General features: G+C 45.1%; 4 protein-coding genes and 1 long non-coding RNA gene across 9 annotated transcripts; 1 reads left to right on the forward strand and 4 right to left on the reverse strand.

Annotated features, from left to right (window-relative positions):
• Positions 1-55,511: 55,511 nt before the first annotated feature.
• LOC309880204 lies at positions 55,512-56,711 on the reverse strand. The gene is made up of 3 exons (XR_014317919.1): positions 56,251-56,711; positions 55,933-56,077; positions 55,512-55,796 (listed from the first exon to the last, which is right to left on the reverse strand). It is a non-coding gene; the product is annotated as an uncharacterized lncRNA (long non-coding RNA).
• Positions 56,712-62,612: 5,901 nt separating this feature from the next.
• Positions 62,613-64,314, reverse strand: LOC309873767 (uncharacterized protein; the record flags this gene model as incomplete). Its single annotated transcript, XM_082751479.1, has 3 exons — positions 62,613-62,734; positions 62,872-63,016; positions 63,190-64,314. The coding sequence occupies 3 exons, from the start codon at positions 64,312-64,314 to the stop codon at positions 62,613-62,615; spliced, it is 1,392 nt and encodes a 463-aa protein (XP_082607605.1).
• A 5,240-nt stretch (positions 64,315-69,554) lies between these two features.
• LOC309873769 (uncharacterized protein) lies at positions 69,555-71,255 on the reverse strand (the record flags this gene model as incomplete). The annotated part of the gene is made up of 3 exons (XM_082751481.1): positions 69,555-69,676; positions 69,813-69,957; positions 70,131-71,255. The coding sequence occupies 3 exons, from the start codon at positions 71,253-71,255 to the stop codon at positions 69,555-69,557; spliced, it is 1,392 nt and encodes a 463-aa protein (XP_082607607.1).
• Positions 71,256-76,135: 4,880 nt separating this feature from the next.
• ME3 (malic enzyme 3) lies at positions 76,136-202,893 on the reverse strand. Its single transcript, XM_082774968.1, has 14 exons — positions 202,495-202,893; positions 137,031-137,164; positions 135,995-136,144; positions 117,626-117,701; positions 112,479-112,640; positions 108,531-108,634; positions 93,677-93,786; positions 83,666-83,763; positions 82,875-82,988; positions 82,062-82,167; positions 81,345-81,487; positions 80,880-81,053; positions 80,128-80,226; positions 76,136-79,282 (listed from the first exon to the last, which is right to left on the reverse strand). Exons 1-14 carry the CDS (start codon positions 202,684-202,686, stop codon positions 79,121-79,123), a joined length of 1,824 nt encoding a protein of 607 aa, XP_082631094.1. The 5' UTR covers positions 202,687-202,893; the 3' UTR covers positions 76,136-79,120.
• Positions 202,894-251,235: 48,342 nt separating this feature from the next.
• Positions 251,236-259,585, forward strand: PRSS23 (serine protease 23). 5 transcript variants are annotated; one of them, XM_082775089.1, is made up of 2 exons: positions 251,236-251,460; positions 256,264-259,584. In XM_082775089.1, exon 2 carries the CDS (start codon positions 256,277-256,279, stop codon positions 257,390-257,392), a length of 1,116 nt encoding a protein of 371 aa, XP_082631215.1. In that variant the 5' UTR covers positions 251,236-251,460; positions 256,264-256,276; the 3' UTR covers positions 257,393-259,584. The 5 variants fall into 5 exon arrangements, with proteins under 5 accessions (XP_082631215.1, XP_082631214.1, XP_082631216.1 ...); XM_082775088.1 differs by lacking the exon at positions 251,236-251,460 and adding an exon at positions 251,960-252,111 and having other exon boundaries at positions 256,264-259,585; XM_082775090.1 differs by lacking the exon at positions 251,236-251,460 and adding an exon at positions 252,300-252,453 and having other exon boundaries at positions 256,264-259,585.
• The last annotated feature ends 28,773 nt before the right edge of the window (positions 259,586-288,358 follow it).

Below are 288,358 nucleotides of genomic sequence, written 5' to 3' on the forward strand. Positions count from 1 at the left end.
CCCCAACAATATTTTGCTTAGAATTTGGAACCTCAACTCGAATGCTATTAATGTATGAACAACCCTCCGCTTCGAAGAAAGCAAAACTATACAAATTATTTATAAAGTATCTCTAAATAGTTCTCAAAGGAAGTCCAGAGATTAAAAGAACAGTTCAATGTGTATCTAATTTGTGTGGTTGGAGACTAGCATCATGTGTCCTTGTGGCTGTAGTCCAGGGATGAAGTCAGGTCTGGAGAAGAGAGTTCAAGATTCAGGGTCCGTGTTGTGTCTTTTTCAGGGGGGGCACCTTTCTCTGCGTTGTGTTGCTAGGTGGTGGTGTCTTCTTACAATGAGCTGCATGTCTCCAATGGGGAAGTCTGTCCCTTCTATTTGACGGCAGTGTGGGTAGTTACGAGTATCTGATGTGGTCCCTTCCAGCTGGGCTACCTGGACCAAAACAGTCGTCTGGTTCTAGAGTGTGGAAAACTTTGTAGGAAAGCTCTGCAAGAGCTTCCTTTACATGCGAATAGACGTATCGTGCATGTTTCACTGGGGCCCTGAAATAAGTTCATATTGAACTGTCAGTCAACTACATACCAGATTTCTGCGGTTCTTCGGGAAGGTGCATATGCCATCATGAGGAAGGTGCGCGTGCCATGCCATAAGGATATCAGGAGGAGAAAGGCCATGCTTCCTATTCGCTGTGCTTCACATATACATCAGTATAACGATTTGGGGTGTAACTGGCAAGCCAGTGTCCACTAGAGCCCTCTACTCCTGTGGGCCTGATATGTCAGGCCAGGCTCCCAAACCTGATATACAGCAAAAGACTGCTGCCTGCCAGAAGGTGCAAAGCATTGGCAGGTTTTGGCTTCTGAGGAGCTCGGGCTTTTCTCTGGACCTCCTGGAGGAGCTGTGTAACCCCTGCACTGCCCTCCCAGCAGCAGCTGAGCATGCAGCCCACATTCTTACACATTGGAGCCCTGACATTCATCTCTCTTCTTACCCGGAAAAGTTTCTTTCTTGTAAGGGAGCCCATGAATACTGGCAAAGGTCTCTGAAACCTGGAAGATGGGCTTCTTTACATCAAGGAGCTCACAGCCCACCACGGGGAGCTCCTCTTTAATCATGAAGAAGGCACTGAAGAAGGCACAATAATTGTCAAAATGTCACATCTCCAGAAGCATTTCCCTTCTAACAACCCAGGTAGGCGGACCACAGTGGCTACCTGTCCTGCCCTCCGGTGACCCTCACCGGCAGGTGCTTGAGTTTGGGGCCTGGCTGCAGCAGAGCGCTTGCCCTTGCCCTGTTCTCCCGTCCTTGTGGAGCTCTCCTGACGCACTGTCAGCAGCCTGCAAACACAACAGAGGAGGATTTGCGGCAAGAGATTTTGCTCACGTACCGGGTGCCCAGGCAGGAAACTGCTGTCAGCGGGACATGTGTCAGGCCCATTGTGGAGTTCACCAAGTCCCTGTGTGCAAGGAAAGCTGCTCGATGACTCAAGGGGAAGAGCTCTGGGGCTGCCTTCTATGGCTTCCCACCCCAGCCTCATTTGGGAGAAGGCTCTTTTTCCCCAGCAGCCTGGCCCAGCTGTGCCTCCCCTGTCACCCTGGAGAGTCTGGCTGGAGAGCGACTCTGGTGTGTGAGCAGCTGGCTCTTAATAGCAGGAGGCATCCCTGTAAAGAGAAAACGAGAAGGCTAGTCAGAGCTGCTGCTTGGTGGCCACAAAAATTCTTCACAAAGAGGGTGGTGAGGATTGACATCCCACACAGAGTCTCCAGCCAAGAGAGGAGCCATTTCTCCTTCTTATGGTGCTGCTTCTGCAGTGAGAGGGGCTTTGCTGGGCTCCACCATGCAGCCTCCAGCCAAGGCATAGGCTGAAGAAGTATAGTGTAAGAAATGACTGACCCCCAAATAACATTGCAATTTAAGTCTAGAATTTATTAAACAAATAGAGGCAAGCAAACAGTGCTGAGTGCAACAGTCTACATGCTGTGCTGTGCTTTGGGTTAGTACTACGTGCTGGGAGGAGGCACCATGTGCCCTGTGGCTGAGGGAGCAGTTGGATGAGCTGCACACTTCCTGGGGAAAGGCCTGTGAGGAGGACACTGAAGCTGCTGCTTCAGAGAGAACAGCTTCATTGGTGCCCCTCACAGGACCACCAGCCGAGGGAGAAACCATTTCTCCATTTCATGGTGCTGCTTCTGCAGTGAGAGGGGCTTTGTTGGTCTCCCCCACAAGGCCTCCAGCCAAGGCATAGGTTGAGGAAGTACAGTCTACAGGCTGTGCTGTGGGAGGAGGCACCCTGTGACGGAGGGAGCATTTGGAAGAGCTGCACACTTCCTCGGGAGAAGCCTGTGTGGAGGACGCTGAAGCTGCTGCTTCAGAGAGAACGGCTTATTTGGCATCCCACACAGGGCCTCCAACCAAGGGAGAAGCCTCTTCTCTTTCTCGTGGTGCTGCTTCTGCACTGTAGACAGTACATTGCTTCTTTCTTATTTCTTTTCAAGATTTAATAAAGAAATAAATGGCAATTGTAGAATTTTCTTACACACCCAAATGGATCACCATGCACACTCCGTGGGGCATGCTCAAGGCTTGTATGGGACAGAAATGAGAGCATATTGTTCTCATTCTTGGGTTGCTCAGTTTGGTGGTGGCCCTGCAGGATAGAAGCTCCCTGAGTGTACACAGAGAGAGAGAAAAGCTGCTCCCTGACAGGGCGGCTCCCGACCCATCCTCTATCAGCATTGGCGAACATTTGGCAGTTCTGCTTTCCCCCCATGCCACAAGCTGGCTGAGGCGTTGGGCTGTCCCATGCTCCACTGTCAGCAATGGCAGGCGGCATCTAGATCCAAATGGCCTTTTTCTTCATACTGAAGGAAACCCTGCAGCGAGAGTGGCTTCTCTGGCTTCCCACACAGGATCTCCAGCCCAGAGAGAAGTCACTTCTTGCTCTGTTGCTGCTGCTTGAGCAAGAGGGGCTTCGCTGGAATCCCCCACAGGGCCTCCAGGCAAGGCAGAGGCTGAGGAAGTACACTCTACAGGCTGTGCTGTGGGAGGAGGCACCATGTGCCCTGTGGCCGAGGGTGCAGTTTGTTCCTTTGTCTTGGCTCCCTGGCTTATGGCTACAGCACGGCGTAGGACTGTAGAGATGAGGGTCCGGGCTGTGTCATGCAGACCTTCGTCAGAGGCACTGCCGGTATGTTGGTCATGTCCCTGGCTCGTATAAAAGTGTGTCATGTAGTTTGTGAACCTGTAGCACTCAGCCAATGAGGAAAAAGGGGAGGAATCATGCGCCGAGTACTAGAGAATATAAGGTTATACTAAACTTTAATGTGCGCTCCTGCTTGCAGGATGCCTGCCATTGCAATCACAAATAAAATAGTTTCACAGGAGGTCCTGCCTGAAAAAACTGTTGAGATTTTTCTCACAGCCCCTTGCTGCTCTGGCAATATGCACAAAAGAAGAGCCCAGCTCCAGCAGAAGGACAGGATGTGTACTGGCTGGCGCTTGTGCATTGCCTATAGTCAGATTGGGCAAGCCAGCAGGTAGCCAGAGCCGGTTCTCAAGGCTTTCCCTACTAGTTGAGAACCCCGTGGAGGGATTTTAGTGAGCTGAGGGTATTGGCTGTGCTCTTCCTAGCCCAGCTCTTCTGTAGGGGGCAAAAAGGAGAGTGCTGGGAAACTCCCAGACATCGAGGCCATCTCCAAAGCTCTCCAGAGGGACGCCATCTGGCACCTTCCCATGAGCGGTGGCCAAGGCACAGGGGCCCATCATCTTGCTTGGCCCATCATCATCTTGGTCCGGGCTGTTTCATACAGATGTTCGTCACAGGCACTGGCCATGTCCCTGGCTCTCAACCATCACCTCAGTGCTGTGCTCACTGGGGATGGGACAGGCTGAAGGCTTTGACTCTTGCAACACTGGTGTGGGGGGAGGCGCTCTGTACCCCTCATCTTCGCAAACAGGGACTAATAGAGGACCTGCTGGCCTGCTCTCTGCCAGTGCTGTTATGGTGAGAGGCAAGCCGTGCCTTTCTTCCTCTGGACCTTCTGCCAGGGAAGCAGCTGATGGTTCAGTGTCCATGGACTCCAATGAGCCAAGAGAGGTGCTTGTTGGGTTTTCCGCTTCTTGTGCTGCAGCCTCCCTGTCCATGCTGCTGGATGAGCTGCCCTCTTCCTGGGGAAGGCTTGATGGTTGTGGCGGAGGCTGGGGAACCTGGGGTTGATCAAGGAGTTGAAGATGAAGATCTCTTCCTCCTCATCCCATCCCACAGGAACACTTTCTTTCCTTACCCCTGGCTCTGGCTTGTCCCCTCCTCGCTACTCTCCTGCTTGGGTTTGACATTTAGCTGTCTCTGTTGCCCTTGCTTCTCACCCCGGCCTGGGCTGGCAGGTGCAGGGTCTCTGCTGGCAGCCGTTGTCCCTGCACGTACCCAGGGATCTGGCCCTGGCAGGGCAGTGGTCCACCTGCTGTCCATGACTGTCTGGATCTCGGCTGTTCTTTGTTGTGTTACTGTGCACCCTGTGTGTGCCAGGTCCCCCAGTGCTGCCGGTTGCTGGCCATATTTGCTGCTTTTCAGAGGGATGTGAAGAGGTGCAGAAACAAAAAGAAGAGTAAGAAAAGAAGAGGGAGGGAATTGGGGAATGTGGTCCTGTGTGTTTTTTTCCACAGGCAGTGGCTCTTTGGGAGCTGCTCCAGGCGTGGGTCTGTGCTGCGGGGTCTATTCCTGAGGAGGGGATTGGTCTGGCTTGGGACCCCCTTGGCACCCTCCCCGGTCACCTGCTCCTGCATGTGCTTCTCTCCACAGGCTGCAGCGTGGAGATCTGCTCTGCCGTGGTGCTGCAGGCCATGGGTTGCAGGGTGTCAGCCTGCTCCACCACGGGCCTCTCGGCAGCCCTGGGGGAGCTTCGGCTCCGGCACTTGGAACGCCTCCTCCGCCTCCTTCTGCACTGACCTTGGTGTCTGCAGGGAGGTTTTTCTCACTCCTCGCTCTCCCAGCTGCTGTTGTACTGCAGTTTTTTTGTTTTTCCTTTTCTTGGATGTGCTCTCAGGGAGGCACAAGCTGTGTTGCTCATGGCTCGGCTCTGGGCAGCGGTGGGCCCCTTTGGAGCCGGCTGAAACCGGCCTTTATCTGCCACGGAGCAGCTGCTGGATTCTTCTGACAGATGCTACCACTGCAGCCCCCCTGCTACCAGAACCTTGCCACGTAAACCCAATACACTAGGGCAGCTAGGTCATTGCTGGCCTGTAAAGTATCAGGGCTTAAGTTCTTAACTAATGAAACCCTAATTGTGATGGGGGTAGAAGGGACTGGGATACCAGTGCTACTTTTGGAGGACACCAAGCGGAGACTAGGGATAAAACGAGCGCACTGGGCAATTATTGAATGTACCCAAGGCAGGGACTAACTTGTTGGGAAAGGATTTGGTAATGAAATTGGGCATTTGAATAGTAAATTGTTAGGCTGGAATAAGGGTGTTATTCATGGGGTGCTCTCAGACTCTGAGAGCAAAGATCTGTTCTCCTTTGGGTGGAAAGACCCCAAATGGGGCAGAAGCAACAATACAGGACTGATGGACCGTTTTACCTCAGGGGTTTACAGGGCTACCAAATTTATTAGGGCAAGTTCTAGCACAAATTCTGGAACAATTCCAGCCTCCGGAACAACCACTATATGTATTGAGGCCCTGCTTCCCAGGACGTGACTGAACATCACTGAACAGCTTTTTCTTTTTTCTTTTTCTTTTTCTTTTTCTTTTTCTTTTTCTTTTTCTTTTTCTTTTTCTTTTTCTTTTTCTTTTTCTTTTTCTCTTTCTCTTTCTCTTTCTTTTTTTCTTTTTTCTCTTTCTCTTTCTCTTTCTCTTTCTCTTTCTCTTTCTCTTTCTCTTTCTCTTTCTCTTTCTCTTTCTCTTTCTCTTTCTCTTCCTTTCTCTTTTTCTTTTTCTTTTTCTTTTTCTTTTTCTTTTTCTTTTTCTTTTTCTTTTTCTTTTTCTTTTTCTTTTTCTTTTTCTTTTTCTTTTTCTTTTTCTTTTTCTTTTTCTTTTTCTTTTTCTCTTTTTTTTTCTCTTTCTTTTCTTTTTCTTTCTCTCTCTTTCTCTTTCTCTCTCTCTCTTCCTCTTCCTCTTCCTCTTCCTCTTCCTCTTCCTCTTCCTCTTCCTCTTCCTCTTCCTCTTCCTCTTCCTCTTTTTCTTCCTCTTCCTCTATTCCTTTTCCTTTTCCTTTTCCTTTTCCTTTTCCTTTTCCCTTTTCTCTTTCTTCCCTTTCCCTTTCCCTTTCCCTTTCCCTTTCCCTTTCCCTTTCCCTTTCCCTTTCCCTTTCCCTTTCCCTTTCCCTTTCCCTTTCCCTTTCCCTTTCCCTTTCCCTTTCCCTTTCCCTTTCCCTTTCCTTTATTCTTTCTCTTCCCCTTCCCCTTCCCCTTCCCCTTCCCCTTCCCCTTCCCCTTCCCCTTCCCCTTCCCCTTCCCCTTCCCCTTCCCCTTCCCCTTCCCCTTCCCCTTCCCTTTCCCCTTCCCCTTCCCCTTCCTCTTCCTCTATTTCTCTTCCCCTTCCCCTTCTGTTTACTCAGCACTGTTTACTTGCCTTTTATTGACCCCATAAATAAATCTTATAAAGCTAAACTGACTCAGAATTTATAACTATTTGGGGACCCCGACGTGATCCTCTTGGGTTCCGAGGCTGTGAACGGCTAAGGGAGGTGACCCCCCCCTTGTTTCGTTGTGGCCCTTTGCCAGGAGCAGTACAGAGCCCAGCAGGATTATGAACATAAGAGGCAAGTAAAGAACAAAGAGCTCTCCCCTCCTCTGGTTTAAACCTGTAATTCTGCACGCGAATATCCAAACGAAGATTTATCATTTTGTCAGTATGCCGCTCGTTTGGGTGGATTCAGTTGGGTGACTATGTGTAAGGGTGTGATTGAGACAGAACTCAGTCCCTAAGTGAGAGCGGAGGTCTTCTAACTGCAGTTCTGATATCCCGCGAGGGACTCGGCAGATGAAGGACCGAAGTGATCGTTCTAAGTATTCGTGGGTGGGCAAACACTCACAAGACACTCACAAGATACAGGCAGAGCCATGAGTTTGGGATTTTTTTTGTATAAAAAGATGTTCCGGGAATGTGTCAGGGACAAAGCAGATCCTTAGACTCGGGAGGTTCGAGGAGGTGCCTCTGGTTTAAAAAGGGGGAAAAATTACCAGATATTCCACCGGATAGTCCCTTAGGGCTAATGTTAAGATATTGGGATAGTTTTAGAAGCACTAAACATAAGGATAAGGCGAGAATGATTCAATTTTGTATGGTTAAATGGCCAAAAAAACCCTTAAGACCACATGTATCTTGGCCGATATTTGAGTCCACGGAGGACTGGGTCTGTCAGGCTTTTAACATTTATGTTAATAATAGAATACCTGTGGATCCGGAAGAGAACAATATGCTGCAGCCTGGTTGGGACTAACGGAATTAGTCCCCGTGCACCCAGTTGTCGTGGTTCCGCTCGAGTGGGCAGCCGAGCTCCACCACAGCCGCTCTCTCACTCCCCCTCCTCAAAGAGGAATGGGGAGAAAATATGTGAAAAGGGCTCAAGGGTTGAGACAAGGACAAGAAAATCACGCAATAATTATTGTAACGGGCAAAACAGACTCGGCATAAGGAGATAGTAAGATTTATTGCCTACAACTAACAAGCGAGAGAAGTGAGAAAACAAAGGAAAAAGCAAACCAAAAGCACCTTTCCCCCCATCCACCCTCTTCCACCTCCTCCCCCCAAGCGGCGCAGGGGAACGGGGAATGGGGGTTATGGTCAGTCTACAGCACTTCTCCACTGCCGCTCCTTCTCGGTCACTCTCGTCCCCTGTGCTGTGGGGTCCCACCCACGGGATGCAGTCCTTGATGAACTGATCCGGTGTGGGCTTCCCACAGGCAGCAGCTCTTTCAGAACTGCTCCAGATATGGGTCCGTACCACGGGGTCCATCCCTCAGGAGAAAACTGCTCCAACCTGGCTCCCCTACAGGCAGCAGCTCCTGCTGGGTCACCTGCTCCTGCGTGGGCTCCTCTCCAAGGGCTACAGTTCTGGCCCGGAATGCGCTCCGGCAGGGGTCTTCCACAGGCGGCAGCCTCCATCGGTGCAGGGCCACCTGCTCCACCGTGGTCTCCTCCACGGGCTGCAGCGTGGAACCCTGCTCCACCGTGGTACTCCATGGGCTGCAGGGGGACATCCTGCTTCACCATGGTCCTCACCACAGGCCGCAGGGGACTTCTGCTCCGGTGCCTGGAGCACCTCTCCCCCTCCCTCTACACTGACCTTGGCACCTGCAAGGCTGTTCTCTCACTCCCTTGACTCTCCCGGCTGCTGTCTGGCGCAGCGTTTTTTTCCCTCTCTTAAATACGCTCTCACAGAGGCGCAAACAACATCGCTTATTGGCTCAGATCTGGAAAACAATGGGGCCCTTCCCAAACATGGGGCAGCTTCTAGATCTTTCTCACAGAAACCATCCCTATAGCCCCCTGCTACCAAAACCTTGCCACGTAAACCCACTACACCAGTGCTGTTTACTTGCCTTTCATTGACCCCATAAATAAATCTTATAAAGCTAAATTGACTTGGAATTTATAACACTATCTACAATATAATGTGTTATCAAAGGAGCCTTTTAAACAACATTGACAGAAACTCCCGGGGCAATAGTACTGAGCCTGGGTGTGGACGATTCCATCGTCTATGCCATTGATAAAGGTGTTGAAGAGCACCGGTCCCAAGACCGACCCCTGAGGGACACCGCTTGTGACTGGCCTCCACCCAGACAGAACCGTTGAGCAGAAAGCTTTGGTTGCAACCAGCCAGCTGATTCTTTGTCCACCTAACTGTCCATCCTTCAAATCCATACCTCTCCAATTTAGAGAGAGGAATGTGGTGAGGGCTTTGCTCAAGTCCAGGTAGACGATATCCATCGCCCTTCGTTTGTCCACTGATGCCATCACTCCAGCATAGAAGGCCACCAGATTGGTCAGGCAAGATCTGCCTTTGGTAAAGCCGTGCTGGCTTTCTTGGATTACCTCTTTATCTCGTGCATGCCTTAGCATGTCTTCCAGGAGGATCAGCTCCATGATCTTCCCAGGCACACAGGTGAGGCTCACCAGCCCATAGCTCCCCAGGTCTTCCTTGCAGGCCTTTCTCAAAAATGGGAGTCATGTTTCCCTTTCTCCAGTCACCAGGGACTTCACCCGACAGCCATGATTTTTCAAATATGATGGGGAGAAGCTCGGCAACCACATCAGCCATCTCTCTCTATACACATATAGATATTATATTGCTGATATTTATCAGCAGTCCTGGCTATTTTATCAGCAGTCCTGGCTATTTTATCAGCAGTCCTGGCTATCGGGGCAGGTCCCAATCGACTGGCGGCTAGCAAATGTGACACCCATCTACAAGAAGGGCCGGAGGGCAGACCCGGGAAACTACAGGCCTGTCAGTTTGACCTCAGTGCCAGGAAAGCTCATGGAGCAGATCCTCCTGAGAGTCATCACGCAGCACTTGCGGGGCAAGCAGGCGATCAGGCCCAGTCAGCATGGCTTTATGAAAGGCAGGTCATGCCTGAAGAACCTGATCTCCTTCTATGACAAAGTGACGCGCTGGGTGGACGAGAGAAAGGCTGTGGATGTGGTCTACCTTGACTTCAGCAAGGCTTTTGACACCGTCTCCCACAGCATTCTCCTCAAGAAACTGGCTGCTCTTGGCTTGGACTGGCGCACGCTTCGTTGGGTTAGAAACTGGCTGGATAGCCGGGCCCAAAGAGTCGTGGTGAATGGAGCCAAATCCAGTTGGAGGCCAGTCACTAGTGGCGTCCCCCAGGGCTCGGTGCTGGGGCCGGTCCTCTTTAATATCTTCATCGATGATCTGGACGAGGGCATCGAGTGCACCCTCAGTAAGTTCGCAGATGACACCAAGTTAGGAGTGTGTGTCGATCTGCTTGAGGGTAGGAAAGCTCTGCAGGAGGATGTGGATAGGCTGCACCGATGGGCTGAGGTAAACTGCATGAAGTTCAACAAGGCCAAGTGCCGGGTCCTCCACCTGGGGCACAATAACCCCAAGCAGAGCTACAGGCTGGGAGAGGAATGGTTGGAGAGCTGCCAGGCAGAGAAGGACCTGGGAGTGATGGTGGATAGTCGGTTGAATATGAGCCAGCAGTGTGCTCAGGTGGCCAAGAAGGCCAACGGCATCCTGGCTTGTATCAGGAACAGTGTGACCAGCAGGTCTAGGGAGGTGATCGTCCCCCTGTACTCGGCTCTGGTGAGGCCGCACCTCGAGTACTGTGTTCAGTTTTGGGCCCCTCGCTACAAGAAGGACATGGAGGTGCTTGAGAGGGTACAGAGAAGGGCAACGAAGCTGGTGAGGGGCCTGGAGAACAAGTCCTACGAGGAGTGGCTGAGGGAGCTGGGCTTGTTCAGCCTGGAGAAGAGGAGGCTCAGGGGTGACCTTATCGCTCTCTATGGGTACCTCAAGGGAGGCTGTAGCGAGGTGGGGGTTGGCCTGTTCTCCCACGTGCCTGGTGACAGGACGAGGGGGAATGGGCTTAAGTTGAGCCAGGGGAGTTTTAGGTTAGATGTTAGGAAGAACTTCTTCACTGAAAGGGTTGTGAGGCACTGGAACAGGCTGCCCAGGGAAGTGGTGGAGTCACCATCCCTGGAAGTCTTTAAAAGACGTTTAGATGTAGAGCTTAGGGAAATGGTTTAGTGGGGACTGTTAGCGTTAGGTCAGAGGTTGGACTCGATGATCTTGAGGTCTCTTCCAACCTAGAAAATTCTGTGATTCTATGAAAATACTGTGATTCTGTGACATCCCATTTCATTAGGCAGTCCCGGACTTGTTCCACTGTCACAGTGGGATGGAATCTGCTCCTCTCACCCTCTCCTGGAGCTTCAGGGTACTGACAGACATAGGAAACTTGACCACCAGTGAAGACTGAGGCAAAGCACTTATTGAGTACCTCAGCTTTCTCCATGTCTGAGGAGGCCAGCTTTCCCGTCTCATTTATCAAAGGGGGAACACTCTCCTTGGCCTGTCTCCTCCTACCTATGTATCTGTAGAACCCCTTCTTGCTATTTTTTACGTCCTGTGCCGAGTTCAGCTCCATCTGAGCCTTGGCTTTCCTGATCCCATCTCTACACATTCAGACGACATGCCTGTATTCCTGCCAGGCAACTCAACCCTGCTTCCACGTCCTGTACATTTCCCTCTTTTCCCTCAGTTGTAGCTGCAGGTCCTTGCTCAGCCATGCCAGTCACCCGCCTCCTCTGCTCGATTTCTTCTGCTGGGGGATGGAGAGCTCGTGGACTCTCGGAAGCGTGTCCTTAAAGGACCGCCAGCTCTGTTCCGTTCCTACACCCTTCAGGAGAGTTTCCCAGGGGATCCCAGCCAGTAATTCCTTAAGCAGCCGGAGGTTTGCTCTCCTGAAGTTCAGGGTCGTGACTCTGTTTTTTGCCAGACCCATTGTCCTCAAGATCACAACTCCACCAGGGCATAGTCGCTACAGCCCAGGCAGCCTCCAGTCTTAATCTCTCTAATGCTCTCTTCCACGTTGCTGAGCACCAGGTCTAGTAAGGCTTCACCTTGGGTCAGTCCTTCTATTGCCTGGACTAGGAAGTTATCCTCAACAGACTCCAGGAATCTCCTGGATTGTCTGGAACCTGCCATGCTGCTACCCCCAGCAGACCCCCAGCAGATATGCGGGTGGTTGAAATCCCCCATCAGGACGAGAGCTTGCGAGCGTGACACTTCTTGCAGCTGAAGCAAGAAGGCCTCGTCAACAGACTCCCCCTGATCAGGTGGCCTGTAGCAGACCCCAGCCACTGGATGTCCTTTACTGGACCGATCCTTGATTTTCAGCCACAAGCTCTCAGCCTGGTCATGGCTGTTTCTCAGGCAGAGCTCTTCACAATCTATCCACTTCCTAACACAGAGGGCAACTCCTCCTCCCCTCCTTCCTCGCCTATCCCTTCTGAACAGTTTGTAGCCATCAACAGCCACACTCTAGTCATGGGAATCATCCCACCAGGTTTCCGTGATGGTAGCTACATCACAGTTTCCTTCTAGCATGGTGGCCTCCAGCTCCTCCTGTTTGTTATCCATACTGCGTGCATTAGTGAAAATGCACTGCAGCTGGGCCACCTTTTGGGCAGGAGAAGCCCTAGTACCCTCTTGACCATACTCGGGTGTTTCCGTAGTAACTATCCTCTCACCAACGCTTGTTTTCTTCCTGCAAAATGTCATCCTCATCCTTCACCAAGACACAAGACTGCAAGGAGCAGATTACCTTGAGAGTCATCACGCAGCACTTGCGGGGCAAGCAGGCGATCAGGCCCAGTCAGCATGGCTTTATGAAAGGCAGATCCTGCTTGACGAACCTGATCTCCTTCTATGACAAAGTGACGCGCTGGGTGGATGAGGGAAAGGCTGTGCATGTGGTCTACCTTGACTTCAGCAAGGCTTTTGACACCGTCTCCCACAGCATTCTCCTCAAGAAACTGGCTGCTCTTGGCTTGGACTGGCGCACGCTTCGTTGGGTTAGAAACTGGCTGGATAGCCGGGCCCAAAGAGTCGTGGTGAATGGAGCCAAATCCAGTTGGAGGCCAGTCACTAGTGGCGTCCCCCAGGGCTCGGTGCTGGGGCCGGTCCTCTTTAATATCTTCATCGATGATCTGGACGAGGGCATCGAGTGCACCCTCAGTAAGTTCGCAGATGACACCAAGTTAGGAGCGTGTGTCGATCTGCTTGAGGGTAGGAAAGCTCTGCAGGAGGATGTGGATAGGCTGCACCGATGGGCTGAGGTAAACTGCATGAAGTTCAACAAGGCCAAGTGCCGGGTCCTCCACCTGGGGCACAATAACCCCAAGCAGAGCTAAAGGCTGGGAGATGAGTGGTTGGAGAGCTGCCAGGCAGAGAAGGACCTGGGAGTGATGGTGGATAGTCGGTTGAATATGAGCCAGCAGTGTGCTCAGGTGGCCAAGAAGGCCAACAGCATCCTGGCTTGCATAAGAAACAGTGTGGCCAGCAGGTCTAGGGATGTGATCATCCCTCTGTACTCAGCTCTGGTGAGGCCGCACCTTGAGTACTGTGTTCAGTTTTGGGCCCCTCGCTACAAGAAGGACATCGAGGTGCTTGAGTGGGTGCAGAGAAGGACGACGAAGCTGGTGAGGGGTCTGGAGAACAAATCCTACGAGGAGCGGCTGAGGGAGCTGGGCTTGTTCAGCCTGGAGAAGAGGAGGCTCAGGGGCGTCCTTATTGCTCTCTACAGGTACGTCAAAGGAGGCTGTAGCGAGGTGGGTGTTGGTCTATTCTCCCACGTGCCTGGTGACAGGACGATGGGGAATGGGCTTAAGTTGCGCCAGGGGAGTTTTAGGTTAGATGTTAGGAAGAACTTCTTTACCGAAAGGGTTGTTAGACATTGGAACAGGCTGCCCAGGGAAGTGGTGGAGTCACCATCCCTGGAGGTCTTTAAAAGACCTTTAGATGTAGAACTTAGGGATATGGTTTAGTGGGGACTGTTAGCCTTAGGTCAGAGGTTGGACTCGATGATCTTGAGGTCTCTTCCAAACTAGAAAATTCTGTGATTCTGTGATTCTGTGAAGGTCTTGCAAACGTTGAGGGATTTTTTGAAACAGCAAAAATCCCATGGCTTGCTGCAGCTGAGCAAACCAAGCTACCAGGGCAACTATGAGAAGTTCCCATGACAGTGTTCCCACATTGCCCAATTGAGGAATTCAGAAAAACATTGTTACCAGCATCTGGCTTCAAGGACAAGGTCTACGTGACTGCTAATCACAAGGGGCTTGTTTTCTTGCAGGTGGGGTTGTTTTCTTGTAGTTGTTTGTCTGAGTGCTTTTGACCAATAATCTTGGGTGAGACACTATCCGCCCCTGCTAAGTTCACTAGAAAAGTTAGGCTATTCGGGCAATAGAATGGAGCATGATCTGACCATACTGGTGTCTGTCGTGCTTTCGGCCGTGCTTCCTGCGACATGCTGGCACATTCCTTGCCCACAAGAACTGGCATGGTACATTCAGCCTCACAGGAGGAGCGTTGCCAGTTATATATGTGTATATAACGGTTGGACGTGATGATCTTTGAGGTGCTTTCCAACCTAAAGGATTCTATGGTTCTATAATTCTATGACTGTGAGAGGCCCAGGGTGCCAGGTTGGTGTGGCCTGCACCACTCTTTCTCCTGAGATCAACGACACAGAGAGGAGTACTGGGAGCAAAACTCTGCCTGAGCTTTTATTCCCAGCAGAAGGCAGCTGCAGATGAGCTGAGGCTGGGGGCAGGATGTGGAGGGGCATCTGAATTCCTGGGGAGCTGTCCTCTTCCTATCAGTGGTGTCAGCTGCCAGCACCGAGCGCCCTCCTGTTGCTGGCAGCTGGGCGCTGCTACTCCCACTCTTCTGCGATGAAGCTGCAGCACAAAGCACTGCACAGAGCCCGAAGAGCCTGTCTCCTGATGTGGGTGGGCCGTGGCTGGTGTGCCGGGGCTTGTGAGAGGTCATGGACGCCTGTGGGAGACAGAGAGGTGTAGGTTAGCGCCTGAGCGGGTGATGGGCAAGCCCCTGCCTTCCCCCCACACCACCACCAAGGCCTTTCCCCCAAGGGGAGGGGTGGCCCAGGACCAGCCAGCCCCCCTGCGCGTACCGAGCCCTTGCTCCTGCTCGCTGCTCTGAACAGGCCCATCCAAAAGTCCCCGGGACGGCTCTTGCTTCTGGCACGTTGCTGGCTCGTCTGCTGGTGTAGCTTTGGTGCAGGAGGACTGCGCTTGGCCTCCCTGCTCGACAGCAACCTGCGTGGGGAGAGCAAGAGCACAGGTAGGTGATGGAAGGGATGTCAGCCCTTGTGCCTGGGGCGTCTGGGAATGGAGAGCAGCAGGCAGCTCCCCAGCACGCACACCCCACGCACTGCTTCTGCCTCGGGCTGCCCTCGGTGCCTGGAGACCACCACACGCGCTGGGCTTACCTGGTGCCCAGGAACCGTAGCCAAGGGAGTAGCCACTGCTCCAGTTTCATCAACTGCTGTATAGTCAACAGGCTCTGGGGTGGGAGGAGGCACCCTGGGCCATGCAGCCGAGGGAGCAGTTGGTTCCTTGCTCTTGGCTCCCTGCATGATGGCTACAGAATGGAGTAGCACTGCAGCAACGACAATCTCGGATGTTTCATCCAGCTCTTCCTCAGAGACACTGGAGGCATGTCGTGCATGTCCCTGGCTTTCAACCACCACCGCAGTGCTGTGCTCACTGGGGCAGGGACATGCTGATGGCTTTGCCTCTTGACCTCCAGGTGTCTGGGGAGGCGCTCTGTACCCCTCATCTTCGCAAATAGGGGCTGAGGGAGGACTTGCTGGCGTCCTCTCTGCTGGTGCTGGTGCTGGTGCTGTGAGAGGCGATCCGTGCCTCTCTTCCCCGGGACCTTCTGCCAGGGCAGCAGCTGACAGTGCAGTGTCCGTGGACTCTGATGAGCCAAGAGAGGCGCTTGTTGGGTTTTCTGCTTCTTCTGCTGCGGCCTCCCTGTCCACGGTGCTGGATGAACTGCCTTCTTCCGCAGGAAAAGCCTGTGGTTCCTGGAAGAGTCTGGCAAACCTGGGGTTGATCCAGGAGTTGAAGATGACAATCTCTTCCTGTTTGTCCCATCCCACAGGACCGCTTTCTTTCCTGCCTCGGCCCTGGCTTGTCCCCTCCTTGCTGCTCCCCTGCCTGGGTTTGATGTTTTGGGCTCTCTCTTGCTCTTGCTTTTCAACCCTGCCTGGGCTGGCTGGTGTAGGGTCTCTGCTGGCAGTTGTTTTTCTTGCACCTCCCCGACGATCGAACGCTGGCAGAGCAGCAGTCCACCTGCTCTCCATGTCAGTCTGGATGCCGGCTGATCTTGTTGCTGTCACTGGGCACCCCATGTGTGCCGGGTCCCCCAGTGCTGCCGGTCGTTGGCCTTGTTCCCGCATTTTCGCCATTGTCTTTGACATGACTTCAGACACAACAGACTGTGCTGTGTCCTGCAGCGCCGTGAAAGAGTCGGTGGGGCTGTGTGGGGCAGGGTGCCGGCTCTTCTTCAAATGCCGGGGCACTGCTGTGGGGAGAGGTGGTGTTCTGTGGCCTTTGGTCCTAGGACCTCTGCCTGATGGAGAAAGCCTTGCCTTGCTCTTGGCTTCCTCATTGCAGGCTACAGCATTTCTTATGACTGTGGAGACGAAGGACCGTACTGAGTACTCCACATCCTCAGCAGGGGCCACAGGGCTGTGTGGGACACGTTCCCACCTCTCTGCCCTCACTGTCCTGTCCCTCTCAGCAGAGACGCATGGAAGAGGTGGCAGAAGCTCTCGGTGGCTGTGGGCCTCTGTACCCAATGTCTTTGCTCTTCCTCTGGCAGAAGTTGCAGAGGCTGCTGCTTGCAGAGGGGGCAGCTTGCAAGTGGCCCTTTCAGATGATGATGTCTCAGCTTTAGGCACTTGCTTGAGAGTCACTGCCAGCCTTGGGAAAGGCGGCACGGCTGGCAGCTGGATTCTCTCGGCCTGCCGCAACCCACGGTGTGGCAGCTTCTTCTCCATCTGCAAGAGAAGGCGAGGAGAAAGGCCAAGTTACTTGGGCCATTTCTGCCATTTCCCTCCACGTCCCCCCTAGAAGTGCTGCTGTGAGCTGCCCTGCAGCGGCCCCCGGCACGCCCTGGCAGCTCCCCAAGCAGAGCCGGGCTCAGCCTGCCAGGGTAATGCCCTGCCTGTCTCCTCCTGCAAGTGCTGCCTGCTCATCGCAGGCTGCCAGGGCTGCCAAAGATGTTTGACCGAACCCTCCTGGGGCTCCCGACTCCGTGTGGCAGCTGCCAGTGTGACGCACGCTCTCTGGGCACGACCGCACCGGCAGCCTGTCCGCATGGAGGGACGGTGGAGGCAGCTCCTGGCTGCGCACAGCCAGGTTGAATTAGGCCACGCTGCTCTTTGTGCCTCTGGGCACAGAACTGCCAGGGCCACGCGGGCTTCGGCTGTCCTGGGGGTGGGCTCTTCTTGGAGAAGCCCCAGGTTTGGGAATATTTGTGTCCAGGTCCGAGGTGCTGAGGGCCAGCTGGCCGACTCGCTGCAGCACCGTTCTCCTCATCCTGGTGCTCTCGGTGCCATCCCGTCACGCTGCTGTCCCTGTCTCGCTCCCCGAGCCTCACCTGGTGCCACTCCTGTCCTTCAGTGGGCTGGGAGTCATCCTTATTCCTCTGCTCCATGCTATGCTGCAGGTCCTCTGACTGAGAGCTCCAATGGGCACCCAGGGGGGCTGCTGCCTCCTGACAGAGCTGCTCTCCTGAGAGTGAGTGGGCAGCCCGGGGCTTTATAAGGGACACCGTTGCCATGGGTACCCCTCCGTGTCACAATGGCCTTTGGGTACGCATCACAATGCCCCGGTGGTTGCCATGGGGCCCTCAAGCCCATATTCTGGCAGACACCCCAGGGACACCGTCTCACACACCCACAGCAGGGTCTGCATTGGCAGGCACCTCTGGCTCCGTCCAGCCAGTGCCCGTGGCTCAGCCCCAGGTGGTCAATGTCCTTGAAGATGAAATCCACACCCTGCTTCTTGGATAGGGTGTAGGAGAGAAAGAGCAGGGTCTCTTGAATGCAGCGCTGCACGGTGTCCTGAGGAATGCTGGTGTGCAAAGACAGCCAGGAGTAACTCAGGACACCACCTAGAGGTACACCTCTGGGCTAGTGAGAGCCCAGAGGCCTCACTGAACAAGGGGCTGTTGCTAGTGGAAAGAAGGCTGTTGCAGCACAGGAGTACCAGAGCGGGAGCTCCTCCACAGTCTTCCCGGGCATGTCCACAGCTCTGCTCATTCACAAGTTCCTATGCATGCCCAACTCCCCGGAGTAACTCCTAGGGAGAGATTTATCGTAAAGATTACAAGCAACCATTTCATTTAAAAATGGGGAGACTATTCTGGAGGTAAATGATCAAAGATATTTGGAAGTGTTGAGTTTGATATTGACAGCTATTGAGACCAAAGAGGAAATCAGTGAAGAATTCCTAAGTCAAGTGTTTTCTCGAGTATGATCTTCTAATGTACCACGGAAGGCAAAAAATGCACTTAAGCAGAGTCCCTTGAAAAAGGAAGACAGAGAAGGAATTAGCCTGATAATTGATTAACATGCTTAACACCAGAGCTAACTTGGTTTACCGTTTTACACCTGAAGGATGCCTTCTTTTGCCTCCCTCTCCATGAAGCCAGTCAGAAAATCTTTGCATTTGATTGGAAAAGCCCTAAGAGTGGGCACAAAACACAGCTCACGTGGACGAGGTTGCCTCAGGACTTTAAGAACTCACCCACCTTATTCGGAGAACAACTTGCAGAGGACTTGGAGACCTGGAAAGCCCCATCAGGAGAAGGAAGGCTGTTGCAGTACGTAGATGACCTCCTTATAGCCACGATACGTCAAACCCTGAAACCCGAGACAATAAAAGAACTGTGAACCTTTTTGGGAATGACGGGGCGGTGCAGATTGTGGATCTATAATTACGGATTGCTTGTAAAAGCGCTGTGTGTGCTCATTGCAAACGGGAACAGGGACCTCCAATGGAGAAAGGAGGCCACGCGAGCCTTTGACCAACTAAAGAAGGCTCTCATGTCAGCCCCAGCTCTGGGACTTCCAGATGTGAATAAACCATTTTTCCTCTTCTCCCATGAGAAACAGGGGATTGCCCTGGGAATACTAGCACAGGACCTGGGCCCATATCGAAGGGCAGTTGCTTATTTTTCAAAGCAGCTGGATGCTGCTGCCAAGGGATGGCTGGGATGCCTCAGAGCCGTTGCAGCAGTGGTGCAAAATATCCAGGAAGCACACGAGTTCACCTTGGGACAGAAAATAACTGTGCTGGTGTCTCACACAGTGTCCACAGTGCTGGAAGTGAAAGGTGGTCACTGGCTTTCCCCACAAAGGTTCCTGAAATCAGCAGAAACCAAGGGGAGCCAGTACACCATGACTGCCTGGAGACCATTGAAGCTACCTACTCCAGCCGTCCAGATCTGAAGGACACTCCTTCTGATGAGGTGGAAATATGGGAGCAGCTACGTCATCAGCGGAAAACAACACGCTGGGCATGCAGTTAACACTTGCAAAGACGTAATAGAATCTGGACTAAATAATGAGCTTATGGGAAGCAGTTCAGCTGCCTGAAAAGGCAGCAATCATGCACATTAAGGCACACCAGACGGTGAGCTCAGAATTGGAGGAAGGAAATGATCTGGCGGACGGAGAGGCAAAAGAAGCAGCAGAAGGTGAGGTAGCAACTGAGGGAGCCCTGATTCCAGACAGGCAAATTCCCCTTGAAGGTAAGCTTGTATGTAGTAACAAAAAGGATAGAAAATTAATCAAAAGTCAGAAGGGAAAATATAGCCAAGAGGGATGGGCTATTACCAAAGAAGGGAAGGGAAGCTAGTCATCGCCTCCAATTTATTGTGGTCACTGGTAAAGAAAGAACACTGGAAAACACATTGGGGAATAGACGCTTTGTATAGCTATCTAATTGGAAAAAATATTGCCAGGAACTAATATGCGACCATCACTCAAATAGCTTAATATTGTGATCTTTGTCTCCAGACTCACCCCCAAAATGCCCCCAAAGCAAAACTATGTCAAACTGGAAAAGGCCATGGGCCTGGGCAACAGTGGCAAATTGACTTTTCTTGAACTTCCAAGAAAAGGGGGGTGTCGATATTTACTGGTGTTAACAGATACCTTTTCAGGATGGCCAGAGGCTTTCCCCAGTAGGACTGCCAAAGCCTGAGAGGTAGCTAAGTCTCTTGTAGAGAAAACTTTGAAACCACAGTGGGAAGGACTATACCAGGTGCTCCTTAAAACCTTCACTGCAATTAAGATCAAGGAACAGAGTGCCTGGATTCACCGTTAGCAAGTGAAGAAAGCTCCAGAACCCCCTGGAAAGTAACGCCAGGTGACGGTGAACTGAAACTAAAGCTCAGTCGAGCAAAATGAGGACATCACGGTCAGGAGTATTTAGTAACATGGTTAGCAGGAATTTAGTTAACAGAATTGTTTTATTTCTATGGCTTATAAGTCGTAACTGTGATTCAAGAAGATGCCTCTATGATAATAGAGAATGGTGAGCGGCCTTGGTCTGAAGCTGTAACAACAGAGGATAAGAGCGTTAACGGAAAGTTAGCAGTTGTGGTTATTTGGCGAACAAATGATGACCATTTATATACATTACAAGAATGGCAAAAATTAGGGCAAGAATGGACACACCAAAGAACCGTAGGGGACGAAATTAACATAGGGTGCCGAATGATTAATGGAACGACCCACGAGAAAGTAACGGGGATTTTAGTAAAACCTATTTCCAAAAGTGGCCAACAAGAAGGTTGTATCCACCCAGGTAAATCAGATTGGTGGTATAATTTCGTATTTACACAGACTGTAGTAATTAGCTGGTTTTGGCTGTACTTCCTACAACAGTGGGACAAAACTAAAACAGCCCCTACAATCATCCTTATTGGCATTGGGAACTAGCCAATGGCAAATTTCACAGGTGTTACCGAGATGGGAAAAGGCTAAAGACCAAGACCACAAACTAATAATAGATGCACTTAGTATGGTTCAAGATAATGTATCTTTAGCTCTTAGCTGTACACAAGCACAGTTATGGATGCAGGCAACGGCTGCCTTGATCATTACGGAAGGAAGTGAAGGCATTTTTCTGGCTGAAGTCCAAAAGGCTGTTTGGGACAATGCCAATGATTTTGAGAAGAAGTTCCAGTCTTGGTGGACTCTGGTACATTTTACCTATGATCCCATTGTTAACATGGCTACTGCCTTTGTGCCTACTATAAGTAATGCCACAGTTTATGTTATCCAGCCCATCGTTGCACTAGGATTAAACCATGAGGAGACAGTGCTCTATCCTTCGGAGCATAGAACATGGGCGTGGATGGAGAATGGGAAATGGCAGTCTGTAAATCTAGAATCATGTGTTACCTGGGAACAACAAGGATTTATTTGTGAAAGCAACACCACTGATGCTCAGGATGTATGTCTTGACACGCAACAAGGCGTTTGCCACTTTGAAATTCATCCAAATACTAGTCAAAAGACTGTGCTTGGATATATTGGTCAAGGCTGCGTCTGTTTAAGAACTGCTTGTGCTTTTGTACAAGTAGAGAAGGAAGACATGACTCTCCCTAGCAAAAATCATTCTAACTTTTCTATCTCTAACTTTGTTAGAATTGTCAGGTGTGATTTTCTATATTTGGCACCAGTGGTATCCCACCAGTTGATCAAGTCTAACAACACAATGTATCACAAGTTATTACCTACACCTGCTGGGGTGAACCTCACGTTAGTGAAGCAACTAGTTAAACACCAAGACCTGATCAAATTTTTTTTTAAAAGAAAGCATTCAGGAAAATGGAAAGAAGACTCTAATCACTGTCCATCATGATACAAAGGAAATAAGCAGAGATTTGCAAAGAGTAAAACAAGACAAATCACAACTGGTGGGACGCACTCTTAGGATGGTCGCCAACTGCAACTGGGATTTTGAACACATTGTGTCACCCGGTTGTTGTTTTACTGATATTAGTTGGTATAAGTTTAATATTGTCTTTTGTAATACTTTTGGAATTGGAAATGGTTACAATGAATGGCTATACTAGCTTCCCTGACAAAGGTACATGGCAAGGCATTGAGGGGTACATACCATAGAGACTGGGAAGAAGAATTTTTGTATTAAGTAAAAGAATTTACTAGATTTTCCAGAAAAGGGGGGAATAATCCCATGAAACATGGGATTAGAAATTAGAGAGTGATTGATTAAGAATGAATATGTAGGCAACACTCATTGCTTAATATGTGCTACATTTGCCATGTGCCTGTGCTGCGCTTAGCCCTCCAGATAACAGGAGCCCCCGGGACTCCAAGAACCAGATCAAACCAACCTTATGGTTCGGACTGTGACCAAGGGCTCACAGATAAGGAGCACTGTTCTTAAAAGGACAAGATAAAAAATGTCAAACATGCAAGGCCTTGAGATAACAGGAGCCCCTCAGGCCCGGAGAACTGGACCAAACCAACTTTATGGCCCAGATTATGACCAAGGGCTCAGAGAGCATGCGCAAGGAGGCGAGGTGAAAAGTTCAACCCTGATGAAGACATCTGACTTCATCCTCACAGCCCTCAGTGCCCACCACCAGAAGGCACCGCGCAAGCGCAGAGGGGAGGAGTTTATGGAAATGACTTCTTGGAACTAATTTTAATACTAAGCGGGGACAGGTTATGAATATGTATAGGCATACTGGGAAACCTCATGCATATGTAAATCTTTACTGCATATAACCAAAGCAAGTTGCCGTGTTAGGGGCACACGACTTTGGTGGGACTACCCCCCGTGCCGCCCAGCGCTGCATAAACATAGCTACTTTACAATCTTACTGATTGTGGAGTCAGCTTTCCGAGAGTCAATCTTACCTGTTCTGGTACACTCTCCCTCCATCGTTGCGTCTCCCTTCTTGCAGAAAGCAGCCCACGGGCAGATCTTGCAGGGCTTAATGTTCACGCCCCTTAAAAGCAGCACAAGCTGCCCAGCGAGTGCCTGCACCTGGGAAATCACTGCATGGCTTTGTGCAGGGGCCAGACTCCTGTGCCTCATCAGGAGACGCGTCTGACCCAGAAGGACAAGTCCCTCCCAATGCAGCATTGCAATGTGCCCTTGTGTCCAAGGACAGCCAGGCATAATTCAGGAAAACAAATCGAATTACACCTTACGGAAAAGAAGCAAGGAGCAAAGGAACTACACAGGCCTGCAGAGGAGGGCAGTCACATTTGCGTAGCTGCTGGGCCCTCCAGCACTGATGCCCTGCTGCTGCTCTGCACCTGCAGCTGTGCCAGCTGCCAAGAGGAGAAGTCAACCACCAACGCAGCCATCAGGGTGCCAACAGCATGGAGAGGGACATTCCCGGCAGCTGCTGCCAGCAAGAAGGGGCAAAGCATTGGCAGGTTTTGGCTTCTGAGGTACTCAGGCTTTTCTCTGGACCTCCTGGAGGAGCTGTGTAACCCCTGCACTGCCTTCTCAGCAGCAAGTGAGCATGCAGCCCACATCCTTACACATTGGAGCCCTGACATTCATCTCTCTTCTTACCCGGAAAAGTTTCTTTCTTGTAAGGGAGCCCATGAATACTGGCAAAGGTCTCTGAAACCTGGAAGATGGGCTTCTTTACATCAAGGAGCTCACAGCCCACCACGGGGAGCTCCTGTTTAATCATGAAGAAGGCACTGAAGAAGGCACAATAATTGTCAAAATGTCACATCTCCAGAAGCATTTCCCTTCTAACAACCCAGGTAGGCGGACCACAGTGGAGGAAAAGAGAAGGCTAGTCTGCAGGGGGACAGCTGGAGGCAGGGCATCTCCATGGTCATTGCCTGACCCCGAAGCAGCCAGGGGATGGAGAGCCAAAGCCCAGAGCTGAGCAACTCGCATGCTGGATCCCTCGGGCAGCCTGCTGCAGCTCAGCTTTTCCTGGCCTTTGTGGGAGCTGGCCCACACTTACTTGGCATTGATTTCCTCAGAGGATCTGCCTCAGTGTTCTCCTCTGGGGGGTGAGGGATGAGGACATGCTGCTGCTTCATAGGCACTGCTGCCATCTGCAGAGACTTCGATTTCAGGTCCACAAGTGCGTTCTGTGGGGTGGCAGCTCTGGGAAAGAGCAGAGTAAGAGGGCAGCATGAGGCTGCAAAGCCCACCTTGTTCAGTGCGAACTGCCTGCGGATGAAGTGGGATACTGCATCCCAAATTCTCCCAGTCCTTGCAAATCAAACCCACACTATCCCCTTCAGCCATGCCCTGGGGACGGCAACAAGGCCGCCAATGCCACGCTGTGGGCTGGCACGGCCCGCTCATCCTGAGACGGGGAAGATGTTAAAAAACCTTTCTGAATTAGTATCTAGCTACATTACATACATGGTAAAATACCTTAAGTATTGGGGATGTGGATGAGAACCTAAAAATATCCTAATTATAGGGATGTAGATGAGAAGCAGATGTAAAAAGAAGATATCGTTCAAGGCTAACAGATGAGGGAAGAATGAACATCTCGTTAAGAAAGAATGAACAACTTGTTGGCAGGAAACAAGGCAAAGATAAGCAAAAAAAGGCCTAAACTGTCCAACAGAAGGTCCAAGTCCACAAAGGTAAAGAGAGTTTAACCTCCTCTTCCTCGTTGCCTTCATCCTGAAAGACCCCTGCCCATGACCACTGGGCTACATTGCGCAGGCGCAACCGGAAGGAGCTAAGGGCGGGGAGTATGGAAATGAGTACTTGGAAGAGGTCTGCTTGTTGGGGGAAATGAATGAATACGTATTAGAGCTCATGTAATATGTAACAGTATTCGTGAATAAAATTGTGAGAGACGACCGGGCAGTTGCGCACTTTTTGAGGGAAGCTATTCCCAGTGCGCCCAGTGCACAGCAATAAAGTATACCTACTTTACAACACGATGGTTGTGGAGTCTTTTCTGTGCGTCATTTTCGCGAGCCAGCCAGAAGGACTCTGTTCGGCTGCGGGATTGACTTTGAAGTGGACCTCCTAGGTGCATACCCTGAGCCCCTTTTTCTCTCTTGGAGGAGCTCCTCTGCCAGCCGCTCACTGCGGGGATAGAGGATGATCCTGTGGTTGCGGACAAGCAGTATACCTTAATAAAGGTAAGCCAATTGGCCGGGGAGGTCGATATGTCACCTAGAGATGTCTAGCGTGCGACATGAACCCTGAGGACGTCCTGGGAGGTGGCTGGTAGAGCGGCCAAAAGGGGTTTTGGGGGCCGATAGAGCGGCCAAAAGAGGTTTTGAGTAGAAGCTGTTCTACCCTGGTTCCAGGAACCACAAGGAACCTCCTAAAAGATTGTGAAAAGAGACGAGAGGGGGGTAAGCGAGCCTTAATGATAACTGTTACAGTGTTTGCAGCTGCTGGGGGAATAATTCTAATTGGAATAATAATTGTATGTTGTATTTGTAAAGGCCCGGGCATTTGTTGTTAAAGTATTCTTTTAAACATCTGTATAGATATGTAAATATAGAGTAATATAAGAACTGCTATTGGGGTGTATGCCAAAGAGAACTAAATTTGCTCTGGCGTATTATCGGTCTTTCAGGCTCAGACGTCCTTGATATAATTGTCTACAGGCAGTTGATTTACGGTTGCCTGATTTTATTTGTATATACTGTGGATTTTGGAGGGATTGGGATAAATTAGTAAACAGCTCCTTAGAGGACGGTGGAATGTTAACTGCTATAGATTAGAATGGGACAGAGTCAAAGCAAAGAAATCTCACAGAAAAGCCCCTTAGGATGTAGACTTACACATTGGAGGGATATAGTGGGACGAGGGGGGACAGAGAGTAAAAGAACTCTTATCAAATATTGTAATCAGTGGTGGCCACTTTGTGAATTAGCGGATGGAGAGAAGTGGTCCCTAAATGGAACTATTAATTATAACACTATGTTACAGTTGTTGTTGTTTCTGAGAAGAGAAAGTAAATGGGATGAGGCAGCATATGCAGACATGTTTTTCACTCTCCGAAACAGGAGAGTGAAAAAGTGTGCAGAGTGAAAAGGCGAGGAAACAATAAGGGACTTAAAGGCAAATTGAGAAGGTGTTGTTCAGCGTGCAGCATCGGGCAGAGGTGTACTAAGATAAGTAAAATTCATCAGGGACCAGAACAAGACCTGATAGATGTATTTAAGCCTCCCCCTCGACCACAGGAAGGGTGATGACTCAGATGAGACTGTGACTCCTCCAGATAGTCCTGTATCCTCCCGTACTAGGAAAAAATCTGGTTTACAGGCACCTCTTCGAGAGGCAGTAGCACCTGATGGCGGAACAATGCTGATCAGGGTACCTTTCTCTACCGCTGATTTAGAGGCTTGGAAGAGGGTTGCCACAGAATACCGGAATGATCCGATAGGGGTAACTAAACATTCCCAGTTTGTTATCAGACAATATAACCCTGACTGGAATGATATTCAGCTGTTATTGGAATATATGACGGAAACAGAGAAACGGCTGATTCTGAAAACTGCAGCAGATTTGGCTGAGGAACATCATAAGGTTGCAGGAGGGGATGTTAAGGAGTATCTCCCCCTTCAAGATCCTAAATGGGACCCAAATAGGTCGGTCCATATGGAGAGGTTGCAGGCCTATCAGGGGTGGATTTCAAAGGGAATGGAGAGGGCTATGCCCAAGACCATAAACTGGTCAGCTCCGTATGCATTTAAGCAAGGACCCTCTGAGTCACCATCTGAATTCCTGGATCGACTGAGGGATGTAATGTGCCGTAACACACCGCTGGATCCCGGGTCGGAGATAGGAATACAACAGCTAGTATCTTTGTTTTTGGGACAGTCAACAGGAGATATGAGGCGCAAGCTCCAGAAGCTGTGCACCACAGAGAGCAGAAATTTGGAAGTGCTATTGGATGAAGCGTGGAGAGTGTTTAGTAATAGGGAGGATTATAAGCAAGGGCAGAAGAGAATAGTGGCAGTTGTCAAGGCAGAAAGGAAACCCAGGTGGGGACCACCTCGGTTGGGAAAGGATCAATGTGCGTTGTGCAAAAGGTTTGGGCGCTGGAAGGGTGAATGTCCGGAGAGACAGGAAAGTAGAGGGGTAGGGAGAGAGAACCAGAGAAGGAGAGTGGTAGCTCATGTGAAAGAAAATTGACGGGAACCTGGGGAATCTACCCTAGCGGATCCTCCACTGGTTATAATGAAGCTAGGGGAGGAACAGAAGAAAGTGAAATTTCTTGTTGATACAGGGGCAACATATTCGGTTCTAAATCAAGCATTAATGCCTTTAGGGAATGATTATGTTAGGGTAAAAGGTGCAACCGGTCAACCTGAAAAGGCTTATTTTTGTGAACCTTTGAAGTACAAATTAGGGAAACGATGGGGCATACACAGATTTTTATATATGCCTAACTCCCCATGGGCACTCTTAGGTAGAGATTTATTAGAGCAATTAGGAGCAGTAAAAAAATTTGAAAAAGGGGAGATTACTCTGGAGGTAAATGATCAACAGTATATACAGGTAATGAGTTTAGCCCTAGTCAACCTTCCAATGGAAGGAAAAGTTAGTGAAGAAGTTGTAAACCAGGTATACCCAGGGGTATGGGCTACTGATGTACCTGGGAGAGCTAAAAATGCCCCACCTGTTGAGATTAGGCTCAAGGAGGGAAAGCAGCCAGTAAGGATCAAGCAGTACCCTCTAAAGTGGGAAGATAGGGAAGGAATTCAACCAGTAATAGAAAAATTGCTGAAATTAGGATTGTTGAGGGAACGTGAATCCGAGTTTAATACCCCTATATTACCTGTCCGCAAGCTGGATGGGTCATATAGGGTGGTCCAGGATCTACGAGCAGTAAATAAGATAACCGAGGATCTTTACCCAGTGGTAGCGAACCCATGTACTCTAGTAACTGTATTAACACCAGAATTAGCCTGGTTTACAGTTTTAGACTTAAAGGATGCCTTCTTTTGCCTCCCCCTCCATGAAGCCAGCCAGAAAATATTTGCATTTGAATGGGAAAACCCCAAGAGTGGCTGTAGGACCCAACTCATCTGGACGGTGTTACCCCAAGGATTCAAGAATAGCCCCACAGTATTTGGAAATCAGTTAGCAGAAGACCTTGAATCCTGGGAGGCCCCAGCAGGAGAAGGGAAATTACTGCAATATGTTGATGATATTCTGATTGCTACTAGAACAAGGGGCATCTGCCTTACTTGGACAGCGAATCTGCTAAACTTTCTTGGACTCCAAGGGTACAGGGTATCTAAGAAAAAGGCCCAAGTAGTGCAACAACAGGTAACTTATCTGGGATATGAAATCAGTGCTGGGGAAAGGACCTTGGGACAGGCTCAAAAAGAGGCAATATGCCAACCTCCAAGACCACAAACAGTGAAGGAACTACGGACCTTTTTGGGTATGACCGGGTGGTGCCGTCTATGGATTTATAATTATGGACTGCTTGTTAAACCCCTGTATGCACTCACAACTACTGAACAGAAATGCCTTCAATGGAACAAGGAAGCAATACAAGCTTTCAAGCTACTGAAGAAGGCCCTGATGTCAGCTCCAGCTTTGGGACTCCCCGATGTGAGTAAGCCATTTTTCCTTTTTTCCCACGAGAAGCAGGAGATTGCGCTGGGAATATTAGCACAAGACCTGGGCCCATACCGTAGAGCACTTGCTTATTTCTCCAAACAATTGGACATAACTGCAAAGGGATGGCCTGGATGTTTGCGAGCAGTTGCGGCCGTAGTACTAAACATCCAGGAGGCCCGAAAATTTACCTTGGGCCAGAAAATAACTGTGTTAGTATCCCATACAGTATCTGCAGTACTGGAAGCAAAAGGTGGACATTGGCTCTCCCCACAAAGATTTTTGAAATATCAGGCTACAGTGGTGGAACAGGATGATGTGGAAATTGTAGTCACTAACATTGTCAATCCAGCTTCTTTTCTCAGTGGGAACACAGGGGAACCAGTGCATCACGACTGTCTGGAAACCATCGAAGCAGTATATTCGTGCCGTCCAGATCTGAAAGACAATCCTATGGAAGACACGGAGAACTGATTCACTGATGGGAGCAGTTATGTCGTAAGTGGCAAACGACACGCTGGTTATGCAGTTGCCACTTGCAAAAAGGTAATAGAATCTGGGCCTTTACCTGCGAACACTTCTGCACAAAAGGCAGAAATAATTGCTCTGACCCGAGCCTTGGAATTGGCCCAAGGCAAAATCGTAAACATTTATGCGGACTCAAAATATGCCTTTGGGGTTGTACATGCACACGGAGTGATCTGGAAGGAGAGGGGATTATGGAATTCGCACGGCAAAAATATCAAGCATGCAAAAGAAATCCTGAAGTTGTTGGAAGCAGTTCAACTCCCTGAGAAAGTGGCAGTCGTGCACATTAGAGCACACCAAAAAGCAAACTCAGAATTGGAAAAAGGAAATGAGCTGGCGGACAGAGAGGCAAAACATGCAGCCAAAAGGGAGGTAAAAACAGAAGGGGCCCTGATCCCTGATGGGCAAATCTCCCTAGAAGGTAAGCCCAAATATACCAAAGAAGATCAGAAATTAATTACTGATCTAGAAGGTTCCCATAAGGAGGAGGGGTGGGCTCTTACCCCCCAAGGGAAAATGATTATTCCCTCTTACATGATATGGCCCTTGATAAGAGAGGAACATAGAAAGAGGCATTGGGGGGCTGAAGCCTTATATAAGCATTTGATCAGAAAAATTGTAGCAAGGAATCTATACACCACTGGGAGACAAGTGACTCAGTGTGACCTTTGCCTCCAGACTAATCCCCAAAGTACTCCAAAATTAGAGATAGGCCAAATTGGAAAAGGGAATGGGCCTGGACAACAATGGCAGATTGATTTTTCGGAACTCCCAAGAAAAGGTATCGATACATGTTGGTATTTACTGACACCTTCTCAGGTTGGCCAGAGGTGTTTCCTACCAGAACAGCCAAGGCTAGGGAAGTGGTAAGAATACTAATACAGGAAATAATACCACGTTTTGGAGTACCAGCTACTATATCCTCTGACAGGGGACCACATTTTATTTCAAGAATAGTGCAACAAATCAGCCACCATCTAGGTATAGATTGGCAACTTCATGCCCCATATCGCCCTCAGTCAAGTGGCCAGGTAGAAAAGATGAACCACTTGATCAAACAACAGATTGTAAAATTGGGACAGGAGGCTAATCTGGCCTGGCCTCACTCTCTTCCTTTGGCTCTCTTACGCATACGAACAAGGCCAAGAGCAAAGGAGGGACTGAGCCCTTCCGAAATCCTGTATGGACGACCCTATGGAGTGCAGAAGGGGATGTCCGCACAAGCAGGAGACAAAATTATGACATCCTACATGGTGGCATTAGGGAAACAGTTAGATAAAATTGGAAAACATGTAGCTGGAACCCGGAGTAGGGGTTTGGATAGACCTATACACAATGTACAACCTGGAGATTGTATATATGTAAAGTCTCTTACAGAAAAAACTCTGGAACCCCAATGGGAAGGACCCTTTCAGGTGCTGCTTATGTCATACACTGCAGTAAAAATTAAAGAACAACCTGCTTGGATTCACCACACGAGAATCAACAAGTCAACGCAAGGTCCATGGACACTTGAAACGACGGGACCAAGTAAGTTGAAACTGAAAAGGCAACATGTGTAGACTTTGGACATTGCTTGTAACTATTGTATCAGCTCAAGCATGGAAGGAAAACTCGTATGTAAACGTAATCGAAAGAGTGGCCCGGTCTTTAAATTTATCAGACTGTTGGATATGTACTGCACTTCCGAGGGGCAATATGGAAATCCCACTATACGGGATACCCTCTGGAAGTTGGACTAATGCATTATATAATAATCAAATGTGGTCTGCTAAATGTTGGGGAATGGAAAGGGTAGACTATACCCTCCATGAGGGACCGAAATTTGCTTTACAGGCATGGGGAAATGTTACTGTTAAAAGTCGGTGTATGGGGGACAATGATAGCAGCGAATAAAAGATCTTGCGTGATCTGGGGCTTAGTTTTGGTCGGGAACCTGACTGTTCGAAAACGGGAAATGTAGGGGGATATAATCTAGCCAATTTAAGGTCATCTTGTAATATTACTATCCAAGTAGCATACGACCCTGATAAGGAGTCTGGAGTGGATGGATCTTCGGAAAGTGGGTGCAAATTAGGTATAGGGTATTGGTGGCTATGTGGCGATGGGAGGGCAAGGAAGAATTTACCACCTAATTGGAAGGGTCATTGTATAGGGGGATATTTGGCATCTCCCAATTCTTCTTATAATGGGCCTGCAATACCTATTTGTATCTGTCGTGGTTTAACCCGACCGGCAGCTAAACACCATGCAGCGGTTCGCTCACCCTCCCCCATCTCTCTCTGGGACGGGGGAGAAAAATGGAAAGTGAAGCCCGAGAGTTGAGATAAAGACAGTTTAATAAGACAGGAAAATAATAATAATAATAATAATAATAATAATAATAATAATAATAATAATAATACAATGATGATAATAGTACTACTAATAATAATATGTACAAACAAGTGATGCACAATGCAATTGCTCACCACCCGCTGACCGATGCCCAGACTAACCCCGAGCAGTCTGGCCCCCTCCCCCAGCTAGCCACCCCTATATATTGTTTAGCATGACGTCAGATGGTATGGAATACCCCTTTGGCTAGTTTGGGTCACCTGTCCTGGGTCTGTCCCCTCCCAGCTCTTACTGCACCCCCAGCCTGCCTGTTGGCAGGACAGAGCAAAAGGCTGAGGTGTCCTTGGCTTGGTATAAGCACTGCTCTGCAACAATTAAAACATCGGGGTGTTATCAGCACTCTTCTCATCCTAAGCCAAAACACAGCATTCCACCAGCTACCAGGAAGAAAATTAATTCTGTTCTAACTGAAACCAGGACAGTATCTTAAGGTCCCCATGGAAAGGCATAACTCGAGCAATCCCACTGAATCCTTTGCTAGAAGGGCCTACAGGATACCATAGTTTTGTTAGATGGTTAATTCCTAGCTTAGGAGTGTTATAAATTCACTCAGTCCCAAAGTAGAATTAAGGAAAAAATAGGATTTATTAAAGGAATAGAGGTAAGCAAAGAGCGCTGGGTGCACCGGGAGTCTCCGCTCCACCAGGACGCACACCAGCCACATCAGGTAGCTGATTTTTATACTCCTAAACTAATACATATTCATTACTACTTCTAAAAAAATAGGTTATTATAATTAGCTTCCGGGGTCCAGTCCCTCCTACTGGAGCATGCGCATCAGTCTCCGGTGGTCCCTCTGGGGGTCTCTAGGGATCTTTCATGCTGAAGGCTCGTAGTCTTCCTCTCCAAGTTTTTTTCTTGTCCTTCCCCTTTGTACTCCTTGGCAGCATGTCAAGTTTACACAGCATCCCCTGCAGGTCTTGTCTCCTAGCTGTCCTTCAGCTTCTTTTTTTTCTTCTTCTTAGTCTCTTGGCCACCTGGCCAGATATCAGAGGCCTGCATAGTATCCCATAACAGTCACTAGTTGTCATCAGGTGTTCTGAAACCCCCAGACATCAAAGGCTTCATACAAACACAAATAGTTTTCTTATTGACACTTCACAAGTAATTAAAACATTCCTCACCAGCCACTCACAGGGATAGTCACACCTAAGTTGTTAAGTTAATCTCGAAGAAGACAAAAAAAAAAAAAAGGCTGTAACTGTTAGAAGTTCAGAATAACAAAAGCAAACAGGTTCATAAATTTGAGGAGTATTTTCTGAAGACTTGATAAATTGACTAGAATGAGGGGGAGACTGGGACACAGTGCATCTGTGGTTCAAGAATTAAATTGCCAGTGCAGGGCCCAGAGGCAGACAGGACTGTTCTTTATGGACACGAATTGTTAAAACATTCCTCACAGGAGTGAGTGATTTGCAAAAGGCAATGGTAAATATTTCAGCCGAATTAGAACGGATAGAGAATTCCACCACAGATGCGGTAAAAGTACTACAGGTAGAAGTCTCATCTCTCAGTAAGGTAGTTATACAAAATCGAATGGCATTAGATTTGTTAACAGCAAAGGAAGGAGGAGTGTGCACTGTAATAAACCGGAGCTGCTGTACGTATATTGATCAATTCCGAAGAATAGAAACCGATTTAGAGGAGATATGGAAACATACTCACCTATTGCATGAGGTGTCACGGGATGACACCTCGTTTGGGTTTACTGAATTATGGGAAAAACTAACCAGTTGGTTATCAAGTTTGACATGGTTAAAACAATTGTTTACTACGGGTCTGGTTCTGTTATTTTACGGAATATTCATTTGCCTGATATTACAATGTTTCAAAGGAATATGTGCTTACAAATAGGTATGGAGAGGGGGCCGAGAATAGGTACTAAGTAAAAGACTTGATTTAGAGGAAAAGGGGGAAATTGAGATGGGGAAGATGTTAAAAAACCTTTCTGAATTAGTATCTAGCTACATTACGTACATAGTAAAGTATCTTAAGTATTGGGGATGTGGATGAGAACCTAAAAATATCCTAATTATAGGGATGTAGATGAGAAGCAGATGTAAAAAGAAGATATCGTTCAAGGCTAACAGATGAGGGAAGAATGAACATCTCGTTAAGAAAGAATGAACAACTTGTTGGCAGGAAACAAGGCAAAGATAAGCAAAAAAAGGCCTAAACTGTCCAACAGAAGGTCCAAGTCCACAAAGGTAAAGAGAGTTTAACCTCCTCTTCCTCGTTGCCTTCATCCTGAAAGACCCCTGCCCACGACCACCGGGCTACATTACGCAGGTGCAACCGGAAGGAGCTAAGGGCGGGGAGTATGGAAATGAGTACTTGGAAGAGGTCTGCTTGTTGGGGGAAATGAATGAATACGTATTAGAGCTCATGTAATATGTAACAGTATTCGTGAATAAAATTGTGAGAGACGACCGGGCAGTTGCGCACTTTTTGAGGGAAGCTATTCCCGGTGCGCCCAGTGCACAGCAATAAGGTATACCTACTTTACAACACGATGGTTGTGGAGTCTTTTCTGAGTGTCAATGCCACGCTGACAAGCCCAACAAACGGCTGCCAAGGAGGCGCCTGCTGCCAGAGGCTGCAGGAAGGTTCCCGAAGCAGCGGCAGCAGCCCGGGCAGGGGCAGCTGCGAGTGCAGTAGCCGCTCCTGGGCTCTGGGCTCAGGGGAAGACGCCTGCCCCTGCAGGGGAAGAGGCCCACCCTTTTTCTTTTTCTTTTTCTTTTTCTTTTTCTTTTTCTTTTTCTTTTTCTTTTTCTTTTTCTTTTTCTTTTTCTTTTTCTTTTTCTTTTTCTTTTTCTTTTTCTTTTTCTTTTTCTTTCTCTTTCTCTTTCTCTTTCTCTTTCTCTTTCTCTTTCTCTTTCTCTTCCCTTTCCCCTTCGATGTAGGGCTTAGGGATATGGTTTAGTGGGGACTGCTAGCATTCGGTCAGAGGTCGGACTCGATGATCTTGAGGTCTCTTCCAACCTAGAAATTCTGTGATTCTGTGATTCCCCTTCCCCTTCCCCTTCTCTTTCTCCTTCCCCTTCTTGTTCTCTTTCTCCTCGTTTTCTCTCTCCATTTTCCCTTTAATTAAATGATTCTTATCTCAAAGCTTGAGCTCTTTGTGTCGTATTTTCTCCCCCTTCCTCTAAGAGAGCAGCTGTGGAAGAGCTCCCTTGCCCAGCCGAGTAAAACCAGCACAGTGGGCTGTCATCCTCTTTGCCATCTCGTCTCAGGACCCATGGATAGGTAGCTCAAACCCTACCCTTGGAAGTCCTGATCCATCCATTCCAAGCAGGAGATTGGTTTCTGATACAAACTTGGAGAGAATCGAAGCTGTGACCTGAGTGGGATGGACTGTTGCAAGTGCTCCTGACTAGTAATACTTGTTCTCAATGGATTAGTGATAGGATTGGGGTGCTGGAGGAGGGAGAGGAGGGGAAATCATCATTTCCAATTAAGCCACAAGGTCTCTCGAGTTCTATTTGGAAAGAATTGTTGGATTTGTTCCCTGATGGCTAGAAAGACTGAAACGGCCTTGATTCTGATTGCTATTCTATTAGCAGCAGTGACTGTGTCTGGATTCTCTAGGTTTCTAAAAACATTGGGTCCTGCTCAGTCTCGGGAAGGAATATGTTTTGAAGTTGAGCTCCCTACACATAATCCTGTGTAAGGAGTGTTTCAGCAACTCGTGCCAACAGAGGGCTTGAAGGGTAAACCTTGAGTCTCTGATATCTGGGGGGGTTCAGAATAACTGCTAACTATTGTGACTATTCCATGGGACACTACGCAAGTCTCTGGTATCTGGCCAAGAGATTAAGGAGAAGGAGAAAGCTGAAGGATGTCTAAAAAATGAAGCTTGCATGGGAGATGCTGCGCAAGTCTGTGACATCCGGCCAAGATGGACAGAGGAGAAGGACAAGGAAAAAGCCTGGGAAGAAGACTACGAGCCTTCAGCATGAGAGACCCCCAGAGGGACCACCGGAGACTGAAATGCATGCGCCAGAGGGAGGGTTTGGATTCCAGAAACTAATTATAATAACTCTGCCTTTTCTAGAAGTAGTAATGAATATGTATTAGCCTAGGAGCATAAAAACCAGCCGCCTGATGTAAGATGTGTGTGTGTTGCAGGATCCCAGACTCCTTGCACACCCAGCACTGTTTACTTGCCTTTTATTGACCCCATAAATAAATCTTATAAAGCTAAACTGACTCAGAATTTATAACTATTTGGGGACCCCGACGTGATCCTCTTGGGTTCCGAGGCTGTGAACGGCTAAGGGAGGCGACCCCCCCTTGTTTCGTTGTGGCCCTTTGCCAGGAGCAGTACAGAGCCCAGCAGGATTATGAACATAAGAGGCAAGTAAAGAACAAAGAGCTCTCCCCTCCTCTGGTTTAAACCTGTAATTCTGAATATCCAAACGAAGATTTATCATTTTGTCAGTATGCCGCTCATTTGGGTGGATTCAGTTGGGTGACTATGTGTAAGGGTGTGATTGAGACAGAACTCAGTTCCTAAGCGAGTGCGGAGGTCTTCTAACTGCAGTTCTGATATCCCGCGAGGGACTCGGCAGATGAAGGACCGAAGTGATCGTTCTAAGTATTCGTGGGTGGGCAAACACTCACAAGACACTCACAAGATACAGGCAGAGCCATGAGTTTGGGATTTTTTTTGTATAAAAAGATGTTCCGGGAATGTGTCAGGGACAAAGCAGATCCTTAGACTCGGGAGGTTCGAGGAGGTGCCTCTGGTTTAAAAAGGGGGAAAAATTACCAGATATTCCACCGGATAGTCCCTTAGGGCTAATGTTAAGATATTGGGATAGTTTTAGAAGCACTAAACATAAGGATAAGGCGAGAATGATTCAATTTTGTATGGTTAAATGGCCAAAAGAACCCTTAAGACCCCATGTATCTTGGCCGATATTTGAGTCCACGGAGGACTGGGTCTGTCAGGCTTTTAACATTTATGTTAATAATAGAATACCTGTGGATCCGGAAGAGAACAATATGCTGCAGCCTGGTTGGGACTAACGGAATTAGTCCCCGTGCACCCAGTGCTGTTTACTTGCCTTTCATTGACCCCATAAATAAATCTTATAAAGCTAAATTGACTTGGAATTTATAACACTGTCTACAATATAATGTGTTATCAAAGGAGCCTTTTAAACAACATTGACAGAAACTCCCGGGGCAATAGTACTGAGCCTGGGTGTGGACGATTCCATCGTCTATGCCATTGATAAAGGTGTTGAAGAGCACCGGTCCCAAGACCGACCCCTGAGGGACACCGCTTGTGACTGGCCTCCACCCAGACAGAACCGTTGAGCAGAAAGCTTTGGTTGCAACCAGCAAGCCGATTCTTTGTCCACCTAACTGTCCATCCTTCAAATCCATACCTCTCCAATTTAGAGAGAGGAATGTGGTGAGGGCTTTGCTCAAGTCCAGGTAGACGATATCCATCGCCCTTCGTTTGTCCACTGATGCCATCACTCCAGCATAGAAGGCCACCAGATTGGTCAGGCAAGATCTGCCTTTGGTAAAGCCGTGCTGGCTTTCTTGGATTACCTCTTTATCTCGTGCATGCCTTAGCATGTCTTCCAGGAGGATCTGCTCCATGATCTTCCCAGGCACACAGGTGAGGCTCACCAGCCCATAGCTCCCCAGGTCTTCCTTGCAGGCCTTTCTCAAAAATGGGAGTCATGTTTCCCTTTCTCCAGTCACCAGGGACTTCACCCGACAGCCATGATTTTTCAAATATGATGGGGAGAAGCTCGGCAACCACATCAGCCATCTCTCTCTATACACATCCCATTTCATTAGGCAGTCCCGGACTTGTTCCACTGTCACAGTGGGATGGAATCTGCTCCTCTCACCCTCTCCTGGAGCTTCAGGGTACTGACAGACATAGGAAACTTGACCACCAGTGAAGACTGAGGCAAAGCACTTATTGAGTACCTCAGCTTTCTCCATGTCTGAGGAGGCCAGCTTTCCCGTCTCATTTATCAAAGGGGGAACACTCTCCTTGGCCTGTCTCCTCCTACCTATGTATCTGAAGAACCCCTTCTTGCTATTTTTTACGTCCTGTGCCAAGTTCAGCTCCATCTGAGCCTTGGCTTTCCTGATCCCATCTCTACACATTCAGACGACATGCCTGTATTCCTGCCAGGCAACTCAACCCTGCTTCCACGTCCTGTACATTTCCCTCTTTTCCCTCAGTTGTGGCTGCAGGTCCTTGCTCAGCCATGCCAGTCACCCGCCTCCTCTGCTCGATTTCTTCTGCTGGGGGATGGAGAGCTCGTGCACTCTCGGAAGCGTGTCCTTAAAGGACCACCAGCTCTGTTCCGTTCCTCAACAGAATATTCTGCTATCCTCAACAGACTCCAGGAATCTCCTGGATTGTCTGGAACCTGCCGTGCTGCTACCCCCAGCAGACCCCCAGCAGATATGCAGGTGGTTGAAATCCCCCATCAGGACGAGAGCTTGCGAGCGTGACATTTCTTGCAGCTGAAGCAAGAAGGCCTCGTCAACAGACTCCCCCTGATCAGGTGGCCTGTAGCAGACCCCAGCCACTGGATGTCCTTTACTGGACTGATCCTTGATTTTCAGCCACAAGCTCTCAACCTGGTCATGGCTGTTTCTCAGGCAGAGCTCTTCACAATCTATCCACTTCCTAACACAGAGGGCAACTCGTCCTCCCCTCCTTCCTCGCCTATCCCTTCTGAACAGTTTGTAGCCATCAACAGCCACACTCTAGTCATGGGAATCATCCCACCAGGTTTCCATGATGGTAGCTATGTCACAGTTTCCTTCTAGCACGGTGGCCTCCAGCTCCTCCTGTTTGTTACCCATACTGCGTGCATTAGTGTAAATGCACTGCAGCTGGGCCACCTTTTGGGCAGGAGAAGCCCTAGTACCCTCTTGACCATACTCGCGTGTTTCCGTAGTAACTAACCTCTCACCAACGCTTGTTTTCTTCCTGCAAAATGTCATCCTCATCCTTCACCAAGACACAAGACTGCAAGGTCTTGCTAGCACAATCCTCACCCACAAGAACTGGCATGGTACATTCAGCCTCACAGGAGGAGCGTTGCCAGTTGCTATGTGTATATAATGGTTGGACGTGATCCAACCTAAAAGTGAGTCCATGGTTCTATAATTCTATGACTGTGAGAGGCCCAGGGCGCCAGGTTGGCGTGGCCTGCACCACTCTTTCTCCTGAGATCAACGACACAGAGAGGAGCACTGGGGGAAAAACTCTGCCTGAGCTTTTATTCCCAGTAGAATGCAGCTGCAGATCAAACCTGATGTGACGCTAGCAAGACCTTGCAGTCTTGTGTCTTGGTGAAGGATGAGGATGACATTTTGCAGGAAGAACACAAGGCTTGGTGAGAGGTTAGTTACTACGGAAACACGCGAGTATGGTCAAGAGAGTACTAGGGCTTCTCCTGCCCAAAAGGTGGCCCAGCTGCAGTGCATTTACACTAATGCACGCAGTATGGGTAACAAACAGGAGGAGCTGGAGGCCACCGTGCTAGAAGGAAACTATGACGTAGCTGCCATCACGGAAACCTGGTGGGATGATTCCCATGACTGGAGTGTGGCTGATGATGGCTACAAACTGTTCAGAAGGGATAGGCCCATGTCCTTGAAGACAAAATCATCAGCCTGCTTCTTTGCAAGGGCATAAGAGAAAAAGAGCAGGGCTATCCTGGATGCAGCGCTGCACGGTGTCCTGGTGTGCAAGGACAGCCAGGCATATTTCAGGACAGCAGCTGGAGGTACACCTAATGGAAAAGAAGCAAGGAGCAAAGGAACTAAGGCATGCCTGAAGAGGAGGGCAGTCCCGTCTGGGTATCTGCTCCTCATCTGTGAGCCTGAATGTCTGAGCAAGGGAGATAACTCGTCGCTGTGCTCAAATGCAGGCTGAGGTGTTGGCTGACTCAGAACGAACCGCTAGGTGTATGCAAAAAAATAAGTCAGAGCCTTCTTGCTGTCCCGGAGGGCAACTGACATACCACAGGTGACATCACGACGGCTCAAATCTCCTCTTTCTAAAACGTGGTGCCTCTGCCAAGCCTACCTTTTGAGAACAGTTGCTGGCCCTATACTTTCCGTTAGGGTGCCATTCATCTGTCTTCTCACCAGGAAAAGTTTCTTTCTTATAATGGAGCCCGTGAATTCTGGCAAAGTGTTCTGAAAGCTGGAAGATGGGCTTCTTTACATCAAGGAGCCGAAGGTCTGCCATGGGTAGCTCCCAGTTAATAGCGAAGAACGTGCCCAGCCCAGGGATTGCGACCCCCTGAAAAGCAAGGAAGGAGGAAGAGTATTTCAGTATTTCTGGCACTGGAAATCCAGCGTGGGGCTTCTCCTAGCCAGAAGATGGGCCCTTGTGCTTTGGCCACTGCTCCTGGGAAGGTGCCAGAAGGCGTCACTGCGGAGAGCCCTGGAGATGGCCTCAGTGTGTGGGAGTTTCCCAGCTCCCTCTTTTTTGTCCCCTACAGAAGAGCTGGGCTAGGAAGAGCACAGCCAACAGCCTCAGCTCAAGTGGAATCCCTCCACGGGGTTCCCAACTAATAGGGAAAGCCTTCAGAACCGGATCTTCGCTTTTAAATGGGACATACCCATTCAAGTTTTTCGGCTCCTTGATGTAAAGAAGCCCATCTTCCAGCTCTCAGAACACTTTGCCAGAATTCACAGGCTCCCATATAAGAAAGAAACTTTTCCCGGTGAGAAGACAGATGAATGGCAGGGCTCCCCTCACTTTAGGCTGCCTGCGCAGCTGCTGCTGCTGGGAGGGCAGCGGAGCGCTTACACAGCTCCTCCAGAACATCCTCAGAAAGGCCTGAGCTCCTCACAAGCCAAGGCCCAGCAATGCCTTGCACCTCCCTCCAGATAGCAGCTCCTGGAAACGTCCCTGTCCGTGCTGTTGGCACCCTGATGGCTGCGTTGGTGCTTGACTTCTCCTCTTGGCAGCTGGCGCAGCTACAGGTGCAGGCCAGCAGCAGGGCGTCAGTGCTGGAGGGCCCAGCAGCTGCCCAGATGGGACTGCCCTCCTCTGCAGGCCTGTCCAACTTACTTTGCTTCTTTTCCCTTAGGTGTACCTCCAGCTGGTGTCCTGAATTATGCCTGGCTGTCCTTGCACACCAGCATTCCTAGGGACACCGTGCAGCGCTGCATTCAGGAGACCCTGCTCTTTCTGTCCTACACCCTCTCCTACACCCTCTGTCCTACATCCTCTATTTTTTTAATGCATGAGCAGTTAAACATGGTACAGAAATATTGGTAGTCCCATCAGCTGCTTGCAAAGACTGTTTCAGTATATTAAAAGGTAACGATCTTTTTGCAGCATTGTCTGTTTTTCATGTAGTGAGACGTCACAGCGACCAGCTTTCACCATCAGTTTTCAGTAACCGTGCGATTTCCCATTTGCTACTGTAGTTAGGTACAGCACTTGAGTGTCCCGATTTATTGTGGACCTCTACTCGTCACCCAGCCTTCTAATGTTACCTTAATTTCTCATCCTTCACCTGTTTTTCAGGCTTTGCCGAAGAACAAGCACAGACCATTGTATCGGCAGTTGAACGTCAGTTTAGACACAGTCCATAAGGATATGGTTACCCAGGCTCAGCAGGTAAGAACTTATTTATGGTGTGTGTAAATACGCAGCACTGTATAAGCATAACGGCACATGCTTGCATATTTCAAGGACAAGTGCAACTCTCTCTAGTACTATAAAGACCTTACTGAGCTAGGTTTCAAGGTGATGCTAAGAACACCTTACACCTTTCATCTCACAGAAGTGCTTTCCAAGCGCAGCCATGATGTATAGGTTTAATACGAAGCTTGCTGCTTTAGCTGCCGAGAAGCTCTCAGGTAAAGGCGAGTTTTTAACGGCTTTGCAACAGGTCCCGGCAGAAGAGGAATGCAAGGAGTTCCTGAGAGATAACAAAGCCACCTAAAACAGCAGAAAATGGTCAATGTTTTTACTGAACATTAGTAAAGATGCTGATTCTGTTCACAGATCTCCTGTGTTTTCCTGTTTTCTTGTTCATCAGATGAAAACTGTTATTAAAACTCTAAGTATCTTACTCCTGCATTTCAGTCTCTAAGGCTACATGTGCTGTAAACACAGAGCGTGGCTGGGCTGCGGTTCCCAGACACCACCCCATGGTTATCCAGAGACCTAAAACTTGCTGCAGCCCCGTGGCAGCTATCAGTCTCCTGACCTGGGCACACCCTAATGGAAAGTATAGGGCCAGCAACTGTTCCCACAAGGTAGGCTTGGCAGAGGCACCACGTTTTAGAAAGAGGAGATTTGAGCCATCGAGATGTCATCTGTGGCATCTGTGACATTCAGAAGGGAAGGGCAGAGAGGTGTCCCAGGGGCTGTCACTGCCAAGAGCCCAGGACATGGGCACCGGCTCCCTCGGCCACCAGGGCTGTGCTGCAGGAGCGGGCTGGCTTGCAGCATGACCTCTCTTTCCCTTGCTTTTCAGGGATTGTGAAAGTCTGGGATGCAGTATCCCACTCCATTGGATGTCAAGTCAGACCGAACAAGGTGGGCTTTGCAGCCTCGTCCTCCCCTCGTAGCCTGCTCCTTCCAGGAGCTGCCACCCCACAGCCCTCCTCTGAATTCCTGGGGCACTGTCCTGTTCCTATCAGTGATGTCAGCTGCCAGCACTGAGCGCCCTCCTGGTGCTGGCAGCTGGGCGCTGCTACTCCCACTCTTCTGCGATGAAGCTGCAGCACAAAGCACTGCACAGAGCCCAAAGCGCCTGTCTCCTGATGTGGGTGGGCCGTGGCTGGCGTGCCGGGGCTTGTGCGAGGTCATGGATGCCTGTGGGAGACAGAGAGGTGTAGGTTAGCGCCTGAGCGGGTGATGGGCAAGCCCCTGCCTTCCCCCCACACCACCACCAAGGCCTTTCCCCCAAGGGGAGGGGTGGCCCAGGACCAGCCAGCCCCCCTGCGCGTACCTAGCCCTTGCTCCTGCTCGCTGCTCTGAACAGGCCCATCCAAAAGTCCCCGGGACGACTCTTGTTTCTGGCACGTTGCTGGCTCGTCTGCTGGTGTAGCTTTGGTGCAGGAGGACTGCGCTTGGCCTCCCTGCTCGGCGGCAACCTGCATGGGGAGAGCAAGAGCACAGGCAGGTGATGGAAGGGATGTCAGCCCTTGTGCCTGGGGCGTCTGGGAATGGAGAGCAGCAGGCAGCTCCCCAGCACGCACACCCCACGCACTGCTTCTGCCTCGGGCTGCCCTCGGTGCCTGGAGACCACCACACGTGCTGGGCTCACCTGGTGCCCAGGAACCATAGCCAAGGCAGTAGCCACTGCTCCGGTTTCGTCAACTGCTGCTGGGCTGAGATCTGTCATGTCTTCCCTGAGAGGCTCTGTAGTCAAAGGGGAAGACACTTCTCCTTCTTGTAGTGCTGCTGCTCCAACAAGAGGGGCTTTGCTGGCCTCCCCCACAGGGCCTCTGGCCAAGGCAGAGGCTGAAGATGTACGGTCAACAGGCTCTGGGGTGGGAGGAGGCACCCTGGCCCATGCGGCCAAGGGAGCAGTGGGTGCCTTGCTGGTGGCTCCCTGCATGATGGCTACAGAATGGAGTAGCACTGCAGCGACAACGATCTCGGCTGTTTCATCCAGCTCTTCCGCAGAGACACTGCAGGCATGTCGTGCACGTCCATGGCTCTCAACCACCACTGCAGTGCTGTGCTCACTGGGGCTGGGACATGCTGATGGCTTTGACTCTTGACCTCCAGGTGTCTGGGGAGGCGCTCTGTACCCCTCATCTTCGCAAGCAGGGGCTGAGGGAGGACTTGCTGGCGTCCTCTCTGCTGGTGCTGGTGCTGTGAGAGGCGTGCCGTGCCTCTCTTCCCCGGGACCTTCTGCCAGGGCAGCAGCTGACAGTGCAGTGTCCGTGGACTCTGATGAGCCAAGAGAGGCGCTTGTTGGGTTTTCTGCTTCTTCTGCTGCGGCCTCCCTGTCCACGGTGCTGGATGAGCCGCCTTCTTCCGGGGGAAAAGCCTGTGGTTCCTGGAAGAGTCTGGCGAACCTGGGGTTGATCCAGGAGTTGAAGATGACAATCTCTTCCTCTTTGTCCCATCCCACAGGACCGCTTTCTTTCCTGCCTCGGCCCTGGCTTGTCCCCTCCTTGCTGCTCCCCTGCCTGGGTTTGACGTTTTGCGCTCTCTCTTGCTCTTGCTTTTCAACCCTGCCTGGGCTGGCTGGTGCATGGTCTCTGCTGGCAGTTGTTTTTCCTGCACCTCCCCGACGATCGAACGCTGGCAGAGCAGCAGTCCACCTGCTCTCCATGTCACTCTGGACGCCGGCTGATCTTGTTGCTGTCACTGGGCACCCCATGTGTGCCGGGTCCCCCAGTGCTGCCGGTCGTTGGCCTTGTTCCCGCATTTTAGCCATCGTCTTTGACATGACTTCAGACACAACAGACTGTGCTGTGTCCTGCAGCGCCGTGAAAGAGGCGGTGGGGCTGTGTGGGGCCCCACAGACTTACTTATACTTGAGTAGTTTCATCAGGTGGTATCATAGAATCATAGAATATCCCAGCTGGAAGGGACCCATAAGGATCATTGAGTTCAGCTCCTGGCGCCACACAGCTCTACCCAGAATTTTAGACCATGTGACTAAGTGCACAGTCCAAATGCTTCTTAAATTCAGATGGGCTTGGTGCAGTGACTACTTCCCTGGCAAGCGTGGTCCAGTGAGCGACCACCCTCTTGGTGAAGAACCTCTTCCTGTGTCTAGCCTAAACCTCCCCTGCCTCAGCTTGACACCATTCCCACAGGTCCTATCACTGGTGATTAAGCAGCATAGGTGGATGCCTGCCCCTGCACTCCCCTTTGCGAGGAAGTTGTAGACTGTGATGAGGTCTCCCCTTGGCCTCCTCTTCTCCAGGCTGAACAGGCCAAGTGACCTCAGCCGCTCGTCACACGTCTTCCCCTCTAGTCCCTTCACCATCTCTGTAGTCCTCCTCTGGACCCTCTCCAACAGTTTTACATCCTTTTTGTACTGTGGTGCCCAGAACTGCACACAGTACTCGAGGTGAGGCCGCACCAGCGCAGAGTAGAGCGGGATGATCACTTCCCTCGACCAACTAGCGATGCCGTGCTTGATGCACCCCGGGATACAGTTGGCCCTCTTGGCTGCCAGGACACACTGCTGGCTCATATTCAACTTGCTGTCAGCCACAAGCCCCGGATCCCCCTCTGCAGGGCTGCTCTCCAGCGTCTCATCGCCCAGGCTGTACGTATAGCCAGGGTTGCCCCGTCCCAGGTGCAGGACCCGGCACTTGCTCTTGTTAAACTTCATGCGGTTGGTGATCGCCCAGCTCTCCAGTCTGCCCAGATCTCTCTGCAAGGCCTTTCCACCCTCAGCCGAGTCTACAACTCCTCCAAGTTTGGTGTTTCCGGCAAATTTGCTCAAAACACCTTCTAGTCCTACATCCAAATCGTTTATAAAGACATTGAAGAGGACTGGCCCTAAAATGGAGCCTTGAGGAACCCCACTGGTGACCATCCGCCAGCCTGATGTGACCCCATTTACCACAACGCTCTGAGCCCTGCCTGTCAGCCAATTGCTCACCCATCCTATGACGTTTTGGTTTAGCCGTATGCTGGACATTTTGTCCAGTAGGATCCTATGGGAAACCGTGTCAAAAGCATTGCTGAAGTCCAAAAAGATCACATCAGCTGGCTTCCCTTCATTGACTAGATATCTTATCATAAAAGGAAATCACATTTGTTAGGCAGAACCTACCCCTCGTGAACCCATATTGGCTGGCACCAATGACTGCACTGTGACATTCGGAAGGGAAGGGCAGAGAGGTGTCCCAGGGGCTGTCACTGCCAAGAGCCCAGGACATGGGCACTGGCTCCCTCGGCCACCAGGGCTGTGCTGCAGGAGCGGGCTGGCTTGCAGCATGACCTCTCTTTCCCTTGCTTTTCAGGGATTGTGAAAGTTTGGGATGCAGTATCCCACTCCATTGGATGTCAAGTCAGACCGAACAAGGTGGGCTTTGCAGCCTCGTCCTCCCCTCGTAGCCTGCTCCTTCCAGGAGCTGCCACCCCACAGCCCGCCTCCTCAAGCAGAAGAAACACCCCAGAGGGGTGTTTCAGGGGGTTGCAATCCCTGGGCTGGGCACGGTCTTCGCTATTAACTGGGAGCTACCCATGGCAGACTTTGGGCTCCTTGGTGTAAAGAAGCCCATCTTCCAGCTTTCAGAACACTTTGCCAGAATTCACGGGCTCCCATATAAGAAAGAAACTTTTCCCGGTGAGAAGACAGATGAATGGCAGGGCTCCCCTCACTTTAGGCTGCCTGCTCAGCTGCTGCTGCCGGGAGGGCAGCGGAGCGCTTACACAGCTCCTCCAGAACATCCTCAGAAAGGCCTGAGCTCCTCACAAGCCAAGGCCCAGCAATGCCTTGCATCTCCCTCCAGACAGCAGCTCCTGGAAACGTCCCTGTCCGTGCTGTTGGCACCCTGATGGCTGCGTTGGCAGTTGACTTGCGCTCGGGGTAGCTGGAGCAGCTGCAGGTGCAGGCCGGCATCAGGGCATCAGATGCTGTGGCTGAGCAGGTCTGCAGGGCCCAGCAGCTGCCCAGACGGGACTGCCCTCCTTGCAGGCCCATCTACTCTATGTTACTCCTTGCTTCTTTTCCTTAGGTGCACCTCTGATAGGTGTCCTGAGTTATGCCTGGCTGTCCTTGCACGCTGGCATTCCGCAAGACACCGTGCAGCGCTGCAATCCAGAGACCCTGCTCTTTCTGTCCTATGCCCTAGCCCAAAAGCAGGGTGTTGTCTTCATCTTGAAGGATACTAGCTGGCTGCTCCTCTGCAACAAGTCCAAATGCAGTTTTCCACAGCCTGGAAAATCACTGGGCTGAGGCGCACTGCCTCTGTCTTGCTTCCAGGATTGCGCTCTACACACATTTCTTATTTCATTTCATTAAGATGTAATATTTATCTTTATTTCATTAAGATTTATCTTTATTTCATTAAGATTTAATAAATAAATAAATGGCTGTTCTGCACTTTTCTTTCCACACCCGAATGGATCACTGTGCACGCTCCGCGGGGCCTGCTCGAGGTTTGTATGGGCCAGAAATGAGAGAGCTTCATTCTCGCTACCGGGTTGCTCAGCTCGCTGGCGGCCCTACAGGAAAGATGCTCCCTGAGTGCACAGAGAGAGAGAGAAAAGCTGCTCCCCGACAGGGCAGCTCCTGACCCTTCCTCTGACAGCCCTGGCGGCCATTTGGCAGTTCTGCCTGCCCCCCGCGCCACAAGCTGGCTGAGGCCTTGGCCTGTCCGCAGCACGGCTGTCAGTGATGGTGGGCGGCACCTAGAGCCAAGAGGCCTTTCCTTTTCTTCGTGCTGAAGGAAACGTGCTCTCTGGAGAGACAGTGCCTCTTTGCTCCAAGTCTTGCAGGGTTGCCTCTCACTTTGTGGGCCCTGTTTTTTGTCAGCATTTGTGAGGGGCTTCTGCATCCCCCCCGCTCACTTGTTGCGGCCAGGGCTTCCCCCCAGGATGTCTGGGCAAGGCCCATGCTGCTGGGCAGGCTCTGGGTGGGCCTCGTCCCCTGCAGGGGCAGGCGTCTGCTGCTGAGCCCACAGCCCAGGAGCGGCTCCTGCACTCGCGGCTGCCCCTGCCCGGGCTGCTGCCGCTGCTTCTGGAACCTTCCTGCAGCCTCTGGCAGCTGGCGCCTGCTTGGTGGCCTCACGTTGGGCCTGGCAGCCCGGGATCTGCCCCTTGCTGCTCTGGCAATATGCACAAAAGAAGAGCCCAGCTCCAGCAGAAGGACGGGATCCGTTCTGCCTGGCGCTTGTGGCGCTTTTTTTTTTTTTTTTTTTTTTTTTTTTTTTTCCCCACTCTTTACACACATCATCTTCAAACAGTTCAAAATTGCACTGAGCTATCAAGAAAGTGTAATTTTTATCCTCAGAAAGCACACATCTTGTAGCCTGAATTGTAAAGTCAATAGATACAGCAGTTTTTAAATCAGTTTTACATGTACGGACACCTGCGCAGGAAACTTTGAACATATGCAGGCTCACCTTTTAATTGCATTATTCTATAGGATACATGGTGCATAACTCAAGATAAGTTTCGGTTTAATAGAATTTGCCAAAGTTTATGGTAAAGTAAAATTTTGCTCAATTCTTTTTATAATGCATGAGCAGTTAAACACGGTACAGAAATACTGGTAGTCCCATCAGCTGCTTGCAAAGACTGTTTCAGTATATTAAAAGGTAACGATCTTTTTGCAGCATTGTCTGTTTTTCACGTAGTGAGACGTCACAGCGACCAGCTTTCACCATCAGTTTTCAGTAACCGTGCGATTTCCCATTTGCTACTGTAGTTAGGTACAGCACTTGAGTGTCCCGATTTATTGTGGACCTCTTGCTCTACTCGTCACCCAGCCTTCTAATGTTACCTTAATTTCTCATCCTTCACCTGTTTTTCAGGCTTTGCCGAAGAACAAGCAGAGACCATTGTATCGGCAGTCGAATGTCAGTTTAGACACAGTCCATAAGGATAGGGTTACCCAGGCTCAGCAGGTAAGAACTTATTTATGGTGTGTGTAAATACGCAGCACTGTATAAGCATAACGGCACATGCTTGCATATTTCAAGGACAAGTGCAACTCTCTCTAGTACTATAAAGACCTTACTGAGCTAGGTTTCAAGGTGATGCTAAGAACACCTTACACCTTTCATCTCACAGAAGTGCTTTCCAAGCGCAGCCACGATGTATAGGTTTAATACAAAGCTTGCTGCTTTAGCTGCCGAGAAGCTCTCAGGTAAAGGCGAGTTTTTAACGGCTTTGCAACAGGTCCCGGCAGAAGAGGAATGCAAGGAGTTCCTGAGAGATAACAAAGCCACCTAAAACAGCAGAAAATGGTCAATGTTTTTACTGAACATTAGTAAAGATGCTGATTCTGTTCACAGATCTCCTGTGTTTTCCTGTTTTCTTGTTCATCAGATGAAAACTGTTATTAAAACTCTAAGTATCTTACTCCTGCATTTCAGTCTCTAAGGCTACATGTGCTGTAAACACAGAGCGTGGCTGGGCTGCGGTTCCCAGACACCACCCCATGGTTATCCAGAGACCTAAAACTTGCTGCAGCCCCGTGGCAGCTATCAGTCTCCTGACCTGGGCACACCCTAATGGAAAGTATAGGGCCAGCAACTGTTCCCACAAGGTAGGCTTGGCAGAGGCACCACGTTTTAGAAAGAGGAGATTTGAGCCATCGAGATGTCATCTGTGGCATCTGTGACATTCAGAAGGGAAGGGCAGAGAGGTGTCCCAGGGGCTGTCACTGCCAAGAGCCCAGGACATGGGCACCGGCTCCCTCGGCCACCAGGGCTGTGCTGCAGGAGCGGGCTGGCTTGCAGCATGACCTCTCTTTCCCTTGCTTTTCAGGGATTGTGAAAGTTTGGGATGCAGTATCCCACTCCATTGGATGTCAAGTCAGACCGAACAAGGTGGGCTTTGCAGCCTCGTCCTCCCCTCGTAGCCTGCTCCTTCCAGGAGCTGCCACCCCACAGCCCTCCTCTGAATTCCTGGGGCACTGTCCTGTTCCTATCAGTGATGTCAGCTGCCAGCACTGAGCGCCCTCCTGGTGCTGGCAGCTGGGCGCTGCTACTCCCACTCTTCTGCGATGAAGCTGCAGCACAAAGCACTGCACAGAGCCCAAAGCGCCTGTCTCATGATGTGGGTGGGCCGTGGCTGGCGTGCCGGGGCTTGTGCGAGGTCATGGATGCCTGTGGGAGACAGAGAGGTGTAGGTTAGCGCCTGAGCGGGTGATGGGCAAGCCCCTGCCTTCCCCCCACACCACCACCAAGGCCTTTCCCCCAAGGGGAGGGGTGGCCCAGGACCAGCCAGCCCCCCTGCGCGTACCTAGCCCTTGCTCCTGCTCGCTGCTCTGAACAGGCCCATCCAAAAGTCCCCGGGACGACTCTTGTTTCTGGCACGTTGCTGGCTCATCTGCTGGTGTATCTTTGGTGCAGGAGGACTGCGCTTGGCCTCCCTGCTCGGCGGCAACCTGCATGGGGAGAGCAAGAGCACAGGCAGGTGATGGAAGGGATGTCAGCCCTTGTGCCTGGGGCGTCTGGGAATGGAGAGCAGCAGGCAGCTCCCCAGCACGCACACCCCACGCACTGCTTCTGCCTCGGGCTGCCCTCGGTGCCTGGAGACCACCACACGTGCTGGGCTCACCTGGTGCCCAGGAACCGTAGCCAAGGCAGTAGCCACTGCTCCGGTTTCGTCAACTGCTGCTGGGCTGAGATCTGTCATGTCTTCCCTGAGAGGCTCTGTAGTCAAAGGGGAAGACACTTCTCCTTCTTGTAGTGCTGCTGCTCCAACAAGAGGGGCTTTGCTGGCCTCCCCCACAGGGCCTCTGGCCAAGGCAGAGGCTGAAGATGTACGGTCAACAGGCTCTGGGGTGGGAGGAGGCACCCTGGCCCATGCGGCCAAGGGAGCAGTGGGTGCCTTGCTGGTGGCTCCCTGCATGATGGCTACAGAATGGAGTAGCACTGCAGCGACAACGATCTCGGCTGTTTCATCCAGCTCTTCCGCAGAGACACTGCAGGCATGTCGTGCACGTCCATGGCTCTCAACCACCACTGCAGTGCTGTGCTCACTGGGGCTGGGACATGCTGATGGCTTTGACTCTTGACCTCCAGGTGTCTGGGGAGGCGCTCTGTACCCCTCATCTTCGCAAGCAGGGGCTGAGGGAGGACTTGCTGGCGTCCTCTCTGCTGGTGCTGGTGCTGTGAGAGGCGTGCCGTGCCTCTCTTCCCCGGGACCTTCTGCCAGGGCAGCAGCTGACAGTGCAGTGTCCGTGGACTCTGATGAGCCAAGAGAGGCGCTTGTTGGGTTTTCTGCTTCTTCTGCTGCGGCCTCCCTGTCCACAGTGCTGGATGAGACGCCTTCTTCCGGGGGAAAAGCCTGTGGTTCCTGGAAGAGTCTGGCGAACCTGGGGTTGATCCAGGAGTTGAAGATGACAATCTCTTCCTCTTTGTCCCATCCCACAGGACCGCTTTCTTTCCTGCCTCGGCCCTGGCTTGTCCCCTCCTTGCTGCTCCCCTGCCTGGGTTTGACGTTTTGCGCTCTCTCTTGCTCTTGCTTTTCAACCCTGCCTGGGCTGGCTGGTGCATGGTCTCTGCTGGCAGTTGTTTTTCCTGCACCTCCCCGACGATCGAACGCTGGCAGAGCAGCAGTCCACCTGCTCTCCATGTCACTCTGGACGCCGGCTGATCTTGTTGCTGTCACTGGGCACCCCATGTGTGCCGGGTCCCCCAGTGCTGCCGGTCGTTGGCCTTGTTCCCGCATTTTAGCCATCGTCTTTGACATGACTTCAGACACAACAGACTGTGCTGTGTCCTGCAGCGCCGTGAAAGAGGCGGTGGGGCTGTGTGGGGCCCCACAGACTTACTTATACTTGAGTAGTTTCATCAGGTGGTATCATAGAATCATAGAATATCCCAGCTGGAAGGGACCCATAAGGATCATTGAGTTCAGCTCCTGGCGCCACACAGGTCTACCCAGAATTTTAGACCATGTGACTAAGTGCACAGTCCAAATGCTTCTTAAATTCAGATGGGCTTGGTGCAGTGACTACTTCCCTGGCAAGCGTGGTCCAGTGAGCGACCACCCTCTTGGTGAAGAACCTCTTCCTGTGTCTAGCCTAAACCTCCCCTGCCTCAGCTTGACACCATTCCCACAGGTCCTATCACTGGTGATTAAGCAGCATAGGTGGATGCCTGCCCCTGCACTCCCCTTTGCGAGGAAGTTGTAGACTGTGATGAGGTCTCCCCTTGGCCTCCTCTTCTCCAGGCTGAACAGGCCAAGTGACCTCAGCCGCTCGTCACACGTCTTCCCCTCTAGTCCCTTCACCATCTCTGTAGTCCTCCTCTGGACCCTCTCCGACAGTTTTACATCCTTTTTGTACTGTGGTGCCCAGAACTGCACACAGTACTCGAGGTGAGGCCGCACCAGCGCAGAGTAGAGCGGGATGATCACTTCCCTCGACCAACTAGCGATGCCGTGCTTGATGCACCCCGGGATACAGTTGGCCCTCTTGGCTGCCAGGACACACTGCTGGCTCATATTCAACTTGCTGTCAGCCACAAGCCCCGGATCCCCCTCTGCAGGGCTGCTCTCCAGCGTCTCATCGCCCAGGCTGTACGTATAGCCAGGGTTGCCCCGTCCCAGGTGCAGGACCCGGCACTTGCTCTTGTTAAACTTCATGCGGTTGGTGATCGCCCAGCTCTCCAGTCTGCCCAGATCTCTCTGCAAGGCCTTTCCACCCTCAGCCGAGTCTACAACTCCTCCAAGTTTGGTGTTTCCGGCAAATTTGCTCAAAACACCTTCTAGTCCTACATCCAAATCGTTTATAAAGACATTGAAGAGGACTGGCCCTAAAATGGAGCCTTGAGGAACCCCACTGGTGACCATCCGCCAGCCTGATGTGACCCCATTTACCACAACTCTCTGAGCCCTGCCTGTCAGCCAATTGCTCACCCATCCTATGATGTTTTGGTTTAGCCGTATGCTGGACATTTTGTCCAGTAGGATCCTATGGGAAACCGTGTCAAAAGCATTGCTGAAGTCCAAAAAGATCACATCAGCTGGCTTCCCTTCATTGACTAGATATCTTATCATAAAAGGAAATCACATTTGTTAGGAAGAACCTACCCCTCGTGAACGCATACTGGCTGGCACCAATGACTGCACTGTGACATTCAGAAGGGAAGGGCAGAGAGGTGTCCCAGGGGCTGTCACTGCCAAGAGCCCAGGACATGGGCACTGGCTCCCTCGGCCACCAGGGCTGTGCTGCAGGAGCGGGCTGGCTTGCAGCATGACCTCTCTTTCCCTTGCTTTTCAGGGATTGTGAAAGTTTGGGATGCAGTATCCCACTCCATTGGATGTCAAGTCAGACCGAACAAGGTGGGCTTTGCAGCCTCGTCCTCCCCTCGTAGCCTGCTCCTTCCAGGAGCTGCCACCCCACAGCCCGCCTCCTCAAGCAGAAGAAACACCCCAGAGGGGTGTTTCAGGGGGTTGCAATCCCTGGGCTGGGCACGGTCTTCGCTATTAACTGGGAGCTACCCATGGCAGACTTTGGGCTCCTTGGTGTAAAGAAGCCCATCTTCCAGCTTTCAGAACACTTTGCCAGAATTCACGGGCTCCCATATAAGAAAGAAACTTTTCCCGGTGAGAAGACAGATGAATGGCAGGGCTCCCCTCACTTTAGGCTGCCTGCTCAGCTGCTGCTGCCGGGAGGGCAGCGGAGCGCTTACACAGCTCCTCCAGAACATCCTCAGAAAGGCCTGAGCTCCTCACAAGCCAAGGCCCAGCAATGCCTTGCATCTCCCTCCAGACAGCAGCTCCTGGAAACGTCCCTGTCCGTGCTGTTGGCACCCTGATGGCTGCGTTGGCAGTTGACTTGCGCTCGGGGTAGCTGGAGCAGCTGCAGGTGCAGGCCGGCATCAGGGCATCAGATGCTGTGGCTGAGCAGGTCTGCAGGGCCCAGCAGCTGCCCAGACGGGACTGCCCTCCTTGCAGGCCCATCTACTCTATGTTACTCCTTGCTTCTTTTCCTTAGGTGCACCTCTGATAGGTGTCCTGAGTTATGCCTGGCTGTCCTTGCACGCTGGCATTCCGCAAGACACCGTGCAGCGCTGCAATCCAGAGACCCTGCTCTTTCTGTCCTATGCCCTAGCCCAAAAGCAGGGTGTTGTCTTCATCTTGAAGGATACTAGCTGGCTGCTCCTCTGCAACAAGTCCAAATGCAGTTTTCCACAGCCTGGAAAATCACTGGGCTGAGGCGCACTGCCTCTGTCTTGCTTCCAGGATTGCGCTCTACACACATTTCTTATTTCATTTCATTAAGATGTAATATTTATCTTTATTTCATTAAGATTTATCTTTATTTCATTAAGATTTAATAAATAAATAAATGGCTGTTCTGCACTTTTCTTTCCACACCCGAATGGATCACTGTGCACGCTCCGCGGGGCCTGCTCGAGGTTTGTATGGGCCAGAAATGAGAGAGCTTCATTCTCGCTACCGGGTTGCTCAGCTCGCTGGCGGCCCTACAGGAAAGATGCTCCCTGAGTGCACAGAGAGAGAGAGAAAAGCTGCTCCCCGACAGGGCAGCTCCTGACCCTTCCTCTGACAGCCCTGGCGGCCATTTGGCAGTTCTGCCTGCCCCCCGCGCCACAAGCTGGCTGAGGCCTTGGCCTTGGCCTGACTGCAGCATGGCTGTCAGTGATGGTGGGCGGCACCTAGAGCCAAGAGGCCTTTCCTTTTCTTCGTGCTGAAGGAAACGTGCTCTCTGGAGAGACAGTGCCTCTTTGCTCCAAGTCTTGCAGGGTTGCCTCTCACTTTGTGGGCCCTGTTTTTCGTCAGCATTTGTGAGGGGCTTCTGCATCCCCCCCGCTCACTTGTTGCGGCCAGGGCTTCCCCCCAGGATGTCTGGGCAAGGCCCATGCTGCTGGGCAGGCTCTGGGTGGGCCTCATCCCCTGCAGGGGCAGGCGTCTGCCGCTGAGCCCACAGCCCAGGAGCGGCTCCTGCACTCGCGGCTGCCCCTGCCCGGGCTGCTGCCGCTGCTTCTGGAACCTTCCTGCAGCCTCTGGCAGCTGGCGCCTGCTTGGTGGCCTCACCTTGGGCCTGGCAGCCCGGGATCTGCCCCTTGCTGCTCTGGCAATATGCACAAAAGAAGAGCCCAGCTCCAGCAGAAGGACGGGATCCGTTCTGCCTGGCGCTTGTGGCGCTTTTTTTTTTTTTTTTTTTTTTTTCCCCCCACTCTTTACACACATCATCTTCAAACAGTTCAAAATTGCACTGAGCTATCAAGAAAGTGTAATTTTTATCCTCAGAAAGCACACATCTTGTAGCCTGAATTGTAAAGTCAATAGATACAGCAGTTTTTAAATCAGTTTTACATGTACGGACACCTGCGCAGGAAACTTTGAACATATGCAGGCTGCAGGCTCACCTTTTAATTGCATTATTCTATAGGATACATGGTGCATAGCTCAAGATAAGTTTCGGTTTAATAGAATTTGCCAAAGTTCATGGTAAAGTAAAATTTTGCTCAATTCTTTTTATAATGCATGAGCAGTTAAACACGGTACAGAAATATTGGTAGTCCCATCAGCTGCTTGCAAAGACTGTTTCAGTATATTAAAAGGTAACGATCTTTTTGCAGCATTGTCTGTTTTTCACGTAGTGAGACGTCACAGCGACCAGCTTTCACCATCAGTTTTCAGTAACCGTGCGATTTCCCATTTGCTACTGTAGTTAGGTACAGCACTTGAGTGTCCCGATTTATTGTGGACCTCTTGCTCTACTCGTCACCCAGCCTTCTAATGTTACCTTAATTTCTCATCCTTCACCTGTTTTTCAGGCTTTGCCGAAGAACAAGCAGAGACCATTGTATCGGCAGTCGAATGTCAGTTTAGACACAGTCCATAAGGATATGGTTACCCAGGCTCAGCAGGTAAGAACTTATTTATGGTGTGTGTAAATACGCAGCACTGTATAAGCATAACGGCACATGCTTGCATATTTCAAGGACAAGTGCAACTCTCTCTAGTACTATAAAGACCTTACTGAGCTAGGTTTCAAGGTGATGCTAAGAACACCTTACACCTTTCATCTCACAGAAGTGCTTTCCAAGCGCAGCCACGATGTATAGGTTTAATACAAAGCTTGCTGCTTTAGCTGCCGAGAAGCTCTCAGGTAAAGGCGAGTTTTTAACGGCTTTGCAACAGGTCCCGGCAGAAGAGGAATGCAAGGAGTTCCTGAGAGATAACAAAGCCACCTAAAACAGCAGAAAATGGTCAATGTTTTTACTGAACATTAGTAAAGATGCTGATTCTGTTCACAGATCTCCTGTGTTTTCCTGTTTTCTTGTTCATCAGATGAAAACTGTTATTAAAACTCTAAGTATCTTACTCCTGCATTTCAGTCTCTAAGGCTACATGTGCTGTAAACACAGAGCGTGGCTGGGCTGCGGTTCCCAGACACCACCCCATGGTTATCCAGAGACCTAAAACTTGCTGCAGCCCCGTGGCAGCTATCAGTCTCCTGACCTGGGCACACCCTAATGGAAAGTATAGGGCCAGCAACTGTTCCCACAAGGTAGGCTTGGCAGAGGCACCACGTTTTAGAAAGAGGAGATTTGAGCCATCGAGATGTCATCTGTGGCATCTGTGACATTCAGAAGGGAAGGGCAGAGAGGTGTCCCAGGGGCTGTCACTGCCAAGAGCCCAGGACATGGGCACCGGCTCCCTCGGCCACCAGGGCTGTGCTGCAGGAGCGGGCTGGCTTGCAGCATGACCTCTCTTTCCCTTGCTTTTCAGGGATTGTGAAAGTTTGGGATGCAGTATCCCACTCCATTGGATGTCAAGTCAGACCGAACAAGGTGGGCTTTGCAGCCTCGTCCTCCCCTCGTAGCCTGCTCCTTCCAGGAGCTGCCACCCCACAGCCCTCCTCTGAATTCCTGGGGCACTGTCCTGTTCCTATCAGTGATGTCAGCTGCCAGCACTGAGCGCCCTCCTGGTGCTGGCAGCTGGGCGCTGCTACTCCCACTCTTCTGCGATGAAGCTGCAGCACAAAGCACTGCACAGAGCCCAAAGCGCCTGTCTCCTGATGTGGGTGGGCCGTGGCTGGCGTGCCGGGGCTTGTGCGAGGTCATGGATGCCTGTGGGAGACAGAGAGGTGTAGGTTAGCGCCTGAGCGGGTGATGGGCAAGCCCCTGCCTTCCCCCCACACCACCACCAAGGCCTTTCCCCCAAGGGGAGGGGTGGCCCAGGACCAGCCAGCCCCCCTGCGCGTACCGAGCCCTTGCTCCTGCTCGCTGCTCTGAACAGGCCCATCCAAAAGTCCCCGGGATGACTCTTGTTTCTGGCACGTTGCTGGCTCATCTGCTGGTGTATCTTTGGTGCAGGAGGACTGCGCTTGGCCTCCCTGCTCGGCGGCAACCTGCATGGGGAGAGCAAGAGCACAGGCAGGTGATGGAAGGGATGTCAGCCCTTGTGCCTGGGGCGTCTGGGAATGGAGAGCAGCAGGCAGCTCCCCAGCACGCACACCCCACGCACTGCTTCTGCCTCGGGCTGCCCTCGGTGCCTGGAGACCACCACACGTGCTGGGCTCACCTGGTGCCCAGGAACCGTAGCCAAGGCAGTAGCCACTGCTCCGGTTTCGTCAACTGCTGCTGGGCTGAGATCTGTCATGTCTTCCCTGAGAGGCTCTGTAGTCAAAGGGGAAGACACTTCTCCTTCTTGTAGTGCTGCTGCTCCAACAAGAGGGGCTTTGCTGGCCTCCCCCACAGGGCCTCTGGCCAAGGCAGAGGCTGAAGATGTACGGTCAACAGGCTCTGGGGTGGGAGGAGGCACCCTGGCCCATGCGGCCAAGGGAGCAGTGGGTGCCTTGCTGGTGGCTCCCTGCATGATGGCTACAGAATGGAGTAGCACTGCAGCGACAACGATCTCGGCTGTTTCATCCAGCTCTTCCGCAGAGACACTGCAGGCATGTCGTGCACGTCCATGGCTCTCAACCACCACTGCAGTGCTGTGCTCACTGGGGCTGGGACATGCTGATGGCTTTGACTCTTGACCTCCAGGTGTCTGGGGAGGCGTTCTGTACCCCTCATCTTCGCAAGCAGGGGCTGAGGGAGGACTTGCTGGCGTCCTCTCTGCTGGTGCTGGTGCTGTGAGAGGCGTGCCGTGCCTCTCTTCCCCGGGACCTTCTGCCAGGGCAGCAGCTGACAGTGCAGTGTCCGTGGACTCTGATGAGCCAAGAGAGGCGCTTGTTGGGTTTTCTGCTTCTTCTGCTGCGGCCTCCCTGTCCACAGTGCTGGATGAGCCGCCTTCTTCCGGGGGAAAAGCCTGTGGTTCCTGGAAGAGTCTGGCGAACCTGGGGTTGATCCAGGAGTTGAAGATGACAATCTCTTCCTCTTTGTCCCATCCCACAGGACCGCTTTCTTTCCTGCCTCGGCCCTGGCTTGTCCCCTCCTTGCTGCTCCCCTGCCTGGGTTTGACGTTTTGCGCTCTCTCTTGCTCTTGCTTTTCAACCCTGCCTGGGCTGGCTGGTGCATGGTCTCTGCTGGCAGTTGTTTTTCCTGCACCTCCCCGACGATCGAACGCTGGCAGAGCAGCAGTCCACCTGCTCTCCATGTCACTCTGGACGCCGGCTGATCTTGTTGCTGTCACTGGGCACCCCATGTGTGCCGGGTCCCCCAGTGCTGCCGGTCGTTGGCCTTGTTCCCGCATTTTAGCCATCGTCTTTGACATGACTTCAGACACAACAGACTGTGCTGTGTCCTGCAGCGCCGTGAAAGAGGCGGTGGGGCTGTGTGGGGCCCCACAGACTTACTTATACTTGAGTAGTTTCATCAGGTGGTATCATAGAATCATAGAATATCCCAGCTGGAAGGGACCCATAAGGATCATTGAGTTCAGCTCCTGGCGCCACACAGGTCTACCCAGAATTTTAGACCATGTGACTAAGTGCACAGTCCAAATGCTTCTTAAATTCAGATGGGCTTGGTGCAGTGACTACTTCCCTGGCAAGCGTGGTCCAGTGAGCGACCACCCTCTTGGTGAAGAACCTCTTCCTGTGTCTAGCCTAAACCTCCCCTGCCTCAGCTTGACACCATTCCCACAGGTCCTATCACTGGTGATTAAGCAGCATAGGTGGATGCCTGCCCCTGCACTCCCCTTTGCGAGGAAGTTGTAGACTGTGATGAGGTCTCCCCTTGGCCTCCTCTTCTCCAGGCTGAACAGGCCAAGTGACCTCAGCCGCTCGTCACACGTCTTCCCCTCTAGTCCCTTCACCATCTCTGTAGTCCTCCTCTGGACCCTCTCCAACAGTTTTACATCCTTTTTGTACTGTGGTGCCCAGAACTGCACACAGTACTCGAGGTGAGGCCGCACCAGCGCAGAGTAGAGCGGGATGATCACTTCCCTCGACCAACTAGCGATGCCGTGCTTGATGCACCCCGGGATACAGTTGGCCCTCTTGGCTGCCAGGACACACTGCTGGCTCATATTCAACTTGCTGTCAGCCACAAGCCCCGGATCCCCCTCTGCAGGGCTGCTCTCCAGCGTCTCATCGCCCAGGCTGTACGTATAGCCAGGGTTGCCCCGTCCCAGGTGCAGGACCCGGCACTTGCTCTTGTTAAACTTCATGCGGTTGGTGATCGCCCAGCTCTCCAGTCTGCCCAGATCTCTCTGCAAGGCCTTTCCACCCTCAGCCGAGTCTACAACTCCTCCAAGTTTGGTGTTTCCGGCAAATTTGCTCAAAACACCTTCTAGTCCTACATCCAAATCGTTTATAAAGACATTGAAGAGGACTGGCCCTAAAATGGAGCCTTGAGGAACCCCACTGGTGACCATCCGCCAGCCTGATGTGACCCCATTTACCACAACTCTCTGAGCCCTGCCTGTCAGCCAATTGCTCACCCATCCTATGATGTTTTGGTTTAGCCGTATGCTGGACATTTTGTCCAGTAGGATCCTATGGGAAACCGTGTCAAAAGCATTGCTGAAGTCCAAAAAGATCACATCAGCTGGCTTCCCTTCATTGACTAGATATCTTATCATAAAAGGAAATCACATTTGTTAGGCAGAACCTACCCCTCGTGAACCCATATTGGCTGGCACCAATGACTGCACTGTGACATTCGGAAGGGAAGGGCAGAGAGGTGTCCCAGGGGCTGTCACTGCCAAGAGCCCAGGACATGGGCACTGGCTCCCTCGGCCACCAGGGCTGTGCTGCAGGAGCGGGCTGGCTTGCAGCATGACCTCTCTTTCCCTTGCTTTTCAGGGATTGTGAAAGTTTGGGATGCAGTATCCCACTCCATTGGATGTCAAGTCAGACCGAACAAGGTGGGCTTTGCAGCCTCGTCCTCCCCTCGTAGCCTGCTCCTTCCAGGAGCTGCCACCCCACAGCCCGCCTCCTCAAGCAGAAGAAACACCCCAGAGGGGTGTTTCAGGGGGTTGCAATCCCTGGGCTGGGCACGGTCTTCGCTATTAACTGGGAGCTACCCATGGCAGACTTTGGGCTCCTTGGTGTAAAGAAGCCCATCTTCCAGCTTTCAGAACACTTTGCCAGAATTCACGGGCTCCCATATAAGAAAGAAACTTTTCCCGGTGAGAAGACAGATGAATGGCAGGGCTCCCCTCACTTTAGGCTGCCTGCTCAGCTGCTGCTGCCGGGAGGGCAGCGGAGCGCTTACACAGCTCCTCCAGAACATCCTCAGAAAGGCCTGAGCTCCTCACAAGCCAAGGCCCAGCAATGCCTTGCATCTCCCTCCAGACAGCAGCTCCTGGAAACGTCCCTGTCCGTGCTGTTGGCACCCTGATGGCTGCGTTGGCAGTTGACTTGCGCTCGGGGTAGCTGGAGCAGCTGCAGGTGCAGGCCGGCATCAGGGCATCAGATGCTGTGGCTGAGCAGGTCTGCAGGGCCCAGCAGCTGCCCAGACGGGACTGCCCTCCTTGCAGGCCCATCTACTCTATGTTACTCCTTGCTTCTTTTCCTTAGGTGCACCTCTGATAGGTGTCCTGAGTTATGCCTGGCTGTCCTTGCACGCTGGCATTCCGCAAGACACCGTGCAGCGCTGCAATCCAGAGACCCTGCTCTTTCTGTCCTATGCCCTAGCCCAAAAGCAGGGTGTTGTCTTCATCTTGAAGGATACTAGCTGGCTGCTCCTCTGCAACAAGTCCAAATGCAGTTTTCCACAGCCTGGAAAATCACTGGGCTGAGGCGCACTGCCTCTGTCTTGCTTCCAGGATTGCGCTCTACACACATTTCTTATTTCATTTCATTAAGATGTAATATTTATCTTTATTTCATTAAGATTTATCTTTATTTCATTAAGATTTAATAAATAAATAAATGGCTGTTCTGCACTTTTCTTTCCACACCCGAATGGATCACTGTGCACGCTCCGCGGGGCCTGCTCGAGGTTTGTATGGGCCAGAAATGAGAGAGCTTCATTCTCGCTACCGGGTTGCTCAGCTCGCTGGCGGCCCTACAGGAAAGATGCTCCCTGAGTGCACAGAGAGAGAGAGAAAAGCTGCTCCCCGACAGGGCAGCTCCTGACCCTTCCTCTGACAGCCCTGGCGGCCATTTGGCAGTTCTGCCTGCCCCCCGCGCCACAAGCTGGCTGAGGCCTTGGCCTGACTGCAGCGTGGCTGTCAGTGATGGTGGGCGGCACCTAGAGCCAAGAGGCCTTTCCTTTTCTTCGTGCTGAAGGAAACGTGCTCTCTGGAGAGACAGTGCCTCTTTGCTCCAAGTCTTGCAGGGTTGCCTCTCACTTTGTGGGCCCTGTTTTTCGTCAGCATTTGTGAGGGGCTTCTGCATCCCCCCCGCTCACTTGTTGCGGCCAGGGCTTCCCCCCAGGATGTCTGGGCAAGGCCCATGCTGCTGGGCAGGCTCTGGGTGGGCCTCATCCCCTGCAGGGGCAGGCGTCTGCCGCTGAGCCCACAGCCCAGGAGCGGCTCCTGCACTCGCGGCTGCCCCTGCCCGGGCTGCTGCCGCTGCTTCTGGAACCTTCCTGCAGCCTCTGGCAGCTGGCGCCTGCTTGGTGGCCTCACCTTGGGCCTGGCAGCCCGGGATCTGCCCCTTGCTGCTCTGGCAATATGCACAAAAGAAGAGCCCAGCTCCAGCAGAAGGACGGGATCCGTTCTGCCTGGCGCTTGTGGCGCTTTTTTTTTTTTTTTTTTTTTTTTTTTTTCCCCACTCTTTACACACATCATCTTCAAACAGTTCAAAATTGCACTGAGCTATTAAGAAAGTGTAATTTTTATCCTCAGAAAGCACACATCTTGTAGCCTGAATTGTAAAGTCAATAGATACAGCAGTTTTTAAATCAGTTTTACATGTACGGACACCTGCGCAGGAAACTTTGAACATATGCAGGCTCACCTTTTAATTGCATTATTCTATAGGATACATGGTGCATAGCTCAAGATAAGTTTCGGTTTAATAGAATTTGCCAAAGTTTATGGTAAAGTAAAATTTTGCTCAATTCTTTTTATAATGCATGAGCAGTTAAACACGGTACAGAAATATTGGTAGTCCCATCAGCTGCTTGCAAAGACTGTTTCAGTATATTAAAAGGTAACGATCTTTTTGCAGCATTGTCTGTTTTTCACGTAGTGAGACGTCACAGCGACCAGCTTTCACCATCAGTTTTCAGTAACCGTGCGATTTCCCATTTGCTACTGTAGTTAGGTACAGCACTTGAGTGTCCCGATTTATTGTGGACCTCTTGCTCTACTCGTCACCCAGCCTTCTAATGTTACCTTAATTTCTCATCCTTCACCTGTTTTTCAGGCTTTGCCGAAGAACAAGCAGAGACCATTGTATCGGCAGTCGAATGTCAGTTTAGACACAGTCCATAAGGATATGGTTACCCAGGCTCAGCAGGTAAGAACTTATTTATGGTGTGTGTAAATACGCAGCACTGTATAAGCATAACGGCACATGCTTGCATATTTCAAGGACAAGTGCAACTCTCTCTAGTACTATAAAGACCTTACTGAGCTAGGTTTCAAGGTGATGCTAAGAACACCTTACACCTTTCATCTCACAGAAGTGCTTTCCAAGCGCAGCCACGATGTATAGGTTTAATACAAAGCTTGCTGCTTTAGCTGCCGAGAAGCTCTCAGGTAAAGGCGAGTTTTTAACGGCTTTGCAACAGGTCCCGGCAGAAGAGGAATGCAAGGAGTTCCTGAGAGATAACAAAGCCACCTAAAACAGCAGAAAATGGTCAATGTTTTTACTGAACATTAGTAAAGATGCTGATTCTGTTCACAGATCTCCTGTGTTTTCCTGTTTTCTTGTTCATCAGATGAAAACTGTTATTAAAACTCTAAGTATCTTACTCCTGCATTTCAGTCTCTAAGGCTACATGTGCTGTAAACACAGAGCGTGGCTGGGCTGCGGTTCCCAGACACCACCCCATGGTTATCCAGAGACCTAAAACTTGCTGCAGCCCCGTGGCAGCTATCAGTCTCCTGACCTGGGCACACCCTAATGGAAAGTATAGGGCCAGCAACTGTTCCTACAAGGTAGGCTTGGCAGAGGCACCACGTTTTAGAAAGAGGAGATTTGAGCCATCGAGATGTCATCTGTGGCATCTGTGACATTCAGAAGGGAAGGGCAGAGAGGTGTCCCAGGGGCTGTCACTGCCAAGAGCCCAGGACATGGGCACCGGCTCCCTCGGCCACCAGGGCTGTGCTGCAGGAGCGGGCTGGCTTGCAGCATGACCTCTCTTTCCCTTGCTTTTCAGGGATTGTGAAAGTTTGGGATGCAGTATCCCACTCCATTGGATGTCAAGTCAGACCGAACAAGGTGGGCTTTGCAGCCTCGTCCTCCCCTCGTAGCCTGCTCCTTCCAGGAGCTGCCACCCCACAGCCCTCCTCTGAATTCCTGGGGCACTGTCCTGTTCCTATCAGTGATGTCAGCTGCCAGCACTGAGCGCCCTCCTGGTGCTGGCAGCTGGGCGCTGCTACTCCCACTCTTCTGCGATGAAGCTGCAGCACAAAGCACTGCACAGAGCCCAAAGCGCCTGTCTCCTGATGTGGGTGGGCCGTGGCTGGCGTGCCGGGGCTTGTGCGAGGTCATGGATGCCTGTGGGAGACAGAGAGGTGTAGGTTAGCGCCTGAGCGGGTGATGGGCAAGCCCCTGCCTTCCCCCCACACCACCACCAAGGCCTTTCCCCCAAGGGGAGGGGTGGCCCAGGACCAGCCAACCCCCCCTGCGCGTACCTAGCCCTTGCTCCTGCTCGCTGCTCTGAACAGGCCCATCCAAAAGTCCCCGGGACGACTCTTGTTTCTGGCACGTTGCTGGCTCATCTGCTGGTGTATCTTTGGTGCAGGAGGACTGCGCTTGGCCTCCCTGCTCGGCGGCAACCTGCATGGGGAGAGCAAGAGCACAGGCAGGTGATGGAAGGGATGTCAGCCCTTGTGCCTGGGGCGTCTGGGAATGGAGAGCAGCAGGCAGCTCCCCAGCACGCACACCCCACGCACTGCTTCTGCCTCGGGCTGCCCTCGGTGCCTGGAGACCACCACACGTGCTGGGCTCACCTGGTGCCCAGGAACCGTAGCCAAGGCAGTAGCCACTGCTCCGGTTTCGTCAACTGCTGCTGGGCTGAGATCTGTCATGTCTTCCCTGAGAGGCTCTGTAGTCAAAGGGGAAGACACTTCTCCTTCTTGTAGTGCTGCTGCTCCAACAAGAGGGGCTTTGCTGGCCTCCCCCACAGGGCCTCTGGCCAAGGCAGAGGCTGAAGATGTACGGTCAACAGGCTCTGGGGTGGGAGGAGGCACCCTGGCCCATGCGGCCAAGGGAGCAGTGGGTGCCTTGCTGGTGGCTCCCTGCATGATGGCTACAGAATGGAGTAGCACTGCAGCGACAACGATCTCGGCTGTTTCATCCAGCTCTTCCGCAGAGACACTGCAGGCATGTCGTGCACGTCCATGGCTCTCAACCACCACTGCAGTGCTGTGCTCACTGGGGCTGGGACATGCTGATGGCTTTGACTCTTGACCTCCAGGTGTCTGGGGAGGCGCTCTGTACCCCTCATCTTCGCAAGCAGGGGCTGAGGGAGGACTTGCTGGCGTCCTCTCTGCTGGTGCTGGTGCTGTGAGAGGCGTGCCGTGCCTCTCTTCCCCGGGACCTTCTGCCAGGGCAGCAGCTGACAGTGCAGTGTCCGTGGACTCTGATGAGCCAAGAGAGGCGCTTGTTGGGTTTTCTGCTTCTTCTGCTGCGGCCTCCCTGTCCACAGTGCTGGATGAGCCGCCTTCTTCCGGGGGAAAAGCCTGTGGTTCCTGGAAGAGTCTGGCGAACCTGGGGTTGATCCAGGAGTTGAAGATGACAATCTCTTCCTCTTTGTCCCATCCCACAGGACCGCTTTCTTTCCTGCCTCGGCCCTGGCTTGTCCCCTCCTTGCTGCTCCCCTGCCTGGGTTTGACGTTTTGCGCTCTCTCTTGCTCTTGCTTTTCAACCCTGCCTGGGCTGGCTGGTGCATGGTCTCTGCTGGCAGTTGTTTTTCCTGCACCTCCCCGACGATCGAACGCTGGCAGAGCAGCAGTCCACCTGCTCTCCATGTCACTCTGGACGCCGGCTGATCTTGTTGCTGTCACTGGGCACCCCATGTGTGCCGGGTCCCCCAGTGCTGCCGGTCGTTGGCCTTGTTCCCGCATTTTAGCCATCGTCTTTGACATGACTTCAGACACAACAGACTGTGCTGTGTCCTGCAGCGCCGTGAAAGAGGCGGTGGGGCTGTGTGGGGCCCCACAGACTTACTTATACTTGAGTAGTTTCATCAGGTGGTATCATAGAATCATAGAATATCCCAGCTGGAAGGGACCCATAAGGATCATTGAGTTCAGCTCCTGGCGCCACACAGGTCTACCCAGAATTTTAGACCATGTGACTAAGTGCACAGTCCAAATGCTTCTTAAATTCAGATGGGCTTGGTGCAGTGACTACTTCCCTGGCAAGCGTGGTCCAGTGAGCGACCACCCTCTTGGTGAAGAACCTCTTCCTGTGTCTAGCCTAAACCTCCCCTGCCTCAGCTTGACACCATTCCCACAGGTCCTATCACTGGTGATTAAGCAGCATAGGTGGATGCCTGCCCCTGCACTCCCCTTTGCGAGGAAGTTGTAGACTGTGATGAGGTCTCCCCTTGGCCTCCTCTTCTCCAGGCTGAACAGGCCAAGTGACCTCAGCCGCTCGTCACACGTCTTCCCCTCTAGTCCCTTCACCATCTCTGTAGTCCTCCTCTGGACCCTCTCCGACAGTTTTACATCCTTTTTGTACTGTGGTGCCCAGAACTGCACACAGTACTCGAGGTGAGGCCGCACCAGCGCAGAGTAGAGCGGGATGATCACTTCCCTCGACCAACTAGCGATGCCGTGCTTGATGCACCCCGGGATACAGTTGGCCCTCTTGGCTGCCAGGACACACTGCTGGCTCATATTCAACTTGCTGTCAGCCACAAGCCCCGGATCCCCCTCTGCAGGGCTGCTCTCCAGCGTCTCATCGCCCAGGCTGTACGTATAGCCAGGGTTGCCCCGTCCCAGGTGCAGGACCCGGCACTTGCTCTTGTTAAACTTCATGCGGTTGGTGATCGCCCAGCTCTCCAGTCTGCCCAGATCTCTCTGCAAGGCCTTTCCACCCTCAGCCGAGTCTACAACTCCTCCAAGTTTGGTGTTTCCGGCAAATTTGCTCAAAACACCTTCTAGTCCTACATCCAAATCGTTTATAAAGACATTGAAGAGGACTGGCCCTAAAATGGAGCCTTGAGGAACCCCACTGGTGACCATCCGCCAGCCTGATGTGACCCCATTTACCACAACTCTCTGAGCCCTGCCTGTCAGCCAATTGCTCACCCATCCTATGATGTTTTGGTTTAGCCGTATGCTGGACATTTTGTCCAGTAGGATCCTATGGGAAACCGTGTCAAAAGCATTGCTGAAGTCCAAAAAGATCACATCAGCTGGCTTCCCTTCATTGACTAGATATCTTATCATAAAAGGAAATCACATTTGTTAGGCAGAACCTACCCCTCGTGAACCCATATTGGCTGGCACCAATGACTGCACTGTGACATTCGGAAGGGAAGGGCAGAGAGGTGTCCCAGGGGCTGTCACTGCCAAGAGCCCAGGACATGGGCACTGGCTCCCTCGGCCACCAGGGCTGTGCTGCAGGAGCGGGCTGGCTTGCAGCATGACCTCTCTTTCCCTTGCTTTTCAGGGATTGTGAAAGTTTGGGATGCAGTATCCCACTCCATTGGATGTCAAGTCAGACCGAACAAGGTGGGCTTTGCAGCCTCGTCCTCCCCTCGTAGCCTGCTCCTTCCAGGAGCTGCCACCCCACAGCCCGCCTCCTCAAGCAGAAGAAACACCCCAGAGGGGTGTTTCAGGGGGTTGCAATCCCTGGGCTGGGCACGGTCTTCGCTATTAACTGGGAGCTACCCATGGCAGACTTTGGGCTCCTTGGTGTAAAGAAGCCCATCTTCCAGCTTTCAGAACACTTTGCCAGAATTCACGGGCTCCCATATAAGAAAGAAACTTTTCCCGGTGAGAAGACAGATGAATGGCAGGGCTCCCCTCACTTTAGGCTGCCTGCTCAGCTGCTGCTGCCGGGAGGGCAGCGGAGCGCTTACACAGCTCCTCCAGAACATCCTCAGAAAGGCCTGAGCTCCTCACAAGCCAAGGCCCAGCAATGCCTTGCATCTCCCTCCAGACAGCAGCTCCTGGAAACGTCCCTGTCCGTGCTGTTGGCACCCTGATGGCTGCGTTGGCAGTTGACTTGCGCTCGGGGTAGCTGGAGCAGCTGCAGGTGCAGGCCGGCATCAGGGCATCAGATGCTGTGGCTGAGCAGGTCTGCAGGGCCCAGCAGCTGCCCAGACGGGACTGCCCTCCTTGCAGGCCCATCTACTCTATGTTACTCCTTGCTTCTTTTCCTTAGGTGCACCTCTGATAGGTGTCCTGAGTTATGCCTGGCTGTCCTTGCACGCTGGCATTCCGCAAGACACCGTGCAGCGCTGCAATCCAGAGACCCTGCTCTTTCTGTCCTATGCCCTAGCCCAAAAGCAGGGTGTTGTCTTCATCTTGAAGGATACTAGCTGGCTGCTCCTCTGCAACAAGTCCAAATGCAGTTTTCCACAGCCTGGAAAATCACTGGGCTGAGGCGCACTGCCTCTGTCTTGCTTCCAGGATTGCGCTCTACACACATTTCTTATTTCATTTCATTAAGATGTAATATTTATCTTTATTTCATTAAGATTTATCTTTATTTCATTAAGATTTAATAAATAAATAAATGGCTGTTCTGCACTTTTCTTTCCACACCCGAATGGATCACTGTGCACGCTCCGCGGGGCCTGCTCGAGGTTTGTATGGGCCAGAAATGAGAGAGCTTCATTCTCGCTACCGGGTTGCTCAGCTCGCTGGCGGCCCTACAGGAAAGATGCTCCCTGAGTGCACAGAGAGAGAGAGAAAAGCTGCTCCCCGACAGGGCAGCTCCTGACCCTTCCTCTGACAGCCCTGGCGGCCATTTGGCAGTTCTGCCTGCCCCCCACGCCACAAGCTGGCTGAGGCCTTGGCCTTGGCCTGACTGCAGCATGGCTGTCAGTGATGGTGGGCGGCACCTAGAGCCAAGAGGCCTTTCCTTTTCTTCGTGCTGAAGGAAACGTGCTCTCTGGAGAGACAGTGCCTCTTTGCTCCAAGTCTTGCAGGGTTGCCTCTCACTTTGTGGGCCCTGTTTTTCGTCAGCATTTGTGAGGGGCTTCTGCATCCCCCCCGCTCACTTGTTGCGGCCAGGGCTTCCCCCCAGGATGTCTGGGCAAGGCCCATGCTGCTGGGCAGGCTCTGGGTGGGCCTCGTCCCCTGCAGGGGCAGGCGTCTGCCGCTGAGCCCACAGCCCAGAAGCGGCTCCTGCACTCGCGGCTGCCCCTGCCTGGGCTGCTGCCGCTGCTTCTGGAACCTTCCTGCAGCCTCTGGCAGCTGGCGCCTGCTTGGTGGCCTCACGTTGGGCCTGGCAGCCCGGGATCTGCCCCTTGCTGCTCTGGCAATATGCACAAAAGAAGAGCCCAGCTCCAGCAGAAGGACGGGATCCGTTCTGCCTGGCGCTTGTGGCGCTTTTTTTTTTTTTTTTTTTTTTTTTCCCCCACTCTTTACACACATCATCTTCAAACAGTTCAAAATTGCACTGAGCTATCAAGAAAGTGTAATTTTTATCCTCAGAAAGCACACATCTTGTAGCCTGAATTGTAAAGTCAATAGATACAGCAGTTTTTAAATCAGTTTTACATGTACGGACACCTGCGCAGGAAACTTTGAACATATGCAGGCTCACCTTTTAATTGCATTATTCTATAGGATACATGGTGCATAGCTCAAGATAAGTTTCGGTTTAATAGAATTTGCCAAAGTTCATGGTAAAGTAAAATTTTGCTCAATTCTTTTTATAATGCATGAGCAGTTAAACACGGTACAGAAATATTGGTAGTCCCATCAGCTGCTTGCAAAGACTGTTTCAGTATATTAAAAGGTAACGATCTTTTTGCAGCATTGTCTGTTTTTCACGTAGTGAGACGTCACAGCGACCAGCTTTCACCATCAGTTTTCAGTAACCGTGCGATTTCCCATTTGCTACTGTAGTTAGGTACAGCACTTGAGTGTCCCGATTTATTGTGGACCTCTTGCTCTACTCGTCACCCAGCCTTCTAATGTTACCTTAATTTCTCATCCTTCACCTGTTTTTCAGGCTTTGCCGAAGAACAAGCAGAGACCATTGTATCGGCAGTCGAATGTCAGTTTAGACACAGTCCATAAGGATATGGTTACCCAGGCTCAGCAGGTAAGAACTTATTTATGGTGTGTGTAAATACGCAGCACTGTATAAGCATAACGGCACATGCTTGCATATTTCAAGGACAAGTGCAACTCTCTCTAGTACTATAAAGACCTTACTGAGCTAGGTTTCAAGGTGATGCTAAGAACACCTTACACCTTTCATCTCACAGAAGTGCTTTCCAAGCGCAGCCACGATGTATAGGTTTAATACAAAGCTTGCTGCTTTAGCTGCCGAGAAGCTCTCAGGTAAAGGCGAGTTTTTAACGGCTTTGCAACAGGTCCCGGCAGAAGAGGAATGCAAGGAGTTCCTGAGAGATAACAAAGCCACCTAAAACAGCAGAAAATGGTCAATGTTTTTACTGAACATTAGTAAAGATGCTGATTCTGTTCACAGATCTCCTGTGTTTTCCTGTTTTCTTGTTCATCAGATGAAAACTGTTATTAAAACTCTAAGTATCTTACTCCTGCATTTCAGTCTCTAAGGCTACATGTGCTGTAAACACAGAGCGTGGCTGGGCTGCGGTTCCCAGACACCACCCCATGGTTATCCAGAGACCTAAAACTTGCTGCAGCCCCGTGGCAGCTATCAGTCTCCTGACCTGGGCACACCCTAATGGAAAGTATAGGGCCAGCAACTGTTCCTACAAGGTAGGCTTGGCAGAGGCACCACGTTTTAGAAAGAGGAGATTTGAGCCATCGAGATGTCATCTGTGGCATCTGTGACATTCAGAAGGGAAGGGCAGAGAGGTGTCCCAGGGGCTGTCACTGCCAAGAGCCCAGGACATGGGCACCGGCTCCCTCGGCCACCAGGGCTGTGCTGCAGGAGCGGGCTGGCTTGCAGCATGACCTCTCTTTCCCTTGCTTTTCAGGGATTGTGAAAGTTTGGGATGCAGTATCCCACTCCATTGGATGTCAAGTCAGACCGAACAAGGTGGGCTTTGCAGCCTCGTCCTCCCCTCGTAGCCTGCTCCTTCCAGGAGCTGCCACCCCACAGCCCTCCTCTGAATTCCTGGGGCACTGTCCTGTTCCTATCAGTGATGTCAGCTGCCAGCACTGAGCGCCCTCCTGGTGCTGGCAGCTGGGCGCTGCTACTCCCACTCTTCTGCGATGAAGCTGCAGCACAAAGCACTGCACAGAGCCCAAAGCGCCTGTCTCCTGATGTGGGTGGGCCGTGGCTGGCGTGCCGGGGCTTGTGCGAGGTCATGGATGCCTGTGGGAGACAGAGAGGTGTAGGTTAGCGCCTGAGCGGGTGATGGGCAAGCCCCTGCCTTCCCCCCACACCACCACCAAGGCCTTTCCCCCAAGGGGAGGGGTGGCCCAGGACCAGCCAGCCCCCCTGCGCGTACCTAGCCCTTGCTCCTGCTCGCTGCTCTGAACAGGCCCATCCAAAAGTCCCCGGGACGACTCTTGTTTCTGGCACGTTGCTGGCTCATCTGCTGGTGTATCTTTGGTGCAGGAGGACTGCGCTTGGCCTCCCTGCTCGGCGGCAACCTGCATGGGGAGAGCAAGAGCACAGGCAGGTGATGGAAGGGATGTCAGCCCTTGTGCCTGGGGCGTCTGGGAATGGAGAGCAGCAGGCAGCTCCCCAGCACGCACACCCCACGCACTGCTTCTGCCTCGGGCTGCCCTCGGTGCCTGGAGACCACCACACGTGCTGGGCTCACCTGGTGCCCAGGAACCGTAGCCAAGGCAGTAGCCACTGCTCCGGTTTCGTCAACTGCTGCTGGGCTGAGATCTGTCATGTCTTCCCTGAGAGGCTCTGTAGTCAAAGGGGAAGACACTTCTCCTTCTTGTAGTGCTGCTGCTCCAACAAGAGGGGCTTTGCTGGCCTCCCCCACAGGGCCTCTGGCCAAGGCAGAGGCTGAAGATGTACGGTCAACAGGCTCTGGGGTGGGAGGAGGCACCCTGGCCCATGCGGCCAAGGGAGCAGTGGGTGCCTTGCTGGTGGCTCCCTGCATGATGGCTACAGAATGGAGTAGCACTGCAGCGACAACGATCTCGGCTGTTTCATCCAGCTCTTCCGCAGAGACACTGCAGGCATGTCGTGCACGTCCATGGCTCTCAACCACCACTGCAGTGCTGTGCTCACTGGGGCTGGGACATGCTGATGGCTTTGACTCTTGACCTCCAGGTGTCTGGGGAGGCGCTCTGTACCCCTCATCTTCGCAAGCAGGGGCTGAGGGAGGACTTGCTGGCGTCCTCTCTGCTGGTGCTGGTGCTGTGAGAGGCGTGCCGTGCCTCTCTTCCCCGGGACCTTCTGCCAGGGCAGCAGCTGACAGTGCAGTGTCCGTGGACTCTGATGAGCCAAGAGAGGCGCTTGTTGGGTTTTCTGCTTCTTCTGCTGCGGCCTCCCTGTCCACAGTGCTGGATGAGCCGCCTTCTTCCGGGGGAAAAGCCTGTGGTTCCTGGAAGAGTCTGGCGAACCTGGGGTTGATCCAGGAGTTGAAGATGACAATCTCTTCCTCTTTGTCCCATCCCACAGGACCGCTTTCTTTCCTGCCTCGGCCCTGGCTTGTCCCCTCCTTGCTGCTCCCCTGCCTGGGTTTGACGTTTTGCGCTCTCTCTTGCTCTTGCTTTTCAACCCTGCCTGGGCTGGCTGGTGCATGGTCTCTGCTGGCAGTTGTTTTTCCTGCACCTCCCCGACGATCGAACGCTGGCAGAGCAGCAGTCCACCTGCTCTCCATGTCACTCTGGACGCCGGCTGATCTTGTTGCTGTCACTGGGCACCCCATGTGTGCCGGGTCCCCCAGTGCTGCCGGTCGTTGGCCTTGTTCCCGCATTTTAGCCATCGTCTTTGACATGACTTCAGACACAACAGACTGTGCTGTGTCCTGCAGCGCCGTGAAAGAGGCGGTGGGGCTGTGTGGGGCCCCACAGACTTACTTATACTTGAGTAGTTTCATCAGGTGGTATCATAGAATCATAGAATATCCCAGCTGGAAGGGACCCATAAGGATCATTGAGTTCAGCTCCTGGCGCCACACAGGTCTACCCAGAATTTTAGACCATGTGACTAAGTGCACAGTCCAAATGCTTCTTAAATTCAGATGGGCTTGGTGCAGTGACTACTTCCCTGGCAAGCGTGGTCCAGTGAGCGACCACCCTCTTGGTGAAGAACCTCTTCCTGTGTCTAGCCTAAACCTCCCCTGCCTCAGCTTGACACCATTCCCACAGGTTCTATCACTGGTGATTAAGCAGCATAGGTGGATGCCTGCCCCTGCACTCCCCTTTGCGAGGAAGTTGTAGACTGTGATGAGGTCTCCCCTTGGCCTCCTCTTCTCCAGGCTGAACAGGCCAAGTGACCTCAGCCGCTCGTCACACGTCTTCCCCTCTAGTCCCTTCACCATCTCTGTAGTCCTCCTCTGGACCCTCTCCGACAGTTTTACATCCTTTTTGTACTGTGGTGCCCAGAACTGCACACAGTACTCGAGGTGAGGCCGCACCAGCGCAGAGTAGAGCGGGATGATCACTTCCCTCGACCAACTAGCGATGCCGTGCTTGATGCACCCCGGGATACAGTTGGCCCTCTTGGCTGCCAGGACACACTGCTGGCTCATATTCAACTTGCTGTCAGCCACAAGCCCCGGATCCCCCTCTGCAGGGCTGCTCTCCAGCGTCTCATCGCCCAGGCTGTACGTATAGCCAGGGTTGCCCCGTCCCAGGTGCAGGACCCGGCACTTGCTCTTGTTAAACTTCATGCGGTTGGTGATCGCCCAGCTCTCCAGTCTGCCCAGATCTCTCTGCAAGGCCTTTCCACCCTCAGCCGAGTCTACAACTCCTCCAAGTTTGGTGTTTCCGGCAAATTTGCTCAAAACACCTTCTAGTCCTACATCCAAATCGTTTATAAAGACATTGAAGAGGACTGGCCCTAAAATGGAGCCTTGAGGAACCCCACTGGTGACCATCCGCCAGCCTGATGTGACCCCATTTACCACAACTCTCTGAGCCCTGCCTGTCAGCCAATTGCTCACCCATCCTATGATGTTTTGGTTTAGCCGTATGCTGGACATTTTGTCCAGTAGGATCCTATGGGAAACCGTGTCAAAAGCATTGCTGAAGTCCAAAAAGATCATATCAGCTGGTTGCACAGAATCACAGAATCACAGAATTTCTAGGTTGGAAGAGACCTCAAGATCATCGAGTCCAACCTCTGACCTAACGCTAACAGTCCCCACTGAACCATATCCCTAAACTCTACATCTAAACATCTTTTAAAGACTTCCGGGGATGGTGACTGCACCACTTCCCTGGGTAGCCTTTTCCAATGTATAACAACCCTTTCGATAAAGAAGTTCTTCCTAAGATCCAACCTAAAACTCCCCTGGCCCAACTTAAGCCCATTCCCCCTCGTCTTGTCACCAGGCACATGTCAGAATAGACCAATCCCCACCTCACTACAGGCTCCCTTGAGGTACCCATAGAGAGCGATAAGGTCACCCCTGAGCCTCCTCTTCTCCAGGCTGAACAAGCCCAGCTCCCTCAGACGCTCCTCGTAGGACTTGTTCTCCAGGCCTCTCACCAGCTTTGTTGCCCTTCTCTGGACCCGCTCAAGCACCTCGATGTCCTTCTTGTAGCGGGGGGCCCAAAACTGAACACAGTACTCGAGGTGCGGCCTCACCAGAGCCGAGTACAGGGGGACGATCACCTCCCTAGCCCTGCTGGTCACACTGTTTCTTATGCAAGCCAGGATGCTGTTGGCCTTCTTGGCCACCTGAGCACACTGCTGGCTCATATTCAGCCGACTATCAACCATCTCTCCCAGGTCCTTCTCTGCCTGGCAGCTCTCCAACCACTCATCTCCCAGCCTGTAGCTCTGCTTGGGGTTATTGCACCCCAGGTGGAGGACCTGGCACTTGGCCTTGTTAAACTTCATGCAGTTTACCTCAGCCCATCGGTGCAGCCTATCCAGATCCTCCTGCAGAGCCTTCCTACCCTCAAGCAGATTGACACACACGCATAGCTTGGTGTCATCTGCAAACTTACTGAGGGTGCACTCAATGCCCTCGTCCAGATCATCGATGAAGATATTAAAGAGGACCGGCCCCAGCACCGAGCCCTGGGGAATGCCACTAGTGACTGGCCTCCAACTGGACTTGACTCCGTTTACCACAACTCTTTGGGCCCGGCTATCCAGCCAGTTTCTAACCCAACGAAGCGTGTGCCAGTCCAAGTCAAGAGCAGCCAGTTTCTTGAGGAGAATGCTGTGGGAGATGGTGTAAAAAGCCTTGCTGAAGTCAAGGTAGACCACATGCACAGCCTTTCCCTCATCCACCCAGCGCGTCACTTTGTCATAGAAGGAGATCAGGTTCGTCAAGCAGGATCTGCCTTTCATAAACCCATGCTGACTGGGCCTGATCGCCTGCTTGCCCTGCAAGTGCTGCGTGATGACTCTCAAGAGGATCTGCTCCATGAGCTTCCCTGGCACTGAGGTCAAACTGACAGGCCTGTAGTTTCCTGGGTCTGCCCTCCGGCCCCTCTTGTAGATGGGCATCACATTTGCTAGCTGCCAGTCGACTGGGACCTCGCCCGATAGCCAGGACTGCTGATAAATGATGGATAGTGGCTTGGCCAGCTCCTCTGCCAGTTCTCTCAGTACCCTCGGGTGGATCCCATCCGGCCCCATCAACTTGTGCACATCCAAGTGCCGTACCAGGTCACCAACCACTTCTTCGTGGATGGTGAGGGCCACATCCTGCTCCCCATCCCCTTCCACCAGCTCAGGGTACTGGGTATCCAGAGAACAACCGGTATTGCCGCTAAAGACTGAGGCGAAGAAGGCATTGAGCACCTCCACCTTTTCCTCATCTCTTGTAACTAAGTTTCCCCCCACATCCGGTAAAGGATGGAGATTCTCCTTAGTCCTCCTTTTTGTGTTGATGTATTTATAAAAACGTTTTTTGTTATCTTTAACGGCAGTAGCCAGATTGAGCTCCAGATGAGCTTTGGCCTTCCTAATTTTGTCCCTGCACAGCCTCGCAACATCCTTATAGTCCTCCCTAGTGGCCTGCCAACTTTTCCAAAAGTTTCCCTTTATTGACTAGATATCATAAAACGAAATCACATTTGTTAGGCAGGACCTACCCCTCATGAACACATGTTGGCTGGGACCAATGACTGCAGTGTTCCACAGAAACCTGCTCTTTGTTTACAGTAGGAGGGACTTTGCTCCCCTAGCCTCTATCTACAGGTTCAGGGAAATGAAAGACTTGGGATGCCTGATGGACAGTGAAGACTGAGGCAAAGAAGTTGCTGAGTATCTCAGCTTTCTTCATGTTTGTCGTTACCCACTCACCCTTATCATCCACCAGAGGAGGTGCACTCTCCTTGGCATTTCTTCTCCGAGCAATGCACCTATAGAATCCCTTCCTGTTATTCTTTGCATCCCTTGCCAAAATCAGTTCCATCCGTGCCTTGGCTTTCCTGATGTCATCCCTGCACATCCAGACTTCATCTCTGTACTCTTCCCAGGCCACATGTCCCTGCTTCCACTGCCTGTGCATTTCCCTGAGGGCAAGGGGTATGGAGGCGAGGCTGGAAGGCCGTGCCCTGCAAAGGATGAGGCCGATCTGACCCCAATTCCCTGCGGCAGTAGCTCTGCTGGGCCTTGGTAGGGACCATGATGGCAGAGCAACCCAGAGCTTCCCGTAGCATTCGGCAGTGCTTAGGTCTCTTGCGCACTGGCCCCCTGCAGCTCCTGTCCACTGAAAACCCTGCTGTGGGCTGGATGTGCCCAAAGGGAGAACGTGGGGCTACGATGGCAGCAGAGAGTGCCAGCACTCCCATCCCCACCTGTGAAATGCCAGTGGCCAAGGAGACTCCCTTCTAGGCCAAGCCTTCTCCCAGCTTGCTCTGCTTTTTAGAAATAGCACCCGACCAAGCAGGGAGGCTCATTCCCTGCCAACTTGCGTGGCCACCAAGGAGCAGCTCTTACTGTCCTTCTTGTTTCCTCCTTACAGGGATGCCTCCTGCTATTAAGAGCAGGCTGCTCACGCGCCAGAGTGACTCTCCAGCCAGCCTCTCCAGGGTGACGAGGTGTGGTGTAAATGCCTGAAGTAACTAGGAAAATAAAACTAACATTCACATTTTTAGGAAAAGGTACAGCATTGAAGAGGCTTTCAGGGTAGGGCATAACTGCATTACCTGAGCGTTCCCTAGGCTCCCAGCCTTAGATGCTATTGCGCTGGGGAAACTTGGTGTGCTAGCTCTAAGGAACAGCACGGAGCGTAGAGTGGAGTGGAGACACCACGGCTAGGCTCTGTAATCAGGTGGGGCCTCGATTGTTCTTGTGCACAAAGCTGCACTTTTTGCCACCCTAAGCCAAAGACCTGTCATGTTTTGACAAATGCTGTACCTTAGTGTACTTTTTGCTCATTATAATATTATTATAATACCAAAACACACCTCCATCCCAAAAGCTACCCGCCTCCAAGGTGCGACCACCCCTCACTGAGCATGCGCTCTGAATTTCTCGGAGCCTATTACTTTAAACGGAGATGGGAAAACGTTACACCAATCATAACCAAGATATGCTTGACTAGAGCCACTCAAGCTCCACCTAAAAGATGAAAAATAATATAAATTGGCCCAAGAGAAAGGGGATGTTAGGGAAGATACCACCGTCAGGGGAGATACCATCCTGAGGACAACATCCTTAGGACCTCCTGACTCCTGGGATCAGTCGACGGGCTGAGCCTCTCTTCCCCCCCCATTGGGACGCCTTTGGGTGAGATCTGAATACTTGCTTATAAACCTCTATAGAGTCTTTGATCCTTTTAACGCGTTTATTTCTAGGCTGCACACCTGTAACATTTGTAACACCTGCAACACCTATAACACCTGTAACATCTATAACATCTGTAACATCTATAACACCTGTAAACACCTATAACATCTGTAACATCTGTAACACCTAAAACACCTATAACACCTGTGTATTTTATGCATACTAGCTTGCTTTTGCAGACAGTCCCTATCACCGGCAATCCAAAAGAACCTGATTATCTGTTGCTGTAATAAACCATACTTGATTGCATTGTGATAACTCTCATTGAGTGCAACAAGGGTGAGGGTGGTTATCCGTGATAGTTCAGTGTTCTGAATCTGACCAGACCCCCAGGCGGTTAATGCATTTTTGGTGAATGTCCGAACAGACCCCCAGATGGTTAATGCGTTTTTGGTGAATGTCTGAACGGACCCCCAGGCCGTTAATGCGCTGATGGTGAATGTCTGACTGGACCCCCAGACGGTTAATGTGTTTTTGGTGAATGTCTGACTGGTTCAGTATCCTGAATCTGACCGGGCCCGTAACGGTTAATCAGCTACACCCCTTAACGCGACACGGGGGAGGCAGTCAATCTCTGCCTTGGACCAGATGAATCAAATCATCCCATGACATCTGCCCACACTTGATTGCAAGCCATCTGAGCACTAAGATACTTTTTGCCTTGCTTCTTCACTTTCCTGGTTGCTCCTCTACTTATTCTGCTGAATTATCCCTTACTGTCTTTGAAGACTCATGTTCCTCAGCACACCGTAGCAGAGCAGCAGGAGCCTGACTTCACCTTTAAGGCCACTCGCTGTCAGGCCCTCTCACAGATGAGCTCTGGTAGCATTATCTTTCCCAAGTGAGTATACTTGCTTCTGTGGCCCCTGACTGACCGCATAGAATCTGGAGGGGTTGGAGATGAACAGCTCCTCAGACACCCCAGGCGACACAGAGAAGATGAACAAGGGAGTAGTAGTGAGGATGGAGAAAGACACTAAGAGCAGGCAATGTGAGAGCTGGCTCCTGGCAGTGCTTGCAGGTCCAGCTTTTGCTCTACCTGTAAAAATGTCGTCCCATTAACCTGCAGCTTTTCTCACTTTGACCCATCTGATTCTCTTACTCACCCCACTGCAGGGGAGTGAGCGAGCAGCTGTGGGGCTCATTTTATAACCTATTGGGGTTAACTGACAGGAGATGGCAGCAGTGTTCGGGGCTGAGTTCATGAGATGAGGACGGGTCTAAGGAAACCTCCGTTTTGGGGTCTCTTGCTGAAAAAGGCAAGTATTTGTGAGTATGTCTCCAGCATCCCAGAGCCTTCCTCCTTTCTCTTCCCTTCCTTGGGCTGAGCAAGAAGACTTACGTATGGAATGAACGTGAAAGGTGCTGGCACGTACAAGCTAAATATTACTGGATAAAGGCGGTGGTAACCAGCCTCAGCCGTGCTGCATATGAGCTGTGAGAAATGGGAAGAGAAGAGCTGGTAGCAGTCTCCTCTGTTCTTTCCCATTTCTGGCTGGGAACACGATAAGCCCATCGGGACAGTGTTTGCAGGGGCCGTGACAATTTTGCTGGGCTGGGGGAAGCCTCCCTGGGCCTCTGTGACACACGCAGACCACCCCCAGAGGACCAGAGCCCCAGCAGTGCCTTTGGCTGTGGGCAGCACATCCTTGCAGTGCACAGCAGGAGATGCGGTGATGCAGTATGGGGTAGGCATGTGTGCGTTGGGGAAACTCGATCCCGAGAATCACTGAGGTTAGAAGAGACCTTCAAGATCATCTGGCCCAAGCATCCCCCTACCACCAGTATCACCCACTAAACCATGTCCCTAAGCACCAGGTCCAACCTTTCCTTGAACACCCTCAGGGATGGTGACTCCACCTCCTCCCTGGGCAACCTGTTCCAATGCCTAACCACTCTTTCTAAGAAGTTTCTCCTAATTTACAACCTAAACCTCCAATGGTGCAACTTGAGGCCATTCCCTCTAGTCTTATATGTGAGAAGAGGCCAACCCAAAACTACTGATACTCCCTGGGGGTTGAAAACTATGGATATTCCCTGTGGATATTCATGGCATGGTACCAGTTAAAGAGGTTGTTGGAACAAACCCACACACCCTGGACCTGCTGTTTTAGCATAAGTCTTGCAAGAATGATCCTTTCAGTCACAGATCACTGTCAGTACCTTCCAGGGGGTTCTCCAAGCACTTTCGGTTTGGATTCCAGCTGTACTTAAATTACTTGTTGAATGTTAGTGGGGCTTTGGAAGCGTGTGGGGTGAACAGTACCTCTGTAATTACAAGTGCTGGGAGACTCCTGACAGCGGCAGGTTTCAGAGAAGACAGCCCATAAGGTCTTCCAAGAGTGGTAGGAGCTACTCCTGTCTTATGTGAGGGTGACTGGTCAGGGACCAGAGTGTTAGAAGATAATGGCAATGTTTTGTGAGATTCTTGGTTTTGGCAAGAACTCATTGAGCATTCTTGCTGAGAAAAGGAACCACATGACTATTTTCAGCCTCCGTCCTTGGAGGAGTCCCTGCCTCCTCCTGTACCTGTTGTTACACAGCTGAAACGTAGTGTTTTTAAACCTGTAGAGGGAACATCAGTGTTCATGGGGTTCATGGGACTTTAAATGATGGCAAAGCCTGTAGTGCAAACTGACTGGGATGGGCTGGAACTATACTTTGCCTTTCTCTGTGGAGTACTGACTGCTCAGTGTGGACTTTATTTTATCCCGTTCATGTGATCCCACAGAGAAAAGGCAGTAGCAAGTAAAAAAGTACTTGGATTCATTTACTTTTATCGTTCTGCAAGGCTGGAAGTGCATTTATATCAGCAATGATATGGACCACGGGAACTGATGGAAAAAAATGAGAAAACAGTTCTCATGAATCTTATACATCTTGTGTTTGCATGGCTGTGGGAGGCCACGTGTAATCATCAATAATGAACGAATCGTAATCGGGACTATAAATAAGCTGTTTCACAAAAGCTTCTTTGTCTGCTGGCTCAGGGTACCAAGAAGCAAGACCATGCTTGTAGGCCCAGTTAACAATCTGTGAAAAGATAAGCAAAAAGATCTGATGAAATAACATTGACATGTTACAAAGTTAAAACCAACTGCAGTTTAGCACTGGCTGTGTTTCCCCCCCCTCCTTTTTTTTTTTTTTCTGCCCTCAAAATTGTGCCCGGTTTTGCACATTATTTCTCTTTAAGCAACCCCCTGAGTAGGCTGCACTTCATCCCTTGGGTGAGGGAATGCAAACTACCTGCAGTTCCTGGCTGTTTAGAAATGCTTCCCCTGCCCTAGCAAAATGGTTGTGCTGCTCAGTTAAAGAAGGTGAGCAGCCCATTAACCACCTCTGCTTGCAGTCTTAAGCTCCCAAGTTACGCTGTGCATCTCTCAGTAGCTCCTAGCAGGCTAATGTGATTCTCAGTGGGTGTCCCTTGAAAAGGAATTATAAATTTCATGTATGCAGGGCACGAATCCCATAATTAGACAACAAGCCCAGATCTGGAAGAGTATTTAGATGCTTAGATCCCTATCAAACTCAAAAGGAAAGGTTCCAAAATAGCAATTTGGAACCTAAAATCTTTTGGCAACTTGCTTCATGTTTGATGTCGACCCTAAACCTGATTTTTGGAAGTGCTGAGCAGTCACAGCTCCAAGCAATAATGTAGAGCTTTGTGAGCTGTGAGGCATCCAAAATCAGGAGATACTTTTTAAATGTGGCCTTTAGTGATAGAAGAGATCAAAGAAGCACTTCTGTCTGGAAGGATTCCCAAGAATCATTGTGTTAGGCTACAGAATAAGATGATTTTAAAAAACACAAAACAAGAACAATGCCAGGGCTATTTATGCCCTCCCTACCACAAAAAGTGGAAATAAATGAGTACTTACTTTGACAGCGATTTTGAAAGACACCTCTCTGATACTGTCCAAGGGGGGATAGAGTCTTCCTTCTGCAAGATTCTGTTCTGTCACCTCAGCAGCAATAGACTAGAAAGAAGAGGAAGACAGTTTACAGAGATGGTCTCAAGTGTGTGCTACCTTCACTAGGATCACCCAACACATGGTTGAAACCTTGGCAACAATGGAGCTGGGATTAGTTCTCAACTAAGTAGTTCTGAACTACTCAAAATACCTGTGTGTATATATTTAATTACAGACTTAAAACTGCAGCCAGAACAATGGAAGTGCTGTTTCAGGGCAGGTAATGAACAAAATCAGAATCACAGAATCACTGAATGGTTGAGCCTGGAAGGGATCTCTGGAGGCCATCTGGTCCAACCTCCCTGGCTCAAGCTGGGCCACCGAGATCAGATTGCCTAGGACCACGTCCAAAAACTTTTAAAAATCTCCATGGAGCGGAGATTCCACAGCCTCACTGGGTAAAATGCTGCTATAAAGGGTAGCAGCTGTGGTCAGTGAGGGGAACCCTGTTGCCACTCCTGCAGGTGCCTTCACAGGTGCAACGAAGGATGAACCTTGCTCAGGACTTCCTTCCCATGGGAAAAGCCATGGCTTTTTGCTGATGATGTGCAATTTTCATGCAATACTTCACCAGGTTAGCTTCTTGAAATTGCCTTAAGTATGTGCATGTGCCCCTTATAATAATTTTTAAGAAGAGTAGTTATTTGCCACTTGGAAACCTCTGCTGTGAGGAGGAAGATATCATCAGAGATGTGTCGGACTCCGCAGGCAATGACTCCCAGTGCCACTCCTGGGAAGACATAGGCGTTGTTTCCTTGGCCAGGGAAGAAAGTCTGTCCGTTGGGCAGGGTAACCTTTGAGAATGGGCTCCCACTGGCAAATATTCCTCGGCCCTGATCAAAGAGAGAGAAAGAAACGTCCAAGTTCAGAAGAGACATCTCATATGTCTGCTGCTTTCTATGATGTATACTCAGGAAACTCTGCTGACCAGGTAGACAAATGTCCAGCAAAGCCACCCCCTGCTCATACTTCAGAAAGGCCTGGTCTCCAGAGCCATAAACAGTGTCATGAACAAAGCCACTGAGCACTGAGGGGGTGTTTGCACTGCCCAACTGCAAGTCACGCTGCAGGCATGGCCAGAGCGTGTCTGGAGCCCCCATCTTCCCTGTGCTGAGATCCAGTACCTCAGTGAGGCGATAGCACTGCTCCGCTGTGCACTCTGCTTTACTTGTGGGGTTGCTCAGGGCAAACACGATGGGCCTCTCATTGAAGGTTGCCATGTCCTTCAAAATCTTCTCAGTGAAAGCTCCCGCGATGGCTGCGACACCTAAAACAACAGAGGAGTGAGTGGGTGCTTTCTGACTGAGAGCAGCGAGCTGCACTGATCCCTCCTAGACACCTCTGTCACAAAATAACTGTGGGAGGCCTCCATCTCTGGAGATGCAGATGGGAATGTTTCTTGTGTTATAGAGAGATTAAAAGACTGTCTCAAAATACAGCCATTTGCTCCTCCACATCTCCTCCTTGCAGCGCAGGGATCAGGGTTTGGGCTGGTTTGGATGCAGCTCTCAGCACTTTGCCTCCTGAATATTGTCCTCATCCCTGCCCCGCTTGCCTGGGTCACGCTCATTGCTGAAAGCCCCAGATCCTGCCTGCAGTGGTACCTCCATCTGCTGCCCATCTGGGGGTCTCCTACAGAGGGAAAACCTCTGTCCCACAGTTGAAGGGAATGATGTGGAGAATTCAACTGATAAAAAGGGGAAAAAAAAAAAGAAAAAAAAAAAAAAAGAAGCAACCTCTTTACTTTTTGACTCTGAGAACAAAAGGAGGCCCTGGAAGAAAGACAGAAACTCTCCTAAGAAGTGCATTGACATGAAAAGGTCATGTTAAGGGAACTCCACCTATAATTGCTGTAGGCTTCACTTTCTGCACAACCTCTTCCAGCGTGTTCATACTGGGGTGGTCCTGGGCAAACATTTCTTTCTCATGGTTCAGGTGGCTCCTGCCCTGTGAGGGAAAAGGAGTCAAACTTCATACTTCTGGCAAAAGGTGGAGACACAATGTAGTAACTCATCAGTTTGTTTCATCTCTCTGCCCTCCTCTTAAACCAGGCTCCTTAGAGCAAGCCCTCAGCATCAGACAGCCAGGCATCGAGCAGTCAGTGTAATGTCATGTGGGGCTGGTCTCCACTCATCTCACCCTCCAAAATACACCCATTGTGTGGAGAAAGGAATTTGGCTGCCAGGGCAGAGAAGTCATGCATGCAGCACAAGTCTCCTCCAGTCTTAGAAGGGATGGGGGCAGATGCCCTGAGGACCCAGAGAGTGCAGAGCAGAGCTGGGCCAGGCTGGATCACCAAGCAGGGCACAATACTGCTGTTGTAATGCCCCATGTATCCAGCACGCATGACTTCCAGTGCTGCTTGAGGCCTTGATCATGTGCAGTTGCAATGCCACTGAGACAGCAGTGCATCACCCTACCACTTTTAGGGGCTCATCCCAAAGCACTGCCTTTGGGATAGCCAGTGCTGCTGATACACTGTTACCACCATGAGATCCAGCCCTCCGAGAGCTGGAACAGCTCTGCTGCCACCAGTGAAACTGCAGCCCTTGCTCCAGGGCTGAGCAGGGTTCAAGGTGTCTGCCTGCTCTGGCCTCTCTCTAGCTTGCAGGAGGTGCTGAGGAAGTGGAGATTAGCTTTGGAGACAAATTTACCTTGACAATCAGTCCCTTGGAGTCCACCATCCAAATTTTTTTGATGGCATCCTCTCGTGAAATTCCTTCCTTTTCCATGGCCATGAGGATGAGATGAGCTATGCCCATCGCAGCCTGAAACAGAGTAAATAAACATTTCATTGGGGTAGTAACATCTGATTGGAGCAGATTTTGAATGAGAATTGTGTTGGGTCCTCCCACAGCACTGCACAAAGCTGGGAGGCTTTCTACTCTGCAGTTGTACAGTGACACACCTTACCCAAAGTCCCGCAGGTGGGCAACAGCTGAGCCAGGGCCTGGACCAACTTCTTTTGTTCACAGTCCAGGCTTCAGACAGTTTTTCCTCCTCTTCTTTCTTTGTGAACACCACCAGACAGACTATCTGAGTGCTACCTGACTTTCTGGCCTGCAGGCAATACGACTGACTCCACAGAATGAGTTTATGTTCTTACAATTCTTTAAATCTCAATTCTTGCAACTGTGTTGCTTAAATGCTCTGGTTTACCCTAAATACCAACCCTGAGGATTCAAGCTAGCCTCACTGACAGCCTCGGAGCATCCAGGAGGACTGTCCAGGACTCACAGGTCAAGATGTCACTGAAAAATTCTTGGCAACTTCTATGCAGCAGCAAGATCCACCTGTAGGCCCCACTCCTGACCAGTGACAAGGAACCTGATTCTGTGCTTTGCCTTCAGGTGGATGGGCCTTGCAGGAAGATTCATGGTTGACTTTTCCCTCACTAAATTTGAATTTAGGTGATATTTAAGGACAAACTCAAGAAAATTCCTACCTCTCCAGCTCCCTGGAAAACAAACTTGTGGTCTGAGAGCTTGTTCTTTGTGATCCTTAAGGCTGCAAAGATGCCAGCGACTGCAACAGACGCAGTGCCTGAAAAGAGAGAAACACCATGACATGGAGATTTGGCAAGGGGATTGTCTGTCCTACTGATACACTGGTAGAAACCTTGTGGGAGGGACCACGCTCTTAAACCACCGGGATTTTGGCATTAACTTTTTCTGAGACTCAGTGTCCTTTTGACTCCATGTAGAGCGAAAGTGGTACTCTCCTGTCTTGCAGGAGTCTTTGAGGGTTAATACTTCAAAGTAGGGAAGGCACTCTGGTCCTTTAGTGACAGAGTCTAAGGTGCATGTGACTTGTCTAAGATCAGACAGAGATCACACAAGACATCTGTAACAGAGCTGCAGACTGAACTTGGGCACCCTTGTCACAAAATCTTTTGTGATCATGGAAATACCATCATCTTCTCCTCACTCACCTTCAGATCACAGCACTTTCTGCTCTCTTTTTACTTCCCTGACTCACCCCTGACTCAGAGGCATCACATCTACCTGCCAAGCATTAAGGAGTGTCTGGGAACATGAGTTTGTCCCAGATTGGTGAGAAGGAATGCAATATGTGGAGAGCAGACAGTACTGTGATGTGTACAGCTTTCCATCCATACAGGGAGGCAGATGGCTAGAGTGAATAAATCTGCCTTTACCCCACATCAGTCACATTTAGTGTTCATCTAATGTTCTATCCCAGGTGATAGAAAACAGTAGAAAGAAATCAGTAAGGCATAGGGTAGTGAGGGTTCAGGCACTGGTGGTATCAGGTCACCTGGGCACGCTGGCTACAAGTGCTAGAGGTGGACTAGGAACGGAGGAGGCAGTTTTACCCCTCTGCCTTTCAAAGGATACTACTTGGGATCTGTCCCCAGCTCTGATGTTGCTCTCTCCATTCCTATCTTCAGAGCTTTGTGTGAAGGGAGACCACGGGTAACAAGTCTTGTGTTGTGCTGGGGGGACAAGGAACCCTTTTAGGCTATCAGGCTATTCTGGTTTCACCAAATTTCCAGCATTTCCTCTTTTCCTGGCCTTTTAGTTGTTCAGCACGCCACTGAGATCCCTCGCAGCCCTGGGGTGCTGCCAGGCACCAGCCAACAGCCAGGGAGGGAAAATCAGAGCAGCTCATGAGCAAAGCGTGCCCATGACCAGTGAAGCCAGCAGATGGTGCTGCTGGATCTGCTGAAGACAGAGAAAATAACGAGCTTTACGGCACCTTCTCTTCAGTGTGACAGTCACAGCTTAGGAAAGCTTACTTTCCTGGTATATCATGGTGTTAGGAAAATGATTTTCTTTCATTATTTCCTTGCATGCACAAAACCTAGCGGGAGCACAGTTGTTCTGGACGAGAAGTAACTTTTATTAACATAGCCTATTTTGCATAAGGAACCCATTTAAGAACAAATTAAATCTTTTTTTTTTTTTTTTTTTTTTTTTTTTTTTTTTTTAATGGCTAAATGAGACTTGTTTGCCAGTACCACCATCTCACCAAAGTCTTGCTTTTGTAACTCAGATGAGTTCAGTTCTCTGAAACTGAATAATTACTAGACCTAACAGGGACTCTGGTTTAGCAGAGGTGGCAGTGGCCATGGTCCTGCAGCAAACATTAGCACCATAATGTCTATGCATGGCACCCAGGTACAGAATGGCAGCAGCACTGTTTCTTACTCAGGAGGGCATTGCAAGTATCCCTGTATTAGACAGAAAATGGACCAACCTAACAGTTTAATATTGCAGGTTGTGGTTTCTTAAACCTCTTTCTTGGAAGGAATCACTCAAGACACTCACTTCAGCAACAAGGATGAGTTCCCTTTGTTAGCTCAGAAAACTGTTTGCATAAGTTTATTTCCAGATTCAGACCATCTGGGTCCAGTTTAAAAGGATGTTGATACCAAAGGAACCAGTCAATCAAATCTCCCCTGCTTCAGTGTTAATGTTTGCCAGCTCAGACAACTGAAGTATACACATGAAGGATTTCCTCCTGCTTCTCTTGCTCTAAATCTCTGCCTCTTTAAGCTATATATAGAGTAATATATTTACCTGGAAAAATGAAATGTCACATGAGTAGAAAAATTAGAGTAGAAGACAATGAATATACAAGGAATTTATAGGAATGACAGATAATTGCATAGATGCATTATATTAGATTTTGCTTTTTTGGGGTGTCACACAGGTAGCCCATGCTCATTCTCTGCATTTCAGTAAGTCTATCAGCAGCAGCACTGCTTTGCTACTGCTAGGGACAGGGGCTCCTCTGGAGAAGGCATGAACCTGTCCTTGCTAAAGCAGAGACCTGATCTGGGTCAGATGAAATGCACCCTGAAAGTGTCTCTGCCACCACTGTTTTTTAAGAGACGAAATAACCCACCCTGGCACTCAGAACTGCAAAGCAGTGGGGAAAGATCAGGGTCCCACAGTTCTCAGCAGTGCCAACCTTGTGGTATACAGTAGAAAACGAACACCTTTGTATATGCTTACACATGCTCCTGCACTATCTCCCAGGCTTACTTTGTACAGAAATCCCCAAATCCCTGTGTGGGTAAGTGATCAGAGGGGAAAATCCCAGCGTGGAGCCATTACAGTTCAACAGTGTGTCAGGTCAAAGCCTCAGCAGCAACAGATGCCTGGGAAGTATTTAAAATAAACAAACGTAACTGGAGAAATACGTTTCTCTTAGTCCCGACCCAGGCAAAGTTGTTTTATATCCTATCATTGTTCAGAAGTCTGATGGGACAAATGCTGGTATCAGCAAACCCATTTAAACAAGAGGAAAATACTCATGGGACTTTCAACAGAGGGGCTCTGAGTCTTTTTAAGCATGTCAGTAGCAGGAATTTGAGGAGCAGGATGTGGAGAAAGACAGGGTGCACGGATCCATCGTGCGGAGCAATGTGTGTTTTGTGGAGCAGAGCCGCATGGGACAGGGCACGCCGTTGCTCATTCCCCCATGCCTGCATTGCAGAGCAGACAAACAGCAGGGCTCTGCCATTCCTAATCCTCCTCCTCTCTCTCCAAAGTGTTTATAATCCTTCCATGTCTCCTAAACTGCATCAAACCCCATTACTCAAGTAACAAAGTTACGGTACCTTGGCCTTAGTTCAATATTTTTCTTTGATAATTACAATTTCTGAGCATGTAACAATAGAAGCATCTCTGTGGAGAAGAGTTCACAGCTGGTTTGTATAAGGAATTGGCTAATCACTGTAGTGCAATTCCAAAAAGACCACAAAACGAGATGGGGGAAAAGAAAAACCCTCACCATGAGTTGTGGCAAGGGAAAAACAACCACCCTTCAACACATTAGCATATCTGTTTTCCAAAGAGATTGAATGCTGTTATTACAGATAACTACTTCCTAAGTAATTAGCAAGAAGCAGCTTGGCTGATCTGCATCCGAGGTGAGATATGGAAGGGCACAGAGAGAAAAAGGAAAATGCTCACAAAGCATCCCATCTGTCTAAGAGTCAAAGGGAATGCTAAATAATATCACAAGCTAGCAAGCAGACCTCAGGAGTCTCTCCAGGGAGTCCAGACAGAGGACCAGCAAAGAAAAAGAGCCCTTTAAAAATACGGTGCATTCAGGAAGATGGCTATTCCAGTAGGAATTAATCTCTGACAATCAGGCACACTAAAAATATTGCAAAGATTCCCCCCGCCCCGAGGCTGATCATCTGCTTGCTCTAGTGTAAGGCAGAACTAGCCCCATAGATGTCAGTGGAGCAACACCAAGGGGAAGGGATCTGCTCCAGAGCTTCAAAATGCAGCAGAGATGGGAAAGGCAGAGGCACCCATGCATTCCACACTGCTGGAGGGGATGGCCAAATTTAGCCCCATATTTTCATTTTTCACCCTTGCTTTGCCTGCTTATATTTCACCCCATCAAAACCCTGCTAAGGTTAGGGCCCAGGAAACAGCAAACACCTGTTCAACAGCTCCAGCAAAGGGCAACCAAGAAAATGTATCTAAATTTATGAATGCAGAAGCATAGAGCTTTTCCAAATCCTGGTTCACATTAACTCCCTACAGCCATTCAGCTTGTTACTGGAAAGAAGAATGGAGCTCATCCAGATGCACTCCAAATACATGTACATAATCAAAAGTCAAATAGAAGAAAGCTGAAGCAAAAAGCAGCCGAAGTGTTTGCAGCACAAGGTCTTCACCTCCATGGCTGTCGGCTATTGTTATCCTCCCCCCAAAGTGCCTCTGTAAAATATTAAGGAAATAAATCTAGAAATGGCATGGAGCAAGTCATCCAGAACAGCAGTAAAATGCAAAGCATTGATGCTCAGGGAAGAAATTAATTTCCACCATTAACAGATCTAGGGGCACTGGTGACCCAGATCTTCTCTGGAGGTGGTGGCATGGTGAAGAGCTCCCTAATGATGGAGCTTACCTTAAGGCAGATGCCTAATGCTGGTCATCTCTAGGTGCCTGCTTTTTCTCCTTGCACTGTAAAGTGCTTGGACTATGCGGTGTGGTGCCTTAAAAATATGGCACAACCCTGGCCTGCAACACAGGGCTATGCACCAAACACCAAACAAGAAAAGCAGGAGAGGAAAGGGGGGCAAATGTTATAATCCCCCAAATGACAGAAAGTGATCTTTAGGGCACTGCACTAAGCCCAGGGTCTTGCAGACCATTCCCACCCAGGAGTCCAGGCTGTCCTGATCTGGCTCGTTTAGCAGTCAATGAGGTATTTAGACACAAGTCTAGGAGCCGTCTCTTGAATCGTTAATGTATTAGCATCAAAAGGAAATACAGGAGCCTTTCTTGCTGCAGGGCACAGCATGTCCAAAAGGGCCTGGTAATGGTGAACCCCTACAGGACTGAGAATATCTCCACATCTATCTTCAGGCTGGGTGAATCCCCACGGAGAGAGTGTGCTGCTCAGGAGCTGCCTGGCAGGACACAGCCTGCTTTGTCCTGCAGCGTGACATCGTCCAGCACTCCCTTCCTATTGTGCTTCCCCCCCCCCCCTTTAATTTCCTGATGATAATTACTGATGCATTTTCCACGCCAGCTGAAACAACAAAGTTAGATACTGCATCATTTTAATTTGCTGAAATTTGTCAATGCCTTGCCAAAAACTAACCCTGCTTCTCAAAGCACATGGAAATGTGCAAAATGGGCCATGTTTGCATGGGACTGATTTCTAACCTGTCCAGATGCTGGAAGCTGCTCAGATTTGCAGTGTTGGAGTTGGTCTGTTCCCAACCTCAGCTAAGGTCTGCGAGCAGTGCTCCTCCAGGCTGAGACACTGCTGCCTGAAGCATCCTGGAAATCTTATGGGAAGATTATCTGCTAGGATAATGATACAAGGTGCCTGGTGGGTCATGGTAAGTTTGGAGGCTTAGCAGCAGTTGTACAGCCAAGAACAAAAGGAAACCATTGTTCTAATGACTGGGAAAAGATTGAGAAGTTCTTCAAAAAGTGGTCCCCCCCTATGCATGATTCTAGGCATGGAGGAACCATGGAAATAAAAGGACTGAGTGTTTTTAACATGGCTAGTGATTTGGGGATTCCCATCTTGAAGTGCCTTGAGGAAGTCTCATTTGCATGATGTTCAGCCTATTTTAGAAACCCTGTCTGTTCTCAAATTGGACATGGGGAAATCTAAAACACACAGATGAGTGATTCTTTGAGAAGCTATCAATGTTATTAATGTTACCAGGTTTTGTGTTAAGACACTGCTAGAGGTGCCCAGAGACAGAAGATTGTAGGCTTTATGTTTCTGTGCACCATTCTCTCTGCCTTGCCTATATGTATGAAAGGCATTTGAATGACATATACAAATACAATTAATTAAATAAAATGTTAGAAATATCTTCATTTTTCTGCAACTCTCACTTAACTTGCAGAACAACTTCTGTACTGGGTAAGTACTCTGAGCCCAAAAAGTTCATGTTTGTTATGTGAATATGGAAAGTGACACACTGATCAACGAGGAGGATGAGCTTTTCATAGAGAAACTACAGTTGGAATATATGTCTGGAGGTTGGTCAGTCCAGTGTTGGTTTAAAGCAGGGCCAGCTTCAAAGTTAGGTTAGGTTGTTTAGGGCCTTGTCGAAGGATGAAAGTCCCAAGGGCTCTCTGTACAACAACTTTCATAATGAATATTTTTTATTGTGTCTTACTGGGTCATCATACTGAAGGATCTCTGTAGGAGCATAAAGATTCCAACTCAGCAAGTCAAGCAGTCCAACCCCAATCACAGGTTGATGGGTCTGATGCCATTTCTGCTTAGTCCAAGCACAAACTGCTCCTGATTCTTGTGGGCACTCAGTGCATATCTCTGATGGCTGAAAAGCAGCTCTGCAAGAAAGGTCTTGGGGGTCCTGGTGGACAAGAAGATAAGCCAGCAATGTGCCCCTGTGGCACAGAAGGCCAACAGCCTCCCAGGCTGCATCAGCAGAACTGTAGGTCAAGGAAATCGATCATTTCTCTCTATTTCAGCACTTTTGAGGTCTTAATTAGACTACCATATCCAGCGTGGGGCTCTCAGCAGAAGGAATTTATTGACAAACTGGAGTGAGTCCAGGGAAGGGCCATCAACATGACCAGGATGTACAAAGAGGACTGAGGGACCCATGTTTGATTAGGCTGCAGAAGAGTAAGAGGGCATCTAATTTCTGCCTATAATACCTTCTGGGAGGTTGTAGAGAAGACGGAGTCAGATTCTTCCCAGAAGTGCACAGCAAAAGAATGAGGGGCAATGAACACAAGTTGCACCTAGGGTAATTCCAAACAGATATTAGGGGGAAAAAAATGCACAAGGAAGATAAGAAAACTTTGGAACAGGTGCCATGAATAGAATAGAATAGAATAGAATAGAATAGAATAGAATAGAATAGAACAGAACAGAACAGAACAGAACAGAACAGAACAGAACAGTTCAGAGGTTTCAAATCTCCATCCATAGAGATATTGCAATTTATTTGGCTGGACCAAATAATATTCTCTGTGGAACCTGATATAATGTCTAAATTGGATCTAACTTAGAAATCACCTTGGCTTTGAGTGAAGGGTTGGACTGGGTGATGTCCAAAGGTTCGTTCCAAAGTGACTTCTTTAATAATTTCATATATTTTCTAGTATGAAGCAGGAAGGCACAGATGGTTATCGCAGGGGTACACAAGACTTGACACTTCTGTAAGACTTCAGTTTCCTACTTTCTGTTTATTACTGTGCACAGTTCAGTGGAGCAAAGTCGCAAAAGGAGGACAAAGAGAAGGATTCAAGGCATTCTCATGCCCCTCCAATTTCACACGTGCTGCATTGCCTGACCTGGTACTTCACTGGGAAACGGGGAGAAGGGACAATCAATTTTCTCCCACGTAGCTGAAATTGAAGCTGTTGCCCCTTGCATGAACCCAGACTGAGCTGGGAAAGGACTGATGTCATCACCCCCACAGAGGAAGGAGAAGCTCTCCCTTAATGGGGAGCTCCCACGTGCGGGCACTGTGAGCCAGCTGCTCGCTCCCAGGCTAATGGCTTTCAGAATAAGAGCAATCACCTCATCCCGTTTGTGGTACCTGGCAGGCATCCCACTCAGCATCAGCAGGCTGGCTTCAACTGGAAAGGGCCTGAGTCATTTTAACTTTGCTGGGTTAGGATGGATTTGGTAATATAGTAATTTGAGTGACAAAAAAAAAAAAAAAAAAAAAAAAAAGTAGGCGTTAATATTATAAATTGCCTTCTGTTTGTATAAGGCCCTGGGATAGCAAGAGAGAGGCCTAAGGGAGATGAAGTGGAGCAATTTATATTTTCTTCCCACACCTCGTCTGTGTGTGTAGGCATACTGCATTCAGACTCCCATTTACCAATGGACAAGGACTTTAATTAGCGCAGCTCAGGCCTGACCTACCTTGCACTGTTTGTGCCTAAGATGTGTTTTTAAATCAATATACCTGAAACAGTGCCAGCTCAGAAGCTAGGATAGTTCAGGCTTCAGGAGGTCTGTTCTTGTCTGAATGGAGCAAAATGAATCAGGACTGCTGCAAGGCATTGCACAATTCTCATTAATCATTTAAAACACAATTTGCATTTAACTCTCCCACTTTTTTTTTTTTTTAAGTAGGCAAATAATGAAACATCAGCATGTTATAAAAGAGAGAGCCTGAAGGAAAAACAAAGAACAGGAGGGTGTAAATGAGAGAAGGGCACTTTCTACCTTTCTGATATGGGGAATGGAGGGATATATTAGTATGGGTAAATCGTCTACTTATCCCAACTTCAAATCCATTTATCTCTGACGTTACTCCAAGACAAAGCTAAGTGGGTCCAAGTTGTTTCAGCTTCACAAAGGTCCCTAAAACTCATTTGTGACCCTGGCTTGGACTCTCCTTTTCTTTCTGACAGCTACATAAGAAAGCCAGAAACAGTGGCTTGCTTTCCCTGACTCATCACTTGTCTGCTCAAAGGATCAGCAGGATTTATTTCTTTATCTGCTACTGTGAAAACAGTGCCAGCTAGATGCTTTATTTTAGTGGCTTTAGTAAGACTTAAAATCTTATCAGTCCCTCCAGAAACCTCCATCCAGCCCCACAGATGTGCCACATCACCTGGCCTCCTTTCCATTCAGCCACTGAGTCCCCTTCCACCTGCAGAGAGAGCAACTAATCCAAAGTAAGTTTTTACATCATCTGCTTTATATTATAGGCTTCATCTATCCATCTCCAAGAAAGTTTGAGTTCTTGGTTCTTTCCTTCAAAACTTCCAATCAAAACTGTATCCCCTGGACTCTATTTTTCTGTGTTTCTCTTGCACTGGAAGCCTTTTCAGGTGCCGAGAAGAGCTAGCAGTCTGCTTGTACAGCGTTATATACCTCACCTTCTATGAAATGCCTGAAGCTCCTCTGCTTCTAAACCCTCTTCATGAAAGTGTCTTTGAAAAGGGACGATGCATCCGTTTACAGCAAATGTATTCCCACAAGCCAAGGTCTTACTGACTCTTGTGTCTTCACAGATATGAACGATCTATTGCACACTGCCAAATGTTGCTAGATGGGTGGTTGATACGGAAATACTGCTGCAAAATTTGCTTACAAAAGGGCCATCATTGTGTGAAAAACAACATCAGTAACTTTTTTTTTTCCAATCTTTTTCAAATACAAGTGAGGATAAGTCCTACTGACTGCAAATAATTAAGTCAACAAACTGCCAACATTTCTGCATGTTGCAAGGGGGACCAGACAAAAGAAGAAAAAGCAAAGAAACTCACAGAAGAACTGGTTATTTTTAATTACTTGGGAAGATCCTGTCCCTGCGGGATGGGCAAACACCCCTTCCAAAGGTTTAAAGCAAAGTCAGCATCAGGCAAGGATGGCACCAATATGCTGCTTGCATCCCTCTGTGCATTTGAGCAATTCTGCTGACAGATGAGCCTCACAAGGCCTGGGAGGCATGCTGTTTCTAACCCCAGCTTTGCTGTTGCCATTTCTCTTTGGTGCTGGAAGAGTTATGTTAACCACCCTAGGAGACAACATCTGTTCTCAGACTACCCTGGTGTTCGCATCCATGGAGAGGAAAAAAAGCTGGTTTTGCCTTATCATTTGTGCATATAATGGGGAGGATAACAAAAGAGGGACATTGCCAGGATCAGCTAATAACCACGTGGCTCACGGAAACTGAAAGCCTTGCACAACTGATAAAACATCAGTATTGTTTTAGCTAGATTGTAAGAAATTTAATGGAACTCTCTAAATTATATTAATAATCTAAAGCACATGATCCATTTTCTGCACAGAACATTGCTGCAGTCAACAGCTAAATTACTAAAAACAATGGAGACTCACTTTTCCACTCTGACTGCTGTGCTTCTTTTTTTTTCATGCTTATGAGTAAATGCTAAAACTTATCACACATCTGAGTATTGTGTAATAAACACTCTTGTAATCTTAATTGCTTTTCCTCGTAAGAAGGTGAAGGTTAAGTCTGCATTTTCCTAACTGTACTTACCCTGAATATCATCATTGAACGTACAGTATCTGTTGCGGTATTTATTGAGGAGACGAAAAGCATTAGCATTGGCAAAATCTTCAAACTGGATTAGGCAATTCATACCATACCTGAAAGATAAAGGGTAATTTAAAATGGATAAAAATATTTCTACAACACAGAATGATATATACACCTTTTATCAGGACAATGTATCTAGAGACTCAAGTGCTAAGATAATCACAAGCACTGATTCTCAACAGAAATGCATCACATACCATCAAACAGGATCACCTCCTTCCCAAGCTCTGCACATGCAGAAATATGGAGTCTCTAACTAAGAGTAAGTTGTGTTCGTAATGCCTACTCAAGGGACACAAAGGGTTTCCTGATTTATCTGAGTGTGCATATATACACATATGTATATACACATCTTTGTACTATTGTATGACAAATTTTCACGTATATTTACCAATGATATTCTCAAAGCATTGGAGATGCTCTTTTGGAATGGATATTGCAATTGTCATGTTGCAATACAGCAAATCTGACTGCAAAAAAAATCACATCAGTTAAAGTAACATCACCAAATGCCCACTTCAACCATAGGTAAGGGAAAGATGAGAAGAAAACTGCTTGTAGGTTCACATGGACCCAACTACTTCACTGTGTGATTTCATAGCCACATTTGTGTGCTTTGGAAACACATTTCTCTCCAATGAGTTGCTTTGCAGGAAACCAGCATACAAGGACAGCCAGTGACCCGGATAGTCAAAAGGCAGGAAATAACTGCAAACCTTCCATAATTATCCAATAATATCAGAGCAAGTGTGTAGTTTCTAAAAAATGGATAATACTCAAGACTGCTCCATAAATATTCCTTTCTTTTACAGAAATGTGATGGACAGTGGGAGAAGCATGGGGAAAGAGTATGGCAAAAATTAGCAACTCCCGTGCTGCAGTCTGGTGGCAGGGCTCTCAATAGCTGCACTGTATTAGAGACATGAGCCTCTCTGAGACTGAAAGCTGTGCAGAAGCAGCATCACCTTACATCCCTCCGATTCAGGCTTTCCTCTTATGCCACTGAAATCTGAGGTAGGGTACACCCGTGCTTTAATCTATAAAAGAATACTGGATGAAACACGCTCCATTTACAAAATGTGGCTCCTGTCATGAAAAGCTCTTCTCATGGCATTTGCGGTCTGGGCAGTCAGGCTCACCTGGCAGGGCCCTGAATTTTTAATTCTTATTATTTCCCATTTCAAGTTCATCTATCAGCAAGAAGATGGTGATAAGCACAAGGATTGTGCTCCTTTAATCATCTATCATGAGAAACTCGTGCTTTATAGACACTCTGGTCTCAAAAAGGGAAACAGGTCGGCTCTTGCACTTACTTCACCTCCTCTGCATGCTTTTTAGAGAAGTAGCACAGTGATATAATAGATATATTTGACTCTTTAAACAATTTAGATGTAAAAGCTCAGATCCAACTCAACACCTTGCTTCAGTTCAGTTTGCTGTAAGGGGTAACATGCCACAGCAGGAGGTTTTCTTCCCAGTTAACCTGAAATACAATGACGGAGGTCAACTTCAACTTATCTCGTGCAGTCTATGTGCCTTCCTAGTACCTGGGTACCATCAGAGATGGTCTGCCTTGCCCAATATTTTCTTCTGAAAGAGAATACAGTGCAGAGGGGTTAAAAATTACTTTCAAGATGAGTCTGTTTCTGTTGTGTGCTCCTACTTCATGAGGTAGACTTACTCCATGCTCTGCGATGTCAGAGTCCAGCAAACCTTCTCTGGGTAGACAGATGCAAGCATTACTGGTCATACTGGCCAGCAGGGCAGCAACTTCTTGTCTTTTTTTCTGTGCTGGAAAGAGCAACACCAGAGCAATATCCCTGTTGTGGTTACACCACTCCTCCCAGCCTGGATATGTGGGGTTAGGCTTGGATTTTCCAAGGGACCAACAGACTTTACTATTCAGCAGGATCTAGATGCTAAGGTGGAGGAATTCCAGCTTGCCACACTTTAAGAGGGGAAACAAAACTAGGCTTCATGCCATTTCCAAAAAGGGCTGCCAACTGCTCCCACTGGTTTTGTAACTGAGCAGGACAAAGTCTTTCCTGCACTCTGTATGACAGCCCATGTTACATGGCTCAACAACAAGTGGAGTCTATTGAAATTTTTCATATCTATAAGATGCTCTTAAATTGTTCTTGGTGTGCTGCTAACTACAAGTTACACTGAATATTTGAGGGACAGTTTGCTTATACACTTCAAGCCTTCACACTGCAGATTCTGTTAGCTATCAGAGTCATCCAATACCAACATTTCTTTTGAAATGCTAAGCAACACCCTGAAGAGCCATGTATGAAAATTTCCAGATTCTCTGTCTCTGTAAAATCTTGAAAATCAAAAGAACACTTTGAACTCCAAGGAATTTGTGTAAAGAAAGAATACAAAAAGTATCTCAGAAAAAAAAAAAAAAAAGTTTTCTAATGGATGGTCCTCTTGACCACAATTTTGGATGTGTAAGGAAAGCATGGCTAACAGGGAGATGACACACCACTCAGAACATCTGCTAACATCTCACAGCAAAGAATTAGCAAATCTTGAAGCAACCTCAGTTGCTATAGAAACTAACACCAGTCTTACTATTTATTTGTATCACTGAGGAAGTAAAATTACTGGCTTGGTGAATAAAATCAATGATCTCAACCAGCATGAATGTGTGTGACCAGCTCTCCAAGAGTGTTAAGGGTAGATGGGTGTGTTTCCCTGACTACAGAGTCAAGTCTATAAGAATATTAATCAAAATACTTTTGTTTGTTTGTTTGTTTAGAGCACAGAATCTTTCCTCACTTCACATATGTGGTCTGCAGCATGTGACAGTGCAGAGTAACTTCTATCGTTTTTCTCTTTGATCATTTTTATTAAGCAGAGCACAAGAAAAGCATGGTGGCCCATAAACACTTCATTTCTCTCATGCCTCTCAGTATGATGGGACTGTGTTGGAATGGAAAAACTGCTCATTAAGCTACTTTTTGAAGATTAGTTTCTTTTCCTCTGCTACTGAGACTCTTTAAAGTGTAAACCACATTTTTGAAATTTATTTTTTAATGTGAGAACTAAAGTTTTCATTAATAAAGATTACAAATTGCTCATGGCAAGACCTAATGCTTTAAATGAAATATTCACAGCTAAATCACAGATTAAAATCTCAGGATGATGTTAAAGTGACAGTCCTTAAGGACTACTCATTTTACTGGGGTTTTGAGAGGATTTCAAAGAAATTGTGCTGCTCCAAGTCACTGAAATTAAAAATAAACTGGGCAGTTTACTGAGCCCTGTCTTTGAAATCAACCAGTTCATTTTTACTGCCCTTTCTAACATTACTGCAGTGGCTGTGTGTTCCTTTTTAGGGTGACCTGATAAACCTAAGGATAAATTTAGCAAGGAGAATGAACAAAACAACTGCTGGAGCCATTTGCAATAACATCCTTGGAAGTAGCAACATGATGAGTCAGTTTTACTGCCCATTCTCCACAGCACAGTAACTCAAGATTTGTGTAACCTGTTTTATCCCCCGGGAATTCAGAGAACTCTAAAAGGAGTATTTGGGTAGCATCCAAGAGCAGAACGTAGCCAATTTAGGATTTGGGGATAGAAGTGTTTTAATATGTACCAATGCTAAAAAAAACATCCAGCTTAGGAGTCAATGTGGAGAATAGCTGGTATTGCAAACGGAAAGGGTGGTCAGAGAGCTGCTACTTGTACGGGAATTCAGCCAAGAAAAAGCAGTGCAGACGGATTTCTTTCACTACCTTTACATATCTAAAAGTTCGCTGGGTAATGCTAAGCTAGATAATTCTGTCTGCCTTCACAGACAACAAAGAATAAGAGGCACATCCAGTAGCAAGCTCTTTGAACTAGTCTAAATGGAAAATAGAAGTAAAAGTTCTGGAGATGCCTCTTTCTCCACATTCTCTGTGAATGCAGTCTAAAACAACCACCTTAAATTTAGGCATCTACCTTTAAACACCTAAATTAGGAGAGATACCCCTCTCCCCATGTTATCTAATCATCACAGCTGCTTAGGAAGATCTTAAATATATGTTATGCACCCTAGGTCACTGTCTTATCATGTTTTCTACTGCAATGCTTTGGTTTCCTTCAAAGCCTCTAATTTATTTCCCAATCTTCTCTAAAGAAATTTCCCTGCTGCATCCCACATGGATAGTATCCAAGTGGTCCTCTACCAGGCGACATGGAAGCACTTCAAGATGGAATGAAATATACTGGTCAGTGTCACTCCTTCATCATATTTTTAAACATGAAAACTGTAATTTAACAAAACTGGTTTTGTAAAGTTATTGTGCTTCACTGAAAGAATTGTAGCTTCTATTAAGAAAACCAAATTGATAATTTCCAGTTGAAGAAATCATTTTTAGTGAGGTGTCTAACCAGTTAAGAAATTTAGCTCTGTTTAACTTGTGAGATCTGATATGAATGCAGCCCCACTTAGCACACACCTACGCATTTACAACATGCTTGCTGTCTATAGGCCAAAGATGCCTCCTTATAGAAAAACTGATTGTAAAGTGAATATTTGAACAGGGATTTCCAGCCCAGGAAAGTCATGGCCAGCTAAGGTTGGCTCCCTTCAATAATTTGATCTTGTCTCTCAGTGACTCATCCCCTCTAGAGCCTCATTTCATCTTCTTGGCATCCTGGACATTAGCATTCAAATACGCTGGATCTAATTGTCTTTATCTGAAAGGAAAGCTCCAGTGGAGACTATCAGCATTTCACATGGACAAGGTACATTGAAACACAGCAAGTTCCTTTGTCGTGTCTGGTTTCTTCCATCTCCCAATTCTTTTCCCCCCACTTTCAGAATACGAAGGTTTTAGTTTTTGACTTTCTGATATTGGAATCACGTCTGTTCTTATGTGCAGATCCCTTGGGATCTCTGCAGCCCTATGTCTCCTAGCGAAACTGGAGCTTTCCACTCAGTTTGAGAAATTCTTATCTTTGCTGTAAGTAATTCTTATCTTATCAGGCTGTGGAAAGAGAAGCTTGGTCAGTTAATTTCTATGCCTTTCTGACAGAGGTGGTTTTGAAGGAATTCAGGCACACTGGATATAAATCAAGAGATACTATAACAGCAAAATGGTTTACTGACACTAAATATCACCCAGGTTGATGTCTTAAGCCCCCTGTTCTGCTACACATTTTTCAGCAAATATGAGATCTTTGGAGTTATAAGTTTCTCAGATAAAACACTCAGCCTAATTCCTCTCTAAAAACAGTTCCTCTCTTCTATCCTCACTCTGTCATGGCTACAATAGCATTAATACTGAAAATGGTAACTGCTGACATTATAAGGTCATTATTTCCTACAGTTACCTTGTCTCCTACCTCACTGTTGGCTGCCAGACCACCTGTGGACCCTGTTTTCTACCCTCCCTGGAATTAATTTAGCCATTTTTTAGAAATGGAAACAAGAAGATGTACTTTGTCAGTTCTTCCTCACTGAAAATAAAAAATAAAAAACTGCAAGTCTTTCACTGTAAATTTTATGATTCTATCTCATTAGTTTGCATATTTTGGGGGTTTGTGCCAGAAATAACTATGACCCAAACTCTGGATTTCACACCCATACCTTGCAAAAAAGCTTCCTGTAACAATAACTTCGCTGAGAAATGGTTTATGGAATGTTCCTATACATTAATTTTAGTCTAATCTCCAAAGCTCATCAAATAGATTTTGCACAAACAAGATTTTTAATGAAATAATATATTATTGATAAAAATTGTGGTATAAGACTGTCACCCTGACAACAAATGAGTTTAGGAGCCAAACGCATACAATGGTACAAGTCTGTTGTAAAAATTACCACCTGAAACTCTTTATTATGAAATTATTCCATTTCCTGGAAAGTAAACAAGTATAGGATCCGTGCCTTGTTTATCACTGCACTGTTGTTCTGATACTGTTACTATCCATTTAGAGCTATGCTAACTCAAAAGATGCTGTTAGTAAAGTCTGTATCCCCTGTAGATGATGACACACAGCTCTCTTCGAAAAGCAGAAGTATAGAACACAGGAGTGTGAATCCCAGAAGTGGAAGGCAGATGTTTTCCTGATGATACTGCACTTAGCTTCTTTATTCAAGAGAGTTCTCAATTGCCTGAACAATCTCATTATGCAACTTGCTTCTTTAATTTTCATTTGTATGTACCTCTTCAAGTTCATCCAGCCTCGTTATAAACCATAAGGCCACAAAATAAAAAAATCATGAGGCTGCAGTTGCAATCTGAGAAGCATCTGAATGAATTGCACAAGTCAAAACTTCCAGGGTGGCCTGAGGGCCTGTGCAGCACGTTTGCCAACCAGTATGAGAAGGGTTTTTTTATTCACTGTGAATAAGGACTATAAAACATTCCTACATGTATATGCATATATATAAAAGGTATTTGCAAGAAGGTCCAGTTCCTTTATGGAAAGAATCACAGGAAGGGCATTCCAAGCCTTGTCTGAATTTATCATTTTATAGCACCACTTCCACTCATTCATGACATAAGGCATTTGCTTCGATGCACTGCAACTCCTACTCAGTCTTGTATGAATCTAGGCAGAAAAGAGCTAAAATGTCATTGCCCTTGTTTTTGACATTTTATTACTGCAGCTTGATGGGCCAAAGTTGTGATTTCCAAGAAAACTGAAATTTTCTGTAAAAGAACCCATCATCATACTTGGGAAGTAATCAGCAGACAGAACTGGAAAACCAAAGTCCACACAAACAAATTCAACAGCACTAGCACCCAAGTCTGGTCAGTGTCCTGAGGCCATTCTTACTGTAAAATTGTTTACCATGACCCTTGGCAGGCTTTTGGGCTGACCAGCACTGTTTTGCCATACAATTCCTGGTCACAGGTTAGGGATGGGTTTAGTCAGGCACCTACTGAAGAAATACCATGCCTGTAGCTTTATAGTGGTAAGAGAGCTAAGCAGCATGGCTACGAGCTGCAAGCACTATGCACCAGAATATGAGCTTTGATGTCTCTTTGTTTTACCAGTAGAGATGCAGATAGCAAAGAAGTAGCTCAGAAGTGGGCAAAGCACTTCCCTCATTCAGCTCCAGCCAGGACTGAGCTCTGCCCCTGGAGAAGACGAAGGAAGTGACTCAAGAATCTGCATTGCCCTTGTGTATGAGTAGGAAGCACCTCTGCACCTCAGCAGTGTTACAGGGGCTTCCCTGAGCATGCCCCAGCAGGGCAGAAACAGGGTCATGGGCCAGCTTGGGCATCCAGAGAAAAGGCAAGTCATTTTCATAAGGTCTTTGCAAAAGGAGGTTTCACAGAGCGGAAAAAAGCTAGACCTGTCCCATATAATGACAAGGGTGAACCTGACAGAACAAGATAAGCTTTTATCTACATTAGAAATAGAGATGGAACCAGCAGACCTAAATAAGCAAACACTAGTGCTTAGCTAAGAAGAGGCTTAGAAGGAAGAAGTACTTTTATTCATTCCACATAAAGATGGTGCAAAGCCTGATATCATTCTTCCTATCACAGACCCAATTCCTTCTCCCTTCTGAGTATGCTGAGGGTGGCGGCTCTGGAGTGGTTTTGCACTCTTTGCATTAGGTAGGGTAGACAAAAGCATAAGTATGCCCCAGAAGGCTCAGCCTTTTCTAGTGTCATTCATGCCTGGGAAATCTCACTTCAGGATTGCACTGTTTGCATATTTGCATGTGTTTCTGGCCAAGAAGAGGAAACCCAGATAGGTGAAGAGACAACAGAGAGACAGGTTTACTACTTGGAGGCACAGCGCCAGGCAAGTGCACACTGCTGGTTCAGGAGGAGCTCTTCTCTTACAGGATGTAAACAGATGTTACCTTTAGTGTCAGAAAAAGCCTTTCATTTTTAAGTCTTTCATATAAGTGAGAGGAAGACAAGTTTTCCCTTAAAAAATGACAATGAAAACTAAAATTAAAATAAAAGTTAACCTGATTCTGAAACCATTGAAAAAAAACTTTCAAACCCTCACTTTACAATGTGATATAATTTAATAGCACCATTTATATCTCCCATTAAATAGTTCTAAAAGTGCTAAAGGGAGAAGAGAGACATTAGAAAGCATGATGTTTTATTACTTGAAAAGTAATTTGTTTAAACTGAATTGTTTCAAAAAATTGTTTTGAAAAGAAATGACATGAGTCAGGTTTGTGGATTGCCACGTTAATCACAGCACAGGGAAAGCTTGACCCGAAGATCCACATTAAGAGGTCATGACTGCAGATGTAGCAGTTATGACAGTTGTCAGAGTGAGACAAAAATGCAGTTGATTTTATCCTAGAATGCGAGGTTATGAGCCAACAGATGGGAATTTTGCAAAACCAGATCAACCGCTGCCAACATAAAATTTAGAGCTGTAGTTACTGGGTTTAGAAATTCTGCGCCAGAGAGCTGCATCACAGACCAACAGGAACTATCTCCTTGAGCTGCACAGTACTTCTAACATTGGGTAGGAGTCTCACCAGCTTTCTGCCAACATAAACACAGTCACGCTCTGAGGCAAAGAGCCTGCTGTGGGTTCAGTCAGTGCTAAATCAATGAAAGTGACCCTTGAAACACAAAGATAGCAGGAAATCCCTGAATCTCAGATTACTGGAAGCTGGGGAGTATGCCAAGGATGTACTATTGCATGCATGCCTGTTCTTAGTCATATCCCTGGGCATCTGCTATCAGCTACTGCTAGAGAGAAGATATGGGGCCAGACTGAGCCAAGCTCCATCACAAAGCTCTTGGAAAAATATCTGGAAAAACCATGGTCAACATTCATTATATTCCTTTAAATAACAAAACAAAAACAAAAAAAAAATAAATAAAAAATAAAAAAAAATACCTTTTGCAGAGCATGTCTCAGTTTTCAAGCACTAAGACCACTGCTAATGGCTGCTGTGCCACTCTTGTGCTTTTATGATAAATGACTTCAGGTTCCTTGCACTGGGTCTGAGAAAAGGCTGCAGCTGGAGGTACAAAGCTTCTTGGGGACTGGGCACAAGCAGGGGAAATGACCGTGTTAGTGCTCACCCACAGACGTAGCCCTGAGCTACCTCTGACAGTCAGCAAGGAACAGAGCCTCACCACCTGCCTTACACCCAGACAGATCTTCTCCAGCTATGTCTTTCTAAGCCAGCTGTGGTAAATCTGGCTTAGGTGAAAAATCACAGACAGAACGCCCAGGGCAGAGAGCTTTTCAACGTCTGTAACTGCATTATCCCAAAGGATTTGCAGGCAAGTTGTTAAAGTCTGTTACAGCAAGGTTCCTACAGCAGCATGTTTGGAACTCAACTGTTTCTCAGCAGCAGAAAACCAAGCTAATAAAATCTAAGTATTTTATTTTGGCCAAAGGCAGATCACAGAAGCTGGCTGATGAGTTCATCCCACACCAAGGCAGGACAACAGGGTTGGCTCTTCCCATCACCATCACCTCTCCCTTCTGCATGCTGGCAGAGTTTCCCTGGCCAGATGGACAAGGAGACAGATGGACAAGGAGAGTATCCACTTCCTCCATGAAGTCTGGAGTTGCTCTACACCATCAGCTCTTCCAAGGCGCTGGTGACAGCGTGCAGGTCTCCTAGCAGACACACAGATGCTGAGGGGCTTTAGGTGTCACCAATATTACACAAGGGCTTTGTGAAGGCCAGTGGTGCCTTGTCTTTCATGACCAGCACCTGAATAAACAACACGGGTGAACAGGTAGTGGTGATTTTGTTTCTGAAAGATGCTGGTGAATTTGTGATCCAAGTCTCACTGGAGAACTGCTGAAACAGAGGTGGCCTGTGTGGAGCAAGCTTTGCTTGTTGGAAAGCACGTTGACCTGACTCAGTATGTGTGTGGGTAAAAGTACTGGGAAGGGACTGGACAAAGAGAGATCAGGTATAGGACAAACACGGAAAAACAAAGTCAGCAGAGCTATTTTCTCTCCTTCTTCTCCCATTTTGAGAAGCTGAACACTTGATCTCATGTCTTCTGTGCTTTGCCATATGGCAGAGGCTGATAAAAGAGAGTGTTTCTGTCTCCCCAGTCACCCTGTTAATAAGTGCTGATGGGAAAGGAAACGGGAGTGAAGTTATGACAGTTTAATGAGGCTTCTGCACCATGGTTTGCTGAAGAGTGGAAGTGCCTCTCGCAGCCTCAGGCTGCGTGCTCAGCATCTGTCAGCGAGACACGGGGGCCAGCACTCAAAATTGAGGCTGGAGCCTGGGGATGTCCATCGTCACCTCTGGCTGCTTGGAGCCAGCAAGCTGCACTGTTCCTGTATGATGAGACTACAGAAGCAGTGACTGGTGTAAGGCAGAAAGTCTTACATCAGAGAAGGAATTGGTCTATACCAGTTCCCACATCAGTTAAGGAGAAAAAGAGAAGAAGTAAAGAAATCTCCAGTAGTAGTTTGCTTTGAAAGAGAGTCTGAGGATTAAAGAACACTGTTACTGGAGAGGCTGGGCAGAAGCTCTGCAGAGCACAGAGAGTACATCCCAGCACAGCAGCAACTCTCATGGCATTTTCATTTCAACCTTAATTTGCTCATATATGCATTCCCCAGAAATTCTGTGGGTTACTCTGATATGATCCTTGTACACATTACATGAATATTATTCCAGACGGAAAAAATGTACCAGTTCAAGAATGAGACTGACTTACCTTTTACCATGGTAACTGAGGAGAAGGAAAACAGAAGTAGTGTATTTTCCCATACAAGCCCTATTACTCATTGTGAGAAAACAGCAATTTGTCAGTCTGTTTCATTCAGTCATGGGCTAGGTTCAATGGGCCAAATTTTGCATGTGGTTGCCTCTCAAGAGGAGCACAATTTGGAGCCCTTATTAGAAAGCTCAGTCATTTTATGCATTTTAGGTGAAAGAGTAATGAATGGAGATTTAGGCACCATGAAAATGCAGAAATTTATCCATGTGCTTCAGGAAGGGCTTTTATTTCTAAAACTGCCCAGAAGCCACACTTTATTTCAACATACTGTAAGCACTAATTCTGAAGTCTCTGATGCTCTCCTTGTTTCATTATTAGGTGGCTATTACGAGACCAGAAGACACTTCTTCTGACTGTAGGAGTCTCCAGCTATAGAAATTCGACATCTGCTTAATATTATTATTCCATTAGAACAGTAACTCTTCAATCCCCTGTCATTCTTGTGGGCTCAGACACATTCCACTTCAGTGACAAATGTCCCTTGAGCCAGCAGTGATTTGGCAGGGTGGGAAGTGCTCATGCAAAGGAACTGATAAATGGTTTCCACGAGAATTTGAAGTGTCCTCAGGAAATAGTCAGAATCTCTGCGTGAACATCAAGCTGAAAAGGAACCCTCCAAACTGCAAGAGATTTGTGGTAATCCAAAAGAGAAGAAGGAAAGATATGATTGAATTCCCAAATAACTGAATTTGTGTGTGACATAGACTTACATGTGAAATCAGAGCAGACCAAAGACCACAGCAGTTTATGCTCGCAGGTTTCATCATCATCACAGAATCATCACAGAATAGCTTGAGTTGGAAGGGACCTTCAAGATCATTTGGTTCCAACTCACACCTCCCACCACACCACTTGCTCAAAGCCCCATCCAGCCTGGCCTTGAACACCTCCAGGGATGGGGCATCCACGGGTTCTCCGGGCAACCTATCCCACTGCCTCACCACCTTCCTAACCTCTAATCTGAATCTCCCCTCTTTTAGGTTAAAGCCATTGCCCCTTACCCTATCACTACACCCCCTGACAAAGAGTCCCTCCCCAGCTGTCCTGTAGCCCCCTTTAGGTACTGGCAAGCTGCTGTAAGGTCACCCCGGAGCCTTGTTATGGAAATCCCAGACATGAGCAAAGTCTGGGAGAAGAACTCATTGAGAGCAGCCCTGCAGAGAAGGACTTCTGGTGGATGAAAAGCTCCACATGAGCCAGCAGTGGGTGCTTGCAGCCCAGCAGGCCAACTGCATCCTGGGCTGCATTTACAGAGGGGTAGCCAGCAGGGGAGGGAGGGGATTGTCCCCCTCTGCTCTGCCCTTGTGAGGCCTTACTTGGAGTGCTGCGTCCAGCACAAGAAGGATGTGGGTCTGTTAGAACAGGTCCACAAGGATGATCAGAGGGCTGGAGCACCTCTCCTGTGAAGACAGGCTGAGGGAGTTGGGGTTGTTCAGCCTGGAGAAGAGAAGGCTCACACATGGAACCATGCTACAATACAGAAACACATTTTTGCCCTTCCAAGCAATTTCTCCTCCCTTTTGTAACAAAAGTGAGAGCTCCTACTGGGTTGCATCCAGTCATTCCAGCGGAAACTTGAGTCCAAATGAATCTGTTTCAGATATGTTGGCTGATAGCAGGCTGATAGCAGTAATATTCATCAGCCCAGAGCTCACAAGAGATCACACTCCAACAATGCTTTAAAGTATGATGGCAGTCAAGATGATAGTATAGGTTAATGTCTCCTTTCACATGAGCATCTCCAAATACTTTACAGATGTGAATGGAGAGGTGCAAAGTGGAATTTCCCAGCCCCACTTTGTAGATAACTTTTTGGGTCTTGCTGTGTTCAAACAATTCATTCCAGCTGAGAGAAACAGAAAGGTTGGTATAGCGACCCCAGAAACTTGATTCTCAGTACCCAGAGAAAAGGATTAGATATGACATAGCCTTCTCAAAAGATAGGAGCTCATTGTTTCATGGGTGAGTGTCTTCTCCTTTCAATGTGAAGATTAGTTCTTGTAAACTAAACACAGGAAAGTAACAGCCAACCCCTCTTCTCTAGCAGCAAGCACAGAAAAGGCAAATTGTCTTTCTGGCCCTCTCACTGACATCACTGGAGAAGTAGGTGCAACCAACTTAGCATTTAAAATCGCAAGTGTAAATCTCAGAGCCATATTTCTGCTGGCTGAGACCACAAGCTGGGTATTTGTTCCATCATTCCCATTCCATCATCAGCAATGACACTGCAATACCCCTGTGGTCTCCTGGCCAGAAGGAAATGGCACAGTTTCCTTGGTGGCTTAATTTTAATTAGTGATTACAATCAAAACAGGAAAAGAAAAAAAAAAAGAAAAAAAAAAAAAAAGAAACACAAATCAATTTTGACAACTCTTAAATCTTTTCTACTTCTAGAGCCTCCTGTAATTTCTCAACTGTGTTTTACCAGTTTTCTAGCCTCCAAGATTTTTTCCGCCTGAATACCCCACAAGTTTCTAATGTAAAACTACATTGCAATGAACTGACATTTAAGTCAAGCTTTCTTATCAAATACAAAGAAGGGCAAACTGGATTACATGCACAAAATTCTCTCCTATGCAGTCATCCTTAGGTATTCTGAACCCAACAGGCAGAGCAGTGTTGCTGTGTTTATTCTCACAGATATAGGAGCTACAGCAGGGGTCAATTGGGACTGTCTTTGCACAGTATGGGGCACCTGCAGCTGGAAAGGCTGATGTACTAGCCTGCTGTTATATGGGACATGTCTACATCATGCTGTTGAGCAGCGAAGGAGAGATTGCTGTCCTAACAGCAGCATTGCACATGCAGTGTGCTGCACAATGCTGTCTGGAGCTACCACATCAACAGATGCTGAAATTCTCCATGACAAACTCTCAAACTTGGTTCATCAGCTGTGATTCAATCATCCTCAGCATTACAGCCTCTTGTTTCCTACATCCTTCCATGCACAGACAGCTAGGCAGTTGGATTGTATGTGTATATTATATGCTTCTCAGTGGACAGGAAGGTGCTGTCATTAGACACTGGACATTGTGTCTCCTACCTCAAGGGAGACATGATGGCCTCAGTGCGGATGAAACATGTGCCACCCACTCCCTTCCATTTATGCAGGAACACACGCGTGTAGCTGGCTGGAGACACAAGTAAAGATCAAATGCATCTCCTTCAGCTGGCAAGACAAGACCCTACAATATAAGGATGTGCAGCAGCCCATGAATCAGGTGCAGGCTCTGCTCTCTGCCACTCCTCATCAGTGTCATCTTGTCATCTGCTGCTTTAGGAAGGCAGAGGCTGCTCAGGGGCTATGGGTCTTCTGGTCGTTATTATTTTCTGTTTAAAGAGTTGTTCCCACCTTCATTCTTATGGAAATCCCTCCAGAAAGTCATACAGATTTTAATGTATTTTCATTTTTCCCAAAGGAGGAAATCAATGCAGTGCAAGAGGTGCACACACAGCATTGAGGTGTAGCTCTGTTCTTTCCACATCTTTCCCTGCTACAGCAGAAACCCCATATCCCTGCTAGTCAGTAAGAGGAAACATGCATTCAGTCTGTCTCAGCATTCAAAAGACAGTGCTTATAAACCTGGCCTCCTCACTCCACAGACTTAAATGCCAGCAGGGAAGCTGCTATTTTTGCTAAGTGATAGACAGGCTGTCTGTAGGCTCACGCAGACATCATCACAGGGAGTAACACGACATTTCCAATTAGAAGATTTCCTTCACAATGGTGAGAGCTAGAAACTTCCTGTACAAAATATAAACAAAGTTTAGATTCTGCCTGTGCTGAATGAGTCTCATAAATGCATGATGGAGACCAGATACAGCCCACAGGGCGTATGTTTGACACCTCTGGCCTATATGGACAGGAAATGGTTATAAATAGTCAGTCCCATTTCAGTTCTCCAAAGACATAAATAATTTTGACACAGAGTGCTCAAGCACAAAGAGTCATTTGTAGACCACCCAGGAGACTTGCATTTAAATGACCTTTCTTTGCTTGTACAATCAATTACACTAATGTTTATTTCAAGAGTTGCAACATTTGTTCTTAAATGGAAGCAGCTCAGAGAAGCCATGTATATAATCCCACTTACTTGTTGGTAACTGCCTGCATAAACTCATCAATCAGTTCGTCGTATTGTTTCCCACGAACCCTCTTGTGTTTCAGTCCAATATAGAGTGGATCACTCAGGAGAGCCTAGGACACAAAGCAATTCTGTTGACAGCGTCTCTTCCATGGCTGGATGGAGATTTATGTGCCAGCCTACCCAAAAATTTTGCCTGTTGCAGTCATATTAATTTTACTCACTTTGCAGTGAAGGCAAGCTCACTTCGATTCTCCTGAGCAGAAAGTGTTTCTGTAAGAAGTAAGGTGCGCTGTGGACTATCGTTTTGTGGAAATAAAGTCAGAGGCATTTAATGCTTCTTGACTGCAGTAGGAAATGAGGCTCTGCATCCCCAAAACAGCACTACCAGGACTCCCTGCTGAGGTGTCTCATTCCCACTGAACAAAGCTGATCTTGTGTGGGGCTGTTCACTGTTCAGTCAGCACTTGATTTTGCACTGAAGGTTACCAGGAAAGGTGCTGGCCATAAACAGAACTTTGAGAAATTAAGATTGCCTGAAGTAACCTGAAATAACAAGTGTCACATAGGCCTCTGGGTGCTAGCCCAGAGCTGACAAGAACCTGCGATCAGATGCTCCTCAGCCTTTCACCTAGCTAGCACTCAGCTCCAGCTATCTGCAGGTGTCAGTCAGGAAAGGGTATTTTCATACCAGATAAGTTTATTTTTCAGTGCCTGCCGTGAATATAAAACCAGGCCGCTCCTCCAGCCAGCTCACCAGGTGGTAAGTCAGGACCCCTAAGCCAACTAAACAGGACTGGCTCAGCATGGAAACTGCGCGTATTTTGGGAAAAATCACAGGACAAACAGTGGCAGGAGACAGGTGGGCCAACACCTAGGTTTGTCAGTTGCAAAACAGCTCATTTTCCCTTCTGATTTCAGGAACTGAATCATCAATATGAGAAGGGGATGAGCCATCACAAACCTATTGTCCTGAAGCTGTACGGGCCCCAAATATTGGCAGGTGGGCTAAACTTAGATCTGTTTTTACAGCCACAGCTGTTTTGCTTTAGAAGGAAATATGAAAGAGGTTTTCCTCTGAGTGTGATAGTTTAACTCTTCAGGGCCATGAAACAAGCAGACTGTTAGCATCACGTTGCTGACTGTTCCTTTGGTGCCATGGGCCTGTTCATGGAGTACAAGAGAGTCTCTTAGGCAAGGTGAGAAATGCCAAGCTTTGAAAAGACTGATTTGCTGAAAGAGCCTACAAATTGTTATGGACTGTCAGAAAGACAAGCTGTTGCTAAAAATGCAATATGTGTTACTCCATTCTACCTGAGATGCCTGTGTTAGCAAGACAGTCACCCTAGGCTCACCCTGTATTAACAGGCAGAGATGAACAGGATGAATGCCTACAGGAGATGCCAATTTCTACGCTGATAAATGAGTTTATTCATGGGGCAGAGTGTTGCTAAGATGTGCTGAGGGTTGGGTTAGGCTGGGTGTATGCACATGAGAAAGTCGTTAAACAAATAAACAAATTACTTGTATTGTGAGTAAATACATTGCTTACATTGCTGGAAAACAGCAACTTCTACATTGCAATCCCAACTGTGAAAAATACTTCCACAGAGATGTTCCTGGTCACAAGATGCACATAACCTTGGGCAGAATCAAAGTGCCCAAGCCTCAGAGACTGATTCTGGGAGTCTCTTTCTCTGAAAATAATTGACTTTTGGAGATGTCTAAGAAATTGGTGGTGCCACTTTGGTTTTCAGTGGTCCCTCCCCAGATGCTGTAATAGAAACAGATGGTTATGCATGGTCAGAAGCTTCCCATGGGTGGGGAAGAACTTACACCCAGGTCTTACACCCAGGAGCTCCAGCTGGGAGGCTTAGAGCATACCAGCAGTTGGTGAAGCAGACCAGCATGGAGGAGGAGGAAGAGATGAAGACATTGATCTTGGTAAGTTTGCAGACAACACCAAGTTAGGTGCCAGTGTTGATCTGCTCAAGGGTAGGAGAGCTCTGCAGAGGGATCTGGATAGGTTGGACTGATGGGCTGAGGCTGACAGTATGAGGTTCAAGAAGGCAAAGTGCTGGATCCTTCCCTTGGGGCACAACAACACCATGCAGTGCCACAGGCTGAGGGAAGAGTGGCTGGAAAGCTGCCTGTTGGGAAATGACCTGGTGGTAGTGGTTGATAGCTGGATGAGTATGAAGCAGTGGTGTGCTCAGGTGGGCAAGAAGGCTGACAGCATCCTGGCTTGTATCAGAAACAGCATGGCCAGGAGGACAGGGAGGTGATTGTCCTTCTGTATTCAGCTCTGGTGATCCACACCTTGAACACTGTGTTCAGCTTGGTGCCCACCACTACAAGAAGGACATTGAGATACTGGAGTGTGTCCAAAGAAGGGCAACAAAGCTGGTGAGGGGTCTAGAGAACAACTCTTGAGGAGTGGCTGAGGGAGGTGGGATTGTTTAGCCTGGAGAAGTGAAGGCTCAGGGGAGACCTTACTGTACTTTACAGTTACCTTAAAGCAGGTTGTAGAGAGATGGGGATTGGGCTCTTCTCCCACACACCATGCAATAAGCTGAGGGGAAATGGCCTGAAGTTGCACTGGGGTGGTTTGGTTTGGATATTTGGAGAAATTTCTTTACTGAAAGGGTTGTGTGGCATTGGAACAGGCTGCCCAGGGAAGTGGCTGAGTCACCATCCCTGGAAGTCTTCAGGAAAGGTGTAGATTAGAGCTTAGTAACACGGTTTAGTGGTGGACATTGGTACTAGGTTAAAGGCTGGACTAGATCTTAGAGGTCTTTCCCAACCTGACTGATTCTATCATTCCACGATTCTAAAGAGTTAAGCTGAAGTACAATGCACTATTGACTGGAAATTCCAAAAAGATATTTCCTTCTGTAGCCTCAGAAGGTCCAAACTCTGAGATCCAACTCTTCAGGAAAGACTATGGATCAGGCTGAGATGGGTACACCCTGTATTCCATCAGTCTCTGACAGGTCACTATATCAGAGCAATAAAACAGATTTGGGTCCACGGACCGAAAAGGTAACTGGGAATCTCATCCTAGATGTCATCTATGGTCACTGATTTTTCTTTCTTTCTATACAATGCCCAGTGAGAGACACATGGGGCTCGAGTTAAAGATGTACATAAAATCTAGCTTTCCAGCAAACACAGGCTTATCTGAAAACACCAGGCACTCATGCTAACATCTGTCTTCATACACAAGCTTAAAGCTTTTACCCCCCCCCGATTTTTTATTTCTCTCAAGAAACATATGTTTGGTTTACTTGGGGTCAAGTGAGGCATAAGCACATTTTACATCAATGGACAAAGCCTGGCCATCACAAATAACTATAGGATATTCACTTTTAAAAAATACATCCTCCCAGATGTCCATTCTGGCATTGCTAAGATGTTGCACTTCAGCCTTTCTGAGCCAGAGTCATAAGGCAAAAATCTGCAAACAGATGGAGTCCTCCTGTCTGGTTATCATGTGTAGTAAAGAGTGCAATCTGACAAAACACTGAAATTAATCATTCTCAAACCACCCAGCAGGGATTCTCTATTTTCTGGCATATAGTCATCTCTACGCAGACAAGGGTATCTGTCTATTTTCTCACAATTACCACAAGAATAAATCTTGATCTTCCTCTCCGAAATCTTTTAACTCACATTGCCATACTGAAAGATGGAGCTGATCTTTCAGTTCCAACTGGCAACCCTCTTCTCACCAGGGGACCATAAGACTATTCAGCGTTCATTGCAGTTCCCCGTAAAAGTGTCTCGAGTATCAAACAGGAATGCAACCTGGTCACTTCCCTGCAGTGCTGGTCTAGCCATCATCTCATCTTGGATGTCTCTGGCTCTGTTTTCACATTTAGGGAACTGGCCTCAGTTAAGTATTAATCTCAATTCCTTCTCCCCCCTGTCATATTTACGAAAAACTGTAAGTCTTACCTCGTTGTCTGTACCAACATCCAGCAGGACAGGGAGACACTGTTGTGGGTGAACTCCACCACAAGCTGTGTACAAAGCAAGCTTTCCCACTGGGATACCCATGCCATAGCTTCCTAGATCTCCTAAACCGAGAATCCTCTCTCCATCTGTCACCACGATAGCCTAGGAGGATGAAAAGAGAGTGGTGTATGGTGTTGTCAGGGCTTGGTCAACAAAAATACTTCTACTGTCTTCATGCAAATGCCATTTTGCAGTTGTATTGTGCAGTGGATATTTGTTCCTTCTACGTGACACCACATAAATTGGCTGTCAGTGACAAAGGGCTGGTCATTTTGGAGTGGAGGCAATGTGGCTGACGGGTTGCTTCTCTCAGTGTGGGAGAGCAGCATCTCTGCTTGCCAGCACTTCAAACCACGTGTAGCAGAACCCACCCAGCACAGCTCTTTCTGCATCCTCACCTGTACAACAAGGAGCTGCACAAAACAGATCTGGCCTTGACAGCCTCTCCTTTTCTTTTTTTTTTTTTTTTTTTCTGGAAAAAGAGCCCTGTACAAAAGTGTTCCTCCGTCCCATAGCCTTCTGTTATTCTCATTACTGTATCATTTCTTTTTGACAAGAAGGGAAAAAAAAAAAAAAAAAAAGCATGTTTAAAGATGTCCAAATTAGAATCCCAAAGGTGAGCTGTTCAACCCACCCTGTACAGCACTTGGACCTTAGCAGGCAAATGACCAAGCAGATTTCACTTAGCTTCACAAATTTTAGGTTAACTACTGTAATTGTCAGCTTTGTCCCCATGGTGAAGCACTTATTTGGGCAGTTCTGAAATGCAGTAAGAGCAGGAAAATACTGGAGTCCAGTCCCTCTGTGGGAGAAAAGCTGCAAAGACCACAACAAACTTCCACTTCCATCACTGTCCTAGCACTTCAAAGAACAGGGCACTCACATCAAATAGACTGTGGGCAACTCTAGTGCACAGTCTAGCCTGGGTGTCAAAGAAGAAGATGCAGAGAAGTTTTTTATTTGCTAATGAGCAATGTTAATGTCAAACTGAAGACACATGCATGTGCTTTAGTAAGAAATAAGAATGGGGGATCAGCAGCTATCTCAACAGATGTGCTTCCTTTTTGGGTGTGGATAATAAAGATGTGTTTAGAGTTGGGATGAATCAGCATTGCCTTGTTTAGGAATGGAGTAACTCTCCTTATGGACTTTTCTATTTCAGGGAGAAGCACATTGGTTTCTTTTGGTGTCCTTTCCCTGCATACTTCAGATGATTAAAGGGAGGAGACATGGAAGGACTTAAACTTTTGCACTGTGGATTTACAATGAACAATCAGATGCTTTTATTCAACATAAACTATACACACCTCCCTAGGCTATTTTCTCCCTCAATCTAAACCGCTGTTTGTAACAGGAGAAGAGAATTACATTACATTACATAGTTAATGAGTAAGCCTGAGGATAAACTAAAAATACACAGGACACACATCTATTCTGCTTTTTACATTTATTTTGCCCTTTAGCAAAAAAAAACACTCCGGTAGTTTCATGGTGGTAATGTGCATGATGCATTCCAGGGCTGTAGTGTACATAGTAATAGTGACAACCAATATGTAATAAGGATTATTTTGAAATGTTCCTCCTACACGCTGAATATTTATTGTTGTCCTGTTGCCAGTCCCTTGTCATTAAGAGTGAGAATTCCTAAAGGTAAATGAAAATTCAATGTAAAGACTATTAAAACTAGAATGACTATATATACCTATCAGGCCAGAGGCTGAACAAGCCCTGCCACAGGGAATTCACATTCATGACAGTGATACACATAATTACTCCATTTGGGGATGTTTTCCTATTTGTTTTTCTTTCTGAGTCAATGCAAAGTGTTAGTCAGTGATGGGAAAGTCTCTTTTTGCGTGTACTCCATCTGTTTTTGGGTGTGCACTCAGTTCTTTACCACACCCTGGATGCAATTGGGACTGGAAAGCAGTACTGGGAATAGGGAAAGCAGCAAGCACAGGCACTGCTACAGGTTTATCCAGAAACTGATGCACGTTACATGAAAAGAAATCAAAATTCTAACTATGCAGATTTTTTGTATTTTTTTTTATATTAAGTTATATTGAACCAAAATATTTCTCTGGAGCACAGATTCCCTTTCATCCAAATAAATAAGTGTTTTCAGGCAAGCCTAAAAACTTCTCCATAGCACTTACATTCTCTGTTGGTCCCAAAGATCTCCAAGGTAACACTAAAAAATACAGGAGCAACATTTTCGTTGCTGCCTGTGTCAGAGAGGGCAAACTGGATTCACATTTGTTTGTGGTTCTTTGGATTTAAAAAACAGAACAACAACAACAACAACAACAACAACAAAAAGCAAAGCTTTGGTGGATACCTGATGCACAAGCACATTAAAATAATGTTTTTGATTGCTCTTGTGATCAAAACTCAACAAACATGACGTTAATCTCTGTCTGGGCAGGACAGACCCCACGGACTGCACCACTGGTTTACCAGTTAGGAACTTGCTTTCTGCTTACAGCTGTGTTACAAATTTTCCTGATGGCTGTAGTCAAGTCTTTGGCTGAAACTTAGGTGTGTGTTCAAGTCAGTCATCTAACCAGTTTCTAAGATTCTTTCATAGTTGATGGGGAGAGATGGAAACCTCCAGAGTGCATCTCGTCCCTCTGCTTTGGGAAGGGATGAAAGGAGCATTTCCCTTTGAAGATGCTTGTCTCCCTCTTCATTGTTCACTGAAGTACTAACAAGTGGAGATTATGCACCAGGTTTTCAGGCAGCTGATGTTAACTGGGATGACTGTGGACCATAGGCTGGGTGATCCAGAGCACTACGCTGATCTCCAAGCTGCTGAGGCAATACCAAAAGCTAAGTGCCACTGCTGGCATCCCCACTTCTGTGCAGTGATTGCATGAGGACAACTTTCTGAGGATGAACCTATACTCTGCTTTGAGTGTGCCAACAGAAAACACTATGTAGAAAGATAAGGGCGAGTATCCTTGTATAGCAGTAATACTGTGTGGGACTCAAGATGGTGAGTGTGCTTTTCAGGGGAACACCCTATGGAAAGGAAGGAAGGAAGGAAGGAAGGAAGGAAGGAAGGAAGGAAGGAAGGAAGGAAGGAAGGAAGGAAGGAAGGAAGGAAGGAAGGAAGGAAGGAAGGAAGGAAGGAAGGAAAGAAGGAAGGAAGGAAGGAAGGAAGGAAGGAAGGAAGGAAGGAAGGAAGGAAGGAAGGAAGGAAGGAAGGAAGGAAGGAAGTCAATCCAATAGCTTGCAGGGCAGCACACTTGTCTTGGAATAGGACATTTCTAGATTATCCTCATTCTGAAGTGGTTTGAATCCATTTCCCAGGATAACATCCTATCACAATGATATCTTGTATGATTCCCTGCATTCCTCCTGCTCTAGCTGGGCCATGGTGCAGAAAAGAGTGCAAAATTAATGAACCAGAGGGAAAACCAACAAGGGGAGGCACTGATAAGTGCTTCCCACATTTTATCCAATGTTTCTTCATAGATTCATTAGCCACCCTGGAAGAGACACACAAAAGAAACACTGTCCTACATGATTATGCTCAGAAATGGCTTCTTGCTCATTCCACTTCTGTCCCTTTGATTCTTTCAGAGCAGACCAGCTTCAATAGGAGGGGTGGAGGTGGGGCACATCAGAGCTTGGCTGAGCTTGCTAAGCACAGCAGAGAACTATTCCAGCCCTTCCAGGCAGAGGACTCAGACATATAACTTAGATTTCCCATTGCCACAGTCAATGCTACTGCCATGAAGCTCTAAGGAACCACAAAGGAAAAAGTGGGACAGCATCTCCAGATGTTTCTTCACTGCCTTTAATGGCACTTACTGCCGCTAGTGTTCCATGTGGTCTGAGCCTGTTCAAATACTGGGTCCCTCCAGGGACTTAGATGCAGTTCAGGTAATTCCCTACTTATCTGAAAATCTCGAGTGTTTAAATGCCTACCAGTTCAGGCATGGAGTATTCTCTGTACAAACACATAGGGAACCCTGCGGCCCAAAACACAGATAGTGATGTAATTAGCTACCTTTGTAGTCTGGCAAATTCATAAAGTAGATAGTCTGAATCTCCTTCATGGACTACTGCCCTTCCTATGGTCTGGTTTGGGTGCCAGAGAGCGATGTTTCAACAACAGTCTAATCTTTCTGTGCCAGTTTCCCCATCTGCAAAAACATACCTATTGGCCATAATGAGTTGTGCTCTCAATCCTGATCAGAAACAAATGGAAACACTGAGATTTTTGGACAGAGCAAGGACAAAATATCTAGTTTGCATTTGTTCTCTATGGTTCCAAAGACAAAAAATATTTTTTCTGGAAACATGTTCAGTTTCTTTCTTTCTTTCTTTCTTTCTTTTTTTTTTTTTTTTTTCTTCTTCTTAGAAATGGAATATGCTTGGAAGATTTTCACTGCTTCCAAACTTTCTTCCTGGAAGAAACAGCTTATTGATAGGAGACTGAACCTCTGTCAATAGCCAGGGAAATTCCCAAGCACATGTACTTTCAAACTGATGGAAGGAGGCAATTGGCATGACCTTTCTAAAGTGTTGACTTTATTTTATGCCAGGGACTTGCCCAGCCCTGAGCCCTACAGAAAAACACTTCACAAGATCACTTGTTAGGTGGGATGTCAGTAATTTCTTCAGCTGCTGGATATCAAACATTATTTGCAAAGTTGGGAGTGTTCTGGATGCTGCATGACTCATTGGGTTTGGGAAGAATCCTACAAGCAAGTCAGTTACAGAGATATCTTAAAGACCTTTGTATATCTAACAGGTTGTGAGTTAGCCACAGTATTCTTCAACACCTATATCTCAAATCTTCACCAAGGCCTTGATTCTGTATGAATTTATTATCATGCATGCTGGTTTTTTTGACCAAGGTCCTGCTGCCTTTAATAAAGATGTTCTTGACTACATGCACACATGAGAGATTCTCCTAGGTCCAACCACTAGCCTGGAAACTCTTTGAAGCAGGGAAAACTTTTTATCTTGTCCTTTCAAATAGGTAATTCTGTAATAATTCCAAATAGTTCCATTCAATATCCATTTTGCACCCAACTCCTTTGAATTTCCAAGCCCATAGAAGACACGCCACATACCTTAATATTTTCTTCAGGCCAAGAGTTTAGCATTGTTGCAATATGGCCTTTGTCATGGATGGTGATAAACAATCCCCTAGGGAAGAAAAAAAAAAAAAGAAAAACACTTGTAATAAAATTAGAAACTCCAAGAAAAAATAAAACAGGTGAAACTTAAAAATTCAAGGAAATGAGCTACAGAGCACAAAAACAGGCTATTTGCTTTCATGGAAAGGAGACAAGAGACTGCCAATATGAAGTTTAATTAGTTTAATTCTCATTTCAGAACCCCAAGGCTCAAAACCCTTAATGGCAACTTTACTCAACAGCCACTGGTGTTGCACATTTCACCCTTGTGAAATGTCATTGTTTTGTGGAGCAAACTCTGCCTTAGTTCAGAAGAGCTTTCTTGTTAAAATAATTCTGGTAACTGCAAGGAAGCCTGATGATTTTACCTTAACCCTTCTTATACAGTCTTTCATGAGGAGCTTATTGTTGGCATTTCAAACAGTTGAAGTATCATCCTTCTCACCCAGCTACCAATATCAGCAACTGCAGAGCTAGACATTTTGGGTCCCCTCTCTAGTCAACTGAGCTCCAAAAATTTGTAAGCCCTTCCAGAGTTTGACCACCTGGCCTATATGAGAGATGGCTCCAGGATGGAGCTGAATCACCAGAAATACAGAAATTGCTCCAGAATACAGTCTATATCAACAGACTGTACCGGGAGTCCAAACGACATTTTTTGGTATTAACTATACTGTAAGGAACTGAAGTTAAATCCAGCCTGAGCCAGTCTAAAGCATAGACCCTCTGGGTCTGGGGTTCTCACCAAGCCTTTGCCACGCTATGCCAGGTGATCTCAGAGAAGTCTGTTTTGCTCCTAGCAACTGTATCCCCTTTTGATCTTTGTCTCAAGGGACTGTAAACATGTCAAGAAAAGTTTGGCTTGCTCTGTTCATCTAGCCTGAGCTTGATAAGTAGCTGTGGCCTTGGGGCCAAGTTTACAGATACCTTAAAAAGGGCTCATATTTAAGAAGTGGAGATAGTGGCTGTCTATAACACAGGCTTTATTTATATTTATATATATTTATATATGACTTCACTCAGTAACAAAATGCTATACCTCTGCTGTCACTGCAAAATCAGTGGTCATTGTGAACCCATGTAATGTGAACATTCTGACCACATCAAACTTACCCTTGCAACACCATATTTTTCCTGAATATCTCACCCCAATTTTTGATACTTGCATTCACCTAATGAAAAACATCCAAAATTACAAGAAATGAAACAGAAAAATAAATCTTTGGATGAAGCCTCAGTACAAAGTATCAGCACTGGCAATAGCATACTTGACTGCACTACAACTAAACATTACTCAACACAAAGGTCATCATTATTTAAATGAAAATGCTCTCTTTTTAATAAAATTAGGAACTAGAAGACAACATTCTTGGAACATGCTTTAGACTTGTGGCTTACTTTTCTCCTCTTTGCTGTTATTACCATAAACAGTATCCTTACCAGGGATTCTTCCAACATCCAAGATAGTATTATTCACATTGATTAATCTCTGCTCAGATACTTTGAGATTTTTTGATGCTCTTTTTTAGCAGTGCTAACCCCAAAGCAGCAGCCTCCTCTATATGTGTCTCAGGGTAAATTGCTTACGTTGCTCATCAGCACAAATCAGGGGCTCTAACTTGATGACTTCTCTTGGCAGGCCGAGGCACACATTTTCATTGCCTTGTTATCTGCTCACAAAAGCAAGAGTTGTGCTGGTGATTAGCGTTGCGTTGGAAAGCAGCTGGAACAATGGAGAAATGCGTTTTGCTGCTTCCACGTCCCTACTATTGTTCAGCCCCTGTAAGTTCAGATCAGGTCACAGTTTGGGGTTCTAAAGTGAAATGTGAGCTAGTAAAAGTCTTATTTTTAGAGAATTGAAAACAACTTCCATTTTAAGTCCCTATAAGTGATGGATAAACAAACATCATTAGGTTACTCTCTCTGGCATGGACTTCTCTCATACAACTCTTCCAGGAGGGCAGATATCTTCCCACGGTCAATTGTGGGAATCCTAATAAAAAAGCCTTTTTCTCTGAAAAGAAGAAAAATAAAAGTCCTGACTTCAACACTGATCAAGACACAATCACAGAGAAAGATCAGAAATACAAAGAAGGAAAGTAATGGTTCATTTATTCAGCATAAAATAAACAGTTAAATCTGTGCCCAGTAACCAATGAACTACATGTAATCACATACGCATGGCCTATCTCAAAGGCATTATTCACAGATGTTAATCTTCATAAACAAGGGGTGCTGTATTGCTGCCATCCACGTTTAGAGGAGTTATTAACCAAGACTTGAAAGCACAAATTAGTAACATCATTGCAGATACTTCAAGTTACGACATGCTTGTAAAAAGAGTGGTATGGTTTCAATAAGCATTTTCCATACACAATAAAGGCAACCTCTTAGTTGTCTAGCTGTGTGCCTCACACATTCTGATTGCTTCAGTACTGCCACGAGTACACCAGCTATTCAACCTCAGGAAGACACTCACTGCGCACAGCAGAAGCTGAAACCCAACTGTTTGCCCACCACCAGTCTTGCTGCTAGGTGAGCAGTGAACTGTTTCACACAAAGTAGAGAGGGCAAATGCCCACTGCCTCAGAAGAGCTCCTGACTCTGTTTCCTTGGGAGGACAGTGGAACGGTTTCCACTCCTGTTGGACCAAGGAGAAGAGAGTCTGGGCCTTTTAAAACCTGAAGACTGCTCTGTGTTGCTCAGGAGAAGGGCCCTGCCTGCTATCACCATGGTATGTTTTGCCTGAGGAAGGACTGGCCTGGCTTTGATAGCTGAGTTGGTGGCTGAGAACCAAGCACCCCTCTCAAAATTTGCATTCCCTTTCTTAATATTATGTTTATTTGATGTTAAGCAGGACCCTCCATTGCATATGCTGGCTTTCATGGACCCTTTTCTGGAAAAAAAATGGCTATGACATATATTGACACTGCATTCAGACCGTGACATGGACCAGGTTCTCAGTCCTAGCTGCTTCCCTCTGCAGTCACATGCATAGAGCACTTCAGAAGAAAAACTGCTCCTTGTTTTACTCTGGGCAAAACTGGATGGCTTAATTTAGACTAACAATTAGCACACTAATGGCACTACCAGCTTTGGAAGGGAAGCCTCTAGGAGCAGAAAGGGCCATCCATCAGGGGAATGTGATGTCTCTCACTGACACAACCGCATGGGGAACTGGGCACAGCCTCATATATTCCTTCATCACTGAACCAGAGAGCCAAAGGCCCAGTTTCAATAAAACACAAAAGCTTCCAGTGCCTCTAGGCACCCAGCTGGAGCACATTCCTGAAGCTGTTCCAAGCTCTCTGGCCTCTACTTGGTGTTCAGGCATTCAGAAGGTGACTCTGGTAGTGGTGAGCTGGAAGATGCAGGCACTATGAAATAATGACTCTGACAGCCAGCTCAGCAACCTCACCGTGTTTTTAAGAAGATGGCAGAGGCACATACCAGATTTTAGTCAAAAAGTGACTTCTTGCATTCAGGGGTCGTAGGTAAGTCCTCATTCTGAGTGAGCCCCATAAGAGTCATGCTCGTGCACCTGACAGTAATGGTTACCCACAGAGATGAGGTGGCCAACTTATCCACTGCAGCGAGATATCTGAAATTGGCTGAGGGTTAATCTATCCTAAAATCACTTCTGCAAGCCAGGCAGAAGGAATAAACAAGCTGTGCACGCTGAACTCAGCAAAAGGTTTGCTGATGACTGAATAGGTGAGAGTAGCAGCCAGGTTTCTCTCATGGGTATGTAGTTTATAGGAGAGGTAGCAGGAGCAAAAGCTTATTTGTGCCTCGAAGGACAGCAGGTAGAGCTCTGAATACTGAGAGAGACAGGCTGGTCCATGTGGACCACTAGTAAATAAGAAACATTCAAGTGGAAAGAAAATCAATTAACTTGATTTTCTTTTACTGAGGAAAAGATGCAGGCTAAGCATTCTGAAGAAAGAATGCAAACTAAACAACAAATTCTGCCTTTACCACCGTATCTTCTCCATCTCTCTTGAGATTATGTTTGATAAAATGCTTCAGATAAATGAAAAGTCAGTGAAGCTGTTTTACTTGAATCCATTTGAGATTCAGTAAAAATGATTCAATTAAAATAAAAGGCTAAAAAAGTAAGTGGTTTCAATCAAGTCACATAACATGGGCACTGTGTGAGGTGCACAAATATCCTGGGTTTCCGGCCCTCAAAACTCACCTATGCCAAGGCACTTGCCATTTTACATGGATTTAGCCGTTCTCCCTTGGAGAAGAAGCTATGTGTACAGCTGGAAGCCAGACAAACATAAAGGGGTAAAAATACAAGAAATAGAGCATAGTAAAAATGAGAATGTACAAACTGTACTGCTATTTCTGGCTAAACAGTAGCTTTTGCGGAGCTGTTAACTTTGTGCAGGTAATTCAGAGTTGGGAGTGCTTCGCTCTGCATTTGTTAGGGTTTCAGAGCTTCAGTCTCCTTTTTTTTTTTTCCATTAATATCACTGGTTTCACTACAGCCTTCCTTAGTTACAGTGGAAGTCAGACTAGGTTTCATTGTGTCACTGAGCACATCTGTAAGGATCCAGGAGACCTCAAGGAGTGTTACTACTTATTAATTTGTCACAGAAACAATTCTGTATGGATTTCAGCAAGTCAAGTCAAGCTGTCTGAACTGGACTGCTGGATTCTGCAGACTGCTGACCATCATTGCAGAATCTGTCAGAGCGGTTGGATATGTTCACCCACACCACACAACACGTTTTCTCATGCCTAAACCAGAGAGATTTTCTTTTCTTTTCTGGTTTTGTTCTGGCTGCATGAAGTGCTCCAAGAATTATAAAGCTACACAGCTTACCATGCACACAAGTTGAAGAATCCTGCTGTAAGGGTTAAATTTTGGCAGTTCTGATGGCATTATGAAAGACACACAGTGAAGACAATCCCAGAACTGCAAGGCTCATTTTAGAAGGAGTTCAGGGACAAGGGAGACAGGACAGATTGGATTCAAGGATGCAATACCAGATACTGATGGTAGCTTTTTAGAATAACATTAATTTCTTTAAGACATTTTGGAAGGAGCAAATTGTAACATGCAAATGTTACCAGAATATAAAAAATATATTCTGTAATGCTTTTATTCAATGAGAGGTTACTTCTTCAAAAAGGCAAAGTAGTGTTCCCCTTTCTGATCTTCATGGTTAGCAATGCTGCATTGTGAGCTATTTCTCCTTAGAAGAAACAGTGTGTGGTGGAGCCAGGAGTGTTATCTCTAAAGCACTGTTGTTTATTAACAGAGAATGTGCAAAGCTTCATTTCCCAAAACACAGAGTGGAGTGAAAAAGCTTACGCAACTTATTTCCTCACAGCTCCAAATCTCTCCTCATTTTCTACCCAAAAGCCTCTCTCCTTTTTCTTCAGCAACTGCTAGTGCTTTTGCAGTTGTGCTTGCAGCACTCGTGGTGTTGCCTCTTCCCACTTTTATACCTACTGCTGCCTCTGACATGTAGTCAAACAGAAATCCACTGCAGTCCATGCCTTTGCTTTTCTAGGCTCCATGTAAAGCTCTTTGGCCACTGTTGTACTTCTGTTACAGTGTTGTTCTGTGCTGTGGTTTTGGGTAGCACTGATGACTTTAGTTGCCTGTTTATACCCAGAAAATTAATGGCCTCTCTACATTATCATAGGTGATGACGGGCAGCAATTATATTGACCAACGTTACCATCCTGGTCAAAAGGCACAGAAGAGCAGAGCAGATGATGGCACCGGCTCACTGATTTGTATACTGGCATGAAGCTAGCCTTTGTTCCATGTGTACTTCCCTCACTGACTGAGATAGGAACATATTTCTATGGTAGTTATGTCCTTGTGGAGGAAAAGAAACACCTCTAGAAGGATCTAAAAACCTCAGGAGTTGTAAAGAGTTGAAAAGCACAAAGAAAACCACCCAACCAATGCAGCTTCATCTTTCTTTTCCTCCTTCACTCATTTTCTCCCTCACTACTTTAGAAGGACTATTCTAAGAAGAGGAGGATACTTTCTCAGTAAGGGAGGAATGTATTTGCACACTACTATCCAATTTTTACAGATACTGCAATGGTCAGGCTCAGTCAAGGTTTGGTATCTAGCAAGAAGAACACAAAAACAAGTGCAAATTCCAAGTGCTGTATGCACAGCAATCCATCCATCAGTCTTCTTTACCAGATCTCAGAAGCATCAAGAAGCATCAAGGATGTGTTTTTTTTTAATTGTCTACCAACATTCTTTGTATATAACTACTTGTTCCTGAGAAGAGGGACTGACGAAGGGAAGAAAATGAAAATGGTAGCCAACGTCCCTAATACACACTGCTTTTCATTCAAGAAAAGACAGGGACACTTGCAAGGAGTCTTGTTCTGTGTGTGTGCATGTAATGAACTGGAAGGCTAAATCATGAATATGGCAACAAAAATCAAACTTTTGTTACATTTTTTTTCCATTTCTTAAATTCTAGTCTGGGTGTTATGATGAGAATTTGCTCCACAAGTAAGGACTGACCCAGGTGGGTCAGCATTAAGAAAACAAATATACTCAGAATAGTTAAATCAGACAGGCAGGCATCATAATTCAGTGCTTTCATCCAGACAGGAAAGGCTCATTCGCAGAATAAAAATGCTCAAGACAAAGGTTAAACATCTGAAAAACTGAAGGTCATGAAGACCTGCCCACATTAAAGTCCCTGACTGTTTTGACTTGGTAGGGCCTGAACTTCCCTCAAAATGGGTAGGAAGTCCCCGGGAAGCCATTATTTAAAGAAGCAACAAACAAAGGAGATGAGTCACATCTCTGCCAGCATCCACGGCCTGCATGAGGCTGCTGCTGAACAGCAATGAAGAAGTTGTGAGACACTGGTCAGAAACCCGCACTGAGATATCATACATTGTAAAGGGCTCTGGTTTGGAAGATCTTACCTCTTACCTTTGAAGATCACTCAAATATCACCTTTGAAAGACATGGGACAAGCTGGCCCTCTACAGTGATCACAGCCATTGCCTCGCATAAAGGCACAACACTCCTGGAAAGCTTTGAGCAAGACTGTCTCAGAATGATGCTGAGATTCACCTGGCAAAATTATCTTCATGCTCAGGAAAGAAAACAAGTTGGCTTGTCCTTGTGGAAGGATGCCGACTGCTCCTGTAAGCCACTCTGTGCTGTTTTGGGTTTGGTTGCACTATACCTGAAGCCCAGATGACTGCTGCAACATACACACAGACTGCTGTGTGGGACATACACACAGGAGGGATCAGCGGACAGCCTTGTCTTTCATTGTCTGCTAACCACAGAAAATTGTCCCTGCCTTGCCAGAAGAATATGCTAGATGACACACTCTGTGGATTCAAGGCTAGTCTGTCCTAGAGATGCGGTAAAATGTGGTTACAGTACAGCCCTACATTTGGTTTTATTTATTTACACCTTCAAGACTCATGCACAAAATTAACAGGTTGAGCAACATGAGTTTCTAGAGACGTTTCCACCAGCTGCACCCCTACTGTTGATTTTTTGGTTCAGGTCTCTGCCAGAACAGGATAAGAGCCTTCAGGAACAACAAAATAAACTTTGAAATTGCTTGGCTCTTTTAGGGAGCTCAAGATTATAAATGCCTGAGGGCTACAGACTTTGGAGAGAAAGTATGTGCTAGCATGCACTGATTTGTCTAAATACAGTACAACTTATCATCACATTGGACAAAATCTCTGTGGTGATTCACCAGTTATTTTTTCAGATTTGTTTACAATAAAAGCCAAGAACTTTCTGTTGGTTTAGATAATTTTGTTTGTAAATTGTAGGGCACTGAGCAGTGCACTGAGGTGCTATGGAAAAATAACAGAAATAGAGTACAGTCAACTACTGATGAAATTTATAGAGATCCATAAGGCAAAATCCTGTAATTTAAGTATGCTATGAGTTTTAATTTTAAATAACCTGCGAGGTGAATGATTGCATTAGTACTATAAGTGTTTTTAAACTTGTCATCATATATTTTAGGCAGGAAAACCAAAAGTGTGGGAGCCAGAAGATGCAGGCTCCAAGGTACACTGATGGAAGATTCACTCTCCATAACCCCCTATACACACACAGGGAACTCTCTGTGATCCTAAGGGAAGGCAAGCAGCTAAGCTGTAGGAAACTGCTGAAGATCAGGAACAGACTGATTTGCATGTGTCCATAAGGGTAATGGCTCCCAAAGGCAGAGAGCAATGCGCACAGCCTTCAGTGGAAGCTGCAGTGCTTCAAGTTCTTTGGCATAACCCAAACCCTGCCCCAGCAGGATGGTTCAGATCAGAGCCTAAAGCTAAGCTTTCATATCCATGTCCAAGTCTTTCATGCCAGTAACACTCAGCACTACTTTTAGCTGTTTTTCCAGGAAATGGGAGCTTATGTAATCATTCTGTGTCCCCTCTTACCTGCTGGTTCATCTGAAACAAATTTATCAGAAAGGCAAAGGTCTCAAAGATGTTTGTTTGTTCCTATGCTGTTTTATAGAAATCACTGTTGAGATTAAGGGAAAAGATAAAGGAGTTCGTGTCCCCAGCACTCTGGAGAGGGTAACACAGACCTGCCCCTGACAATTACTTTGACAGCTGGCCAAAAAGACAGCTTGCAGCCAGACACAACATGCGTTCCTTCACACCTCATCCCTACCGAGCCCTCACTAGCCCAGCCCTAGCAAAGCCTCTCAGCCTGTCTCGGCTATAGGAGTAAGCAGAAAGCAGAACAGCAGGAGGAAGCTGCCTGCAGGGAAAAACATATGAAAAAAGAGGATGGGTATGGGGGTCTCAGGGTCAAAAATGCAGAGACAGGGAAACAGAGGGGACCCCAAGCTGTGCTCACTGCTCCCTAGAAAACTGGTGATGGAAGGGGAGAAGCAACAGCTTGTGGGGGTATATGGTGGAGCACAGGCAGATAAGGGAAGAGATCAAAGGGATGTGGAAGGGAACAAAAAGTATTGAAAATGGGAAGTGTAAGGGGACAGTGGACAGTGTTTAGAAGAATTCTGGATTCATTGGCTGTGCTAGTCAGGAAACAGCCTGAAGAATAAATAGCCCTCTCTTCTTCCCCATGGGGACAATGGTGGAGAAAGACCATAGTATAAGCACTGATATTGGTCATTACACAGCAATGTAAAAACATGGAGGGGTGGCATTAGGTTCCCAACTAATCTCTGCTACTCATAGTCTAGGACTAAGGGAGGAGGCGGACAAACCCACATCGCTTCTGGCTTGTTACAAGTTGCTTGCTCCTACTGGATTCTCAGGACGAAAAGGTTTAACCAGAGAACTGTCATAGCATGGCATAATTCAACAGATACATTCTGATTGTGTTTCAAAGCTTCAGAAAACGATTCTTTCCATGTCATTTTCATCATTGGTGTTTCAAGAGTGGTGTCTAGGAGGAGCTCTGAGAAGGTCTGTGTAGGGATTCAGCCCCTCGAGCCAAGGGCAGGGAAGGAGCCAAGCAGGTCTGCAGTGTGGGGGCTGATTTTCGCTAACCCTCAGCACCCAGAGCTCCCTTTTCGCTCATGAATCCAGGACACTCATAGCTCCTCTGACACCTATGCATAAATTTACAGATGCACATGGGTAAAGACCAGTGCTTTGAGGTGAGACATAAGATAACACGACCCTAGGATCCTACCAACCAGCAAGAGTAGGCACTTCTCAAATTCAGCATCCTTTGCTCTATTTAAATTCATCATGCTCAAGCAGCTTGAAGCCCCCATCTGAAGAACAACTTCAAGAACAGGAAAAGCTGGCTAACCCCTGTTATTTTTTGCCTTTTGGAGGCTGAATCCTAGAGCAGCCTGTGTGTTGGACCCTGGCAGTATCTCAGCAATTGGAAGATGACAGGATTAGAAAGAGAAATGTGTTGGGATGGGCAACCAGTGCTATTGCCCGTGGATGTTGACCAAGAAGCCCTTATCTTTTGTAACTGCTAAGCACATAATGTATTCTATTTTCCTTCATAGTAGAGGTTAAAGTGGGATCAAAACTCTCTGGGAAGCTAAATTAAATCCTACCCTGATTATATTTCCTTCCTGCACTGAGAAATTTCTTCCAAGACCCACACCTTTGCTTTTTAAAGTACCCTGTAGGGAACCCCAAGATTGAACACAAAATCAGGACAAAGTTTGACCAAAAAAAAAAAAAAAAAAAGTATTATATTGACAGTAGCATAGCAATGAACTTTCAAATAAGTTAAATCTAACCTGGCATGTTCTGTCTTAGTGAATTCACCTATTTTATTTTATTTTATTTTATTTTATTTTATTTTATTTTATTTTATTTTATTTTATTTTATTTTATTTTATTTTATTTTATTTTATTTTATTTTATTTTATTATTTTATGTCCCATAAATTGTAGCAAGTACAGAGCCTATCAGGAGCTTTTACAGTAAGTCATCCACAGTCATATGCTGTAGATGTGTGTGATTTGCCCGTTGTCCAAATGTTTGAATTGTGTATTTGAATTGTGTATTTGCATGCAGTTTTCCCTTTGGTGTAAGCAAAAAGGCACTTCCGAAAATACAGAAGAAAACAAGGAGGCAAGAATTACCTTACCAAAACACAAAACCCTACACTCTGTGTCGACCATAGACCTGTTGGGAAAATCTGTGGCAATTGCAAAACACTTCTTCATGTTGCCTGTTGATTTCTCTTCTCTTTCAGACATGGATGCCCTGCTACTAGAGGATGAGAGTGCTCTGGCACAGCTATTATACAGCAGCATGACAGAAAATCTCACAGTTGCCTTGCAGTGAAGCAAAAAATAAAAATTCAATTAAAATTTTATAATAAAAATGCAACATTTAAAAATATAAATATATAAATGACCAGTTAAAAAAAATTGTTCCTTTTTAAAAATTGTCCCCAAGTCACAATGCATGGTCTATGGAAGGCTGTTTTACAGCCCAATGGATATTGCTATCAAAGGTTTTCATGATAGTTGGTATTATTTCCCCTCCAATTTACATCCTGGTATTCATTATTCTAAATATTTCTTCTCCCTCCTCCCTGCCTTTGACATTTTTTGTTTAAGGTGGGGTTGTTCCTTGTGGCAGCAGCACAGATTTATGCCAGATTAAATGTGAACACATCCTCTTGAATTTCCTTCTCCAGGTCAAACGCTTCTTTTGGCCAGCTCCACCTCTTCCTTTGAGCTTCTCCTGGTAAACCAGGGAATTTCAACAAAATCCAAATCATCTCTGGCAGCAGGATAATGCCTGACCTTCACAAGTTAATTTGAGATTATGCTGCTAACTATAGTGGGCCCAAGACTTTATGTCCACAGAAGTGTCTCTTCAGTGTCAGAGCTTTTTCATGTACATTTTTTCTTAGGAAAAGTAAGGGAGAAAGAGAGAAGAATGGAGATATGGAAGGAAGAGCACTGACAAATTTTCTAATGAAGAAACCTATTTGAATCCTTCTTCATATCCATCCCAATGTAACAAGCCTGGTAGAACCTCATAACCCCAACAATATCCATCCTATGTCTCCAGTCTTCACAGTACCTGAGATCACAGGTGATGCAAAAGCCTTTCTGTCCTTATGCCCAGGAGCTCCTTTAGCTCCTCTCCCCATTTTGTGTGCCACTTTACTGAAGCGAGAAGAGAGCTGGGACAAGGATGGGGGTAGAGCATGCTGAAACAACCTGCCTGGGAAAAGCAGGGTCAGCACATGGGAAGCAGTGGGAGCTCCTGAGCCACTCCACCATCTCTCAGCAGGGGTTTTGAGACAGGCTGAGTGTTCACAGCAGCCCTGGGCTCCCTCTGTGTTTGGTGTTTCCTCCTCACCTTCTCCATCCATGCTCTTCTTGTTGCTCCATAAGCTGGTCCCAAACTTAGGACTGTTTCCCAGCTTAACCCCTGCCAGCCTCTCAGGGCCTCCTGACTGCACACCATGGTCCTTTCCACAGATCCCTACATTTCACCTGTTACAAAACCAGCCTGCTCATGGTGGTGTTATTTAAACACAGATCATAAAACACATCAAACTCATCCTGCACTGATTTCAGCTATTTCTGGAAGCAGTCTGAACCTTGCTGGTGGCAACATGAAACGTTATGACAGCCAGTGTTTTTGCAAGAATTACGGACCACCTAGAAGGATTTCAAAACATGAGTTTCAGGCCAACAACTCAAAATCCATCCTTCTCACTCACTTTTGGTCTTCACTGTTTTATAGAAGAGGGATCGCAGGCAATTCACTGGTTAGTGACAAACCTATGAGGTTTACGCCTTTGTTCTAACATCTGTTTGTTCTGGGGTTAACGTGTCCAGAAATGGCAGGTAACTTTATTTCCCGCTGCTTTGATTGAACAACACAACTGAAAAAAAGCCCTCAGCAGAGCCAGATCTGTTGACAAGACAGTTTTGTAGATTGACTGATGTTTCACTTGTTTCATTGATGTTTCGTTTTTCATCAGGGGCAAAGATCATTATTCTGTCAGACTTAATTTTAGCACATCTGCATCCTGTTAGCTTTCATTCTCTGAACTCAACTTCATCCCAACATGTTTTGTATTGTTCTGCAGCCAGTCCTCGAGGACATTTACATACCCAGAAAAGGACAGTGAACCCAGGCAAGTTTTGTCTGTCCCCCTAGCTTTCCTCTGGTGGTGATGCACCAACCTGTTCCAGTCCTTCTCTCAGGGGATGCCAAAAGCTTTTGCAGAGCAACTGACAGCTCTGTATTTTTGAATACCAATATGCTTATGAATTATCTGCTGTCTGAACAGGCTGTGGGCTTATGCCACTATAATAAACTGTTTCTTACTGTTATGAAAGAACTAAAACCCTGATTCCATGCCCTGAAGTAAGTTCTCTTCTCTGCTTTCTCTTTGTGAAAAAATATGGAGTCTCTTTTCAAAGATTCTGTCACTATTTTTTAATTGTGAAACTGATCCTCCAGCTTAAAAAATACCTTTTAAACTGCATTGCAAGTGTTCAGTCCAGTGCTGTATAAGGAACTCCACAATATTAATTATAAGTACATTTTACGCTGAAAAAGAATGAAAAAGCAAAAGGGGAAAAAAGTCATAATACTATGCACTTATGCATTAATATGCTTAATAATATGCACTTTTCTTTGCAGAGGACTTTGCTTCTTCAATCTAAAGCAAAAAGGACTCCCAACCACAGTCTCAAGACTTTCAGGGCTAATGGAAGCATTTAATAGGATAACAGTGACTCTGCTAATGGGATCAATTAACTAAGATTCCTCCTCTCTTTCTTTGTTTAGTGTCTCAGAAAGCTGCAAGCCCTGCTCTCTTATATTTAATTCCCTCACTCTAGAAAATTTCTGATGAGGAAAAAGGATCCCCAGACTTTGAAGAGCAAAGGTCCCACGTTCCTTAGGTCCACGTTCCTTAGTACCTAAGGTAACATCTCCCTTGCATCCAGCTACAATAAGGCATCACCATGAGCAAAGCTGCCTCCCCGAAGCCTTCAGCAACTTGTTTTCCTGCTTCTGCACATCCCTTTCCCCTTGTCAGCACTACTCTTCGTGCAGCTGACGGTGAACTGGCTATCCAGATTACTGCTAGCCTGGCCCAAAAAAGACTTGGATCTACTCCGATTTACTCCTGAACCAGATCATCGCACAGCTGCACGGACATCTGTGCAGGCACAAGAGCAGTGGAAGGGAGGAGTGAATAAACAGGGATGGATCAGGTGGGGCTGCTTCCTTCAGGGCCCGTGACCACAGCAGCCCTGTGCTGGGGACCCTGGCACTGCTGGCAAAGCTGTCACATGAACAATGTCAGGGAGGACCACAGAGCTCCCTCTCCAAGGAGGGACAGCATCTGAAGTTGTACAGCTCCACAAAAACCTCCCCCAGGGCCAGGTCACCCTGAGCATCTACACGCCTTACACTTCTTGTTACCTTGGGACACTATTTCCAGAACTTCTGAAGACAAACATGGCAGCACGTTTTCCTAAGAAAACTACAACCCCAAGACCCCACGACACCAACTGCAGAGGAGCATAATCTGAGAAGCCCACAAGAAGTGAGCACATGTGCCTACCCTACATTTACACTCCTCTTGTACCTGTTACTGGCCACTGATGCAGGCAGGATCCACAGCTAGAAAGACTTCCCTTTGGATACAGTTGCTCTTCTCTTGCGCTTGTTTAATGGTCTGCTTTAGCACTGAGGAGAGATTTTGACAATGTCCTGACCACAAATGTGACAGAGGTCCTATAGTTTGGTATTTCAACTTGCACTCAATTTGCACTTGCAGATTACACAATTTCTATTTTTTTTTTAATTTAAAAACACAGAATAAATTATTATAAAATAAAACTGTACTTTGGCTTGAAGATTTTAATGTTTATGGCATGACTTTGAATAAGTGAATATTGGTAGCTCAGCAGGGAGCTGTCTGGGAAACAAGATAGGAAAAAAGTGATTCAACAGAGACACCTTCCAGCAAAAATTTCAGCGTTCTTAGGGGACAGTGCCAGAATGTTCTTAATATTTTGATGGTTCCACGTCTCTTCCAGACATTCTAAAAACTAGAGTTTCCACCATGCAGGAAGAAGCCTGAGGCCTTAGCAGATGAAAAGCCTGCTTGGAGAATTTAAAGGGACTCCTTCTAGAGAAAGGCAAACTCCTACATATGGGGAAGGCAGAGACAGGAACCTGCTGGGGCACCTGAAGGCAGGGCCTTTACCCAGGCAGACTACAGGCATCACAGATAAGGATGTAAAGAATTGGATGTTTGCAAGTGCTTTTTTTTCTAGTAGCTCTTTTCTACTGCTAAACAGAGCAAACCTGTGTTTCTAGACTGCTGGCTGCCTGGCTTTAGAAAAGGAAAGGACAGAAGGTGCCAAATCCCACTGGGAGCAGGTAAGCCTGCTTACCTGTACAGGATGCTGGAGCCCCAACGTGGGAGGAAAACCAAACACCAGCTGTATAGAAGTGCAGGTAAAAAGCTTGTCCTTAAGAGATTGTACACAGAGATCAGAAAGGTAAAAGAGGCATCGAGCCCCGCGATTATGACAGCAGTAGATGGCAGACAAAATCTGCAGCCATGCCAACACTGATAAATGTATTCTGATGAGAGAAGCCCTGCTGGACCTCTTGGGGATAATTTCGGATGCTCTTATATGAGACTTGCTTTGTAAGCAAGTTACTTGTGCTTTAATCTTACCAGGTTCAGCCTTCAAACATAAAACCAAGCACTAATGGGGCTAAAAGAGACCTCAGAGCAGGAGGAGGCTTATTGCATTCACAGGTCACTAATTTCTGCTGCTGAGGCTGCAGAAAGACTGCATAATATTCTAGAGACCTCCCTCCTCAGCATAAGCTGTGTTGTATACAAGTCAATCCACGTTGGAGCACCATGGGATATTTTAAAACTGAGACATCTTTCATTGCCCCTGCCTGCTCAAGAGCATTAAATGTGACAGTTTAAATGAAAAGGTAATTGCTTCAGCAAACATTCAAACTTTCCTGTTGCTCAAAGAGTTGAGCTGGGAGGTTTTGAGAGATTTTGATTCATGGGAGAGATGATCCAAAACCAACAAGACAAAGTTCACAGCAGAACATCTAGCGAGGAGAAGTGATGAGCACAATTATAAATTTGCACGTATCTGGAGGGGTAATAACATCAAAGAAAGGATTCACAGGGAGAAGACAAGGAAGCAACCAGCCACTGTGTATGACTCAGCAGAATGATGAGGGCACGCTGGGATGTGTTAGCAAAAGCAAGAAGATATCTGCTCCACTCCCCTCAGCGCTCCCTCGTGAGGCGGTGCTCACTCTTCTGTGATGTAAACATAGCCAAAAGGGAGACTCCAGAGTGGGACAACCTGCATGTAGCAGCAACAGCTACAGGCAAGAAAACTACCAGGCTGAACGCGATCCCAGCTTTCCATTCTGAAAAGGCTATTGTAGAGGGGATTACATCTGCAGAGAACATTGAGGTTATATGTTAGTGGAAAAATACTTTCTGCTCATATGAGAGTTAAGTAGTGGAATGGGTCATGTAGGACAGCTTTATTGCAGATTTAAAATAAAATGCAATCAGCTAATGAACAGGATTATGATAAGGCTTCCTGTGACAGCAAAACAAAACTGAGTGGCTTGGAAAACCTCTTCAGCTCGAGGCACTATGTTCTTCCTAAAACAATAGTGAAATATATCATGGTGTAAGTTTTATGTGGTCATCATTTTGTTTTAAAAACCTTCTGGTACAAAAAAAAAATAGGTTAGAAGAATTACCTTCTCTGATCATCAATGCAGCTTAGGACAACTAATATGTGAAAAGCTAATAATTTAATCTTTAATATTAATTCCTGAGCTCTCCAAACCTGCAGGTCCCAATAATTTTAGCAGAAAGTGTTGGCATCCTACCCTGAGGTGCGTGCCTTGCAGGTAAGCTTCCAATGTACGTTACTTGGTCCAGGAGAGAAGGTATTTATTGTAGGACAATTAGACACAGATCTACAAAATAAGCATGTATGAATGCTCATTTTAATCTCATCACTTTGCACAATAGCTCTTTTCTTTTTGGAACAATACCACTAATTTGCTAAAACGACTTTGATTAAAACCAAATCTGAGGCTAGACTGAAATTCACTCTGCACCATCAGAGAAACAAACTCCCTGCCATGGAAACTCGGTGTACTAAGGGCATGAAGCTCTGCCCTTTTTGCTGAAGCCATGGGCTGCAATCCAGAGCATCTCCAAGCCCAAGTTCAGCAGCAAAACTGCCTGGCAAGGGGAACAGATGTTCTTACCACAGTGGTAAAATAATGTGGATTTAAAACATGAGAAAGAAGGGGAATTCTTGAATAGTCACAAATTCAGAAAGAGTTCAGCATACAGAAAGACACCTCTGCTTTCCCCAGGATAACAGCAGGGTTGGAAACAAAAAGAAGTAAAACTCCCAAATCTCGTCTGAACTTTTTGCGAGGTAAAGGCACGCTGAAGCCAGAGATGTAATGGCTGTGCATGGGGCTGTGGGTCAGGAACTGGCTGCTGTGCATCTAGTAAGTTGACAAGTGGTGGTGTGCTCTTCCCTACCTTACAGAACTCAGAACTTGACCCATGGGGACAGAGCCTGGGCTCTGGTCTCTGTTACCTTTTTCCCCTGCCCAGAGGAAGCAAGTGTCCTCCCTCTGTAAAAAAAGGCAACTCCTTCTTTGTTTTCTTCATATGCACTGAGGAAGAGGAGGAGAGGATGTGTATAAGACTTGACTAGATGACTCACTTCACCACAGCCTAGCATATCCAGAATTTGGGTATCAGGGGGCAGGGCACAATTACCTGGGACACATGTAGGCCCAGAAGCAGTCCTGATGTTAAGCTCTGTGAGAGAAGCAATTCAGCAATGAGGATGAAAACATAGATTTACTAGAAAATTGTGATTTGCAGGATGCAAATGTGTTTGCCAAGGCAATTTTATCTATATGTGCTATTCATTATCTCTCTACACAGCCCTCACACCTTTTACATCTGCCTCATGGTCGCCACTGTGACCTTCAGTCAGTTAGTATGACTTTCCTCAGTTTCCCCATCCATCACACTACCATCAGCTGAAACTGCAGTTAAACCTCATGCATGTGAAAACTTCTAGCAAAAGCTAAAGTGTTTATCTGCCTACTGGTACATTTCAAGGACAAAAAAAAAATAAAAAGCTTGCAAAGAAAACTAAAACCTGCTGTTGAATTTTCAGGATAAACCTAAAATGTATTTCAGAATGGTAATGAGAGGTTTATCCAAACATTAATCATTAAAAGCCATTATGCAGAACAGGGCCTTCCAACATGGTACACAGTGTTTAATGTTGCATGAATTTTCTCAGTAACTGTTTGGAGCACAGAGGAGGGCACTGATGCAGAGCATCATCTCCTATGAAAATGATTTTTTGTGAGGTGCTTTGTGGAGGTGCATACTAAAGTTCAAAATCAGCACAATGTATCCAAAATCCAACAATTACTAAAAAGCCAGAACTGCAGAAAGAGCTCAGTGCTCCCAAGACAGCAGACGGAGTGGTGCAACCATAAGTTCAGAGAGACATTTGGAGCTAAACTATACAGACTGTACTGTACTGTTTGAGAACAAAACCACTCTGTTCACTGTTTATAGGAAGAAGGCAGAGCTATTCTCAACTCCCCAGCTCATCGTCAGATGTACACACATGAAGCTGCTTGATAGCCTATCTTTTGATTAGGGATGAAGTTTCAGATGTTTCAGGCCACCCACAAAAAGATGGACAGTCAATACAAAAGAAACATTCACAGAAATATAAAAAAAGGGCCTAGCACAGCCTTTTCACTCACCGTGGTCTCCTGAAAGCCAAACCATACTGCTGGCAAGCCAGGCCAACTGTTGGGGTATAAACGATGGGCATGAATCTCTCAATGTCTGAGGTCAGCACTCGGTAAAAAAGCTTCTCGTTCCTGTCTTGTAATGTCATAAGAACAATATACCTTAAAAAAATAAATATATGTATATATATAAACCAAAAGCAAAACAAAATAGATATATATCAGTATTTCTAGATGATGACAGTTTCATAAAGAGCAATAGTCTTCTCACTCCGTATATACACAGTTCTGCAAAGCCCTGATACATCTAAATACTAAGATACATTACAAACAGAGACTTCGAGCAAAATTTCTGGATTTGCAGTAGACACAAATGCAATGGAAACAGAGTGGGGCATAATCTTCATTATCAAAATCTGCTATGCAATTTATAAGATTGTATATACACACGTGCATATTAATATGTAAATTTCAAAGCACTGTCTTTCCTAAAATATTTCCACAAAACCTCTCTCCATTATCCTGCTTCCTCAACTACTAAATCACTAAACACAGGATAGCTAAATTCCATATTTGAAAAATAGAAGACAAAAATATCAATATACGACACGGTTCTTGTATTATATTTTTTCCTACCAGTTGGCAGGTTCTTTCTGCTCTTCTGTTCCGTATTTAAGTGAATATGTTGAGAGCACACAGACAAGTGCATGCAGCACACGAGACCACTCCAGTACTCTGGGGCATGGGCTGCCTTTTTGTTGTGCTTTTGTACACAAAGGACAGTGAACCCCCAGGTTAACATCAGAGCTCTCCAGTAATATGGTAGTAGAATAGCAAATACTGGTGCTATTGTGGGACCACGACAGCATGTAACTGAGGTGACAACAGACAGGCCAGAATAAACACTCCTGGTATTGACAGGTGGAAAAAAAGTGACTCTGAAGGAAATCTATGTGCCTTGAAACAGCATCCTCAAGTCCTCCTGAGGTCTTTAAAGAACTGTAAATTAAGGGGGAAGGAAGGAGGAAGTAAGATGTTTTTGACATACTTGTCCAGATCATTCGATTTGTTCTCGTAGTTTTTCATGACACGGAGAACCTGGACATCTTGGCTCAAGAAGCAGGGAGGCAGGAGGCCGTGAATTCCCAGCTGCAGCCTCTCTTGAAGTGTAAAAGCCATTCCCTGGGGAGAAAAGGAGAAGGCACATTAAGCTGGCAAAATACACACTACCATGTGCACCCCAGCGAAAAATGAGGCAAGGATCCACAGAACATGCCCTCATCCTGCACAAATGCCTGCTCCCAGATCACAGGCATCTTGCCATTCATACATGTGTGATGGCAGTGGGTTGGGCAGGCAAGGGGCTGTGGAGGCATGGTGTTTGCCAGCAGCTCCCATCTGCAAGGGCACCCCTGCTTCCAGCTGCCCCTGTGTCCCCAGGCACGGTGCCTTAGGTTTGTTCCTGCTGAAGGAGCCACGTGCCGTTTTTTATCACCCTCATGCAGTTGCTCTCCATGTCAGAGCAACTAAAAATAGACCTTACAAATATAGACCAGTAACACCTTGATTATAGAGCCAGAAACAGGGTGTCCGAGAGGAAAGCAAGCATGGACACAAAGCCACAGAGGCCCCAGAATAGTCCTGGGGTGCAGGTAGCATTGGGCTGTGCCAATCCAGACCTGCAGGTACATCCCCCAGAACACCACAGCTGCTGGGCTTTGATGATTCACGCTCTTCTGTATGAATTTGGTACTGAATCTGTACTTATACAGTGTATATATCTACAGAGTGTATAAAACCTACTGTGTATACAAACTCAGGGTTTCTCCCAGTTTGCATTCTTACTGTATTAATTAATTAGCCCATGCCTACTAGATTCATTGGCCTGAAAACTCCACTGCCACTATTAATCCTTTATAAACCACGTATCAGGTTTAGACTTAGATACTAAATACTCTTATCAAACTCATCAGTTCCATGTAGTTTCTGTTTCCACCAGGCATATCATTCCATACTACTCCATCAGGCACACATTTTTCACTGTTTCTATCAGATGACAAATATTAATGGCATATTGACAGCACAGAAGACAGGTCTGATGTGTAGGATGCTTTCTCAGTGCCAACCTCTCTGCCCACAGCTCACCTTTTCAAGGAGCACACAAAGTGCCATGAGGCAGCTCCTGCTGGCCCAAAACTGAAGCTCAAAATGCTAGACTGCATGGATAATCCCTGCTTTTAAAGGACAATTTAGTCCTTCCCAGGCAGAAACCTGAGTGCATCGTGCTCTCATGTGTGTGGGGGCTGATGTTCAGAGGAGCAGCACTATCCTGCGCTGGACACAGCTCTGATGAACAGCACTGGTAAATGCATTCTGCAGTCGGGGAAGATTATGAAAGGTCTTAGACCTTAATTAATAGGATTTCTGCTATCCTGATACCAGATTAGACAGCAGGATAGAAAGAAACATTTTCAGAAATGTCTGAAGAGCTTAAATCCTAATGAAAACTTTACCCATAACTAACCAACCGATTTGTATCTCGACAAAGAGCTGGCAGTAAAATATTCAAGATTGGTAATTACTTCACTACATCTACTCAAGCAAACAGAGAAATGCTTGAAAAAATCCTAATGAGCAGCTTTATGAGTACATAGCTGTTAAACTGCTGTTTTCTTCCATGGCTTGAGTGCTAATCTACGACAAATAGCTGTTATTAATGCCGCACAAGAAAAACCAAGGACATATCTGGATGAACTTGTTTTTGGCAGTCTTCCATCGCCTCCCATTGCTTGTTCCTGTCCCTATGCCACCCCAACACTTGTGCCACCACAAGCATTTGTGTGGTCACATGGCTAACGAGGGAGAGGAAGTACCTGGATTAAAAATAACCAGGTCATTTGAGCTCAGAGCAGCTCCCATACACACCACTGATGGCTCTGCACAGCCTCAGGGGACATCCAGCTATGGGAATGGGCCGCTGGAAGAGCTGTTCACTTGTACGTGGTGTGGCTGCTGCTGAAAATGTTTGGCAAACCACCAGCAGAGATAAAGCAATGTAGAATAACCTGGAAAAGACCACGCAGTGATGGAGGCAAGGACTAGAACTGATTCTCCTGCTTGCCAGATCCACACCTTCTACATAATGTGACACTTCTTCTATTACTAAATAGTATGCTAGCACAAATTAGGAAAAGTCTTCGTATATTTCATAAAAGACATCCATCCTCCAGGAAATCTAAGAAAAAAAGTTCCTTATCCCACAAGCATTTTCTTACTTTTCTTTCTGCTCTGTATCAGGACAGAACCACGTACTTTCCAAACCTTTGATGCAAGAGCATGGCAGAGAGAAATCATTCCTTCTGCAGTCAGCAGACTGCTGGGAGGCAGGAGGTCAGGGGTTTGGTGTCAAACACAGGAATGGCACCGTGATCTCTGTGGTCGTTGATGGATGTTGTACCAGGACATGGCTGGTTCCGTTAAAGTGTCTGACATTTTTGACCCAAATTTCCTTCCTGGACCTGAGAAGCCTTTCCCCAAAAGAGTTTCCTAGCAGAATTGGTACATTCCCACAAGATAAAGCTGGAGTTTTTGTGAGTCATCATTTTTCAATGTAAAGAAAAACATTCTCATCAGAAAACTTGCAACCATCTGTATTCTCTAGAACAGGGACTGCTGAAATACTAGGCTAAGATTAACACTGGACATCAGCTGTAAGGCACTGTTTGGCTATGAACTGACACTGCTGTATCACTGCAGGGAAAACAGAGCTACTGTGAATGTCAAAGTTTATCTGCAATGAAAGGCAAAAAAAAGATACAATCACAATTTCGAGCCATTTACTTCCTGCAACCTTTGAACGGGGAGGATAGATAAAGGGAGACAAATATTTGGCACTAAATACTCCACTTGCTTGTCTAGAGAGTCACATCACAGGCTTGCTGATCCGGGTCACAGCCTGACCCTCGCTCATCCCCTGCAACAGAAACAAAGCTCGGCAAACACACAAACAAGTGGTGTTCACTATAAGAGAAAGCGATAGAAAAGGCAGAAAGATGACATCCCAAGTATTTCTGCCCCCAACCCACTACAAATCATCTTGAAGCATTTTTTTCAATAGGCAAGAAAAGCATTTCAGTTATTTTCCACCAATTAAAATTGTGGTTTTAGTATTTCATCAAATGATCCCACACCTAATACCATTCTTTTTCTCATTAAACCCAGCACATTTCTATGCAAGATACTGCTATGATGCCTTGCAGAAGCAGCAGTCATCCACCAGTACCTCCTTATTTATTTATTTATTTTTAATTCTTTTTGAATTGGTTGCGAGCTGCCGTAACAGTATCTCCTACATCATCATCATCAGTGTAGCCAGGAGTATCCATCTTTACCCAGGAGCAGCATGAAGTTGTAATCAGTTTACAACTGCTGTGGAGGTGAAGCACTTGTATTTGGGCACTTGCACTCCAGTTCTTTTGTGGCTTTTTTCTCTTTTTTTGTGGGAGCTCACCAGGATGCTGCTCCCTTTCCAGGTTTGTCTGCTGTCATCCACCACCTTCCTGTTTTATTGCTTTCCTGAATAGCGAAAGGGCTGAAAAGTGTTCAGCAGCACGCCGGGTCACCTCTTGAAGTGGCATTGGGAATTAATATATTAAATAGGTTCAAAAGGGAGCATGGGGTTCTAGAATGATTTGTCTCTGTAAGTTGGACTGGGATGGTTGTTCATGCATACCACAGACAAGACGCTGCTGACTGTTTAAATTGTGGCAAGTTTTTATGTTTGCACAGTGCCAGGGCTCTGGTCTTCAATGCCAACCCATAAATTTCAAGACAAGGCAAACTCATAGAATCATAGAATAGAATCATAGAACCATTAAGGTTGGAAGAGACCTCCAAGATCTTCTGGTTCAACCATCACGCTACCACTAGTATCACCCACTAAACCATGTCCCTAAGCACCACATCCAACCTTTCCTTGAACACCCCCAGGTACGGTGACTCCACCACCTCTCTGGGCAACCCATCCCAGTGCCTGACTGCTCTTTCTGAGAAAAAATGTCTCCTCATTTCCAACCTAAACCTCCCCTAACACAACTTGAGGCCATTCCCTCTAATCCTGTCACTGGTTATCTGAAAGAAGGGGCTTACCCCCAACTCCCCACACCTTCCTTTCATGCACTGCTCTTGAATGTTAAGCATTCTGGAGATCTACGTGCATGGAGGTAACTTTTGGGATTGTGAGAGCAGATTAAACTGTTCATTTAAGCACAGCCACAGTGGAGCTGTTGATAGCCTAAGGGTAAGCACAGTCACTAATGCCCCACATCTCCAGCTCACTGCACTTTAACACTTATCGCATCCAAATGAGCTATACCAACCAGTATAAGCAGTTTCATACTGGAGAAACTATAATCATATGTGATGAGAAGTTGCTGCCTCCACAATCACTTAAATCTCCAAAACACTTCTAAGTGCAGAGCTGGTCCATCACAGAGTGGCTCTGTGGCACGGGAGCAGAGCAGAAATTGCCTGCCCTGCCTCTGAAGGCTGCTTTCTGAAGGTCCAGGAGAGGGACCCCTGGGTGATGTGGTTACATTCACCGAAACAGCACAGCGTGAAATGAATTTGGAAACACATTCTGCCTCAGATCAAAAGCTGAAATTCACAGAGGTAATGCTATGTTTAAGATTAAAGCTTTTGGGGCTAGATTTTTTTTTTTTTTTTTTTAAGACTGCCTGAAAGCCATATTGTACCACTCTTTTTCTGGTCTTAAAAGGTCTAATGATTAGATGGCGAGCCACAGCCCTGCAGAGCTGAGGCCAGGTGCTCCAATTCATTTTAAAATGTGTGGGAAATGAGTTGTCATGGAGAGGGCAGATGCTATGTCACTAACCAAAAACAAAGGCAAAAATATCAGCTGCCCACAAGGCTTTACACTGTGTGGAAGTCTAAGTGAGGGGTTTTGTGCTGAAAATGAACCTCCTGGTTCCTTGGGCTTGGAAAGGGATGCTACTGCAGGCAGCAAGGTGCAAGAACAGGCACCTTCTTTATAATTAGGAAACCAACAGTCACGTTGGGGACGTCCTGATAGTCACGGAGCTTGTTATTCTCTACTGATTTTTCCTGCAACGTGTTTTCTGCAGATATTTGCACCTTGCAGATTTATAGCAGGGACACACCTTTACTATCTGCAAGCAAAATTTCCTTCCAGCAGGGTCCATGCCAGTGGTTAAAGCAACCCTTGGTGAGACTGCAGGCAGTGGCTGGGGAGCAGAGGGCAGCAGCAGATAACATGCATTTTTTGTACTGTGCAGGACTTTTCTACAAAGGTCAGGTGCTGTTGCGGCCTCTTTGGCACCAGCTGACTGGAGAACCCTCTTCAATAAGGAGCAGTGCATATCCAGACTCTCCTTGTGCTTCCAAGCTGCGCTGGCATGGAGAGCCAGCCCCAGACCCTGTCCTGCACAGCATTTCCACCCTGGAAAAGCTTTATTGAAATTATTATATGCATAAAAAAAGAGGGAAGGAGACACATTAGAGGGGTCACCCTTTATTTTCTTATTTTAAATGTCTTGTAGCTTCTTATTACCTTTAATTTGTATGTGAGTGTGCTCTTAAGCTTGGAAAAGAACCAAACCCATGATGTTTTGGGGTAGTTGGAAACCATCATTCAGTGAGTCCTCTCTGAAACCTGGAGAGATTCCCCACTGTGCCTTCTCAGCAGTTATTGCTGAGCAAATCTTTTGTTGACCATGACTTACAAAGTCTTCCTACAGTGTCTATGCCTCTTTCTGGGTTCAAAGTCACAAGTTAAAAAATCCCACACTCTTGGCCATCCCCTTTGTTACAAAGTGATATAATCACGGATTTCTAATCCTTTCATATCGTTGTTCCTTCCTCTCCCACGGAGCCTGGGAATTCTAAAAAAGCCCTCCAAGACAAAGATAATTAAGCAATTCAATTCAATATTTGTTTCAGTTCCTGGGGAACCACCTTCAGTGAGGTCCACTAATTCAGTTACAACATTAATTGTTCCGACTGTAATGAGGTTTTGCCGGCAACTGTTTTGCTTTGTGTGAGTAACATCATTTTGCTGTATTACAGGGATATATTTCCACTACTGTTCTCATTTCTACCTTGTGACTTTTGATTTACATCCATGTAAGAGTGACCAGAACTGGACTGTAACAAAGCCCTTGGGCCAAAACACTTACTGACCAGGGACCCAATCATCCCCAATGGGCCTGTGACAAGGTCACAGGCAAGAAGCAGCAGAGCCGTGGTGTTCCCACATGTTACTGGAGGTTTACCTCAATAAATAAAACTCATAAGCCTGTCTTCAGGGTTTTATTCACTAATCCATAGGACCAACTTCAGCTCTAAGCTCCTCTAGGCCCGCACTGTGTTTTTGAACTGCAGGGGTATGGCACTGTACTGAACTTAGCAGAGAACTTGTTACTATTCCCACAGCTTGCCAGCCTCCAGGGCACCAATTTTTGCTCCATAGAAAACAAAAGAAATCCATATGCTAGAAATTATGTGTGTTTTGTCTGCAAACAAGATTCTGTGTCATTAAGAAAAAGATTTTTAAAACTGCCCTAGACAAACTTCCCCAAAGAGCAGCTGTTTTGGCAGACTGGTTTTGTGAAGGCTCTATGAACTTTACAGATAAGACAAAAAGGAGGCTATTTTTAACTACCAGGAAAGGTGGAGATAACCAGTTAATGCCAAGTAAGAGGCGATGAGATATAGTTTGTTGTTTGTTTGTTTTTGTTTTTGTTTTTTTTAAGAAACTCAAATCTGGGGCTAAATTCAACGCTTTGTTTTCCTTCCACAAAAGCAATATTAAGATGCACACAGACTTCTATCCAAGTTAATGGGAATACTTCTTTGGCTTTAGTGAGAAATAGATTAGGCTGATTTTTTTTCCCCTGACTAGATTCAAAAGTTTCTTTACAAGCATGAAGTGTTTAAATGCAAGCCGCAATGTCTTTCAGTAAAGTCACAGCATGGAGGATAGGACCACCATGCTACAGAAAAACACTTGGTGAAAACGGGAAAAAGAAAATCCAAATAAATTATTACAAGCAACATAGCAGCAAAGAATACTGAAAGAGAGTGGGACACATGGTAGATACACACAATTAAGCAGCAGCAGAGGAAAAGACTGTTCCTATCTGGATGAGCGTAAAACCTGAAGTGCTCGCTGGTTGCCCCTTCCTTTATAACAAAATTATTGATAGAGAAAGGAGGACTGATGGAGCATACAGCAATGGTATCAGGTTTTGTGCTACTGCTAAGCATATAGGTGGATGTATCAAATGATCTTGGCATCCAGATCCCAGTGGACTGCCTTTCCCAACTCCCAAGAAAATGAAATCACCTTGGTAGTATATACATGATTCCCTGCCTCCCTGTGTAATTCCATGTTTTACACATAATACTGTCACATTTTTTTATGCCAGTTAGTGAGAAAAGCAAGCTGGTCCAGGACAGTTTTGTGCTTACAAGCTTCTCTTTTCTACCTCAGCTGTGGGGGATGCTGTTCTTTCACTGCCTGCAGAGAAGGAGCAGAGTGCAATCAGTTTCCGTAAGAGCTTCACCAAGCACAAACCCCAGTATTTCTGTCAGAGCATGGCAGTTTCTATGATGTTGCAGACACACACTTCTCCCAACTAGGATGTTTTTCCTAGACAGGAAGAATTCTGCATTAAAAAGCTTGCATTCCTGAGTCTATGAAAAACAGCCCTCATCCTCAATTCAAACAACCAAATATGTCTGAGAACAAAGATCAAGGCGATTTTAAGGTTTAAATGTGATCCAAAACATTGAGAGAATACAGTTTTAAAAGCCAGTTTTACAATGTCTGGAAACTTCTCTCATTGTACACACAGCTGGTCATGTGAATTGTGGTTGCATATAATTTGGGTTCAGTGCTACAGAGAGCACTGACTTCCTTCTGAGGTTCCAGCAAATTACATAAAATGAGACTTGTGCACTTACTGCTCACACGCAAACTGCATCACACCATGGTTTTGCAGGATGGGTATCTCTCTGCAATTTATGTCTCATTTGCTGGAAACCTTGGAGGTTGCTCTGAAGGTAGGTTGGAGCTAGATGACAGGGCATGGATGATCGCTGATCATCTATGGCTGTACTTGGTCACTGATGTACACTGCCTAAGCTAGCTGCTTCACAAGATCACTTGGATGGAAGTTTAACCTGGATGAAGCCAAGAGTGGTTTTGTTACTGATTTTATCAGAGCTGATTTCTCCACTGTTCCTATGTGCATGCTTCTTCTGACAAGGGCTTGTGGAAAGAAACCATCAGGAGTGGCTTCCTGAGCAGTACCAGCTGCTCTCTGCTCCTTCCCATCCAATCTAGAACCAGCAGGCTTGGCTCCTGAACCACTATTTTGATAGCTGTTTAATGAGATGTTATATATGCCTGCCTCAGGGCCCAGTGGGTCATTTGAGATGCTTGCAAAACATTCGGATACTCCCTCAGATGAAAGATTCTTGAGAAAGGCAGTGTTTTTCTGTAAAAATTAGGAATATGAGAAATAAAAAAAGCCCTAAGTAAGAAATATGTCATCTCGGTAAAACAAATGAAAAACAAACAAACAAAAAAAAAAAAACACCAGCAAACTCTCCTCCAATTATAAAACCACCACTTGAAAAAATAAACGTAGAGGTAAACACAGAGCATCCCACAGGACATTCGTGTGAGCCTCCACTTCCCATGTGAGGACTTCAAGCCACTGCTGCTTTTCCCTTGCCACTTGTGCTCAGCAGAGAAATTGCAGCTGCCGTAAGGTCTGTAGGGCCAAGGCACTTTTTCCTCCAGCAGTTCTGTAACAGTATTTCCCAACCCCTCTTTTTAATGTTGTCAGGGAGCTGAAGCTGTATGTGCACACATAAATATAAGTGTGGAGTCTCCAGGCAGCCCTGTGATGATCTCTAGGCTGACCTCAGGGGCTGCTGTTTTGCCAAGCACATGTTTTGCTTCAGTGCTGAGATCAGTCATCCCACTGTCCAAACTACTTCTGGCATCACTAAGGAGAGCAGCTAGCCTACCGTGACTACCCTCTGACCTGGCCCCTCGTCCTCCTCCTTCCTTGAATATTTTACTTCATTTTTTTTTTTCTTCCTCCTTAATACAGAGAGGAAAAGGGAAGATGTGTGAAGTGCTCGCGTACGTGTGATTTGACCTTTCGGATCTATGTCTCTCATCACCTTTGCATGCACTCTCCCTGCTATCTTAGTCTACTGTCAACCTGCTCTGGGCTGTCTCTAAATCACACGCAGTCGAATGCACGTCTGGCCCTGATACTGGAGCATCTGGACTGCAATTTGTACAATAACACAAATACAAAACGATACATCCTTTCTACCAAACTTCCCCCCCCAGGACCTCTAAATATTCTTCCAGTGATATAGTCCTTTTATTTCCTATTTTCTTTGCTCCTCAGACGTGTAGCTCTATTTCTTCCACATGGTGTGAGCAGAACTATGTCCAAATAGTCCAGGTGACAAAATACCACTAATTTCATACAAGTGCTTTAATTTTTTTTCACTTTCTTGAGATTGAGCTTAACCACTTCCAGTTTCAAAAGCACCCACTGCACTAGAGGGATTTTTACACTTGACTATAAATCAAATAACTAATAAAGTTCCTGAGATTTTTCCAAGGAAGTTCAAAAATGAAAACTCCCATCCTCCTCTTCCAACTGTTTTTAATCAAGGGCAGTACAAAAGAAGTTATCCAAGTTCAAAATGAAAAAAAGAAAAAAAAAATAGTACAATTACTTTGAGATTAAATTTAAAGATTAAAATCCTTTTGATTCCATGAGCTGTTTGACAAACATTTCAGTGGAACAGGAACTGCAGCGACATGTTGTAAAATATTTATGTCAGTTTGCAACATGCGTGACCACATGTTGGTCAAGGCAGCTGAAGTGTTCATTATTACTAGGAAGTCGTAAATCGCCCCTTTGGCAAACCTTCAAATGAGATTAGAAAAAAAACTGGTTCAGTTCTTGATTCCATTAGATGCTATAACTTAAAATGCAAATAATATTGTTCTTGGCACGGCTGCTGCCTGTCCACCTCAGCACAATTACTCCTGCCTCTCCTAGCTCAGACGAAGATCGGCCGAGGCCAACATGGCAGCTTCCTTCCTCCAGCAGAACATCTATTCTTCTGTAACTGAAACAATTTGGCTAAATGACGCAAAGATGAAGCGTGACTGCAGGAAGGCTAACAAACACAGTCCAGACTCCTTGAATACCCAACTGTTAGCCCAAAATAATTTGCCCACTATCTGGGTGATTGGGAAAAGGCAATGGCTAAAGCATGGCTTGCAGTCATGCACCTGCACTTTTAGGAGACACCAGCTGGTGCTTCAAATCTTCAAACCTGCCATTCAAAGCTGGATTTCAACTACTTCCCGCCTTGCTGAAAGACCATGGTGCAGTGTGGGGAGCACCAGAAGAAAAGCTCACCAGAGTCTGGAAAGACTGGGAAGGTCGCAGTGTTTTTCACTTATGACCTGCTGTCAAAGACCTGCATTTAGGACAAAGGGATGGCCACCGATTTTGTTCTCTTCAAAGAACAGAAAGAAAAGCCTCTGAGGCTCAGGCTTCAGTGCAGGATTCTGATTCTCCTCTATCTGGCACCACAGTCATGTAGTGACAACAGAGTAAAGCAAATGTAGAATGATTTTGAACTTTATTAGTGTTTGAAATAATTTAACTGAAGAATTAGGTCCTGGATATTCAGAACTGAAGAGCTAGATGTAAATTACGGGGAAAACAAAGCTACACTTTGACATTAGTGTTATTTTGTCAGTTCTCAATAGCTTGATGTATTACAACAGCCTTTCTCCTGGGGTTCAAACCCAGATATAAGAAGTTATCACAATATCCATAAAAACTGGGTAAGGGAGCACTCACTCCTGAAGTTGGGTTACCATTACATTTAGTATTGAACAAAAGCTAGAAATTAAAAGCCTGCTTTATTATCCCTTACAATAAAAGCACGTTTGTCAGAGCATACATCCATGCGGCACATCTTCTGTTCCATCAGAAATTCTGACTTTGCCCAGCCAGTCGTTAACCAACACCATTTACTTTCTGGCCACGCCTCTTGCTGCCACAGACAGCATCCTTTTCCAACACAGGAGAAGAGGTCGGCAGTTTTAACTGACTAATTCATTATTCATGATGATGAACTAAAGAATGGTCTCACTGGGAAGGCGTGAAGCCGAATGGCACCCTAGTGAGTTATTTAGCAGTTAGTTAAGGATGCACATACAACTGCATCAACAGCCTCTTCAATAAAAAGAGTGTCCTGGACAAAGGTCTGGAATCCCTAGAGATGGGATCCCAGTTATAGTGTCTGTGTAAGCAACCTGAAAGCCTTTTTTAGTGGTTTGAAGAATGCCTAAGAGCAATTAGAGAAGGACAGCATAGGTTTTTTTCTTCTTTTTTTTTTTTTTTCTTTTGCCTACAGATCTCTGCGTAATTGTCTCAGCGATACTAAATCCTTGTGTTTGAGATCCTTGCGTCTGACAGTAACAGAGCAGGTGGCAAAGCCCAAGTGATCCATGCCCGAGGAAGTGGCAGCCCCTCAATGAGGGTGCTGGCCCTGTCCCTCTGGACCCACAACTCCAGTGCACGGCAAAGTGTTGGTGAGAGGCAGCAGGCTTCTCCTCCCCTGAGGTGGTGTACAAGCTGGTAATGCTAGAGTGTGGTTCAAGAAAATGTTTTCCACTGGAAAGCCCTAATCAGGGCAGCAAGAGGAGTACCTGAGGTTAGGGTCTCTTGCAGATTTTAAAGCCGTTGTGTCTTATGGTCAGTAATTGCACAGGATCACACCCTGCACTCAGAAAGGCTGTAATGAGAGCAGAAGTAGCACACAAACGTAGTGAGTCTGGCCAGCAGGTTAAGAACCAAGGCTGACAGACATCCTAGACCTTTTTGCCAAAAACAACCTAATGAAATAAAGCAGAATGGGCTGGGTATGGAGAAAATGAGCAGTAAATGGCTTTTGAACTGTGCAGCACTCCAACATCACATGATGGTGGCCAAGAGGGAGCCAGAGGGATGTCCCAGCCCAAGGCATGGCCATGAAAATGCCAAGATGTTAAGTGGCAGAGCTGATACTTAATTATCACTATTACAGCATTAAAGTTGCTGTTTCCATGATTTAACATTTGGAGCTTCCAAGAATGTCAGTGAACATTTTGTGTGGACTGCAGCAGTCATACACAGTTATTGTATTTCGTTTGATGATTTCCTGAAGCAAAGGTGTTTTTTTTTTCTTTTTTCTTTTTTTTTTTTTTCCCCTATCTGGTGTTAGACCAGATATGTGCGTGTCAGAACCTAAGGAAATAAATGCTACTAGAGCCAAATCCGTAGGACAAACCTTACTACCACTTCCTCAATAAATAAAGAAAAGTCACCACTAAAATGTGTTTATTTTCAGTTATTAGTAACTTGGCTACTTCCTTGAAGATGTTCTGTGTACTGATAATGCTAGTGATAAGCGCACACAGGGCTCCTGCAAATGCCCACCTCATGACAGTTCCCATCCGTTTTTTGCTCTAGGCTGTGTCAGACAACTCATGACCCACAGCACCAATTTGAGGATCGCAAAGTAACTCCAGGGGGCACAGAGGGGCTGTCTGCTTTTGTTGGGATAGCTGTGAGTCCATCAGCCTTATGTTTGAGTCTATACACTGCTTTCCAGACAGCTTCTACTGTAATGTTGAATCTCGTGTCTTGCTTTTTTAAAGAAATTAGTGGACTGGGACCTTGGTTACACAGACTGAATTCTGACAGCTCTTGGGCTCTGAACCATTGCTGTGCCTGGTCTTTCAGGGAAAGGGCAGATACCACAACCCAGGACAAGACAGTCAAGTAGACCCTGAGTCTAACCTTCTGGGAATGACCAAAAGACCCTCCCTTCAACAGCTACACCCCTTGCAATTCAAAACAATCTTTTATTCCTAAAGCTCTGGCAACTCAACCCTTCAAAAACACAAAGAAGCAGAGCCTAACCACAAATTGAGTGCGGACTCCCTGAAAGGAGGGCAGCATCCCCATGGCTCAATCCCAGGGACAGAGTGAGGATAAAAGGCCTAAAGATGAGCAGGCAGGAGGGTCTGCAGTCAGAAGGGCTGAGTTACGCCTCCTAGAATAAATCTCAAACATGAACACTTTAAAGACAACTTTATATTTGTCTGACAACCATCTCTTCTGCCCAAGATTTGCAGTTTTATTCTGAGCCTGATGCAGGCCTTTGTTCAGCAGTGGGCTAGGGTGGAAATTATGAAGATGGTATTCAGGCCATGAAAAACCATACCCTGCATGTACTGAAAGGGAAAGCAAAGTGGACTAAGCTTTCTTTGTTCCTTAGCCGGAGGGTTTGGCGTAGCACTCAGTCTAGCCTGTCTTTCCAGCTCAGGACAGTTTGGATTCCAGTGGTAAAACTCTGGCTCCAGCAAATTAATTGGCTAAACTCCTGTTGATTTCAAAGCAGATGAGATATGGTAAGTCTTCGGGATTTGCTTGTGAGACAAGAACATAAGTACAAATTATGACAATTATCTCATTATTATTTAAAAATAAGACCTTCTTTAAATGATATTTGAAGTAATAACAAGGCAGAGCAAGGCTTAATCACATTATAGACTCATGGTTTTAAAAACAAATATAACGTCTGTAACAGCAACAACACCAAGTTAGATTATTAAGCTACATTTCTTGGAAGGAAAACTGGAGCTTCTTAATATACATACAACCAAGTCCAGTATCAGATACTATATATAACAAATGCAAATAAAGTACATTCTTACCAACACAAATTCTTTCATTTCTGCTACTCTGAAATGTCTCACCTTATTGCCTTTGGATTTTATTTTAGGTAGCAGGTATAGAATTTTTTCACCAGTTGGGTTAACCATGCAAAGTTGGAAAACCAACTTATATTTGATAAAGAAGAACTTACTTTCCTTTTCCAATCTCTCCAAAACCAGAATCAAGAATCTAATCTAACCATTCAAAATGAAAGTGAGATTTTCATTTAATGAAAATGGAGCCATATTTTCCAGGGCTCCTTATAGGTGCAGAAATATACCTACTGTGAGTATCAAACATACATATATCTTTGTTCAGAGATTTCATTTTGCACTGGCTAAATACCTTCACATCTCTGATCAGAAAGGCAACAAGAAACTACAGATTATCTAGTGCCTCTTCATATTTAATTTATTTTATAAATTTGCTTTTCTGTGTAAAATACAATCATCCTAAGAGGGCCTGGCTACAACGTTAAAAGAGCCATTTAAAATTGTTTTCAAAGGGAGGTCTAATTTCTAGCCAAATAGCCTCAATATAAAGTCAAACTAAAAGCATCTGGAAAAGGAAAAAAGAATGTGTACGAATGGATCCAGACAGGCTATGGGATTGCTTAAGAGAAAACAAAGTTGCGAGGCTTCCTCCTGATAACAACTTGCTTACAGACAAACACATGCATAAGGATTGCCAGACAAAGGGAAAAAACCTTTAGGAAAACAAGAAAAGAATTCAAAATCAGCTTTCTTGCTTGTTAATGGAGGTCAGCTCATCTCACCTCAGTGAACCAGCTCCTCCCTCCAGATAATTTAGTCCAGCTGGAAGCTGTTTCTGCATCACTGAATTGTACCCAGCAAGTTGCTTCCACTACAGGGTTTCACCTCATTCTGAGGGCTAGGTGAATTTTTTTCTGTCTATCTAACAGACTGTTTTCAGTCTGTTAGATAACCAAGCTCCTCACCCTCACGTTTTGCAAGCATCTCTGCAATCTCCAAGGCTTAAAGCATCCCAGCAGATGATGTGCTTGTACTTGGCATTTATTGTTTTGTTAATGAGAGAGTCCAGAATGACTAATTAGGATGTTAGTGTCCCTAGCAGAAGCACAGGGGATGAAATGGCATTTTTCTGGAAAGCCTCTATTAGTTTTCTGCTATTTAATGATGAACAGCAAAAAAGCAAAGAATTAGAAGTAAATACATAACACACCTTTCACATGTAGCCATCTACTTGTACTTTCACTGTCAGCTACTTATTTGGTTTAGAGGAAGAGAAAATAATGATACGCAGGTATTAAACTGGATAGTGGAGACAGAGAAATTCTGCGAGTGTGGTTTGTGTCAGCAACTGTTTGATTACTTGGAGCTGTCTTAGAGCCTGGAGCAGAGCCCAGTGGTGCCTATTAATGGCACTGAAAGAAGAGAAATGTGGTGGAGGTCAGTCACCAGAAGAGACCTTTCTGCTTCCACACTGCCAAGTTGCTTGACGAGGTGGCTGATGGAAACTGCTTCTTTTCATCAATTACAATGCGATTCTTTCAAGCTCTTTCTCATCCCAGCCTTATTGTCAGCAATGCACACAGGCTAGGGCCAAGCTCTGTAACGAAGTCACCATAGAAATCCCACGACAAGCATTTACTGACCTCCCAACTGCATTTCCTTGTCCTGAAATAAATTTGAGCTCAGTTATTATGGTGCCTCTGATTTAATAATTGGCACTTGGGAGATGCTCAAATGCTTTAAATGGAATCTTTTCTTAGGGTTAAACCCTGTCCCTTTTGTAGCCTATGGGAATTTTGCCATCAGACTTTTATGAGACAACAATTTGGCCATTAATCCACGAAAATTTGCTACTGTAGTTCACACTGCACTCCCATTTAGGAGCCTGTTGTTCAGTTTACTCTGGACCAGCTTGTTTTCACTTTAAAGAGCATTGCATAGACTACAGAGAAATTTGAACACCAAATTCTGCAATAGCGGGCATTAACAGCATTAACTATATGACTGCTGGACGGACACTGCCAAACCAATTGCAGAACATTCCCCAAATGCTAACAGTCACCAAGCTGATGAAAATACTGGAGAAGAGTCTTCCCACTCATTTCAACAAAAAGAAAACAAAAGCTCCATAAAGGAGGAGGTTCAGTGGTGCACAGCCTGGGCCCATGAAGGCCTTTCACTTCCAAGGGAAGGAGCTGGAACTGGATGATCTTCAAGGTCCCTTCCAACCCAAACCATGCCACGATTTCTTAGATCAGGGAACACTAAGGACCAACTTCTGTTCTAGATGGAAGTCAAGGATCACAGTAATGGCAGAGCACCTTAGGGCAGGCCTTCCAAGTCACCACTTCTGCATTGTGGCTGATTTTTATAACACATTGCATTTTTGTAGTACTGTTTGATCTATAGGTCACTGAACATTTTCCAGCAAGAGGCAATTATTTATTTTTTAAAATGCCAGGCACATCACTTGCTGTTTAGCATACAGGCATTAAGGTCCCTAACCACCCTTTATGGGCACACGTAGAAGCACTTCACGGACTCCACGGGTTCACCAGGTGAACACCAGTAGTACAGACAATACAGCAGCAGTTTCAGAGGTGACCAATGCCAGGGTAACTCTCACTAATTTTGTCTGTTAGCTGACTTTTCCTACCTCGGCAATTGCTCCTTGCGCTCATTGACAGCTAATTCCAAGTTACACTCCTGCACTTTGTTCCTACAACATTTTGCAGCACCTGGAGAAATAACTTTAGGAATACAATGGCAGATTTTTTGTGTGTGTGGAAGGGGATTAAATAAGATGATACACAGGTTTCTGTCTCTCTTGTTAATAAAACATAAAATTTCTCTCCTCTTGCCTCTCAGCGAACTTATTTAAGTGATCTGGCACACTCTGGAAATGTACAACAACGGCTCTATTATGTACACACACTAGGTGCAGCAGGTTTCACTGGACTGTAACTGATTTGTTTCAGATGAAGGGATGCTGTTAACCACCACTGTGAATATAATTGCTTAGTTGATTTCCACATTCTTGTCATTGTTGGCCTGGCTACTGCAAGAACAAGCTGGTAAGGAATTCCCTAATGCTGGTTAAAAAAAAAAAAAAAAAAAAAAAAAAAAGGAAGTCTTCAGGTCAAACCAGGAGTTCATCCAGATATGCCTGCACCAGAGGAACAAATGACAGTGTGAATACCCCTTTTCACCTCTTCTCACACTCCTCCTTTATAACAGAACCAACTCCAGGAGAAGAAACTCGGCAGGTGAAGAGGGAAAGGGAACTTGACAGATGGTCAAAATACCGAGCTGCTACCTCTGAGCAAACCCTGGGGTGCACAACATCCGATTCCTTTTACTGCATGTGGCAGGGGTCTCAGAGGGTGTTAGCAGAAATCACTACGGCTGTCGCTCGCAGCCCTGCTCTGCGCAGAGAACAGCTCTGCTCCTGACACGTGGCCTCTGCAGCACATGCTAGTCCCTTTGTGGGGAAGCGCCCAAATTCCAAATGAGACAAGAGCTGCATGCTCCAGCCATGATGGAAAGAAAAGCTGCAATTAATTCATTACACTGGGACTTGCCAGCTCTGGACTCCGTTCCCTCCTCTGGCACAGGCTCGGAGCACAGGGCTTCCAGTTTGGATGCTGGTAGCACCTGGAGCCTCCAACAAAGACTGATGCCTGCCCACACTAAATACTATATATACATTATATATACACACATACTTATACACATATATCCTGATTTAAAGTTTGTTGAGCACTGTCAGGTGGGACTGTTGTATGGAAAGCTTTTACAAAGGCATAATTGGAGGAGTCTGACAGTCCATGGGAACTGAGTATAAAAGTAACCTTAGCATCTCTCTACTGCTGTTTCAAACTATATTTCTAATCCAGGTTCTTTGGTTGGTTGTTTAATAAATCTTGAGTGAGGAGAATATTTTTTTTTCCATTGTTCTCCCACTGAAAGTCTCTTCATGGTCATTTTCTCTCTTGCATGTGGAAAACTTCCCTTCTTTGACTTCAGTCTTTTCCAAACACCAGAAACGAAGGCCTCCTGACCTTACAAAGGCTTTTTTTTCATTTGATACACTGTCAAGTGTACACATAATTCTCTAGAGAATGAGAGTCCTGTGCTTGTTTTCTTACTTTGTAACTTATCTCCCTCCCTTTGTCATTTATTATCTAAATCTAGGGTGTACTGTGTTATTCATTTATCAGTAAAATTCCCCTTTGAAAATAAGGAAGACACACTATGGTTTATAGCATTCTGAATATTTTACTTGTTTTAAGTAATTAATCAATGTAAATTCTCCTTATGAAAATCATCAGCAGTGAGACACAGTCCTTTATAGAAACAGCTTGGCAGCATTAAGTTTAGAATAGTACACTTCAGAGTATTGCTTAGCAGCATGGACAAACGAGCTCAATAAACACCAGGTACTAGGAGAAGATTGTCAGTTGTGGACAGTATGAAAGAGTGGGAGCATGTTGTTTTTCAATAAATTTGAACAAAGTTTTCCTCTGTTCTATGAACAAGCCCTCAAAAATATTTGTATTAGAATAGCTCCTGTCATGCATCACATCCCTAGGGCCCAAAGCACACTGTAAAAAGAGATCAAAACAAACCAAGAAAACAAAGATAGGCTCTGTCCCAAAGAGACAACTGCAAAAGAGAGGCAAGAGCCAACTCAGGAGCAATACTGATGAGCAAGATGAGTTTCATCCTTTACACAAGTCTTGCAGTACTCTCAGCACGCCGGCAGCCAAGTCGGTAAGTCAGCTCAGAAATATTTGTTATGTTAAAGTAATACTTCTGTGCAAGTAGTTTTCCTCTAGGATGACATTCATCTCAGAGGTAAAACACAGAGGATCTTTGGCTGAATTCTTATTGTGAGTGACATGGATTAAAAACCCTCACCATAGGACACTGATTTATTGCCTATGGCTCCATTGAATTGTCTGCATAGAAAATCAGGCTACTCCCAACGGACTGCATAACACCCAGCTGAGCATGTGGTGCAAATTAGAGAAGCTCACAGCACCAGCTCTGGCAATAGCTGGGCCTGTTGGGGAAAGATGTGGCTAAGCAGGAAAATCAAGCTATAGCATAACAGACAGCCAAGGAATGCCTCCTCAGAGGAACGGCAGATCTATCAAAAAGACACTATGGATCTGTGGAGCAGAGAGGAAAAGACAGTTTGTTGTTCTTTGTAAAAGCAAGGAACAGTCCTTTTTTTTTTTTTTTTTTTTGGCCTTGCTTCACGTAATTGGGATGCATTACCAGCAACAGGATGTATGCAATCAGAATAAATTACTTGTTCATTAGGTACCTAATATGCAACAGTTGCCCCCAGAATTAATTGTGTGAACCCGTAAGGGCAGAATAAAAGTAGAGCTGACAGTAACACCATATGCGATTTTTCCTGTTCATTCCACTTACCTAATAGATGCAGCAGACCAGCCTTAACTGCACCTCCAAACATTTTCTTAGGGATATTCAAATAGACAAAGGCTAGAAAAGTGTAATTGTGTGATGCCAACAATGATGCATGCGGTTCTTCACACTAAGACCCTCAAAATGAGAATTACAGAACTGGTGTAAACTGGGGAAGATCCTAAAGGGGAAATTGTGGGGCTAGGAAGAGCTTGTGTTTCTTTGGTGGAAACATCATCATATGCCTGGAATATAATTTCATGGCATTTACCTGTAACGGGCATATTTCCGCTGAACACTTGCATATATATATATTTTGGCTGACCAGACTTAGCTTGTAACAACACTACATATGTTATAGATCATCTATCTATTTATACTAGCAGGCAACAGAAATTCAGACAGATATTGGAAACCAAACGTTAAAAGATAGTTACTGTTCCAAGCAGGGTATATTTGCATGCTCAGAAATCAAATATTTGAATCCCTGAGGACGTTATTCTTATCACTTAATCATTTCTAAATTAAAGAAAAAAAAAAAAAAAAAAAAAAGGCAACATAAGGGCTCTTCTTAGATCTCAAAGAAGCCCAAACTCTTCCACACAGCACCCTGTGTGTCAGTGGCAGACCAGGGTAATGCAGGTCACGAGGCTGTACGGTGTTTGGGATGGCACTGCATTGAAGGGTACAGGAGGCTCATGGTAATACTCCATCTCCATGGAGGTTGTACATCAGTCCTACTACACTCATTCACAAATTTTGTGAATGCATCATGATCCTCTGAATCTGACATGCAGTAAGTAATAAGTTCAATATGATCTCAATTCCCCCAATAGCTCACTTTCCATATACATTTTATTGCGAACACAAAGACACTTCAGCTTTCCAACGCTGCTGCCATGCAAAGTTCACAAGTTGAATTTCATGGTCTGTGGCTGAAGCGTGCAAAATGAGTTTTCAGTTTTACTGCACCAAAGGGAAGTTTTTTTTCCAGACTGCAGAGGAACTACAGCCAAACAGGGATGTTTAGTTTCTGCCTTGCAGGAAGGACTGAGAAGCACACACAAAGTATGCTCCTGCCAGCACAGCTCTTCAGGGAGGTCATAGGCTAAAGGTTTACAGAATTTTCCCTAAAATGAGAAAGGAATTAATTCATTGTTTCCATACAGGACAAAAGGTTAAAGAAAGACTCTCAAAGGCCAGGGCTCTGAGGTAAGCAGATGGAGCCTACCAAATATTCGGCAAACTTCTTTCTCTTCTTGAATTACGACAGCACCTTAGGGTGTCTGAGCCAGTGAGGGGAGGGAGGTTGTTCTGGTGGTGGTACTGACAGAGCAAATACCTGCCCCAAATAGCTTGTAAAGCATACAAAGTGCTAAGTGGTAGCGGCATGCAGGAAAGCACAAATACATGCCTGCAGGATAAGCAACAATTTTGATATATCAGTAGGCTAACTTGGTAAGGTTGGTTTTGAAAGCTTGTTAGTGTAGTAGCTTTGGTGATACTCAGGGGAAGTTCCTTCTAATGTCAGGGGAATGGGGAGGAAAACAGAAAATATAACAAGGGAATGATTGAGGCTCATGTTGCACGCTGGCTTGAATAGGGAATCAACCTCTTGACAATAAATAAAAAGAGCCATGCAATGATGATCACCTGTGAATGACTCATACAGCAATGACTGCTTTGATTCACTGCAGAAAAGTGGAGAAAGTACGTAGAAAGGCACAGAACAAGGCTGAAATGCTTTGGGTTAATTCAGATACAGAATGATAAAGAGCCTGTATGAAATGATAGCTGTGTGAAATTTTTGTGTTAGAAAGACCATACAGCAGAGATGCTACTCAAAAAGCAGTTGCCAACATGCAGACACACTGAGTGCAACCCTTGGAGAGACCCAACGTACAGGTCAAGCATCAGTAAGGAGGATGCTGCTGCTTGCCGGGATCCAGAAAGAGGGTAGGGGACAAAATATCAACTTCTCCATCTTAGGCACACAGGGGCAAGCTAATGGCTAGATATCCCTTAGGATATTTCAGATAAGACTGTATCTGAATTAGGCTAAAACTGTAGTTTGGAGAAAAAGGGGAAAAGGTTGGAAAGAAATATGCATAGGGAGAAATATAACTATAAGAGATACACATAGTGATAGTAGTTGCATTTGTAGTTATGGTTAAGATCTCTCAAAGATCAAAGGAAAAAGAGCAGAGAAAGGAGCAAATGACAGAAGATCCTCCACCAAGAAGCCAACTGGTGAAAAGAAATGAAGAAAGAAGTACGAGTAGAAGCAACTAGCCACAGAAGACAAAGAACTTAAGAAAAATAAGATGTCATGGACTTGTTTAAGGTGGTTGACAATGAGATAGAGGTAAGTAGGACAGATAAAATCCTGACTTTGAACTGCTCCTAAGAAGAGGTCATTAAAAACATTGCTTCCAGCAGTAGAACGCAGAATGTATCAGATGGTTATTTAGAGCGCAAAGAAATGATGCATTTGAACTTTTATTAAAAAAATCCCACATCATCAGGATCTGGTCCACTAACTTGCAATTCCTAATGTTACAGCCATGCTGTCTGAAAAAATAAATAAATAAAAATATCTGTGGGATTTATGCCTTTCCTAAGGGCACAGCTGAGTTGCAGGTTGGAGATAATGAGAAACATGGATGAAAACCCCAAGAAAAGCACCGAAAGGGTGTAGTAGGTGTACTGCAGCCAATGGAATAAAAATACCCGAGGAGTGCCCAACTCCTGTCCCATGCAAACAGGTCAAACGTGAATGCAAAAAGGTTGTGTCAGCCTTGAAACAGCCATAAGGTACAGGGTCTGGCTTAGTCTCTTTCTCTCTGAAGTTCTTCTACTCCTTAGAAGTAAATTCTTAGTTTTCAACAGCCCTGCTGAGGAATCTGCCCTGTCCAAACCTACACATCTCTGCACTGGGCTCTACATGGAGCCTGCAAACAAGGCAACAGCACCATGTGGGGATGGGTCTGGTAGGAACTGGAACAAGGTCACAAGTGGAGCCAGACCCTCACGCAGCTTAAGGCAGCCATCAAGACAGGAGATCCTCTGCAGTTCAGGGTCCCTGCCTGTTTCTGTCTTGCTCTTTTGATTCCTTCTGAATCCTGCACAGCTCATCACTGCGATTCTTAGATCCAGGGCCAAAGCAATTTGAATGTTCATAACACGCAAGTTATTGAACACTTCTCCCAATAGCACACATCCTTCTTTATAGTCCCCTTGACTAACGTAGGCCCTTCCCAATTCACAACCTATAGGACTGCATATTTTAAAAGGATATTCATCCTGTATTAGAAAAGCATGCCATAACTGTAGCCAGATGTCAACTGAACTCTGCAAAAAGCTTTTTCTACCACTGCCACTTGGTTTACTCTTACATCTGTTGCGTAGCTCAGGAATTAGTAGAATGTAAAATGTTTTATGAATTCCCTCCACTCTCATTCAGCGTTAATATATACAACATGTTTTTCTGAAACCACATGCAGGCACACACATGCACACTTTTTCCCATTTCTTTTAATTTATTTGCATAGCTTAAATCCCAAAGCTAACTTGGAAAATTCATAGAAATTGGAGACAAATTCCATCCACCTATATAAAAGTACAGCTTATTTCTAGTTCTAGAGAATATCAGCTCCAAAGGGTGAAATCTGACCTTCCTGAAGTTAGTGGCAAAACTTTGAGGGGCTGCGTTAAAAGCAAGTTTGACCCAAAACTACCCCCAGGACTCTTCCCTCATCCCTTTTATTTGTGGTTGAGGTATACTATCCACTTTATATGAACGTGTTTGAATTAGTATTCAGGATGTTAAAGCTCCTTGGACTGTACTTAAGTCTATACATACCGTGATGGCATCACATTGGAATTATTAGCATCATTTTTTTCCCCTTGATGGTTCTTTTTTTGCTTGTGACTAAACTTTCCAATTTGTTTTCTCCCTTTCAATCTCAGGAAGTAAGCACAGGTGTCAAATCTACCAAAATAAATCCCAAATCATCTTGGTCTTTTATTTTGTAGAAATGAGAAAGAGAAAAAAGACAAAGTGCAATTATCATCTTATTCCCTACTGTGCAAAGCCCCAATTGCTTCATATTCTGCACAAATAGTAATTTTTTTATATTTATTTTTTTGCTAAAGTAAACTCTAACCTGATTCCAATTTTTTTCCTTGGTTAGAAAGGTGGTTGTTTGATGCATTTAAGGACAGAGAAAGCAAGTGCTCAGAGCTGTTTATAGAGCCTGGACTTAACAAGAATTGTTATGAAAATCACCGAATAGGAATTTGCTCTTCTGGGTGCTGCATTTCCATCATTCAGATCTCAGACTGTGCTTGCAGCATGAGCATAAATCCACAGATAACAGCAGCTTCTGCAAATCCCATGCTTCAAGCTGAACTTGCTACTTTAATGAAAGAGAATTCCCTTTGCAGTTACCCCAGCTGAATGCTTCAATGGGCAAATCCAGCTCCCCTCTCCTTGCCAGTGCTCTGCTGGCATAGACTGCATAATGTCACTGCAAATCTGCACAGGGCTGGAAATACATCTGGAGGGATATCTATGCAAAATTTCGCAGCCATGAACTAATTCTTTTGCCTGATACTGCCTTCTGTTATTAGTTCTTCTCCTGCGGTGGGGAGAAGGAAGAGCACATATCAGTGATCTATTCAAAGAGATCACATTCCCCATCAAGTTACCTTGGGAGAGGATTCATTTCCTTCCCACTCACTCAAGCCTCCATAAAAATATCCCACAGCCAACACACCTTTGGGGGCTGAGGTATACTCAGCTCAAAGCTACTGGCATAGAGTCACAGAACAGCTTGGGTTGGAAGGGACCTCAAAGATCATCTAGTTCCAACCCCACTGTCCTTCAGTCTCAGAATCAGAAGAGGAAACAAAAGGGAAGGGGGGTGAAAGGGCCATCATGCTCAATCCCTTACCACAAAATAAGCTGCACTTAGGTCTCCCTGAATAGACCTTTGCTTTATCCCTAACAGTCTCCTACCTTACAAAATTCATATTGCCCATTCAGTTCACTCCAGGCTTTCTTTTTGTCCAACCCTCACTGCAGTGAAGCTCACAACTTCCAGTTGTGTTTCCCACAGCTACAAAATACAATTTATCCCATGTGTTACTACATTTTATACATCTGAAGACCACTGTCATGTCACCCTCACTCATGTCATGTCACCGTCTGGCCAGGAGGGACACATCTTTTCTGCAAACACAGTGCCCCAGTTAAGGCACAGCACCCATGCAATGCGACAGGACAAAGAGAGGCGAAGGTTTACTAAACGTGTCTTGCACGTGACACCACAGTCTATACATCCTAGTATGAAGACTGTTGTTTTTTCCACAACAGTATGACATTATTGTCTTGTGTTTGGTATGAGATCCATCATACCACATCCTCTAGTTTCCTGCAGAACTGCTCTCTGGCTGGGTTTCTTTCCTCATTCTGAGCTTGCATTGTTAATTATTGCAAATCAACTTTGCATGTATGCTTTTTTTCACTTAATTTCTCCAGTTTGTGCAAATTATTTTGAATTCTAGTTCTGCCCTCTGATGTGCTCACAGACCCTCCAGAGCTCATTACCATCGTCAAGTGTAATAAGCAAATGCAATGTTCAATTGCTTAACTTAAGAAATCACTGCTAACTTTGAGCCTAAAATAAGCAAAAAGCAGTAAAAAGCAGAGAAAAAGAGACCTCTTTTATATCACTGCTAGCATCTGAATTTCTAACAACTTACTTAGAGGAATAATTTCTCAACTTCTGTGTTCTAGCACAGCAAAGTGTGTGGGAGCATGATGGGAGGTTCCTTCAGTTTCAGTAAATTCAGGAAAGGGAAGTATTGCTTTCAGTACCAACAGCATTCACATGATCTCAAGCAGCAGTCACCATCAGCATCTGATAAATGCACGTTGCTTAACCCTCCCCAGTGCATGAAGGCCTGGAGAGAGAGGTGGGTAGAGTCATATGGAAACTGTAGTTTGTTTTACTTTGTGGGTCAAGATCATTATAAAAGTATAAAAATGAGGTGGTTTTATACTTTTGTAAAAGTATTTAAAAAGTCGCACACTTCAGTGCTTGTTTCCCCTTCTCCCTCTGTCTCAGGGCTGCCACTGCTGCCTGTTCAGTGCCTGGCTCTAGAAGCACAGCACTCACACATCAGCCCTGGCCTCACCTCCTCAGCTCCATTCCTCCAACCTGTAAGCAAAGCTCTGTGCTACACTCTGATTCAAGCAGAGACTATTATGGACTGTACTTCTTCCCGGAGTCAAGGTTTACAACCCTATAGCCTTCCAAACCCATCTCATGTGACTCCGAATACTTTTTTGACCATTTTTGATTTGACCATCAAGTTTTAGCTTTAACAATGTCCAGAGTTTCATGGGGTTTATAAACAAATACCAGGTTTTGCAGGTCCACTTCTGAAACTATCTCACACTGGTGTGCGTGTGTGTGTGAAAGGGCAGCAACAAATATGTTTAGAAGTCTCACTTTATGATGAGTCACAACAGGATTTTTACTGCACCGAAGTGAGAGACATAGCTAAAACATTTGAATACTTCAGATTTCTGTGTTCCCTGGCGTAGGAAGAAATTTGCAAACAAATCAGGTACCTTACCAAACAAAGGACAGAGCTGGGTCAGGGCAGGTCAAATAGCTAAACCTCGCTTTTCAAGCCAAACTGATCTGAATTCAAACCAGTGATGTCCAATTCTGTAATTTACAGCTTAGTAGCATCTCCCACTGGAATGTCAAAACAGCAAGTCAATGCATAGTCCAGTGTTTTCACATTTCCCTAATGGAGCTATTCACATGCTGAACAAAGCCTGAAAGGAAGCAGGGTAGGGGAAAAAAAGTATGAATCTCACTAAATATTCAGTATTTAAAATGCAGGTCAGAGAACACAATTGAGTTTAATTAGAAAAATAAAATGGGATCCTGCATGTTAATGCACTTGCTCACTGCTTGGGTTCATTTCAAAGTGTTTCTATTCGATTGTCCTTGGAGACATTTGTGTTTGTATGTAACAAAGAAGATAAAAAATGACAGGAAATGTTTGTTCTGGGTGTATCTGTGTAAATCTGCTTGCAGCAAAGATGTTATTGCAGCCCTCCATTACAGCACTGAGTTCATGAAACAGGAATGGTTGGACACCCAGTGCTGCACGAACCCTCTTTCCTGGAAAGCCCTTACCAACTTGCATCTGTAGCAAAATTAAGTTTCCAGTGCACTGTCTTTTGGCTTCCACAACTTCAGAAAATAGTGTGAGAATTAGAGCAGTAATACAGACCTGTGCCACAACATGCCTGGAAATAAACTTTCCTTTGAAGAAATAAAAATTAAAAAGAAAACACCACAAAACCAAAACTGAAAAAAGGGCTTTTCAGTGCTTGCGGGCCAATTCCCAGCTGTAGTATATAGCAAGCCTGCTGAAATGCACACAAGCAGTCATGGCAGGCTTAACAAATAAAACTACATGCTTTTTATCATTACAATAATATCATTTCTGGAAATCATTCCATGAAATACTGAAAGGAGAAAGTCCTACGAATGTGAGGCATATCAACATGAAGCTGATCAGCTACTCCGGTTGATGTTACCTGAGTATGACTATAGAGAAACAAATTGAATATCATTCCTATAAATAATTTTTCCCAACCCTCTACTGCTCTTCACTATCATCTTTACAAAAGTTATCTTATATACAAAAGTTATCATAAGACATAAGCCAGCAATTCTTACAGCTTGATTTAATACAATTTCTGTAATCAATAAATAAGGATCTGTTATGATTCTATTTCCTTCAATTTCTGACTTCTTTGGAAAAAGACAGGGAGCAGAAATCACAGCTGCATTAAACACTATGGAATGAGTCAAGAAATAGTTTGGGCTATTTCAAGCCAGAACTGACCTGTAGGGAAAATATGAGAGGCTGGTTCTTAGTATCTGTATGAAAGATTGCTCTCTTTCCTTGACTGCAGACACATTATAAAAAATACACATATGGGTACAAGGAAAAGAAATGAAATAATGACTTGAAGCAAACAATATCTGTCAAGGTTTGCAGCTGATCTGGAAAATAGACCAACAGGAATGGTCTGAAAAATCTGTTTTCAGAGTACTCCTGTTTTCCTGTTGCCTGTCTAGTTCAAAAGTCTCAATGCTAAACTAATGCATTGCTTCTCAAATTTTCCACATGGAGATCTCCGTGTCCACACCAAGACCTCTCCTGGTTGTCTTCTGTCCTCCTGTCTAGAATATACCTCTTCTATTTGCACAGTGCAGAAAGGGATGGAGAGTTGGAATCCCAGTGCTGATGCACATAAAGAATTGATTGGAATCAAAACAGATTATTAACAGGAGATTGACCATGGAGATACTTATTATTTCAGCTGAGTGAAATGCAAATATACCAAGAGGCAGCAAACATACACACACGGACAATAAGCTCATTAGCAGCAAATGTAAGATGTAAATCAGATTTCAGAAGAAACCTTCAAATCCATTTTAAGGAATTACCCACAGATCATAGAATATCCTGAGCTGGAAGGGACTCACAAGGATCATCGAGTCCAACTCCTGGCTCCACACAACACCATCCAAAATCAGACCCTATGCCTCAGAGCATTGTCCAAACACTTCTTGAACACCAGCAGGCTCAGTTCCGTGACCCTGGGAAGCATGTCCCAGTGCCTGACCCCCCAGAGAGCAGAGCTCAGTGTCTGCTCCTCTGCTCCCCTCGTGAGGGATCTGCAGGCTGCCATGAGGCCTCCCCTCAGCCTGCTCTTCTCCTCTAGATATAGACATAAAAATTAAATACGCATATCAGAGAAACATATTGGGGTGAACATCAATAAGAACTCGATCTTCACTTCTTCATGATTGCCTCAACCTCAAAAGCAAATGTGAGGCTGGGTTATGGACAAGGGATTGTCCTGTTTTGTGTAACAGCCACTTGTATCATCGTCAGCATATGGTCCATGGAAGTCTTAGCTTGTGTTGCTTCATCCTGGAAAAAGCTAGAAATAAGTGCTTGTTTACTGAAATAACTGAAGCCCCAGTTCAATGCATTTGGTCAGCAGTGGTGGTTGGCTCATTCCCCTAGGTGTGACCCAACACCTTGGGAGGGTCCATTGCTTGCTGGTGTCCTACCCATGATGAGTACATTGTGGAAACAGCCACAGAGATCTTTCTGAGTTTTAATTTAGAGGACGACTCATCCTAGACAAGATCAGATGCAGCTAAAGGCTTCCCATGAAGGCCATTCCCTTCCCACACAGACTGTGCACACTTGAGATGTCTCAGAAAGGACTCAACCAAGGCTTAAAACTCTGCTTCCCATCTTCTTCCCCTCATTCTCTCCTGTGGTCACCAACAAATCCCATGACATTGGAGGAATCAGCTCAGACACCACAAGGGAAATCCCAACTGGATTTGCCTAGCTGCTTCCCAGGATAGACTCACAGAGCTGAGGCTCTCTCCAGGCACCCTCATCAGCTCACTCTTCAGATAAGCAAAATAAAACCTGAGAGAGATGTTAACCACCTCTTTTGGGTCAAACCTTATCAAAGGGTACTGGCCCAAGCAAAATCAGAATCTGCTTCTATATCCCTCTCCTCCTCATTTATGACTGAGGATTTTATTTGGCTTGCAGATGCCTGCATTCTTGTACTCTCTCTGTATAAGAGAAGTTCCCCTGCCTGCCCATACTGATGTACAGCTGTGGTTCAGGACAGATTTCACTCACCAGCAGCACAGCAGGAATCTGATGACTGCATTTTTCTTTCCCAAATGGAACACAAAAGCTACCAAGTGTTTCTGCCGCTTTGAACCTTGCAGACCAACCGAGAAAAAAAATCTCATTACTTGGGACATATTTTACCTCCTGCAAAGGGTGAAACAGGTCAAGTGCAAAGACAGTTAAGAAAAAGGCACGAAAAATAAATAAATAAGCAAACAAACAAACAAATAAATAAATAAATAAATCTACCCCACCCCTGTAAACTCGCTCAAGCCTAAAGGCCTAAAGCATTACCCAGCATTTCCAGAGATCTACCACTATGGGGAGCTACAGACCACAGTGCCTTCAACTCACTCAGACTGGAAGAAAACAAGGAGGCTTTAAGTCTTTAATACAGCAGGTAAGAGCTGGATGTTAGGGTTTCCTCCTGGAGAATGTATAACAAATGCTGTGGTGAACAGGGAGTCAAAAGATATGCAAACCCACATACCAGAGCCAAGCGGGTCCCCTGAGCAAGCTGCTGGCATGTCCAGTATTGCATATCCTGCAGACAGCCTCAGGTAGCTGATGCCCTGGAGGAATGTCAGCTCTTTCCTTCTTCATAAATGCTGCTGGCTCTTTGTGTGCTGCTCCTGATAGCGGAATTCCCTTCCCGACCCCCAGCAGGCGATCAGTTTAGGCATGTGCCCTGAATGGCAGCCTGCTATTCCAGCCAAAACAGGCTTTTTAAAATCGTTCACATTGACACCACGTCGTGAGCAATCGCTAAGCAAAAATGAGCTTGTTTTTAAGCTACTGCCTTAGTAGAAAAGCTCATAGCTATAAACAGATGACCCTTTTACACCTGGTAGAGAGCAATGAGAAAGAATAAATAACTGCCAGAGGTACACTTGAATGAAGTGAGACGAAGTAGCACACAGATTTCAGCATGAGCTGAATGCATAACAGACAACTTAACGCAGACACGGCATTTAGGGGTCCCAACAAAAAGCCTTTACAGAAACGAGGGATGGTGAGCATAGAAAGCCACAGCGGAGTGGCAGCAAGTCAGCCATAAGCAGAAGAGAAGACGTTGCTCCTTACGATACCTCCAGGGCTGACAGGCATTTGAAGATTTAGCTGGAATATCCACTCACCTACAAGACTCTAGGGTGCACAATGACACTGACCTCTCAAAAGGTCAAATTCTTAATAAGCAGCAGAGTGAAGAAAGCACAAGAAACAGCCTGTTTCTCAAATTCCAGGCAGGCCAAATTCATCCCTGTCAGCAGCAGAGCTGTGTCTGCTGGTGCCAACCTCAGCCGTTCCTGGAGTCAGTGTTGGCTGAATTGGATCCAACAGTTCCAAGAAGGTTTTGTCGGTTCCTACCCTCTACCCCCAAACTGCTATTATTTTTCCACCTTTTGGTCTAATAATAACAAAATAAAGACACAGTGCAAAGAACAAATGCCAAATAAATGAAAGTTGTTCCATCTGATATGGATGCTGATGGAGATGATACATATGGAGACCTCATCTTCTGGCAGGAAAGGCTGTTTAAGTTGGTTTGTTTAAATTCAGAATACAGGCCACAGGTATACAAAAAGCATTCACAGATACAGTTGCAAAGGCATTAGGATCCCCATAGCTTACCAGCTTGAACAGGTAAGTACTTTTCTGCAGAAGGTTATACAAACATAAAATCCTTTTTTCCAGTTATGTTCACTGTGTCTGCTGTATTTTCACACTCAGTGTATATTTGTTGAAAGTACGAGACCCTATGATTCAGCAGAAGCACTAATGCTATGCAACACACATGAGGCTGAATTTATATCAGTTCCTCCGTTCCATCTGCCATACTGCCTCTCATGTCTATCGCCTACTCCTACTTCAAAACTTCTCCTCTCCCTCTCTTTGCAGCTGATTTAGGTAGATTAGCTGGTGGCATCAACTTTCTGTCCTTTTAGGTGGTTCAGTTTATACAAGTCACAGAAACATGACCTAACAACAAAGCTACATTGAAGTGTTTGCTCATTACATCAGAGAGATTAAGCACCTTGAAGCAAAGAGGCTTTTTCTAAACACCTGCAGAGCTTGGTGGACCACAGTACTACAGCACCAAAACACTAGCTCTAAGCTTCTCTCAACCAATGTGGGAATGGCTCAGAGCTTTATTGAGTACATATAGCCTAAAATAGGATAACTGCATTCCTGGCAATAGCTAAAGAGCTCTTAAGTAAACAGTTTCAGGGGAAAGTTGATGAAAGGAGACAACAAACGCACATTTCAAATCTCTGGACCCTGCTGTCCATGTTTATGATAAGCTGCAGCAATTTCTTTTTTGCTCTCCTCCCATCACTTCTACAGCCTCATGTTCAGTTTCCTTGGCTACATTAGCATCACAGAAGATGCAGTAGGTATTTATCTGTAGGATGGCCCCAAAGTCAGGAAATATTAGCATAAAAGCATGCAGAAATGTCTCATTAATTTCAGTAGAACTGAAATCATGCTGACATGAGGCCTCAGTTTACATCTTGGTCTGGTTCTAACTAGTGCAAGTAGTTTTTCTTCCATAATTGTATACAGGCACATAGCTGTTGAAGTGGATGTGGATAGGAAATATGCTAACTGTAAAACTCTTTAAGAAAAAAAAATGGTTGGTTAATAGTAATTTATCTCTGAACAGCAATAGGTATTTTAGCCTAGGTTTTAGATAAAAATTAGAGTATGAAGATATTAGAGATTTATTACCTTCTGTTGTTAGAGTTAAACTTTCTGTGTCCTATACATTAAAACAAAAACAAAACAAACAAACAAAACACTACATGTTCATATAAAATGTGCATGGCCAGAGTGGATGGCAAATACAGTGGCAACTCACAGATGAGACAGAGTCCAGACACCAGAGTGGCACTGTGAATCTTCTAGATTTTAAAGTCCCTGTAGGAGCTGCCTTCCTGGAGATTCTGAGTTTTACTCTAATATAAATGTAGCATTCACAGTGTGTATCAAGCTTCTGTATTTTCATCTGCAAAAGGAAACAAACTGTGGAATTGGCAGAACATAATCTTCTTATGCCTTTAGGAGAATACACTCAGATGCAACAAAACAATCCATGGTTGCTGTAACAGCAAAATCCCCAATGGAATACAAAGGGAGGGTGGGCAGATGGGGGGAGTAATTCAGGATGGGACTCAATGCCAAATCTGTCAGATATGTTACTATACTGCGTGTGAAGTATTAAATGTTTGCAGCAAGCTCCACACGATAAATCCAAAGACATATGAGTGCGTTTAAACATCCTGAGTCTTCTGAAGGCTGTAAACAGGAAAAATCAGCTTAAAGCCAGAAAAGATATGGTAACAGAGGAACACAGTGCAGAGGATGTTACACAAGGTCAGCAAGGCTTGGAGGCTTGGAGAAGCCCAGCCTAGAAGCAGAATGGAGGAATGGTACCCTCCCAGAGCCCAGATGCAAAGGGAAGAAAAGGTATACATTTTCAACATGTATTTAATGCAAGTCCTAAAGTAGAATTCCTTTGGGAAAAGACTGAAACAAGAAGCCTAAAAGAACAGAGAAAGAAGAAAACATCATCCCATCTACAGAAGGCCAAGTCTCACCCCAAGTAACTTCATGGTCCTGCAGCTACCTCAAATAACAGAGAAGACAGACAGCTCTTTGGCAAACCAGCAAGGTCAGCTGCTTTGCACCAACACACAGGCACTGAAAAGGAAGGATGTTTGTTCAATACTCTCTACAAGTACATTTTGTTACGATTTTCTTTTGTAACTATTCATAGGACAGTACAATCATAACATGATTATCTTTATCTAACCTGATCTTGTGAAAGATGTCCCTGCCCATGTCAGGGGGACTATACTAGGTAATCTTGGGAGGTTCCTTCCAACCCAAACCATTCTGATTCTATGAAGAATCTCATATGGCCAATCTAATTCTTACCATTTATTTTCATCTGATAAAAAAGCTACCTTCCAGTGACTTGACAGTCACAGGGCACTTTTGGGAGTAGCAATTCATTAAACAAACAGAGTGAAATTGCAAATACTCTCAGACATAAATGAACTAGTTCTTTAAAGCTGGAGATAAGCTTTGTACCTTCCTGCAAACAGCTGTTTTAGGGACTGGTGAGACAACAAACTTCTTCAGGTCTCCTCAGTGAGTGACAAACCATGGCCTAAAGGCAAAGAGCAGGAGTCTGAAATCAGCTACTGACCCTGAAAACACTGTCTCATTCCATCATTCAGAAATTAATATGTTTAAACTAAATGTCCTGGGAAGAAAAAGTCATTTGAAGGACAGTTTTAAAAGCTTGTTTGTTGTTTTGTTTTTTTTTTTCAATACTTTGGGCTGTTTTTTAAATTACTTGCTGGGCATCTTATAAAAATACCCACAGAGATAGTGCACTACTGAGTCTAAAAGTTGGTGTGTGCTTCAGAGACCTAAGTCTACTCAAGAGCCTCTACTAGTATTTTAATGACAAGTACATTGCCCTGAGGCAAGACAAACATTTCTTTGCCAAGTGCAACCAACCTCCACATTCTGACTGCAAAATTTCATTTTTTTCAGCATTTCATGGTCTTCAAACACAAGCGTTTGTAATTATTGTATTATCTACATCAACACTTTAGTATATAAATTAAAATTAATTAGTTAAGCTCAGGATCTTGCCTAGCAGCATTTCCTGTTCAGTGATTCACATCAGCGTGGGCTGATCCTTATTGGAATGCCTGAAATCTTTAATTGTGTTGCACGTGAACACAACAGGATCTTATGTTCATGGCAGTGATTTAACATCCACTCCCCTTTAATGAAGTAAGTCTTTGAAGTGATCCACAGAGAAAAAGATAACAGTCCTAATACTTTGGACAATACGGCTTAAGGGAGTCCCTTTACTGATCAGCATAAGCCCTGATATTTCTGTAACAACTCTCATAGCAAATAAATGTCAGCAACCGTTGGGCTTGTTTGGAAATGAGTTCTGCCCTTCTTCTGGCAACAAACAGCTAAGGGACCAGTTTTTTCTTGAAATAGTGGGCTAGATTCTCATCAACAGATTTTGGTACCACTTACCAGCAACACCTGGAGCAACTCCACTAACATTAATAACATAACATCAGGGTAAAATCAGGCTAAGTGAAAAGAGAGACTCAGGACCAGAGATTAAAAGTTTTGTGTCTATTTCTAGGAGATCCAAGCTTGGCCTGGTTGATCTAACTCTCATGTGTATTCATAAAAAGCAAGTAGGTACAATGTAGGAGATGAACAATGTGAACTTGAAAGAGAATGCACACTGAAATATTTTTGGCTGCTTCTAATCTCGTCATCTCTTATTTACTCAGTGAATGCAAATTGCTTTAATATTATTTTTCCCTCAATACCAATAAACTTGAAAATGCCTTTACTCACTTAAGCACTTCCTTCTTTTCTGCCAGGTTTATAACATCCTTTAGAAGAATACAAATGATCTGCAAGCCATACCGTATACCAGCATGAAAGAGCACAACTTTACTGTTCTCGCATTCCAATCTAAATGAACCCAAATCTGCTGCGCTCTGGAAACTAAGAGGGGCCATTTAATCAGTAATGAATATGGCCACAGGCTCCTAAACTGGAGCAACACTATTTCTGGCTAGTTTTCTAGCACAAGCAGGTAAACTCCAGTCTCTCTAAAGCCAATTGTTTAGATGCAATGTAGATGCAATGTGTGTCTACCCAAAAAAAAAAAAGGAAGAAGGGTCAGATAGTCAGTTGGTGAAAATATCCAACTGGAAACCTGGAAACTCCATCCATAAAGCAAAGTCTTCTTGAACATTATCAATAGCAGGAACAAGGTAATTCTTCCATCAGAATGCAAGAAATTCTTCTTCAATAGCAGGAACATGGTAATTCGGCACCTTAACTCTCCTGATCCATTCCAGTTTGCCATATCGTTGTAAGAGCACTGATCTGGTGTGCAGGGGATCTGAGTTCAGTTTGGTAGGTACAACAACAAATTCCCTGATGAGAAACTTGGACCAATTTCAAAATCATCACTGATTTTGAGTGCCTATATTGAAGCACTATGTGTCTGAATTTTAGATACTTTTTTAGAAGCTCAGGAGATGGCAAGGACTTCAAAAACAAACTGAAAACTGAAAGGCCAAAACCAAACAAATAAACACACCCCATGTCAATTTAGGGGCATGGAAAACTTGTGACTTTTCATCTCCTTGTTTTAATTTCAGGGGGAGTTCTTCCAAGAAGTAATCCATGGAAATTTTATTCTACATTTCACAAATGCTGGGAAAACAAAAGTTATCTTTGCCCATCCTTTCCATGACACTCACAATTCTGTCAACAGAATAGTCCCAGTAGGGTCAATTGTTCCTTATGTGGAAGCCATTCTCCCTCCCGATCATCCTTACTGCCCTTCTCTGGACCTGTGCCAGTCATCCCTTTGTGCAGGGCATTTATGAGCAAGCAGAGTAGGCCAGATCTCAGCACAGACCCATCCATAACTTCAGCGGCAACTTCTCTACGTTCACTCCAAGACTTTGTTTCTTATCTTGTTAATTACTGACATAAACACACCTGGACCTTTCCTCCTCTATCACTGCTGCTTTGTCACCTAAAAAATCTTTGTGGAGGGCAGCATCAAAAATCTATCAAAATCCAACTAGACTGTATCAACCAAACCACATTTCCCAGGTTATTTGTGATCCCTTCAGTGATTTACAAACCATGAGGTTTACAGAAACCTTTACAGATGCCATATGGACTCTTCCCCAGTAGATTTTATTTGTCCAAGCATCTGCTCATTCCATCCTTTATTAGATAGTCCCTGCTAATTTGCTGATGCAGGTGTTGCAAGCCTGTAGCTCCCCATATTCCGTTGGAATCTTTTTACAATTGACATTGTTGTCTTCAGATACTGAGGAAGTTTTAAGTGGCATTAAGTATTACTGTAAGCAACACAGCTACTTTATTATAAAATTTCCTACAGCTCAAAGGTGTAGCTCAAAAACACTGTCATGATTGCAGAATCTATTGTATCATACCTTCTTCTTTAGTACTTCATTGTTGGACATCTTTCCTGAATTTACCCCAGAAAACACTACGGCACCTGTTTCTCACCTGTTTCTTCTATAATGAATAGCTGTAAAAATAATTCAATTGGCTTCCCTGCAGTTGGGTGCCTATCATCTCCAATGGCTTCTTTTTATACAAAGGTCATCAGCTGACCCTACAGACTCTCAGGCTGGCTTTTGCTCTTGATATATTGATACGTTTGAAGAATTTTGGACTAGTTTTGAATCCTTTAGCTAATTGTTCCTTCTTTTTTTTTTTCTTTTTTTTTTTTTTTTTTTTTTTTTTTATCTCTTCTGCAAGATATTAGGATTTATTCCATTTTTATTCTTTGGATACAATTTCAGCTTTTCAAAGACTGCCTTCCCGTCTTTACATAACCGAAGTTACTTTGCTGTTCAGCCATACCTGCTGCTTTTGACCATTTTCCAAGCATTTCTTAAGAGGTTTTATAGAGGATTTATATCAGTGATTCCAGTGTGGTAGTGTTCAGCATCCCCATACCTCATGTTAGGATTTAATTCTCTTAAAAGCCCTTTTTGCCATCCTTTTATCAATTTTCCTCACACACATTGTTAATCTTATAAAAGCTGAGCACAACCGTGACATGCTCAACTGTGGGTTTTATCTGTGTAAGGACACTGGATCTAAAATACCTCATAGTCACTGGTACTGAGCAGCACTTAAAAATGCAAAATTTTCAGCCTGACCTGGCATATTACTTAATGCCAAGCAAAGGACTGTATTTTCTTTTGTAGAGTACCTTGATGTGCATGAAAGAATCACTGGTAGCATCTCTACATTTAATCTCTGGACAAATGTTAGACAACACATGAAATAGCTGATGTGGTGGTAACTGGAATCTCCACATAAAAATAGTATTTTCTGCCCCTGTGATCTCAGTATGTGCAGATGCTGTCCCAGTCCTAGCAGAAGAGCAAATTACAAGGACCAAATATTCTATTTTTCCTATTTAAACATGAAATTTCAATTCACATTGTCTAGAATCCCTGACAACTCGTGCTACCTTGCCTGATCTTTAAAATACTTTGTGGGGTTAGCCTTTATTACTTTTTTTTGGAATGAGGTCAAACACCACAAATTCATGTCCAGGCTTGACCATACCATGAATTAAGCCTTTCCTGGTGGCAGGTGATATCTAAGCACTGTAAATACAGTTCTTCTGCTTTCTCTTATGTCTAAAATAAGCTACTGACAAGTCTTCCTGATGTAAGGAAACAAGTCCCCTATTTACAAATCATTTTAGAGTAAAAACGAGAAAAAAGAGTCTGAAAAAATGCTGGAAAATATAGAGGCAGTTTGGTTTAAAGATGCTATTTGTAAGCATTTTAACTGGAATAGAAATGGAGAAATGAAACAATTTTCCTTGGCAGAGATTTAAACAAAATATGCCTTCTGCCAAAAGTTGTAGTTTAGTTCTGGTCTCATTTGAAAAACAAACATCACAGAGCATTAAAATCCTCCATTTTATATCCCTTAAGCAGCAACAAAGCATCAGTGTCAAGCTAAATAAAAAGGAATGAACCTTTTAATAGTTAGAGTTCAATGGCTAGAAATAAGTCTTCAAGCCCCTGAGCTCACAGCCTCAAGCACAAGGACATACCTGCTGTTCCAGATGTGTTTTTCTGATACTCATGGCAAACCAAGTTTTGTTGTTTTCTTGTTTTGTGTTTCTTTTTGTTTGTTTGTTTAAATATGCCCAACACCAGACAAAAAACAGTTTTTTATTGTTGCCCAGATGCGGCAGGCTTTGCAAGGTGACCTGAACCATGCACACCAGCCTTCCCCATCATGCACTGACACTCACTGACCATGGCTCTGCATCGTTCTTCACCAAAGCCAGGTACCTCCTGATCCTACACTGCTCCCTCTCCCATCTCCTGCTGTAGAACAGAGTCTCTCACTATCTGAATTAAACATAATTATCACAACAGGGCCCCAGGTCACATATGCTGTACAACACTAGACAATATAATTATGGAACACATTTATTTTAAGAATTTTTCCATGCACATATTCACCTTCTGCCTCATTTTTCCCTCAGACGGATTACTAAAAATCTCAACTGGTTGGGTTCAGTGAGTTTATCTTTACCTGCAGGACCCTTGGAGGAGGCTGAATTTTTTATTTAAAATTTATTTCCTCCTCTCTTTTCTGTCTTTCTAAAAGATCTATATGTATAAGTTCCTTCCCCCTTCCACATTTTAAACTCCCTTTTCATTATTCTAGCTTCTTAATTTGAGCTATTAAAATAAAAAACTCTGCCATATGGTAACAGGAGGGAGAGCAAAGAACAGCAGGTAGCTCAGGTAGCTGAGTTTTTATTGTACTTAGTGACAAAAAGTAAAACTTTGTAAAAAAAAAATAGTAAATGAAATAAAAATAAGAGTGCTCAAAACTCTCATTTTAACTGAAAACTGGAAAACTTTGAAGAAAAGTTTATCACCGAAAAATTTTGAAAGAGATTTTTTAAAGGTTAAAAGTTTTAAACAGAAAAAATAAATAAGGAAATGAACCCCCAAAATTCAGCTCTCACCTTAGAACTGAAGGGGTATTTCCAGCTGTTTCTGTTCCCGAAGACCTGGGGCTGACTGCCTGCCCAGCTCTACCAGTCCTACTGGAAAAGATGATGAACAATTCTCAGAGGGCTTCAGGACAAATTCCTGTTCTTGTGCTCTGCCACAAATCAACAGAGAGCCACAGAAAGAATTCCAGGTTGAATTCCCTGGTTGCAAGTGGGATGAATTATGGCAACCACAAGACAGGCACCAACTACAGCCTGAAAGACAATAAAACAAAATAAAAACCAGAAAACCCAACCACGGTGACAAACAGCCAAGACAGATGAAACCACTTCTTGGAGGTTCTTGGACAAAGAAGCTTGAAAGCACGCAAGGAGGGCTGCTTAGTCATCTGGGATGTAAAACCTGACAGATTATTGTAACAAACGATGCAGTCAGGAAAAAAAAAAATGTATTTTAGAGGCAAAGTTGGAGAGTGCTTTACCAGAGCAGCATCTCTCCAGGCAGCAGCTGAGCACCACTGGTTGTATTGGTCCATGCAGGTGATTTTATGGACACTGATGCTGTGAGGAAGATGCTGAAGGCCATCACCACAGTCAGCCCAACTCCCCTACAGCCCGCAGGTCACCCTCCTATGTCATCTCCAGCATTTAAGTGGCATAAACCTCCCCACAATATTGAACAAAGCAACAGAGCTTTCCTTCCCATTTTTTCCCCCATAGTTCTAGCTTTCCATTTTATCTTCTTTCACATTCTCTGCACAACCAAACCCAGTATGAGAGAGCTCTGGGACACCCCTCAGTGAAGCCGGAAAAGGAGTGCCCAGGAAGATCAAGTGCATGGACTGGGAGGTTACATACATGAGCATACACGAGCTTTCAGGTTGGCCCTCACAGCTCCATGTCGGTGTGTATCACATCACAGGGAGCCCCTACGGATCATCTGTATAGTTTTACCACCACGGTATTGCTTACTCTTTGAAAAAGCTATTTGCATTGAAATTCTAACATATCAATTTATTAAATATGTTCTGAAGCTGCGGAGTATGTGCTTATGTGATCCACTTGAAGTTACAGCTTCGGTTTATAGAAGTAATTTCCATTGCAGAGTTGTTTACCTTAGAACTCTTATTTTCTTACGAAGTGAGAAAATTGACTTCATGTAACTGCACATTTCAAATTCATTTTCTAGCTATACTCCAATGCGTCTGGGCTTTCCACTATCAATTCTCCATTCTCTCTATTCACAAACCTTCTACTGATTTCCGATACGAATTTAAGCATCTGGTTAAGAATAAATTACTTTTTAAAAATCATTGATCTTAAATGCACTAATTTTTGGTGATCATCGTGCATGAATATCAGTGGGGGCTGGCTTTTGTGGTTGTTGTTTTTATTTGTTTGTTTGTTTTGTTTTTAACCTCAATGTGATTCAAAATTAATCCGCTTCAAAGGGAATCCATATCACCTAACTCTTAGCATTGTTCTCTCCTGACACACACTGGAGAAAATGGTTTTGACATTCTGGAGGCATTAACATCTGGACAGAATTGATGTACTAGATAAAGTAGAAAACTTGATAATAAAGAAGAGATATCCACCCTACCTAGCTAGCCCTAGTAAGTGGTCCTTAAATCTGAGAAACCACATCAGGCTAATACACACTGTCCTACAGCAGAGTGTTTATCTCAGGACCATGAGGCCTTCATCAATACTGCCTCCATCCCATCATCATTGAAGGCTCTGAGATTCTCTAGAAATGTCTCTTAAAAAGCTGCTGGAAATTGTGGTTCTCCTGGAGTGACACAGAAATCTGTGTTTATACAGTCTCTTCTAATAGAAGAACAAGGAGGCATGAAACAATACCACCAAAGTGCAGGTTCAAAGTAAAATGAGACATTTATTTCGGCAACAAGCAGTCACCTTAAGGAATGTCTTCCCTTCTATAATACTTCTTCTAATATGGAGTTTACTGCTCTCTTGCTTGTCCCCATTATTCACTGAGCATCTGCTGTCGGGTGGTAGTAATAACTGGGTGCTAGAATCAATGGTCTAGTGTAATTCAAGCCACGTAGACACATCCAAGCAGCAAAATTATCCAACTACCTGAGACACAAGAGCAGGCAGGATACAAAGAGCCATTTCGCTGGTAGAATAGAAAGAAACCCCAAGCCTGTTCAGATTGCTCATGTGTTTTTTTTTCATACTGTTTCTTGCTGTGGGGCTCTCCACAGGCATCTTTAGCACTGATGCTCCCTGGACAATTCATTGCAGCCCTGAGGCTTGTGCCAGGAGATCTTACCGCAGTTTGTCCAGAAACTGGAATTCTGTAACTACTAAATAGTGGTTTGTAACAAGATCCCCTAAAAAGGCAAAAGTATGTTCTAGTAGTTTACAAAGCACTGAAACAGCATTGGGAACAACTCTGGCAGCTGCACATCACAGAATTGGTTCTTAACACCAGCACAAGGTTGCACTTTCTCTACAGTAAACTTTGCACTGTTTACACTGAGGTGCTTATGATTCCGGGGGAACTGGATTTCCTAATGGCAGAGGACTGGGAATGAAGTAGTGGAATCTCTGAGATTTCTTCACTTTCACATTTTTCCTTTCCAAGCTGTGGAACAGGGGAAAACAAATCAAAGGGTGGGTGGAAGGAGGACATAATAAGAGTCAGCTTGACCAACCAAACCCTGCTGACAGAGCCAAGTATCATCTAGCATCAGTTATTGGCCAAAAATCCCCACTCTGACTTGAATGTGTTCTGTAATTGAAATGCACATAGTTCCAGGCACAGCAGCTAGGCAAAAATGCTGAAACCAGCCTAAGTGTGGTAGAGGTAGGGCTGTGGAGACAGCGCCCTGAGCACAGCGCCTCGAGTATGGATGGCTTTGGATGAACAGGCTGTAAAGTAATGATGAGAGGGTGTGTGAAACTTAATATAACACCACTGTTAAGGCAAGGCTATCCAGAAAGAAATTTTACTTCATAGAAAGCAGCTCCATGTTCCAGAGGTTTGTTGCTGTTGTTGTTGTTTTTCTCTGATGTACACACAAGGAGAACACCTAAAAAAGATCAGTATGTCTCAAACTTCTGCTGGGGGGAACTCTCTGCACACAGGAGGTTTTCAAAAACAGGCTCAGAAGCCTAGCAAGGCACAAGCATCCTTTGGAAAAAGAGCATAAAACCTATCAGCCCCCCGCATTACCAACATGTTTACATGTAGGCCGCTAACAGCACTTATAGGATTTATGCATGTTTCCCTCAGATAAACAGTCAAGACAAAACTGGTGTCTTACAAACCCGGGAAGCTAGGAACTAAAATGCAATGCCTCTTGAAAAATGCTTAATCTATCTAAACTGAATGTCTTTCTGAAGTGCTAACACAAAAAGTTCGTGTCATTCATGCCCATGCCAGGTCTGAACCCCTCCACAGACACCTCACAGTGCCTTTGAACTGAGGCATGCTGAGCGTGAGACAGCTGGCTTCTCGTGGTGATTTAACCAATGAGACGGCTGAAGAAAACATATCCGCAAACGTCCTTTTCTCTTGTTATACAGAAATATATTCTTTTTTTGTAGAAAGGAGACGTGATGGCACTGTACAAATTAGCAGAGCCCCATCAGGGCTCACAGATGCAAGAAATTCTTTCAAAACACGAACACCCACATAGAAAAGGTTCTGCCATGACAGATAGGGGTCTGTGAACTACTACGACTGCAGAGGTTTATGCTCATGAATGAACATTGTTTTTTAGGGCAGAATACGAGCAGCAAGGCCTGCAGATAGCCACTGGTGAGTGCAGCTCCAGCCCTTCCAGCCCCTGAAGGCCTAGCCTGCCCCCTCAGCCTTCCTGAAGCTTATTCCCTCTGCAGCATCCACACAGAGCATGAACCAACCACCTTATAACAACGAAAAAGGGACAAATTGGAAGCAAGATAGACCTAATTTTCAAATTCCCTCTGAACTTGGCTCATTAATTCATGATATTCCTGATTATTGAACATCAATCAAGATACTTTCCTTGACGAGTATCTTTTCTGGAAGGAAGATGAGCTACGATTTGAAACACAAGTCATCACTTATTGTGGGGCTTGTGAAGTACCACTTTTTGGAAGTCCATCAGACTACTTGCCCTGTGTTTAGGACCTCTTCCACCCAGGTATCTCTAATGGAAGTCAGGAAAAAAAAAAAGCTTTTGGGGTCACAATGGTTTTTCAAATACTGGAAGTTTTTGTTGATTCTAGACCACTTAACCAAGCTATAATTTGTGGCTTTAATTCCTCATGATTCACCAACGTTGAGGCAACCCACAAGAAATATAATTTTTGAAGAATTCCTTCCAAATATGTGAGTGGGAAATCCCTGTTTGTTGCACACGGGCTTTTCAACTCTTTGACTCTGTTTTAGACCAGTGTAAAAATCAGCAAGAAGCTGCCACGCAGAGCACATGGGATTCACACTGAAAAGGTGCAGACACAGAGGTTTGTGGAAGCGGAGTTGTGCTGACACCAAAGGGGTCAATGAACTTTTCCATATTCTAAGCTTTTACCCACCATTTTGCAAGCCTTATTAAAGCAAGACACTGTAACACACACACACACACAAAAAAAAAAAAAAAAAAAAAAAAAAAAGGAACCAAACAATTTTTACTTTAATTTATACACCCTATTCCAAAGAACAGAAACAGACATAACAGCACAACCAAGACACATCATCAGGGGCAGTAAGGTAATGTGAAGTGCATTTGCATTTTTGGATTTTAAGACTAGAAATAGACACAGGTTCTAAAATCACACAGAAATTCTACTTCTATCCTTAAGTGATTCACACTGGGATTCATACACCAGTCCCTAGCAAGTATGTTACATAGCAAGTATGTAACACAAGAAACGAGTATCTGGGGTCATCACTTCCAAAAATAATAATAATAATCAAAAAAACACAGTATGAAAAGTATCCTAGCTAAAAAATGGAAATCGTAAGGTGAAATGAAAGACAGTAAATCAGTCTCAGAAAACCCTTGTCTGTATTTTGAGACTTGAAGAAAACTTTGCTAATGAGAACTAAATTGTGTTTATTCATATTAAAAGTAGAACTGCACTTTTCATAAACAATATTAGAGAAAACTGTAGGGGAATAATTAAAAAACATGCACAACAGCTGCTGATTATCAAAACCAGTAATTACCAATAACACATTTTAACTGAAAAACCATGATGTCTCCCAATAACAGTTAGAACCAAAACTTTTGCAGCAGTCATTTATTGTACTGCTGACTCCTGGATGGCCATCTGGGAGCTACATGTCACAGACCATACCCAGGGTCAGCAGACATGCTGTGCTGGATGGTAAGAATTCAGTAGTACGTACACTGGCCTCAGCAGCAAATGGTCTTGGGTAGATTTTGTTAGTACAGATACTGCCTACTTGTATGCTGCATTTTATTTGGGGTTTCTTGAGTTCTTACTTAGGCAGGAATGCAGTACAATACAACATTCAAAGTAGCTCCATCCACAGGAAGTGTTGACTGAAGTATTACCATGAGACAGGAATGAACTTGTGCTGTAAAGCCTGTATTAACGGATCGCAAGCAGATTATGCATGCAAACATTTAATTATGTCATTGAGACTAGCTCTCACAGCAAGGCATGTCATCAGCTGTGGTTTTAAATGAATGTCAGGATGTGTTTGTCAATTAATATTCTAAGGAAGGCTGCCAGTGATCACAACACAGTTGAGATCTGGCAGATTACCTGGAGGTTGAGATAAGTAATCATCCTATGTTGATTGTAGAAGTCAAGCTACATCCTTGCTGGGTATCACACACATAAACCTCTGACCACTTTCAAATACCTTATGGCTCCCACTTCCACAGGGGTTTTTATGCTATTATTTACAGTGCCTACACTTTACAATTGTCAAAAGATTACAAATGCCTCTTCTGACACCATCATATCACCAAAACTCGATGTCTGATGAAGCATGGTGAAGATAAATATTACCAAGGGAAAATCCTCGATTCTTAGGGATATGGTTTAGTGGAGGGCTGTTAGTGTTAGGTTGGAGGTTGGACTCGATGACCTTGAGGTCTCTTCCAACCTAGAAAAATTCTGTGATTCTGTGATTCAAATCAGGCATTTTCCTTGTGTCTTTCTAGATGTACCAGAAAGCTTGGTAAATATGACCAATTAAATGGGTCCAATGAATGGGTTGATTTGTGGCAAAAAGTTTCTCTCTTCTTCCCTTGTTAGCTGAAATGGTTGCCAGATGAATAGGAAATCTCTAAAATCCTAAACTTGACTGTAAATTCCCACCATATTTTAAGTTCTCAAAGGGCAAGAATGGAGAGTCTGATTAGAGCCAGTACTGCTGTGTCTGAGAGATGAAGCTCTCCTTTGTGGTTTCAGTTCTTAATGCCAGTTCATCGCCACTCCAGCTACTGCAGTGTGACCCAACCAAATCTCTCTGGAACAACAGACCCAGGTGCAGTTAAGTGATTCTTTAGCACTTGCTAATCCAAGATAAATTAATCTTAACCAGTAGGATAGAAACCAGAGCACTGTTTGCATTAGCAAACAATCTCCTTTTTAATGTTGATTGTAAGAAATAGCTGTGCTAAATCCATCAGATACCACACATCAATGTGTTGACCAAATATTTAAATAATCCTATGATTAGTCTCAAATTCAGTCTTTTTGGAAATGTCAAGGGGCAGCACTCAGCAATTACAGATTTGCCCGTGGAACTGCTGGACTCCAGAATATTATATAAAGATGAGAAAAGTTGTGCCCAGCTAACAGGAACTTTATGTTTTGATATTTCTATATACATGGAGAATAATCCAATTCAGTCTGAGCAACTTGCTCAGACTGCATAGCTTTATTGAACCCATAGTGAAGATGTCTCATATCTAATGGTGATAATGATCAAGAGATTTGAAGGGAAATGGAGAAATAAACCTAAGAAATTATTAAAATGACATGCAGTTTTGCAAGCGTTTATCCTCATCATTATATTCTTAATGATTCAGCATAGCCGTAGTCATAAAGACTAATTTGTAACAAAATAATTACTTCAACACTAGAGCCAACAAGTCTATATGTATTCATCCTACCTTTGCTCTCCTGAGATATATGAGAAAGCATAAAAGAATAATCCTCTCCTTGACTTTAGGATAGCACAAGACACCTGTACCCGTACCAATTTGCTGCGAAGGGCTCTTGGCACATAATGAAATGATCTAAACGGATCATCTTTGAATAAACAAAGCACACTGTGCCGCAGCTACAGGGTATTTTGCATTTGAAAACCATGCAGACTTCAATCCCTTCCCTCCTGTACAGCATCAGTTTTGCTTTTCCACAATCTGAGAGGCTTACTTTTATTCAAAGATGTATAGCAGTAAACTCACTGAAAAAAAAAAAAAAAAGTATATAAGACTTCAGAACAGAAATATCACCTACTTCTACAAAGTTTTCTAAGTGCTGCTATAAAGCCACGTTCAAGGCTTGTTTTACTGACTGTCCATCCTGTTTACCCCTCAAAGCCATCTAGGGAACATTCCCAGAGTGACCAGGCTGCTATGACTTGGGAAAGGTCCCAGGTACAGTCTGCTTGAGGATCTTTGAATTTCACAAATAATCTGAAGTTGGGCAGCTTACCAGAATAAACAGACAGAACCAGGACCTAGAAGTGCTCCAAGTCAGCTCAAGCACAGTACAGTTAAAGGCACTGCAACAAACTGCTTTTGGTATCACTCTTCATTTTACGTTAAGACAGAGATTTTTACTTCCCATCTTCTTATTTTGTACACCTGACAGTAAAAAAACAGTCATTCCTACTGTTACCTTCAAATGCCTTTCTGACATGTATCTCAGTGTATCTTATTCAAAATAAGATCACAATAATAACATGAAATGTTTCAGACTTCTCCCAGAAGTGTGACAGACTACCCACAGAAGGTATATTCAACCTTGAAGCTGTGACTTACCCAAGCATTTCCATCCAAGATCTACATTCACCATTCATAGAAGGAGAGCTCTACAAAAGATGGCTTGTGCAAATACATTTGGAACGTACTCAAGTCAGCATTTGAAAGCTAGTATTGCTTCGCAGAGATGTTTTTAATTGTAAAATATAGAAAAGTACAAAATAATGGGTTAATACAAAGTATACAAAGCAGACATTTCCAACAGCAGGATAAAAGAACAGGAATGTGGCTTAATAGGTGATAAGAAACACCATAAACTGGTGCCCACTGAATGATTTGCTAATATGACAAGACATACTCAATCTCTTAACCTCACTGTTTAATGGAAGATAAGGATATGCCCTTGAATATTCTTTAAAAGTCATCAATGCTAAGAGGTCAGAGTGATTTTAGCGTGATGTAGAAGACGCTGATGCTTTGCAGATGGCAGTAGCAATGCCTCTTCCTGCAAGAGGATCAGAAGGTTTTAATTTCAGAGAACAGCAGGGGTGAATTAGGACTATGCAAAATAAAGAGGCCAGATTCTGCCAAAAAAACATGGTCTAGGCACAACCATGTGCTTGCTTATGGAAAAAAAAAAAAAAAAAAGCGGTTTCAGACAAATTTTGCACAAAGTCGTACTTTGATGAGTATCCAAATTATATTAAAACATAAACGTTGCCCTGATGCTTCTCCAGGTTCCCCCACTTGCCCCACCAGAAGAAAGCAGCTCTGCAAAGCTCAGTGTTACTCGAATAACTTAAAGACATGAAAAATTACTTTTTTCCAAAAACCACCAAATTCTAAACCACGTTTTTCTTGGAACAGCATTACTAAGACTCAGCATGAAGCAAACATTCTGTTTTTTGTTGTTTTTTTTTTTTTTTTTTCCCTCACTGAAAATCCATGCCTTTGAGTATTTTTACACAGACCAGGTCATCCATGTTCGTATCATTTGTAAATCTCTCCACCACTGAATTTTCCCACCAGATCTCAGAAGAATTTGTGAGCACTGTGTGTCATCCTGAACATGCCATCACTTCCTATGCCCCACTTCCTGACTGTAAGCATCTAAGGTCCTACAGGAACAAAAACCCCAAACATTTACACAATGTTGCTTATCTCAGCTTTCTTTTCAAGCAATACACATCCTTCCTGGTTGTGAACGGCCTGCTATCAAGAAAAGAGAGAAAGTTTGCCATGGCTTTAGTTCCTTGTGTCATGTTTCACAAGCAATCCGCACTATGTTCTTTCTTATTTCTACTTTTGCTTGGTTCCCCCAGCTTCCCAAACCAAGGGAACTGGGACAAGGTAATAGTGAACCAGAAGGGCAAATGTATCAAAATACTAACTTTTGTGCCAAGACTAGATGAACAAGAATTTAACATCTAACTATTTGTGGGTAATTGCGCTTCTATGGAGGAAGAAAGGTTTGTGCTCCATGGCTTAGGAGCAGACCCCATCTCCAAACACCCTGCATGTGTCTTTTTCATCAGTCCTACCTTAGTCAAACTGCTCAGTTACTTCATGGTGCATGAGAAGGACAGCTCAAACTCCTGTGCTAGCATGAGAATGCAGGATAAGACCAATATTAAAATAAGGATCTGTCTTACTGCTTTGGGCCTAACTTTCCTCATTTCTTTCATCCATTACTCTTCTGAATTAGAAGAAAAAAGTGAATCAATTAAAAGAAATTCACATCAGTTCAACAGTGCAAAGCTGAGAGTAAATTTATAGCACTCAGAAGTTTTAATACCTGAAGTGACTGTCACTTTGTACAGTATTACTTGTTTTTATTTAATAAAGCAAACTCCAACTGAACACATTATAGGCTGTCTGAACCTCGTTCTATAAATTTAGTTTGCCTTTGCAGTTGTTTTCTTCTGTCTGGGACTCATTGACATAGAGATGTTATTGTTTATTTTTCTTCTCTCCCCTCTGAATGCAGAGCAGAAGTGCGTCGTCCTTTGTTCCCAGCCCAGCTGTGCTCCCGTAGCGCCACTCCTCAGACAGACTTTGGCCAGAAGACACTCAAGTATAGAGTCTTACAGCAGTGGGATACTAAATCAAAAATATATGCTCCATTTCAGCAACGCACTTTCTTAAACAGCATGAAGCCAACAAGACAACAACTCTGAATACTTTACTGCAAAGGGCTGCAATTACTCATTTGTTTCCCATCAAATTCAATTTGCTTTGGATCTGGTCCTAGACATTTGCTGGAAGGTGTCATTAAATAAAATGAGAGGCAAATCACGCCAATAATCTATTGATTTCTAAGAAATCACTGGCTGTAGGCTGCCCAGTAAGATGCTCAAGCAGCAGCAAGAGGCAGACCACACATCACACCCAGGTCTCTGTCCCACTAGCTCTAAGTACTCACCTTATTTTTTTTCCACCTTATTACTTTTATTATGTAGATAAGGTAATTACTCCAAGTTTACAGGTGTTGGTGCCTGTAATACACACAGTGTACAGATTTTGAACTGTCACAGTATACTGACAGAAATTTTAAGTGATTAATTAAGCATATTAACAGGAAAAAAAATGAAGCAAATTCTGGTAAACAGAATTAAAAAAATCTTCCTAAAACAGCTGCTTACCAGGGCTTGCTTTCTTTGCACATAATTTCTGGGAAATATTTCACAAAATGCTTTACATTTTATAAAATGCCAGTTTGGTGGCAGGGATGGGACATACCAGTTGACACATCACCTGTGCTTCTAACATGCTGGGGCTGAGATCATCACTGGTAGATGAAAGGTGCTCTGACAAGGGAGCTGAGCAAACAGGTATGCTGGCTGCGTGGTTAAGGAATTGATTTTGAGAGACTTGTGCTCACTTACTTGGTCTGCCACAAACACCCCACGTTACCTTGATTAAGTTGAACGCAGTTCCCCACTTAAGTAAGAATAAATGCATTTCCCACAGAAAAGTGCTCCAAAACTAAATGTGACTGTAGAAACATATGGCTCCAACATGATGCCCCTGACTCCTCTATCCTTTCTCGTAAATATACCAGACTGATTCACAGACTGCCTTTGATAATTATTTGATAACAATTGCAACAGAGCTCAAAATTGGCAACATTTAATGCAGCAAATGTGTTAGGACTCCAATAACATGAACGTCAATGCCTCAATGAATCTCATTAAGGAAAAGTAGAAGCTGAATGACACATAGCTTGAAAGTCATGTCATGTACTGAAGGCCTCCAAGAATGAGGAAAAAATAAATTAACCACGAGTACTTCTTCACATTAATTTCATTTCCCCACACACACATCTTGATGGTCAAATTTAGTAGTTCCTACGTTTTACCACAATCTGGCAACTGCAACCAAGGATGATACATCTAACCACAGTCTCACTGGAGTGAAAAAGCGCTTTGTTTCCACTTCATGCTCAAGTTGCAGAAAATTCTAAGTTTAAGTGGTTCATTCTTGATAATGAAGATATTTCTTAATTTGTGGAGCAATAAATAAGTATCTTTACAACTTGTTGTATGTTGTTCCTTCATCTACTATTTGTGAATTATCCAACACTTACACAGATCTCCTCTCTGAAGAATGGAATTTCGTATCTACTCTCTCACATACCAGTATCTCAAGGCATACTCATCATTTCCACATAGATCTTTGATTGGGAGAAAAAATCTTTGCCCCAAGATTTCTGAAAGTCCAGAGGCTGTCTCAGAGCTACAGTCTTATCCACAGAGTTAACGAGTTAACGTGCAAGTGGACAGTAAATCCAATGCATCCATAAGATGATCTGCACCTCTGCATATGTACAAACTACATCCAAAGCAATGATGCCTGGAAATCCCAGGTACGTGGCCATAGAGCGCATGTTGATCAGCTCCAAAATTCCCAGATGCAAGTTATTCTCATGATCTGAACATATCAGACCTCTGTGAATGCACTGCCCAGAAGCATTCTAACTGTGCTGCAGAACCATACAAGGGCACAGTAAAGCCAGCACATTATCTGGCACATTGCTCTCACCATGGAGGTACTTCGTATTTATCTCAGGGAAATCGTGCATGCAAACATAAGAACCTTGGAAATAACCACAAACTCTTGATAGAAGAACGTAAGCTTTTGGTATACAGAATATTTTACCTATTGTTTTGCAGGTGATACCTTTAAACTTTAAATTATATATTTATCAGAAAGTTAAAAGTATCCCGGAAAGGTGTCTGATTCCCTCCCTTTTGTGCTTGCACAGTATCCCTTACCATAGCATGCACACAGCACTGAGAATTTAATGGCATGCAATTAGGAGATACTTTCAATCCACTCTGAATGTGAAGCCAGGTACACTGTTACGTACTAATGTCTGCATCGAGATGGTGTCACTAACTGGTGACAATCTTCAAATAAGGTTCAGCCTAAGAAGCTCAGTTGCCCAAGGAAAAGACTATACGAAAAAGGAGGAATAGCTTTTCTACAGAACATTCTCAGTTTTTTCAGCCCTTTTGGAGCGCTGGTTTGCACTAAGGATCCAGAGTCCTGTCCATTCCTCTCAGTCACTGTGATAAAGCTCTCGATATGCAGCCTGCATAAATGAAAGAAGAGAGATTTAAACATTATTCTCAGCCACAAACTTTTAACACTAGTGTACTAAAATAAGAAAGTTATCGTACAGAAAAAACTGCTACTGATCATGGATGGAGCCTGAGTGACTCTGGGTCTTAAGCTCCAAAGCTCTGAAGCAACAGTAAGAAGTAGGAAAAAAATAAGAGAAAGAATTTATTAAGAGTTTGCTCTAGTACAAACCAAACTGCTGCTGATGAAGAACCTGGGGCTTGGAGACCACAGGAGTGGACGTATGTAGCCAATTTATGAAAGGTGCATCAGTACCCATCACATGTCAAGGGGGTGACAATTATATGGGAGTACACATCCCTTTATATCCTACATTTCAAGCGTGGAGAAGACAAAGGTTCTAGAAGGTGCAATTTGTGCTACTCATCCCCAAATCTGAGACAGTGTCAGATTTGTAACCCTTAGCTTCAGAAAACATCCTTGCTGCATTCAAGACCCACACAGGGCCCAGGTTGGTTCCCTGATCCTCCACCCTGTCCCCTACAGTTACCCAACCACTGCAATACAGTCGTGAGCTATCAAATGTTTGCTATGGCAAAATAAGTCCTTTGGGACAGTGTGAAATCAGTGCAATCAAACACAGCGGTGGCAACCGACACCAGTGATCATTTAACATCAAACTAAACCACAGATTTTCTTTTACCTGAAACCGACACCAAATTCTCAATCTGCAGAAGGTTGAAAAATGTGGAGACTTTGGCAAACATTCGATAGGGCAGTACACACAAAACCCATACAAGTTAAGCACTTCAAATATGTACATGTAAACAACAGCTTCAAGACAAGTTTTAACAGCAATAATTTGTCTATAAACAGTATCAAACATATTTATACTTGACAGGAAGCAGAGCTGCAACAGGCTTTCGGGATTTTAGAGCACGCCAATTGAGAGAGGCTTTTGTGGTAACCTTGGACAATAGCTAGCTCAGTCTTACAAACAGCTCAGATTAAACATTTTCCATCCACCGAGCCAAACCTCTGGAAATAACGGGCACTGGTAATAGCAACTGTGAAGACGCAGTATCTTCTGCACATTTACCAGCAGCCAGGGTGTTCAGCATACTCAAGCTCTGCGTAGAAATAGCAACCCTTAACAATATTAATATTGTCTACTGATAACAGACTGAAACAGTGAGAACTAAAAACAAATTAAAACCACCTTCCTCCATCCACCCTCTTCTACCTCCTTCCCCTGTGTGGCACGGGAGAATGGGGAATGGGAGCTGCAGTCAGTCCCTGACGCTTTGTCTCCACCGCTCCTTCATGGTCCCTCTCTGCCCCTGCTCCATGTGGGGTCCCTCCCACGGGATGCCGTCCTTCCCAAACTGAGCCTGCGGGGACTGCCCACAGGCTGCAGCTCTTCAGGAACTGCTCCCACATGTCTCTGTACCACAGGGTCCATCCCCCAGGAGCAAACTGCTCCAGCACAGGTCCCCCATGGGTGGCAGCTCCCCCCAGACCCCCTGCTCCTGCATGGGCTCCTCTCCATGGGCTGCAGCTCTGGCCTGGGGCCTGCTCCTGTGGGGGCTCTCCACAGGCTGCAGCTACCTCCAGGCCATATCTTACTGGCTGTTATTAGATAATAACATGGGGCAGCTTCTGGATTCCTCACAGAGACCACCCCTGCAGCATCCCTGCTACCAAAACCTTGCCACATAATCCCTACGCAAGCCTCCTCCTCCCAAAGTAGAGAGCTCCCGTACTTCCCCTTCTGTTCCCTGTTTTGCTCTTCCCTCTCTGTCCCTCTCTCCATCTCTTTTGAGTAAGGCCAGGACCAAAACAGGCAACCGAATGACACCGGTTCAAACAGACCAACTGCTCATTCTGTTGCACCATTTCTTTGTCCTTGGGTATCCTGTTGCCCACAAGGTCCTGCAAACAGGCGGATGAAGCCGGCCTTCCACATACAGCCACGCAAAGCAGGTCTGCGCAGCAATGCTCAGGTGCACTGAAGCATAGAGGTGAAATTATTTGCCAGGGTACCTCAGATATCAGCGACAGAGTAGCAGCTCTGGCACAAAGCTCCATTACTGCATCCAATATGTGCATGTTCACAGGATGAATTCATCTCGGCTACCTCAGGATACCCACAGTGCAGGTGTCTGTGGCGAACTGATCACCTCAGGTTCTCCTTACTCAAGGGACAGGAGTGTGAGGCACCTCACCCAGAACATGCCCTGAAGAGTACCCATCTCCCTAGTACCACTCGTCCCGATGATCCCACTGCTGCATGCACACCACAACTCTGGAAGCTCACACATACATGGCTCTTCAGACCGTCTTGGATAGGAAAAGCTTGTGCTACCTCAAAATTAAGTTTTAATCTTTGCTTTCAAAGCCATAAAGGATTTCCCATAGTCTGAAATTACTAAAAATATTGAAATTGCTAAGAACCTGAAAGGGAAGAGGCTCCCAGGACTTGAAGCAGATCTGGCTTGGGCCCCGTAGCAGGGTTCACTGCAAGCAGCCCAGACCGTCAGTGCAATTTTTTAATGCTAGGCAAATCAAAACCAGCACTGAAGTGACCAAGTGACTATTTTATCAACAAGACTGAAGTTTGTGCCTGCCCCAAGCACACTTGATCCAGTGCCACAGTTCAGAGATTAAATAATGACGATGCCAAACGAAAGCACTGAGGAAGGTTTCAGCTGTTCATTGCTTCCTATCTGTAACCCCATTCACTGCTCTTCCCTGCTCCAGCACTGCAGAACACTTAAGGTCCTGTGAACCACTTTATTTATTCTCTGACAAAAAATAAAAAGCTAAAAGCATCCACTTCACTGAATTTGCTGTTCCTCAGGAAACACTAATTGAAAACTTTTTGCCCTGCGTTACAAATTGCAGTGCAAATATTATGATTCTGTAAGTCAAACAATATTAATATCCCTTTTTCCCTGCTGGAAATCCTAATAAATGCTACGGGGGTTTTCAGCTTTGCAGGAAGTGAAACTGCTGGATTCTCGTATACTTGTGTATTTGGCTGCAGTGGGAAACTCATTTTGCAGCTCCACCAAATCTCAGTTACATTCCTACAAGCCAAGCAGTTCAGCTGCCAGTCAATAGGACATTTGACCTTGCACAGAAACCTGAAAGGCACTTGTACAAAACAACAAGATCTGATTACAGTTGCGCTCCCACTGCCAAATCCATTAAAGCTTATCTTTAAAATGCAATTAGCTTTTAATAAGTGCCCAATGCCAGAGGTATTTTCCAGCAGCAGCCAGAGTCTTGCTGCTGTTTTCCAGCACCTTTGCATCACTTCTTTTCTATTTATATGACAAATGATTTAGTTAGCTCTATTTGAAGATATAACATGCTACACCCAAAACACCTACTTGCCTTTAGGGAGTGCGGCCCAGTTTCAGTGCCAGTCATGCATTTATTCGGGTTTCATAATCCCAGTTACCCCTGACCAGTGACCACTTGCAAGGTCATAATTCAAAGGCGCTTTTGTGCGTTTTATGAAGCAGCTACAAGAGCTGTGCAAGGCAGCCTCAAGCTCTCCACAGGATCTCATGTAGTGCACATCTTTCATTCAGTCCAGCTCTTGCCTGCGTGCCAGAGGACAGATTTTGGCATTGGAAAAGTAACACTTTAAGTTGGTTGTCTCAAAGCTCAGAAGGAAGATGCAGCTTGGACAGATGAGGCCAAGATAAGGAGCACCACAAAGTACTTTTAATTTTTTGGGACATGTTAACTATGGAATCGGCTGAAGCCTTCAGTGATTCTGTATCAACAGAAATTGATTATATTGGCAAGTTCTATTTTTTTTCTTTCAGATTTTGACTTAAGCAATTAGTATGCATAAATTTTTGTTTCCATTTTAGTTACTATCTCTTAACAGAGCAATATGGTAAAATTTCACACTACGCTATCTTTAATCTTATCCTTCTGTGATTAAACAGTGTCGCATCTTGAAAGGTGCAGTTGGTTGGTCCTAAATTTAAGCAAGGCTCAGTGAAAAGTTGACTGAAATCAGTGGAAATTCTCCCAATGGCTTAAGCCTATGTTGCCTTTTAAAAACCAAACAGCAGTGTTCAGGGATACCTCTGTGCTGCAGCAGGCATTTTTTTCCCCAGACATAAGCCAGTAAAAGCTGCTGGCATCAGCACATGAAGTGAAAGGCATGTCACACATGTCTCCTTCTAATAAATACTGCTGCACATCCCAGCCTAGGCAATCTACCAAGCCTAAGAGGAATCTATTGCATGTGTGAAATGAGAAACAAGTCCCAGTGGTATGTGCACTGAAAATCCTCCAAACTTAAGGGGGAAAAAAAACACAACAACTTTTATTATTCTTTGAGCAACTGAATTTATGTTTGAACATGGTGTACTTGAGAAGCTTATAAGACGCCAATGTAAGCAAATTCCCTAGTGAGTATAAAGTAGCAGATACTGCAGAATGCAAGCCATCTGCATTGGGATCAACATTAACTTATGCTTGAGAAATTTTCTGTGGATGCAACTACCTGGAGCACATGGTTGGATCTAATCATCGCTTTCTGGCACCATCACCCAGCCTGCCAAGCCCTCTGCCTGGCACTGGGAGAAGAGAGATGACTTTTCAATTCTTCTTTTCAACGCTGCTCACTTCACACATTTTCAGGTCCCCTTGCACAAACTCCATCTCTCACCCAGAAACCACCTAAACAATTCTGGGAGAAGGATGAGTGGTTTTTATGATCCTACAACTGTTGTACAGCTCTTTTCTCTTCCCTACAGGAGTCTCTGCAGGAATTCAGCCTTTGTGCCTTTGTGCACATCACACTAGTCAAATTGTTCACCCTCTCAGCTGTGGTATGTTTTTTTGCATTGAAAGAGTATCTGTTTAAAACAAACAAACAAACAAACAAATCTAAACCAATGTACCAATGATACCTTTTTAGACTACATTTATATTTATAAACCCTCATATAACATAAGGGAAGAGAATATCCTTGGTCCCTCCAGTAACTGTGATCTGGGGATCTGATTTACAGAAGAGGTTGTTTTATGCCAGCAATTAGCTATGGAAAAAATGGCAAGATTAACTCATCTAATTACCTGAAAGGTAGAAAATGTCTCACTGGGGAAGTTTAGGTGGTTTTTGCTTGCTTGTTTTTTAAATTGGACCAACTGATGTAGTTGGGGATAAGAAAAAATTGAGTTCCTAGAAGAAAAGCTGTGAACATGAAAATCCCAGGTTTTACCTTTTTCTCCCCCACATAAACCAGTTATAAAGTACATCATCTCTCCCTCCAGCCCCTGCCCTGCCTACATGCTTAGATCAGCCTGACAACAGAAACTAATAATCTGGACACTTCCAGAAATGACAGGACTTGGCACGTATAATACATGCGCTCATTTGCAACTAATCCTTGCTAAAATTACCCATAGGTTTAACATCAAACCCTGCAAATGAAGATTAAACAGAGTTTAATAGTTTCCACAATGAATTTAACCACATGGGGAAGTGACAAATCCATTAGCCAGGCCAAAGAGTTAAAGTTCAAGATGTCCTGTCCAGGAGAACATAACACTGCTGGATTTAAAATAACTAATTCCTTCCTCTGTTGAGAAACACAGTAAAGCCTAAATAACTACATGTTTTATGAGGCTGAACAGAGTTAATCCATATGGACAGGTTACAAAACAGACTTATCACTTTATAAGCTGGACACAGATTTTTTTTTCTCTGAGATGTGGAGCTAATCTTCTTTATAGAATACAAAAATTTACTGAAAATCTGTTTTGGTTCCATAGCAGATGTTAAAAAAGGATCAATGCACAAACAAGAACTGCAAAGGGAAGCGAAGCAGAAAATTTTGATATGCAGAAAACGTCTGTGTTGGTGCTATTTTCTTTGTCAGAACCCTAGTCTGCAAAGTTTATGTCTGTGCTTTGTGTTTGGCAGCTGCAGAACTATAAAAAGCTTTGTCATTTAAAAAAAATAATAAAAGAAAGATATTGTATTAGGCTGACAATATATGCCATTTATCAAAATGTCATGTTGTTTGGGGAGACAGATAGCAAGCAGGCCTCAAAGAGGAGGTTAAAAATTAAAAGCATGCTCATCATCTCTGCTGGAGCACATTATGAGCTGGAAGTAGTGAAGTTTGCTGTTGTGCTAGGTCTTCTATTGAAAGGGACAGAATTCCAGAACAGTGTTTATTCTTCCCCAAGAATCAAGACACGTCTGACCCACTCACAATGGCTCTAAAGCTAAGTAAGTCCCAAAATAATTTATTTGAGTAAAAACTACAATGGGCTGCCCAATGTTTGATAGCAGGTCTGATAAGGTTGTGAGAAAAAGGCAGAAAATTAAGTAGCAGCCAGAGGGAAAACAAAAGACAAAGCAAACACTTCTGTTTTTCAACCTGACCTGTCTCCTAGATTTTGCCTTTGTATCTCTGGATCCAGAACCCCTGGGATAGTTAAAATAACCATTTGCCTCTTAGCTCCCTGCACCCTTGATTAAAACCAAATGAACAAAAACGACACAAAACAGGACAATCTGTACTCCTGCACACCACTCGCTTGATGCTCAAAATGCCTGGATGCTGTCTGCACGGGGCATATGCTGGCAGTGGCACTCTTGGAACTGAAGACAAAGTAAAACCCTGAAAGCAGAGAAGAGTTGCCAAAAGCAGAGGTTTGCACAGCACTTGCAACAGCCAGGCAAGTCTGAGTGCGTGTAGGGAGGTTCAGGAAGGCAAACCAGCATCATCAATAGGAAGTCCAGGAAAAAAAAACAAAACACCCCTAAATAACAGAGAAGCTGAAATACTACAAGCAGTCATAACTTCCTCATGCAGCTACAGGTATCAATAAGTCCAATTGCTTGTTGCAAGCTCACGGACTGAAGGGCATCACTCACAGTCAGACCAAACTGGGCTCTCACTCACGTTTATGGAGCCCAAGTCTTTCTCTGTAAGCATAAGGCACATCTGTGGACTCGTGTTCCAGTACATTTTTTTACTAAAGGGAAAAAAAAAATGGTTAATCAACTTCAGGGTTCTGCAGCTGCCATGAAAACTAAGAATTATTTATGGAGGGAAGTGCGAGGGGATAAATAGGCTATGGCAAGATGAATATTAAAGTGCTTTAATCTGAAAAAAAATACTTTTTTATTGCAGTGAATTCCATTTATTGTGCTCTAAGTTTCAAAATATACAGTACCATTTGTAATCATTATGCCCTTTTACATGCCACATAAAAGCTATGGAATTTCTGCTGATTTAAATAAACTGCAGACTATGCTTGATTGTGCCAGCAGATGAAGCACAGAACAGAAACAAGGTGTAATATGGTGATTAGACAGAGAAGATTAAGGGTCAAACTACCCAGCTGAGGTCATCCAGTAATTTTATAAAATGAGCTTGCATATCTAAGCCCACCATAAGCCTAACAAAACCCATTTTTGACACTCACCTATCACCAGTATAATTCAAGTGGTAAAACTGGGGCAAAGTAGCACTTTTTATATCAAACACTCTCAGTATAATACTTTATAGTAAAGGAATTGAAATCCATGTGCTGCTCCTGCTAAAGTAAAACTGTTAGAAAGTTGGCATTAGTGTAAAGGACTTTCAGGTATACAGAACACAAAGTCCCACCAGCTAGGGGACATTTCTCCCTAGCAGAAGGGACCTTGTGGACTGAGACCCAAGCCCCTGAATCCCAGCCACTCAGTTTATCATACCACCAGGTTTACAATCAGACCACAGAAGTCACTGACCAGTTTCCACCTCTCAATCTTGTGAAATTGCTGGGTTGGTTTGTTTCTTCTTTAAAGGCCCCACCTTTCCTTTCTCAGCTCTGAGTTCATGCCAGTAAGAGCAGGTTGAGTGTTCCCCTGGAGGTGGCTGCTATAGAAGGTAAAGATTAATTCCATTTATGGGCTTTTTATCCAAAACCAAATCAAATTGAATTTGCCCTAGGTGCATTTTTTTTTGTTCAGCCAGATCTAAGACCCACGATAAATAAACAAATACATAAAAAATAACCACTCACAGGTCAAACTCTGCCATGAAACACTACAAAATTGCTGAGACCCATCTGTTAGTGACCAACTGCATGACAAATCCATCTCAAAACAAAACCAGCTTACAAAATTTTGTTCTTTGCTTCATCTTGCAAGTTAGTACTGCCTTTCAGCAGCTTTAGCCAGATCACCACCCGTTCTGACCAGCACCAGTAACTCATCTGTAGCACTGCAGCACCCAATTGCTAACGTCAAGGCCATATAATGTCCTGCTATTTACGTGGGGCAAGGTTTGAAGCCTGCTGAGGTCAGCAGAGTGAAATGTTTACAGGACCCACATATAATATGCTCAGCCTTACCTTCAATATCCACAGGGTTTCCAAAGTAATCAACTGGTTGGTTGCCACACGCTTCACTAGATGCAATAAACAGGAATGCTGAACATGCACCATTCAGCCCTGGATCCCTTGTAACTGCAACAATATCGATTTTCATAGTATTGATCAAACAGCTTGTGTTGCTTCAAGGCAATTCTTACTCAAGTGTCAAAAAAGCCTGGTGCACTCTATCAAACAAGAACTATGTTCAAACTCCGCTCTGCCCCTACACCAAGCCATGGCTGGTGTAAGGATTAAGGCTTCTCTTAGGGAAAGGATATGATAAAGGGAAAACAACATAGGCAGCTGCCAAACTCATAAAATTCCACAGCTTAAAGGCAATTTGAAAGGCATTTTTATGATAGAAACTGCTCAGAAGACAGAAACAAGTATTTTGGTTCGAGTCCCATTTTTTCTCTGTTAATACCTTATGGTGGCTATGAGCATAACCCCAGCACCTATAAGAGCTGCCTGACCGATATGTCCAAGACCCCTCACGACATTTACATGTGCTGAAGGCAAAACAAGCCTTGAGGTGCTACAGGGCTGCTACAACACAGACAGGGTCAGGGGCTGCACGAGCACCCCTCTTGGCAGCAGCAGCCTTCCTCGGCATTTCCAAGCCCTCCCACTCTGCCCCCGAATTATTACCGGGCTGCCAAAGCAGACAGCTATTCTTGGCAAGGGATTAGGCAGCGGGACAGGAAGGCAGATGGCCTCCTGGTTTGGGAATGATCAGGGAAAGGGACTGGACTCCAAGCTGGGCAAGCAAAGGGACTGTTGTAAGCTGCCGCCAACACCAAAAGCACCACCAACAGATTTAGTTTGGGTGTAATTTGCTGACCAGGCCAAGTTGTCTTGGCCCCTTGTCTTCTCAGCTGGGGCTTAGCTTGGGTTTGGGGTAACCTGTGTGCTGTAGGGGTTGGCCAAGAATGTGTCTTCTTTGCTGTCCCTAGACACCAGAGACCTAGCAGGTTCACCTGTGTGAGCATCCTGTCTCCAGCAGCACCCATAAACCTCAGGAGTAAATAGTGCAGGCAAATCGGACACTTTTCCTCTGCACTCCCATCCTTCCTTTATTTTCCATTTGGAGACTCTCCCAGCCAGGTGTGGTTTCAATGTATTTAAGAACCCTCAGTGGGCTTTTTTTTTAATTAAAAATCCAGTGTCCTCTAAGTAGCCATAGATTCCTGACAAGCTAAGAGGGCAGCCTCCAGACTCTGCTCATCTCACACTCTTACACTGTAAAACACAAACAGATGTTAAGTTAACAAGCGCTGGGAGTCACACAGCCACTGAAAACCCCTGTGCCGTCCCCAGAGGTTAAATGTCTATTGAGACCCACAGACAGACAACAGGAAACTCTAGTTGTAAGAATATAACAACCATGTGAGCTTACATCAGAGATTTAATCATTTAAAAGTGGAATCCTGCCTCGATTTAATCTTGCCAACTCCCGTTTCAGAGGCACTGCTCTCGTGCTCATTACTAAGTTTGTTTAAATGCAATCACTCTACTAATCCAGCTACTTTTAGGCTGGTTTCACCATAGTTGCTGGGTACAGCCATGTGCAAGGCTATCATTTTGTCTCAGCTGCATCGGCAGATCACTGACACCGTGTTCAAAGAACCCTCAATTAGCTTAATTCTGATCCCAACAAAGCTGAAGGACAAACAAACCTGCATTGTAATGCTGTGTGCAGCAGTAAATCCCAAAGCTGCTGCAGAAACCTACAGCAGTTAGTTGTCAAGTTTCACTCTTACATTTGCAGACTGGTATTTTTGTTTTGATAATTCTTTATCACACATTTCATGAAATCAAGTGTGTATGTGCACCGAAGAAGTACAGGCTGTTATCCAGATGTATACAGAAGGCCCCACACTCTTTGCACTGCAGCTTGCAGAAAAATGTAGTGTGTTATCAGTTAAACATCTCAGCCCTTGAAATGCAGCAATAACCCGCCACTTTGAGAACTAACTGACCTCTAGATTGGCATCTGCTTGTTATGGCAGCTCTCCCAAGAGGCATGACTTACGCCAAAGCTAAGACTTCTAGGAAAACACGTGAAGTGCCATCAACCTTCCAAGCGAACAGTGCAGAACCTGTGGCAGTCTGATGTCATGAACAAAATTATAGATGATTTTGGACAAGGTAAGATTTTTTTGAGTCCCTACAGGTCTGTAGTCAAACTGGGAATTGTTCAGCTGGTGAGTTTAAACCTCAGCTCAGTCTGTGTTTGTTAAAACACAGAGAGGGCATGTGGATGTGACAGAGCTCCTGGCAGAAGTGGGGAGTCACGAACAGCACATCCAAGATGAACAGAACTACACAGATGCTAAGAACAGCAGACAGTGTCAGAGAGAGGAGACAGCATGGCCATGACCATACCAACCACAAGGCAACATGGAGAAAGACAGCCATGGGTAGGATGTGCCTCATCTTTCCTTCCAGGATCCGAGTGTTGAAATAACTTCTCACAAGGCTGAGGACAGGCTCATTTCTCAGCAAGCCCAGTACTGCTGCTGCCGTGTCAGCAGGGCACTTCCTTAAACTTGTCCAAGCTTCCAATAAATCTTCTTGGAGCTCAGTTTACACTTGGATCTCCACAGAATGGTCTCACCAGCTCTCTGGGGTTGTCTGATATCTTTTTTTTTTTAGGATTTCCAATTCTGCAGCATTCAAGGGCAGGAAAATAGGAACTACTTTATGAAGTGCTTCATAAGAACATGTGACAAGCCCTTCCTTCTATTATTTCTGTGACTCTTTCATCAGCTGAGAACAACTGCTATTGCCTTTTAGGTCCACAAACACCCTCTGAGAAGAACACTGACAATTCCCGAGTCCTGCCCTTGGATCAGACGGGGGTTATAACTCTTCAAAACACAAGGAAGAGCAGTGTTTGAATTGTACAGTAACATGCAGAATGCTCATGCACAACATAGATGAAGTTCTGTCTTCAAAGTTCTTCCTACTGCCAGAGGATTTAAGCTACAAGATTCCCTTGCTCGTGACCTCCCCAGCGTCACAGGAAGTCAGAGACATAACTGATAATTGAGCCAAGTCTCAGAGGTGGAACCCAGTCTCGCCTTAGCTGCCAATCAGTTTTTCCTCTAAATTTACTCCAAAATGTGATAGTTAAGCAAGCTCTTATACACAATGCAATACATAGACTGGCCAAATAATTTAAGAACTGGAGGCCACTCATTCATAATCCATGCTTACTATGGTGCTGGCACTCCTTACATCACAAAATCCAGCTAACTCCATGGAGTAAACAATGACCAAATAAAAGAAACAAGTGCATATTTCTTATGTCCATCACCAGCTTTTTCATTTTTTTTTTCATCTCATGCAGGTTTGGAAAACAGATGAGCATTTCAGAAGACAGCTTGCTTTTAGTGAGAGAGTATTAGACAGGACCTGGCAGCAGTGACTTCTAAGTTTGAAAGGCTTGTACAAAGCAGTTCCGACCTAGTAATCAAGCAAAGACTTGAATCAATAACCTCAGACTGAAAATCCGTATGTGATTCTGCTGGAGGGACACAGTCAACTTCATTCAATAAACCAACCCATACTTCACTGCTTTAGACCGAGTCTTTAAACTTCACCCAGAAGCTATAAAATAGCCAGTGCATTGAATAAAGCGATAAAGCACTTGCTGCCCAATGCCTTACTTAAAAACAAACAAACAAACGAACAACAAAAAAAAACTTTTTCAGAGGTTCTTGGAGAGATGTGAGGACTATGCCCCACACTGAAGCCTTCAATCAGATAAAAACTTAGATAAAAGCAAGAGCCACTTTAGAAAAATGGCAATGACCCCCTGCTACTAGAGGTGTAAACAGTAAGTACTATATGATGAGATTACAACAGCTGAAAACCTATCAAGATCTCTAATTCTGATTTACAGTACTGTGGCAAGGCAGAATGAAGGGCCATCAATCACACCTTGACCACATATGAGCTGCCTGAAATATCCCATTTCAGCTGAACACAGTTAATCCCTTAGCTACTGCAACAAACTGTAAAGAACAAACTGAAAACAGTTCACAGCTTTGGGAACAGGCTGAACGTTTACCACCAACTAGTTACCTAGGTGCATAAACTGGCAGTCCTTATCTCTTACCACTGATGTCAGCCTTTCTTCCTCACGTGGATGTTCTCAGGATGACATACTGATGATTGTAAGGCCTGTACTGACAGAGGAACGTAACATAAACAGCAAACATCCAGGCTGGAGACCAGCTGGGAGATTTCTCATGGCCAATTAAGCATGGCACACTAGAATGTAATTTACCTCCAACAGAAGCAGTTTTGTTTTCTTCTCTTCACATGGGCGAAAATTTGAGTTAAAGAGAAATTCTTTCACTGATAGGGGAAAAAGCCTTCAGAAAAGCACCAAACGCGACATTCCAAATCTTTTTTTGTGGAAGTTAAGTCAGTTTAAGAAACGTGATAGATTCAACCAGTTATGCATTATTACTGCACTACATGGAGCAAAGGTCAAAGTATTAATTTTTCAGTTCATGTTGTTCTATGTAATGCTACTAGAAACATTAGCAATGTTATCCCATAACTATCACTGAATACCCAAGAGAACAAGCCAGATGCTGAAGAAAAAACTCTCTAAACCACATAAACAATTGTAATTCATCAGCATTAAGATGATAGTTGACAATTCCTCTTCTCTTCAGTCTTACAGACTTTCGCTGCATGATTCAGAACAGATTGCCTGCAAAGCTGTTGAATATTCAATAACATCCTGCGACACTGTCCTTAGGGGTGCACCTCGATGAATGCTGCAATGGCACTAGGAGACAGGAGCTCGGCATGTCCCATACTACATAAAGTTGTGATCTGAACAGCCTACAGTCCAGAAATTGACACAGGAGGCGGATAAGTAGTCTCAGCCCTGTCAACTATCGACACCGTTTTTAATATGTGCATATTTTTAAGATACCTGTCCTATTTGAATTTATTTCTAGCAACATTAACACAAGAAACTGGAAATCCAACATTCCTGATTTATGTATTTCTGTAATTCCAAAATTCACATCCAGACTTTTTGGGTGGCTCAAGCTATGGAAAAGGATAGAAAAGTAGTATGAGGCTAAATTATAGGATCTGATTTTATACAGCTTACAGACTTTGTTGAACACTCTTCTCCTAAAACTTCTATTTTTATTAAATATGAACAAAGCCCAACGTATAGGTTCAGCAGTTCTGAGGACGTCTCCCTCTGAAATTTACTGCTACGGATGTGCAATGAAAGGGAAGCTTTACCAGAACAACCAAATACGCTTGTCTTAAGACGAAGATGATCAATTCCACTACTAACCAGAAAGTATATCAAAATATCCTAGGTTGGTATTAGATTTTTAGGAGAGGACATGCTTTCTCCGGCTCCATTAGCTCACCGTGAGTTGGAAACGAGCAGCTTTTGGTCCTGGCTGATGGCACTTCTGACCTACCGGGGCTCTTCCAGCACCACCACGGCTGGATGGAGCAGCAGGTGAAGAGAAGCAGGGTGACCAGCTATGAAGGACAAAATCAATGCCAACCCAGAAAGCGACCACTTACAAAGCCATCTCTGTTCGCTGTTGAGTTGAACTCAGTGGGAGAGGTCCCTGCACCTCCATCCAGCATTTCCCCGCAGGGCAGCTCCTCGGGGATGGGTGGTCAAAGACAGAAGCACCTTTGGGTCAAGGCACCTGCCACCGAAACCAAGCACCTTCCTCACCACCCACCCACCCCAGAAACCACTTCCAGCCGCTGTGCCCAAGCCCTTTACCCCTCTGCACCCCAGCCGCCATCCCCCGAGTTCACAACCCCCAGACCCTTCCTCCAGCCCCCACCTCGCCCCCCACCACCACCAGCACCCGGCCGGCCGGGGAGCGGGGAGCGGAGGGGAGGCAAACAGCATCTACCTTATTGAGGTGGGGGTTCCTGGTGATGTCGTAGCCTCGCTTTTTGACAGCCAGGGCCTTGCCGTGGGTATAGGGGCTTCCCCCAGCCTGGCTGCCGCTGCCCCGGGCGGCGCTGAGGAGAAGCAGCCTCCGGCCGGCCCCCGCCATCCGCAGCAGGCGGGCTCCGGCCCCGCCGCCGCACAGCGGCACCATGGCGACCTGCGGCACGGGGACAGCGGGGACCCGGCGGAGCCCGGGGCGGGCAGGGCGAGGCTACGGGGCGGGCACCGCCTCCCGACCCAGCCCGGCCCGGCCCAGGTGCGAAGCGAAAGGAAACCCAGGAAGGAGATGTCGGCTCGACCCCGCGGCGGTCGCCTCCTCCCCCGGCTACCTGGGAAGGCTCGGCCGCCGCCGGCGGGAGGAGGAACGGGGGGTGCCCGCCTGGGCCCCGCCTCTGCCGGGGAGAGCGGGGCTGCCCGCCCCTCGGCTGCATGAGGAGCGGGGCTGGCTCGGCCCCGCTTCGCTTTTCCTCTGATTTGGGGTCTGATGGAGCCCCCAGCCCCTCACGGCTCTGGTCTCAAAGCCGGGAGCGCCTTCGTGCCCCTGGGCTGCGAGGGGTTCAGGCCCAGCCTGGGTCGCAACCCAACCCACCCCACAACCCGTGGAAAGACGTGACCATTCGCTGCTAAGGATAAAGTACTTAATCTCCCAGTCATTATTTTTTCTAAAATTACTCTCAGGTACCACAACTGGAGGTGCTGCCTGTCGTGGAGCTGGGGGCATCTGCTGCAGCAAGATGTCTGGAGCCATGAAGACTTTGTTGGAGAGGGTCACGGATTGCTTGCCCTTGCCAAACTAAACAATGATGTCTCTCCCTATGGATTTGTATTTTCTCCATTAAACTTAACAAAGTGAATAATAAGAAAAAAACTAGACCCATAATGTGAAGAGCGCAAAGGCACTGTGACCTTGTTCTCTTTTAGCATTCGTCTTGTTTCTGGAGTTGAGACACCCAAGACTGTTTGAGGCACAAGAACCTCTTTTCGGTTTGGGGTGTGTTACAGGCACTTTTGAAACCCTCAGACATCATTGTACTGGCAGAGGCATCAAAAAAATATATGAAAAAGTGAAACTTACTTTCTAAAAACAAATCTTTTTATCTAACTGAGGCACAAGTGAGGCAGAGCGACTTTCTGATTTTACCTATTATTACATACACCCATAGCAACAGGGCCTGCAGACTTAAAATCTTTTTACAGTTATCCTTTCCCAGCTTCCCAGGGATGTACCCAGATGCTGCTAGAACTTTTCAGCAGACAGGGAGTTTGCTGCAGGGGCCCTGACAAGATAGGTGCTGCAGAACCTTGTTTTCATGCTGTGGTCCCTGGGCAATGTGCAGGATTGTCTGCATGGTATGGACAGAGCGTATAGCTTCTTGGAGGAGTTGCACTTAGTCATTAGAAAGTAATTAATAAGGACTTTTATGTTTTGCCTCTTCCTGAAGTGTGAGCATGGGTAGTTAAGCATTTCAATCTGCTTGTTGTCTATATAGTCTCTCTATATACACTATACTGTATTTATGTTTTGTATACATGTATCCAGTATACATTATGTATCTTATATATTTTATATATACATTTATATAACACAGGAAGCTATAAATGCTAAATACTATAGAGGAAGCATAAAATACTAAATATGAATGTTATCTAGAGAAAACAACTTTTTTTTTTCTTACAATAATGGTGTTTTATTGAGGAAAGTGTTAGCACAGAATGTTTTCATTCCCTCAGAGGTGTTCCAGTTTTTCAGAGGAGCTAAAATCCAAATTAATTGATTTTGATTAAAAAAAAAAAAAGTATAAGAAAGTAATTTACTCGGAACAGATTTGATAAGAATCTTTTACTGTGTGAATTGACTTTTGAGTTTATTTTACTACATCTAATGCATTTAAAAAAAAAAAGTTCCCAAGTTTCATCTGAAATAAATTAGAATGTTTAGATCAACCCGAACAAAAACAACTTTTACTGGGTCTTTTGCAGAATTGATTGCTGAAATTTATCTGTAGCAAATAGTGAAGATATAACACCTCCCTGTTTGGGAAGAGTGCAGTACATTGATGGCTTCTTTATCTACAGACCATATTGCCTGCAGTTTCCCAATCCTTAAAAATAAAAATCATATTAAAGACAAGATGTGAAAGCACAAACATCACCACAGTACCACAGAAAGCAGACAGCAATATTGAAAAATAAATTTATGGTCCATGCTTGCTTGATAAAAAACAAGGAAGCTGTCAGAGAAGAAAAGAAAACATTGGAAGGTCTTTCCCACGCCATGGGACTGCTGGCTAGTCTGATAGCTTTGGTCTGTTCCAGGATGGTGTACGGAACTGTCATTTCCTGAATTTGTATCTCAGTGAGGGAAGGTAACTGTGACACCTCATCAGGTTGGGCTCCAATTTTCTGATCACCACAGGAATTTTATTCTGTTTCTTGGTGTTCCTTAATGTGCCTTCTCAAAACTAGTGAATCTCAGCTTCTTTTTGTATGAACAAAAAAAAGGTGTTCTTTAGCAGAACACCTTTTCTGCTAAAAATGCCCGTAAGATAGCACACAGTGAGCTAAATGAATAATGAACTGATTATGACTGAAAGGATTTCACATCGTTTTCCCAGAAATAAATCATTTTTTCCTGCCTAATGCTGTTCCAAAATACATTAAGATAAAGAGGCTTCGTAGTTTGTTTGGAAGGTTGTCAGACAACATCTTCCCAAAGCAGCAATCTGAAATTAAGAAACCTCCCAAAGAAGTTTGTTCATCGTCTGGCTGGGGGCTCATTTTATCCCTGGGATGCAGCTGCCACGTCAATCTGGACTTTGTACATCTCTCTTCTTCCCATCAGTGCTGGATCAACAGTCATGTCAAAACAATAAAGCTGCGTGTGAACGGTCAGAATTGAAGCCTGGTTTCTTTTCCGGATCATGGATTGGTAGAATTATTGTCTTGACTTGAAGAGTGCCTGGAGATATCTCAGGGGCCTTGCACAGTACCTCCTCAGTAAAAGCTTATGGTCTATTGTGCAAGAGGGACAAATGTGGGCAGGAGAATGGAGACATCACTTGTCCTGGGCTACACAGTAGGTCAAATGGCAAAGGTGGGAATTCCCACACTCCCCTTCCACAACCAGCTATAAAAAAAGCATGAGATGGGATGTGAAGAAAGGGCTGTACCTTAGTATCTCAATTCTAAATGGGCTACAGAAATGGCTTCATGTAAGGTCTCCCACCGTTGACCATGGAGGATATAGGACAGGGTTTTTAGAAAGGTTATTTTTAATCAAGCTCACAGAATTTTGTGTGCATTTAGCCATGTACACATACATATACTGCCACACAGGAAAAGATGATGTACATACGCATGTATGTGCTTTTATCTGTTGCTGCTGTATAGACTCTTTCACATACATTTTTATATTCTTCATTTTAAAATTCTGGCTTCTCTGCCTCTTGGAGTATTGTGTATTTCTAAAAGTAAAAATAAGATTTTCTCTGCAGCCATTAATTGTCTCCCTACTGCTGTACAAACACTGAGCTTTGCCTTGCCAAGGGGTTTTTCATTTTTACCTCCTATTGGTTGACAGTAGCCTTCAAACGTTTTTTTGCATCTCAGTGAGAAACAATTACAAATGCTGGGTTTCCAAAATTTGCCTGGCACTGCAAAATAAAGAATCTGATTGCGATTCTTTATATCCACAGATGCAAAGTGCTTACTGTCAGATGCACATGAATGCACTTTGTATAACATGCAAGCCTTTCATGAATGCAAATTTGATCAAAGCAAAGGTTAAATTCTTGATTAAAAAAAAAAAAGAAAAAAAAAAAGAAAGAATGTTACAAAAAAGCTATAAAAGCAATGAAATGCACACTTATATTCCAGATTGAACTCTTAGGATTTTATTTAAGCTATTTTTCAGCAGCAGGAAGGAAACAATGGTTTGTAGAATGGGATTCTATATACACTTGGGGATTTGCCGGTTGTTGCAGAATGCACTTGAAGTTTCAAAGCATGTTATAAGAGCTAATTTATTCCTCCAGTAATTTACGAAACCTCTTTGTGCTGTGGCCTTGCATTTAGCAGTTTGGCATCTAAGAGAACACCAATGAAATAAACTTGAAATGAATCCCTGCCATATAAAGAGGGACCTTATAGTGTCTATTTATAGTGTCTATTCTCCTGCAGCATTATCTTTCCTCTCAGGAAATGAATTGACCTGCAATTATAAACTTCCATTGTAGTGTTTTTCAAATCACATACCTTGAGAATTCTGGGCATTGTGCAGCTGTGTGTCTCCTGGTTTATTACATTTTGCAGATATGTTATCCATTCGTGCCAACTGTTCATTTAAATTCATCACAACACAAGAAAGCTTACTGCAGCAGAGGCCATGAATTTGATTGGGACCCTTCTGTACAACAAACAGAGACAAGAAGAACTGAAAGTGCAATGGAAGAATCTGGAGTCAGACGAACCACAGTTATGGTGAGTTCCCCATATGCAAGGCAACATCATCTTCATGAGCTATAGCATTTGGCCTGTTCTTCTTTTTCACACTGCTAAATATAATGTATATCTATACATAGAGAGAGTATCTGTAGTGTAATGCTTATATAGTAAAATACATGTGCTTTAACCCAGTTAGAAGTTATGGGCTCAGTTTATATGCCATACACAGGGTCTGCCTGTGTCAGACCATGGGGTTTGAAGTCACCACATCATGCAAGCCTTTCCCATCTACATTTTATACTTGATGTGATTTTATACTTGATGCTTAATCCACAAGGATTCACAAGTCTGCTCCATGTGCAGCAGCCCCAAAACCCTCCTGCTCACCTCTAGCAAATACAAGATACCAGGTTACTAACAAAAAGCCACAGATGATCCCATGACACCATAAAGTAGCAGGTCCCTGCAATGGGATAACAATCCTCTCTCATCTTAAAAATCTCTGTTACTGCAGCTTGTCCAATGCATCAAATTTCAGTCTTTTTTTTTTTTTTTTTTTGAATATGAACATGGTGAACGCCCTTGTGCTAACTCGATATTGTCTCATGGACATTACAGATGGATGGACACGCAGAGGGTTCTTGTTCACGGCCACTTACTCAGACAGTGATGGAGCTGGGAACTGGATCCATATGTCTTGGCTGCCAGTCTTGCATTCACTTGGTCATCTATCACTGGTCTCCCTTTGTCATAGTTTATTTCCCTGACATATGCTTCTCATGATATTATTCTTCAGCACTGAGAGACTTCTCTAACATCAAGACAAAAACCATCTGTAGTTGTGCAATTAAAGCCTTAATCAGACCTTTGGACATCTTTCCTAGCTGTGGCTAGTTTTAAATGATAATGATGATGGTTTACGCTTATACCTCTTAAAATGAAAAATGAGCATGAAATGAAATAACACACTTCAGTCAATAAATTCTGTCCTGTCTAATATAAATGCTGGGTTGTTTTTTTTTCCCTTTTCCTGCCATCTTATTACTGATGTCCTAAGCATTCCATTAACTCTATAGTGTACATGCATGGTCCTCAATATCTAAATACTTGAAGAGAAATGAACAGTACAGCAAAGAAAACACACTATTTGGCATCTTGATTTCTATTAAACAGAATCAATTTATAGTGAAACATAAGCATATAAATATTTTGATTTATTTCAAAAGTAAACTGTTGTTTATAGGCATAGGTTTGGAGCTTTCTCCCCTGTGAAGGTTTCACAATTAGCTTCAATGGAAGAATAGAATTCAGTTGCATTGAATACTGCTATAGTCCAGCTATAAATTGCAGTCATTTTTAATGCAAAAATTGTTCTCAATACAGTACAAGAGTACATTCTTACTTTTACCATGATGGTACTGCTTTTGATAGTAGGCACATAGTCTTTTTCTTTAGAAGTCAGTCTGTCATCTGAAGAAGCCCAACTGACCTTCCAGCTAGTAACGTGCCACAAGTCTGATCTCAACCCTTATTTTTGCAAGAAAACTCCGTGCCATTGAAAGATTGCATTAACAATATGGATTCATTAAAAAGATGCTGAGTGAGACTTTGCAGCCCGCAGAAATGATGAGATGTCCTGATAATACCTTGTGATATAAAAGAAGTCAAGAAGGCTATCAAAGACTCAGGCACATGAAAAGCTGTTATACAAGTTACTGAGGGGTAAAATTACTATGCCAGCTGATCCACCCATGCACATCCTCACTCGCTGCTGCTGTGAAGGCAGCTTGAGGCAGCTTAATAACAAGTGAAAAAATATGCTATAGCAATCCTAATTACCTTGAGCCTGACTGAGGCGAGCATACAGACCGTTGGGTTAACCCACTTCTGAACACCTCACATCTGCCATGGCATGGGAACATGTCACATACAGCTGATGTGCAGCAAGTTCATAATAACAAGAGTTTTAACCTTCCCCGCTGACTTTAAGCCAGTAAAATATTTACCACCATAACAGCATTTGCAAAAGAGTTTGGCAAAGGAGGGTTCAGCAATGAGTGACTTGCCACAAATGTAAGCATAATGTGTTCCTGAGCAGTCTTTTTTGATTGTGCAGGACTGCAATTAGCACTTGACTTTATCAGTTGAATTATTTTAGGTCATGTACTGACATTTTTGCATCTTTTCAGGCAGCACAAGTCTATATGATGAAGGGACAAAACAGGGTGACAAGTTTTTAATGAAGGATGATAATTTATACTTCATAAACGTATTCACTGCCTTCTTAGCCAAAGTAATTTTTACAGTTTTACTTATAAGTGTGAAAAGGTGAGTTTTAAAGATTGCTACTTTTGCATACTGCAGAATGAGATTAAAAAATTCCAGGTTCTATATAAATGAACATTATAAAAATACCTGCAAAGCCAAGTAAACCTGTGTTCCACAAAAGAGAAAACACCCTGAAGAAAGCTGCATGCCTGTGCACAGAGCATATCTTCACCCTTCTCTCCATGAGCGGGCAGTTGTCATCCCCTCAGTTTTGAATCTCATTCCTAGAAGACAAGCTGTATTAATGTCAGGTGGAGCGTTTTCCAAGTGCTATATTTATGTATGACTCTATACTCACCCTGGTCCCAGCGAGTGTCTTTCTTAACAGACGAGCCTCCAATGTGAGCTGTAGTAAGAGTAAGGAATGGAAAATTCATCTGTTTGAGATTTCTCAGGCTCTCAGTAACCAGTGGCTGTATGGCACAAGGCGCTTTTAGAAATTCTCTCTAACTCAACTGGCTGCAGTATAATTACATTAGTTCTGCAATTATCAATCAGTAGCTATAAAGAGAATTGCAACCACCACCTCCTAGTAAAATTATCTGTATCGGAAAGTATGCTTTCTGTTAGCTCTGTGGCAAGGGGAAAGTGACTGCACTGACTTCCTGACAGATAACCAGGTCACAGAGGGCACCAACCTCTTCCTGCACTTCTGTGCATCCCGTTCCGTGCTACAGACTTCTCTTAGAGCTGTATTGGCAAGGTTCAGGGCTGATAAGGAGCGCAAACAAATTGAGAGTGAGAAGTGGCTTGAAAGGTCAGTGGCAGTGCTGATAAGCACAGCTGGAGCTGGCCACTGACACGCTGCTGCACCTAGAGCAGCACTTCCAGTCTGCACTGTCTTCCTGCCACTTGACAAAGCTGTGCATAATGTCCTCATACATGTTTTGCAGTGTCCTGTGCAGTGATAAAAGTAAAAAGCATCAGCTTTCATAAATCATGGACCATAAAAGCATGCTATGTATATAGCTAAAGCAGAAAATGTCGCTGGTTTTCTCATTAAACACCTTTTTTTTTTGGCAACGCAAAGGTTTGCAAAAATTTTATCTTTCCATCAAGTCTTCAGTCAGTTCTGTAACCTCCGAGATAATCCTCCAAAAAGCCTTTGGGTCTGATTTTAGGAGACTTTGAGTCTCTTATGCCTATTAAAATAAATGAGGACAAACATTTTTGAAGACAGCAGGCCTGTATTTTTGACTGATATAAATCACTTTGCTCTTTTGAGATCAGTGTTCCTCTTGTTTACGCTAGCAGAAATTTAACAGACTTATATCACTGACTTGATTATTTCGTTCCAGACACAAAGCATTTTTCCGGAGTGCTTGACTTAGAAATGCATATTTACTACAGAGACAAGAAGGGCCAAAAATAGGAAATTAACACTTAAAAAGGCCATTTAACAGGCGAGCAGGAGATCTTAGAGTGGTAAAAGCCAACTAATTTAGATAGTCTGCTGAGAAATAATATTCTGCTGAGAGGAAGGGGATAAGAGTTTGCGCAACGTACTTTATGTCATACAGTCAGCACGCATGATCCAGCCGTAGGACTCGAGTGAAGGAATTTTAATGAATGTGATCATTTTCTAATCAGAATTGTTGCCTATCATTAAAAATTTGTGGCCAGACAAGTTCCAGCTGAAGCTGGGCTTTGCACTGAAGCTGCTGGGGACTGGGCGTGTGTTCGCTTCTGCTGACTCTGCTCTGGGAAATTAATTTTTGGCAAGGGGGCGGACAGCTGGCTCTGCTAACATCTGAACTTCTGCAGCACCCGCTGCCAGAGCTGGTGTGTCAGACTTTTTTTATTTTTATTTTTTTTTCTAAAGTATGGAGAGAAACATCAATCATAACACTGTACCAAACAGAAACAAGGGTATTTTTTGGCAAACAGACCTTCTTTAAGCCACAGTGGGGGGTTTTGACACTGCAATGAGGGTGTACAAATGAGTAGGCAAAATAAGAACACCCATCATTTCTAGCTGTAATGTGCAAAGGCTGCCAGGACATCAGCACAGGCCAGAGCCATGCAGAAGCATAGGAAGCTTGCAAAGGCATTTTCAACCCATGAAAAATGCCACATGGGAGAGTTAATACTTTATCAGTCGCCATCTACTGCTTGGGAAAAGCCTAGTTCATTGTAATGGTGCATTGTGTGAAATGGCTGGTTGACGCTATAATGAACCTTCAAAAATGAACTAATTTGTATTGGTTATAAAATAAGAGGAAAGGATGCAGCGAGCCAAAAGTCTGTCCTGAAGGAGCTCAGACTACCACCGTTATCACCTCGTGGCACATATAATGCTGATGAACAAGCTCATGCTCCAGGGCTGAGCAGAGGCAATTCATCACAGCACAGAGAGATCCGCAAGCAGCAGGGACTGCAGCGAGGAGACACTCCCTTGGAATCTTACAAAGCAACCTGATGTCAAAGTAATTTCATGTCCAAAGCTCATATCTAAATAGACGTGTACCTATGTCTGTATCCCAGCATCACTACAGACAGCAATAAAGGGAGTAGCAGGAAAAAAATAGAGAGGCACACCAGGTTCAAAGTGCATGCACAAATTACAGATCATCTCTAAAATCTGAAGACCTGCTAAAATCAAAATATTTCCTTGGGTTATATCATGGATCTAGAAACTGTGTGTGGGTGGGGTGTTTGTTCATATTGTGCAGTAGTGGATATTTCACTGAAACTGAGCTGTGAGTGCAAGCACAGCCACAAACAGCTATTAGATACCCTCCTCTCCTTTGGTACCTGATTAGCAGAGTTCGTAAGGGTTCAGAGCAGTGAGTATCCAAGTGTTATGGGAACAAACCTGGAACAAACAAAAGGAAAGTGATATCATCTCTTTATCCCAAGGCAGACTATCACCGGTTCAAGCGTCAAATTGCCAATGCAATGTAATATCATTTTGTGTAATGGAAGACAATGAATGAATGATCTTTTGAAATCCAAAATAGTAAAAATGCTTCTCAGACCATTAGCTGCTGCCAAAAAGTGGTGGCTTAGCAAGAAGCTAGCAAGGTGACTTAGCAAGAAGCTAATCCAAGCCAGGTAATCACATCTTGAGCCAACAGAGAAAGATGTCTCTGGAGGGCACTTTCTCCCCTGCTAAGCTGAGTTTCAGGGGCTGTGGTTCACCTGATAGAGGTGCCTGACTAATCCTAAAGCATATCTCAGAGCTGGTGTCTCGTATTCAGACAAGCAAAACTGATTAGGATTAATCCTGCCCCTAGAGACCTCTTGTGACAAGCCCGGTGTGAGTGCCATGCTCATTACCGTTCAGAAACTGAGTTACAACAGAGATTAGTTACCTTTTGTGGAAGGTATCTGCCTCCTTCAGCGCATGTTTAAATCAGTACTCATTGTGAGAAGCTAAGCTTTTCATGCAGCCAGAGAAGGGCTTCTGCTGACAGCTAACTCCTCTTGAGATGTTACATCTCAAGCAGCAAAATCTTTTTAAGAATTAAATTGGGGAAAGAGCGAGGTGCACACATGTGTGCTGCAAGAAGGGTGGAAAAGAAGACAAAATACGTAAGTGAAATGCCTTCGGAGCACTGAACGTGCTGTACCCTCTGGTACAAGAGGCTTCAGACTAGCAGCTGTAACTGGCGCACAGAGGTACCCTCCAGCCGCCCACCTCGCCCACACGCGGCCAGCCACACACACATACACACACATATTGCCTTCCCCTTCCCACTCAGATTTTCTAAAACCTGGAAGCTCAGCGGCATTTCGGGGCCCCGTGTGAGTCACTGCCGAGCCTGAGTTTCTGACTCACTGCTGAGCAATAGCTAAAGAATTAGGAGCTGCGGGGGTATGTGCTGTATGCACTGTGTTAAACACGTCTGGTATTCCTGGGAACCCCCCGAGCCACCCCTCTTTTCCTATTTATTTATTTATTTATTTATTTATTCATTCATATTTATTTATTTGCTTTTCAGCAGGGTTCATAGATGGGGTGCTCCTGCTTTCTGCGTTATTTTGTTACCCTTGGGTGAAAAAGCAGACATACGGCGCAGGAAAATTGATTTTGTTCATTGTGGGAAAGTGAGTGTGTGTACAGGAGAAAAAAATGTGTTCCACATTCCCTCCACATGACGAATTTAAGATTCATGTGGAGATAAACCAAAAATACCCATGAAAGGGCTTTGGCTTTTTTTGTGTGTGTGTGTGTTTCATTTCCACAGGAGATTCCCAGAGTTGTTTGTTTGAAATAAACAACATAAAAGGAGACCCTCTGCCCACTCTCTGATGTGGAGTAATTAATGGCTGGATCAGCATTTCCATTCTTAATTCAGCTTTTCATATGGTTTGTTTTAAAAATTTGCTCCAGACATGAACCTAGCATGTAGTAATATTTTGCATTAGGGAAGTCTTTCATCTGAGCAACTAAAAGTGTGTTGAAAGTATTAATCAATTAAGATTCCCAACATCACTGGAGATGCAGGCATTCTTTCAAAGAGAAACTGAGGCATTCAGGGTCAAACACCATGGTGACATTTTGCCTAGCAATATGACAGAGGGAACAGCAGAAACTCAGATTTTGTTCATTAGTTCTGTTAATCATTTGAATCCATCACTGTTTCCAAGTCCTAATTAAAGATGGCTTTCTTATTTTTCACACTGAACAAATCTGAAGCAATTACATAACTAAAAATTAATGTAGCTAGATACAGCTTAATGATATGAGATAATCATTAACAGATAATAATAAAACAGATCTCGTGGTTTGTAGAATCATCCGGAAGGATTGTAACAGACCTCATTAACAAAACAGTGGGAGCCAGCCACTGCTGATTTGCAGCCATCTGATGGGTGTCGAGCATCAAATATTAACGGCACAGTACAGCTGCACTGCAGCAGAGTTTAAAGCAGCTAATGCGGATGGGAAGAGGGACTGTAAATTGTCATTACCTGTGACAGAATTGGCCCTTAGTCCTGGGACTATTGAGGGTCTGGATGAGGTTTAATCAGGGTAATGTGGGCTACTAAATTACACCATAGATTTCCAAAACCTCATACAATTCTTCCCCATTCTAGGTTGGGTTTCCTGTAGCAGGAGCTATCTGCTGGTGGAGATCTCTGGTCAAAAAACCTGACTAAGTTTAGGCACCCAGTTTAGGTGGAAAGGATCTTCCTCTGGAGTTTCCCAAAGACACTTACCTCTTTCTGTTGACCTTGCAGAACACATGGATTCTGACCTTTTAAAGACTGTTTCAGAGGTGAATAAAATTCAGAGTACAGCTAGATGTTTCCTTTAGACAGAGTGGGTGCATGTCTCCTTCTGATGCTCTACAAAAACTGCAGTTGAGTCTTCAATGCTCAGGTGCCACCCTCAATCCCCAGCATCATTTCAGTACTTGCTACAACATTTAGGGCTTACTTGAGGCTGTCTTACTCCATTTGCTGGAGCTGGCCTCTTCCATGAGAACATGTAAGGTCATGACACAATATGACACAATATTCACAACACAGGAGAAAGTCTTATATTTACAGGACAAAGAATTGAGTACAAAAGGCTCAATAATTTTATTTCTTGCTCATCCTGCTTCTGCTCAGGCAGAACAGCTGCTAAAATGCTCTGCGCCGTGGCAGGGAAGATTTCTCAACCCAACTTTGCATGATGGGACACTGGGACTAAGCCTGTGGGTGCTCTGTGCATTATGGGAATGATCTAAAAAGGATCAAATCAGAAGTGATCACTCTCCCCTTCTAACCTTGCCATCTGATTTATGGAAAATTGCAGAAGGTGGTTGTAACAAGCAATCAGAAGGAACTGAAGAAGGAAAATTGAAGTTATAGGAAACCACAGGATTACATAGCGCTAACAAATGCACAAGCAAGAGGTTTCAAGTCACGTAATTACAAAAGAATAAATGACATGAAGTAAGTGCAAAATCAATGAAAGAGAGATGAGGTGCCTCTCCTGCCCAGCTGCAGTTGCCATTTCTCTGTACACATCATAGAACAAGTTGGCAAAAAAGGTAGCAGCAGGTGTTCAAAAAGCTAACAGACACAGTGTAGGAGCAGAAGCTGGGCTGGTAAGGTCCTAATCATCTCCCGAGACCTGGAATTCATGAAATCAGACCAATCTGGATCAGTGCTCTGATATTCTTGCCTAAATATCAAGATTTGTGACTTTCAGTTTGCCACTGATACTTGGGTAGACAAATGGTCTGGAGAGACAATGGCGTTGTCAGTGTCACATCGGAGGTGCGAGCAGTGCCAGGTGCACTCTCTGTGCTTTACCTCAAAGAGCTGATCCATCTTGAAGGCCTGCTGAGCTGACTGGTCCTGGTGAGGAGCATCAGGCTGTGGCATGTAAATATTTCATGCTTGTCCCATTCTGGGACAAGGCAATCCAACACTTTAGGTGAGAAGCATAAGTCCTGGAAGGAAGAACAAAGATAGGCTCTGTTTGTGGTACTGCAGAGACAGGTTGGGGAGTAAGACCTCATTAGTCCTGTTGGTTTCTCTTTCTGCACATTTACTCCATCAGTTAATAGAAACATGAGGGTTATGTCTTCATAAGTTCTGTTCATCTCCATTTCTTTTTCTGCACAAATTTTCTCCAGCAATTTCAACAATCAATCACGTTTCAGTAAGTCAAGGACCATCCCATACATAACCACGTCTGCTCCTCTCATGGTCTCATCTCCAGCGCAGGGATTAACCACCAGTGTTTTCCAGTTATGGCATAACTGGGACCAAAGAGCATTGGTATTTCAATTCAGCTTCCCTTCAACCAAATTAATTTAAACTTCTTATTGCATTCTGTTGAAATTCCCCAAAAGACTGCAATGCCAAACTTTGCATACAGGACAGCAGACCTTTATCAGGAGAACTTGTACTTCAGCTGTTACCCTGGAAAAGCAAGGGGCAGGAATATACTCGATTGCTGATGATTACAGGGTGCACAACATGCTGGAAATATTGCAGAGTCATGCATTACTCAGTGGCTTCGAGGGAAGTGACAGCCCAGCTGTAAAGTACATTGATCACCAAGGCAGCTGCCCAAAAACAGCAGTGAAATAATAGATGTATATTGGACTTGGCCCTTTTTCATAGTATCTCTTTCCAGAATTTGTAACTGAACAACTTGAAGCATGAAATGATCCTTTTTGTGTTATCAGTGTATTCCCACCAAGGAGCTCTCTGTATCCCAGTCTTTACCCTGGAAATTCTTGCTGCAGTCTCCTCCGATTCCCACGTTTCTGTATGGGATCTCCACCATTACTACACAGTGGCTTTGTTAGGATTACATGGAAAGTCTGCGTCAAAACAGAGGAGTTTCCTCTGCACAGCCTAGTACCCTAAATATGCTCAGATTTTTTATAGGGTCTTGGGTTTAATCATCTTTTCTGTTGCAACACTGAGTGTAATAGAGCTTCTGACTGCAAGTGCAGTACATACAGACAGAAATAATCCTCACGGCACTGTGCAAGAAGCAGGAGATGCTGCAAACAGCGAGAGGAGGTGGCATTAAGCCAACATTTGGCACAGACAGCAAGAGCGGCACTGTAGCCTGAGGTAGCTCCCAAGGTGCGTATGGGGTGTAGACTGGTTTATGTAAGAGCATGCAAGGTTGCATCTTTTTTTTCAGTGGTTTCTGTTCTGTCTGGATTCACCCAGGGCCGCTGCTGGTGGTATAAACACCCTTTTAATAGGTTGCTTGGGGCATGGCCCACTGTGATCAAGGGCAGCACATTCAGTCCCCGTCATTAAATAGTGCTCCCTTTAATCCCTGGAGGTGGATGACGTTCTGCATTTTACAATGTGGCAAATGTATCTGGCAGTGTTCAGATATGGGTTATGAGAAAGGCACATATGCAAACACATAAAACTGTTCCAAGCAAGGTCAGAACAATTCACAATACGTACTTTGGCTCAGTTTGCTGATCATCCTCAAAACCTATGTACAGAGAATTGCAGACGAGGCTAATAAAAACGTAATGAGTCCTGACCAGAGAGAATAGTTTATTATGATTTGCTTTAACAGTCCTCTCACTGCTCTTCCCTCATGCCAGTAAATATCTGCCGTTGCCTGCAGATGAACCTTTTTCAGACTGCCATGAATCATGCCGCAGGAGAGGCACCACATGGGAGGTGTGTTTGGGTAAGCACTCTGTGGGCTGGAAGGACCAAAGCCAGATTTGGCATTTTATGTCCACACCCGGGGCAGTTGCCTCAATGTCATTCTCTGTATAAAAAGCTGGTTTTAAAACACAGCCTGGTTTATAATGGACTATTCCTTTTTAAGGCCAATGCCAGAAAATTAGATGCCTTTGGATTGTTTTACCTGTTATTGGAAGTTATTTCATTTGGATGCTAAAAGTCCTTCTTGAACAATTAAGATTTATACTGGGGAGCACAGCAACAGGATACAGTCTTCCCAGCAGCCAGCTGGGAGCTCTGCTGGGTGTGAACCCGTAACACTCCAGCTCTCTCGGGGCAGCAGCCCTAAGCACTCTTCATCCCCTGATGCTGGGGAAGGAGCTCACTGCAGTCGGGTCGTGCTTCCCACGAAGGCTGAGTGGGCACCGCTGCTGTTCCCAGGGCTGATGCTCTGTGAACCAGCGTCCCAAACAACCACCAGGAACTTGTTCATGGGCTGAAGCCCCAGACGTTTACATCAGAGGATAACAGGGGCCCTTTGGCACTGGAGGAAGAATGCTTTCAACAGGCAAAAGATTTGGGATGTTAACAGTGGGTGGGAGCGACAGCCTTAGCAGTGAGTGGGTGTTCAGAAGAGCTTTGAAGGAAGGGGAGGGAGAATTCTTGGAGTGCAGAAAGCCTGAAGTGCTAATATGGCTTTCTTTTTTTTCCCTCCAAATAACCAAGCTGTGACCACAGGATCTGCCCAGCCCGAGTCCCTGAGACACTGGAGGGAGATGATGAATGATTAGAAACAGCTGAAATATTGCTTTAAATCCCCATTAATTAATCCTGTAGCAATTCCACTGTCTTCCTTGCTTCCGTTAGCAGGAAATTTTCCTTCCACTGTCTGAATGCTGAAGACATTTCTTTTTTTCTTATTATTACACGTCAAAAACTTGTTTTGAGATGGATTTCTCAGATTGCCCTGAATGACACGGCACCTACCGAATAACCTGCAAATGCGAAGAGCAGCCACGAAGCATTAAACAAATCACTCCACCTATAGGAAGCAGCTTGTAGTGCATAAGCATCCCCTTGGGCACGGCCACGTCTGGTTCCCAGTGCCAGGCATGGCACCAGACTGGGCATCGTGCTCGGGTGATGGGGCTGAGCTGGGATCCCAGCAGGACGGTGGCACGGGCAGTCCCCACGGCCAGCTTTAGTGAGTCTTCTACGGCTGGAGCTGAGAAGCAGCCTTTGAAGAGGTGCCAGCAAGATTTTTCCTAATCCTAATGTTTGAGCTAGTCTGCAGCAGTGAAGGTGTGGGTACTTACGTGCTGCGCAGGTAGGGCACTGTCTATGACACCTAGCAGGACACGTGCTGAAAACCCCTAACAACTCAATGAGGAGGCAGGAACGCACATGAAATAGGTGTTAATCGTGCTCTCAGTCTGCACACCACTGACTCATTCCTTCCATTTTGACAGGCAACATCTGGAAAAACAGTGCTGGATGGTGGCTGTGTGCTGCCCACAACCCTGGCAGAGGCACAGCAAGGTAGATCACACTTCTTTTTGTTGACGTATAAAGGCCGACAGTGGGAAACAACCACGGTGCAAGAAGGTGTTTTTGGTTGCTGCACGGTGCTGTTTGAGAAGCAGCTATGTCCTGGCCTGTCCTCCCCACCCTTTTGTCTGGTTTACGTAGGCACTGGGGCAGATCCTCATCTCACCTATCTGCAGGCAGAAGCATGGGGTGGGTGAAGGTCATCGGGCTTTGCATCTGTGAGCTCGGCTTGTGCTGGACTCGCTTTCCTCCTGAGTGTGTTAGATAAATATCTGTCATCTGGGAGAGCCAGAGGATTTCTTTGACACGAAAGTCACAAGGGAGTAATTCCTTAAATCACAGCCACATCCTCTTAATGGAGCACTGAGCAGAGAGGGAGGGAGTGCGGGGAGGGTTGAGAAGTGCTCTGGATCAGGCTCAATACCTGAAGGATGTGCCAGCAGGAGGAGGTCCCAATTATCTTGAAAGAGCTCATGTGAACCTCAGCTGCCAAAAAGTCTTGTGCTGATCTGTTTTGAGGATAACCTGCCTCAAATGCATGAGCTTAAGACTGGCACGTAGGTTTCAAAAAATATGGAAGTGGTGGCAAGGCCCTCCAGGAGCTTAGGGGTATAGAGTGAGAGGGGCAGTATGTGGAAGAAGGAAGGATGCCGTGCCTTCCACGGTTCCCCCATGGTTGTGTAGGAAGCTGGGGTGGAGTTGGACTGTGCTCATCTGTTTCTGGAGCCCTGGTACCTCTCTAACCCCCAGTCAGCCTTTTGTGGTGATGGCAGGTGCTACGCTTTTCTTATTTACTGGGCAAGGACTGAATTGCACACATCTATACGTGCCTTGGTACACTACACTGCTATTTCTTCAAGTAATGAAACAGAGAAGAGCACAGGCACCTCTCATACAAATCCACAGGGTTATGAACACTTACAAGCAAACAAAGCTAACCTCAAAACCTGACCACATTCAGTCCCAGCTCCCCCTGGAGCGTGCTGCTGTGTGTTTGCTCTTACCCATAGGGAAGGGATGGGAGAATAAATACCAAGTGCCAGATGTTGTATACATTGTGTAATGTGTTACTGGAAAATAGTATAGGGATTAATTAACAGATTAGTAGTGAATAATACAAAATAAATAATAATGTAATATATGAATGCAAAGCAGAACAAACAACTCTCAGGCAAGAAGGACTGCTAGGCTGGGAATTTGTTACCCAAAAGGACCAGAGGAAACTCCATCCCCTGGTTGAGTTTCAACCAGACTGGACAGACCACTACCACACACCCACAGGGAATGCTCCTCGGAGACCGATGAATCATATATTCTGGATCACTTTCCTGTTCTTGGATAATTATCAGATGATAGAAGTCTTTTATAATGCATTCAATTCACATACAAATACACTTTTTTTTTTTTTTTTTTAATGTATTTTATTTAGTAAGATAACTTGTCAGAAGCAAACTTCCTTACTTATTTCCTTGAAGATTTTACTCATGCTCTATAAGAAAGAATTAAGAATGGATCTTTCTTATCTTACTGAAGGAAAAAAATCTACATTCTAATAACACTTACTCCACTGCTTTTAAACACTGGAATTCATTGTCAAATAGGCCTGCAGAAAATAACTACTCGTTTGTCCAGGCCATCAAACCCAGCTCTGAGCCCCACACTCTAGCAGCTATCAGTTATTCTTCTTTAGTTCAAGTGCTGGGGCTGCCCTCTCTCTCTGGGGCAGGGCTCTGAGCTACATCTTCCTTCATGGGGTGCAGTGTTACCTACAGCTCAAGGACATCATCTGCTCGAAGGGGTGAACTTCTGGGAGAATTCAGGGTAAAGGAACCAGCAGGTGCTGAGACTGCATTTGGACAGCCAGCTCCCTGGGTTAGGTTGCCACTCATAATGAGCAAGGTCCTCTGCACGGTTTAAATCCTGAGATGGGATTTACACAAAGAGCCTCGTGCTGTATCTTTTGGCAGCACCATTGAAATACATCGGTTGTTGTCCTTGCCTCTAGTTTTCTTCATGCCTTGCTCCTTCCTACTGTTTCCTGGCTCCCATGCAACTATCTGAATATGCCGTGAAACTAAAAGCACACTGAGCCTGAGCCCATTTCCTAGAGAGATGCCTGTGAGATCCCTGGAGAAAGGGTACAGCAGCAAGAGGAAGGTGACAGATGGCAGGAGGAAGGCATAGAGAGGGAAGAGGGAAGGAGAAAGGCACAGGAGGTGATTTTCTATACCTTGCCCTTATGAATCCAACAGAAACATCTGAAAGGGGACAGGGCCTGGAAAGAGTTGATACAAAGAAGCAGTGGAAGTGAGTGCACAAGGGCCAGTCAGTTGAGATACACCAAGTAGCTTCATCCTGACACTAGGGAAAAAGCAGGGAAATTAAAAGATAAATGAAGATAATGGTATCTCTAAGGCCTCTTTCATGTGGGCATCCTTGCAGAGAGGCCAAAGGATGTGGTTTCAGGGTATAGAAGGGAACTGAGGCTTTGAGGGTTCTGGGGGAACAAGAGGGCTGCCACTTCAGGCATCCTACTGAGAGGGCCAGGGTATGACAATTTCACCTGCAAGACAAGATGTGTTAGCTGGCCCTGACACGGGGGTGGATCCCTTACAAGGCTCTATGAAGGGAGTTTCAGCAAATACACGTTGCTAATCTATATGGATGGTCTTAAAACAACCCCAGGATAATTACTGCATCTTGTCTGACACATGGCAAAGTCACAGTAGTCATTTTCCTTTTATTCATGTAGCCTTGTAAACCATTATGGTTTTGTTTTTGGACAGTCTATGGTCGGTTATTTCCCTATATATCACATGGGCTGACTGCTTTCCTTGTAACACACCCCAAGCCAATTCCCAGAGCCATATTTCCTCCCTTCTTCTTTGGAACATGTATTAATAAGAAATACGAATATTATGAAATTGCCTCAGGAACAAGTGAGAAGTCTGAGATGCATATCCACAGCTGCACTTTTTTTTGGTGTGTGCAATCCAAGCCCAGATCACAAGGTATCCCTTGTGCATTATAGAACACACAAATGAGTCATAAATCCCTAAGAAGGGGTGGAGTTAAGGATTGTTAATCCAGCTTGCCCAGGACCATGTCCAGGTGATTTCTGAAGATCTCTAAGGAGAGTCCACAGCCTCTCTGGGCAGCCTGTGCTTTTGCTCCATCACCTGCGTCGTACAGATTCTTGGTATTCAGAACCTCCTGCGTTCCAGTTTGTGCCCACTGCCCCATATTCACTGTGTTAGTGAGGGATCAGGTGAATTGGGGAGATCCTACAGAGCCAGAAAGCCCCAGGTGGGTTGGACCAGATGACCTCCAGGGATCCCTTCCAATGTCCCCCATTCTTGGATTCTGTGAAAGTCCTTGTCTTTGTATTACCTGTGTCTGAAAGGTTCTCCAAAATGTACCCCTTTGCCTCTTAGCTAGTGAAGGAGATATTGACTACGAGCACAAGTTTCAAGCCCTTGTCGTCACTCTCTTGGAAAAAAAACAAACTGCCTTCTATCTCATGCAACAATTTCCTGCCATATTCCCCCACTGCTATTGCACTGGAGAATCACAGAGCCTATTTTTGACACCAGCTGTCCAGAGGTCACACATTTTTTACAAAACCATTTCAACAGAGTCTTTTCCTAAGAAAAAAACAGCTCAGTGCCACTGAGCCTTTTAAGATATGATTGCTCAGATTATGATGAAGAAGTAATTTTTTTAAATAATCATTGCATTGTCCCTGAATTTAGGGAGGTACCAAAGGTGCAGGATACCCAGTTGCCCAGTACTTATCCTTCTTATGGCTGAACAAAGCCTTGTGTTTACACAGTATCATCTGGTATGAAAAAGACTCTGTCATTCTGTTTTCCAGAAGTTTGATCCTTACCCATGCAAAGAACACTTCTGATTGGGCTGTCAGATACAAGAGAAAATGTGGCCAAGTGTAAGAGAAGATATGTGAACTTTACACACACACACAATGTGTAATACGTACCTGTAAAGTGTGCATTTGAGGCATATCTCTGCTTAAATAGTGTTTCTGTGTGCTCTGAATAGGGTACACTGGAATGAACTTTCCCTCAGACCAAAACTGTAGGTTTTTTTTTGTACTCATAAGTTTTTTGTTATTGTTTTTGTTTTTCCCCTAAAATATTTTAATGATTTAAGTCCCATAAGCCCAAGAGCTCAGATGCATTTTTTCAGTTGTTTGTCATAAGGACTACCCGACATTAAAAAAAATTACCATCCTTTCAATCAGAATGAGCTTGCACAATGCTTAATATTAAAGTGAAGTAGATTCTTTTGTTCATTATAGTGAAATAAATCTTTATAAAAGTGTCATTTGTGCAGTTTTAAAAGCAGCAGTGATAAATTAAGATTTTTGCCATATGAAATGCTTTCACTGGTCTCTAGTAGGTTAAGCCTAGTTCCTATCAAAGACAGCCATAATCTCTCAGTTGATTTCAGCAGTTCTTAGTTTTTACACAGATACAGCTTTCAGCTTTCTCACCTTTTGACCTGATGGAGTCTTGAATTAGTTCCATCCTACCAGTATCTCTTTTACCTACCATACATTAACCAAGCTCTCCTGCAAGGTAAGTTAATAAAAGACATTTTTCCTAAGATCGTAATGGGTTAATAGAACTAAGCAATAATTTTTCGAGAGGGCCACATGACTCTGCACACCTGACTTGTTGCTAGATTGGCAAGGCATGGACCTACATGCCCAGCTTCCTATTTCTTCTCCTGGGAGCATCCAACTACTTTGATAAGGCCTGGATGCGTACACAACAGAGGAACCCAACAGAATCATGTGTATGTATGAAAATATATGCGCGTATTTAAGTCCAAACCAGAATTGCACTGATTTCAGGAGGCAAAATTTGATGTAACATTACTGGACACAGAAATTGGATTCATCTCATATGGCCCTTTCTTCCAAACATACCTATCTCCTTGTGGAGAGTGCTTGCGGAGGGATCTGCCAGACTCTTTCAGGTCAGACGTGACTAACAGAACATCCATCTCTCCTCTCTCTGTAAGACAGTGTCATCAGTTATCTAATTCTTTTTCAGAGTGCTTATCTTTCATTCTTTGTTAATGATTTTCCCATAAGCAACACTGTTTGTTTCTGGAATTACTCGAGTGATACCCACTTAATTGTCTTTTGTCTGTTTCACCTTGGGATGAACTCAGATAGGAATAGTGCTTTACCTAAAAGGAAAAGTACTTTTGGTCTTCAGTTAAAGATTTACTTATGCCTTTTTTGGCTTGCCTTGGTGACTTATTCCCATGCCCTTTGAGACATCACTATCAATTCCCACTGACTTTATAGACACTTCTCTGCTCATGCAGGGTTACTCAATATTGTTTGGACTCATTTTCTACTGCTTGACTGCAAAATATTCTCTTATTTGTGTTACAAAGGCCAAGAGAGACTTTGTGAACAACTTCCTTCTGTTCTTAGAAAAGTACTTGCACAAGTGGCTAGGATTTAGACATTTCAAACTAGGTTCAGATTGGTCTCTAATGCCAGGACAATATTAACCTATAACTCAGGGTGATTAAGAAATTACAGAATGAAGGAGCCGGGCCACCCTTAAATCATCAACGCATATTTACTGAGTATCAGTAAAAGGAAGACCAGTGCCGAGGCACCTTGAAACCACTTGGTTTTTCATAATAGGAAGAAACAGAGAAGAAAGAGAAAATAGGACAGCATCACAGGCCCCAAATTTGAGTGAATTGAGATCAGATTCAAGGTAGTATGTAGATGTGACTCACCACTGAGCAGCCTACACCCCGTTCTCTCTGTAGCACCACATTAGTTATCTAGACTGCCCATTTACTGAGCAGGGAGCATTTGGAGGCTGTGAAAAGGTAGTTTGCTGAATGGGTAATTTCACAGCACCATAGTTAGGGGAATCCCTTGGAACCCACAATGTCTGTACTCAAAGATCTTCTCACACCAGGGACTTGTTCTCCAGCTGCTGTTACCTTTGGTGACTGCTGCAAGCATCATTTTATCTGTTCTTACGAAACTGGTCTTTATTCCACTCTCTTAGTTGCTACACTGTATTAAATAAACAAAGATTTTCAGGTCAGACAGAAGTGTCCACTCTGATATATGATGAATAAGTTGTACAGAGTGGAGTGGTTACAACATGTTGGAATGACTGAAAGCAGACCCTGGTGAGGATATCTCTCACCTGGTATATGGATGAATTCAGTCAGAGGAAGAGATTGAACAGGGGTTTCCCTCCTGCCCCAGGTGAGTTCTGCTGAGGTGTTAGATAGTGGGGGAACGTGTGAAACAGGGGCACTTCCCAGATATCCCAGATGTGGCCCTCTTGAAAAAAACCCTGGCTGGTTTTTGTACCAGACCAGGTGGGTTGATATGGTCTGGGCACTGAATAGAAATGAGAAAAGCCCACCCTGAAGGCCCCACCAGAACTTCAGCTTTAATAAAGACCCCTAGCAATGGGGCAGTGGTAGGATGTAGAGGCTTGCTCCAAGGCTTCCAGTGGAACTCACATATTGAACTTCTGTACCTAAGTAAGGATTTTGATGTTTGAAGTCCACTATGAACCTTGATTTTAATGTCTGTACTCCAGAAAACCATTTTTTTATACTCCTAAAACGACTGTATACTCCTAGCCTGTTGTAGCTGAACAGAGAAGCTTTTCTGTGTTTTCCACTCTTTCCCAACAAGCATCCCCCCAACTCCATTCAGTTTTAGCTAAAGGCTTTGGATATATGCATGGAGAGGAGTTCAGTAGAGGTTGATAGCTCGGTCAGCTTTCTGCAAGTCTCCACCTCCCCGAGTGATTTAGCATTGCCAGAACTGTTCATTGCAAATGCCCAGGCTTTCTGAAATGCTAAGTGTATTATTTTTGCTTGTCCTTTGTCTATAACTGACATTTATATGGCAAATATATAACACCGAAAAAAATGCAGAAATAATACAGAATTCCTCTAAGATGTTCATGAGCTTTATTCTGTGTCTTAAATATAGCAAGCCCAGCCATGCATGTTTTTATCTCAATATTTAATTTTCCAAACCACAGTGATGTTGCTTTGTCTTTTTGTCTTTTGCTGTAAGTACCCTGACCTCTAGGTATCTGCATGCCCAGCCTATACCCCCAGATTTCTGGGTTCAGTGGCCTTCAACAGATGAAATGAGGGAATAAAGAGTGCTGGCAAGAAGCAGAGTTCTCAAGGTGATCCTTTCCAGCATCCAAATTCTTTACACAAATGGCTAACAGGGGCAAAAAGGTATTCTCTGTCTCTGTGAAAATACCTGTGTACTGTCAATCTAAAGACCTACCTAGGGTGGTGGCTGGCCTAGGTAATCCAAACCCTCCCATTTGGTTACTCACACACAAGTGCCTCAGGTTAGGAGATATTTGTGTTTACCTTGAAGATAACAAGCTGTCTTGAACAAGCCTTGAACATGCCCACAGGCATGGAAAGGTATTTGGGAGGGACAGTGCTGAGTCTTCTTTGTGCAAGTTTAATCTTAGGTTGCTGATAAAGTTTGGGGAGCTGTGAGGAAAACCTCACAACCTGTGCTTTGACACAGCACCAAGCCCTCTGTGGAAGTGTTCTGTTCTTCCACTGGAGGGGATCGAGCCAGTATCCACATGATTATGGGCTTTTTTTCAAAAGGTACCCAGTGATGTTTTTTACAGATTGTTTAACTGGTCCTTGGAGCTTGTTATTAAAAGGTCCCACTGGCTCCATCTATCATACTAAATGCAACAGAGCAGTGACTGCTGCCTGGCATGAAGCCAAAGGGCACGTTATGACTCATATCCACATGACTAAACTCTTTTCACCCCTAAAAACAGGGTGGCCACACCCAGGCTGCCTATTGGGAATGGTCCCAGGAATGTGCTGTTCCCTGTGCTGGGCTCAGGTATTGTCTGCTAGTTGATGTTAATTCGTGTCAAGAGACCATTAAACAATACAGATGGTCACAAGCCAGTGTTAGAGCTAGTGTCATAGCCTTGTTTAACTTACAGGTCTAGACATAGCCATTAATATCAAGAGTTTAGCAAGATTCTTGAAAGGGACAATGTATTTATATAGCTAATAAGAATATCCAGAGGAACAGGAAAAAATACGTCAAAAGGAAAAAAACAAAACTAGAATAGCTTTTTTGGAAGTGATAAAGTGTGAAGTTCCTCTGGGAACATTACACAGAAATGCTCCTTACATGGTTTATGGTATCCTTCCCAGCAACATCTGGCTCTGCAGGCGCTTGGGAAGAGGATGCTGGAGTTGGTGGCCCTCTGCCCACACTGTTATGGCAGTTGTATAAGTGCCATGCTGTATTAAAACCTTTAGCAAAAGACATGTAGAGATTGTGAAAATAATTCTAAGAACCTCCAATTTTCTTGACTTGCCCCATGATCTGCACAGGGTAAAGCTTGGAGATGGAAGCTGACAGCTAGCTTTTGCTCAGAGCTGCATGTTCACAGGACACAGGTGTTGAATGAAGCTGTGCTGCTTCATACCTGGGTTGGCACAATGACACCATGCTGCACTGCACACTGAAGACCTACTGCCTCATCCAGACCTGTCATAGGGGTGATTGCCTCATACTGCAATATGCTGCATGCATCTCCCCGGCTGCCCACATGGCATCAACTTGTCTGACACCCACCCATCTGCCTTGGGTGATGAGATTGAAGCTCTGTGGTCTAAGTTCCCAGATAAAGCTGTTTTCATTCAAGTAATTTATTAATTCATTTGCTTCTGATACAACACCTGAAAGCTTTGGTTCTCACCTGCGCAGCCTAAAGAGGCCCAGGACCTTTTTAAACAAGCAATTCCCTCCTTCTGTGTGCCACACGGGTATTGAAACAACACTGAAGAATCACAGGAACATGGAGTAATTTAGGGGGGAAGGGTCCTCTGGAGATCACCTTGTCGTACCTGCTGCTCAAAGCCAGGCTGACCGGACCAGGTTGCTCAAGAACATGCCTGGTTGGGTTTTGAGTATCTCCAAGGACAGATTCCACCTCCACTGTGGGCAAAGTGCTGCATTGCTCCACTACCTTCACAGAGCAAAAGGCTTTGCCAATCTGGAATTTCTGCATGGCAAATTTCATGCTCAGATGCCAAAAAAAGCTATTAGGACCACTGGGAATCCACTGCCCTCCTCGACCTGAGCTACCTCAAATGGGCAGTAAAGCTGTGCTTTTGCATATCCCTTTGGGAAGGGCTGGTGTGGCTGGGACTGAGTCCTTGGGGGAAGCTGAGGGACAGGGAAAATGTTGATTTGGTTTGTAATGCAGTTTTACTGCCTGACATTTTTATACTTCTGGGAAGTATACAGCTAAGTTCTCTGTCATGGGTTTTGAGCTGAATTCTTTAACTGATCTCCAGCTTAAGCTTTTTTTCTATGTTTTCTTATTTAAATACAAATAAACAAAGACATTTTGTCTCTCGCATGCACACATACTATGGCTTGTCTCCTGGGTCCCTTCTCTTACCTCCAGGAACTCCTGCAACTCAGGATCATGTTCCAAACATGCCTGTGGTGTGATGGGTTGGGGCCTTTTAGCAGCTTCCACTTGAGTTTTCTTTTGTGAAAGTCCATGAAAAGCAGCAGCTGAAGAAGAAGGGGTCGAAGCAGCTGTGTAGCAATGGCAGCATGGGCAGGCTGAGCCAGCCAAGGCACTGATTCTTCACAGCAGCCAACCCACGATTCCCCTGTCTGGAAATGGCAATAGATTAAAGGAAGTTTGGAGTAGTCACAAACATCTGCACCCCCTTTCCGGAGGGCAGAGTCTGGAGCACAAATGTGGCCATTATATGAAAAAAAATACAGGGATGCCTAAGTGAAGAATCAATCTTAGAAAATAATCTGCACAGGAAGCCTTGTTCCTGCATGGAGCTCCAGCGATGCCTGCCACAGGATCCCAGGGGATCGTGCGTGTGGGTCTGTCTGCATGGTGAGCCCCAGCTCACCGCTGTATGGACACAACACAATGCCTTTTAGTCTGGGAATGAAGACCCAAATTGCAAAATCTCTATGGGAGACCCTGAGCCAAAATGACTCATGTCACAACATTGCCTTCAGATGAGTGGCACTACCTTTGCTGGGTGGTAATTAGTCTGTGGATATTTTATTTGCAGTGTCCATTTACGCTGAGGAAATATTTCCGTGGATAATATACTCATATGCCCCTTTCATCACAAAAGCAGGTTTCATGTACAAAGCAGAAAGGGAAGCCACATCTCCTGTCTCCAAATTCTCATCAGAAAAGGGCTGTGGAAATACAGAATCAGGCCCAGGCAAAATCCAAACACGGTTTGTTCGTGTTCTTTCTTGTGAGTGATTTTCAAGCCGTTACTGAGGCTTAACACAAAGCCTAGCCAACACTTAAGCCCCTCGGCAGGATGTTTAAGTGGCGTCTAGGCTTTGTGCTGGTTTCATGCACTAGCATGAATTTTTACCAGTAGGTAGAAGGGCTGCTTTGTCCACATTGAAAAGTACACAGCCAGCCTTCCCTGTAGAACGTCTCTTAATTTCTTTTTGATTTAATCCTTTGCACTGAGGGGATGCTGGTTGCCCTAAAGGAATGAAAGCTTCCCCTCTGAAGCATGTGTCTTTTACTATCCATGCAATCCAAATAGTTATATTCAAATCAAATCAAAGCACTTCAAGAGCCAAATCTAGAGCAGCTTTTTTAACTGGCATGTAAAGATTTAGTTCCTTTCCTTAATATTTTAAGACAAGTTAAAAGCAGTATTTTAGGTGCTAAGGATTAAGCCCAGTAGGCTTAGACATGCAAATATTCCCACACCTCCTTCTTCATAGGGTCTACCTGAGCTCCAACTAATTGTAACCGCAAGTCTTTGAAGATAGCACCTAATCCTTAAAAGCTGCAATAGCTGTATTGGATATAGTTCATCACAGAAATATTAATATATGCAAACAGATGTCCACTCACAATGCTAAATAGATCTTCACTTTGGAAAATATATGCAGGTTTCCATTTGCTTCTGTTCAGCTGCTACTAGCTGTTGCTCTTTGGATGTCAGGACACCGCATACTGGCCTTGTTGCCTTTGCACGGTGTGTTTCTAGTGACAGTCAAGGATTTGGGCTGTAAAATGGCTGTCATGTAAAAAGAGGAGCTGGAAACCTCTGAAAAACAGTCAGCTGGACTATAAAAACAAAGCTTTGTTTCAGTGGCTTGATAAATATTCCAGGAACTACTCTTCTCTCTGCGGCATTAGGGGGGCAGTCCTCCCCCATTTTCCCTGTCTCCTTGTGGAGGTGGATGTGTCTGGTACTCATTAGGGGCTGGTTAAAGCCGTGGGACCTGAAGGGCTCAGATTATAGCTGTGAGCCACTGTGATCTGCTGGTTCAGATACAGTCCTGTGATTCAGACATCCTGGCTTGCAAAGCCACATCCGTCACACTGACCCATGGTTGGGACAAGGGCATGTGCCCAGGGTACCCATACCTGTATTTTGGTACACACGGTGTACCTCAGAAGAGGGCCTGAGGTCCTGGTGAGCACCAGGCTGAACATGAGTCAGCAATGTGCCCTTGCTGCTAAGTAGGGCGAGGGTATCCTGGGCTGCATGAGGCCAAGCATGGCCAGCGGGCCAAGGGAGGTGATCCTTCCCCTCTGCTCAGCACTGGTGGGGCCCCATCTGCAGTGCTGGGTCCAGTGCTGGGCCCACCAGTACAAGAGAGACCTGGGTATACTGGAGAAGGCCCAGCAGAAGGCCACCAAGGTGATCAAAGGCCTGGAGCATCTCTGCTGTGAGGTTGAGGGAGCTGGGGCTGTTCAGCCTGGAGAAGGGGGAGCTCAGAGGGATCTCCTGAGTGTCTATAAACACCTGAAGGGAAGGTGCAAAGAGGGATGGAGCCAGGCTCTGTTCAGTGGTGCCCAGTGCCAGGACAAGAGGCAATGGGCACAAACTGGAGCACAAGAAGTTCCCTCTGGCCATCAGAAAAAACTTCTGTGCTGTGCAGGCCCAGAGAGGCTGTGGATCTCCTAAATCTGGACGTGGTGCTGGGCAGCATGCTGTGGGTGGCCCTGCTTGAGCAGGGGTGGGACCAGATGGACCCAGAGGTGGCTTCCGACCTCAGCTGCATCCCTTCAGTGATTCTATGATTCTGTGCTGACCTGGGAGCATACCTGGGCTGGGATGGCTCCCAGCTGTGGTCCCTATGAGACACCTGGATCTGGGGAGCAGTAGTATTTACTCATCTGGATGGCGGCTGCATTGTGCCATCTGGCCTCAGGGCTGGAGCTTGGGCTCATTTATTTGCTAATAGAGACAATGCCTAAGATCTGGAAAGATAAAGAGACTTCCAGAGACTGAGTCAGCCCACCCAGGATCTGAATCACTCCTGGAGGTGTCTGTCTGTCTATCTGCACTGGGAAATGAAGGTGTTATTGTCCTTTGTGGCTGCCTCAGCTGCAGGCATGGTCAGGTCAGCTCAGATAGCCAGGGGAAGCCAAGGCATATGGCATTGGACTGGGGGAATGTCATTTCCCTTATACTCCACCGGGTGAGAAATTAATGAAATGATTGTTATCATTTTTAATACTCCTATCCTGTGTCTTCAGTCACTGGAATAAAAACCTTTAATGCTTTGACAGCTACTCTGGATGTTTTTGGAATAAGAAATTAATACTTTGCATTCACCCAAGATCACAGAATGCTTTATAAATCGTAATTAATTTCTACAATGTTCTGAAGAGGACTCTTGAGAACTGGTGCCCCCACTTGATGAATGTGTAAACTGAGGCACAGAGAGCTGAGAGAAGTTTTTGTCCTTTTTCCCATACAGCTAGTTGGAGATGAAGCTGGAAGAGCAACCCCTGGGGCCTGATTCCTCGTCTCCCAAACCTGCCAGCTGAGATACTGTCTTACTCTATTTTAATGAAGCTCTGTTTGCCATTTCATTTTACAGGCTGTTAGACCAGAATAATGAAATGTGGGTACCCTGATGGATGACAGGAAGCCTTTGCAATCTGTTGAAGTACAATTAATAGCTGGCAAGCTGAAGATCAACACAGTTTGGGCCAAATAGAGTCACTTCAAGGTTTCTGTCCTTGTGTCCCAGTCAGCTGCAGCTCAGCCTGGATGTTGAACCCCCAAGTGCAGAAGCAATCCTGATCCTGAAGCCTGCTTGTGAAAGGTATCCCAGGCCTGCAAGACCATGAGTCTTTTACATCTGGTCAGAATAAAGGCAGAGAGACAGGCAATAAGGGGCGAGGTTTGATTTGTATTTTGTACTGCACTTTTGCTGTCCTCAAGCTCTTCTCTGAGGTGAGTTTTCTTGCCAGACATTATCAGCTTCAGTGGTTTGGCTCAGAGTTTTCCTCCAGACTCTTTTGTTCTGTTGACTTTTGGATCAACCCTGCACTGGCTCTGTTTTAGAAGTTGCTTTACCCATATTAATGTTTAACTTAAACAAGTATTAAATCATAAGTCTAACATGGAAATGTTTTAGTCTCTGGACAGTTCCTTTCCTTGCTGCTTTTGAGCTGTACATGAGTACAGCTTCACTTGCCAGGATTTCTTCTGCTTGGTTACTGTTATTACTGCTGTTATAATGCAGTAGAAAATAAAAACAAAACAAAACAAATCAAAACCAAACCCATTATGGTTTTGTAGGCAGTACTGTGGGCTCCTGTGAGTCAGAGTGGCCCAAGGGTAAGAAGGGATGGAAGCCTGAAACTCATTTATTTAGCATTGTATCCATCCTGCCTCCACAGGGAGTGTTTTGGGGTTAGGGACTTGGTGTGGTAGATCCCGAGGTTCTCGGAGGAAGGAAAATGTCTCTTACTGTTGTCATATATGTCTTCTGATTGTGTTCTGGACATTATAAGCCACTACCCATAGGAATGGCAGAGAAAAACAGATATAGGCGTATCAGAACAGTTATCCCAATCAAGAGTAATTTAACTTTCCATGCTCTGTGCAGACTTTCCAGGGAACATGCTCATAGAGTTGCTGCAGGTTCCACTGCACTTGGTTGCCTCTCAGATCTCAAAGAGGGACTTAGTACAATCAATAGCACATGTCCTCTTCTGATGCTGCTTTGTTCCATATCCTCTCTGCGACTGTGCCACCCTACACAAAAATATTAATGTATATTGGAGGAGGAGGCACTGTTAAAAGGCAAGGTCATAGTGGCTCTCCCTAATCAGTGCGAAGAGAAACATGAACTTTGGCCTTCTCCTTTTCTCCTGCACCTTAGGCAGTTCTAGAGCCTTGGCAGAACCATAGAAATAGGATCTAAGGGCTGTCCAAATGGCTACAGACCCGCTTTCATCCCTATTCACTTGGGGAGAAGGCTTTTAGAGAAGGAATGACTTATTTAATCTTTATTTAAAGCATGTTACAAACAACCCGTGATTTCAAGAAAATTAAATGTAATGATGATGGTCATCTTCTGCCTGGTAGTTCTAGATCCCATGCTAAAATTCTCTTCCTCATACCACATATAAAGCCCCTGCAGAAGAAGAGGACTAAGAAGATGGAGCAATTGCTGAGCCTGGCTGACCCCTTCTTTTGCTCATGCAGGTGACAGTGCCATCAGCTCACATTGCTTCAGCTTCCTCTCCTGATGTGTCTCCACTGGGGCTCATTTTGAAGGAAATGTTGTCTTTGCACTCAGCAGAAGATGGGCAAAGCAGCCATGGAGTGAGGAGAGGAGCTCCACAGTACAATTTTGCTTTTTTGTCCCTCTCAGCAGCCCCAGCAGAAAGGTCTGCCTGGCCCCATACAGCCTGCTGTACCTGTCCACCCACATCCGTGGTGTAGCCTCAGATGCTGCACATAAAGCACAGCCAGCCCCTTACATCATAACCAAGGTTACCAATCTGCTGACCACCTCTTGGGGCAGAAAAGCAGTTCAGGTGCTGAATGTCCACCTTGTTCTGATCAACTGGAACACAGTCAAAGGGCCCAGAGCTGCAGGGCAGTGAGCATGCTGGCCCCGTGATGCTGGGGATGTCTGGGTGCACCAAGCCTTTTGACTCACCTTCCACGTTCTGGGTGGTTCTGCTCATGGTCTGCAAAAAGCTTGCAATTTATAGTGTGACATTCCAAAGGCATTTTATAAAACGTAATGATTAAAGCACCCTGTGCTTAATGCTGAGACACTCTTACACTCTTATCCAGGTTGATGCACAGGAGAGCAACTATTCAAACAGCACTGAAGAGCTGATAAGGCCGGAGAGAGATGCATGTGTGTCCAACTGCTATTGTCAAAGCAGTGCAGATAAGTACATTGTGTTTACGCTGGAATTTGTCTAAGACTCAGAACTTTACAGCTCTGTCTTGAAAAAAGATTGCAGGGTCTTTGGAGAGCATGGGTGGTTTGGTCCTCAGATCTGTGTCTCCTCTTCCAGCAGTACATGAGCCATAATGTACAAGAGGATGTCTGCCTGCTGTTCCGTGAAACAAAAGTCACTTTCTGTGATGACTGGGAGGGTTTTTTGGAGCCTCTCTACTCCCTTCTGACTACTTCTGTTGCTTCTGACTGGAGCAGATCATAGGTTGAGGGTAACTCTGGCATCTCTGCCCAGTTTCATAAAACAGAGCCAAAAGCCAGTGGTATGAGTAAGGCGGGATCCCATGTGACAGCACAACCACTGCTTTCCATGGGAAGATATTTCTCATATTAGAAAGTCCAGCGAGTGAGAGGGGGAAATCTATAGCAGTGGTTTGGCTTGGGACTGTGGAAAAGATATGTGATGCAAGCTTAATCCTGGCCTCTCTCACCTTCATTTGGCATGGAAAAACTGTCTCCTCTTTCCACTGGCAAAGCCTGTGCAAATGGTTATCTGTTAAAAGGTGCTGTAGCTGTGTTCCTTGCTGTGATTTGCATTTTATTAGATGTAAAAACTTAAAAGCTTTGGCTTTGTCAATGCCTATAAAAATGACTGGGCAGAATCCTTTCTCTAGCACACACCCCCCAGTCCCCCAAAATAAGGAGGGAGGTCACTCTGTGGAGCAAATGGGTGGTAAGTGGAGCTGTGCACATCATTCCTGGCTCCATTTGCCTTATTGAGATAGCTTGCCAGCCTCGCTCATCAAAAATAATGTATTTCATTCCCCCCCCCTGTGACATGTGAAGTTTAAATTAATCAGAGCAGCAAACAGAGACAGAATCCCTATTGACTGATTTTGGCTGGAAGTACATTTTCTGATTTCTAACTAAATTTCTCATGGAAGTTAAGATCATTTTATGACACAAGCATGCCTCCCTGCTTTTATGAGGAGACAGCTGTATTTTACAAAACAGGTGTGAGTCCATGCCCTGAAAGTTTTAGTATATATTAAAATAATAAAGGGAATAAAGGACACTTTCCTCCCTTTCTGTGAAATTGATGCTATTAGATCTAGCTGAAACCTCATTCCACAAGAAATGCCAACATTTTAATGTCAGCTCTATTATGGTAAAAACAAAGAATGCTATTCTAACTTAAGCTTTATGGAGTATTAATATAATGTGATATAGAACAAAATATGTCTGGGGACAGAAAGTCATTGTGAAGTGAAAAATCATTTAAAGGGCTCAACCCAAAATATCATCAAAGTCAGCATTGTAACCGAGGAAGTTTTCAATGTAGATGAATCAGAAAGAAAAAAATACATTGTCAGAATAGTTTCAGACAGACAGAGATGCAAGTGATGTTTTAATTATAGTTGCATTATTTTATAGGTAAACAAAACTGAAATAAACCTGTGGCTCTTTTTCTCTCATAAAATCCAGATTCTAAGTCAAAATGTCTTTTGGTATCCTTTCACACAGTGTTGGCAGAGTTTAGTGAGAGCTGCAGTGAACTTACACCAGAGGGGCTTGGTACAATCTAGCAAATAGGTGGATAAAAACTTTCCATGGTTTTACACTTCCAAGATTGGGGTAGGAAGACTTTCAGCAAGAAAATCTCCAGCTTTGAGAAGACATCAGCATGACTACCTATGAGGGAAGAATAAGCCATCCCTTGGCAGTGAGGATTTTCCCAGGGGTGACCACAGAAGAAGCTGCTCTCCTCATGAGCACTGCCTAGAGCTCATCCTCATCTCTGGATGAGACAAGCTGTGTATCAGTTCTGCTATCAGTCCTACAGACACCTGCACCCTTGCCTCGTGTTGTAGCAGGTTCTCAGGGATATACACAAAGGGCATGCAACCAGCTGAGCTGCCAGGCTTTGAATCACCTGTTTTCACCAGAGGGATATTTTCAGGCTGCCTGACCCAGAAAAGATAATGTATCCAAGCCATGGAGCAAGATAAATGCTGACATTTCAGAGCAGTTGGCACAACCCCCTGCCTGGCCACTGGCTCCTTGTCCTTGAGACAACACTTCAAGTTCACCCAGGACTTGGATTTGATTGCTCTGTCTCCGTAATTCCTTTTTGCCTCGCAGAGCCCTGGCTGCTCCCTGCACAAATGGCGTCTCTCAGCTGCAGGCAACCTGGTCCCTCACAGTCATGGTGCTTCTTTTCTCCATATCATCGTCTGGATCCTATGGTGAGAAGACCAGAGATGGCAGAAATAAAAGATCAAAAGAATTACCTACTCATATATCATTTAACTATATGCTTGCTGCCATTCCCTTCCTTCTGCTAGCAGCCAGTAGTGGTGCCTGACTCTAACACTATACTGAGTATTTAAAGTTGGCTGCAGTCAGCTTTTGGGAAAAATCTCTTTTGTTTTGGGGAAAAAAATGCTATGCTCTTGGCCACAGTGGGACCCCTAAGTGAAAAAGACTTTACCAGTCTACAGTCTCTCCCAGGTAAATGCCAAAGCACCTCTTCCTTAGAAATCATTGGAAAACAAGACTACAGGACTAAGGTGGCGTTCCCCCCAGGCTATTTCTGACCAGGTCTAGCAGGGCTGGACCCCAAATAACAAGGAGGCCATAAGAAATACCAAAAGCAGTAAAGCATGGTACTAGGTATATTTAAAACACAGAATAATAAAATTATTAACTGCTTCCACCACAGAACATTAACTTTTCACCTGCTGTAAGTTAATACAATTGAATAGGCAAAGCAATTTGTCAGAATCACTACTCACAAACTGTAAGAAAGGTTAAATATAAGCTTTCTGAATTTCATTTGTTGTTTCTTTACGTTAGGGCTCTGACAGTAATATCCCTTCAAACAATGGTTTGCAAAGCAGCTTTCAAAGTTACTTCTTATTCCATTCTTATTCCACATCCATCATGCTGGGATGATGGAGAATGATACAGCCTGCAGCTGGACATGAAGGCAAAAGCTTCCTCTTCTGATGGCTCGTGGTTTGAGGGGGAAAGGCCAGAAGGAGACATGGAGGGCTAGTGGAGACACAATATCATGAGGTGCTTTAGGGAAGGTCCAGGTAAAGGTAAAGCAGCTGCTCATTGTAGGTTTAATTCCCTTTATGCCTCCTGTCCCTCTGTTTTAGGGTAGAGGTATCCAAACCCATTTGTTCATGAGACCCACAGCTTTAAAATATTGTTCCTTAAAAGGCTTTTCATCTTCTCATACTCAGCAGTAGTAAAATGCCTATTTGGACTGTACCTGTCCTGCTTCTCCTCCATCAACTAATCAATTGCAGTTTCCTATGCAGCCCTGTTTTCCTCTACAGCTGCAATACTTGCAAGAAGCAATTGAATGTGAGTCTACCAAAACACAAACTAATTACTGCCTGACGTTCCCAAACACAAGCGATTTTTTTCAGCAGAGGATGTCAGGAACTTGTCTTCTTGGCAGTGTCTTTGCAATTTAAGTTTTATCACTGATTTTGGCAAGTGACCCAGAGGAAAAAAGTTATCTAGGAGAATGCAAGGGGAATGAACTGACAAGGGGGAATGGAAAATGTAGACTGCCTTCCTGATGAGAGGTCTGTGAGGCTGAAGAATAATCCTCCATGGGAAATGTGGTGTGGGGAATTGTGGAGAAATTCAGTTTGTAAGGGACCTCTGGAGGTTTCTAGTCCCACGTCTTGCACGCTGAAGCTCTCCTCTGCACTGAGTACAGCCTTCTTCCCACCTTCCCTGTCTTTCCTAACAAGTAAGTATGCACTAACTTCAAAGTCTTCCTCAGTAGGTTAGAAATGACAGCCCGAGGAGCTTTTTGACAGCAGCAGCAACCAGAACTGGCACTTTGGAGACGTGGGCTTGTAATCTAAATCCAGCCTTCCAGCAGCACCGCTTTCTGACATATTTATCAGCTGTCTGAGCAGAAAGGCTGGGGGCTGAGGGAGCGAGGAAGATCACAGCATCCCCCCAGGCTGGAACAGAGACTGCCACATACAGATGGAGCCGGCTGCCAGAGCATCCTCCAGTTTTGCAGCACCACGGCTCTCAGAGGGAAATCACTGTGGTTGTTGTTACCTAAAGCGAGTCTCCTTTTAATTCCCATGCCAGATGATCTCTGCCAAACTATAAAACGAATTGGCCACTATGAGGAAGCAAACAGCTCATGAGATAATTTTCGAGAAGAGAATCAGCTTAACCTCAAAAGCTGCTGTTTTCCAGCTCCACATTTCTTCTGCTTTCTGTCCCTCAAACATTTCCTGGAAGAAAGAAAATCAGCCCCACAAATTTATTTCTATCTCCTCATACATGTTAAAGTCAACTTAGAATTTCTGTCCTTCTTCACTGGATGTCACATGGGGTTTTATTATGGGATCTCTGTTGGTCTCCTGAAACTACTAATAAAAATATGGACTAGGAAAGAATATGAAATGTAAAGGTGAATTAAGTAGTAAGGTTAAGGGAGTAGCTGAGAACACAAATGCAATGAAAGTAATATTGCCTTCTGACTGAGGTTCAGGGGACCTCAGCTTTATTACAGGTTGCACCAGTAATACAGTGTGCAAACATAGGCAGATAAACTTTCCTCTACTTTAATTGCAAAATAGTGCAAGAAAGCATCTTTTTTTCTTCTCTCTCTCTCTCTCTCTCTTTTTTTTTTTTTTTTTTTTTTTTTAATATATAGTGCAGCTCCAAACTGAATTAGGATTTGTGGGTTCTGGGGAAATACAAATAATATATTCTGCAATATAATACAATACTGTCCTTAATCGGACAGAGCTCCCATTTATTTCGGTGAGAATACTGCCCATGGGATCAGGTCGTCAGGTCCTAATTAAGGCTGACTCAGCTGTCAGCTTTCCCCGCCGAGTTCAGTACAGGGGACTCAACTTCATCTCACCCTCCTTGTCCTGCATGCCACCCTCACAACAGAAACTCCATATTCACATTCAGAACGAGAGCATTCACGACACACTGATTTAATTCTGACCAGGCCTGGCATTCCCCTGGCTTTGTTCACATCTGCGCTTGCTTCGGTGCCGTCCTTTATTGTAAGCCTAATAAGTACATAAAGGCCAAGGAACGGGGATCCGGGCAGGCTCACAGCAATGAGCTTTGAGGAGCTTGTTTGCCTGGGCAGACAGACTGGGTAAACAATTAGCTCCAGCTCAAACGTGCAGACCCTGTGGAAGAATTGGATGCTTGGCACCGGCCGCTCTCCATGACATTCAAAATTTGGCTTTTCTCCAATCCAATATTTAAACATTTCTGATCGTTTGTCCAGCCGTGCAGGCTGAGCTAGGAATTTCTAGTGCATTCTGTTTTTGTAAATGGGGATCTGGCTGTTATTTACCAAGAACTTTCAAAAAATGGGCTTATCTTTACAGCAAGGGTGAAAGAGAGTTTGTCTGAAAGTCATACAATGGAACAGGTCAGCAGCTACCAACATAATACTATAAGCAATGTACACTTAGACAAAGTATAACCTGGAGCACTGCTGCCACAGACTCTTCTATGCTCATTGCTGGTAGCAAACAGCTGGCTTTTAATGAAACATCATAGAGAAATTGTTATTTTAAAACTGCCTTTCCATTTATCATTATGCCTGCTGCAGTATAATGGAGAATTGTGTCCTTATTCCTTCATGCTGACAATCAAGGAAATATTTAACAAGTGCTTGGTAAGTATTTGTTTTAAAATATGTTAACAGTGTGTCTCCAAATCCATGAAGTTAGTACACTGTGAGTCACGCATGCATGTTTTAACTTTTGAATCAGGACATCACCTTTATTACAATCCATAACTTTCATAATTCAGATTGAAATAGTAAAGATGTAGAGGATAATCCAAGTTGCTTTCTTGTATAACACAACATTTCACTCTATTTCACTTTATCAAGCCCAGCTCTTAAGAGCAGGTAACTAGATTAAGCCCTTGGGAAATTGCTTTGCTGTATGCCACAGGTCTGTCAGCCCAGCTTCAACAAAGTCAGTAAATAAATAATAATGTCTTGTAAATAATTTATGAAAAATGGCACAACAATAATTTTGTTAAAAGATATTTGAAAAAAAAAAACGGGAAAAAAGTGTTGATTGTTTTTGACTTGTCTTTGAGAACAGGAGCAAACCATTCTTGCACATAACCACTAAACTTTGTATTGTTTTATTCAGCCACATATGCAAAAGAGATTTAGAAAAAAACAGAGGGGTCTGCATGGTGCAGATGGATGCAGATATCTCAGTCTGTGAGGCTGGACACATTTCCACAAAGAACTCCCAACCTGCTCAAAGGCACTGGATGGTCTTTGCTGGATATTCTGCAAGAGAGGAGCTTTATTGGGCTGAGGAGGTGAACCAGAAGCAACGTAAAATATACCACAGTTCTCTAAATTGATTTCATGACTACATGAATACTACTGAGAGAACATCTCATGTACTACTGAGAACAGAGATCTCAGCAGGAAGCAGCTAAGAATAATGTTCAAGTGCTCTGGAGGACCTGGTAAATGCTGGGCAGAAGCTAGGTAAAGAGCTTAAATTAGAAGCTTTGAGAAATGTTGGCCTATTTTTCCTATGGAAAGGGAGCAGTTTAGATGGCCTCCAAGAAAGGCATATAGACTTCTCTGGGACCAGACTGTGGCATTAGGCTGATAGGAAAAGAGCAGAATGAAAAGGCAAAACAAAAATGTGCTCCTAAGCACAAAATTAAAACATCATAAATTAAATGAAGACGGCAAACAAGAGACTTACAAAAAAGAAACTATCTCATTTCCTTTAGGTTAATACTCAGAGACTAGATAATAAGCAAGAGGAATTTGACTGTTCATTAGTAAGCATAAATTTGACCTATCTGATATTATTGAATTTAATGGCAGGATTTTTGTGATCAGACAGTTAAAATCACTTGTTATAACTGAGCCAGCAAGTAATGACCTCAAAATAGCAAAACTGGAATTGTGTGTCAGAAATGGCTTCGCCCTTTTCTGTCACTGATAAGGGAAACCATTGCTCTCAAATGTTTCTGAACCAAACGATAAACATCTACTTGAAGCCCCTCTCTACAATGTGTAGAGCAAGTGACCTAGTCAGAATGATATATTCTGGATTTCCCACAGTGACTGTGGGACTTTCTAAAAATTACATATGACAGTTTCCTATACTGAAAATCAACACTGAAGGTATATATTAGCCTGGCCAGCTAACAGAGGTATCATTTCAAGAGTTAAATATAATTGCTTACAGCAGTTACTAAAATTAGACATTTTAGAAGGAGTTTTAAAGAGCTTGTCTAGAAGCTCTCTTGACCATTACTGTCAATTTTTAGTGAGTCGTAAAGCAGAAGGAAAACTATAAGGGTCTGTAAGAAAGTTAAAGTGATACAAATATTTGAATAGGATGTATGGAACTACCCAGATGACTGTGTGCTTCTTCACTTGATTCCAATCTCTGATTAAATAATCTGGTAGATGATGTATTTCATAAAGGGTTAAATGAATATAGTGAAGATTAATGGAAACAGCTCTTATCAAAGAACAATACTGCTTTTGATGCAATTGCAGGTTTTAGAATAATAGGAATTGTACTAATACACTATAGTTAGACATTTAAGGCCTTTCACCATAATATATCTTGATAAACAGCTGAGGTAAAAATAGAAATAATTCATCCTTAGCCAATAATGAACCAAAGGCTGTAACATATATCTACACTGTGATAATTATTAGCTTCAAATTGACTGTTCTTTGAAATGTGTTTTTAGCTCAAAAAAGACTAGTGACCAGGGCAGAGAATTCTACCAGGGAGTGCAGGATGTTAGGGTAGATCACATTGGTACCTTCCAGCTACAAAACGCTCTTTGTGTGGATAACTTGACTTTAGTCAAGTTATCAGACAAAGACAGACCAAGATGTTTTGTGGCACTGAAGGTACAACAAAAGCTGGTACTTCTGGCGTCTGCCCTCGTAGCCTAGGTCCACTACTCCAAACACCAGTTATGTAGGACCCGTTACCCACCCACCAGGATGAGGGCAGTGTCAGGATCTTTATTTCTCCTGAGTGTGGCTGAACTGCCAGTCAGAGAGTATCTGTGAGGACATCTGTGTAGGATGAACTGCTCATTCCTTTTCTGCCACAGGAGGTCCTCTGGCCAAGGTGGCCATGGAATGATGCCTCTTTGAGTTACTGCCTTAGGCTGTTGCTAAATGTAGGCAGATACCTCTACTCTGCTTGTCTTAGTTCATGTTTTTGGTGAGGATGAGAAAGTTGTCTTAAATTCTAAATGACACACACGTGTTTAATGCATCAGTCAGCTCTTGGTATTGATGCCCTAGACTCGGGTCTGTAGTACCCATGTATTTATCTGAGTTGGCTTCTGTGAGGCTACATACTCATTATTAGAAATTGAATTTGTCCACATAAACCTGTCATCTTGTTTTGAAGAAACTGAAGAAGACTGAAAGAACAGAAGACTGAAAGAATGCAGACCAAGTGTGTAGATTTGGCACTTAGAAAACAGACTGTTTTGCTGAGTACATTTGAGAGAGAAAATATTTACAGGTCACCAGTATGTACCTGGTACATAGTATGGAGTGGCACAAAGCTATTTTTAGACACTAATCTCTGAATTCTGGAATTCACTAGGAAGCACATTGTGTAGGAAATAAGTTATAAGAAATACAGGCTTGCTATAAATATTCCTTATGAGATGTGTTTCTTCAAGACATATCATCAAATGATTTTCCTGTTCCTATTCCTATTCCTGGTCTAGTGGAAGCTGTCCCTGCCCACGGAAAGGGGGTTGGAATTAGATGATCTTTAAGGTCCCTTCCAACCTAAACCATTCCGTGATTCTACAATTCTGTCTGCTAGACTTTGATCTAGGAATTGCAGTAATTAGTGCTAGGAAAGACCTATTCAATCACCTAAACTGCTATGTGATATTCAAGATCATTCCCTTTCCCAATGTTATTCCTCACACAATTTATATATTCTTCAGAAAAATAAATAAATCCCTTGGGATAGTATTTCACAAGCAGTTTGCACAGTCAGATTTTTTTTTCTGGTGACACTTAGCTCAAATACGTCTTTTCTTATCTCGTTGCTTATACTCTTGTCATTACACTCTTCAATGCTATGTGAAATAATTCCTCCTTAGGGTCCTATACACTCTACACTCCAAGTATAGATTGTTAGATTCCTCCCTTGCTAAACTAAACAAGTTTTCTTTATTTACCTTTAATCTTTTTTTTTTTTTTTTTTTTTTTTTTTTTTTTTTTTTCCTTAACTGCCTCCATTTGTCTATGTCTCACATGGAACTAGGTAGCCAGAACTGCATATGGTACCGCAGCTGCAGTGCTGCAGTCACAGCTGAGATGCATAAAATAGCAATTATTACCTTGCAAATGTAAGTTGTCATCTGCCACAAGGGAAGGGAAAGGATCATAGGTTAGTGAAACAGGTTGCCTATTTGGAAGAAAAATTTCCTTCACTGTTTTCATAGCTGGATACGCAAGATTGGGAAAACAAACCAAGTTCATCTCAACAAGATGTGAAGAAGAGCTTCCCAAAAGCATTCTCTGGTGAGGAGCGCTTAACTCTGAACAGCATATTGTCATCTAACTTTAAAACTGAAGTGTCCTCTCCACACGACATGTCTAGGCTGCCTCTACGGACACCCAAGAGAAAATGATTCCAGAGTGCAGTTCACCCCATAATAACTGCAGCATCAAATCTGGGTGGGATGGATTCCTCTCCTGAGATGCCTCATCTCCTCTGATTTAAAGACAGCCTTGCTGAGACTACTGGCATAATTTTTAGGTGGCTAAAATTAGCTGAGGTTAATCTTGTTTACTTGTTCCCAAGCTAATCATAACTGACCTCTCCTGGTTCTAAGATGCCTCCTCTTCGTGTTTCAGACCAGAGGCCCCTATCGCACTGTCCCAAGTGCCACGATGACTGTACGGCCTCCTTTAGCTCCAGGCCCCCATGTTCATTCCCCCTGGGAGCTGATTCATGGGTGTTATGTGGACTCACTGAATTTCTACTAGCAAAGGCTTATTTGACCAAGAAATGAAGGCAAAAGAACTCATTAAAATAGTCCCACTCCTTCTGTTTGTCATTCAGTGAAAGTCAGAGTGATGCTCCTGCTTCAGGCATCCCCACAGCCCTGCTTCTATCCCAGGATGATCTTGCCAACAGCAGCACCTTCAGTCCTTCCTCCCCCCAAAGGAAAGTTTTAACTAAAAGGCTCTGTCTGCGCTGCCTGGCCCCATGTAGCTAGAACATAGCTGAAATATGATGTGGCCCTCACTTATGAGTCACGCTGCTAACTTCAGGGTGTCTCCATGTTGGGTGCAATGTGACCAGACGTCAGGCTAAGTCTGGGCTCAGGCGTCATAAAAAGCCCACCAGTTCTTGCTGTACAAGAGGACAAGGAAAGGCCCTTCCCAGCATTAGCCACACGACGTCAGTGCAAAGGTTGATGGGCAGGTGGTGAAAGGTTTGCATCAAACACTGTGCCAAAACTTGTGGGCTCTCTCTAGGGGATGACACAAGCTCTAGCCTTCTTCTTTGCTTTGCTCACTGAACACAGGCTTCTCTTTAAAGAAGCAGGGCACAAGGTGAGTATGATCCCAACGAGGAGCTGAAAAGCAGTCTATTAATACCCTCAATGACCTTATAACTATATAGTAACCTCATGGGCACATACAGCACTTAAAAATATTATAGCTCACTATTCTTAGACGAGCACACTGCAGATTCAAAACTTCCAGACAGAGCGGTGAAACCTAGAGAAGAATCTAAACAGATTCTGCAGAAAGACACAGCCTAACATGAAAATAAAAACAGTAGTGATGAATGTGACCCAGCTTTGCACAAGACTGAAGATTCCCTTTTTCAGGAAATTCTTGAGGGTCTCAGTGAGTGCAGTTGCAGTGGATGTTTTATTTTTAAGGTGTTATTTTGCAGTTACTTCACCGTATTGATATGTTGTTTATCCAAATGGTGAAGATGCAGTGTCTTACAAGAATCTCAGCCTTGTTGGAGTAAATCCAGGTGCCTGTTTTATTTCAACGTGTTTTCACTATCATGAAATTAAAGGGGCACTGTTAGTTTAAATATCACTTGTCAGAAATGTTTTCAGTAATATGATTACCAGCAACTCCTAAGATCTGTAAAGTTTAGAACATATGTCATATATAGCTGTGAACTTTGAACCAAGCTGAATACAAAATGTTATTCCTTCCTTGTTTTCTTCACTTAGTTTATGTATCTCACAGTTTGATCAAGAATTTCTATGTAATAGACTCTATTTCAAGCAGATATTTAGAGAAGCCCTGTCAGACTGATGTAGGCTCCCAATGAGCCTTTCAAATAAGAATTCTGGGAAAAGAAACTGCAAGATTATTCCTAAATGTATGTGTAAATGTAAAAGGCCAGTGATTGGCCTTCACTTATATTCAGTCCAATGTTACCTCATGGGTTTCCCATGTAGTAGTAGTTTAGTTTCCCAATAATTTTAGAAATTGCAAAATCTTAGAAAATGCAAGAAAACCAAGCTTGGTTTGTCTCAGGCAAGGGTATTTATCGCACAGTTACGTCTGCAGATGGAATTATGCAATTGAAACCTTCCCCTATTAGAGCAATTAGATGCTCAAATTATTCCCATTAACCCAGAAAAAAAAAGATGACACATGGAGTGGGGTTGACCTCATGTAACTGTAAGCATCTAAAAATTTGATTTAACCCTTTCAAATAGACAGTGGAAGGAAATGAGCATTTTTAAAGGATGATTGTCTTACCTTAAATGCTCTTTTAGGATGTAAGGATATAATAAATCATGCTCTGAAGCAGCCCATCAAGCAAAGGGAACCTAGAGTAGTCATGTCTAGTTTGTAGTTGCTTTTGGTTGAGCAGAGGAATCCTCTCCAAGGGTTCAGAGACCTCTACCATGATCTGCTCCATTGTGCTGTTGATGAGATTTCTGCCAAGACAGGAAGGACATTGCATACATTCAGCTGCCAGTTCTCCTGCTTGGCAGTCCTTTTCATAACACAAACATCTGAGTCTGGGTCCTCATATGCTGCCAGTAAAAGCATATTGCTTCTGAGAACTGGGGCTAAATGCCTCCCCCCCCCCACCCTTCTGTCCACAGTCTTTGAAAACTATGAACAAAATTCATTTTTTCTGGGTGGTGTCATCTACTGGTGTAACATATCTGAGGTAAACGCATGGCCTTCCCCTTCCTGCCATCAGAGAACCCGGTCATTGAACAGTCACCACTGTGTTATCATCACGAAACTACAGAGAGATAGAACGTGCTCCCACACACGCTGCACAGATTGGGAACTGAGACAGCAAAAAAGCCTTTCCAGGAGTCCTGAAATTAAGTAAGAGCTGAGATAGGGATAGGACTTGCTTCTCCAAAGTCAATACTCATGCTCTCATTGCTCCATCATTCTTGCCTTCCAAATAGCCTGTCTTCAAAGGGATACAGCCTTCAGACTGAACTTCTTCCTCCCAGATTTGGGAAACAGGGCACCTGTGTGCAGGGGTCTTCATCCCACACAAGGAAAAGGCAGCCTGCTGAATAGATGCTATTACAGTGGGGAGCTGCAGCCCTTTTCTGCTGCATTACATCAGCAGTGAGCAATGGGAGGACTCATTTGAGCCAATTGTGGGTTGTCATTCTTCCTTCCAGACTCAGTGGCCTCTGAAATCACTCCATTGTCTGTGTCGGAATCTGGCACAGGCCCATAATGCCAGGTTACTTCACTTCCCTGCAGAATAAAAGATTTCTTCAACCATGAGAAATTATCTCCTGACAGTGCCATTCATTAGGGCTCCCACCTGTAGACTGTTTCATTTTCAGCTTACTCGCAAGGTGCTGAAAAGTCAGCATGTGTGTTATCACTTGACAATATAGTAGAGCTAATACCTCTTCACCTTTATGTATGTTGTCACTTTTTGCTCTTTCCCTCAACAATGGCTCACAGTAATGCTCAGATCTTGGACTTCGCTCTTTTTTAAAAAAAGCTCGTGCAGCTCAATTCTACCAGAATTCTCGATTCTTAGGATATGTACACTTAGAAAAAAATAATCTATAATTCATATTTTTTTCCTCTGTTGAACTGGAAAGCTAAAGCATTATATTTTGTTCAGAGCTGCTGCAGAGAGCTGTGCAGTAGTTCTTTTGTTTCTTTTATTTTCTTTTTTTTTTTCTTCTTAAGGCAAGCATTGAGATAGGCTAGGTGAACTGTCCTTTCTGCATTTATGGTTCAACTTATGCTCTAAAAATAATTGAGATCTAGAAGTTTTCTGGGGAGCAACTAATTGTCTTGTAATTCAATTTCAAACTAAAGGTTCTTCCCCACAAGTTTTGGCTTGAAAAAAGTTTTGCCCAGTGCCTTCTTTAAGGTTTCCTTCTCTGGAGAAGTCATGTACACACCATGCCTTGTGGCTACCATTCATCAACATGTATTGTACACAGAGCGACATTATGTCTGATAATCTCTGTAACCAAAATACTGTGGTCTATTAGCTTCAGAATCAGAGAATCACAGAATGGCTGAGGTTGGAAGGGGCATCCAGGGTCCAATCCCTCCACTCAAGCAGGAACCCATGGAGCACACTACCCAGCATTGTGTCCAGGTGGCTTTTGAATATTTCCAGGGAAGGAAACTCCATAGCCTCTCTGGGCAAACTGTGCCAGTGCTCAGTCACCCTCACTGTAAAGTTTTTCTCATGTTCAGCTGGAACTTTCTGTGGTGCAGTTTGTGCCCATTGCCTCTTGTCTTATTGCTGGGTACCACTAAGAAGAGTCTGGCTCCATCCCCTTGACGCTCTCCCTTCAGATATCTATAAGCATTGATCAGTTCCTCTGAGCCTTCTCTTTTTTCAGGCTGAAGAGGCCCAGCTCCCTCAGCCTTTCCTCACATGAGAGATGCTCCAGTCCCTTGCTCATCTTGGTGGCCCTTCACTAAACACTCTCTCCATTATGTCCATGTCTCTCTTGTACTGGGACATAGCACTCCAGGTGTGGATCATCTCCCTCAGCCTGCTGGCAATGCTCTTCCTAAGGCAGCCTTCTTGGCCACGCAGGCATGTTGCTTGCTCATGGTTAACTTGGTGTCCACCAGGACTCCCAGGTCCTTCTCTGCAGAGGTCCTTCTCTCCAGCAGGTCAGCCCCCAGCCTGTGCCAGTGCCTGGAGTTATTCCTCCCCAGGTGCAAGACCCTGTACTTGCCTCTGCTGAATTTCAAGAGGTTCTTCTTTGCCCATCTCTCTTATGTGTTCAGTATTCCACCTGAATAGCAGCACAGCACTCTGGGGTATCAGCCACTCCTCACAGTTTTGTGTCATCAGCAAAATTCCTGAGGAGGTACTCTGTCCCTTCACCCAAGTCATTAATGAATAAGTTAAAAAATATTGGACCCAGCATCAACTGTTTGGAGACACTGCTAGCTACAGACCTCCAGATAGACTCTTTACCACTGATCACAGCCCTCTGAGACCTGCCATTCAGCCACTTCTCAGTCCACCACACCATCCACTCATCCAGCTCACACTTCCTGAGCTTGCCTATAGATAGAGAGAGTGTCAAAAGCCTTGCTGAAGTCCAGTCGGACAACATCCACTGCTTACCCCTCATCTAACCAGCTAGTTGTCCAGTCTTGGAATGCAATCAGGATGGTTAAGCATGATTTCACTTTGGTGAATCCATGCTAACTACTCCTGATCACCTTCTTGCCTTCCACATGCTACAGACCAGCTCGCCACAGTGGGAGGTGCTGCCCAAACATAACACAAAAAGATGATCTTTCCCCCCGTCAGATACAGAGAGATGGCTGCCAGTCACAAGATGATAAAGACACGCAGGGAAACCATGGGAAGTGTGGTGGGATTTCTCTGACTAATTGCGGACATTTACATAGACACTTCATTTTGGAGGGTGTCCTTCTCCTTTTCCTGTGTCCTAAGTGTCCAAAAGAGGTCACGCAATTAAATCCTGACAGCGCCTCTTTCTCTTCATTGACAATGAGGGCACACAGAGTGAACACCTCAGATGTAGACCTCTACATGCAAATGTTTATGGTTTGAATGAATTGCCCAAAGACAGGTTTCTAGTCTCATTTGAGATGCCTTAGGGCACCCTACCTGACTTTCAGACATTTCTCCAGATGGGAAAGATCTGTAGGCATATATTGTACTGTGGATCTGCCAGGACATCCCAAACCCTTACACTTATGTGAGGTTAATCCCACCACAGGTATCTCAGCAGTATCTTCTCTCTGTATCTTGTCTTTGTATCTTATCTCTGCCTCCTTATCTGCTGCAAACATTTCAATCTATGTCATGCGTTCTAGAACAGTGTCTATTTGAATTTGTGTCTTGAAGTCAAGCAGTCCTACAGTCAGTCAGAACTTATTCACAGTCACTGTAAAATAATGTGGAAACCACACAAAGAAGGAAGCATTTATACTAACATTTATTCATTCTTCCCACTGATATTCTTGAAAACTGGTGTCACATAGAAAGGCTGATATAACTAAGCTGAAACAAAGAAGGGACATATAGAGAGTTTATTCAGTGGTAGATTTGGGGTTATCCAGAAATGACCGCTGGGCAATCAGTACTTTATTAGAAGAGTCTGAGTTGTCAAGAGGCCTCAGCTGGAGTGGTGACCTGCTATAGCCAGGAAGACTTGTGGGAGGAAAGCCGGGAAGTGCTCTGGAACAAACCTGGCAGTTGTGACAAAAGAAGCTGTGTGCCCATGGAATGCAAGAGCCCCCCTGAATCATGGCTGCAGTTCTGATTCCCCCCACATAACCAAACCTCACAACACTTTCACCCCCTGCAGCTGAACTAGTATTGCCAGCCCTGCTTCCCTCTGGCACCTGTTGCATTTGCGATCTGGGTTTCTGCTGGAGGTGTTTGGCTTCTACCCCTGGGCACCTCTGCCTCACGTTATAATTGTCCTCTTATCATTTATAGTTGAGAATGATTAGTCTAAGTATTAATGATTTTTGTACCGCTTACATTTTCCAGCCATCTGTTAAAACCTTTTTTTGCAGACCCAAATGGGTTTGGTGCTAGGCCCAAGTAAATGCAAATTTAAAAATTCATGCCAAATAATTTAAGGTCCCGTAACACCCCAGCTCCTCACACAGTGTCTGTGAGTGGGGCAGGGCTTTCACTGTGCTTCAAGCTTCACTGGCCCTTTGTTAGAGTAGCAGCAGGGAGAGGAGGTCAGCAGAAGGCAGCAAATAAACTGATTCTTGTGAAATTTATATTTCCTTTCTGGGGCAGTGGTGATCAGCTGGGAATTTTGGCAAAACCTTTGTGGATTATTCCCTCGGAGTTAAAACACATTGCAGGATTTTTGCCTCCTTGGCTCCAGCTTCCCTTTTCCTTGCCAGGTGTCATTATAAGGATTCAAGAAGGATGAGTAATTAAAACCCATAAAACGAGTGTGTCTGACAATTAAAGTCAAATATCTGATGAAGTAGTGGAGGTGACAGGCTGCAGGTCTGATGGACCATCCACCTCTGGGCCCTGTGATGGCAGGAGGGTCATGGAGAAGGGACCCATCACATTGGCGACCCCGAACTCCCAGCTCTGCAAACACCTTGGCACCCTTGGTGGGGATCCCACAGAGCCACCCCAAAACCTCCCACCACAGGGCCACCCCGCGGCTGAGGTGGCAGCGGCGCAGTGTTGGGACTAAAAAGAGTGAATGGAAAAAAAGGTGTTTTTTCTCACGAAACTAATAAAAACAACAGTGTAAAGACTTAAAAAGGAGGAAAAAAGAAAGTGGGGCGGCGGCCTGAGTGGGGGAGGCCTGCGTGGAGAGAGGGAGGGGCCGGGCCCCGACCTCGGCTTCTCCCGCCCGGCCGGCCGGGGACAGGGCGCCTGCGCCGGGGGCAGCGGGGCCGGGGGTCGGGGCTCGGAGCTGGGGATTTGGGGCTGAGGGGCTCGGAGCCGAGGGCTCGGGGCACGGCGGCGGCTTGGGGAGCCACCTGCGGGAGGCTCCGCTCCGCCCCGCTCCGCCCCGCTCGGAGCAGGCGGCCGGGGGAAGGCGCCCCCGAGCCCCCTCGCAGGCGGCGGCAGGGATGGGACCGGCCCCGCCGCCACCTGCCTGAGCCGCTCCCGCAGACGCCGCCGCCGCCTCCTCAGCGGGGGAGCCCCGGTAGGTCCCGCCGGGGTGCTGGGGGGACACGGGGTGCCGGTGAGGGCTGCGGGAGGGGGACTGAATTTGGAAGCCCCCCTGAACGGGAGCATGACCCGGCGCCGCAGACATAAAGGGGTAAAAGGCTGATGTGCGGCTAAGCGGCTCCAGAGGGGGAGGACAGCCCTTCCCCGGCTGCCCGCTGAGAGTTAGAGACCCCAAAGGGGGCTGCCGGCGCATCGGGGAGCATCTGGTGCGAAAGGCGCTGGTGGCAGGGCGACTTGGTGGCGATGCACGCATCGGGATGCACAGGAGGAGTTGGAAGTAGTCCTGCGAGCCCTGTGCTGGGCTTCGCATCCTTAGCTTGCTCTTGCAAGCGTGTGCGAGGGTCTCCTTGAAGCTGTAGCTGGGACAGCTCTGAGGAGTGAGGTCGGTGGAGCAACGCAGCAGGAGCCACCCCACAGCAGCAGGAGCCACCCCACAGCAGCAGCAGCCACCCCACAGCACATCGCCCAGGTGGCCAGATAGCCCCTGGCACGCGTGTCCCTGCCTGCCGTGTGCTTTGTTCAGCTGTGCCGCAACCCCTTGCGAGGAAGCGGGGAGAGACAAAAAGGAGAGGAGGGAGGGTGGAAGGAGGCAGGGAAAAATGTTTGACAGAAATTGGACCGAGAGGTAAGCAGGCAGAACACGAGCCCTCCGTGTGTGTGTGTGTGCGTGTTGCCGATGCGCGTGTCAGTGCCCACTGTTGTATGTGCTGGCAGACGCCGTTGGCCTGCCGGTATCAAAGTTTGTTTCAGGGTTTTCTGAGACGTCTCTGCTTCCAGCCCTCCGTCTGGCGGTGAGGCTCTGTAACTCTTGCACCGCCTCAGCATCGCGGGCAGGCGGGCAGAGGTTGCAGGGTAATGGCAGTAACGCTCCCGCAGTTGTTGCAGCGCGACTTGATTGCTTCTGCTGTGCTTTAACAAGTTCTGCGACTAGGAAAAGCAGCTGAGGTGCTTTGGCACGGTGGTAACGGTAATTTGGTTCACCTCTATAGTTCGGTTTGAGGCAAGTTTTTCTCTCTCGTGCTCTCTTCCTTTTTCTTTCTCTTTTGCAGTGTTAATCATTCTGGCTTCCAGTGCTGTGGAAAAACTTTGTTCATTTCAAAATGTAACAGAGACTGTTCCGTTCATGGGCTTTCATACTGTACATCCCAGGATTTATTGCTATTTAACCATCTATTACAAGAACCACCCTCGAAGCAGTGAACTCTTCCAGAAAAATTACTTGCTTATAAGAAAATGATTCGTGTCCATTCTGAACAAGGCAGCTCTCTTTCACCAACATCTATCTCAAGGCATGAATACCCATAGCAGGCAGGGAAATGTGTCTGCAAAGTGTTTTAGTGGTGTGGGGAGCCCCAGGGTAGCTGTCAGTGTTTCCATTCTCTAAACAATTTTAATTCCATTAGCAAGTGTGATTATGTACAAACCGCTTTCTAGGGGGTTCCTATGCTGGATATCAGAGTAGGGCTTTGTACTGAGTCAAAGGGTGGATTGAGTTTATGACACAGTTTAAATAGAAACAGAAGAGCAGTACTACAGTAGAACAGCGCGTCGTAATTCATTCACTATCGTTTTGTGATAGCTGTTCAGGGAAGTGCTTGCTTCTTACCAGTTTGCTCTGTCTGAGAACATCTCTCAGAGTCACCCACAAGTAAGTAGCTGAGCAGAGTGTGTTTGTTAACATTGTTGCGGTTGCATTGTTATTTTTTTGTTTGTTTGTATATGCTTTATTTTAAACAAAAAGGAAAAAAGAGAAGAGGCTATCCGGTAGGTTTCTCTTTAAGTTTGCACTGTTTTTTTAATTCCTTCATTCTTTTGCTTAACCACTTATTTTTAAAGAGGGAGGATCTACACAGCAAGACGTTCTGTGCACTAATTTGGCATCTTGTTAAAAAATAAGACATTTTCTCTATTGCAACTGACAGCTGATTTATTACCAGTTATGTCTCCAGATGAGACATAATTACAAAGACATCTGTAGATACCTTGGTTTGTGAGCATCTGTGGTCAGGTGTAAACTTATGACTGTGTTTTATTGCAGTTAGGTTTTAATAACCTTTGAAATAATAGCAAAGTTCTGTAGCAGATGAAAAGGCTGCTTTATCCCGTGTATCTGCGATGCGATTACCGCACAGAAGCTGCGGGGAGGGTGTGGGAAGGCCTGCCTAGGGACATGAAGTGGAATACGTACCGCTTTGACAGAGCACGGTGTAGATACAGATACGGTCTTTCTGAAGCCTTTTTTCAGGACAGAGTGGAGTCGCAGCTCTTGCCGTGGTCTCTTCATCGGGCGGCTGCCCTCTGCTGTCTAAAACTGCCTTTCCAGCGTTGGTGCTGCTGTGGAGGGGATGGTAGGGAGGTGAGGGAGGGCAGGTTGCCGGGAGAGGCAATTTCCCAGCTCCGCTGATGCTCTCGTTGGAAGCAGAGGAGCTGTTGGGCATGCTGTCCCTTCATCGGGTCGCCGTGCTGACAGGCACTGGGGATTCTTGGTGCTCGTGCAAATAACAACTGACAAGATGCTTCCAGTTATCCCCTGACAGCTAAATAAATCAGCTGAAGGCCGGCATCGACTCAGTTAGCACAAATGGTTTTTACATCCAAGAAGTGGCACGAGTGGTGCAATTTAAGTAGAGATTCCATCTATCAAAAAAGCTTCAGATGTCATTTATGGGAATTACTTTGGTGTGAAGCAGATGACAGCAGGCTTCATATAAATATGCGCTCCTAATAATGAGATCTGCTACCTGATGCACTGCCTAAGTGTGATTTAGTCTTTCTCAGCAACAGTAAGCGCTCCTGTGTCACTCCTCATTGTCACCAGTGAGGACAGTTAACAGTTGACTGATGCTAGTGTATATCACCATTGTGAGGATACAGCATTCATCACTGTTACCTTCTTTTTGTGTATTTTCCTAATTGCTCTTTTACAACAGATACATCTGATATACAGCAAGTGTTTCTTGTTACATGAATCAGAGACGATCTGATTTGATAGCTTGCAAAACACAGCCAGCACCCAGTATTAATCTCTGCCATAGATAGAGCCAGAGGAGCTGCTGGTTTTCCTTGAATAAATAAGCAAGTATTTTCTGATTTTGTGGCATTTAAGATTATGCATGTCTGATTTATGTTTAAAATGGCCTGAATTTTCTGGCATGATTTGCCTGTTAGGTATTAAATAACTCATTCTATAGAAATCATAGAATGGCTTGGGTTGGAAGGGACCTTAAAGATCATCTAGTTCCATGTGTAGAGCTTAGAGCTTAGTTGTTCCAGAAGAAAATATATCCCTTTAAAGACATCCTATTTGTTATTTAAAAAATTATCAACGGAATGACTGGTTGCTTCTGACAGAGTCAGTACCTGCCTCTGTGGTTATCAGTAGCATCAGCTCTGTTCATCTATGTCTGGTTTTTGGAATCAAAATGTTTTGATTTCCTCTCATGAGTCAATTGATATCTTGAACATTGTGTGCTTTAATTATAGCCTCCATTCCCAAAGAGGACGCTACCAACAAAGAAGGGATCCAGGCCTAATATTTGAGTTGGACACCTTCAGACTTCCTCAGTTTGCAGTGTTCGAAGTCTTTTTCAGCAAGGCTTAGGAATGGCGTGTGAGCAGCATTGGAGAGAAGGATTTTTCTTTTTTATTCTTAGATAGCTGTGGTCATCTCCTGCATGGTTTGCTTTGATTTGCTTGGTTGAGGTATTTCAGGAATGATCTTGCAGTTGTGATCAGCGTAACCTCAGCAGGGTTTAAATATGTGTAAGCTCAACATAATTGTGAAGTTTTGTTTGAATAATCCTTGTATGAGGGAGATCCTGCCTGCCTTCTTGCCCAGGGCACAGTGCCTCCTGCAGCGATTCAGCTGTATGGCTAATTTTCAAGTAAACTAAAGTTACACATTTTCTTGACACAATACTAGTGCACGCTGTTCTCTGCAGTCTGAGGCACTCTGCCTGGGGTTCATAAACACATTTACAGCCCCATTTGCCTCCCCGTGCTCAGAGGGGGTTGGTTTGCATTTCTAATTAATTAAGTTTATGAAGGAATAAGTCAGTATGTTAACTGAAAATTCCCTCAGGAGCTGTAAGCTTGCTTCATTAGCTGACTGTGTAATCACGATTGGCCTTTCTCATGTAAGCTTAGGGGAGGGCGAATGCTATGTGGAGCAGAAACCTTCCTCTGGTGTGAGCTGCAAGGAGAAGCAAGTCTCCTGTGCGATCACGTTGTGCCAGCCTGTTCTGTTAGGGTTATCTTTTTCCTCCTGCCTTTTCCTACCATTAGCATGATGTTTCTGGCTAAGACAGCAAACTGAGGTGTTTGAAGGGACCCCTCTCAGTGATGTCAGAGGGTAGGTGGGAGCTTTCAGAGAATTCTACTGCAGCTGGATTACAGCATTCTCTAAAGGCATTTATTCTTTGCAGGAGTTACGGTATCTGGGTGCAGGAATTTATGCATAATGTGAGTTTTCTAGACACGGAGTAAAGACAAATACCGTAACTTGTCACTGATGGTAACTGGGACTTGGTGGCTCAGCACACCTGGAGGTTAAATATCCTGGGTTTCATGTGTTAACCTGGGACTTTTGCTTCAAGATACAGGCTGAGGCATTAGTTTAATGCTAAGAAGCCTGAAGAACTTAATGCTATTTTGCTCTGCTCAAATTGCTTGATTTTGACCAAGTATCATAGTTGCTTAACAAACCATAGCTTAGCAAAGCAAATTGATCTTGCAACAAGTTTGGGTGAGTAACTGGACTTTCTTTTGCTTTCCACAGACCAGCATTCAGAATGGCAGGCTTGTCCACGTTAATCCTCCTTTTGTGTGCTGCTAAAGATGTGATGCCCTCCAGTCCTCACTGGAAGCCAACATGGCCTTCTTACAGAGTTCCAGTCATCCTGCCACAATCTACCCTCAACTTGGACAAGCCACAGTTTGATGCTGAAGCCAGACTGGATGTGGTATCTCCCTGCGGCCCAGCCTGCCACAAAAGTTCTCCGCTGCCAACTTACGAAGAAGTGAAGAACTACCTGTCCTATGAAACCTTGTACGCTAACGGTAGCCTCACTGAAACCGAAGTGGGCATATACATTCTAAGCAGCAGTGATGGGTCTCAAGGCAAATCTCGAACTAAGAGGCAGATCTATGGCTATGACAGCAGGTTTAGCATTTTTGGGAAGGACTTCTTGTTGAATTACCCGTTCTCCACGTCAGTGAAGCTATCCACAGGTTGCACAGGGACACTGGTGGCTGAGAAGCATGTTCTTACTGCCGCTCACTGTATCCATGATGGCAAGAGTTATGTCAAAGGAGCTCAGAAACTGCGGGTGGGCTTCCTGAAGCCAAAACTGAAAGATGGCAGCAAAGGGGCCAATATCACCAACTCAGCAATGCCTGAAAAAATGAAATTCCAGTGGATCCGAGTGAAACGGACACACGTCCCCAAAGGATGGATCAAAGGCAACGCCAATGATATTGGCATGGATTATGACTATGCCCTGCTGGAGCTCAAGAAGCCTCATAAAAGAAAGTTTATGAAGATAGGTGTGAGCCCACCAGCAAGACACTTGCCTGGAGGGAGGATTCACTTCTCTGGCTACGACAACGATCGTCCAGGAAATCTGGTGTACCGTTTCTGTGATGTCAAAGATGAAACGTATGACCTGTTGTACCAGCAGTGTGATGCCCAGCCAGGTGCGAGTGGATCTGGGGTGTACGTGAGGATGTGGAAGAGGCAGAATCACAAATGGGAACGTAAAATTATTGGAATATTTTCAGGCCATCAGTGGGTGGACATGAATGGCACCCCACAGGATTTCAATGTAGCTGTTCGCATCACACCCCTCAAATACGCACAGATCTGTTACTGGATCAAAGGCAACTACCTTGACTGCAGGGAAGGATAAAGACAATGAAACTCCATGAAAGCACTTAATGACTGGTTTTAATTACTCATATGAGGAGAGGCTAGACTTCTGCTGCAAACGTGTGTGATACATTCTTGTAACATCAGGATGTGAGATGTAGCTTTTTGAGCAAGCCACCTTGTTCTCAGGACTGGGGCTATGTGGTGCTGTCATTACAACTAGAAACTTGCTGTCATTACAACTAGAAACTGGGGTTAAAGGAACATCATCTGGGAGGGGAAGGAGCAGGTGGACTTGCTGAATTTGCAGCTGAGCAACTGAAGATTAATGAGGGGCGGATCAGTAAACAGTACAAAATCAGAACCGTCTCCAAAGAATCCTATAAAAGGGACGCTGTTGACTATCTCATGCCTATGATGTTTGTTTTAATAAATCCTAGGATTAGTAGAAATGCTTTGATCTGAACTTTTAAAAGAAAATATTTCTATGCTGTTGGGGGCTGAAGAGGGGCATTTAATAGTGTTTGCAACCCAAACATTACAGCTTTGTGTTCCTGCATGAGAAAGGGAGTGTGAAAAGGGCAAGGCATGCGCTGTGGGAGATGAATGCCACACAAATAGCGTGAAGGGTAAATAACTGCATAACACTTCTAACCTTCTTTCAGCCTGAGTGATCTGAGACTTTATTAGTAACATAGTTAAGAAAAATGCTTTTTAAGCAAACAGACCTTGATGTTGCAAGGACTTAACTGTGAAGATGATGTTGGTCACATGAGCAGTGCCATTGCATCCTGCTTTGGGAAACATAGATCACACATGGGCTTAAATCTTTTTAGCAGCTGGGGCACAGCCTCATACCTATCAGGATCCCTACAAATATTCTATTATAGAAAGCATATGGGGATGGAGGTTTGTCCTCTGTTATGTCCTGCATAGATTATTTTTTTTTAAGGAAAATTTAATGTCAGCAACTGAGACATTTCATAGGGGAAGCCTGTCTTGCTCTTGATGATGATCTGAATTGCTGACTGTAAAGCAGGCAAAGGGTAGAGCAGGACAAGGGTTTTACTGAATTTTCCACGCTCTCTGTTGACAATCCATGCTGTCTACCTAAACATAAATGAAGTAGAAGAACCCTAGATTTATAAGTGTCTCTCTATCATATCCCTTTCACAGCATAATTTGTACAGCACTTTGACTTCCTTTTCTTGTGTTGTTTGAGGCAGGGACCACCTTCCCTGTCAAATTTTTCAGTTACAAATAGTTCTTGGCAAGTGCACAGTTCAGTAATTCTGCTGAAACAGAGCCAAATTGCAGGATGTAATCTGAGTTACTAGGAAGTGATGCTCTGCTGTCTTTTATAGACATCAACAACTTATATTTTTACTACAGCGGAATTGTAGTTTAAAACAAGAAGTGCCTTGTATAAGTAACATCAATCCAGCCAAACACTTGTAGCTTAGCAAACAGCATTGGGAAGTCAGCGTGGTCTGTACAAACGGTGTTCTCAGGTGGATCATGCCACTGTATTACAGTAACATAGTTAAGTACATGCTGCCATGACAATATTATTTTCTTAAATAGGAGAATAGACACTGGCTCCAGTTCCTCTTCCATCCATCTCTCACTGTCTCCTGAAGCTTACCAAGTTGCCCCTGGCTCTTGGTGTTATGGGGCAAAGGCAAGGCCCTGGTGTGAAATGACAGAGCTGGAAGGAGTGAGTCTGAGCAGGGCTTCCCTATGCTATACAAGGAAAATGTTAATTCAGCTAAGCCTTTCTTTCACTCTACTAATTACTGTGGCATTTGTAAACATATGCCTGATGGTGCTTTATCTTTGTGATGGCTTTGGCTCTAGTTCTGAAAGCCATTTGTGCTAGAGCTGCCTATGATTATTATTTTTATAGGTGCAGCATATGAAAACATGGACCCTCACGGGTTTTTGGTGCACTCAGATACAAGCAGCTACTAATGCTTTGACGTATGAATAATCACCACATGTATCTGATGGTCTTTTTCTGCCTTTTTAATTTCCTTTACTCTATGACTGTTGTCTGGAGCACTTTTGTTTGAATGTATCACAGTGAATAAAGAAAGTTATGGAATTTCAATGCAGATATTCTTGTATTTGTACTATACTTGGGTTACACTTTCAATCTTATTGCACAGTTACTTATTTGTAAAGGCATTCAAATGCAGAAAAGATACATTAACATACTAAATGCTGCTTGTTTTCCTTCATTTTTTTTTCTTTCCAACTCTTATGCACATATATATATATATATATATATATTTCAGTGGGATTAATTACTGTTTTTTTGGACAGTAGAAGTCAATCTTAGCTTTTGTATGATTGTTGTAGTTCCAAAGCCAGTCATGAGTGCAGATTAATAGGTTATTTTCAGCTTTAACTAGACTAAAGTGTCACATTGCTTTTATTAAATTTAGGGCCAATAAACCGTAGACAAATTTGAACTACTCAGTATAAAGACATAAGTCAGGTCCATCTTTCTCTTTCAGTTGATGCAGTAAGAAAAAAGTTCCTGCGAAGCCAACAATGAGACCGACAGTTTTTAGGGGAGCACTGGAGTGCAGAAGTGTTCTACTGGATTTGGGAACTGCTGCCCATGAAATTTCCTGATATCTGGATGTGGGCTTGAGAAAATAAAACCTGGTTTAGTGTAGGTATTTCCCATTCACTAGGCCTATGTTCTCAAATACTTTCTCAGACTATAGGCTGAGATCTTTTATTCTCTCAAGATGATGGGAAGAGTGGAGTTGTGATTTAAACTGTAAGGAAGATAGTCATGCAGCCAAAATAATTCATCAAGGAAACACATGTAAATAAATTATATACAAGCATGACACTAGAAATTTCATTGTCCAGCTGATTTGATGAATTGTGCCGATTTTCAAGAAGGGTCAGAAAGAAGACCCTAGCAATTACAGGCCTGTCAGTCTCACGTCAGTGCCTGGTAAAATCATGGAGAAGTTGGTTCTCGGACTTATTGAGACGCACCTGGGGGACAAAGCAGTCATTGGTCCCAGCCAGCATGGGTTTGTGAAGGGTAGGTCCTGCCTAACTAACCTGATTTCCTTTTATGATAAGATCACCCGTATGGTGGACCAAGGGAAACCAGCTGATGTGATTTTTTTGGACTTCAGCAAGGCTTTTGACACGGTTTCCCATAGGATCCTACTGGACAAAATGTCCACCATACAGCTAAATAAAAACATCATACGATGGGTGAGCAATTGGCTAACGGGCAGGGCCCAAAGGGTTATGGTAAATGGGGCTGTGTCAGGCTGGCGGGCGGTCACCAGTGGGGTCCCTCAAGGCTCCATTTTAGGGCCGGTACTTTTCAATATTTTTATAAACGATCTGGATGTAGGAATAGAAGGTATTTTGAGCAAGTTTGCTGATGACACCAAACTTGGAGGAGTTGTGGACTCAAATGAGGGCGTAAAGGCCTTGCAGAGGGATCTGGACAGGTTGGAGAGCTGGGCGATCACCAACCGCATGAAGTTCAATAAGAGCAAGTGCCGGGTCCTGCACCTGGGACGGGGAAACCCTGGCTGCACGTACAGACTGGGCGATGAGACGCTGGAGAGCAGCCTAGAAGAGAGGGATCTGGGGGTCGTGATAGACAGCAAGTTGAATATGAGCTAGCAGTGTGCCCTGGCAGCCAGGAGGGCCAATCGTATCCTGGGGTGCATCAAGCACGGCATCGCTAGTAGGTCAAGGGAGGTGATTGTCCCGCTCTACTCTGCGCTGGTGCGGCCTCACCTCGAGTACTGTGTGCAGTTCTGGGCACCACAGTATAAAAAGGACATGAAACTGTTGGAGAGTGTCCAGAGGAGGGCTACGAAGATGGTGAAAGGCCTTGAGGGGAAGACGTACGAGGAACGGCTGAGGTCACTGGGCCTGTTCAGCCTGGAGAAGAGGAGGCTGAGGGGGGACCTCATCACAGTCTACAACTTCCTCGCAAGGGGTTGTCAAGAGGCAGGAGACCTTTTCTCCATTAACACTAGTGACAGGACCCGCGGGAACGGGGTTAAGCTGAGGCAGGGGAAATTTAGGCTGGACGTCAGGAGGGGGTTCTTCACAGAGAGGGTGGTTGCACACTGGAACAGGCTCCCCAGGGAAGTGGTCACTGCACCGAGCCTGTCTGAATTTAAGAAAAGATTGGACTGTGAACTTAGGCACATGGTCTGAACTTTTGGGTAGACCTGTGCGGTGTCAAGAGTTGGACTTGATGATCCTTAAGGGTCCCTTCCAACTCAGGATATTCTATGATTCTATGATTCTATGATCATAACTGCTGATAATCTGCAGAACTGAATTAAGTGCCTCATTATTTTTGTATTTTAAGGCGGAGCAGTAAATGGGGATACAGAGGCTTTTCTGGTTGTGAATGGCAATGGTTATTAATCTTCTGTTCCTGCATCTTGAAGGGGCTGACATAACATAAATTCTGGTTAATACGCTATAACTCCCTCAGAGAGCACTGCTGGAGCTGGAAGGTAAAGTCTCAAGACAGCACAGAACATGCCGAGCTCTTCCAGAGCACACAGTGAACTCGGTTTACTGAAGACTGCAGTATATCATCAAGTTTCTTGCTCAGAGGAAAGGTATTTTCCTTGCATCTGTAATTGTTTTGCAACCGAATTCCCAGGCCTGCCTGTTTAGAGGGCAGCCCTTGTCTTAAAGTTGCACGCTGAACTCCAGGCAAGTATAATACATGCTTGAAATTCTTTTCCGTGTTTCCACTTAATCTGCCATTTGTTAGCCGGTTTTTGGTAGAGTGCCAACGCAATATGCGCAGGCCTTTAGAAGGGAAGCTTTCAAAGAGTGGATAAAGTATGATGGGTGGGTAAAAACTTTTCTGCTTTCTTGGAGTAAAAAGGAAGCACGGCCAGAGCAGAGCAGGAAAGGAGAGCAAGACGGTGATATTTTCTATACCTCAAGTGCAAGAAATTTAGTGAATTGGTTGCTATGTATGTACATGTACGTGCACATGTAGGACTGCACGTGAGTAGTACGTATGATGCTGTTTATCCATTCTCTGATCCACTAAGTGTAGAATAAAAACTTACAAGCTGAGTTACGTCAAGCCTCTTAAAATAAATGTGTAAATGCTAAATCTGAGGCCAGTGTATAACACCCATGTGTGAGAAATTTAGACTGTGGTTTGTCTGTAGGTACACAGGAAAAGCATAAATGTCAGTGACAGGAGTATTAGGAACCCGGTCTCTTCCACTCAGATGTTTTTTCCTGTTAGTATGTGCTTTGTGCCTGCTGTTAAAGCTAGGGTGGGTTTTTACACGTCAATGATTAAACAACTCCGGAACAGAAACATCTTAGCATGCTCCAAACACAATTACCAACACTGGCTCCAAACACAATTACCAACACTGGCTATACCTAGTACAAAATGAACAGTGATGCTTTGTGTTTCTGTTTAGATAAACTAAGTGGGAAGTGGCTGAGTTGCAGAGCAGGCTCATGCTGCTCTTTATCCAAAGATCACTAACACAGTAATTAAGTGATTGTGGCTCAAGGGGAGACAATGAATGTTCTGCAAACATTTTGTGGACTTTGTTCTTGTTTATTTTTGTTGCTGTTTTTGTTTTTGTTTCTGTTTTGTTTTTACACTAAATTGCACTTAAGAGATAAGTATGCATCAGTAGAAAACTACTAGAAGTTAAATGCTTCTAATACTTCACTCAAATGATTGTGATATAAAATATTCCATTTAAATGACACATATAATGAAAGTATCTGATGCATGTGACCTGATATTTGCTTATTTATGCTCACTCCAGTTTTGAAAATCACTTTTCATGTTGATTTGATGAAGGAAGAGTATTTTTCTGGCAAGCCAGGCCAATTCCAAGTCCAACTCTCTAACAAAGAGTGTTTATGAAATATTGTCATGTGATGGACATATGAACATTTTTAGCTCTTCATTGGAATGACAGCAGTAATAATGTATAATTAATAATAATAATTGTATTATTAAAGAAATCCTATACAATTCCTATAACACAGCATAAACATGTATAGGAAATCATTTAGATTTGGTGATTTTCCACAGGTTGCATAGAAAAATAATTTAATTATGGTTTAGGTATATTTTTTCTGCATCCCCTAGCCTGTGAAGCCAGGTGTATTTACTACCATGGGCAGTTAAGAAAAGGACAAAAATGTTCATATCAGCAAAAGTTCATTAAAGGCTTGTCCAACATAAAGTTCCACTTCTGAGCAGAGGTTGAACTATCTTTGCCACCATACTGAAAGGGATAGATTTAAATGTTTTAGTTTAGATTGTTTTAAACCTGAGTTGGCTAGAAAAATGTTCCTTTAGGTATTTTTCCTACTGTCTTCATCTTTCTCCTTCTGTTTGTGCCCACTCTTGGAAAATAAAACTTCCCTTGATGGCAAAGTATGGAGATCCTTAAAAAGAAGGGAAAAAAATTCATGTCAGTTGTCAGATTAAATTTTACATTTGTGTTTTCCTGCTCTAAGTGGGTGCCTACCCGGTGACCTCGCTGTTCTGGGGCAGGCAGTTGGCATTCACTCTAGTTTTGACTGAAAATTTCTGCCTGGATGAAAGAAACCTCTCTGATAAATACTCCTTTGTAATCAGGGATCTTTCAACAAAATTTCAGTCTCTATGAATTGCTATAAATTGTTATTTTTTAATGAATTCCAGATCAACTGCTGCTTCACCTAATATCACTGTGGTGTTTTTCTGGTCCCCATGCTGGGGAAGATGGTGTCCCTGCTTGGAGGATGATGCCATGGCTTGTCAACAGCACCCACCAAATTTCTCTTGTCCAAAGTTCAAAGAATTTTTCATTCTGGATGGGGCATGTGGGGCCTTGTTTCATTACTGGTGGGGAAATGAGCACACAAGGGGGTGGACACTGCCTCAGGGTGAACCGAGCGTGGGACCATGGCCTGCAGAAGCAGGTGGGACCGCAGGGGCTTTCTGGCCTCCGCGGTCTCACAAAAGTTTCAGTCAGCAAAGAGGCGTGGGGTGGAAGAAAATGTCACCCTGGGCTCAATCCTGCACCCAGCAAAGCCTGCTATTGTGTTTGGTGGGAGCGGGATCGGTGCACAACAGGACCCGCCACCCGTCTTAAATGTCAGCAGTCGTGTGGGAGCTCTTGTATCCAGCCAACCCTTCTGAGGGATCATTGTGGGCAATGAAAGGGCAGGGAAGACTTTCCCAGAGCCTGTGGGTGGGGGAAAAGCCATCCTTCATGTTGGTGGGAAGGTTCCAGATGTGCGGATCTCTCTGAAAGACGTTTTGCCTGAAATAATGGGTTAGGCTCAGAGAGCTGTGCAGGTGGAAGGATTGCAGCTGTGCCCAGCGGGGCCTACTCCCTGGGCTCGAGATGGCTCTGTATACAGCTGCATGAGGGTTTGGACACACTCCTGCCTTTATTGACGAACCCCTCAACACCTGCCTCCCATGGGAGGGCATTCTTTAATAGAAGGAAGACCAAAAAAAGGTCCTGTGACTGGACATGAAGTTGTAGGTGCTTTGAAGGCCCTCAGAGGGCCTGTGCAGATACCTGCATCGGAAATTCACACTTTCCCTTCTTCATCATGAAAACAGACTTTCTGTCTCCTTGTTTCAAGCAGAGGTCATCCAGGAAACACAATCGCCTTTTAAGTATATGATCTTAGGCTTTGTATAATGAAATATCTTTAGGGTACTTTTCAGTAATCAGCTCCCTGAGTTCTTCCTGTGAGATATTCTGCTGCTCCTCCCAGCTTCCTGTCATTACCAAATTTCATTGATGTGCTCCTTCACATGCATATGCTGCTGGTGAATATGTTTAGTTAAGTCTGGCTCAGAATTATGCTTGGGAACCTGCTTGCACCTTCTCTCTGCTGTGATATTTCCCCTTTCAGCACCTTTTGTCTCTGCTCCAGCCAGACCCTTTTACCAGTAATTCCCCATATGACCCCATTTCAATTGCTTTGCTGAAATCCAGTTAGATGTGGTCCACCAAAAACAATTATTACAAATTAAGTCATTGCTTGAGTAATGCTAGGAATCTGCAATAAGTTATGTACAAAATAGCATATTTCAGTATGCTTACTTTAATTTTTATTTTAATTTTCACCAGAAAGGAATACTTAAATTAAGGTTGTGGTATAGCATAGCTTTTGGTGTAATATTACCAAAATAAATTTGGGGTCTTATGGGACAAAACCTCAAAATTGTCTAGAGTTCAAGCTTAGAAAAAGTTACACATTCATTTTTGTTTAGCAATAATGCAGAATATAAATGCCTTATTGGTTCTCTTTCATCATATAGCTGATTGTTTAGAAGCTGGTAAACCACAGATAAAGCCTAAGCCTAAGGACAAAACTTTTTTTTTTTTTTTTTTTTTTTTTTTCATTCTCTATAGCTGCCTTATTTGCACTGTTACTAATCCAAGCAGAAGAAAGCACTGTCATGATGATAAAACAGCTCATTCTTTTGATGTCAGATAAAACACAATTTTGATGTAATTCTAAAGCCAAGAATCATAAAATCTGCTGTCACCCTATCTTCCCCTGTACTTGAAAGGGCTGTGAGACATCACGAAATCGAAGAATATTTTCTTTTACCCCATAAAAAAATAGTGTTGCCATCTTTTTACTCTCAGTTTTGGCTCTTACAATCTGGAAAGATTAAAAAACAGTCTGTGAAGTCACTTTATGGAAGACTTTAGTAGCAATCCTCTGTTTGTCATAGGAAGTATTTTGCATATTTGGATGCAAGAGTTAAACCAGGAATCACAGTTATGAAAGTCACTAGCACAAGGTTGCACAATCCCATTTTTTTCAGTGCTGCTGTCAGTGCAAGGAGCGTGGTTTCCCACATGACCACCTTGCTTTGGCTGCAGCCCCAGGGAGGTCTCCAGCGTGTTGGGGTGACCTGGCATGAGCTGGGGGATGCCAGCACCTCAATTTCCCCCACCACAGGGCAGCACAGCAGGAGCAACCCAGAGAGTCTTGGCTGCTTGGCACCAAACTGAGCTTTGTGGTTTCCAGCACCATCACTGTACAACAGCCAAAGTCACATACCCACCTTACCTGAGCAAATCCTGTTCACTCAGTATTAGTTTTGACTAAGGAAATTCCAGTGCTGCTTGTTGGGTTATTTGGGTTTTTGTTTGTGTTTTGCTTTGCTCATCTCTGTTAGCTGCTCCCAGATTTCCATAAAGATGTCTTGCAGTACAGGAAAAACAGCGATCTCTGGACTGATGCTCAAGGAGACTTTTAGTTATGTTTGTACCAAACTTTGGCCTCATCACTGTTATGGGCATTATTTTTCCAAACCCCTGTTGCTGGCTCTGGAGGGAAAAGCTATGTGAAAAAAGGAAACCATATTCCCAGACATGCAGGCTTGCTTTTGTGAAAGATCTGTAGGCTGAAGTTGAAATGGGAATACTGAAGGGTTTAATGAACTATTACACATGATGTCTCCGAATTTCATATGGAGGCTGTAGATCTCACAACACTTCACAAGAGACCAACTACCCCTGCTACTATGTCCTTGAATAAACACGGCAACGAAGGTCTGCAGCTTCTGGGGTCTGCACACAGTTTTGTTGCAAGTCTGGTTTGTGTCTGCTAAATGTTCTTACTAAGGCAGAACATGCTACATTTAAAGGCAAGTAAAAGAGAAAACATGACTTCCTTTAATCTTGGGGATTTTTCCCCTACTTGCCACTGAAGGTTTACATTTGCTCTTTCTTCATATGCTGTATGCAATTTGTTAGGCTTTCAATAAAATTGACAGGCAGGATTAATAACAGCCCTGGTATTTCATCAGAAGAGACATTCCAAAAATATCTGTCTATCTACACAGTGCGTGTATGAAAGTCTGTATAGGATCCTTTTCAATGAAGTTTTTCTTTCCACAAAGACATTTCATTAGTTTGGAAAACTGCTTTCCTCATTACTATGGCTCATTTTCATGCATCTAGAAATTTATCGAGGGTACCTGATCATTTCTAAAGGATAAACCTTCCATACTAATACTGCCTGCTTTCTTTCTTTCTTTCTTTCTTTCTTTCTTTCTTTCTTTCTTTCTTTCTTTCTTTCTTTCTTTCTTTCTTTCTTTCTTTCTTTCTTTCTTTTTCTGTCTGTCTTTCCGTCTTTCCGTCTTTCTTTCCGTCTTTCTTTCCGTCTTTCTTTCTATCTTTCTTATCTTTCTTATCTTTCTTATCTTTCTTATCATCTTTCTTTCTTTCTTCTGCAATTAAGGGGATATCAGTGAGCATCAACCTTGTTAAAGCCATGTGGACCAAGAGGATGCTCACATTTCTGAACTTTGGAATAGGTTGGAAATTGCAAACTGTTCTACAGGGATCCAGCTGGTACCCACACTGGTCAGCAGCACATGTGGAGCAATGGCTTTATACTACAGATGGTCCATCTCGAAAACTAAATCAGAAATTTTGTCACTAGGTAGTTGGGTGATTTTTTGAGGGTGGGCCAACAATCTCAGCCAGGATGGAAGTTGTCTTTGTCCTTAAGTTTCTCAGACACTTCCTGACAACAAAGGAATGGTTAAATTTAGCACTTTCAGATTCCAATATCTGTCCTAATGAACAGAAATTCCTCTCTATATTTTCCTGCCAAGTTTTATCTTGTCTGCTCCACTCTTCTTTCTTCCTCATCACTACCATCTGGTGCTGGAGACATTCCACTTCGTGTTGTCTAAACTGATTTTCTAAGAGTTAATGAGTACCTGGGTAATACGGGATGGAGTCATGTTCCATCCTTCCCACACATCCTGTTTAGTCAGTGGGATTTCCCCCTCTTCGCAGCTTTATTTGTGATGCAGTAAAAATAGATCAGCAAAGTTCCATGTGGTGTTGTGAGTGGAGTTTATTTTTAATCCAACTATATGGTCTTTTCACAAAATCAGTGATAAAGCTGCGAACCTTTGAAGTTCTTCATACCCTTCAACCTCAAATGGTCTAGCTGAACTGATCCATTAAAGCTTTTAACTAAGAGATAAAGAAGAGGGGTAGTAGGAGCTTGGAAACAAAGCTGGCTCCATTTCTTTTGGAGTGTTGAACAACTCTTCAAAGGCCAATAGGCATGAGCAAGCACAGCCTTGCAAGGGAAGAAAGATAAGGACACTTCTGGATGCCATTCTCAAGAAGAAGGACATGATGAGGGAGAAACCTTCTCAGAAACAGAATCATAGTTTTGTATCAAACACAGTATTGTGTTTGTCAAGCCCAAGGACTTTTTATTAAAAAAAAAAAAAAATATATATATATATATATATATATATATATATATATATAGGCAATGTGAGGCATTGGAACAGGCTGCCCAGGGAAGTGGTGGAGTCACCATCCCTGGAAGTCTTCAAAAGACGTTTAGATGTAGAGCTTAGGGATATGGTTTAGTGGGGACTGCTAGCGTTAGGTCAGAGGTTGGACTCGATGATCTTGAGGTCTCTTCCAACCTAGAAATTCTGTGATTCTGTGATTCTGTAATATACATATCCACCAGCTGTTGTGAGGTCTCAATACTAGCAGGCTGAAAACAAGTCTAAATTGTATGGGATTTATGTCTAGTGGGGTCCACCTGCGAGACCATGTTCCACAAAGGTGATACATGACATTCAGTTCTTTCTTTTGACTGCTGACTGTGTAAACACCAAGAGCTTTTTCTAGTAAGGTCAAAGTTGTGAGATGTCTATAAAAGTGCTAGGCCAGGAGGCCGGGAAGAGTGGACCTCTGCCAGGAGGGGGACCACATGAAGGAGCTGATCTATAAACAAGTGAAAAGCCCATCCAGTCAGAAAATAGACTGCTTTAGAGATTAAAATTACAAGGTTAAGGTACACAGGTTTGCTGTGAATGAGCCAACCAGAACCCTTCTCCACCCCTGCACTACATCAATGTGAAATGTTCCTCTCCTGTCTGAGTGAAAAAATTAACCAAGACTGCAAGTTCCCTGAACACAGTCAATACAAAAACTTTTTGCTCCCATGCTTACTCACCAGGTTTCTCTGTCCAGTGCCCATCTCCTTCCCCAATTAATCACCATTTTAATGGCCTTTTTTTTTTTTTTTTTTTTTTTAATTTTATTTTCTTTCCCTCATTTTAATCTCACTGCTTCACCTGAATTTGTTTCTTTCACCAGTGGTCTGAGATGGCTCCCCATCTCCCCACAGAGACTTAAGAAAATAATACGCTTGTCATGCATTCCCTTCTTCAGCTTGTATGTCACCTCTGCATTGATTCCAATGATTCTGTATCTTTGGCTACCTGTCCTGATACATATCCCCCATGTCATGGAGCCACATGAAAATTTAGATTCTTCTCAACTTCCTTGTCACATCTGCTAATCCTTCATAATCCTAAATTTTGAGCTCTCTGTTAATCCGTTCCCTTTTCCCACTCCTATTTTAATCATTTCCATGACAAAACCAAACACTTCTTTCCTGGTGCTGCTGGGGGGTATCTGCCAGAAGCAGTCATTCAGAGCAGAACAGATACCAACTCACAGCCCTTGGTTCCAGCACCAATGACAGCTTCCCATTGTTGGCAAAACCCACATTTGTCCCTGTTATCTTCAACTGGAGCAATCTTAGAGGTCTGGTGGATTTGTTGCCCTTGCAGGCAGGTTAGTGCCAGGCCCTGGTTAGCACCACACTCTCATGAGTGTGAATGGTTTGAGCACATGTGGAAAAAGAAGTTAGAGCATGTGCAGTAAGGATGGGCTCTTCAAAGACTGTAGCTATTTGTACAGAAGAAACATCTGTAGAGCATATTTACATTTTTTCTGAGAGCCTAGAGATTGATCAGATCTTGGGCAGACTACAGAAAACAAGAAGAGATGTTTAACTGCTGCACAACCCTGATCTGCTAAAATTTAAGCTCCTCTTCCAAGTCCAGCAGCACTAGAGCAGCTTCTTTTATCCAAAATATAACTAGCATTTCTGTTCTACGCAACAATCTCTTTCAAACTGTTATTTCAATCCAGAAAAGAGTGAAGTCTCCAGAAATGTGTCAACAGAAAGCTGAACATCAGGAGCATCACTACCTTACAACTTGAGTTTACCAACTGCAAGTTGGGTAGAAGTGGGTAGAAGCTCCTTCCATTCTCCACATGAAGAGGAAAATTTACTCTACTAAAAGTGGAAAAAAAATGACATGAAGTGAAAGAGACATATATAAAGGGAAGGGAAATGCAAAATAACATCTTTCCTGGAAGATACAGTATTTTAGTTGAGTAAGAAGAAAAAAAAAAAAAAGAATTTAAAAAAAAGAAAAAAGAGAGAGAGAACAAAAATTTACTGCAAACCTATTACCTGAGTGATATCACCACAAAGAAATCCTATAAACAGTTTTCACCCTTCATCTAACCAACAGAAGAGGATGACAGCTCAAACACCCATACAGCTCCCTGAAATAATTCAAATGTAAATTCTCTGAAGTAAAGTAATCTGGGCACAGGTCATTTTAGAAAGATTTGGTGTGGTTCAAATTTGATACAGATTAGAGTTAGGATTAAGCTTTCCATGATCAGACAAGTAATATAAGTCTGAGAAAGAATTCTAACATAGAAGAATTACTGAGATTTGTCCTACTGGTAATATTTATGTTTTGTTGAACAGAAGAACTCCAACCATACTGGGCTGTCTGGAAAATTTAGTTGTAATTGAAAGAGAAGCTGAAAACAAACCATTTCTGATTTTATACCAAGCTGTAAGAATAATTTAGCGATCATTGGTTAGCCTGGAATTCAGACCTAGATTTACTTCTCCTGTCTGTGTTCACATGCACAGATTTGGAAGAGGATTAAATGTCATGTGCCAATGAAACAAAAGAAACTTAGGTCTCAGTTTTAGTTTCTCTGGTTGCAATTTGGGCTGAGTAAATGCAGATGTCTACAAAGTGATAAACACTTCACCATCAATGGAGAGAAGAAGCCATCTTGTAGGCCATGATTCAAGTTTCCCGAAAGTTGATGTATAAAGTAGGTCAGATGAGTCACTGAATAAAATTGTTTCTCTCTATTGTCTGTCAGAGGAGCTGAAGGCTCCTAGTTTAGTTACAGGAGAGCAGAACTTTCCTGTTTTAGAAAGGTAGCTGACAGCTAAAACTGTTAAATTTGGAAGGTACTCAGAAGCTGGTCTAGCAACATCAAAGTACTGTAGATAGGTTTAATGGGTCAGCCTGGAACATTCTACATTTCCTCTTAAAATTCAGAGGGCTTTGAGTCAAATGTGTACTGTACAGCACGTATTTGGGGATTCTGCCTACCTTTGAGAATTGTTCTTATTTTCTGGGATTCAGTGAAAGTCATTGATATGAGGGAAGGCCTCAAAGGAACTCACAAGCCGGTTCTTCTCTCACCATACTCCATAATCACCAGAAAGACCTGGGATGGGCCTCAGCACAGCCTTTCTTTCCTCTTGCCACTTGACTTACTGTTCCACAGACTCAATAAATTAAAGAAACTATAAATTCTGTACTGAAAAAAAAAAAAAAAATGAAATCATCCATGATGAGTTTAGTTCTTAGCTCTGCATAATTCACAGGGCTTTGCATCATTTCATTGTACTTTGTAAGTGCACTTTCCCTTCCCACTTTCAATGTCTTCTTCCCTTCTTCTGTTTCCAAGGTATGCTTGTTTTGTGCTGGTTATGTCACTCTGGATACATGGCCCAGCGTCACGCTCTGGAAACCACCTTGAAGTCAGGAAAACCATGCTTCATATCTAATTCCACATTTGGTGTTGTTCTGATCTTCTGAACATACCAAACGTAAGCAGAAACAACCACAGTCACCAGAAAGGCATGCCTACTTCCATCGTATCCCCTCTGTATTGGTTCAGGAACAGGAAAATTGCTTTGACCTTCAGACAGGCTTTCCTGTTTTTGTGGCACCATTTTTAGGTGGCTGAGTCTATTGCTAATCCACAGGAATTTTACAAGAAAGGCTCCATCTCTTCCTGCCTTGTTTCCTCCCAGCTGCTTTCTGCAGCATTTAGCCCCTAACCATTTTCTCCCTCCCTCTCAGGTTCATATGTGACCTCTCCAAAGCCATGCAACATATTACAGCACAAATCTCCAAGCCCCAGTATGTTCTGCTTTGTCCAGGCAGCTCACAGCACCTTTTTTCCCCTCCATTGTTTCTTTTCTTACCTTCTCCTTTTGAAGTTCGTGCATGTGCTGTCATACAGGCTTCTCCAGAGCTGATGCTATGCGCTGTTTTAATACGCTGTGAAACCCAAACATTATGGACCTGTTGCAGGGTAGCGCAGTATCACTGAGCATGATTTAATGCTTTGTTAGTGGTGGAGAAATTTATCCCCCAACTCAAAAAAAAAAAAAAAAGATATGAAAGGTTGTTCATGATGTTCTTCAAAGGATTGCAAGAGTATTTGGTGAGGAAGTATGGAGCCAGGTTTTTTGCAGGTAATTTGCCTCTTCTTACCCATAAAACACTGAGACATCTCACCTTGCTTATCATAAGAAAGGAAGGTGACACCAAGATGCTCTGGTACATACTGAGCAGGGATCCTAAGGCAGCCAGAGGCAGAACATAGGACTTCAAAGCTGTCACAAATTTTCCTATAACAAGTTCAAGAAAAGGGTGTTTGAATACAAATTTTATTAGAGCACGAACACCAGACAATGAAACAAGACTCATACATGTCTGCTGGGTCCTCATGACATGTCTGGAAGCAAGGTTTTGGCTAACTCTGAAATGTTCTGAGCTGCAGCAAACCACACAGAGTCCTTGGTCAATGCTTTCCCTTTCCATCCCTCTTTTCTTTGCTCCTACCCTTCTCAGCTCCTTCACAGCTTCCCCACAGAGCTGCAAGACCCCAGTGCTGAGCTGTGACCCCAGCTCTCCCTGCCCACGCCATCGGGAGACACTCATCTGCCTCCAGAGAATGGTGGTTTTCCATCCCTTTGAAGGGATTACCTGCTCTGGCCACTGCAAATATGACCTGGAGCAATAAGACCTGAGAGGTCCTGCCCCTCACAAGTACTCTGGGTGGTTTTGTCCTCTAGGCAGGAGATGGTTTTCCACCATCTGTTGCTCCTGGTTCTTATCTCAACATTTGCTCCAGTAGCTCCTAAGCCTTTTCCCTCTTTTCACACTATGTCCCCCCCCCCTTTTTTTTTTTCCTAGCAGTTTTAGGGAATTCTAAAAATTCACAGAATTACAATTTTTCCTGGGCTGCCCAGTGTATCAGCAGGCCTGGCAGTTCCTTTGGCTTTTACAGCTGCTGTTTTTTTTGGTTGTTTTTTTTTTTTTTTTTTTTTTTTTTTTTTTTCTCTCGTAAGTCTTACAAGAGTCTTAAAAGTCTCTTCTGCTATCATGTCCTTAGCAGCACTTTAATAAGTTTAGCATCACAGACTGTAATGGCAAAAAAGATTTATTTCATTATCTAGTTCATCCCTCTGCTGTTGCACAATTATTCCCCGGGGAGCACTTCAGGCTTCCGTCCAAGACGTTTTTATGCTTAGCTTCAATCTCAAAAGCAGCTCTGCAAGCATGATAGTGCAAGGCTCATTGTCTGCCTTTCAGCCATTTCAAAAATTAATTTGCCCAAAGTACAAATAAAAGGTTATTTTTTTTCCCCTCCCAACAGTGAGGCCCATAAACTGTTTAAAACATCAAAGCCAAACTGGATTTCTTCCGGCTCTAACTTCATTAACCAGAAAGAATTCTCCACTGGAAATGAATCTGCAGCTGTGTTGATGGTTTGCAATCCAGAATTAAAAAGAACCTCACTGTCTTATAGCTCTGTTAGCACTTTAGAGCAATCAGGAGGGGAAGATAAGGAAATCATATTGCAATTAATAAAGTCAGTAATTTTAGAAGCGCGCTCTTTATTGAGTAATATCTGTATATACCAGTATTTCAAGGAATTCCATTTTTAATAGGGTGCTTATCTCTGGCTGTCACTTTAGGTAAGAAATGCATCATAATTCATTCAGGTCAGGCTTGATTAGACATGCTGACTTTGTTACTGGTAAGCGGGAGCAGGGACAGGTGATTAACACAGCGCTGTAAGGCAGGAGACAGGCCTCTTTTCTTCAGATCCCATAGGAGAAGCTATTTTATCTTGTCTTCATAAAGGGATATGAGGAGCCACAAGGACATGGATAACTCCTAAAACCTCTTTTGGTTGAATATGCAGAAAATGCACGGTACAGCCACTCACCCCTGCAGGACACCTACCCTCAAAGAGCTCGTGAGCTGTTTTATGGGATTCTCACCCACACCCACTGTCGGGCCAGTGTGAGGATTAGCTCATGGTTGCTGCATGCTGGACATCATCATCAGCAAAACTCACATAGCCAGAAATGGTAAAAAGTACTGCAGAGGCAAGATAAGTTTGAGACCTTTAAGATAGATTAATCTAGAGATAAAGAAATACTGTGTGGAGGCTTTCCCATTGCTTTGATCGAAGTACAGTTTCCTTATTGCTTCATGTAAGCCCACAGGACTGTTACCCACCCATCACCCACAGTTCAGCTGAAAATGTGCCGAGCCTGGAAGGTCACCAGATATCCCGCTTTTCCTTCTTTCCATCTTCCAGGGCATGTCACTGTGGTTGTTGCTTTGCTCAGAGGGTTTTATGCTGGGAAAGTCCCTTGTTATGGCTTGGCTTTGGGAGCTAGGTTGGCATGGTGAAGGGCTGGCAGGGCTGGGCATCTGTACCAAGGCTGGTAGGACTAGCTGGTGGCCCCTTGGTCACAGCCCTGTGATGGTGTTGCACAGATAGGTCCTTAATGCCATGGTCCCGTTTGTTGTCAGAGGTGTGGTGTGGCCAGCCTGGGAGTCCTCTCTTGCAAGACCCACACTGAATTTGCTGATGACGGCTCGAGTTTCACAGGGTGGAAAAGGACTTGGATGGGGCCTATGACTGCTCCATCAAGGGTTATGCTCGAGCAGCCATGCCCAGGGCTCCAACATGTTGGTATGGAGCCCTTTGTTGAGCTAGGAACTGGCAAACTACCTGTGCTGAGGGCTGGATTTGTCCTGCAAGCTATAAACCCCCTATGTAAATGCTGTGCTGAGTGCTGCTCTGGTCCTGATTCTGCAGAAGATGGGAACATGATGCTTAAAATACAATTTTCTCTTTAAACAGACTGTGCCCCTTGGAATGTACTCTCTCCTTCTGGACTGAGTGTTTGCAAAATGTTACTTAATAGAGACATAATGTAAAATCCCAGCTCCAGACGCACCCTCTGCTTGGTCCAAATATAATCAAAATCTGAGGCTGGAACCACATGCCAGTTTTGCAACTGGCTGCTTGACAGCAGTTGAACTAAAACCACAGAATCAATCAACCAAGCACTTTGGGAGGTTGAAATCCAGGCCAGATTTTGAAATCTGGGACCTCTCTTTAGTAATTTACAGCATACAAAAAAGAAATTCAATAATAAGCCTGGTTTAGCTTCCATAAAACCTTTGGGTCAACAGAGAAGCACTTCCACATGTTCAGATCTGCTGCGTTCCTACGCTCTCTCTGCTGTGAAATCCTTGCACAGCATGAACTCATATGAGTTAGTATTTTCAAAGATTTGGGCATGGATTTTGAGCTATTTCCTCTCCTTCTCTCTAAGGAGGATGGGTGCAAAGTGAGGGGATATTGAGGGGTGTTGCTGAGCAAGGGGACAGCTCTAAGCAGGGGCTGCATGTGCCACAATTGAGCAAATGACATTTCTTTGCTGAGCTGGTCGATGAGTTGTTTGGTTCTGCATTTGCTCTTGCAGCAGTGGTTCTTCTCTCCTAGGACTTCTGGGACCTTTGTCCTGAAAATATTTCAGTATAGTAAAATGCTTCAAAAACAAGAGTTGCTACAGGATATTAAATGCTTGTTGCTTTTAAATGAGCAGATGGTATTTTTACCAAGTGCTATCGTTTTGGCCATGTCTTTATTGTGCTGTCATTTTTCATAGCTTCTTTTTAGTGGAAGAAAAGGCCTGTGAAGCAGCTGCCAGCGAAGTCTGTACACCTGAATATCTCCTTAAATTATATGTAAAGCAAATCTATTAAAAAACATTTGTCTGGAGTTCAGAGGGTATTTCATGCAGGATTTATTCTACTGGAGCCTACATCTGCCTTTTTTATTAAAAGACAAAACTAAATTATTGTTAAAAAGAATATTTAAGAAGTTATTGGAACAAATTATCACCAGCTATCCTGAGTGATGAGGTAATTGGGCAGAGACCTGCCTGTGCTGCCCACCTCCACCTGTAAAGAATGGGCTGCTTTGAAGCTGGGAGTCCTCTCACATACACATGTCCGCTAATGAAATGAAGTTATGATGAACTTTTATATCTTCATGGGATAAAAGCAATGAGAAGGACTAGCTTTTAGAGGTCAAAAGAGGCTCCATGTGGAAACACAAAGGATGCCATATGGAATATTTCATTTCAGATATCCTCAGCAGCAACAACTTCTCAGTGCAACGTCTCAGTGCGTTGTCTGGAGGCAAGAGCTAGGATGTCCCTCTGCAGCTTCCATGAGAGTTTGTAAATCTTTCAGTTTTGTTTCAGCAAAGAAAAGCTACTGTGAGTTTCCCACTTTAAAATATATATATATATATATATATATATATATAATTATTATTATTACCCCAGCTCTTTCTCTCTCTCTCTCTCTTTTTTTTTTTTTTTTCACTCTTATCAAAGCACAGGTGATCATTGCATCATGCTCTGCTGCTCACATATGCTTTTCAGATGGCAATCTAAGTGCACATCACACGAGGAAAGCACCCATCTGTGTTGCTCACGTTCTTTGTAAACAGTAATGTGTTAAGACTGAGAGCAATTCTGTGAAATGATAAGGGACATTACAACCTTATATTATTGCTGGGTAAATTAGGCTATAAATAGTATTGCCAACGTTCCCAAATCTGATTTTGTGACTGCATGATAAGAATGTCTGGGTCCTTTTTTTTTCCAAGCTGAGCTAGAAGAAGCCACGAAAGTGCATGGATGTGTGTATATGAAGTGGTTTTTTGTTTGTTTGTTTGTTTGCTTGTTTTTTTCCTTAGTTTGGATATAACATACAGCTTACCAGAACATAACTTTGTACCTTTAACCTGCTTATATCTATGTTCAAATCCAAGCTTTCACTTAACCCCTTTCTTCAGAATCTAAAATTGGATGGAGAATTGTGTTGGCTGGCCTGGAAACTGATTCCCTCTTCTCCTGAAGAACATACAAATGTCTTCAAGGTGCTCTTGAAGGTCAGCCATCTCAATTCAGCTCGCAGTGGGGAGACCTGTGCCTAGCTGCATCGCTAGCACACTCACCAAAGCTGGGAAAGTTGGTGTCACAGTGTATGGAAAGCACTTTGAGGTGCCTGCAAAAACCATTGTTACTCCTGGGGTCCCCACGTGGGCACTAGGTATTTGATATCTAGGTACCTGTCCAGCTGCAAGAGTGGGGCCAAACTGGGAGCTGTCTGTGACCTTGGCATGGGTGGTGCCATCCCAAACAGGGCACAGTCTCAGTATGTCCAACCACCTCTGCTGACCATCTGCCAACCATCTGACAAGGCTACGTCTGGGGTCCAGGCAGCCAACCTGGTCAGGAGCAGATGGAGAGGGGCCGGAGACAGAACTGGAAACAAAATTGCTTACAGCATGGGTGTGGGGAGGTCTGGGCAGTAATTAATGCTTATGGTTCTCCTCAGGGCCCTGACACTGCTTTGCCAAAGCTCACTCTTTAGCAAGATGGTGTGGTGGCAGGCAGGCCTTACTCAGGAGGACGCTGCAACAGGCCACAAGTGCTGTCACATAAATCTCTGTCTGACCTTCTCACCTGCTCTGCTTTTATGCCATCTAGCCCTGTCATCTTGGCCTGAAGTCTCAAAAGCCCTGAGCCAGCATCCTCGAAAGTAATTTGGATTCTTTCCACTGGCCCTGGTTTTAACCAAGCCAGCCAGTTCATGGGCTCTTCCCAGTCTCCCAGCACTGCTGCTGAGTACGCAGCATTTTCCATCCACCAAGAAGGCCATCATCAGGGAGAGGTCCATGTCGGGTGACAGCCAGGGATGTCTGCTCACAAACAACTGTGAGGAGCTCACTTATTAGAAATTAAAACCACACCAGGGAGAGCAGCAAACAGCTCTTTCTGTAAGTGCAATGGGGTCTGGTAGCCAGAAGGCACTGATCTGCTTTCAGCCAATTCTTGCTCTTCATTTAATCCTTTCAATTTATTATCCTTCTTGGAACGTTTCTGGAATGACAAAATGACTAATCTGGCCAATGGAGTAATGTTTTTGTAGGGCTGAACCTGCATCTGATTGTGTCTGCCTTTTCCTGGCTCCAGGGAGGGCAGGAGCAGCAGTGTCCCCACGTCCCTTTAGCTGCCAGGGATCACTTTGTGCAGTTCTTTGGCTGAGGAAACTCCCCTCCCTGTCCTTGACCTAGATAAGGACAGGGGCTTTTATTTTAACAGGAAAAAGCCACTTGGCTCTATTTGTCATTCTTCATTAACCTTATCTCAGTCCTTCTTTATCCTCCTTTCTCCCATGTTGCCTGGTCACTGCAGCCCTTATTACTTCCTCTCTTGATAAAGATGCCCTGTTCAAAGTGTATTTATATCATTAGTTTCAACTGCCTTACTTGGCATTGTGACCCTTTGTGATCGGCTTGTTTGTTGTTTTCTTAATCTCAGTCTGAGTAGCAGGGTTATAAAAATATACTGGATATTTGGTGAGGCCCACCCCTTCCAAGGAGGCCTTTTCAGGCTTTCATCTGTGTGTTCTTCTATCACCCCTGTGGGATCACATGAGGTCTGCGTGGCTGGGCTGCACGATGGGGCACTCACCACTTAGCACTCCACACTTCAGCCCTGGCCCTTCTAGAAGCTTAACCCCAGGAGAAAAGCAAAGCACTCGTCATTTTATACACTTCTGATCTCCGTGATGCCTTTCCCAGCGAGGGTGAAGCCGAGTGCTGTGGGTGTTTCTGATTACCAGCCTTGCTCCAGCACAGTTGCAGCATCTCAGCTGGGTGGTCTGCATGCACACACCTCCCCCCCCGGTGGCATTCCTCACCCTCTCGGACATTTAACTCTGAGGACCTCGGGGCTGCTTTTCTCTCCCTTCCTGTCTTCTGTTATATAGATTAGATATTGCTGGGGGAGCTTTATGAAGACCTTGATTTCCAGGGTCACCCTGCAGAAATGTGTAGGTCCACGTAGCAGGAGCCGGCGGGTTATAATTTCCCTATGGAAAAATGGATAAAACAAGGGAGGAAAAAAAGAAAAGAAAAGAAAAAAAAAAGTCCCTGAAGATTTCTTAAAATATTTGGAAGTTTGGGCCAGTTCTCAGATGTGCCAGGGGAGGTTGCAAGGGCTGGTAGTAGACTGTTTGTATGTGTTTGGTTTCTAAGACTGAATTTCATGGAAACAGCATGATAGAAAGTGGGTTTGGTCAGAAATCTCAATATCTTTCATGACAGCACAGTCCAAAGCAGATAGTCCAGGCTGTCAGGGCTAGCGCTGACTCCATTCAGTGCTACAGGCTTGGGGCAGAGTGGCTAGAAAGCTGTAAAGAGGAAAAGGAGCTGGGGGTGCTGGTTGATGCTCACCTGAACATGAGCTGCTGGCAGTGTGCCCAGGTGGCCAAGAAGGCCAACAGCATCCTGGCGTGGATCAGGAATAATGCAGCCAGCAGGGCCAGGGAGGTGATCGTCCCCCAGTACTCTGCTCTGGTGAGGCCACACCTTGAGTAGTGCGTTCAGCTTTGAGACCCTCACTACAAGAAGGACATCGAGGACCTGGAGTGTGTCCAGAGAAGGGCTATGAAGCTGGTGAAGGGACTAAAACACAAGTCTTATGAGGAGTGGCTGAGGGAACTGGGGGTGTTTGGTCTGGAGAAGAAGAGGCTCAGGGGAGACCTTATTGCTCTTTGCAGCTACCTGAAAGGAAGGTGTGGGGAGCTGGGGGTTGGCCTCTTCTCATACATAACTAGTGATAGGACTAGAAGGAATGGCCCCAAGTTGTGCCAGGGGAGGTTCAGGTTGGAAATTAGGAGAGATTTCATCTCAGAAAGAGCAGTCAGGCACTGGGATGGGTTGCCCAGGGAGGTGGTGGAGTCACCATCCCAGGGGGTGTTCAAGGAAATGTTGGACCTGGCACTTAGGGACATGGCTTATTGGGTGACAGTGGTAGTAGCGTGATGGTTGGACCAGATGATCCTGGAGGTCTTTTCCAACCTTAATGATTCTATGATTCTGTAATTTTCTCATGGTCAGAATCCAAACTTCAGGCTCAGGTTATAAGCAAGGAGAGCCTGTTACTTGTAGATACAGACCATGGTGCAGCATTTCATGCAGTTTGAGACTGGGTTGTATTTTTCATAAGGACAGAGCTAGAAACTCTTTTGTCACTTTGCTTTGAGCTATGGTGTTCACCTCTGGGGTTTGGTTCACGGGTGCTTTGAGAACTTGCAGTTTCCTTGCTGTAAAGAAATAGATGTACTCGGGGAAAAGAGCAGTGTGCACGAATGAGCAACCTCTGTACAGAATGGGTGCACCTGGGACACGCTGCTGGTTAGACATAGCTTGAGACACGTCAACTACAATTACACAAATGGTTCATAGTTTAAAATCTAGTGTGGGATTTAGACAATCAAACACCTAAGTGCAGGTGGAGGACATGAGGACTGTCTATGCTCCCATTATAGTCAATGGAGATCCAACCAACACAGACCATGGAGCCCCCAGCATAAATTGGTTCACTCTGAAGGAGTCACTTGGCAGTTAGTCAATTGACTCATTTCCAAACTCCGTGGACTATGAAGCTATTGGACTCTCCATCCTTCTTTAATATAATGAGAGTTTAGTCCCTCGTTCACATGCAGACACCTGTAAGTAGGTTCCCAAATCCCATCCCAGTTTCCTTTGTGGTACAAACCTTGCCTATTCATATATATTCATATATATATTCATATACATATTCATGACTATGCCTGTTCATATATTTTATAGGAGTCAAAAGATATTAACTTTTATCATAATCCCCCCACATGGGGATCTCTTAGGCACCTGAGTTTGAAAATCTTGACTGCTGTTGTTATTCTTGGATTTCACCCTTCGGACAGTTCAGTTTGTCTGGTTCTGGATATGGAACAGAAATCTAACACCAAAATATTTCTCCAAGCTCTGCTGGCTTCTCTGTGAATACCATCATGTGTGACTCACACTCTTTGGCATGGATAAGAAGCTAGATTTAAAATATGGTTTTGTACTTTTGATTCCCAAATAAAGTCTAGTGGAAAAATATTATTTATCCCTGCATTTTGTGTCTTAAAAATACACTGACTTTGTTGCAATAACAAAGCTGTTTAATACCCTACATTAAAAAATGAAAAGAAGATGGGGGGGGAGGGAGGGAGGACAGCCAACCATTTTAAATTCAAACAAATCTCAGTAATTTTCCCATTAGTGCAACCTTTTCCCATTAATCCCTGCTGTCCCAATGTCCTACAACTAGTCTTGTGCTACCTGAGAGGTTGTTTGGGAGGCATCTCAGTGGAGATTAGCAGGAGCTGTAAAGCTTCTGACCTTTCAAACACTAAAGCAAAATCTGAAATCTCCTCTTGGAAGTATTCACAACTTTAAATCTCAAAGCATATTTAACCTTGCCTTTAATTGGACACCCGGGTAATATCACGGCAGAAATAACCCAGTGTGTCAGCACCAATGTGGCCTTCAGCAGTAGATGCAGACTCTGTCCAGCAGCCCAGCTTCCTCCAACACTTGCATTCCTTCTGTGCACACTCAACTTCCCCACTGCTACCTAACACTTCACCCTGGGCTCCTGTGGTGGAATAGAGAAAGTCTGAGAGAAATTAGTGAAGAAAAATTTGAGCTTGATAAAGTTACAGCCAGCACAGTAAGAAAGAGAAGACAAATGCTTTGTCTTCACCGTGTCAGGCCGGTCATTGCTGCTCTTTGCCAGTGTGCCCTGCTGTAACCCCAGCCATGGCCTCACAAGCTCTGGGTGACCTTAGGCAGGCCATTTACGTGCTTTCTTCTTCAACTCTTGCTATCTGTTGAGTCATCCTTTCCCCTACTCTTCGCCCTCTCCCTCAGCTACATCAGCAAGGTAGAGGAATGCAACCTCAGCACTGTGCCAAGGCAGTTGCTCAGCCTTCAGATCAAAGCTGGCTTCCATTCCACCTGCTCTGAGTTCTTGTCTGCCCAACCTCTCCCATGTAGATTTAGCCAAAGTGACCTAGCCTGGGTACTGGAAGCCATTAGTGAACCGTGCAGGTTAATTTATCCTCCTTCATTAAAGGCAAATGGTGTGTGAAAAGAAGGCTTATTATCCAGCTTCACTGACAGGACGTTCAGCTATGAAATGCTTCAATCTCTTTAACATTAATCTCCTTGCAATTACAGGGATTGCCTCTTACTATAAGTACTTCACACAATGCTTATCTCAGGGGGGGTCTTATCTGAATTGCTTTATGTAGGTGCTATTGTAAGACTAACTATAATAAGAAAAAGCTTTGGAAAAAATAATACATGTCCTAATTTTCCATGTGTAATGGCATTTCCCTCATTTCCTAGTGTTTAGTGAACTTCATTTTTTTCCTAGTAGCTGGTTTTAGCTTTATTTAGGAAGTTCAGCTTCATGTAAGTGACATTGGCCTGGAGGAAGGGATGGTTATATCTGTGTAAGTGACAAAGTGTTTTGGAGGAAAATGAAATGCCTTCGTCATTTGCCTTCAGATGGTGAATATTCATCAAAAGTAAATATTTTCAGCGATGACCTTGCAGCTGAGACAGAAACAATAATTGCTTGCAGTCACAGAGACTGAGTCACGTCTTGACAGAGATGATCCAGGCAGGAAGGGTTTACCTAATTTCCTAAAGATTCTCAGGGACTGAATTTGTCTGATCTCCTCTAATAGAGAGGGGAAAAAAAACATCTCTTTGTTTCAGCTTGAGCTTTATCCTATCTTTTCATTACTCCTGGGATAGCACCATGGTTCCTGAACTAAAATGGGCTTGGTTGCCAGTGTCAGGAGCTGCCTGGCAGCCAGTGGAGAGACCTGTGCTTGGAAGGTGGAACAAGAGTGAACATTTCCCTGACACCCCCCCAGACAGAGACTATGGTTTTAGGTATCACCTCACTACTGGAGATAAATGACCAAATAACTGCCCTGCTGGGCACCTGCAGTGCCACAGCTGCAGTGCAGGGTGCTGGGGCATCCCAGAGCAGCAGAGGAGCCCTTCAGAAAGGAAATGTACCTCTTAGCAGAGGCCACAGCTATAAAAAATGTCATTTTTCATGCTATTAGGACAGGACTTTATTTCCTTGTGAGTGTTTTCAGTTAGTTTTGCTACTCTGAGATGTCAATGACTTCCAAACATAGCAGAGGAATTAATAAAACTAGAAACTATACCTACCTGTTAAGTTTCTGAAGATGTTTTAAGAGGTTTTTTGGTTTCCTGGAAGAGATGCTGTCGTCCCAGAGAGAAAGGAAACATCAGCAAAAAGGTCCATAGCAGCTTGTAAACAGGAATAAGCCATGCATAGAGCAAGGAAGGGCAAAGAGGAGCAAATCACTTAAAAAATGTGGACAGGCTATCTTACAATGTTTATGAGAATTAGAGGTACAGATAGAAACAGCCAGCCAAACAAGTAGCCAGAACTGAGCAAAAATTTATTATTTCACATCCGGGCAAAGTGTAGACAACCACTTTGTTGAGCCCCAAAATATCAGCTAAAGCTAGGGAAGGCTTAATGGGAACAGGATGGCGTCTAAGATCCAGGTGCAATTTTGTTCATCTGAAAGCATGCAGAATGTGAGTATTTTGTATATGGTGGTGGCTACGAAGTGACTATGGAAAAACGTAAACATGTCTGACCCTGGCTTATACAGCAGACTGAATTGCTGCATACAGACAGAACCTTACCAACTGACTCAGTTGACTAAAATAAATTTGCACTGCTGCTTCTCCTTGCGAGCTCTGTAGAGACAACAAAGTTCACAACATTAAAGTGGGTTTCTGGTTTATGGATTATAAACATTATGGATTATAAACATTAATGTTTACAAAATTCCAAACAGATTATTGCTGATGGAAAAGTACGAAAGGGCCAAATCTGACTTCAGATTTGGATTCAGGTTTAGTTTACAGACTGCAGGAAGAACATTTGGGGTGAAATCTTGAACCCCCCATTGCTGAATTAAGATACATTTTGGGGTTCAATTTTCCATTTTCAATTTTCTGATAAACTTGGCTTTCTTGCTTCAGAGAGAATCAAGGCACAAATAGCCCTGACTTCTATTCCCTGCCAGTAGCAGTGCACAGCACAGCTGACTTTTCAGGCTGAAATTAGTGACTTAAACAAGTTTGAAACAAACAAAATTAATCAGGAAGAAAAAAAAAAGTTTTCCATGGTCTCACCTGGTGAAATGTATAGAGACCAAACTGTAACAGAAATGTGGAGAATGAAGGAAAGAATACCTTTATTTTTTATTTTTTTTTTCATTCTTATTAATATTGTTCCTATTATTATTATTATTTTGTAGGGAGCATGTATATGAATAACCTTTTCCATATTCTGAGCATCTGTTTTATGCCAATACCTCAATCTACAAGATGGTCCAAAAGGGGTGTTTATTTTCTCCAAGATGTTGGCTTTGATTTCTCTGAAACTTAAGTGTTATGAAGCCATCTGGAACTAATAAATTTCTCTTTTATTTACAGCAATCTCATTTTGGACTGCATTTGGACTTTGATTATATTAGGACTGATTCTTTGCAAAGACTCATCTCCATGTGATGCCTGGCCCTGCTTCCATCACAGGCTTCAGCAGCATTGCGGCTGCCCTAGGATGCTCCTACACAAACTTCTCTGACTTATTCCCAGTTTATGTGGCTTCAATTCAATGCTTTTTTGCACTGGTTTCACTGCAACAATTAAATGTTCCTTGTGTCATTTGTGTCTCCATCAGGAATGCTTTCCCTGTGCCAGAGAAAAAGGGGATAAGGGAGAAGAAGGGAACAAAGGGAGGGGAGTACTTACCGACAGATGAACGCCTTCCTGGCTTCAGCTTGGATCTTCCTCATGCATGCTTTGATTTTGTCAGTGTTCTTCCTCCAGAAACATGATGATTTTTGGAACCTGATTTGCCTGTATAGAGCAAAACAGGCCTCCAACAGGATGACTATAGAACTGGGAGATGTCTCCCCTCTGGGGTGATTGCTTCACACTCTTTTGGAGGTCAGGGTGTGTAGAATAGCAAGGACTACCACAAGAACATATATTTATTGTCAGAGTTCCATGGAATTAAATGAATAATGCTCCAGAGAAGTTTTATTGGCATTTTTCCCAAGTATGATACAGTCTTGGTCTTGGCATTTCACTTTGTGCTTTTCTCGTGTTGCAAAGGGGACAAAAGCTTGCCATAAGAGGTTGGGTGCACGTGTTGAGAGCAGGAGGGAAGAGGCATAAATGCAGCAGAGCTGAAGCAAGAGCAGGCCCTGCTTTTGCCAGCTTGAGCATCCTTTTAAGTGTCACATTTTATGCACAGTGGCAGAAAAGCAGCGAGGTGACTTGGATCCACGTTGACTCCCCACCTCCTTGTGACCGAGCCTCCTGGCAAGCACAGCATGACTGGTATCGGGACTTTAACCTGCCTGGCTGCTAACAGAGAAGCTAGTGTCTTGTGTGAGACTCATGGAGACACGGAGAGGTAGTGCAAATATTTAGATTTCTAATAATATCAGTGGTACTTCAAAGGACTTGCCTTTTCCCTCGACGACAAGTGACACCAGACGAAAGGTGACTGGCAAACAGTATTGAGAACCCACTTGGCATTCTCTATTTCACTCTTAATGTTGCCTCTCTATCACAAAAATATTTTTAAAATAAATATGCTAGATTTGCGAAGGACATTCTTACTAAGGTCCAAACAAGCCTCAGGGACCTGACCTACTCATCTCATGTCACAGGACCCAGGTTACCTGCCAGACATTTTCTCCACTGCAGCAGAGAAAGCTGGACCCACTGTGGTCTCTGTGGACCAGCGTAGTGTGGTGCCTGGTGGCTGGGGCACAGCTGGCTGTCCCCAAAATGGGAGTGCAACAGGCGTGGGGCACTGTACACAAGCTCATCAGCTGTGCTTACAGCATGGCTTGTCAGGTAAAAAATTGCACTGATGTGGATGTCCTGCTTTGCTGAACGAGTATTGTGTGTTGCTCAGTTGCTCTGCACCCCATTGATGTGCGGGCTCAGTAAGACTTAAATCATGGTCTTTTTACAGTGTTTCATTGTACCAAATGTGCAGCCCCAGCTAGAACAGACCAGACTCCACAGCGAGGGAAACCTCATTGAAAATGGCCTGTCAGCAGGTATGTTTCAGATATGCTTGAAAAAAATATGAAAAGAGGAAAAACAGGGAGGCAACATCAGCTTAAATATGAGCAGATTGGTAACACCCCATAAAAGAGACCGGGGATACTTACAGTCTGATCATAGATGTTTAAGCCAACACTGTCAACCCAGAAGGTCAGGATGGCGAAGCAAAGGCCAGCTGAAGGTAACCATCTGGTGGTGCAATGCACAACCACCTCCTGCAGCAGCTGAGGGGACGGTGACAGATAACCCAGGGGGGCATTTCACACCCATCTAATCCACCATTGAGGGACATCAGATACGGACACCCCCGTTTGCCAAATTCAGGCTGACTAACGCTTCCCTGGCCTTGTCTCCTGTTACCATACGAATCCTCCCAGCACAGGAGAACTGGCGGCATGACAGCTACACAGGCACTTCATCTTCAAGACATTTTGTTCAGCATTCCTGTGAAAAGTGGGGGTATTGAGAGGCTGGGTTCACAGAGGAGGAGAGGTGACAAAGGGCTATGCTGCTGGTCAGCTGCTTTTGGGGTTGGAATTTTGGCTCAGGAATGTCCTAACCCTCTCCTGTTCCTCTGACAGCTCCTGCACAGAAAAAACAACCTGCTCCTTTTCTAATATTGTTGTGCCTTATTATTATTTTTTTTTTTTTCTTATTAGAAAATAATCTCATCAGGGCAGGAATACCACCTTCATTTAATATCTTCTCCCAGCTTCTGCTAGCCTTGAGCTAGGAGTTGTGTCAAAGTACATAAATGGGATTAACTCCTTGTGCTCCTTTATTCTTTTATAAAGAAGAATTTGGACTGAGCTGTCCAGAAGGGTGGAGTAAGAACATCTCTGCTTTTTATCTGTATTTATTTATTTATTATTTAGGTTCATTATTGTTTTGTTGTTATGGTTATTATTCTTATTTAAAGATTGTATTCCTATTCCTATTATTATTATTGCTATTATTATTATTATCATTTAAAGTTTGTTCAAGACCCAGGAGAGGCACTAAACAAAAGCTCTAATACGGTATTTTTAATCTGGGACATTTCCATGACACATTTCCATCCTTTGCCTGCTTTTTGGTGGCGAGGGGCGCAGGAAGGGTTGGCAGACTGTGGTAAAGGGATGTGAAGTGCCATTAGGCTGGGAACAGTATTAAGGTGAAGTGGACAAAAAGGGTGCTTTGGCTGAAGGTGGATGGGTCCGAGAGGCGAGCTTCGTGCCAAACGAGGGATTTCTCCAATGTTAAGGGTGGCTGCCATCATCTCAGCGTTTCCTCTAGGGCAGAGCCACAGGCCTCAGCCCCTGTCGGAGGCAGCCTGGACAAAAACTCCGCCGGGTTTTGCCTCCAAGCCCTCCCCAGGGCTCTCCCCAGCCCCAGCCCCAACCCCACCCCAGCCCCCGGCCCTGGCCCTGCACCCCTGCGTCCCTCGGCGCCCCAAACCCCTCCGCGTGGCCGCGTCTCCCCCTGCTGGCTGCCGCCGCCGCTGGGAGGGGAGGGCTTCTGAGAGGAAAAAAGGAGAGTTTTGCAAAAGGGTCTTAAAAAGAAGGGAGGATTAAGGGTCAAGATGGCCCTGTGCGACACTGGTTCCTTGGATCTGATGCCCC

The sequence above is a fragment of the Aythya marila genome, assembly GCF_965140915.1.
Source record: "Aythya marila genome assembly, chromosome: 1".
Lineage (NCBI taxonomy): Eukaryota > Metazoa > Chordata > Aves > Anseriformes > Anatidae > Aythya > Aythya marila.

Coding starts and splice junctions, on each gene's coding strand:
- ME3 (XM_082774968.1), bottom strand. CDS start 202,686: ATGGTGCCGCTGTGCGGCGGCGGGGCCGGAGCCCGCCTGCTGCGGATG. Junction 112,641..117,625: donor GGCCTGAAGAAAATATTAAG/GTATGTGGCGTG, acceptor TCATCCTCCTAG/GCTATCGTGGTGACAGATGG. Junction 82,168..82,874: donor CCAAGGGACTGATTGTCAAG/GTAAATTTGTCT, acceptor TTTCCCTCACAG/GGCAGGAGCCACCTGAACCA.
- PRSS23 (XM_082775088.1), top strand. CDS start 252,086: ATGTTTGACAGAAATTGGACCGAGAG. Junction 252,112..256,263: donor GACAGAAATTGGACCGAGAG/GTAAGCAGGCAG, acceptor TGCTTTCCACAG/ACCAGCATTCAGAATGGCAG.